Source organism: Ambystoma mexicanum, chromosome 1p, assembly GCF_040938575.1.
Source record: "Ambystoma mexicanum isolate Mex_15411 chromosome 1p, UKY_AmexF1_1, whole genome shotgun sequence".
NCBI lineage: Eukaryota > Metazoa > Chordata > Amphibia > Caudata > Ambystomatidae > Ambystoma > Ambystoma mexicanum.
In genome coordinates, this window is record NC_090921.1 from 810216798 (window position 1) to 810460590 (window position 243793).

Below are 243793 nucleotides of genomic sequence, written 5' to 3' on the forward strand. Positions count from 1 at the left end.
ACTTCCCCCCCTCCAGCTCGCTCTCCTTACCCATTCCAGCTCCTTCCCCTGCCTACCTGTAACCCTGGGCTGCGTCCCCTATGTAGTGGGCTCCTTGACTTCCCAGCTAGGTTCACGCTTTATAAATCCCATGCAGAAATGAGCCGAGCTTCGCAATTCACAATATCATTAATGTATCTGTCTAGCAATGCTTGCCATGCAGCAAGAAATTTCAGAAAACTGCTTAAAAGCCAACGCTTCGCAGTCACCAAACTCTAAACTTAAATACCCTACCGATCAAAGGCACCACTAAATTCAGTCACTCAAGAACCCCAAAGCACTTGGTTACCTTTCGGTTTCACTGTTCCGCAAATGACCTAACATAAAATTGCAGCAATGGCCAGTTCTATATCCACACTTAAAAATACTGGAAAGTCTATCAGTCCTGGATTTTAAGGCAGCTGACAGCTTCTTGTGTTATTTTAGTCTATGTATATTTCTTTCTGTTTAGTCTGCCTTCTTTAATTCTCATTTGGCAATGGCCTGCCCATGCTCCAAGGATACTGGGATGCTGTTGACACGCTCTGCATTGTTGTAGGTGCCACCAACTTGTGTTATTTTAGTCTAGTGTATGCATTTGAAAAAGGAATTTCATATAGAAGGTCCCTGGTTCCAACGATCCAGGTAGCAGTGCATAGTGTAGAAGCAGCCTCTTGACCATGAGGTGCCTTATTTATTTATATATTTATTGGTCGATTGTGTTTTGGTTTGAATTTGGGTGCTCTTCTTTATAGAGAAGATTATGTCGAGGCAAGATTGCAGAAACCAGGTTGTGTAAATAAACAATATATAGTTGCTTTTACACAACACTAGGCTTTGAAATAAAAAGAAGTACAGCGTTTTTCCCAGAATTCTATATTGTTCGACCAGTTCGAATCCAGGTTAAAAAATGTGTCCAACATACCAAATTGTGTGAATGTTTGGATTGTAGGTATAAGCTGCAATGAATGAGAAAGCAAAATAATCGTTGAATTAGAAAATGGCGTCTGTCACTCAGAAATGACTAAGATTCTGAATGTCTGGGTGGAACCATGAGAATGTACATTCTGATGAGTCTTCTACGGCCTAAGGTGCTGCCGAAGGGACAGGTGGCACGGGAAGAAACCCTCCATGAATGAGGGATGGGATGTGGGATGCACCTCCAAGAGACATTTTCACAGGCCGTGTCTCCTTTGCGGATCCCACCACTCTCAGAATACTTGTTTGTGCACTTGGTGCATGTAAGTGTACAAAAGCTTTGGTAAATCTTCCCCAAAGAATGCACAACACTGCATGACACAGCTGGAGCAATTATTACAATACCTGCCAAAAAGAGTGAATTTGGTCTGCAGGTCTTCAAAGATCCCGACTCCACAATTAGACCATGCCAGAACTGTTCCACGGACTGAATTCCGTCTGTGCACACACCTCGTGTAGCTGTGAGCCCTCTCAGAGTCAACTCTAGAATTAGACCTTAACAGCACTGTTCCAGTGACTGACCCACGTGAGTGCTGGCACCCCCTCTAACGATGAATCTTTCCAGAGTGGACTCTAAAATTGCACCATGTCAGCTTTGTTCTAGTAACAGAACCCTGTGAGTGGCGACACCCATTGTAACTGCAGAGAAGCAGCTGTACACGTCATCTACAGAGTCCGCTCCCTCACCTCTGCCATACTGGAAGAACAAGAAGATAATATGCCTGACACGTCATCCCAATACTGCATGGAAGATATGAACAACGTTATGGGGTCAGACAATCCTATCGCATGTACCCTCAAACTAAGGTGGTAGAAGGAAGTTTGCAGACACCACTGAATATAGAGCTATCAGTAAAATCGGACAGGTGTAAAATACCATCATGAAGAAAAGAAACAAGGACGTGCCAGAAAGCATATGCAAGACAGAGCCACCAAGTCTCCAGAGGCCGAGAAGAGTAATAGCGCCCAGTATAATTGAATCAAATAGCACTAAATGAAAGGGCAAAATTGACAAATCATGGTCTCTTCGCATGTGGTGCAAGACTAGAAAACAAGGCCTAATCATAATGCTCCAGAGGAAGATAACGGTGTACCTTAACTCCCTTTAAATTTCCAGAGAAGACATAAACTGCGACTTGTTAGGCTTGCCAGATTTCCCTACTTTATTGAATGAATGATAAAGTAGTATTTTGCCATATTCTTTGAGGCTGTCTGGTTATTTGGGCCCGAGATCATTTATTGTGGCAATCCCATTCTGCACTTGGAATGCTCCAGGTGCTACTGCACATAACTTTGAGCCTTTTCAGAGTCGACTCTACAATTAGACCATGTCAGAACTGTTCCACTGACTGAATTCTGTCTGTTGTGATGAATTGCAGGATTCTGTCACTTCTCCCCAGGGGGGATCCTTTCCTTGTGAGACTAGGAAGGTGAGCCTGCTACGCAATACCCTCACTAGGGGTAGTGGCAAGTGGGACCTTAAAGAGAGAGACTCCCCCGGGTACAAGGTCTCCCATTCCAATGAGGAACTCCCTTCCCAAATGCCTCAACAACCCAAGGTAATAACACCTTCTGGAAGAACACAGGATGAATCAATGTATATTTGCTACTGTGAAACTTTATCTGCGTAAAAATATCTCTTTCGTACTGTGACGAAGAAAACCAATGGAACAATAATGAATATCAGTCCAACACAAAAGAAGGACTGTAGTGTTACGCAGATGAAGCACCAGCAAAGTGTCAAAAATATTGGAGGGTGAGATGCCAGGAAATCAGAAACCCGGGAAGTTCAAAAGCTGCGCTGGCAGCAGAGAGAGACAAGAAGCCAAGAAGGTGTCATTATCCATCTTCAGAGGAAACCTGGACACAGGGATGCCCAAATTGCACCGGGAAACTGAAACACTCAAGAGATTTGAGCAAGGAAGTACAGGTCTCCAGAAAGAGGTATCTAGACCTGGGGAGAGAGGAGAAGAAACAGGGAAACACTTTCCTGAACGCAAAGGAGCATGCAAACCAACACAGCGCAGGGTGTCGGAGAGAGAGGAAGCGACAACAGAAGTTGTCATCCTGACCCACAGAGAAGAACCGAAGAGGCAACCTACCGACTCAGTGACGCAGTCCCAACACCACAAAGCCAATGAGAAGAGCCGCAGACCCGGGGAGGGTAGCGGGTATAATAAACACTATACTCATGTTTGTCTCAGTAAAACGCTAAGTAACCTGAAGAGCGGGGATCATAACTGGGTTAATAATACTCATCCCAGTGAAAACCCAAGTATCCAGAAGAGCAAGACTCATTACTGGATCAATCATACTCGTCCCAGTGAAAAGCCAAGTAACCCGAAGAGCAGGAATCATTACTGGATCAATCATGCTCGTCCCAGTGAGACACAGTATAACCAAAAGAGTGAGGACCATTACTGTGTTCATTACACTTGTCCAAGTGATTAGATGAGTAATAACTCCAAGAAGAGTACAAGTATTTATAATATTCAAGACATAGTTGGTTGTTGAACAAAGAGAGATTGTGTGAGAATCCCAAAGAGAAAATATCTCAAGGGAACACAACGTATTTAAATAGTCAAGAGAAGAGAGTCTAAGAGGAGTGAAAACCCCTAATGGAACTAAAATAACGGATTCAAATGATATCCAAGAACTATCTCAAGATTCTATACTGAAGAAAGCCTGCTAAGAAAGCAGCCAGAGGAGATGGGAGTCATTCTCCTGGACTTTAGTTGTTTTGATGTTAGTGGTGGGGTCAGAATAGCTAGGATTTGGACAGAGGACAGACTATTACTTCTAGACTTCACTACTGAGAGACAAGCACCCTAGTTAGTTGTGTTAGGTAGGGAAACACACAGATTAGGGAAAGTGAGGCTTTTTCTTATTATTTGAATAAACTCCAGTATAAAATGGAAAAATCTAGTCTGTCTCCTTCTTCTGAACCTCCACACAGTGCACACACACCATGTAGCTGTGAGCCTTCCCAGAGTCAACCCTGGAATTAGACCATTACAGCACTGTTCCAGTGACTGAACCATGCGAGTGTTGGCACCCCCTATAATGCTGAACCTTTCCAGAATGGACTCTAAAATGAAACCATGCCAGCTTTGTTCTATTGACTGAACCCTGTGAGTGCCGGCACCCCTCGAAACTTTGAGCCTTCCCAGAGTTGACCTTGCTTGCCCAGCTTGTTGGCCAAAACCTTTATTTTGGTCGCCCACTTCCAGCAGTGCACTGCCACTTAAAGAGATGATAGACCCGGCACAGCATACTGGCCCTGATTCATGGAATTATTTGCTTGTAAAACAGGGATTTGCGTGCCATTCTGCCTGCAAATCCCTGTTTAACGAATGGGGATTTGCAGGCAGAATGGAACTCAAATCCCTGTTTTACGGTGTGCAGTCAAAATATCGAAAAAAATGTCGAAAGACAAAAAAGTCGAAAAAAAAGTTTTAAAAAAGTCGAATAATAAATTTTTTTATTTATATTTATTTTTTGGCTCTCGTATGTAAAGAAAAAGGTAAAAATAAAATAAAAAAACGGGGGTTGGGGGGGAACCCCCCCATTTCGAATAAAAAACGTTATTAAAAAAAATTCGACTTTTTTTCCACCTTTTTTTTCTCCATATTTTGACTTTTGACCTTTTGTTTTTCGATGTTTTGACTATGAACCCTGTTTTACACGCAAATAATTCCATGAATCAGTCTGACTGTCTTTATATACTATGACTTCTCCAGTGACTGTAATTCTAGGTGAGTCATTAACTGTCAAGGTTTCTGTTATGTTATTATTGTATTATTGTTGTTGGTTAAGAGCAACCATAAAGCTACAAAGTTGTTTCTTGACTCTAAGCATATGAAACCCAGGCTCGGTCTCCTGTAATTCAGACTTGCAGAGGACATGGAGCGCAATTCATACGATTAAAACAGGGATGCTCTGCCCATAGGAGAGATCAGATGTTTGTGGACCTGTGACTAAATTACTACTACTCTGCACAGTACAGGGATGAGTACAGGATACATCGGATACTCAACCCTAAACTACTACTAAACCAGCAGTGATCCCAATCATAAAGGTGAAACAGGCACAACTCCAGTGGTATATCTCTGTCGCCTTGTTTGGTAGCGCACACAGGCTGAGAGCAGACTATATCTTCAGGAGGGGTGCAAACTAAAAACAGTTGCAACCCAAACAGCTTTAGTACGATGATTCAAAAATAAAAGAATGTCCAAACTGCTTGTGAACTAATCTGCCATATAGATTGATAGTTTGATGTGGGAATCAAGGCCCACAGCTGTTCTTTGACTTCTGGGTTGCTGGGGAGACCAACTCCAGCATCTCCAGGGAAAGCTAATAGATTCAGTTCTGCGCTCCAGGAAGCTGCCCGGGAGTCCTGCATCTCCATTGCAGTATCCTGGTCCCAGTGCCACAGTCAGCAGAGAGGCAGGCCTTAGAGCACAACAAATCAAGCCAACTGTTCCCTGGGGATAATTAGGGGGAAGACCTCTCCTCTGGATGCATTCTGTCTTCACCTCAGTGGTGGAGGACTTTGGATTGAACTGCCTTTCAAACGAGGTTCCAGTTAATTCCTCTTGTGCTTGATGAGTGCAATGATGAATCAAAGAATGAGGGGGTGCCCCTCTCCTTTTTATGGCAAAATGTCACAGGGGATAGTTCCAAAGCAAGCCCACTGGAAGATGTCTGATGCAGGTTGTTAAAACAAGTGCCCATTGCCTTATGACATAATACCAAGAGTACCATGCCTGCAGGAAATCGATGGGACAGGAAAAGAGAGCTCTAACAGAAACCAAGATGGTGGGATCTTCCCGCGGCTCACTTCTGTTCCCTGGCTTCTCTAACTCTACCCCATTCTCATGCCTGCGGACGGACTTGAAAGGGATCCCAGTGATCGGCACACTGTTGCGAGAGGAGCATTGTTATGGCAATGCTGCCTTTGAAACACTGGTTCCTATGCCCTATGGGAAGGTATTACCCCTTCATCAAGAAAATGAAAGAGGCAGCATCCTGGCTTTTGTTCTGTGTAAACAGAGAAGACACCAACATACATCGGTCCTGTCTTAGGTGGGCCCTGCTCACAGAGCAGACACTAGGGTGATATCAGCTTGCTGTGGCTTTATAATTGTGTACTCGTAGTGGTCATCATGGCAGCACAGGCATGGCCTATTTACATATGTAGGTGCCACCAGACTGACTAATGCATACACGTATTATGATTTAGATCAGAAGTGCAGAAGATTGAAAAGCCAACTTTGTGTTCCAGCAGCAGTCGGGTATGCACATTTGACCATTGAACCTACCCAGTGTGACTGAAGGCCTCTGTATGCTGTCTCAGAAAGGAACATGTTTGAACTATAATTTTGACATGGAATATTTATGAAAGGGAGGTCTGATTAGCAGACCTCTGCTTCAGAAACAGAATTACCTGCATCATTTCACAGTAATAAAAATAGAAAAGCTAGAGCTTTCACACCCTCACAGGTGGCAACCTGTTACAGTGCCATTGCTGGATTTATTGTTGCTCTAGTAGTGGTAATACTATGTGTCAGTAGGGCTATTATGTTAATCATCTTTCTGTAATAATGTAGGATCCTTAGGCTCACAGGTAGGTTCCAGCAGTTGCTTTATTAAGGATACTTAAGTTCCCAGGCGGGGGCTCTCCAACTGCCTGGGACTAGAACCTTTACTACAAGCATTCCCTCACTCACACCATAACATTCTATCTTACATCACCAGGCTTCCACAACCATCCCAAGCACTACATAACATTCCCTTCCTTCCAGGTCTCATCACATCTTAAAGTAACACCTCACAACACTTTCATTCCAATGGGCTTCATTACAAGCCTGGCGGGTTGGAACTAAGGGTACCAGACTACAAGTATGCTTGCAGGGGCAATTGTTCCCGTCAGGTCTGACCTACCGGGGGCACTGGCCTCTGCAGGAATGGTTTTCACAGAAGCACCGGTCCCCATTCCTGTGGAGTTCTACGGGAGTGGGGACTTACACTTTCCGCCGCCTGACATCCCAGGCCCCCGGGACTTGTAATGTCCCGGTGGCATCAAGATATCAGGCAGCAGAACGGTGTTACGAGTTTGGCGCTACTGGCTGGTCACCGACAAACTCGAAATGAGGCCCAATGTGTGGGAAACAAGTCAGAAGGATCGACAAGTGTGCTTTTATTTCCAAAAAATAAATTATACCAGAATCCCCATGCATGTGCAGCGGCCCTGTGCAGTATTGGCTCAATCCATCATCTGTCCCTTTCATTTACTACTTCATGGACGACAACTATAATTTGTTCCTAGTCCCACTTCTCCTATTCTCTCCCTTTTTCTTTTCCCCACCAACCATGGTCCAATTTACCCAGTCAGGGGGCGCAATATGCAACTATACAGACAAGTGCCATAAAACCACTGTGTTGGTGATGGGTGCAGTCTAAAAGTGTATTAACATAGCATGACTTGTTTTATTTGGATCGGGGTTAGAATCCTGTGTCGGAAATGTTCGAGGGAGAAAAGATCGAAGATTATTTTTCAGAAATAACCTTTGGTCTTTTCTCCCATGAACATTTCCAACTTGGCCCCCGCTCCCACCCACACCCACACCCCCACCCCCAAATCCCTACTTACCTTGCGGCGGCACAATTCTCTGTGTGCCGCCGACTCACTGTGTCCCTGCAACGCCTGTTCCCTTCCACTTTTGTGATCGGTACCGGTGTTTTTTTGTTGTTGACTTTTTGTGACTGGTGGTGGGGGACACCCCACAACCCCTGCTCACAATATAGTGAACAAGGGTGCAGTGGACACCCCTGTAGCCCCTGCAGCACATAGCACGGAATGGGGGATTTGGTTAAACATTTCGGCCAAATCTCCCATTCTGGCTTTTATTTGCAGGCATTTTGGACGTTTCAGTTTTATTTGACCTCTATCAGCTCCAAGCCATGTTTTAACACCATAATGTAAGCTCTGCTTTGTTTTTTGACAGTTACTTTCATTTATTTATTTTAATGTATTGTTTAGCGCTGGCCCTACCCAGAGTTTGAAAAAGGGGGAGTTGAAAAAAGGAGTTACAACATGTTTTCAGGAAAGGATCGGAAGATTAGGATAGAAAAATGGTATCAGTGGAGGGGGCAGCATTAAGGTGTGGAGAAATAGATATGTTTTTAGGCTCTTTCTGAAAGTGGTGATGGAGGATGCAGCATGCATATGTGAAGAGGCAGAGGGTTCCATGCCCTGGGTTCTCAATGTGCACATTTGTGTACATTCTTATTTTTGTGTTCATGTGAGTTTGCAGAGTGGAATGTGTAGAATGTATTGGCTGGCTTGTCTGGTGTTTGTGTGGGTGATGAGTTTGGTTCTGTCATGAAGGTAAGATGGAGTTTTGACGTAGATGGCTTTGAATAGAATGCAGATCCTTTTGTAGGTAATTCGCTGGGGTGTAGGGAGACAGTGCAGCTGGGCAAGAGCGTCAGCCATGTGTGAATTGTTCAGGTAGGTGGAAGCTGAGTCTGGTTGCTGCGTTTTACATGGCTTGCAGGGGGGAAGAGTGTTGTTGGGGAGTCCAGCTGAGAACATTTCCATAGTCGAGTTTATAAAGAACCAGTGCTTGGACTGCACTGTGGAAGTCAAGAGGAAGGACATGTCTGATTTTGAGTAGGAGGTGTAGTTGTAGATTGCATGTTTTGGTGACAGCGGCTATGTGGTGTGTGAAGGAAAGGTGGGGGTCAATGGTGAAGCCAAGGGATTTGATAGGTGTGGAGAACAATATGTGTGGGTTGTCCGTGGTGAGTTCTTGGATCCAAGGGGTGAGGTCAGATTTGGGACTTGGGGCAGATGAGGAGGTTTCTGCTTTGGAAGGGTTGAATTTGAGGATGTGGGTGGCCATCCAGGTGGTGATGTTGGAGAGACATATTCTGAGGGTGTGGAGTTGTGAAGGGGATGACATTTGGAAGTATATTTGTGTGTCAAAAGCGTATTGGTCTCTCCACCACCTGGATGGCCACCCACTTCTTCAAACAAAACCCTTCCAAAGCAGAATACTTCCTTCCCTCCAGCTTCCCACCCAGCCCCCAAACCCCTGATTGGGCATGCTGCCCTCATTTCCATACTGCCATTGAGTGTGGATGTTAGCCGACACTCGGCATGGTCTTGCAGTCTCTGGATGTGTTTGCGGTGAGCCCCCTGCCCTCTTGGGCTCCTGCTCCATTTCTTTAAGTAATTTGGTCTAGTTGGGCATACTTTTTGTTTTTTGCCACTTTGCTGCCCTTTGTCAGCCCTATCCCTTCCTTCCTCCTTCCATCCCGCCTCCAACCCCGCTTCCGACCCCCTGATTGGGCTTGCTGCCTTACTTGTGTCAACCCAGCAGGGCAACCCCACTGCCCATACAGCCCCCTCTAACGAAGGGCTCCGGAGGCAAAGGGGAGCTCCCACAGTAGCAGCTCTGGAGGGTGTTTGCCAGTGTTCACTTTGGGAGCATGCAGCGCAGCCATGAACCAGCAGCGACTATAAAGGTAGGAAAGATGCGGGCAGGGGGAACAGCCATTACTGCTCCCTACTTAACTGTCTCTCCTCTTTTATTACTTCTATTTTCTAATTCTGCAGTCTGTTACAGTTAGCAGTTGTATGTTATCCACATCTGGCATTGGTGAATTGTCATAAGTATCCTGTGGGGCTTTCTGCCCCTTCGAGCTAAGTCGAATCTGTGTGTTTTTCAATTACTGCTATGTTTAAAAATTAGGCTTTTCCCCTCTTTTCTAGGAAAGTCGAATCTGTGTGTTTTTCATTTGCTGCTGTGTTTAAAAATTAGGCTTTTCCCCTCTTTTCTAGGAAAGTCGAATCTGTGTGTTTTTCATTTGCTGCTGTGTTTACAAATTAGGCTTTCCCCTCTCTCCCTCTATCTGGGTTCTTCCCTCTGTCCAGACAACTCGCTTCTAGATGTTGTGCTTTCTGCTATAAGATGCAACATAGGGCTTTTTCCCTTTGTGGACACTTGACTCTAAATTGTTGCATTGCTGTGTGGTTGTAGTTGGTGTCATGCTATGCAGTTCCTCTGTCTCTCCTTCTCCACCCCTTTCATTCTCTCCACACTCACCCTCAATGGTGTTCTCAATCTCCACTATCTTCTCTAATTGCTATTCTATCACCTATCCTATCTCGCTTTCGAAGTCTGGAAGGAAACATTTCAAGGAGGATCTCCTGGTCTCCAATCCAGGCCTGCCCATTGCTGACACCTATGTCAACCCTTCTTCCAGAAAGACTTTCACTGGCATCTTCTTTGTCATTCCTTCTCCAGACCTTTGGATTCTCCTTATGGTCTATGTGCTCTCCGCTTTCTCTTCCTCTCCCATTAATGGTGGTACCCGTTGGGAGGTACTCTTGGCATCCTTCCTGTCCTCTAGGGTCATCATTAATGTCTACCTAAATGGCACTGTCATGGTCCAGGGTTCTCAGCCCAACAAACTCCTTCTTGACAGGCATCTTCTGTCTCTCATCAACTTCCTCCCCTCTCTCTGCCACTCCTCTCTCTGCCACCCCTCTAGCCCCTCTGCCACATCTGACATGTGTACCACACTCCTGTACCCCTCCTCGGAAGACCTTCAAAAGTGGCAACTTGCTCCACTTAGCTACTCTCAACTCTCGCTCTCCCGTCAAACACTCCTCTGACATCTGCCTGCTCCTTGAAGACCTCGACCTAGACGTCCTCACTCTTACCAAGACGTGGTTCACTGCCAGCTGTGTCACGAGTTTTGACACTTTCCTGATTGAGGGTTAAAAGAGCCTCTCTAAGCCCAGGCCTAACCGGCCCAGGGGCAGAGTGGCCCTGATCTTACCTGAGTTGGTCCCTTCTACTATCATACCCACTCAGGCCTAATCCTCTTTTGAAGGCCTTGTCTGCAGGCTTGGTGTATCTTCTGGCCTCGCTCTGACTCTGGCCACCATCTGCAGGTCCCCTGGCCAGGTCTCCAACTTCCTCTCAGAATGGGCTGACCTTACCTCTTCTCTTCTGGCCTCCTCCTCCAAGCTTCTCCTCCTCAGAGACTTCAATATTCACCTCACCTCCCCTGACGTGGCCTCTGGGCTCTTCCATAACGTGGCTCTCTTTCCCTCTGCACTTTTCCCTCTTGTCCGATGCACTCAGCCTTGGATGATCTCATCTATTCAGACATCCCCATCTCCAACCCGCACGTCAAGCCTCTCTCCTGGTCTGATCAGGCTCTCCTGTCCTCTCACCTGGACCTCCTGGGTCTCCCGGCATAGCCCTCATCCGCGCTTCCAGCCTCCTTCTCTGTCATTCAACCTATGAAGCGAGTGTCAGTTGCCACTTTTGCCGCCACCTCCACAACCCCTCCTACTTCTGCCACTGACTCTCACTCTGACACAGCCCTTACTAACCTAAACTCTCCATCTCCAACACTTTGAACATCCTTGCCCCTTTCATAAGGATCCGCATGAAACCTGCCTCCAAGTGCAACTCCTGTTATAACTCCGACCTGGCCGCTCTGAAACGTAAGTGCAGAGCAGCTGAGCGGAAGTGGCAGGCTTCAAGCACATCCTATGACAAACTGACGTGCCATCTTCTCCAAAGGCAATACAGACTCTGCATCTGCTCGAAGAAGATGGCCTATATCCAAGCATGTGTCTCTGCGGCCACTAACAACAGAGCAGAACTTTTCAAAATCTGCAAAGAAATCACCAACCCTACTGCAGTCTCCACTTCTCCTCTGCCGTCCTTGGCCCACTGCACTTCTCTGGCCTCTCACTTCATTTGTAAATCTCAGGACACCCTGTCCTCACTCTCCTCTACTCCACCTTCTCCCTTGCCCACTTTCAGGCCTACATTGGCCCCCCTGTCACTTTCCCTCCTACTCTCCTCTTTTTCTCCCATAACACCTGATGAGGTTTCTAGACAAGTCAGCTCTATGAAAGTCTCATCCAAACAGGTTCTCCCCTGCCCCTCTACAACTAGCAAGTGTGGAGCGAGGGAGACAAACACTCCCTTGCCACTGGAACCTTCCCCTCACTCCTCAAGCACTCCCTTATGCACCCTCTCCTCAAAAACCTTCTGCCAACCCTCCCTGTCTGAATACCTACCACCCTATCTACATTAGCCCCTTCCTAGGCAAGCTCTTGCAGAAACTGGCCATCTCCCAGCTTATCCACTACACTGAATCTGTGGGTGCCTCCACGACCACCAGTCTGACTTCAGAGCTGCCAGATGCACTGAAACTGCTCTCCTGAATACCCGTGAAGACTTGCTCTCTAATCTCGATTCCAACTCTCCTTCCGTTCTCATCCTTCTTGCCCTTTCCTCTGCCTTTAATATGGTCAATCATGCCACTCTCATAAATTGGCTGTGTGATACCCTTGACATCACAGACCTGACTCTGGTCTGGTTGACCTCTTTCCTCTCGGACCGACCTTCCCAGGTTAAACTGGGCCCTTTTCTCTCCACCATCTCACTCTCCACCTGTGGTGTTCCTCGGGCGGGGTTCTATCATCTCGTCTTGGCTTTTCAACATCTACATGGCCCCTCTAGCCCATTTTACCTCCACCTTCTCTCCTAACTTCCAGTGTTATGCAGAAAACACGCAGCTCTCCTTCAGGCGTCCCTCCTCTGCCTCCTTCTCTTCCTCTCTCATTCCTGACAGCATGTCTGCTATTTAGGCATGGTACACTGCTAACAATCTTTGCCTTAACGCCAGTAAGACAGAAATCCTTCTCATTGGGGCCTCTGCTCCCTCCTTCCCTCCCAAACTCTGGCCGCCCTCCATGGGCCCCCTCCCCTGACCCTCTCATGAGGCAAAAAACCTTGGTGTCATCTTCGACTCTTCTCTCTCCTTCTCTTCTCACATCACAGACCTTGCCAAGAAGGCCCAGTTTCAGCTGCACCTCCTCAGAAGCATTCTCCCTTTCCTCACCTTCCCCCAGAAACTCAATGCCTCCAGAGCTCTGTTCATCTCCAGGCTGAACTACTGCAACAGCCTCTTCCTCAATCTGCCTAACTCCTCCCTTTGCCCCTTCGAACTAATCCAGAACAGGACGGCGAAACCTATCCTTGGCCTCAAGCCTGGGGTCTGCATCTCTCCAGCCCTAAAGTCTCTCCACTGTCTCCCGGTTGCTGCGAGCATCAATTTCAAGACCCCGTGCATCATCCACAAGGCTTTCTGGTGCCTCAGACCCAGCTACATCCAACTCTCTCCCTCCCTAAATACCTCCCTGCAAGAGCCCTTCAGTCATCTAGCTCTTACTCTCTGCAGATCATATGCTTTTCCAATCAGAGAGTGGGGGGAAGATCACTCTCCTCGGAAGGTGCCTCCCTCTGGAATGGCCTCCTTGCCCCTCTCAGGTTTGAGCCGGATGTCCTTAAGTTCTGTGTGCGTCTCAAGACCTTACTTTTCTCTTCTTCCTTCCTTATCCACCTCCCCTGCTAATTCCCCCATTCTGCCTCTTGACTGGCTGCCTGGTTCCTTCAGAGTCTTAGATGGCACCAGGCCCTCCTAGTCCAGTCTACCCCTGCACTTGGTATCCCCTGACCTCCGCCTCTCAACCTGAACTTGCCCTTCCGTGCTTCTCCCCCTGCACTAGCCTAGCTGGGCCTGCATCCGTGTAGCCTTTCCAGCCCCTTACCTCGCACTTAGCTTGTGGATCTTCCTTCCCCTGCACTCTCTGCTTTCCCCTGGCTCTGTCAGCCTGGCCTTCCCTGACCCTTCCCTCCTTACCGGCCATTCCCCCCCTCCACTCTCCCCTGCACTACTCTTTACTGCACTTGCACAATCCGAATGTCACAAGGCCTAGTAGGATCGTTTTTGTTTTGTCCGGCTTGTTCCCCCACCTTCTTGTCTTGTTGCGCCTCGAAACACATTGTGTATAGGAGCATTATAAATACCCCATAAATACCCCAAAAAATAAACAAATTGGTTGAAATGGACGTTGTGTAATGTAATGTAAATTGGTCCAATAACGTAAAGCTGGTCTGATAGCACAGCGAGCTTGCATTGACATCTGTACAGAGCGTGCTGATGCAGGTTCAAATCCTGGCAGGGCCAAACTGAGCCTTTCATCCTTCTGAGGTTGATAAATTAGCACCAAACACCTGGGTAATAAGAGGCAGCGCTCAGATACCTGAGGGTTCGTAGAGCTATATAAATGCTAAATTATTATTATTATATAGTACTCTTCTGCCAATAATGTTGGCCTCACTGTGCATGCCTCTGTAAGAAATGAGGATGAGGTATGTTAGTCGGATAGCAGGAAGACAGATCAGAAACCTTTAGTGTTGATGGATGCCGGTCAGAATTGCCCGTTACTGTGTGTCGACATGAAAATCTCTAAGATCTTTGTGGTTGGTAACGACTGGGGAGGTTAGTCATATGGTGATCCACGAGATTGTGCAGTCAAAAATTGACAGCGTGGTTTTTGATAGAAGATGGATATGGTCTGAATCTGTTAAGTACACTAGACCTAGGATGTCGACTGTAGGAGTGTGGGAGGTGGAAGATTTTAGTAGTGAGGAGTTAGTTGAGGGATGAGGGGCAGGCCTGGACTGGGCCACCGGGAGTTTCCCCGGTGGGCTTCGGGCACACAGGGCCTCTTTTCTTGGGGGAAGGATGCAAACAATGTATGGGCTTGTTGAGCAGCTGTCCGTGATGTCTTTACTTTTGCGTGTAAGTGGGAAAGCAGGTATCTGGGGTGACGGCCATGTCACGCCCTTCCCTTTGAGAGAGAGAAAGAAGTTAATAACTGAATAAATCGTGCTTTTTACAGAATGGGAGCGCAACGTTTTCTCCCCACTTCAGACCCGCTCTCTGCAGACACTGCTGTGTGTGAGAGCTCTCCTATCATCGGGCGGTCTCATGGAGAAACACGCTGCGAGGGGCAGCTCTGGGTGCCTGCAGCAGGTGGGTGTGTGTCTCTGTTTCTCTTTACCTCAGTTAATCCTGTAATGTGTTTCATGCACTGTCAGTGCCTGCTTGCTCATTAATTGCAATAATGTCATTCTCTCTCTCCTGCTTCTGGGTCTCTTGTCTGACACTTCTTTTTCCTTATACGTGTATCTCTCTCTCTCCGTTTGCTCCTTCCTCTCCCTTAGTTTCTCTGTTATAGACCTCAATCTATAAATGTTCTTGGCTTCCTGCAGCCTGTTTTGATCATGCTTTGCTCTATGTTTTCATAAATATAAATTAACCCACTTAAAATGCATTTTATAAGAATGATAGATGCCCACATAATGGTATTTTCCAAGCTCTGTTATCGAAAAATCTTTTTGTAGTCCATGATTCACTAGAGGTTTGTGATTTGTATACCCATGGGTCGGTTGCATTAATAGGCTTTACTCAGATTAATCTTTCCATCATGGAACGGCCCAGCGTGATAGCAGACGGGGTGCCTGAAGCAATCATATACTAAATTAAAATAAACGTATTTTACGGGAGAAAATAGATTTATTAATCTTCAGAATGGGACTGGAGCTTACATGCCAACATGCCCGATTACAGCCGGCAGCTGCATGGTCTGCTCCGGTTTTAATTTTGCATTCTGGGACTTGTAGTCTCAGCTTCCCCATTAGAAGCCCAGGACTAAAAGTCCCACAATTCAGTGTTAAAACCATGACTGGATAAGCATCTCCCATTTGGAATTAGGCATGTTGGCCTGTAAGATGGAGGCTGCCCTATATTTACATCATTTAATGGAGACAATTTTTAAAGAATGGATTGTGCACACAGGGTAAATTACCAATAATCTGAAATGCTGGTGAGGAACATAAAGCTCTATACACGGGTGGACTAGCCTACAGGGTTGGATTGGGCCATAAAATTGTCTGACACCAATGAAAAGGTGGCCCACAGTTGCAAATGGCTATTAATTCCTTTTGTGACAGGCTGTGTAGTACACAAGGGAGAGGTTTTTGATAAAATGTGATGCAAATTGTGCATATTAAAGAATATTTATTCAGTTACACTGGTCAAAACTATTAGGCACATAGTGAAGTAACTTATCAAACTGGCCCACATTGGCCAAAGAAGTGGCCCACATTGACCCAAATAAAACTGGCCTACACCACCATTTTGTGTTTTTGGTTTAGCCATGGGCCTAATGCCCTATAGGCCAGTGCGACCCTGCTGGCCTATAGGGAACACTGGAGGTTTCACGGTAGGCCTCTGCACCCTGGGCCTCTTTTGTGTGGTAACCTATTTTATTTCCACATTTTCCCATAGGAAAAAGTTTGGTCTTGCTGAAAATGTGTAATATGGGGCCACTTTGAAAGTTATTGCCAGGGCCTCTTTTGGTTCCCAGTCCAGCCCTGATGAGGGGGATGGAGAGTGGGGACAAGAGTGTTGTCACTTCTTTGCTCTTTGTGGTAGATTTCACTGCCATTAAAGGTGCGGACTGGTGCCACGCAGGAGAGTTTCCATGAGTCAGCTTGGTTTTGCCGCAGATGGTAGTGCCAAGCGTTTTGAAAAATGCTTGTCGTAAATTAGCACAAACCTTTCTGAGGCACAGTTTCTAGTCGGTTGCTATTATCTTTTGTTTCTTTCGAAGTGGTTGGTTAAAAAGCCAAGTCTCTGATTAGGTTCTTCAAGTAGGCTTTATTCATAGTTCATTACAAGATGTTATAGAGCAAACCACTAGGTCCCATCACCCAGGCTGACTTCGCCCAACGGACTCTTACTAGAACCTTGACACAGGATTCACACCCAAACATTCCACTGTAGCACACCAAAATTCTCTCAGCTCATCATACACATGCATACATTGCAAGCACTTCACAACACATCTCCCTCTATACACACACAACACCACAAAAGGATACACTTGGGGAACACACCAACGTGCCATTTATTTAAGGAGAGATGCAACTTGTAAAAGTGTGGAGAGCATCCCCCCAACATACTCCACATCTGTACATGGAGGGTGCCCCCCCCTCTCTACATTGTCTGGCTTCCATGCAGCACTCTTCAACATTTTGGGATATGCCTACATCCCTAACTTGGTACGGAATTCATTCTGCTTACTCTTACTTCTCTAGAGGAAGGCACTACCGTCCAACCCCAGTGGGACACCACACCCACATATACACTGGGAGGGCGCAACCCCAATCCAATACTTGTGGGACATCACACCCACATATACACTGGGAAGGCGCTACCCTCAAATCCTAGTGGGACACCACACCCACATATACACCAGGAAGGCGCAACTCCCCAATCCTCGTGGAACATCATATCCACACTCACACACAGGAAAGGCGCAACCCTATAATACCTGTGGGATACCAACATACTCAGGGAAGACACGACCCTCCAATACTTGTGGAACACTTTACCCACACACACTAGGAAGGCGCTACCCTCCAACCTTAAGGAACTTTATACCCAAATTCACACTATAAAAGCGCAACTCTCCAACCTTGTGGGACATATCATTACCATCCACTACTTTATCCAGCTTCTCATAGGGCATAGTTACTATACAACAATTAACATTGCTCTTCTAGAACTCTACATCTGAATTACTAAATGTCCATGCTGGTTAACAGATCTAGCCCTAAAAAATCCTCAAAAGGTTATCTCTAACTCACATCTCAGCTTCTCACACACTTCGGCACATTTCTTGCTTCTTTTTCAGCAAATGACTTTAATTCCTAAAAGTCCTTATTGCTCCCGTCCCTGGGTACCTCACTGGGGCTTATCTTCCTCTTCTTTCTTCCCTGGGTGATGGGACTTACTTCTCTTGGGGGGCAGTGGTTCCTCTCCTTCTCTGCTGCTTGCCCCTCAGCAGACCGCTCATCTTTTCTTTATATTTGCACGCAGGTTCCTTTTCCTTAGTATCCTCGTCGTCAATGTAGAAAAGCTATCTTCTTGACACTCTGCTTAGGTTCTTCAAGTAGGCTTTATTCATAGTTTATTACAAGATGTTATAGAGCGAACCACTGGGTCCCATCACCCAAGCTGACTTCTCCCAGCTGACTCTTACTAAATCCTTGACACAGCATTCACACCCAAACATTCCGCTGCAGCACACCAACATTCTCTCAGCTCATCATACACATGCATACATTGCAAGCACTTCACAACAGTAAATTAGCACAAAGATTTCTGGGGCACAGTTTTTAGCAGGTTACTATTATCTTTTATTTCTTTTGAAGTGGTTGGTTTAAAAGCCAAGTGTTGAGTTGTTTCCGGAAAGTCCAGTGGTTCTGTTCCAGGTGTGCACTTTTTGGGGAGGGTGTTCTACAGATTTGTGGCTAGAATTGAAAAAGAGGATCCTCCTTGAAGTTTGTTGTTGAAGTTAGGGACTGGCACTGGTGCTGTATTCTGGAAGGAGTGTAGTGTTCAAACATACTTTTGAAGGAGGAGGGGCCCACTCTGTGGTATGAATCATGGGCTAGGCACAAGGTTTTGAAATTCACCCTTTTTTATGAGTAATGTGGAGAATCTGATAGGATTCCCCCAGGAACCTGGTCTGGGACACTCTCTGATCTCAACCCCAGTGGGTGGTTTACTGCGGGAGGATCACACGAGGGGGAAAATCAGGCCAGGAAGACTGCGAGGGACCCCTTTTTAACTTTCCCCAGGACCCGGCTCTTATGATGGCCTTTTGACACAAAGAGGGGTAAGAAGACATAACTTTCTAAAAAGGGACTACATGTCCCAGAATCCCTCAGGGACTGTGATGAAGAAGAGGGCTAAAGAGGCATGCCGGAGTAGACATCAGGCAGGCAAGCCTAATAACCTATGGCAAGGTCAGGCAATTAAGTCTGAGGGTCTGCACCTAAAATAACACACCTGAGGGGCTGCTGTAGGAGGGAGCTTCCTAAAGAAGCAGGAACAGAAGCTGGATGGTTGGCAGCAGCAGTAGTAGGAGAAGAAACAGAATGAGAGGCTGGCAGTTCACAAGGAAGGGGCACTGGAGTAAAGGAAGAGCAAATTTTACCTGCATGCTCTGAGTTGTTCCTGTGCTCACAAACCATGTTTGTTTGGCTGTGGCTGCATTGGAGGAGAGTGGATGAAGCTGGCAGTCTCTCCAGGTGTGCCTAATTGGCGTGACTGCAGAGCTGAAGTCCTGTGTTTTACCCGAGGCCTGTGTGCAGAAGCAAGCCGAGGGAAGCTGGAGAGATGGAGACACACTTTTAATGAGGCCCGATCTGAAACACCCGTACTGAGGAGAGGTGCAGATCCTGCGAGTGCCTGTGGTAGCAGTAGCAGAGGAAACAAAGTCGAGAAGTGGAAGAAACCTGCAGCCGCTGTAATTCGGGAGTCAGTAAATGAAGTGCCATACTCCAAAGCAGCAGAGGTTCCTTGCTGGTAACTGTAGCTAGCTGAGGTACACTCGCATAAAAGGTAAAGAGAGTGAACACTTTCGTAGTTGTGGGAAGGCTTGTTAAAGAAAGGGAAATGTATCACACAGTTATCCTACAATCGCTGAAGTGCTTGCGTGTGAAGAAAGTCTTCATTTTCCCATTGTTACACTAAAATCATTAGTCGGAGGAGTCGCGTGCCTCTTATTAACAGGGAGAACGGTAGCGGTTATGAATTAACAAGCCATGGCAAACTTTCCCAAACAATTGCAACAATATCTCGCATCAGAAAGGCAGCGTATGTAGTATTGTGTTTTCCAATCATTGTGAAAGATGAATGCTATTTATATTAAAGCAAACGCAAGAAGCAAGCTGGAGTTTACCATCAAGAAACAATCGCGTAGGCCTAAATCTGATGTTGAAGTGAACCTGAACTCTTGTAAATTGCTACACGTAATTGTCGCAGACGTTGTTGAACTTACTGAAGCTTATTGTCTTAAAGTTGTTGAAGCTAATACTACCCCGGAGTCCTCTGATGCAAAGGTAACAAAGACATATAAAACTGGGAAAGTGGAATTGCAGCTTTGCGGTAAACCCTGGAGACACAGAGACACCTGTAAAACGGGGGAAGGGAGCTGGGTTGTTGAAACAAGTCAAAGTAGAAGAAGAACTGTGGTTGTCTGAAATTTTGGCATAGCATTTACAAGTTTATGAAGTTTGAAGCAGAAGAAATCTGTGCGGCAGAGAAGCCTGCCCTCGCAGTAACATTGGCAGCAGGAAGTTGCCACGGAGAGAGCAACACCCTTGAAGAGAAGCATCCTGACAAAGTACATTCAAGACGCTGCAGAAGAGTGAAGTTTTTATCAAAGTGGAAGCGGCATTTTTGTTTTGAACATTATCCAGGATTACCATTGTTGCTGTTTTCTTTGTGGAACTTTGAAAAAGGGTCTGTTCATCCAGCAAAGAAGAAACTGTTAATTGTGGATTTTTGTTTGAGTAACTTTTTATTTCTTTGGAACATTTCAATAATTGATTTAAAACTTTGTTTTTTGTTGGGGGAAGTTGACTTTGGACATTTCTGGGGGAGTGGAATCTGGCCAGAACAAGTAGAAGTCACCCAAGACCTATGGTTTATGTTCTATTTTGTTTGTTTTCTTGTTTAGTGTGAGGGTTAGATTTCTGTATGCTAGGAGATTCCCCCTTAGATCCTAGAATAGGTAGGGAAACCCCTGGTAGAGTATGTTTAGTTAGGGTTTGCAAATAAAATGTCAAACCTTGAGAAAACTAAATTCAGTTGTGAGCCTTACATTACTGACCCCTCACAGTGGAGAGTATCTAATGCTGGCGTGATATGTTCAAATCGCTTCATTCTGAGAAGTATTCTTACTGCTGCATTTTGGACTCTTAGAAGTTTCCTCATTAGTTAATCTGGGAGTTTGAAATAGAGACTGTTAGCATACTCCAGTTTGATTAGTATTAGAGAATGTATAGCGTATCCCTGTAGGTGAATGTTAAGTAAGGTACGATGCGGTGTAGCATGCGCAGCTCAGAGGAAGAGCTTCTGATGATGGCTTTGACCTGTGGATCAAGAGTGAGGGTGTTCATTTAATTCCATGATTGCTTACCATGGTTGATGAGTCTGGGCAGTTTCCCATCTCGTCAGGCCACAGAATTGTGATGGAGTTAGAATCTGTAGGATTATAGAGCATCAGCCGTTTTGCTAGGGTTTAGGTTAAGTCTGTTTGCTGTCATCCATGCATCCACCTGTGCAAGGCAGTTTGTAATGTCTGGGGCATTTGGTAATGGGTGGTTCACACATTTTTGGATTATTTGTGAAAGATCTGCATAGGAGATACCAGATTTATTGATGATGTCAAATATGGGTGTCATGTCGATGTTGAAAAGTAGAGGTGAGAGTGTGGATCCTTGGTGTACTCTGCAGATGTGTGGGCGAGGCCGGGAATTGAAGGAGCCCAAGATTGTGGTTTCCGTTCTACCCATGAGGAAGGCGGTGATCCAGTGTAGAGCTGATTCTTTAATACCAATATCTTCCAGTCTTTGTTAGGAGGATCTTGTGACTGATGGTGTTACAAGCTGCTCAAATGTCTAGCCAATTGAGCGCACCCTCTGAGTTTTCATCCGCCTTGTTTTTAAGTGCATCCCAGATAGAGCACAAAGCCCATTCTGTACTCCTAGAATGTCTAAACCCGTGCTACACACCATTCAGGAGTTGGTTTGTTTCGATGAAGTCCTGGAGCTGGCAATATACACATTTATTCCACAGATTTCACAAGGAAAGGCGTGTTAGACATGGGGTGATAGCTGGCTTGGTCTTATGGTTCTGCTCTAGACTTTTTGAGCAAAGGTCTGATGTATGCAGATTTCAACTGAGCTAGTACTCTTCCGGTGCTGATGGAGTTGTTGAGGAGGGATTGGAATGTGTGCGCTAAGTCTGGAAAGTTCATGATTCATTCATTTAGATTGTGGGGACAGTGATCCTCTGATGATCCTGATGGGTTGCATGAGTAAATGGTAGCTTGTAGGTCTTCTGGAGACAGAAGGTGGAAAGACAATAGAATGGAGGTAGTGGGAGGCATTGGTGGGATTTCGGTGGCATGCGGGTGGGCATGTCTGCAATTGTTATGGTGATCCTGGATGTCTAGTATATTTTGATTGAAATATATAGCAATCTAGTCACAGAGCTTTTGTGTAGGGGTAGATGTTGCGTTAAATGCTGTAGGGCGTTTGAATTTTCTGATGTTCTTATACATTTCCCCTTCACTGTGATGTGCCGAATCAATGCCGGCTCCATGCCAAAGGCCCGTAGCCCAAGGCCAGATCCTGTCTGGGCCTCATTCCCTATCCCACCTCCACAAGGGCAGGAGCCCCAACCATCCACCAGCTGCAGGATCAGCTGTTCCCCTCCCTCGATGAGACCATTGCGCTATCTGCAAGAGCAGCTAGACTTCTGATCACCTCGACGCATGCTGTGCAATCTGCGGTTTCCAGCTGGTATCCCCCATTGAAGTGGGCTACCCTAGCTGTTAGGCTGTGGCCCCATCATCTAGCAGAGGCGACCACCACTTTACCACTGTGGCACCCCCATGTGTGCCTACGCAGCAGTTTCACTCCTGAGGACTCCCTAAAATGGCCGCTGCAACTCTGGTTGCTTTTTGGTTACATTGGGTCGCCTAGCAACCTCTCCTGATGCCCTCATAGGTTCATTGAGGCGCCGGAAGGTGGAAGCTGGCCCCACGCCGAAGGCCCGTAGCCTAAGGCCAAATCCTGTCTGAGCTGTCCGGGCTACAACGGGCCTTAGGGGCTACCCAGGCTGTTCGTAAAATCAGAAAGCAGCTACAATATCTTGTTGAAGGGTAAGCAAAAATTCCTCCTTGCAATTCCATCTGCACATGACCTACCGCTAACCTACGCCCCCAGACATTGCACCTTGACAATTGACTATTTGCAAGTGGCTACCGCATTTTTACACGCCTAGCATATTAACTATTGCTTATTTACTTGCATTCCAAACAAGTTCATTCATTTGCCATCAAAGCATAATCGCCCACTACCATGCAGCCTGCTAATACGTCTATGATGTACCTTACGTCACTTGTTACCTTGGTCATATGACTTATACAGTCCTTACTATGCGCTATCTAATCTATTATACAGCACCGCGCCCAACCTATCACCTTAATGGGGCTAGCTGAACTACCTACAGTAATTTGCTATTCACGCCCTATACGACATGACCTGTACTCTGCATTACATGCATGTATGTGAGTATTGCTAGTATGTCAGTATTGATCCCTAGCATATAGTGACCTGTACTCTGCATTACATGCCTGTATGTTAGTATTGCTAGTAGGTTAGTATTGATCTGTAGCATAAAGTAGTTGTAATGACCAAGTCATGCCAATGTCACTTCATGGGAAATGATTGCACTACGTGAGTCGCTCTTTATTTCGTATACTTGCAACGTTCTGCCAATCACACTTTGCTTTTCAAACTTACTGAGTGCTCAACTCCCAGTCTCTTGTACCTGTAATGTCTCGCCACTTTACTTGCTACGTTTATGCCAATCACATTCTTATCTGTGTCATGACACTTATGCCTGCAACACTTTGTCACTTGCAATCTGTTGTTTATAATTGTATTGCACAATCTGCTCTCCTGCCACTTACAATTGGATTTATTCTAGCATTGCTCTTGAACCCATTGCTCTCTAACTAATGCCAACTCAAAGTGTCTAGTTCATATAGTTCAATCATACTTTCTAGTCATCATGCCAATTTTAACCTAGCAAGTTGCTACCAATAGCAACCTCCTTTCACTATTGACCCTAGTATATTACATAAAGTGCCTAGCTATGCGTATGCTAGTCCCTGCTATAGCCCTCACCACAATCTGCCTTACAATCACCTATTTATCGACCTTACCCATTAATAGAACTAGCCTCATACGGCTACCCACCATGGACCTTAGCCCCATTCCCGGTTCACCACACAGTTGCATATCCATATCGCTAAGCTTACCTTTATCAGACCATATAACACCCACAGGTTTCTTACCACTGTGCTTACAAATAGCACCTAAATACATCACATCTACAGGTTTCTTACCACCTTGCCTACAAACCGCACCTACAGATATTACACCTCTGTGCTCCCCTTCCCTGGGCCTCACAACCCCACAAGAACTCCCACAGCCTTATTCTCTGATGACCACAACACTATCGCTAACTGCGCCACTGCCCAAAGACTTGCATAGTCGCATCACACCTTCCCTAAGGTTAAGTCAAGTGACTTTAAAACCCTTATCGAACATACCATGCCCATTACATCACAGGAATCTTCAACTAAGCTCTAGATTCCCATTGTTGCACACCTCTCCAACCTGCAAACGTATCAGCTTGGCAGCCAACTCCTCCAACGATTCAGTATCCATTGCCCCTTCTCTCAAGCACAGCCCCCACAATCCAAACGCAAACTGGACAACGCCCCCTCCACTATCAAAGGTGCCCTCATCAATGCAAGATCATTGCCAGCCCATGCACTAGATATTGCTGATTACATAACACTACATGACCTTGACTTCATAGCAATCACAGAGATGTGGCTCCACGTCGCATCACGACCTTCTCTTGCCCTTGCTATCCCTGATAAATACTCACTCATCCGACATGACCAAGATTCCAACCACTCAAAAGGTGGGGGTATTGCCTTTATCTATAAAACTACACTTGGTTTAAGAATTATCGCCAGTCAAACTATGCTCTCTGCAGAACTACTATCTATTAAATCACAAACCTCACCATCCAGCACCATCACCATTCACCTCATTTACCATCCCTCGGCCCTACCAACACATTCGAAGACAATATCTCGCTCCTCCTAGTGACTAATACCAAACTTAAATCTCAAGTCATCCTTCTGGGTGACCTTAACCTGGGCTTTCAGGACCCCAAAGACCAAAAGGCTTCTGTCATAGCCGACACTATCACTGAATTAGGATTCCTACACTGAATAACTGAACCTGCACACAACAAAGGCAGAACCCTCGATTGGTTAGCTGACCTTAACTGTGACATAAACATACTGTCCAATACACCCTGTGCATGGTCAGACCATCACCTTGTCTCCTTCACCATAAAAGATGGTATCCAAACTAACCAACAGATTGTGGCCCCACCTATGAATACCAGAAACGAATGTAATATAACAACGGAGAAGCTGTTACCCCTGCTCCAGCTTATTATCAACCCCTCTACTATACTCACGGATCCCACTGCCTTAGTTGACCTCTACAACCGCACCTTACTCAACGCCATTAACATGATAGCAACTATAAAACTGCGCAAATCTAAACCATGGGCACACCTTCATTCATGGTACACCCCTCACCTCAGATCCCTATGGAAACTGAAAGGAAACTCAGAAAAGTATTCCCTCCACAGCCAACAGGGATAATTTCTCAATAGCCTCCCTCGATTATAAAGAAGCCATTGTCCAAGCCAAAAAAGACAATTACAACAACTGCATCACCAAGGCTAAATCGAGTACTAAGGAATTCTCCAACATCTTGAAAGAGCTAGAATCTCCTGCCCCACCACCGGATACCTGTACCAAAGATATTTCCTGTTGTACCAACTTTCAGAATGCATTACAAGATAAAATTACAATGCTTCAAAGCAAAATAGAATCGAAAAAACTCCACATCGCAAACATTTCCTCTACTCCCAATGCCTCTACTCTTGGCAGAAACACACACAACCAATTCAATTTCTCCCCCCTCTCCATCAAAGAGGTGGAGAACACCATTATTAATTTTAAATATATTTGCCAGGAAGACATCTGCCCTGCTCCCATCATTAAAGAAGCTGCGAAGGAACTTGCCCCATTCATCACTTCCCTTATTAATGCTTCATTCAAATCCAGTACTGTACCTAATAACTTAAAAGATACTTGGGTACTGCCACTACTAAAAAAGCCTATCCTCGTCCCAAATAACCCCTTTAATTATAGACCCATCACCACAGTACCCTTTCTGTTAAAAATTCTGGACCGAGCATCTTATCTGCAAATTCAAAATCACCTGGAATCTTAACAATCTTCTTGATCTCAGACAATCAGGGTTCACACCAAGACATGGGACTGAAACAGCGCTGATTGACCTTAAGACCCAAGTTCAAGCCCTCAAAGACAAAGGCAAATTGGCCCTGCTACTCCTACTTGACCTGTCGGCTGTGTTTGACCTTGTAAACCACAAAGCCCTTTGTAACCATATAACATCTGCTGTGCATTTCTCAGATGAAGCCAACGCTTGGATCCAGTCATTACTCAATAATAGATTTAGGAAGGTCTTTGCTCCATCAGCTTCCACAGAACCAACACCTGTCACATGCGGTGTTCCCCAAGGGTCCTGCATTTTTCCAACACTATACAATGTGTTTACTAAGCCACTGTTTGATGACCTTGACTATTTGGCTATCACCTATACTAATTACGCTGATGACACTCAGATACTCATCCCTATCACCAATGACTATGCCACAGACAGTAAAACACTTAACAACATCCAACTCATTATACAAGCCTGGATGACCAAATATGAACTCTCTCTTAGTGACAATAAGACAGAGCTGCTTCTTCTTGGGTCACCTGCTAAACTGAACAAATTAGATGAACAATTCACCTCCTTCAACATTGACAGAAACATCATCAAAATCTCCAAAGATGTAAAAGCCTTAGGCATCTACATTGATTCAGTTCTTTCATTAACAAGACAAACCAATGCTATTGCATCCTCCTCTGCCTATACCTGCAAACTTATCACGGCTTGCAGACCATTCATAATGCTGTCTAACTGCATCACTATAGCTAGAGCTTTAGTCCTCTCAAAACTTGACTATTGTAATGCACTTTATCTAGGCACCACTCAACGGAACCTAAACAAGATGCAAGTCATACAAAACAAAGCCATTAGGGCAGCTCTGAATATCCTGAGTTCACAACATATCTCTGAAACTAGGGGTAACCTGAATTAGCTTGCCGTAAAGCAAAGAATCACACTCAAAACCTTGTCTCTTACTTACAAGTGTCTCGCCAACTCGGCACCCCAATACCTATCCAACAGCATCACACGCAACATACCAGCCCGTCTGAACAGAACTGCTCAGCCTCACTGAATTAAGATTCCCTGGTACAACTTACAAAGAGCAGGAGGAACTAGCTTGCCTGTCCTAGTAGCGATAAGTTGGAATGCGCTTCCCATAACAATAAGATCACAACCCTCTTACCATATATTCAGGAACATTTTCAATTTTTGGCTACATGAGCAAGAGCGTAGCTGTTCCACATAACGTTTCCTACCTGTACAGTCTTCTGCTGATATTGTAACTGTTGTCTATGCTTATGCTAAATTTACTGTATATTTGCAACCTGCTATTTTCCTGTCAACTCAACCTGTAATACGTAATTATGTAACTTGTAAGACATGCACCCAGATGCCTCGGGGCTTGGAGCGCTCTACAAATAAATAAAGTAAACTAAATCAATGCATTTGAAGTAGTGTGTGTGCTGTCTTTGCTTTAAGTACGTTAGACCTTTTTGCTTCAGTGTGTTTGCTAAGGGTCTGTCCAAGGGATTCAACATATATGTCGAAAGGAGTGGAGATAGAGCAGAACCTTGCAGGACCCAATACTTGACAACGGTGGGGTCTGATCGATAAGGGGGCATGGAGACAAAGTGCATCATGTCAGTGAGAAAGGAGATGAACCAGTCAAGTATAGTGCCAGAGAGATCATCCTGTGGACAAAGATGTCTAGTTGAATGGTGTGGTCGATGGTGTCGAAGGCTGAAGAGAGGTTTAGGAGTATGAGTAGTTCTGTGTGTCCTTTGTCTGTGATGCTGTGGAGGTCATCGTGGATGTGAAGAGTAGCAGTCTCAATGCTGTGTCCAGGTCGAAAGCTTGATTGGGACGCGTTAAGTAGGTTGTTTGTGTTGTTGCAGTTGGGTGGTGACAAAGTGTTCAATGAATCTGGTGAGGTATGGTAGGATAATAATGGGGCAGCAGCTTTTCAGGGAGGTTGGGGTCGAGAGAGGGTTTTTTGAGGAGGGGTGCGATTCGTCCAGTTTTGAGTGCAGTGGGGATAGTACCATGTGAGAGACAGGAGTTGATGGTATTGAGAAAGTGGGGCGCTAGGGTGGTGATGCAATTGGATGCTTCTTGAAGTGGGCATCCAGGAAGTGTGAAGGTTTTGGTTTGGCAGTGAGGGTGATGAGAGTGTCAGTATTGATGGGGTGGAAGGTGTCCCATGTGTTGGAATGTGTGGGAGTAGGGGGTGTGAGTGGGACAGCTGAGGGGAGGGCTGTCCTGATGTTGTGTATTTTGGAGTTCAATTAGTTCATGAGGGAGCTGCATACTGCAGTGGTTGGGAGTGTGGAAGGTGTAGATGGTGGTTTAGGGAGCGACTTGATGATGTTGAATATTCCTGGGTATGAGTGGTGGTGGATTGGAGGTAATGGGTGGCTTTGGCATTGCGTGTGGTTGGGAGTGTGGAAGGTGTAGATGGTGGTTTAGGGAGCGACTTGATGATGTTGAATATTCCTGGGTATGAGTGGTGGTGGATTGGAGGTAATGGGTGGCTTTGGCATTGCGTGTGGTTGTATTGTATTTGTTGCAGCAGTGTCTGAGGGGTATCCTCGTTGAGGGGCATGGGTTCTTTTTTATGTAATAGTTTGGAGAACCAGTCTCTTCTTTTGTGTCTCTCTTTGAATGTATATTAGGTTGGGAGCAACTTGCTTCTGATCTGCACTAGGTCTGCCACCATTGCATATAGTAAGCTAATGCCTAGTTCCCAAGAAGCTGCTTGCAGCAGATTTCATACATGTTTCCCATAACTGAAGAGGCCCTGGACTTTCTACTAAAGGATTGGCCACTACCTATAGCAACTCTACGCACAAAAATAAAACCTAATGCTTTTTTACTTTTACATGTATTTAATAGCATGGTGAGATTGGCGGCTGTTTTACACCCACCAAGTAATCAAGTGTAATATGATGATAAATGGGTCTTTCATAGTGTGACATCTGCTATTTTGGTGGTCTCTTGGTGTTCAGTTCTGCAATAGTCAGATGGGTTGGTGGGAGCAGTGGGAAAGGCAACATCTGAATCCTGATGTACTGATGTGTGCAGATTCGAAGGTACCCACTGTCTGTGTGCCATTGAGATTCTAAGTGAGTTGGTTGCTATAGGGACAATATGTGTAATGCTCTGTTGAGTAATAGCAAGATTTGCCAAACTAGCATGTGTAGGTGTGGGTTGTAACTCGGTGGGATGTTACAAGAGATGAAAAGTGATGTGTGTGCTACTTGAATGGCGGTGTCTTAACTCTTATGCATGGAAGGCAAGGTACAAACAGCAGCATACCTACATCTGGTTTAATCTGCTATTCAGAGTAACTAAGACTGCCTTGTTGGTCTGGCGGCTGCTTATATAATTGGTTTCATGTCTTAAACGGTTTCCAGACAGCCAGAGTGTGTGTCATGTGTTGCTTTACTTTTTACCCTGTGATCAAGATCTATCTCTGCCAGTGGAGTATTCTGCCAGCTGGTACTTCATTTCAACCTATGTCTATATGAGGCGATTCCAAGTGCAATGGCTAGGGGTGGTTTGTGTGTTCCTTCTTTCAAGAGGATATATCCACCTTGTGTGCCCATTTAGAGCACTCTCTCTGACACACCTTCTCCATCCCCCTGTGAAACTCTAAGATGTACAGTGGGGACCACTCTCCTCTGAAGATCCGACTGCATGGTGCCAAGGAACCAATCCCGTGGAAGCTTGCAATCTACTCCATGGGCTTCATGATGAGTTTGTCGGTCCGGAAATAAGGGGGCTGGTAGCAACGTACCGGCACTGTTTCCGGACCACCAAACTACGAGTCTGCGGGCAGGGGCACGGTACTCCCAGCAGGCCTGACCTGCTGGGAGGTCAGGCCCCTACCGGCAGTGTTTTCACTGAAGCACCGACACCATTAGCAACGGTGCTGGTGCTTCAGTGTCCCCACAGGAATGGGAATTTACTGTTCTGCCGCCGCTTATGATATCTCCGTGGCACCGGGATGTCAGGCAGCGGAAACAGTGTTACGGGGTCGATAGTAGCCCACCACCTACCCGCTGGTTCTGCCGCCGACCTCGTAATGAGGCCCTATGTCTGGGGGTGTTTTAGTGTCCAATAATTATTTAAATGACTCCACATTCTTGCTTGGCGGATGTAACTGTAATTGAGGGACGGGCTTTCTGTGGAAGATGTAGGCTTCCTGCTTACTTCTGATCATCTCCATGGGACAGGTAAGCCACAGTGGTAGAAAGGAACACCTTACGTCCTACCATGCAGTCTTCAGGTCCTTTTATTATAAATGTGGTAGTCGATCGGAAAATGTGAAAGGTCATAGACCATGAGGCATGTAGCTTTAGTGGGGTGCTGAAGTTATGCAGACTCTGGATAAAATCCTCTAACTCCCTTGAACCAACCAATGACAGAAAGCAAAGTTTCTCCTTTAGTGCAGGAGACCCTCTGTACAAACACTATTTCTCCTTTGTCATGAGAACATCGTTTGATTCCATTCTTTCTTTCTCCAGAGAAGGAAATATCGGGGAGAACTTTATTCCAAGTGGGGAAGACCGAATCAATAAGGAGACTTCTTGGACTTCCGGCTAATCAGCAACAGGCCTGAAGCATCCCTCACTACTGAAGTGTCAGCAACACAGATGATTTCATAATGTTATTTGCCCATTCGTCTGAGGGCAAGTGCAAATGGTTCAGTAACCCGAGCACCAAATTCGAAACTGCTTCAGTGCTCATAGGAGATATGAAAACCCTGACGTTCTCTAGTTTTGCAGCAAACAATATGGAAATGCTCTCATTTTGTAGTTTCCCTTCAGTTTTCCTGCTTCCTGGCAAACATAGGAAAATGATGAGTTGAGGATTTCCATACTTTTCCCCAAAGTCCTAGAAGTCTGAGAGCATTGAAATGTGAAGGATTGATACAGAGCACTGACTTATCACTAACTTGAGTTCCAGTTGATTTTTCCAAAAGCTTTGTCGCCTTACGAGCCCACCCGCTGGATTCAGAAACACTGTCTCTCGTAAGGGATCCACCCTATTGAAGGAACACTGCCCCTCCTTAGAACCACACCCTATTGATTCAGGACCACTGTCTCTCCTTAGGAACCCACCCTATTGATTCATGAACACTGTCTCTCCTTAGGAACCCATCCTATTGATTCAGGAACACTGTCTCGCCTTAGAATCCCACCCTATTGATTCAGGAACACTGTCTCTCCTTAGAATCCCACCCTATTGATTCAGGAACACTGTCTCTCCTTAGGAACCCACCCTATTGATTCATGAACACTGTCTCTCCTTAGGAACCCATCCTATTGATTCAGGAACACTGTCTCTCCTTAGAATCCCACCCTATTGATTCAGGAACACTGTCTCTCCTTAGGAACCCACCCTATTGATTCATGAACACTGTCGCTCCTTAGGAACCCACCCTATTGATTCATGAACACTGTCTCTCCTTAAGAAACCCATCCTATTGATTCAGGAACACTGTCTCTCCTTAGAATCCCACCCTATTGATTCAGGAACACTGTCTCTCCTTAGAATCCCACCCTATTGATTCAGGAACACTGTCTCTCCTTAGGAACCCACCCTATTGATTCATGAACACTGTCTCTCCTTAGAATCCCACCCTATTGATTCAGTAACACTGTTTCTCCTTAGGAGCCCAACCTACTGATTCAGGAACACTGTTGTCTCTCTGTAGGACCCTGGCATATTGATTCAGGAGCACCGTTTCTCCTCAGGAGCTCCCGTACTGATTCAGGAACACTGTCTTTCCTTAAGACCCCGCCATATTGAGTCAGGAACACTGTCTGTGCTTCCTTAGGAACACACACTATTGATTTAGGATACTGCCTCTTCTTAGGACCCCACCCTATTTATTCAGGAAATCTGTCTCTGCCGAGGACCCCACTCTATTAATTCAGGAACACTGTCCTTAGGACTCCACCCTAGTGAGTATTGATTCAGGAACACTGTCTGTCATTAGGACCCCACACTAATGATTCAGTAGCACTGTCTCTCCTTAGGACGCAGTCACAAAATGATCAATCAAGCAGATGAAATAACTAAGTACAATTATCCATTTTTGCTGCTACAAACAATTACTAGTAGTCATTGAAGTAGGTATTTCACAAGTGGAGTATTGTAATGGCACCTACATAGCTCTACCTGCAATGACATTGGGCCTCATTCTAAGTCTGGCGGTCGGGAAATAAGGGTGCTGGTAGCAACATACTGGCACCCTTTCTGGACCGCCAGACTACAACTATGCCTGCAGGGGCCATTGCTCCCGGCAGGTTGACCTGCCGGGGTCACCGGCCCCTGCAGGCATAGTTTTCACAGAAGCACCGGCGCCATTTCCAATGATGCTGGTGCTTCCGTGTCCCCATTCCTGTGGAATGGGGACTTACACTTTTTTCGCTGCCTGATATCCCGGGCCGCCGGGACTTGTGTCCCAGTGGCACCAGAATATCAGGCAGCAGGATACTGTTATGAGTTTGGCGTTAAACCGCCGGTAGCACCAGTGGGTTACCGCCGGACTCATAATGAGGCCCATTGTGTATTCTAAGGGAGCCTCAGAACTATACTGCCCCTGTAATTGTTGACCTGGAAAGAACTATTCATATCACTTGGGTCTTGAAATCCTTGGGCTTGGCTACTGATGAATCAAATTCTTTGGGCCTCATTACGGGTCCAACAGTAACCCTGCCGGTGCTATTGGCGGATTGCTGCCGGACCCGTAATAATTTACCGGCACCTGACCTCCCGGTGCCACCGGGCTATTATAAGTCTGGCAGCCGGGAAGTCAGGTGCGGGTACATTTGTTAATCACCATTCCCATAGAGTCCTGCTGAACTCTATGGGTGGGGGGAAACGGGAACACCGGCACCATTAGCAATGGTGCCGGTGCTCCCTTGACAAGTCTGCCCACCGAGACCGCTGTGCCCGGCGTGCTCAGACCTGTCGGGCACAGCGGTCACGGTAGGCAGACTTGTAGTTTGCCGGCCCGGAAACAAGGGTGCTGTTAATGGCACCCTTGTTTCCGGAATGGCAAACTTGTAATGAAGTCCATTTACTTTAGTATTATATGCTTGACTTACAAAGCCAACCACACTCATGTGCTCCGTTATCTAGTCAAAGTAACACCCTTCTAACATCCATCCAGATACTTAAGGTCGGCTTCTCTCACCATCCAAGATACACTAACGAGAAGGGTTGATCTTTACAAAATAAAGGCTCCTCCCGCTGAAACTCTACCACTGCAGTTTTGCCTTGAACCTGATCATATGAAGTTCAGACGAGAACTGAAAACTCACTTGCACTAACCTGTTTAGAGACTGTAAACACTTTCCTGAGCCCTTCCCTTCCTCTCCTCCCCTGCCAGTTCCCATCTAGACCTATTTTCAAAAGCAACGCTCTGAAGAGTACTACGTGGTGTTTAGCACTATACAGGAACTCTTGATTAATAAATAAATACCAGTGTTGCTCATTTTGGATGACTGCTACATTTATTTTTGGTGTTAACAAATCCAGGATGTCCTTTAGTCCCAGTCTCAGGAAGGCATCTATTGAGATATCCATCCAACTTGGGAGATGATATAAAGATCCTCTTGTTCTCTTTTTTATTTCTACCATATAAGCTACAGGTACATTCCTCTAATGTTCCACCTGATCAACACCTCTGCACTTATAGATGTAGATGCCCAGTGGGGTGGCTTCTTCCCACTTTGTGGGCCCGAGGCACATGCCTTCAATGGCATTCCTGGGCTTTCTGGCCCTATGTGGCCGCACGCCTGGCTCATGGTCCCTCAGCAGCCGAGTGGCACGGGGCCAAAGGGCGGTTCTATGTCCCCTTTTATAGGTGAATAGAAATGATTGAGCTTGTGGCCTCACAATGTAGGTTCCCTAAATCTCGATTTTGTATGCAAGACGCGTATTACACAATCTATATGCGGATAAATATAGATCATGCATCTTTCTCAATTAAACCTGGTAAACGAAACCCGGGCTATACTTTAGAATCCTACCCTGCCTCAAGTTGAGGAGAGTTTCATTTTTCTTCCAAGGTCTTTTTTCTTTTTGTTTCATGTTTTCATCAAAAAGCTGAAAAAAGAGTGTTTGAGAAATCGAGATAGCATGCTGAAGTCTATACTTGCAAACTCCATATTTCATCGTGGAGCTGTTCATCGGATGCTCCAAAGAGCATCTAACTCATTCCCCTGCTTTTGTCTCTTGTAAGCGAGTAATGCGTGTGTATGATCTCGGGTAGGAAGCCTTCCCTTTTATGGTGCAGGCGTCCCATAGTGATCTGAAGAGGTGAGCTCAAAGCTAAAGAAAACATGTTTACAAATGTCGCTCAATTGTAATCCCAAGCATTCTTGAAATCAATAGTTTCCAATGCTGCAGCTGAGCTCTACTCCAGAAGTCAATAATAATGTAGATAGCTGCGGGGAACCTTTGCACACAGATCTGGGTGTAATACCTCATGATAGGAGCATGTCTTTGTGTCTAGTTAAGGGATTTGTGGAATAATGAGGGCAGTGCATAACTAATTCAGGCATGTCCAGAAACGCTCCAGGTGTAGCAGGCCTTCTGCTCCGCGGTAGTGCAGAATCTATGAGAAGCAGACTCAATGAGCCGAATCCTCACTCGATTTTTGGTGCAAGTGATGAGAGGCACTAGCCCATCCCATCGCTTGTGCCACAAAAAAGATGTGCAGTATTCAGAAAAGGCATTCGACGTGCATATCGTTCAAAGGCCTTTTTGCACCCTTTTTGCACAGTGGCCCAAACCAAATAAGGGAGAATTTCTGCGCTTTTTAATGAGCAGCCAGAATTACAAATGGACAGAAAACAAACACATTCCCCAGAGCCTGTTTGCGAATCGGGATCCGCGATTCTATCCGAGCGGACCGTCTGTTTATTTACAAGATTGACGTCATCGCCGTCATTACGGCATGACGTCGCCACGGCCCGAACACACGCCGGTATTTTGACCGGTATTTTAAGGGGCCATCTTCTTGCCCTGCATGATTTTTGGGCTGCGAATGAGCAGGGGAGTCAGGATCTCTCGTTTCTTGCCATATTTGGACATTTTGTAGACATCTTTAGAGGTAATGACCACATGATTTATACTTCTTAACAGCTTGGGAACTAGATATCCCTTTACAGAGACATAATTTATGGGTACATTACTTGTTTATGTTTTCGCTCCTTAGGAGGAGACCAACGAAATCCACACAAAGCATCTATTACAAAGGATCTCACACCCTCATATCCTACACACCTCGGAGGAGGTGAGTGGACAGATTAGACAACCATGAATTATTCTCTGTACAGTATTTTGGGTGCCATTTCCATCAATTGATGTCACACTGTAATGAGAACATTTACTCTCACAGAGGGATCTTGACAGGCACAACGTCCAGTACCGCCACCCTCACTCATCCTGTAGTATTACTACTAAGAGGCTGGGTGAGTACTACAGGTTAAAGGGCAATTTGAACATACTGAAGGCCTATATGTTTATCCACTTGATGTTTACATTGGTTTTTACCATACATCCCATTTATAGGAGGAGGACTATTCATGTATTGAAGACATTAAAGGGTCATGATTTCACCTTTGCATATGATTAAACCGGAAGAACTCCTATGCATCCGTTGACAAGGGAAGGGGTGAAGCATTGCACATTTGCCTATAATCAAATAGGAAAGTAGCAGTTAGAGAGAATCAAATACCTTACCATATTGTCATTTTTAGGTAGCCTGGGACGGAATACTACATACGTGCAGCACGTTGCTCCTTTAATGAGTCCTTCTAGAACATTGGTGCCATTAGGACCATGGAAATATGAAGGTAGATACGTGTGGATATCTAAAGGATTGGACAGATTGGGATTCAAATTGTTGGTTGAGCTGCTGTGAATTGCATTAATTGAAAAATAACCTCTGTTTATTACCTATGAGAAGATAACCATAGATATGATAGTTTATTTGTATAGCGCCTATGCACAATGTGTTTCAAAGCACTTCAAGGTAAGGGAGGGAACAAGGGAAAATACAAACAGTGAACATTCTTACATGGCCCTGAACAATAAGGATGTGAAATTAACTATCGTACTAGGCCTGGCAACATTTCAGATAGTGCTTGAGATGGAGGGGGGGAAGAGAAATGAGAGAGAGGGGAGGAGACAAACAATGTATCTATCATACTATGTGTGAGGACACATCTGATAGAGTAAGTGCATCGCAAAAGAAAGGGAGGGGTGGGGAGAAGATTATCTTTTTTCTGATTATTTGTAGAATTAACGTCTTACCAAGACCCATGATGAAGAGATGATTTCTCGAAACGCGTTGGGTCACAAGAATACATTAATTTTTTTAATACTATTGTTTTATGAATTTATATTGAAATGTTTCATGTTGACATAACGACTCTATATTAACCATTTTACTCAACGCTAAATAACTCAGAGTTTTCCTATTGAGAATTTGGTTATTTATTGGCCTGTGACAGTGGGCAGGGGACGTCAGTTCCCTACTTATGGGAACGTTTCCTATTTCCTGTCTGGAACAGGCACAGGGGGATATTCAATGCATTACAGGATCATTTCTGACCCTGCCATGGATTTTTTAAGTGTGACTGAAGCTGTAGGAAATGCTGCTGCCACACTTGCAATACTATTCCCCAAACAGGGGTAGAAGTGCTTTTATTTCGTTTTTTTTTTAAATTCCACAGTAACTGTCTCTTAAAGGGACGTAACTTTAAATGGACCCCCAGGACTCAAATGGGTGCTGGGAGCCTGTTATACATCAGTGGCGGAAGCACGCTCCTGACCCATATGTGTGCAAGGGAGTTGGCCAGCGCTTCTTTTGTGCTCCTGCACAGCACCCAAGAAATATGCAGGCCGCTTTTGTGAATAAGGTGATCTGTACATTTCTTAAAGTGGCGCAAGTTAAAAAGAAGCGTGTCGTCTACGCTTTAAAACACAATTTTTGTGACACTTTATGAGTGTCTGGCCCAATGTGTGTAATTAATCCCAAGAGGATGTGAGGCAAACTTGCAGAAACAGAAATGAATCCCTGCAAAGAAGATCAAAAGCCCCCCGTGTAGCAGAGCATCAACATCTGACAGCTTGGCACCTGCAAAGATACAGTACACCTCCCATCAACAACTCCTTGTCAGCACCTACCAGATGAAGGCACATGGCATTAACAGTGCACCAGAGGTAGGGTGACCAGATGACTCTATGTAACTGAGATGCCAATTTTCAAGACCTCGGTTTTCTTTTACAAATCGTTGGTATCAAGTGCTTACGTAAAAAATGTCTTCATTTGAAGTTACCCAAGACTTTAACTCCCAGAATACAATAGTTTCCCAAGTGAAAGCCTGCATTTAGAAAATGTGGGGCCCGGTAATACAGGGTCACATGAACACCCTATCCAGAGGTCAACAGACCCTCTGTAAGCTGGTGTCCTGTCAAACAAGGCAAGGAACTGAAGGAAGCTGGCGTTACTGCCACTCTTTTCACAAAGCTTAGGTGTGCATGAAGAAATGCTTCAATTACTTATCGGTAAACTTGATTATGCCTAGTTCTACTCTTCTTCGTCCAAGTACTTTCATTACTCTGTGAAGGTGTCCTGCCTCGCCAATAGCCTTACCCAATCAAAATCCAATTTTTTCCTAGCCCCCACTCCCTTCACAACACCTGATCCTACAGGTGGCAGAACCCAATACAACATCCTGAAGTAACAAGCACTGGAAGTGCTTCAGGCCGGGGGTGGCGCCTACATATCATGGAAAGTAAAGAGTAGTACTAGGAGTAATGAAGATTACCAGAAAGTAATCAGAGCATTACAGCCACATCCCCCCCTTGTACCAGTACTTACTCTATGAAGATTGTCAGCTGTTGGCAATAAGGCACATAAAGAACACACAGGGCATGGAAGGCATGCTTGCACGCGCGTGCGCACACACACAGACACACACACACGCACTCTCTCTCTCTCTATCTATCTCACTCTCTCCTGAATTTACTCTGTGACCCACTTCAAGAAGTAATTGCCTCCAATACAGCACAACAGCACAAGCAAATCAGTGATCCTCCGGTCTGGGAAGGCTCAGACGACAGTGTCTCCAAAAAGTGAGAGGAGACACCCAGGTTGCTGTCCCCAAAGGACCAACACAGATTCCCCCCTGGCTGCACCGACCCAGAACCCTGGAAAGAAAAAGAAACCCACTTAAAGCGTAAGGAAGGGGAGTGATGTCTTTCAGCCACATGGTAATGGTCAGGGGGAAGCCTTTGTTCCCTTGCCTAAAGCCCCAAAGGTCACAAACAGACTCGGAAAAGACCCACGGGAAGCTGTGAGCTCAAGATGGACCAAAGCAGAACTCTCCACCTCAGGCAGATCCCTCAGGATTGCTGGAATTACACCTTCTTCAGATAAATGAAGGGGCACGATCACCTTGGACCAGAAAGAGGGGAACGCACCGTCAGGCAAGACATTTATAATTACACCAAGAGGATGAACCAGCCCCTCATAGAACACCAGGGGGCCACTACAATGACCTGTGCCCTGATCCGCCTGATTTTCTGGGAAACCTTCGGGGTCAAAGGAATCGGAGGAAAGGCAAAGACTAAACTCTCTGTCAACTGACAGGTTGGGGAATCACTCTCTAAGACCCAAGAGTAGGCCAGGGGAAGAGGCGGGCCACGTGTAAGTGCCGACAAAGACGCACCTCCCCAGCAGCGCTACTCAGGTGGTGTGGCACCTGGGCCACCCCTATTTCCCTGATGGGATTGGATAGAAACAGTAGGGTGCTGCGGCAGTGACTGCGTGTGGCACCCCACAAGGGTACGGGGCACGGTAGAAAGAACGTACCTCCTCATTTCACTGTGGTGACAGCAGCGCCCAACGTGGGCATGGGGTGCTGCAAACAACAACAAACTCCACAAGCCCCACGGCTGTGATAGCGGTGGCACCCTTGTGGGAACACGGTGCTGCCATGAAGGTAGTGCAACTCCCTGGTGTGCTGCAGTGATAATGTGACGTCCCCTTTGGACACAGGCCACCGCCATGGACAGGAGAGCACCGGGGTGGGTCAAACCCTCTGGAGCAGAAGGGAAGGTCAGGCACCACCCCATCAAAAACAACAATCAACGTATTGCATTTGGGTGCTAGAGTCCTAATATGAACTGCAGGACTAGGATAAAGTAGCTGACTGCAGCAACCACCCCATGTATTTATGTATATAGTCATTTATATGTGTACATAGTATATTCATAAATGTGTAGAAGTATGTTGTTTATTGGGTGCCAGATATTAGGGGGAAATAGAGGGGGCAAAGGGTAAGCAAAAGAGGTGGTTAAGAAAGTATTATTTGGGATAAGCCTTTTAGGGTGGCCTGGTCAGTTTAGTTGGCGGACAGCTTAAGGCTGTCCTAAAGGGGCTGTTCTCTAGACCAGCATTAGTGCGGGTGGTGCATTTAGAGCAAAGATGGAACGGGTCCGTCTGTTCGCCCAGGGCGTCCCCCAATGACTCCTTTGAGGTAATGCAGGGCTGACGGAGAAGGTCCTTGGGAGGAAGCGTACACCCTGGTTGGGAACAGTAGCAAGGGATGTGTAGGACTATCAGAGAAATAGGAGTGTTTATGTTTGTTGTTGCTGTTATTTAAAGCAAAGTTCCCCCGCTGGGGTTGAAAACATCTATCCTGGTTTCTGGTGCCATTTATGGAAGGAAGTGGTAACATTGCACCGCAAAAGCAATCCGAGGTAGTGGCCCATCTCCTGTTAGACTGCAGCATCGTTTGTTTGCGGGTTGCCTAGCACCCCTTCCTATCCAGCTGCTCTGGTGGGTGGAGGGTTGTTCCAATGAGCAGTCCCTTTCTTGCCCGGTGTACAGGAATCTGTACCTGTAGGGCAGGAAAAGAACAGCAGGGCTACATAGCAGTCACCATTCACAGAGCAATGGAACTGCTAACCATCGCTGTGTCCATGCAGCTCTATGTCATTTGGGACATGTGACCAAGAAGGTGAAGTCTGCAGCAAAACGTTTAACTTTGGAACCAGGCGCCTAGTTGCCAACATGACCCCTTGCTGTAGGCGATTATCCAGTCCTGTTGTTGTTCTTCTTTGCATTCTGGGATTTGTAGTTCCACTTTTCCCCTTCTAAAACTCAGAGACAGACCCAAGGGCGTAAAGAATCTTGATTACGTACCTTTGCTGTTAAAACACCGAACGAACTCAAAACAGATAACCCCTGTCCATGCACCCCCAAAGCACGCCTACGATGCCACCTTGGTGGCCAAACGAAGGGAGTTGCGAAAACTTAAAAGAAAATTAGGAAACGACCCGTCAAACAAAGAAAAATTAAAAGCGGCAACCTCAATCTACAAATCATGGGTGAAAGAACATTGTTACCGTCTATACCAACAAGACGCTGAAAAAATGTTAACAGCCATCAATGGTAACAAAGCTAAAGAATTCTGGTCCCTGTTGAAAGCCACAGTGCCTTCAATGAACAACTCCATAATCAATGCCATGCCAGAGCACAAATGGATCACGCACTTTTCCTCGGTCTTTCAAGCCCCCGCTCAAATCATCTGTAGGGATCACACAGCCCAGAAGTCAGCCTGGATTCAACTAAATGACCGAGAAGAAATTAGCAATCACATAAAAAAACTGAAGATCTCCAGAGCTGCGGGTCCAGATGGGATTTCAAACATCGATCTGAAAAACAACTACACGGAATGGGCAACTTTGCTAGCCTCAATCTTTCAGAAATGTTCTGAGCAGCAATCTCTGCCGCCGTCCTGGACAAAAGCTATCATCGTCCCGATCTATAAAAAGGGGGACATCACAGACCCCCGAAACTATCGCCCTATTGGACTGCATTGGTAAAGTCTACGGAAGCTTACTCCTGAACCGTTTTCAATCTTGGGCCGAAAAAGCCCCATGTAATGACAACTACCAATCGGGCTTTAAGAAAAATACGGGAACGACGGCGAACATCTTAGCGATCAGCACCCTAAAAAGCAAAGCCTGGGAAAAAAAATCACGGATCTTTATCGCCTTCATCGATCTAACGCAGGCTTTCGACCTCGTCGACAGACACCGCCTATGGGACAAACTGGAGAGCTGGAATTGCCCTCAAGAAATATTCCAACCAATCAAAGCTCTCCACACGGATACCTCCCTCAGGGTTCGACTCTCCCAAAGAGGCGACCTGTCAGACGAAATCCAGACCGGGCGAGGGGTAAAACAGGGATGCCCGCTAGCACCCGCCTTGTTCCTTGCATACCTCGGAGATTACGGCGATTTTGTAGACCTGGAGCACACGTTTCCGCCGTCCCTTGCATCCTCAAAAATAAGTTACCTTTTGTATGCTGACGATCTAATCCTCCTGGATCAGACCCAGATCGGCCTCCAGAGACAACTAACAAACCTCCTGAGATACACAGCCGAAAATAACCTAAAAATAAACCGAGAAAAAACAAAAATAATGATTCTGGGAGGAGGACGGAAGAACAACAAATCCTCCGAAAAATTCAAATGGTACTTAGAGGGTAAAGAGATCGAGCCGGTACCCGACTATAAATACCTAGGTGTCCAGATCGACTCTTCAAAAAACGAAACATCTATGCAGCTCGCTTTGGAAATAAAGTTGGGGAAACTAGCCTCACAAGCAAAAGCAATAGATACAAAATTTGGTAAATTTACGTGCATTCCCGTAATAGACTTCTACAAGAAAAAAGTCGTCCCCTCAATTACCCATGGAACAGAGGCCATGCCAACAATCCCAGAAAGAACTTGGCAAAAACTGGAGAGCAAGTTCTGGAAATCAGTCTTAAACCTTCCAAAGTCTACATCCATTGCTGCAATTCGACAGGAACTTAGTCTACTGTCACTAAGAGCAACAGTAATCCTAAACTCACTTAGGTTATTCAGGAAATGCATTACGGCCGACACTGACCAAATATTTGGTCTACTGAACACAGAACTACAAAGCGGCAAAGTTACAATGCTAAAAACATGGAAAAACAAAATTACGTCCACCTTAGAATCAGTGACGTGCACGGAAGCTAACCTTATTACAAACCCTCTGAGAGTTTATAAGAAACTGAAAGAATTAGACTGGATACAGACCCAAGACCTAGTCAACAAAAATAAACTCCTTTTCCACCTTCCCACCATGCACTCCAAATTAAATGAGCCGATGAAATATCTCCGGAAATTTCCAAACAGGAGAGCAAGAAATTACATGTTAAGAATCCGGCTAAATTTACTGGAAACAAATGAGATCCTGAACATCCGAGGCCTTTCTGACTCCAATACATGCCGCTTGTGCAACGTCGAAACCGAATCTATCAGGCACCTATTGATCTCATGCCCAGCAACCCTAGACTTAAGATCAGCCTACATAAAGCACTTTAGCCCAGAAGAATACGGATGGGACGAAGCAACGTGTTGGAACAGACTGATAGGTGGGGACCGAAACTGCTGGTTACTAGCTTCAACCAAAATTCTGCAACTCACCATGCAGAGGATAGAGTCCAAACAGCCCCATCCCTCGTGAAACCACTGGACTTTTTCTGGGCTACTTCAGTGAAAGTCATTTTCTTGCCTTTTCTTCATTTCTTTTGTAAAGTTCTAAATGAACACATACAAATAAAATTAAAAAAAATAAATAAATTAAAAAAAAAAAACTCGAACTACAAGTCCCAGAATGCAAAGAAAAAAAGAGGACTGGATAAGCACCTACATATTGGAATGGGTCATGTTGGCAACTATGCCAGTGGACCCACCTTATGGTCCAGAGTTCCCCATTTATTTAATCAAATGATCTCTCATTTCCCTTAAATGACAACATAGGAAGCCACTACCCCCAGTATCATGTGCTACATAGACAAATTGCCTTTTGCTAGCATGGAAAGTGTCCTCTACGAAATGGAAAAAATCAAGCATGTATTGTGTGATGGCATACCCTGATTATATAGCCAACTGCTTGAAATTGAGTAAACGGCCAGCTCTTTCGAGATAAAAAAATGTGTGATAGATATAATTGCAGGCGGGGGCAGGGCGTAATTGGGTTTCTGCCGGGTATTCTCCTGTGCTGATCACCTGTGTCACGCCATCTCGACAGCTGCAGGATTCAGCGCATAACATCCTAACCTCGAGCGCCCTAGTCCCTTCCGCGCGCTTTCCCCGGGGAGTCTGCGCCACAGACACCACAGACGGTTATGGAATACATAATGCATGGCATGGGGAAAGTGGGAAGAAATCGAGCTGTCACCAAAGCCTGCTGCCAAAGGAGGCGGCATCACAGACATCCGAGGAGGGCGGCCTTTGGCTTTCTCGTATCCGCTCCAATGACTGCCCAGAAAGCCTGCTGCGCACTGCCTCTGCGCGGACTGCAGAGGGCCACGCCTGTTGGCAGCAACTGCATCGACGCTTGTGAAGCAATTCAGGGAGGGGCCACGCGTTTCAGATAAAGAGGGCCGTAAGAATTGGCCTCGGTTAACAGATATAAATATAGACAAGAAAAAAATAAAAGGAATACGTGTGAATTTCTCAAAGAAGCAGTTGGGTCATTTTTTTTAACTATAATATTTTGGGCCATTTTACTGACTAAGAATGTTTAAATCCTAGGAGCTCGAGCTAAAAAGGCGCATGCGTTATGATTCGCCACTAGTACGCGGCTTGAAGCCTTTAAAAGGTGACGTGTTGACGCGGCCCTCCAACACTGAGGCCCTCCATGTGTGTTGTTCTGGCGCCTGGGAAGGCGATGTGGCCTGTGCTCGATCCACTTCTGAGAGTGAGCTCGGCCTTTTGCCCCCTGAGAGCCCGCTCACCCTGAACCTCCGTGCTCACAGGTTCGCAGAATAGGCACTCATTGTGGGCATGGGGAGAGAGTGCAAAACGAGCTATTTTAAATACCACTCATTTAAACAAAAAAACCTATTGGGACTGCAGTGGGTATTTAACGCATGAGGTATACAGGAAGTAGTCCACAGGGTAAATTCCCATACCTACCCTATGCTTGGAAGGTAATCGGGAAATCATAAGAGAAGGGGGCAGAAATGTGCACAGCGACACAGCTTTTGACAGATGTGTGCGAATATAAAACATCTGCCCAAAATTACAAAAAAATAAATTCTTCCCCCAGACTTCGCTGTAACGTATAGACCTTTCTACGCTAGTCTTAGCAAGAATTCTGCAGCAGCTGTGCAAGACAGGTCTTATCTTAGTAAACATATAGAACAAAACACATTATTAAACACACACGCACACAATGCATGGCATGTGGCAGAAAGGACACATTGCAAAGCAAAGAAAAACAAAGCTTAGCCTTAAAACCATTGGAAGCCTTCGTTTCTGGTGTATTTCACTATACGGACTTAAGTTAGGTAGGAGGGAGTGACACCGAATCACAATACTTATTACATACTGTAGAGCAGACGGTCATTATAAAACGATTTGTTCCCAGAGTCCACTTTGTCATAATGAGGCATCTGAAATCTGAATTGGTTTACCTCCTACCTCTCAAACCCTCCCCCCCACCGCACGACTTCCAGGCCGCAGTGCAGGTCCTTGTGGTCTTGCACATCAAGGGGGGAAATACTCTCCTGACAAGGCTGCCAGCTGCTCACGTGGCTCCCCTAAAAGCAGTCTACCACCCTGCAGCACGTCTTATTAGGGGAGCACAGAAATTTGACTGAATCACCCCATCCTACGCAAACTACATGGGCTTTCTCTCCAGGCCAGGATACTGTTCAAGACTGCATGTATCATCTACAAAGCAGTCACAAGAAGCACACCAGCGTACCCGGTGGCTAAGCTCCACACATCTGGTGGCACTTGCTCCACAAGCACAAAAGCCATCAAACGGATTGCACCACAACTCATCCGCAAAGAGAGGACCCGCACACAATCCTTCTCTTGTCATGCACCCACCCTCTGGAACTCAATCCCGGTATCAGCACGGAACGCCACTGCAATTCTCCAATTTCACACATTTCTTAAAACATGGCTCTTTCAACAACACCTGGCCAAGGACTAATTCCAATGAACGCACATACTGACACATAGACCACAACTCACAACACTGTGCTGTTAAAAGATGCCAGCCCAAATGCTGGCTACCCAGACTCTGTACAGCGCTTTTCTGGTGTCAAGCTATGCCAGCGCTTTAAACAATAAAATATAATAAAAAATAAGAAAGCATCTCTCCAAAGCTGCGACCCCCCAAGGAGCATTGGCCAGGCTCCATTTCTATGGGAACAAAATAGTTTAAGCCTCAACCAGCATTAAACTGCTGCTTCAGAAACCCTCATAATTAAAATAATTGTCATTCATTTTCCTTAAGTGCACGTTTCCTGACGATGCCATAGTCTTTTGTTTTTGACATGCAATCTGCATCATGAGACACAAATGCCCTCCCGCTGTGGGTGTGCATGCCTTGCTTATTATTCTTTCAAAGGTTGAGGGGATGAGTGCCCCCGATTGCAATTTCTTTGGGCATTTTGACAACAGGAGAGTAAACTCAACAGCATAGAGCCAACCATCCATTTCTTGGCTAGGTGCTGAGGCCAACCACTGTCCTATACCAGGAATTCAGAATGCTCATGCACCAGAGGTCCGTGCAATATAAGAAGCGCGATAATAAGACGAGGACAAAATGACTAAGCCTTCATTGCATTATGTCATAAGAGTTCCTCTGGGAATCAGACCTCCTGTGGGTTGTGATATGTCTATTCTGTGCTTAAGCTTTACATCAGGGAATCTGCATGCATTGGATTGGAGGATCCAACTCATGAAGGTTGATGCCAGCAATTTGGTGATAGCAGGAATTTGCATATGAGAATGTACAATAGAAAGGACTCTGGCACGCCGCCGAAGCGCACAGTATATACTGAATAATGCTGCTTGATGAGCTGTAATCGCGTTACTAATAGGATTTTCATATGGCTTTATGTTATAAGATCCTGGGAATAATACCCTGGACTGAAAATGAAGCAGTAACAACCAAGAGGTAAGCATGCCTAATTTTACATTTAAAGTAATGCAAACAGAAAAAAATAAAAACATTGAAATGAAGAGATAAAAAACAACTATTATTATTTTACCCTTTAAAAAAAAAAGAAAAGCAAATCTTTTGTGAATATATCTATTAGTTTTAAAAATATGTTCTTGATTTCCTCTTGATTTAGCAGCCTCAAAGGAACCCGGCATATCAACCCCAGCTAAACCAGCACCCCCTCATTTAAACCTAACCTCTTCCAGCATTTATGGGATACTTCACACATTAGGGGACACCCCTAAATCCCCATGCACTATTTCAACCCTCCTCTGCTCTCCTCGTCTGTCCAGAGTCATACAGATCCAGCCAGTTCTCCTTCTTTTTTATGATTTCTTTGTATGAAATATTAAAGTTGGCGTGCACTTGCCTTCTTCATTTTTACCTTCGGCATTTTCAGTAGAATCTATTTTGCCTCTTTGTCTTCAGATTCTTCCTTTTTCCAGGGTTATTTTAACAGTGCGTGGCAAAGCAGAAGTGTTATCCCTGGAATATCGTATACAGGGATCATAGTAATTAAAGATTTTTTTAAATATGACATGCCTCCCTAGGGAGCGCGGTCACCATTACAGATACTGATGAAGATTACTTTATCTGCTCTATTAATCCATTCATAAACCCTCCTGAGGATCCACCAGAGGGCAATGAAACAGGTGTAGCGGTGTTGTTCAAATTCAAGACAATCATGCATCATTTTGATTCATGAAAGGCACCCACCAAGGAGGTGGTCACAATCCGGTTTCAGACATCTTCATATATTTCTTCTGATTATGAAGATATGAGAGGTGTTGGCGAAAATCAACAAAATCATGTATAGCTTTGATTTATGAAATTCACCCACTAAGGAGATCGTCACAATCTGATTGAAGACATCTTCATATATTTCTTCTGATTACAAAGATATGAATCATAAAACATACAATCATTAAAAGATGGGTTCTGAAAAAGGAATTTTGAATTGATTTATTGAAAATTGAAAAATGCACTTAAAGAAACCGCCTAGTTGGCGCATTTCCCACCCATTAACTACATCCTTTTTTACAAGTGCATGGTTTATGTTGGGTACATTCCTAGACAAAGCCAATTGTCTCTGTGTAGTTATCTCCATTTTCTGAAATATGTTTACTATTTGATCGATTGTTTGTATTGCATTCATTTTATTTAAAACATTTGAATATTCAGTACTTAAGTATACACAGGTTTTGGCAAACTAATAAATACTAACAAAACAAGGTAGGCTTTAGGAAGCTCTTACAGACGTCATAATTCAGAAACTACCGTTTCTAATAAATGCCACTGCCAGCTCATTTTGGAAAGCAAAAATGCAATCCGGTCGGACAGTGGGATAAAGACATTTACTGGATTGTGGTTCCCAATGGATTGATTATGAAAACTCTAGTTTAGGTTTTACGGCTTACGCGGGCGCTCCTGCCATGATGGGGCACATTAGAGAAATGATGCTGTTCCAGATGGAGCGGAGAACCTGATGTTCAGGTTTTAACTCCTCTCTGCCCGCTTGGTTGTTTTCTTTCTGTCTGATACCACAGTGGAATGGTGGGTGAAAATCACATCACAAGGGGCAGGGAGCAGACAGTGCGCTACCCCTCCCCGGCTACTCCCTCCTAGCACACCCCAGTAAAGGTGCAAAGATCGCATCGGCTAGCTGTCTTTGGTGGTTTTTGGCCTTTAACCGCTGGTGTGTAATTCTCAAATGGTTGCGGGTAGACCACATCTTCCTGAGGCATGTTCCCATGAAAATGTGGTCCACAAGGCTATTGGACCACACGACCCGCTCTAAGGCAGAACTCACAATGGGTGAAATGTACTGAATGATGGAAATCGTGGCTTGAGCCTGCTCACATGCTTTCACCCCAATAAGTGTAATTTCTCGGTTAGCGAAAATTAATGTTCTCCAACCGGCGAATGCAAATCAATGAATTGTAAAAATGTTTTTCTGCTTTCTTTGAGAATGTGGACTCAATTAGTCTAAGTAGACTAAGAATGCCCTATAACTGCATTACTATGGTGTTAATCCCCAAGGGCTGGAACGAGGGGTAACAGGCCTGCAACCCAAGTTAACGTGACGAGCGAATCGAAGGTGGATAGCGAGGACAGACAACAAGCGCTCCGGCCCGTTACCCCCTGTTCCTGTGCTTGGAACAGGGGATTAAGGCTATTAGCACCCCCGGGATGGCAAAGCAGTAACTCGGGTGCCAAAATAAGAATGTTCCTTAATTCAAAGGGGTGCTCCACGCATCCCCTTGAACGAAAGAAAATACTTTTCCCATATGGCCGCCATGGAAAGGAAAGGCACGGCTCCGCGCAGAGCCCCTCTTCCCTTTCCTTGGCGGCCAGCGGGAGCCTGCGAGAAGGAGTGGCAGTTCAAGCCCACGTTCCTAGCCAACTGATTGGCCGGCTCCCTCCCTCCCCCCGCCAGGGTGCTAATTGGCTAGACTTCCTTTGCCATTTTCTAGAATAGATGTCGAAGATTCATTAAATCTCGAGCCTTGTAACAATTAAAGGCTAGGCGGCCCTGACAGGGGCCTTCCATACGGCTCTCGTGAGAAAGCTTATGACCTGTGCAGAGAAGCACACTGTCACCCATAAAACAGATAGGCGTGCATCTAAGTCAGGAAGTAGTAGCTCATCAGTCCTGCTTTTTGTTTTCAATTTTTGACCGGAATATTTGCTTTTTGTCACTATCAACGCAGGACTGCATATCCCAGAATGCAAAGAATGTATCCTGGATATGCTTCTCGCGCCTGACATGTATGCATTTGAGAGCTCTGCTTTGTTGCAGGTCAGTTTGTATGCACCAAGAATGCACTGTTTCCAGTTGGAGACACTTTTTGAGAATCGTTCCATGTCTTTTTTATTACAATCTTTTAGATATATTTGTACATAACAAGAAAGAACCATCTAAGATTTCCTTAGCATGATTCAATTCCATATACTTATTAGTTACGCATCCAACACAACACCCTTCCCGACTCTCCCTCCACTTTCCACTCCCTCCTCTCTTGCTAATTCCCTATAAAACAAAATAACAAAACCAGGCCACCATCAGCTGCTAAACACTCTCCGCCGGAAGTACTCTTCCGTGGATCTCGTGTGGTACACAAAGGAGTGTATGTTTCATCCTAGTCCGAAATTCTTCATGTTAACTCCTCCACCGGCTTTTATCAGAACTTCATTACACCCATGGCTCTCAACTGTGTCCGAGATGTAAAATCTTTGGGGCTCACTGCAATTATGGTGTGCAGGAAAAAAGTGGCGGTAATACAATTACCGCCACTTTTCCCGCTCTGCCATACTACCAGTATGGAACTGGAGTGGGGGATTTACATACAGCATCATGCTGGGGGTAAATAGTCCTACTTTTTGCCGAAACAGTGGCAAAACCAGCGGTAATTCCTCCGAAATCCTCAATGGAGTACTATCGACTCCAAATTAATTGGGACTAACACCGCAACCACCACTTGTAATCCGGCGGTAATTTTGCTGGACCAAGTGCCGGTCATGGTCATTCCGTTGGGCAGTATTCTGGCGGATTCACTGCCAAAATACTACCCAACTTGTAATGAGGCCCCTTGTTCTGCCTCTTCTTGTGTTCCAGGAAGTTTCCCCGTATGTGAAAGAAAGTCAGCAATTTCTCATTGATGTCATTCGTCAGTTTCTCATTAATAAGCATTTTCCAGTTTTTGCCCTAGCAATATTACCCCTCTTGGTCTTGCCTGAACCTCCAGAGTCCCTCAATCGCCAGCTGCAAGAAATCCCTTTGCTGTGACCTCACTGGATCTTTTGGCTAAAAGCAATGTCCTCTCCCTCAGAGCACTCAATACACATATGCCCGGGTCCTTGGGAAACTGGTAGCCAGAGATCTTACAAATCTCCTAGAATCTGGTCGGCTTAGTACACTGCCACCATATATGTAAGGATGTATCCGCCCCACCGCTGTTCCACCAGTTCAGGCACGTTTCTCCTCTTGCATCATGTTTCTAAGTCTCTGGGATCAGATACCAATGAAAAATCCCTTTAAAATACTGTTCTCCATGTGAATGTGCAGGTAGATGTTGAGGCTGCCCTAGTCCAAATAGTCCTCCATGTCTCTCTATCACAAACTAGTCCCAAATCCCTGTGCCAGGCTTTCATGTACCCAGGATGTCATCCCTTTAAATTGTGCTGAGCTCCGTATATAATCTGGAGGTAAGACCTTTACATCCTCATTGAAAGAAAATACATTTCTCAAAACTAGAAGGAGGTCTAGCCGCAGCTTTCTTAAGGTCTTGAGGTAGGAGTCATTGCCTGAACTTAGAGTAGTGAAACCTTCCTCTCTCGCTCTACCCCTGCCTCTGTGTTACTGTATACCTCTGGAAAGCGCTCTGTGGCTTCTTGGAGCTAAGTCAGCGCAGATAAGGACAATCCTCCTTATCCCTACTATCATATTGGATTTTTGGAGCTGGGGTTCTTGGGGAAAGTCCTACAGAACCTTAGGGGCACTGGTTCTTACTTTATTTTGTTGCATCTTCAACTTTTCTTTCAGAGCTGTGAGCTGACCTTGCGGCGGTGCAATAAGCTATACAAACACAGTATCACAATCCTGTAATAAACACAGCACCCTGAACAGTCCAACCTCCATATCACATGTCAGCTATCTTCATCTGACCTCAACACTCCTAGAGGTGTCCTGAACGTTTACAATGGTAACTCCAAATAACTCTTACTTTCTGCGGGGCCGCATTAGTTGCCATGCTTGTCTCGAATGTGCAGAGCACATATTCAGCATCAGACTCCCCCGCACCACCACAGATGTGCCTAAATCTAGGCGACTCCACCCCTCACAACTACACTCAGGATGAACCCTGTTGGACGGGCATTGCCCATCATCCCACTTTGGTGGCTGTAAGGAATCCACCACCAGAGCCTTGTCCCCCACTGTACGCACTACTCACCTCATAGTTAAACTAGAACTTAGAAGGAGTTAGTGCTAGTTCAGAACACCCCCTCGGCCCCACCTTGCACCTGCCAGTCACCACATGTAGATAATCCGCACCCAGCGCATCATTCTTCCAAACTGCTCTTTCGCAACCAGATGCAGCGGTACGAAGTCACGCCAATGACGTTGACATTGGCATTTGGAATATGTCATCCCCATGCTGTTCAGAAGCCCATCATAATCTCTCGCCCCCTTTCTCTGGTCCCATCTAGTAATCAGAATCCTCAACTCTCTGGGGCACAATATCACGCTGCTCTCCCCTTCTTACAGGCAGGGGTGGACTGACCCATAGGGAACTCTGGAGGTTTCCTGGTAGGCCTCTGCACCATTGGCCTCTTTTGTGTGTTATTTCCAAATGTTCCCATAGGAAAAGGGTTGGGCTTGCTGAAAATGTGTAACAAGGGGCCACTTTGAAAACTATTTCCGGAACGCTTTTGGTTCCCAGTCCTCCCCTGTTTACAGGAATACATAGCTTCAGCCCTGTTGGGGAGTTAATGCTTCAGCTGGTATCATCATTTCACCAGAAGAATACCTTTTTTCTATTTTAACCCATGTGGCTCTATGTCGAGCGGTACACGTGGCTGTAGACACTCCTCAGCAACTTTTGAGCCTAGGCCTGTTTAGCTGATATTCCACTGTATCACCACCCAGGCATGCTATATATTGTTATTAAACTGCATGATAAGTGGGGTGCTGACCCACCTCCATTAATTTTCAAGCCTTCCATTCCTCAGCTCCAGCTCATATGCCATAGGATGCCAAGTAATTTTGGTTTCAGTGGACATAACCCTTCCATCTCCCGTTCTCCCTTCATTCAGCCGCATACACAGTCCACTCTTGACTCAGCTGTGATTTCCCGCCCAGGCCACACAGTCCCTGGCTGTTACAACCTGGTTGTTGGATCTGGGGGAAAATGTACGCATTCGCTCATCTTAAGCGGCTTTCATGGATCAAAGGTTCAATTGAGCAACTCTTGAACCACTCACTACTAGTCACTTGTACCATAATGAAATATGCAGACCGGCCTAAAGCATGGACTAACATCTGGATCACCATTGTCATGCTATGTCCTCACCAACACATCTTGCCTGATCCACCAGTTGTGAATTGCCACACATCCAAGCAGAAACAAACATGTCCCTATCTTCCTGATCTACAGTTGAGTATCCAAGTCTGTTGTCCTAGCCCATCAAGAGGCTCCGAATGCAGGCATTTTTCACTGGTCAAACTCCTATATTCTGAGCAAAGATGGGTGCAGCAGTTCCTCCATATCTGCTCCCATTCAAGCCCACCCCCACCAGCCTGAACCTTAATTTAAAAACAAATGTGCCCCATGTATATCACCTCTGCCTACCACAACACTGGACACTTCCCTCTCGAGTTGCTGACATGGAAAGAGAAAAGGGCCGGTTTTCAAGGCTCCTCTTCTTGTTTCCCTGGTGGCCATCTTATTTTGGACAGTTCACTCAATTTATGGATATTCGCGGTCGAGTCTCTTTTCATGAATGGACATTTTAATGTTTTAAACCCATTAGCGCTACAGGCAGCTTCCCTCCCATCATTACCTCTGTCTAGGGGATCCTTACCAGCCAGAACAGCCCACCACGCAGGTGCTTCTCATCTAAATATTAAATGTGTTTGCCTCTTAGTAAGTGGCTTAAGTGTTTTGCGTATTTCTTCCACATTGTTTATCCTGGCATATAAAATATGTTGTGGGGAGGGGGGGGTTGAAGAAATTGCAGCATTGTTGCAGCTTGTTATCAAGAAAATAATTGGAGCACCTCCTTGTGAAATCAATAACTGGCAGGGCTTCTAGGCACTGTTCTGTTTCGAGATGGATGCGCCTTGGGATCCATTGAGAGTCTGGAGAACGTAACCATGTCTTAGTTGCTTCTTGAAGGTGGGGTTGTACTGATGATGCAGAGATCTGGAGAATGCATCCCCACATAAACCAGGGGCTACAGAGGGGAAGACCCTTGCAACCATGGAGCAGGGAGTGAATTTGTGTGATGATACGTCTCCTGTGCGGGACTATTGAAGTACAGTGTTCCTTGCGTAGAAAGTAGTTTTCAATAATTTGCACATGTTTTTAGAGGTCACAGGGTTTTCCGCAGGAGATCTCGTCCAGAGCTAGACTTGTTTATAGGGAAGTCTCGCAGTTTTCTGACAGGCTTGATATCCTGGAAGGCTGACCAGCCTGTGCCTGATACGTGGTTGATTCTGCCCAGCGATCAGTCATTATTTCAGAGGGGCAGGTATCTTGGGAAAGTGGGAGACATTCCCACTGATCACCCCTCCTTTGATTGTCTCATATTTTGGTTGCTAGTTGGATGCTAGTGCACATTCTAAGTAACATTCTGCCTGGCATTGAAAGAGTGATATCTTAACACCTGTTGCTGGCACTGGGAGGAGAAAGTGATAGCTGGCACTGAAATGCAAACCTATGACTTGTATCAAATGAGGGCATACCCATAACAACAAGCTATCATCAGCTTTTTGCTGCATAACTCTGTGCAATAAGGGAGCTGTTACCAGTAACGTTCTCAAGTCCTCAATGCCACATGCCTTTCCCGCACTGCCATTAGTAGAGCAGATGTTTACCTCGCCGGGTTTGCCACGCAGGCCTGTTCCGTGCTGCTAATAGCAGTACAGGCCCCAAGGTAGGTCTGGGGTGGGAACGGTGCAGAAAGGGTCTACCATCAAGGTGATCCACAATACCTTTAAAATCCTTCTTTGCCACCTGGCTCTCCTTGACCTTTCAGCAGCATTTGACACAGTAGACCACCAGACACTCACTGACCAGTTTCATCCCTGCATTTGGATCACCCAGATCATACTAAGCTGGTTAAAAGTGTACCTTGCTAATCGCTGCCAGTTTGTATAAATGGATTCCTCCAGATCACCAACTCTACCCATCTCCTGTGGAGTACTGCAGGGATCCATCCTCTCCCCTGTGATCTTCAATCTTTACATGGAGCCGCTTGGAAAACTCCTTACTCCATGCAACATTCGCATCCACCAATACGCAACTGACAAGCAGCTCGACCTCAAGATATCCTCCATCGACGACATCCACCGGCTCAAGGCCTGCCTCTTATTGATCCAGTCGTGGATGTCCAGTGCTAACCTGAAGCTTAATCTCTCCAAGTCTGAATTCCTACTGCTGACCAACAACACTGAACACCCAAACATCCAGACTTGGCTCTCTTCTCTGCACCTCAATGGTTTCACACCCCAGCTGGCCACCTGCACCAAATCCTTTGGGTTCAACATCGACAGACACCTCTCCTTCACCAGCACATAATAAGGATGACACACACAGCTTGGTACCAACTTTTTCTCATTAGAAAAACCAAGCCTGTCATCTCAGAAAACAATGCTTGCCCTTTTGGAAGGCCTTGCAGCAACTACCCTAGCTCCCCTGAGATGTGTCCTGCATGCTGCAGCACGACTCATCAAAGGACTCTGAAAATTCGGCCACCTCACCATGACCCTCATCGAACCGCGCTGGCTGCCGCTGCAAACCTGCAAAGTGTTCAAATTCTGCTGCATCATCTACAAAGCTGTCACCCTGAAGTCCTGAAGCTATCTCACTGAGAATCACATCCTCTCCGGAGGCCTATGATCCACCAGAAGCAAGGTCATGTGCAGCCATCAACTTTGACGGTGCAGCGAGGAAAAAACTATAAGACAGGCCTTTTCTGTCCACACCCCAAGACTCTGGAACCGCATCTCCATCACCATCCAAATCACTCCCTCGCTTCTACAGTTCGGGAAGCAGCTGAAGACCCACCTCTTCAAGGAGTGGCTCCTCTCGAATATCTAGGTCCATACACCGTCCACTCCCCACCTAACCTGAGAGTTGATAATCTGAACCTCACTGTTTCCTTCCCTATGTACTTGTAGATCCATTACTGACTATTGCTCTCCCTCCCCTGTTGTTAGATCTCCACTTCCTTGTTTCTATTCTCCCTCACCTTATTCGCCCTCCTATGATTGTAAAGCGTTCCACTGCTTCCCGAAGCTAGGTCTGTTCTACAAAAATACCCTAATAATAATAATAATAATAACATTAATAATAATAATAAGAGGGTGTGGGGGGAGGTGCAGAAGGAGATGGACATCACAAGGAGGAAGGCCAGATGGGAGGCAGCCAGCAGAAAGGAATGTGGGACGGGCGGGGGTAACTCACACGACAGAGGTTAAAGAAAGGGGGAGCCCCCTCAAAAGAAGATGATGGCAGAGGTGCATGGGGTTCAAGCTTAAATAACAGTGTGGGAAGAACAAAGGTGTGGGAAGAACAAAAGGTGTGGCAAGTAGAAGAACGGTAAAGACCTCTGTCGTAAAAGTGGCGGGTAAAGCGAACCTAAAAAAAGACATGCAGGCGTGGCTAGCTCCAGCTAAGCTTAGCCACTAAGCCTTGAAACTTTGTCTGCTTGGCTCGATCCCCTGAGATATATACAGAGTGTGGAGCCCGAATGGAGCCTGTAACTGTGGAAGCCCCTCCTCCCACTGAGCCCTCCAGGGCACAGAAATGGGCGAAAAAACAATATGCCAGGCCCTCTCAGAGAGGTACAGATTGGTGATGGCATCTGTCATCTTGCAGCAGCGGAAAAGCCCCCTGTGAGGGCCCAGGATGGAGCAGGGTAGCGTTAGAAGAGTTCCTGACAGGGCTCGATAGCAGTCTGGCAGGGTTGTTGGCAGGCATCCCTTAAGAATGAGTGGGTTAAGAGCACCGGGATTCAAGTAGGTGATCACGGAGAGGTGAGGGCTCAGGGTGAAGTTTACAGCCCTGCTTCTCTGTTGTTTGCCGGCTTAAGGGAGAAGGCGCTTGACAGAGTGTCGCTCAGTCCCCCAGCTTTCTGTTGGGAAGGCATTCTCCTGAAACTGATGCAGGCTGATTGCTATGCAGACCGGGGGGAATGAGAGAGAGCGAGAGAGCATGGGATCAGCAAAGCTGGTGGAACTTCTCTGCACATCGGACTGAGTAGAGCAGCATATTAGAACCCCCTACATAGGTGTCAGGGTGATGTGGGTGAGGGAAATTCCCTGAACAGGGAGCACATTTGTTGAATTCTTCAGCCGTGAAAGCCTGCAGATATTTTCTTTGCTAATCTGCAGAGTGTGGGATCGGTACTTGCTGAAAAATATACCCGGCACGGATGAGTAGACAGTGAGGGCGGCCCAGGAGAAACACGTAGACTTGTGCGACGCATTCCACATGCAAGGCAAACAAGATGAATGAAGAGTAAGGCGGCCACCCCATGGTGGAGGCTCAATTGAAGGTCCAGAGCAGGGGCCTGCTTTAGATGTGAAGGTGGCCCCTGCACACAACAGGATTTGCTTCCGTGTCTGGCTGTGCACAGAGCAAGCTATCTGAGGAGAGCAGCCACCAGAGCCATCGATCCATGCATGTCTGAGATTAGTTGAGAGCTGGATGAGATAGGGGCCAGAGTAGGCAACAAAGAAAAAATATTCAGGTTCTTCATATTGGAAAAGCAGATTCGAGTCTGAGGGACTGTCAGGCTAATCTTGAATAAGTTTGAAGATCTGGAAAACAGGCTGAGGAGAGAAAATCTATGATGAAAGACTTAGCAAAAGGAGTCAAGAGAGAAGCTCTAGATAGAGGGATACAGCAGATCCTGGCTCACATTGACCCAGACACGCATAAAGAGGGAATTATGCTAAACAGGGTCCACACAGCAGGACCACTGCAAGAGGGGAGACTCCTACACCGAGAGACATTTAAAGATGTTTTATGCATATAAGACAATAGAGAAGTTACTTAATTTGTCTCAGGATATCTTTCAAGACTAGGCCCTTGTCATACTTCAGAAAAGGCTAACCTTTTGAAAAGTGACTGATAAATTAAAGAACAAGAGAGGCAAATACAGATGGACCTTTCCCTTGGCTGGGCCTTCGCGTGGAAGAATATAATCTGGAAGGAAGAGCCTCCTTCCAGATGGAGAATGATGCAATGGAAGGAAGAGCCCCCTTCCAGATGGAGAATGATGCAATGGAAGGAAGAGCCCCCTTCCAGATGGAGAATGATGCAATGGAAGGAAGAGCCCCCTTCCAGATGGAGAATGATGCAATGGAAGGAAGAGCCTCCTTCCAGATGGAGAATGATGCAATGGAAGGAAGAGCCCCCTTCCAGATGGAGAATGATGCAATGGAAGGAAGAGCCCCCTTCCAGATGGAGAATGATGCAATGGAAGGAAGAGCCTCCTTCCAGATGGAGAATGATGCAATGGAAGGAAGAGCCACCTTCCAGATGGAAAATGATGCAATGGAAGGAAGAGACCTCCTTCCAGATGGAGAATGATGCTATGGAAGGAAGAGCCTCCTTCCAGATGGAGAATGATGCAATGGAAGGAAGAGACCTCCTTCCAGATGGAGAATGATGCAATGGAAGGAAGAGCCCCCTTCCAGATGGAGAATGATGCAATGGAAGGAAGAGCCTCCTTCCAGATGGAAAATGATGCATTGGAAGGAAGAGCCCCCTTCCAGATGGAGAATGATGCAATGGAAGGAAGAGCCTCCTCCTTCCAGATGGAGAAACATAATTGCTGATAATAAAACAGGACTGTAAAGACTTTACTTGATTTATAAAGTGTTTTGTGACTTAGAGGTGGGGTTCTCGTACCCAACGAGGGGCAGGCCAAAGGGAAGAATATTTTTTACTTTAATGGGGCTTTCCCAGAATAGGGATGAAAGTGGTTTCACCTGTAGAGGGTCTTTCTTACTCATTAGATGGTGGCTCGTGAAGAGAGGGGGGACGGTGACTGGCTCATTTTTAGTCAGAATCCAGGAGGTGCCCGAATGGATTTTCTGGCAGAGATTGGTTACATGATATGATATGATATGATAGTTTATTTATATAGCGCCTATACACAATGTGTTTCAAAGCGCTTCAAGGCAAGGGAGGGAACAAGGGAAAATACAATGACATTCTTACAGGCCATGAACAGTAAGGATGTGAAATTAACTATCGTACTAGGCCTGACGCCATTTCATATAGTGAAAGAGCGAAAACATAGATAAGGAAGGGAGGGGGAGAGTGGGAAGGAAATGGAAACAGACAGGCGACTATCGTACTAGGCCTGACGACATTTCTGGTAGAGCCGTAGAAAGACAAAAGGTGAGGAAGAGGGGAGCAGAAAGGGAGGGGAGGAACAAAGCAAGCGACTATCGTACCAGGCATGACGACATTTCAGATAGTGCTGGGGGTTGGGGGGAAACAAATAAGGGGAGGGGAGAAGACAGATGAGGTTGCTATAATACTAGGTCCAGGGACAATTCTGATAGAGTAAGTGCATAGAAGAAAGTAAGGGGAGAAGATAGAAAAAGGGAGAAAGGGAGAGAAGAGAACAGAGAGTAAGCAGTCAAAAAGAGAGGAGAAGCAAGAGGGGAGAGCGAATACAATTGCAGAAGTCAGTACTAACACATAATGTTGCAAGCCAGGATACAAGATGAAGATGGGAACAGCATGAGTCAGGGCCACCATGAGTACAAGATGCAAAAGAAGTCCAGCATGAGAGCTGAGAATGGTTGACGCACCATGAATCAATGAAGTCCATAAAAGTCAAAAGTTAGCATTGGCCACAAGACGGTGATGGTGAAACCAGAATGTATCGGGACAGACTCCAGCCGCAACATAGAATCAATTTAACGGGAGAAAAGACCCAAAACATGGAAGTTGGATCCGGGGTAATCCAGGATCTGATGACACAGAGTGAAACTGAAAAACAGTGGTTGAATTCTTTATTGTTAAACAGATGCAAAATATTGGGGGGGGGGTGGTTAATTCCTTCAAGGCCTTCACTAGGGGCCTATTCATGGACTGCACATGTAGGCAGAAGAAGAATAGAATGAGGGAAGAAGAGGAGCTCCTGAAGGCAACCTGAGGAGCTGAAAAAAAGACATAAAGAAAAAGCTTCCCCCAAACGACTAAAGCAGCTGCAGCTAGTGAATAAATCTGGACACGCGATAAGGAATGGACACCAGAGGTGTTAGTAATTGGGGAATATGCCAAATAGACTGCTAGTTGACTAGTTGAAGGCTACAATAAGCGCTAACCAGATTCTGCAGCTTAGAGTGAAGAATTGGGACTTCGTCAGCAGTGAAAAGGCTACATTGAAGTTGGTCATGGAATTCAATTTGACCCTTTGCACTAAGGAACATGGGAATCGTAAGGCAGTGGAATCTTTCTTTGGATAGGTTTGAACTCGTTCGGTGAACACAAAACAAAGGTGGGGAATGTAGATCTGGGGAGTGATTGTCGCAACTGAACGCTTAAAAGTAAATGGGCTTCTTCCCTTATTTTATAAGACATTTACGAAGCACTTTTAATAACCACTGTTGGTATTATTGTTTAGTCATATCAAAGACCAAGGTAGGATCACCCCAGCCATGGGTGAAGTCATAGAAGATGTCTTTCCTAAGCCAGGCAGCGATCCCCTACTTTGCTCATCCTATAGACCCGTAGCTCGTTTGAAGGTAGAAAATATATACTCGAAAATTAGTAAGCAGATTAGAAATGTTGTTGACCTTTTTGGTCCACCTTTTTTCTCAAGGTGGACCAATGTCGTTTCATTATTGCCAGACAGGCAGTAGACAATGGGCCTCATTACGAGTAGCCCGGTAAAAACGTGTTCATTACCGGCATGCCGGTAAGAGCGGGTCCGTGCTCGTATCAACCCGCTAATAGCAGGTGATTACGAGTGCGTGAGCACGCGCGGACCCCCATGCCGGTAATGGAAATACCGACATGCCGCTAAAGGCCCTCCAACCCCCCGATAGCGGCATCATGGGACCTGCCGATACTGGCGCCGCCTAGGAGCAACCCCTAAATACCGGCCTGGTAATACCACCATGCTAATACCGGGTTTGCAAAACCAGACCCGGAAATTACGTCATCGCGCAGGAACGGGAAATGGGCCGGTGGCCATCTTTAAAAATACAATCCATTGCAATCCTCCCGAACCACCAGTCGATACTTGGAGAGCACAGTGGAAATCTATAGAGAATGTCAAAGGCTACCAGGAAGACCACCCCTCGGCTGCTGAAGCAGCGTTACTCAGACGCAGAGCTGACCATGTTAGCGGACACTCCTAGCTGCACATGCAGACATAATCCAATCCCACGACAAGAAGTGGGAGGTGCAGCAACAAAAGAGACAAATTTGGCAGGAGGTAGCCCGCATGGTATCAGCCGTAGGTGCTACCCCGCGCAGTGAGAAGGACTGCAGGAAGCGGTGGGATGACCTCCGGTTGAGGGTATGCAATATCATGTCCAGCAATCAGAGGAAGGCCATGGCCACAGGCGGGGGTGCCCACTCCCCTGCCAAATTGCTTCCCTGGGAGGAGACGGCTAGCAGTTTCATCAGTTCGGAGTCCATCGAGGGATTTGGGGAGATGGAGACGGGTGCGGCATCAACCGCGGAAGGAGGTGAGTGACCCTGCAGATCCCTGTAGGGGAAACCATGACGTAGCACAAGTGATGTGATAGAGAGTCTAGGCATGGCAATGCATGTCCCAACACCCACGTGACCATATCCAAGTCCAGATGGGAGACCAAACGCTGCCACACTGAAATGCATGCTGAGTGCCAATCCCATAACCAACACACAGCCAACACACCTGGACCTTGCCCATGTAATACATCATACAAACCCCAAATCAACGGCATGCCATCTGCCATGCAGTGAATGCTAACATGCCCCCTCTGAATACCCTGCATGACACACCTGTAAGACATGAATGCATGATCAAATGACTAATGAACAGCTCCATCGTGTGCCTCTGCCATGTCACACCATAACTGATGCCCTGCATCTCTTCTACCCCCCAGGCACCGATGAGGAAGATGCGAGCCAGGAGACCACCGCGAGGGCATCCACCTCACACCCTAAGAAGAGGGCTACCACCACCACCACCTCCGCTGGCGGCATGCAGGCCACAGCCACTGCCAGTGTGCCTGTGCGAGCTGGGACACAGCCAGCAACACCTGCTGCCAGTGTCCCTGACACACTACAGACCCAGCAGGCCACACCCACACCTGTCGAAGGGAAGTCCCTGGAAGCACCCGCCTCCACTGTGGATGAACTGGATGCCAGTGTGGAGCCGGAGGGAGTCACTGGGGTGACATGTCCACCCACCCCGAGCCCCGTGCCCACCCCCTCGCCCCAAAACATGCACTCACCCACCTGCAGCGAAGCTGATCCCTGCCTCTGTGACTGTGACCTACACACCTCTGAGGAGTACAGTCCCGAAAATGCTGTCCCCGTGACTGCACAACCCACCACTCCATCTCCCTCCAACACCCTGGAGACACGACTGGCAACGGTAGAGGCCCGACAGGAGGTCATGTTAGATCTACTCCGCCAGTACATAGCGGACGGGGAGGAAACCAGGCAGGGTATTGCCACAGCAATTGAGGGGACCGCAGCGGCCATCACAGCCAACACAGCCGCTGTTAATGCATCGGCTGTGCTCATGAGGGACTGCCTGGGGGCGGTGACACAGGTGCTGACTTCCATGCTGCTCCATATGCAGCGGCCACGTCTTGTAGGAGGTGTGGAACCTGCCATCGACTCACCTTCCACCTCCACACCAGCTTCATCTGTCCCCACCAGCCCAGTGCGCCAGACACGTAGCAGTGCAAGGCACACTGAAATGCCGCCTCCGGACAGGAAGAAGTCCCGGAAGTAGTGTGGCCGGACAATGGGAGTGGGACACATGGTTGAGGGTGAAGGGATACATCTTGTGGAGTCTATTGGGGGGTATCGGTGTTGGTTGGGGGTTTGGGAGTTTGTTGGGGGGTCTGGGAGTTTGTTGGGGGGGTTAGGGAGGAGGGAGTGGGCACATTTTTGCTTTTGGAAATAATACACACGTTGTGATAAGAAAAATCCATGGCTGGACATTGTAATTTTCGTGTGCATCCATTTAATGTGTTACGGTGTTCAGTGCCCAACTCCCAACATTCCCTGTGTGCATGTCCACATTGGCCCAGTGTCTGACTGACACATGTCTTTCATAGTCCCTGTGGGTCGGGAGTATTCGTGGATCTGTGCTTGGCGTACTGCATGGCCATCCCATGCATCACGTACTGGCAGGGGGGCTACTTCACCGCCGTCTACATCCTCATCATCCTCACTCAGTGCATGCATGTAAATGTCAGGTGGCAGTGGGACATTTCCCTGGGCGCACATGTTGTGCAGCATGACATAGGCCATGGTGTTCTTTGCCGCCTACTCAGGCCCATAGAGGAGTGCCCCACAAGACCTGAATAGGCAGTGGAAACGCACATTCAACAGGCCAAAGGTCTGCTCAATCACAACAGGCTTATGGGTGTGTTCACTAATGTACTCCTCTTCATGGCTGTTCTGTGGGTTCCGCACAGGGGTAAGTAGCCACAGCATCAAGGGATGTCCTCCATCACCTGCAGGTGGATACGAATGGGGTGTGTCACTCAGAGCTGCCACCTTCAGGAAGCACAGTGATGGCCGCACCTATATGGTGTGGACATGCACATGTCCATGTACATATGCAAGGATGTTACCACGATGCATACTATACTGCTATGAGGTGTGGTAGTCTGGATGGCGCTCAATAGATGATGCAGGGTGTAATCATGCATGCTGAGGCGGATGTACTGTGGTAGTACGACAATGTTTAGCCTCTCATTCAAGCAGTTAATTCTACACTATGCATGGCCACACTAGCCACATTGGCACAGTTGCCATCCTGTACAGTCATGCATTGCTTGCCATCACCATGGTGGCCTGGTTGTGCCTCTTACTTGTTGTCATCGATATGCATTATTGGTTTAATTTGTGCCAGTGATGTGTCATGTTCGTTTGGGAGGTTCAGGTCTGGAGTGTTTAGCTCTGCATGCATTCTCCAATCACCGACAATTACCACCCAGGTGGAGTATGCTCCCCCCCTTTCCCAACCAGGTGGAGTATGCATCCCTACACATCAGTACCCCAAAGCACTGCCATGGCCCAGTTGTGCAACTCACCAAGCAGCCAGGCACGTGGTCCAGCATGTCACTTCATGTGACGGGGTAGGGTGGAGTTGCGCAGTACCATGGCATCATGTTTTGATCCGGGATATCGGGCGCAGCAATGTGTGATGATCTTGCTGGAGTCACATACCATCTGCACATTGATGGAGTGGTATTGCTTGCGATTGCGGTACACCGCCTCTATGGCATGGGGGACTACCAATTCAAAATGGGTACAGTCCAGGGCACCAACAATTGGGCATGCCTGCCAGTGCATGGAAGCCTACTTTGGTGTCGGCTATCTCCTGGGCAGTCCGTGGTAGGGATATGTGGGTGCTTGCGTGCTACAGGAGGGCATCCAGCACTTGGTTCAACATGCGTGAAAAAAGTGGTTGTGAAATGCCATGCAGCTGCCCCACTGTGTGTTGATAGTTGCCTGTGGCCAGGAAGTGGAGCACGGACACCACCTTTAGTAGCGGGGGGGTGGCAGTGCGTATTTCTATGAGGCTGGCAATGTCGTTGTGTATCATGTCCACTATGGTGGTGATGGTGTCCCGGTCCAACCGGTACAGGGTGTGGATCTGCTCAGGGGTTAGGTTGAATGGGCTGGGTCTGGTGCGGGGGATTGGTGGCTGCCTACGGGGCACTGCTGGCTGCACTGGTGGTAATTGCTGGGCCTGTCTCACCCTCCTTCTCCTCCTGCGTCTCCTCTGTGCTGCCTGTTGTTGCTGCTGTAGTTAGTGTTGTTGCTGTAGTTGTAGCAGTATTGCCATGTCCTCCAGCTCCATGATTGCAACAGCTAGTGGTAGCGTTTTGGTGTTGGAAGGGGTGTGGTGTGTGAGTGTGCTCATTTTATACTGGCCCAGCCTCCATTGACTCCACCTGTGGGGATTGTGTGCACCTGTGGCAGTTGGCTTGTTTCCTGATTGCTGTTTGCGGGTGGTCCGGCATGGCCGGCATCGTGCAGCCCGTGATTACCGGCTTCGCAATGCCGGTATTTGCATGTCCGCGTGGGTTGGGATGTCCTATTGCCAGCATTCCGGTATTTGCTCCACGAAGGGGCACTTGTACACGCCCATGCCGCTATTAGCGGCACCCTAAATAACAGTGCCGCTAATAGCGGGTTGCCGGGTCAGAATACACCGGAGCGGTAAGCGATGCTGGTAATCCTTTACCGGCATCGTTTTTCGCTTACCGACAACCTCATATTGAGGCCCAATGTCTGCGAGATAGTCAATCTCGTTGAAATAGCTCATAAGTGCAAGTTCCCAGCAACACTGATTTCATTTGTTGCAGAGAAAGCATTTGCATGCGGTAGAATGCATCTTTATAGTGAAGGTACTGGAGAAAGTAGGGATAGCACAAGGAATGTTGAGAGTAGTTATGATCTCCCAATACCTAAGGTGTGGGTCAATGATTTCTTGTCCGATACACTTTTCCTAATTAGCGGCACAAGGCATGAGTGCCCCTTGGTCTTTGTACTGGTGGTCGAACCTTTGGTACACGTGATGAGAGATAAGAGAGACATCCATAGCATAGAATAAGGAGGAGGAATGTTTAACGTGTCCCTTTTTCCATTGATAGCCTTCTTTCAACCTACCACCACTTTGACAAAACTACCCTCTTCACGCCGGCTCCACTGTCACTACCGTGCCTACTGCCTACTACATGACTTAGGCTGTAAACAGCACTAGCTCCACTGCCACAGTACTGGCTACTGCTGCGGATATACCTACGACCGATACTGTGACATTTGCTGGCAGCCCCACCCCAAGGATACTGCCATACCTGTTACCCCCTTGTTGCCTAATCATGCTAGCAGTCCCATTGCCGCCATATTGCTAAATGATGTTGCCATGCCTGTTACCTAATCATGCTAGCGCAACAGCGCTACTAAACAGCGCCTCAATGCCCCCGGGCTGCAAGTGCACTATAATAATAATAAGTTGGCATTTATATGGCGCTACGAACCCTCAGGTACCTGAGCGCTGCTTATTATTACCCACGGTGTGTGGTGCTCATTTATCGACCTCGGAAGGGTGAGAGGCTGAGTTTGGCCTTGCCGGGATTCGAACCAGTGTTAGTAAGCTCTGCACGGGTGTCAAAGCGAGCGCTCTACTCGCTGTGCCACTTGACCGGCTATACAAATGCAAATAAATAAATAAATAAATAAATTCAATAGCAGTCCCACTGCCGCCACACTGCCAAAAGATGTTACCTTGCCTGTTTCCCCCAGATTGCATATTGATGTTACTATGCCAATGTGAGCACTCTGAACAAAAGGGCCATACGTCCCAGCCTCACACCCACACAGGCCACTTTGCTACCCTTCGCTACCCTGACCACTCCAGCCTCTGCACCCAAATGCGCCAGTCATATCGCAGCCCAAGCCACCTCCCCCACAACCCCTCCAGATACTGCCCCTACTGAGGCCACCCATCAGGCTGCCCATCCCATCTAACCCAGCACACCACTTTTAGCTGCACCCTTATCAACGCACGCTCCCTCTCAGCACACACCTTAGACATACATGACCTGATCATTGTCCACAACCTTGACCTTGTTGCCATCACTGAAACCTGGTTCCACGAAGCCTGAGGCCCTGCCATAGCTCCAGCTCTCCCACCAGGATACACTATTTACAGACAAGACCGCCTGCACACTAAGGGTAGCAGGGTGGCCCATATAGCGAAAAAGTCCATCCCCATCAGAAAGATTGAAAGGTCGGTAGAGAGCAATAGCGACTTCCTTGTACTCAAACGGAAGTCATCTCATAATTGTACCATTGCGCTCCACATTGTCTACAGGCCTAGTGGCCCCATAGCCGACTTCCAGGCCATCCTTACACACCTCCTCTCTGACAATCTGCTGACATCAACTAAAGTTATCCTCGTAGGTGACCTTAACCTTGGACTCAATGACCCTAAAGACTCACCTGCTAAATCCCTTGGTTTCAAACACGCCATCACTGACCCTACTCACACTAAACGTCACACTTTAGACTGGCTAGCACATCATAACTGTCCACCAGTCATTAGCACTAACTCACCCGTCCCATGGTCACACCACCATGTCATCCAATATGCCATATCCCCCCCCTTAAGAAAGAGCATACGCCCACTGGGCCCCTCCCACCCTCTTGTGCTAGGAGCTCCCGCTTGCTCACTAAAGAGTGGCTCATACCACACTTAGTAGTACCGCCCTTAGGCCTCCTTTCCCCACTCGGATTCAGCCACACTCGAGTTTTGTAAACTCACAAAGGACTATAAAAAAGCAATCATCCAAGCCAAAGCCGTGTCATTCAACGCAAGAACCGCTAATGCAAAAACAGACTCTAAAGAAATCTTTGCCATTTTCAGGGAACTGGAGACTCCTACCCCCCCCCCTCTCAGGCTACCACCAAAGATGAAGTCTGGTGCAATGATATACAATCAGCCATGCTCAACAAGCTAGACTCCCTTCATAACAAAATCCAGACCAACCAGCACACACTGAACCCTCCCAAACAGCCTCACACAACCGCCCCTATCCATAGGGCCGTCGACACACCACTCTTCACATTCAAAGAAGTCAATGAACTCAAAGTCATCTCCCTCATGAAAAACATCAAACCTTCTAACTGCAAAGGTGACATATGCCCGGCACCCCTCATCAAAGACAGTGCAGGCACACTCGCACCCTTCCTCACTGCCTTCATAAATGCCTCCTTCACAGCTGGATCCGTCCTTGCTAGCTTCAAGGAAGCTTAGGTACACCCCTTCTAAAAAAAACATCACTTGACCCCATCTCCCCTAGCAACTACAGACCAATACCCACAGTCCCCTTCTTACTAAAAATCCTGGACAATGCAGCCTATCTACAAGTCCAACAAATCCTTGAACTCAATAGCCTCCTCGGCCTTCGCCAGTCCGGCTTCCGCCCTAGCCACGGTACTAAAACAGCCTTGCTCGACTTAAAAAATTAGATGGATGACATCAGGGACCCAGCAAACCTGCCCTACTCCTCCTCCTCCTACACCTATCGGCGGCCTTCGACGTGGTAGACCATAAAATACTCTGCCACCACCTCTCCTTCTCAGCATACTTTTCCCCCAACGCAATCGCCTGGATTACCTCTTTCCTCCAAGGTAGAGCCATGAGAGTTTTCTCTCACCACGCCTGCGCCAAACCAGATACCATCCAATGCGAAGTACCGCAGAGCTCTTGCATATCCCCCACACTCCTATTCAACATACTGGACTTGCTCGGCATTGCATACACCAACTACGCCGACGATACACAAGTCCTCCTCCTCCTATCAGGTGACTACGAGGCTGATGCCAAGACCCCCAACTCCGCCTACTCCACCATCCACGCCTAGATGGCAGAGAACTGACTATACTTGAACGGAGAGAAGACAGAACTACTACTGATAGGACCCTCGAACACACTAAAGAAACTGGATAACCGATACTCATTCTTTACTAATGACAACACCCAAATCCCAGTCTCTCCTGCCTTAAAAACTCTAGGAGTTTACCTAGACTCTAACCTCTCCATGTCAAGGCAAGTCAGCGCCATTGCGTCCTCTGCAGCCTATTACACAAAACTGCTAAACGCAGCCAGACTCTTCCTTAACACCGAAAACTGCCTTACTATTGCGAGAGCCATAATTGGGTCTAGACTAGACTATTGCTATGTCCTCTTCACAGGCACGTCAGTCAAAAACCTTGAGAAACACCAAAGCATTCAAAATAATGCTCTCTGTGCTGCAATAGCCATCCCCAGAAGGGATCACATTTCTGCTGCTAGAAAACAAGCCCATTGGCTACCCATCAGAGAACATGTCCTCTTTAAAACACTTGCTTTAACCCACAAATGCATCAACCATACAGCCCCACCCTACCGATCACAAAGAGTAAACAGATCCCTCTCCACCAGACCAAAGAGAACAGCCTATGCTAACTTACTCATAGTGCCCATTGTGAGACGAGCCAGAAGGGGCAGCTCCATCTTCCCTTTCATTGCCGCGAGGCAATGGAACTCCTTGCCACTCCACCTTGGAGCAGAACCTTCCCACCTCGCTTTTCCGTAAAGCTATCAAAACACTGCTATTTATCCGAAGCGGCAGCCGAACAGCCCACACTGATATTTTGGAATTAATGAAACGTGTAATATAACAATATGCAATGTAATGTATTGTCCCTGTCTGCAACACATTATGTAAGCTCCCTGTAACTAAGTCGTTCATCATACCCTAGGGTCTGGGCGAGTAACAAATGTAATAAATAAAAAATAAATAAATAAATAAATTGTAACAGCGGCACGAGGCCCCTGGGCTATTTGTGCGCTTTATAAATGCAAAACAAAAGAAAACCCCATCCTACCCAACACCAGGGGTGTCGATACTGGGCCTGATGAGTCTTTTGTGAAATGTTCAGACTGCCTCTGGCTTTATAGTTAATCTGAATAAGACAGGCGTGAGGAATCTTACAAAGAGTCCAACCCATTTAACACTGGAACTACACTGTCTCCCGTTAAAGTTACAACCTCTACATTGACATATCGAGGGAGGCACCTTGCAGGCAGAAGGTCTCGTCTTTCTACTGCCAGCTTCCCACAAATGCAGGGTGACAACAAATGACCTGCAGAAAAACCTCAATTTACTAGACACCATTAATTGGGACAGTACAATTTCTATGCGATATGTACGTATTGCTTTCAAAACATCAGCACATATTTCAACAGTTCTTTAGACATTTTTAAATACATTTCGTGTTATGGAATTTAGCATCCGATTGACATTCTGTGAATTGTCTGCATAGAAACAGATTCCGCCTCTTTTTTTGTAAAACCATGGAATTTCACACTCCTTCCTCACGGGTCTGGCCCAATGAAATATTGTGCAAACATCCTGCATTATGGTCAGGGAGGAATTGCAGCAGCACTAAAAGTGTATGTGCACATTTGATGTAAAGAAGCTGTACCACTGAAAGGCAAGGGACGAGACAGGCAACAACAACTCAAACAATGATTACATTCTAGGAGAGGAAGAAAAATGCAAGCAGCCTATGTGCAGTGCCTTACATTATACAACACATACACTACCGAATGGTCATCACTACCAAAGGTGATGACCTTTTTTGAAAAACCTCAAGATCAGCTTTCAACATAACTAGTACTGATCAGATCAACTGTAGTGGGATCGTTTGGGTACACGGTGGAGGGGTGGCAGGAGGGGCACCTGCAGAAAAGGTGGGGATGAGGGGGCAGGCGAAGTCAGCAATGGGGTGGGAAGCATCCAAAGGTGGGAGATCATGTGCTGTGGCTGTTCTACATCACAGCCACCAGTGTAGGAGCTTTCTGGTGCAGCCAGGCCAAGGTGCCTGCTTACAGGCAGCTCTGCCTCCATGTGTTTCTCTGCCTCACACCACAGGACACCCGCACGAACCGCAGGACCCTATGGCAGCAGCACAACTCCGTCTGCTTGTGTGAAGTCATGCATGGAGATGGACTTGGCTGTCTGCCGTCTCTTTGTCCTTGCTCGTTGGCAATCGGGGAGAGGAAGGTAAGACTCTTCAGTGCCTTATTAAAGTGCTCGCAGCCTTCGCAGGGGACACTCACAAGAAGGCGCGCATTTCCCTTATTTGGCCAGGCAACACCAGGACCCAGTGCTTTGGCATCCAGTGTTGCCAGCAGTGAAAGTCAACAGGGCAATCGAGATACTAGTGCGTGTGATACGCTGAGAGGTCCGGGGAACACTCAGTCCCCAGCAATTGACTCTTTTCACCTGTAGAAGCCTCAACCTTTCCCAATTTGTCTGTAGAACAGTCCACTTCAAGTTTGTTTTCCCAGCTGTGCAATAGAAGGAAGCGAAATGTAAAACAATGAACTGGTGAACCAGAGTCAGAGCAAAAGATGATTCACTGGAGCTAGTGTAGAAATACACACTCGGATTGGTTTTCTTGGACTTTTCTGACAGTACTGTGAATGGTTCTGTGTGCTTACCTCTGACACGGCCACAATTCACCCCGCCTTTCAAACACCGCTCTCCAAGTACCACTCTTTTTTCTGCACACTTTCCTAATAACTGCTTCTACTTCTTTCCATGTGATCCCAGTGCCCCCAAAGCCTCTGCCCTGTTCCCACTATACAACGCAAACCGCCACCACAAGTGCCATCAATTAGGCAAGTGCACATTGAAGCATGATGACTTGTTGCCTCACTTCAGGTTTCCCCTCCCCTCCCTTACTCATTATATCCTCCTGCTCCAACCCACAACACATCTCGCTCCCCTGACCTGCCTCTTTCTGCCCCAGCTGTTGGGTGGTGCAAGTGTCTCGCACACTTCCCTACCCGGTTGCGCATTCGGCACGCACTGGTGCACTGCCCTTCTGCGGAGCTGTGATCCCTTTTCAGCCGGGTTTCCTGTACGGCATATGTTGTGTGCTTCAGATGAGGGGAAGACTTGTGACCTAAGATGGCTGTGAATTGCTCACTATTCATTACACCGGTGAGTAGTGATATAAAACGGCGCAGAAAACACTGGTGAAAAAGAAAAACAGCCAAAATATTGTTTCTTTTTGCAAATAACATTGGAGCTAATTTTCTTCATGGGCGTAGTTTGGCAGCGGGGAGCCGTTACGTGTAGACATACACGTAAGCAGGTCCCTGCTGCGACTTTTTGGTCATTTGCACGGGTGTACGCTGCCTTTTGCCCTTCACAATTGCACTCTGCCGTGCAAATGAGTAAACACTACCTGCCACGCGAGCATGGCAGGCAGCGTGTACAATGGAAACCTATGAAGTCCGCCGGCTTCATGCTTGTGCATAAAGCCGGCGGAGCCCATAGGGATCCACAACATTTACACCTGCATGAAAATCCATACCGGCGCAAATGCTGGAAGCATTTGTATGGCGGAGAGGAAGGAAACAGACGAAATGCAAGTTCAGTTCTGCCCCTCCTTTCTGCCATACAAAGAGGGAAAATGGGGTTAAGAGGGATACAGCCCCCCCCCCCCGCCCACCCCTCTCCACACACACACACACACACATTGGTCCTAACGCAAAAAGGAGATATGGTGGGCCGGGAAAGGGGCCCATATTATGCGTAAATAGAATAGAGACTTGGGGATGGCTTTTAGGCACAGTGTTGGAGGGACAGCATTCGTACCACATTAAAGACAGTTTCCTTCATTTTCGTGTTAACAGGCAACACAAGAGGGTCACTTTGAGCCACTTCTAGATGTCATTTTTGCATTCTGGGGGTGATTGCAGGACGGGATTTTTAAATTACGTTTGCATGGGAAGAGGAAAAAGCTCCCAGCAATATTCTTCACGGATATATTTCATTGTAAGAGTGTTTTTCATCAATGAAATGACTGAAAACTATTACAAATGATATATGGCATATAATTCCAGATCCTGCTCCCAACGTAACCTGAAACTTTATTTATATTTAAATCCAGAACCCACACATTGCATTCACTTTAGCCCCTTCTTGCACTTGTTTACCTAATGAGGATTCAAACGTAGAATGCAAAAGTGTTTTCCTTTAACCTGCCTTTCCTTAAACACTATCGAAAGAATGAAAACCCTGCACGCCCTGCTTTAACTAACTGCCAGGCTGGAAAACCCTCACATGGTCTCTTAATGCTTTTAAGGGAGCACAGTCATCACCCCAATGTCGACCTAAGGATACCCGGGGCCCACTGAGAGGCTATCTGGAGAGGTTGCCTAAGGGAGGTGCTGGCCCCAACAGGGATATGCATGGGGATTTACAGGGGCGGGAGTGGGAACGCCTGTAGTAGCTGGTGTTCCTCTTCCAGTGTTTCTGGCTTATGTGGGGTGGCCTAGAAGCTGCGTATAGGGAGCTTGACCCGACGGAAGGGAGCAGGGCAATAACAAAGGAAAATATGTCAACTGGTTAATTCGGCAGGAGAGGGGTAGCGGGGTGGAGCGTGGATGGGATTGGGGGGAAAAATAGTGAAGTAAAAAAAAAAGAAGGGCGCACAGTCGGCTACTATCAGTCTCTTGTATCACTCTCACTGTTACTAAGTCAATACTAGGTCCCAAAACGACCCGCTGTCACTGACTGCTCTGAAGATCCCCAGCTAAGGCCTGCGTCCAGATACAATTCTGTTTTTAAAATATGTATCTCTTGCAGCATATCCTTTTCTAAATATTCACAATTATTTGCACAAAGGACCTAAGGAAGAAACTTGTTTTTCTAGTTGGTTGGGCCGGGAGTCCACCACCCTCTGTCAAGGGGCAGGCCCCAACAATTGAATGATCTCCATCGAGTCCCCGTTGCTATAGCCATTGGCCGATCAGACACTCGTCCCATGTAACTGACCAAAAAAACCTCTGTTCTCTGCAAGGTCGGTGTGGCGGACCAGTGTTCAGATGTGGAAACATGGTCACGTTTTTCAATTCATAAAACCCCCTAAATAAAAACAATTGAAACATTGTACATTTGTCTAGGTTTGGGAAGTAGCTTAAGGTCGACCTCCTAAAATGTATTTTCACTTTGGCCAATCTTTTTGGGGGCAGATCTCGTACCACCTCTGCTGGAATATACCATGCTACCCCTATTGCTAGTACACCCGGGTGAAGTTTAAATGGCTCATACCCCCTTCCTTTTTAAGTCCTTGCATGTCCCTCAGTGACATTTCTAACGCAGTCCATTTGGGCAGTGCCAAACCTATCTTCATCTTTCTGGAGGTGTGTCCCACCTTAAAGTTTATGGAGTACAGCATCTAGAAGCAGGTGGAGACCTCCAGGCCCACCTCGCGTTCTCATTTCTTAGGCCTATGTTAGGAAGGCCATCTTTCCTACTTTCTCTCTACCTTTGGAGCCAACTGATCATGTTGACTCCTCTCCCGCAGTGGCAGTTGAATGTTGACTGAACGCCCTCAGCACAAAGCCAAAGCTGAACTTTTGACACACTAAAATGCAATATCCTTTTTAGTGTCTTGTGGGTCATGATGAGCTTCAAGGTCTGTGTATTGTACACAATTCAAACTGATTCTGATGCTAAGCATTGCAAATAATACTAATTCGATGAGATTGTCATGTTACACAAAAACTGCAAGATATGTACCGCAAAAAGACAAATCCAATTGATTTATTAAAACGCGCATTCAAAGTTTAGATTCCTTTATTTCTCGGTTCACCAACAGGTGCCGGGTCCCCATTCACACCCACTGCGTACAGTTCATATGAGTGACAGGGTAATCACCCGCTTTCACAACAAGCTCTTCCTGTAGTGCGGACTCTGTTTATGTCTAGGGTCTGATGGCTGTATTTCCAACTGTTTGTACAGGTCCCTGAGCTCTTTAATCTCCTCGAGCACCTTCTTGGCCTGGCTCCAGCTAGAAGTGGCCTCTTCAAGCAGCCTCTCCGTCTCGTGTAATATGCTGTCGGAGTCTGACTTGGAGGAGCAATCCTTTGTCTTTCGTTTGCCCTGCCCGCAGCCATGCGTCTCTATGAGCAGCCGCTGGGTTTTTTCCAGTTTCAGTGCAATGAGTTCCTGTATCCGTGCCAGCTGCTCGGACTCTGTGGAGCTGAGGTGGGTCTCTACGCTCTTCCTCAGTACCGCCCTGTGTGCAGAGTCCGAGCGAGACAGGATTTCCTCCAAGGAGGCACATTTGTTCTTTTCGGAGTAAGAGAGCTTTTTTGGGACCTGAGGAGTGTATGTGGTTGCCTTCTCAGTGGAGTCATTATGTTGCATGCGCCTTTCCCAGGAGGGTAGACCTCTCCTTGGCAGACTCCCAGACCGACCCTGTTCCAATGGTTGCACATTTTCAGAATCAGATCTGCGGCGGATGGAGGCGAGCTTTGCCACCGATTTATCCAGATCCACGCGGAAGCTCTCCTCACAGGTCACATTGTCCTCCGGAGACGCATCTTCCTCCTGGATAAGGTCTAAGGTCAACATTCCATCAGAGGTTGAGGTAGATGCCTACAAAACGGAAAAACAAAGAGAAATGTAAGTTTACATTGAGCTGGGACAAAGAATCTTAAATACACAAGTTAAATAAAAAAGCTATTTTCTCCATGATTTTTCCATCAACATTTTCCAACTTTCTGAGCCCTTCCGTGCCACACCCAGGATCCAAGTCTCAGTAGGATTTGCTTTTGATCCGCGTCCCCTCCAGGTGTGTGGCGGGGAAGCTTGCATGCCGGTGTGCTGGCTGTGGGAATGATGTCTGCATCACAGCACCTTACACGAGTGAGCATTTCCGTGGAAGAAAACACTGCATAGGACACGTTTTGTGTGTGGATTCACAATAAGCCCCCTCCTACATGAAAACTCAGCCACCGTTTGTTGGTGTATGTCTTTGTGAATGCATATGCAGACCATTAAATGCTTCACTTACGCCCGGGGAATGGTTGAGCACTGGGACCCTCCCAGTGCCCCTATGCTAGACTATCTTGGAGAAGTCTATGTGCGCTGCTTCAGACTTCCAAGATCTCAGATAAACATCATTGCTCTAAACTAGGCTCCATTCTTTGCATTAGTTACAACTCAGTTCAGTATCCAGTCATTTTACCGAACCCATTTTCAGAGTGGTACGTTTTACCGACACCAAAATACAGACAAAATGTAATTATATTTCTGAGGCAGTAAAACGTACCACTCTGAAAATGAGTTCTGTAAAATGGCATGTAACCCTTAGTTCTACTGTGCTGCCTTCCCAGCTTGCATGGAACCCAGCAGATCAACAGTAGGGTTCCCAGTAGGATTCCGAAGTGGTTTGGATTCTGAGTATATTATTTATTTAGCATCCGCTTCTCATAGTGCAGGGGCACATGGCTGCCTCGCGGGATGCCTTCATTACATTTAGTAGCTTTGTTTCTCCAATATTTAGGAATGGCCGCGCTCCCCCTTTTGATTGTGTGCCACAGAATAATCAATGCAGTTTGTAAGATTTCGAACAGAGAGCAGCAGAAATGTAAAGGGAAGGGGACATGTTTTGAGGGCAAAGAGAAGGCAGTGAACCCCCCAAGGGCACTTTAGACAGCCCTACTTTGTACTTTGACTGAATGGTCATCACTTTTGGTTGTGACCGACGGAAGTCATCTTTCAGTTGACCTACATTAAATCACGTGAATATTCATCAGCATTTAAAGAATTCCACAAATAAGTGTTATGTTCCTTTCTACAATGCATAAAGAAAGATCTTAAAACGGCATTCCTGCTTGGCCTCGCATGGCACCAATCGTTGCATCTGCACACAAAGGCATCATTGACAAAGATATGAGATCATCGCTCAGTATGTGCATTGTATCCCTTCCATGCATGCGACAGGCATGAGGGAATGGGCCGCCTTAGGACAATACTGCCGATTGAAAATGGTAGTATCCAACAGCAGAGCATGTGTCTAATCGTGTGGCCCTACTTTAGAACGCTGCACGAGGAGCTGTCCCTCATTTTTACAATTACACAACCTAATAGGTGCCATTCCAGCAGAGGAGACAAATGGGGTGCCAGGTTGGTGTAATTTAAACAGAAAAAATAGATACCTATATGAAGGAAATGATTCTGATGCCCCTTCCCCCCAGATTCAGAAACTCTTACGCTAACCTTCACTATGTTTTGTATGTGTTCTGAACATGTATGGAGTGCCTGTTCTTCTAACTTCCATTGTCTAACAACCAGCCAGCTGAGAACAATGCTGAAGGGGTGAGACTGCCCTGGTGCATCCGAGGAAGAGCTGCTTGTCAGACTCACTATTGGTTGGCAGGTCTACTAGGAAACCCAGGCTTTGAGGCTTCAGTAATGTAACCAGTGTGTTTGCAGGCTGCGTTTGAACCCTACATCAGTCCATGGTGCGCAATCTTGGGCCACTGGCACACCAACCACACCAACTTGGAAAGAAGTCAGTCCCCAAGGATGCCAGAGCAGTGTTCAGTGAAGAATCCTCACAACCACCCTCGCCCTCCGATGGTCCCATCCCGCTGCCCATCAGCACAACACATCCCCTCGGATAGCAGCATTGCAACATCGATTAGCGACCCAGGAATCGAATGCTGGAAGGTGCTTCAAAGAGTACTCAAAGATTGATCCTGTTGCCTCACAGTGTCCGATGTGATGAATAAATGATGGCAGTATGGTAGACAGTCCCACCAAGCTGCACCTGATGGCAGACCTTCCCATAAGCATAGGTGACACTAGTGCCTCAATTCAGTTCCACTAAATCTGTCCGCACTGTTCACTTTATCTCATGAGTCTTTCAAGCGGGTCCAGTACTAATAAGCACTGGGAGGAGAGCTAAAAAGATCACCAACTTATCCCCAATTGGGATTGGTAGCCTGGTTTATTTAAGTTCACAGAATATTTTGGGTATTGGGCTTTAGAATATGTGATGCGTCTCTCTGCAACAGTGGCATGCTAACATTCCTTGCTAATGTTGCATTGTTCCACCACTAGTTGCAATGCATGTTGGAAGGTGTGCTCCCTTCGCCGGGAGACTTTAAAATAACGGAATTCGAGACTCAACTACATGTGAGATATATCAGGCAGTGATGAGGGCTTATTCTTAAGCTTCACAATGCCTGAGCACTGGCCGGCGACTGTACAACCACATTGGTCTCTGTCTATGTACAATTCACATGGAGCGACCAGGCTCAGGAAGCCATTGTTGATTTGCATTAACAAGTAGTTTGAAGTGCCAGTAAAGATGCAAAGTATAAATGTTACGGCACATCGTTCAATCCTGCCCCTCCTGGAGAACAGGCCATGCCGTGGAGTGAGTGGAGAGAATGCTGGGGACATCCTTTAACCAGAACTGTAGTTACATTCCTTAGGAATGGCACGTGGAACGGAACAGAGACAGTTGCGCAAAAGAGAAAATGGGATACCCTAATTGAGTATGAAACTGTGAAAAAGCAATAAGATAAATAAACATCTCCAAGAACCATCGGGGGGGAACGTCCAGAATTTATGTTCCGGGAAGCAGGGCTCTGAAGAATCTATTGATGGTTCTGTATCCGCACTGCAGCCACTAGCCATACGGTGCGAGTCTGGAATAGGCATCTACCGGAATAGTTGATCACAGAGCAGATGATATGACTTACGAAGAGCCAGATGGCCATATATCCATACCGGCTCTCGGACAATCAGTAAAAGTGTGATCGATCAGTACCGCTAGCTAAGAAAGTAGAGCGCATGATGGGGTGTGCCAACGCTGTTACATTTCAGATTGAAATGTAAGACAATGTCGCAGATGTTAATGCAAACAGTTTTCTAAAAAAGGTTAAACGCTATTGCAAGAGAAAAAATACTAATAGTGATAAAGGGGGAAAGGACATTGCCAAGTACCCCTGTTGTTGTTAAACATCTTGTGACCTTTACATTTTGCCCAGCGGGGAGACCAAAAGGGGCTATTTGGTGCAGGTAGGGTCAAATCATTGAACGTGCATTAAAGAAAAGAGGAATTAGAGAAGCATATGCTTAAAAGAGCTGGACACTGACTAATTCACAAGTGGTTTTGAATATTAACAGTAAATGCAATTATGCGGCAGAGTGTCTTTTTCTGTGAACGTACTGTATTTATATGTGGCGTGACCCCCACACTCAGTCGCGTCACAGCGCCTCCAAACCAAAAGGCAAGGGAACAGGAATCAGATCTTCACAGGCTTTGTATACAGTCTGATATGTCCCGTCAAAAGGGGCCATATGGGGAACAGCATTGGCTGAATAACAATGAACAAGTGGTAAGTGCACCAGGGAAGTGCAAAGGCTAGAAAGTGCAAACAGCTGGGGCGCGGGGGGGGGGGACAATCGTCAAGAGTTGAGTCCGGAAGGTCTGAGGGTGTCCAACAGACTCTGAGTCCAGACCAAAAGAAGTCCTGAAGAGAGAGGTTTTCAGTTTCCACCGGAAGTGCAGCTAGCTCTCCAGCTCTCTGCTACCAGCAGATTCTGGTAGTTCATTCCACATGGTGGCTCAGGTGGCAGCAAGAGTTCTACCTCCTTTTGTTTGATTCTTGAAGGTAGTCCATGGTTTAACCTTGCTGCTATGATTTGGAAAATTTGAAGTTCTTGGGAGACATGTTTAGGGGCTTTGGGACATGGAGCTGAAAGTGGAACATGACATTTTAGCAAGTTCGCTGTGAGGCTCAAATGATAAGTGGTTGTGAAAGACAGCCCCAATACGATTTTCAGATGGGGAACCAAAGGTCGGAGGAGTCCCCAGGGTGGTGGGGTGGCGGGGGCAGGCAAAGGTGAGAGCGGTGGGAATGGGTTACCAATGTAGATGATGTCCTTCCTCATAAAATTAGACAAAGCGTTTTGTCAACCAGCCAGTCCTGAGTTGGAGCAGAAAGTATGGGATGTGATGGTGATATTCCAGGGAATTTGCACGTCATCTGCCTACGTTTGGATGGAAAGTATCAGTGTGCGGTGCAATGCGGTCTGTCAGTGGTTTCCGGTATGTCTTAAGCGACATCATGGCAAGCTTGGAACCCGGTGATCCTCGCACACAAGAGTAGTGAGATTAGAGAGTAATGGACCCGATCTGACCTACATCTCCCTTTCTGCTGAGAAGATAAAAATCAGCTATGGGGTAGAACCAATAAGGTGAGTACTGTTACGTACAGTTCCAAAGGCTGCCAAGAGATCCAAGAGGATGCCGTCTACCATCCAATAGATGGTACACAAGAACAGTTGTTAGCAGACTGGATCACATTACACTATAATAACCCATGGGTTATGGAGAAACATGGTTAAGGAGGGGTGTAAAGAAAAGCGTAGGAATTCATATGGAAACCCAAAGCCACAAATAGATAGTAAAGGTTGTACAGAAGTACTTATGGATTGGAAAAGTGTGCTTCCTAGAAAGAAGTCTCAGTGTTAGGCTGGAGGGATTAAAACCACCACTCGTGAACAAGAAAAGTCTTCCCAGAAGTTATGTACACAAAAGTATGATCAGGGAGATTAGGGAAGGTAAAATTATATGTTCATTCAAGATCTTTATTAAAGAAAGGTCTGTCCATGTAGCTCTGAAAGTGAGTAACATTCCCCCAGTTTATCAAAAAGAGGTTTATAATGATCTACTTAACTGATTGATACAGTGGTGTGGAAGGCTCTTACTGTTTTTATGAACGTAGAATAAGTCGTTAGATCCACGTTGCACACGACACAGAGACTTGGGGCATGTGTACCAATCACCAGCAAAGTTATGGAGGGTTTTAAAATGCCTGACAAAATACCTGTCACCTGAAATGTGAAAGGTGAACGCGCCATGAGAGGCAAGCCACACATGCCACAGCGCCACTCACTAGCCCTAACTGGAAGTTCAGCTCCTGTTTAGAGCCACATGAGCAACGCATTGTGGGAATACAAATGATCCCAAAAGCAAGCCTTTAGCTCCAGAAAAATGTATTTGTCTTACAGTGAAGAGCGATTTGAATCAGAGCTTCTTTGGCCCAAGACAGACAGTTCTCACGGCTGCAGGCAACAGCATACTCCATTCATGAGAAAATCTAGCAGAATGATAATGGTGTGCAGGGACCTAAGAATATTACATGATAACATGCAGACACATGCACATGCATATATTCCAAACCTGTGAAAGTCCAAATAGTGCCACACAATGCAATCAGAGGACAGGGTGGTTCAGCATGGAGGTTCTACAGGGTTTCTAAATGCATTCACAGGGGTAAATGGGAATGGTAGGAGAATTGCCAGCAAGATCTTTGGGGACAGGGGTTGTAACGTGAGAGATGGGAATTAGGAGTGCAGTGATGCAAGGAAAAGCTGCCAAGAAAATAGAAGACCTACAAAGGTTATATTGATCTTAGAGCATTTAAGAGTACAGATGTTTAGTGATAATATCCATATTTACGGTTGTTGTGAATGAAAGGAATGTGTGGTATGAACCTCAGAAAAGGTAACGTACTAACATTCCTTGGATCACAACTAGTGGAGCAATACAATATCGCCATGTGCAAGAGAGGGCAGTTGCTGTAAGGTTTAGGGGAATATGCCGACGTCACATAATTCAGTATACTCCAGATGTCATTCTATGGAAACAGTAGTCACACTTTTCAAACATGTGGGAATCCCACTAGGGAGATAAAACAAGGACAAATGGCCGGCTCCATGGGCCAGTGCCCATTTAGGAAGGTGTATAGAAATGCGTCGGCTCTCTGTCCTGCACCATTGAAGCAATGCCTATTTTCATTTCAGTTTAAAGTCCTGCCCTCAAGGACAGTCCAGCATCGAAATTCTCCTCTGAACAATAGTACCTAGAGCAGGCCCAGACACCTGCATCTGCCTTGCTGGGCCTCACCAGTGTGGGCAGCACTTTTCTAAGCAGAGAGAACAAGAGGTCCATGACTCTTCTCTCTAAACTATGGCCTTAGAATCCCTTCGGTGCTAGGGGCGTGTATGTTTGTCCTGAATTCTCATAAGGAATCATTGCAGGGTCCGCCCACTCTGGCACTTAAGTGGCTTAGCAGCCACCCTTTCCTTTCAGTTCTGCCTTCCCCATCTCTATGCTATGCTTCTAAACTCAGGTAAACAGTTAAAGATTCACAGCTCATTTAAAATATTATTGTGGATTATGTGCTGGACATTTTGTATATTGATGAAATTTGATTGGATGACACTACAGTCCCCTCCCCTTTCAGATTTGGTTCTTCCTAATTATAAAAATGTTTATGCTGACCAGAAAATGAGAGGTGGCAGAGTGGCGACTATGTTGCATAATAACGTTTTTCCCCAACAACTTCATTGACCAACTCTGCACTTTGTGGAGGCCCTTTTAAGTTGCTTGTTCTTTGCCAAGTTCTGTTACTTTCACAGTTCTCAAAATATAATGTTGGCCCAAATTATCTTCCTCTTTAAAAAAAAGACTTATTTGTCTTTGTAACAGAACTACTTAGTAAGTATTTTAGTGATAATGGGTAATTTCAATCTGTGGTTCGATCGCCCATCATGACATTCGACAAATCGAAATAGTGGATTCCCCTGCTTGACCATATTCTTGATCATATGTTTGTCACCTCCTTAACTAGATTTAACAATCCCCAAAATCCAGCTACGGCAGTGGTTGGTCCATTGTCACATTATGTTTTAGATTCAACTGAAAAGGTATCCTTTTTATAACCCAACTCCCCAAACCAGAATTATTATATAGCCTTGAAACCTTGTTTCCTGAAAATCACAATCTTATCCTATCCATATGTACCTTACCATAAGGGCATTCATTTAGATTTCAATTCTAACCATTTGGCTGCATTAGACGGGATTGCCCCTAAAGAATGAATGCATTCCTCTTTAAAATCTAGTTAAGATAATCCACGGTTTAATAATGAACTAACTTCCTTGCACAGTTACCTGCATAATTTAAATGCAAATGGTGAATAAATGATGACCCCATAGTCAAAATTCAGTTTTGATCAGCTCTACGAGGTTATAAGTTAACAATAAGGAGTGCCAAGAAACAATATTGTTCGCCGGAAGAGAATATGGCAGAAAACGAATCCAAAGAGTTGGTTAATATTGTGAAAGATCTGATTTCTCCAAAAGCTGCATCTTCCGTGGTTATACCTTCTCGGGGCCTGTTCAACTCCCTTGCAGAATCCTTAAATGAAAGGAATGAGTACCTCATGTTCTAATATGGTGCAGTATGAGGATATTCTTTCTCCCAACATATTGTTTAATTTGATTTCTCTTCCTTCCACCCTGTACCGAAAGAAGAACTATTAATGATGAGGTGCCAGTCATGTGTACATTTGTCTGGCTACAGTCATGAAGGCCGTTGCTGGCTTTGTTGTTCCTGCCTTAGCATGATGTATGTATCCATCTTTTAACATCTGCTAGTATTCCCTTTGCATATAAAAATGCTCTAGCAGTCCCTGACTCTATTGTGTGCAGGATTTTCCATCCCATCTCACACCTTCCCAAAATGTATTCATCCAAAATTTTGGAAAGGGTAGTGGCAGACAGGATTCAAACTTTCTTTGAATCTACAGCTCTACTTCATGATAATCCGGCAGGTTACCATGGTGGGGTGGGTACTGAACCGTACCGGCGAGTGTCCTGGAAGATCTCCGGTGTGCAGCATTGGAGGTAGTGTTATAGCCCTGATCTTTTTTTTAACTTTCAGAGCCCCTTTTGACACTGTCGACAATTGGCTACTTCTAGCCCAAATTTTCAATTAAGGCAGTTCAGTGACTACTTTTAATTGACTGAAATCTTTTGTCACTGGTTGTTCCCAGTCTGTGTCTCTTTTCACTAATTCCTCTAATTGATCCCTCGCGTGCAGTGTCCCTCAGGGCTCTGTTCTTTCTCTTATTCTCTTTAAACTAGACGTGAGTCTCCTGGTGCATTGAGGACCATCTTTCGGCATACCTTTTTATGGGTATGCAGAGGATATGCAATTTTTGTTGTGTCTCGGAGATCAAAGTAAAGTTTTCTCAAACTTCAACACGTGTCTGTCAGCCATTGACACCTGGATGTATATCAACAGGCTTATGATGAAGACCAAGGTTTTATTCCCATTTTCTTCGGTCCCTTGTTCTCTGGCCACCTTGCCTGGGTAAATGCTGCGTTCCAGTCCCAGTGGTCATTGATCTGGACGTAAAACGTGATTCTTTCCTTTCCTTAATGTCTTACATGCCCAGTGTTGTTCATTCCGGTTTGTTTCAGCCAAAGTAAACACATTTCAGTTTTTAAATTTCCAGCAAAAGTGATCATTATGAAAAATTTAATCAAGAAGACTGGACTATTGTAATTAACTGTCCCTTGGGTTCCCTAAATAATTGATTATTAGACTCCAGAATGGAGCAGCTAGGATATTAGTGGGATTACGAGTTACGTTTCCTATGCCATCCCCTCTGTTCCCTGGCTCCCTCTTGATCAACAGATACAACTCCAAGCACTTGGTCTTAGATTTTAGAAAATGTCATGCTAAGTGTTCCAGATTTCTTGCATCGAAAACGATACGATATCAGCCCTCCAAACTGTTGAGCTCCCAATCTGCTAATGGCCTGATCACTTCATTGTTGCATTCACCACTTGGTGGCCACACCCCTGAAATACCGTGCATTCCTAATCTTTCTCTCCAGAAGGCCATCGAGAATTCGCTTTTCCCCTAAGACTTTTTCTCTCTAGTAAGGTACCTGAAAATCTATCTCTAAAGTACAATAGCGTACTCTTAACACCAAGATGCCATTGCTGGTGTAAATTGCGCTTCATCAAATTAATGAATAAATAAATATAAATATATGTAGAGAGGGAGAGATAGATAGATTTACTCGTGTACGTTTTGCTTAATCAAATGAATAAATACAAATAATATATTATATATATACAGAGTGAGAGAGAGACAAAGAGAGACAGAGAGAGATCACTTTTCTTAAATAAAATATAGAGATCACTATTCCATTTACAAAAAGATGTAGCTTCACGCAGAAGTTATGATAAGTAGACCAACCTAATGCCTGACATTGGGAGGCCGAGACGCAATCCAGGCAAGATTGCGAAATTGAGACTGGATGCCGATGCAGATCCTCATTCTGTGGAAGCGATGCCTGCTTTCCCGTCCCTTTGGAAGGACCTCATGGAGAGAGGCCTGGCAGTGAATTATAACCAAGACTGTGGCCCTGACGGCAATTGGAAATCTGACTAGCTAAAGTAGACCACCGCACCGGTTAACTGTGTAAAATGCCTGTAAAGAGCCTGCAGAGCCAAATAAAAGGATATAAACTGCCTTATAAATTACGAATCATCCATGCTTATAGGAATGGGCTTTCCCCTAACATAATGTTTCGCGAGCGCGGTTAAAACTAGAGCCGAGCAGCAATTAATTATCAGCGGGGAAAAGGCTTAATCTATGAAGTCAGTAATGCATTTAAATATGCTGAACATAAAGGAAGGTTTATCGCTTCCTCACCAGCACCCTGGATCGTTACCGCCCCCCCCCCCGCCCCAGCAGCTGTGCTCTAATCAGGCTCTCTGAGCTCCCGCGTGTTCTGCAGATGCTTCCCATAAGTGAAGGCCCTGCCTGAGCATTAGAGAGGGAAATGGGATCAAGGGGCAGCCGCTCTGACTACTCAACCGACCTCCACCTACCATTGCAGTTACAAACCCCCTCTTACCATGGAATCCCTCCACTGGCAGCAACACATTCTTACGTCGATGAATAGTTACCCTATCTTTCAACTCCAACTAATTAGGGTACCTCAAACCCACATTTCAACATGCCCTAGGCCAGCTAGGCATGCTTAACCCCCAACACCCAGAAGGTATTTAGTACACATGACTACAGAGTGATGTAAAGGTCTAAATCCGCTATCTCAGTCAGTGGCAAGCGGTACTTCCGAAGTCTGATATCGATGTCTTATGTAAACCCCATCTCTGTCTGCTTATTGTCTCAGAAGCTCTCCAAAATAGTTCCATCATTACGTGCATGTTCAACATGAATATATCGGAAACACGTGATCATTATCCATACAAATAATTGTGATGGAACAAATACATGTTGTTGAACTCATTTCCTTACGCTCCTGAGGGCTAATACATCAGAAACTATTGACTGTTTCGAGGGGGGCGCTGTTGCGCACGACTAAGATGGCCGCCTGAATTGAGAGCTCCGGCACGACAGACATCCGAATTATAATTGAATCTTGTGTCGGAGCCACCAGCGGATAGCGGAGTCGAGCAAAGGGTACACTATGGCCCAGTCTACACCCGACTGAAAACCTGGGAGCGGCGGTCTAAAATTCACGGAGATATTGGCTTTGGCGGAGTGAGCGGGAGAGGGCCCAGGAGTGTGCCGCGGAGGACGTCCGGCTGATCTGCGCCCCACGCCGCTGACGCTCTGGCCAAAGAGGCATAGAGAGGAGGAGCTGCTGTGCTGAGGTCGCAGAGCTGGACCTGTGGGCACTGCGGATCGGCTGAGGTGGCCCCCCTAGGTCCCGTGCGCTTAGGCTGTGCGGGTGAGTGCTGCTGGCCCGTCGGCCCTGCTGCGGACCGGTGGCGAGGTGTGACCGGAGGAGCCCGGTTGGGCCCTGCCTTCGCAGTTATAGAGGCGATCCTGTTGGGCGAGAACTGGCCCTCCCTGCTAAGACGTGGCGGGTGCTGAGAAGCGGGCCGTCGTCGGGCGGCGTGACATCCTTCCCCCCGACCTGGACCGCGACCGGAGGAGCGGCGCTGTCAGGGGAAGGGAAGACTCCATTTCCTGGCCTGTAGCCGGGGCACGCTGCACGTGCTATATTTCCTGCAAGTTGGCGGTGGAGACGGCGCAGGGCTCGGTGCCGCTGAGACAGTGAGTTATACGGCATTCAGCGGTTGGGGGGCAAAGTACCTGAGGCCTTCCCCTTGCCCACTTTGCGCTATGGGGCCGGACAGGATCTGGGAGCGCCACGCCGGGGCCCTAATTCGGGCACCTTCGGTGCCATTGTTACCTGGCGGCGCTGTGTTGGAGCACGACCGAGACGGCGATACACCGGGGTCCCTTGCGACAAGAGGAGGCCGGCTTCAATTGGTGCATAAATAACGAGGGAGGCTTCTTCTGTGGTCTACACGGGGCGGAGGCGCTCGCCGATCCTAGCCGCTGTTTTGCTGAACAGGCTGATCACCCTTGTGCGCTAATCAGGTCCCAAGATTGCATGGTCAGGTGAGTGACCGCATACAAGTGCCCAAGTTAGACATTGCACCGACTCGAACATTAACTGGGATAATCAGCACCTTTCTACGTGGGAGGACACAGTCCATTGCAAGTGGGCGAATTAACAAGTATACCAGCTCAACTGGGCCACGGGCGCCCACAACCTCTGCTGGCTCTAGGCCCTGGACACTGATGGCCCCATAAAACACCATTTTCGTGGTACCCCAGCCTGAACAAGCCCACTCGAGAGATAGTATCCTACACGGCACGGGCGGCCTACCCCTACGGATATCCAGTATAGTCCCACAGGATCCATAACCCCCGTCGGGCCGTGGTGGTGGGCCGGCTGGTGTGGCAGACATGGGAAACACAAGGAAACAAGAAAAAGCAACAGAGGGGGCGACCGGGAAAAAGAAGGGCCTGATGGACTCATTCACCAGCAGCCAGGCAGTCGGCCATGAACCAGATCCGTCGACAACATCAAAGCTGTACCTGTCGTGGACAGCGGCGGCAGGGTTGATCGCCTTACCACGATAGTACAGAATGGCTTCCTATCCCTTAATGTGAAGCTAGATCACATTGTCAACACTATTGGAGCACTGAAAACAAGAGTCGACAAGGAGAGCCTCAGAATCACTGAAGCCGAAGACAGAATTGGCACAAATGAAGACACCCTTGCGTGACACGATCGTGACATAGCGCAGCTTAAGGCAGGCATGAACGCGTTGCAAAGTAAATGCGAGGACCTAGAATCCAGATCCCGAAGAAACAACATTCGGATTGTGGGGGTTTCGGAAAAGTTCAGGAAAGGCGCAATGGAACAGCAAGTGGAAAACCTTCTTAAGACTCTTTTTGGGACAGAATCCTTTTTGAGCCAATTCCTGGTTGAGCGAGCGCATCGCACTCTAGCCCCTGTGCCGAAACCCGGGGCCCCGCCGCGCACTATCATTGCTAGACTATTGAACTACAGAGCCAGAGATACAATACTTAGGAAGGCAAGAGAAATTGGGACACTACAATATGAGGAGAACCCCATACATCTTTATCCGGACTTTGCTGCGGGGGTACAGGCTGCCAGGCGATCATATGAGCCGGTCAAGCGGCTATTGAGGGCATGCCAGGTCCCATATGCGCTAATATTCCCGGCCAAGATGCGAATTCAGTATGGAGGAAGGGCACACTTTTTCGATACCCCGCTGCTGCTCTGGCGTATGTGGAAGCAACTATACCCCTACCACCTAGAGGCCGTGGGCCGGACCAGAACGGAAGATCACCTCCGGGGGGTGGGCGGGACCGGGGCCCTGTTGACTGAACCAGGTTGCGCGCATATCCTCTGTTGTTGCTTTATTGATGTGTAACGGAATTCTGCTCCCGCTGGGGGGCTCTGAGTAACGTTCGAAGCGGGTCGTGAGCCTGCTCTGGTGGCCTCGTGACGACAAAGTGGCACCCACAGGAAGGTTCCTACAAGTTTCAAGGGTACATCGTCAAGTTGGAGCGGTTGATGTGGGTGGAGGGTGGGGTTGGGGAAACCGGGAAGTTACAGAATGTTACTGCTACCAGGGCATGTTAGGGACCTGGGGGATGGATTGGTTTAATTTAAGTTCCAGGTTGGTTGAAACCAGGTCTGGCGGGTGCACGCTGCACCCACATCAGGTAAACTTAAGTTATGGTGGAAACAATGGCACGGATTATATGTATGGGGGAACAGGTGACGGGGTGAAGATAACCTTATTGGGGGCTAAACAACCCGATGAAAGGCAGGAAGGTAGGGAACTATGACGCCAGGCACGGTCCTCAGATCCTAATGCTCCAGGAGACGCACGCTCAGGGAGCGGTTAACAAAAGTATAATGGCTAAATGGGGCAAGCTACGTTATTATACAGAATATTCCTCACAATCCAGGGGGGTCATAACACTCATACATCCTGCATTGGGATTCCGTACCAAGGGACACGAGGCAGATCCAATGGGAAGATATGTGTTGGTGTGGGGGGAAACGGCTGGTAGACAAATAACCCTGGTTAACACCTATGCCCCTAATATAGATGACCCAAATTTCTATCTGAAAATACTCGACATTCTTAACAAGCACGACACAACAACTATTATATGGGGCAGCGACTTTAATGTTGCACTGGACCCCATGCTGGATAGGTCAACTAAAGTGGTGAGGGCACCCACGAAAACGGCGGTAACTCTGAACCAACTCCTTCCGCATTTGTCACTGATAGACGCTTGGCGGGTGTTGCACCTGGATTATAGGCAATATACATATTACTCATCCGTGCATGACAGTGAATCGCGTATAGACTACTGGTTTATATCCTCGGGCATCTCGAGCACGCTGCAGCTCTGCACGATCCTCCCCCGCACGCTGTCCGATCACTCCCCAGTCTTACTGAGCCTCGCGTTCCAGGATGTTCCCAGACCGGCGAGAAGGTGGAGAATGCTGGGGGGATTGCTAGGAGATACAAACGTGGCTAAGGCACTACAGGAGGAGATAACCAACTTCTTTGTAGACAACATGGGGACGGTAGATCGGGTATCCACAGTGTGGGAAACATTCAAGGTTTGGGTTAGAGGGATCCTTATATCCAAATCAACGGGACTCTTGAAGGGGGTGCGACGGGAACTTGAGGTGGTGGAGCGGGAACTGAAAGAACGCACTCATGATAGGGACACCCTTGCTAAAATTCACAAACTCCTTAGGAACTTCGACAATTTAGCCACGAGGGAGGTACGATACATCGCGGCCCCCATACGGGCGCGCCGCTACGGAGAGGGGAATAAGGCGGGGAAGATGCTGGCCAACTTGATCAGGAATGAAACAAATAACACCCCGATAGACGCCATTCAAACAGCTCCAAATGTAATGGTCACAAGCGACAAGGGTATTAATGATGAATTTGTCGAATTCTACAAAGCACTATATGCGAATAGAGACCGGAAAACCCCCACTGAGATAAAAGAATACTTGGCCTCACTGGGTCTTCTGACGCTCCCAGGCGAAAATAAATTGGCTTTGGAGCTGCCTGTCACGATAGAAGAAATCGCTGAGGCGATCAGAGATCTCACATCGGGTAAAGCCCCGGATTCGGATGGGCTGGGGGCTGAATTCTATAAGGAGTTCCATGAGGAACTAGCCCCTATCCTACTCAGAACATGGGAGGAGGCCCTCGAACAGCGTATATTGCCCCTGACAATGAGGGAAGCTATAATTACAGTGCTTCCCAAGCCCAGACGCCCACCCCAGGACATGTCCTCTTACAGACCCCTCTCGCTCATAAATACCAACGCAAACATTTTTGCGAAGGTCATGGCCAATCGTATGCTACCCATAGTTCCCGCACTGGTCCACCTGGACCAAAACAGGTTTATTCCCCAGAGGTCTACCGCGTTGAACCTCCGCAGGCTGTTTTGCGATCATGGCACAAATTGATCCGGGCAGTCTCCCTCGACGCCGAGAAGGCATTTGACTCGGTCTCATGGGAGTACCTCTTCTCGGTGTTGGAGGCATTCGGGATGGGACCCAATTTTATTGGATATGTCCGTCTACTCTATACAAAACCTGGGGCTAGAGTCTGTACCAATAGAATCATGTCCGACATGTTCAAACTGGGGAGGGGCACCAGACAGGGGTGCCCGTTCCCACCAATTCTATTTGCCCTAACGATAGAGCCCATGGCTGCTGCAGTTAGATTACGACACAAAGATAAGGGTATAGCTATGAAAGGCTCTAATCAGCTGATCTCACTTTATGCGGATGACACGCTGTTATATATCCGTGAACCCGACAAAAACATTGCACCCATAATTGCAGATATACACGAATTTGCTGATTACTCCGCTTACACTGTGAACAATACTAAATCAGAAATTTTCCCACTCACCCCTTGCACTAAATGCCCGGAAATAACGGATGGCCTTAAATGGTCGGAGGGATATATTAGATATTTAGGCGTGCTGGTCTCCAGGAGCAGACAATCTTTGTTTACTGACAACTACGAAGGGGCACTAGAGTCAATTAATGCAAAACTAGTAATATGGAGACACCTCCCCATCTCATTGCATGGCAGGATAGCAGTACTAAAAATTACCGTCCTTCCTAAGCTACTGTATCTGTTTGTGAATATCCCGATATGGCCAGGCAGGGAATTCTTCTCCAGGCTGCGATCAATGGTGACCACATTTCTTTGGAACGGAAAGACTGCTAGAATGGGGTGGGAGAAAATGGTGGAACCATATAGCTCCGGAGGCATAGCTGCCCCGGACTTTGAACTCTATTATCTGGTTGCACAAGCGCAATTTGCGAGATATTGGTATGAGAAGGTAGAAGATGCACCTCACGCATGGATAGAAACACACACAGTTGCACCCTCTGATGTAAGATCAATTATTTTCGACCCACGGCATAGAGACATGTGTGAATATGATCCGGCGAGCTGCACTGTCCGGGGTTGGGGGGCAATTTGTCGGAGACTTAAAATTGAAAAACCTCCCGCAAATTCCCTTGTGGAATCTTCCCGGCATTCCTCCCACGTTTGATACGGACATGCAGGAAGCATGGAACCCTAACGGGGAAATGGTGGTGGGGGACATGTTCATAGAGGGGAAATTTGTAAGCTTAACAGATATTTTAAGGGCCTTGGGAAGAGGACCGCTTCGGACACTCCAGTATTACCGAATGAGATCAGCATTCCAGGCTAGATGGCCCCTCTTTCCTGATGAGCCACTTTCACACCCATGTTTACAACTGATCACAACTCAAGGGGATCTGGGAGTCTCCAAATTATATGCTTTGGTGCAGGCCCACACCCCCACGATCAACAATGTCAAAGAAAAATGGGAAACAGATTTGCAGATGCCCATACCTGACGAGAAATGGGTGAAGTACTGTTCACTCGCTAAAAAAGTTTCGCTCAATGCAGGACTACGCCAGATACAATAAAAAATTCTAAATAGATTACACTATACGCCGGCCACAGTAGCGAGGTTTTTACCGGACTCCTCGAGCGAATGCCCTAAATGCGGCACCCCACAAGCAGGGTCCTTCCACATGTATTGGGACTGCCCTGAGCTGCAGCGGTTCTGGGGGAGGGTGGCTGAATTGCTGGCGGAAATCACACAAATATCCCCATTCCTGTCTCCACAAAAATATCTGTTTGGCGATATAGGGAAGTGCTCTGAGAGGACTAGAAGACTCTTTAATGTTTCATGCGCAGTTGCTAAAAAATGTATCCTCCAGGCTTGGAAAAGCCCTACACCTCCGAGCATGAACACCTTTCTACGAGAATTGACATACGTAAATGAGAATGAGGAACAATATGTACTGACTCAGTCGAGAATGAGCCGACCGAAGGACATCTGGGGCCCGTTCAGGACATACTTATGTGAACTGCCGTCAGACAATGAAAATTCTATGTGAATATGTACCACCTGTGAAAATGCAAAATGTGCCACTGTATGATATTCTTTTTGTACTGTTGGAGCGAGTCATGTACCTGCCACGACCTTAATAAAAAGATGTTTAAAAAAAAAAACTATTGACTGGTTCGTTAGAAGTGCAATGGGGCGAAGGCATCCCGAGACGAGTAAATGCTCAAGAGTTCCTTTACACAGATACAGCGCATTAAGACAAACGTTTCCCGCGCAATGACAGTGGCTCAAAACAAATTGCTTGCATGTCCTTCAGCAACCATGGTCTACTTGTATTTCTAATGTCACATGAGCTGCAGTGTGCGCAGATACACAACCTCTACCAATCCCGTGCCCGTTTAGAAACCACGTGATTCGAATATAAAGCTAGTCTGTATTTAACAAAAAACTGGAAATAAAAAAAACCGGAGAAGCAAGAATAAAAGAGCGGGGAAGAGTGTTGCGCTGAATAAATGACCCTGAGAGAGTGAATAAAAGAGGGTTAGAGAATTCGAAGTTCGCGAGAGCCTTCCCAAGACTTCACTTATTGCCCTCTCACTCCCCCATACCATAGGCTTCTACCAGCTGCTTGATTCTCATTAGAGGTGGATATTCTCGAGAGTTAATGGCCATGAATCCTGGAGTGTCCCTCTTATCTCTGTCCATTGAAGAAACAGACTGAAGATGCTCAGACCTGGGAAGGGGCCGCAATACAGATGCAGGGCAGGATTCGGCCATAAAGAGGCTGCTTTGCGACTACATTGCACTTGTGATTTATTTATTTGAATTTATAAAGCGCACATCGGCCCGGGGTATCGCGGTGCTGTTACGGTGAGCTTGCTTGGTTACAGTTACAGAGATAACATAGCAGGTGTTAGTTACAGTGGGTGTCATCGTTAGCAGCATTTCATTTAGACAGACACAGTGGAGCAATGAGATACATGACTTCTCTCCTTTAAAACCTCGCTTTCCCTTCTGCTGAAGGGCGGCCTCGTCTCGTCAGTTCCGTGCATTGTGATATGCCTTTGAAAGAAAAGAAAGGTTCATCTACTCACCACAGCCATGAGGTGGCCCCGAGTAGGAGGGCGGCGGGAATGTTGGATTTTAGCTCGGTCGCGTGTCAGGTGGGCAAGAAAGCTATCCTCCTCCACAGTGACCTGCAAAGAAAGATATACAGCGTGTAAAGCTATGCTCAAGCTGTTCTGTAGCCATACGCCAAATAGTCACACCCATCAATGTGGGTATTTGGGGTTCCCACAGATTACTTGTGAATGATACTCTCTTCCAATGGACAATCACACAATTAGAAGGCATTAGACCTCATTTCGAGTGACCCGGTCTGGAAATAAAGGTGCCGGTAACAACACTGTCACCTTTATTTCCGGACCGGGTCCCTCCGAGTTTACCAGTAGTTCAGGCCCCTACCGGCAGGTTTTACACTGAAGCAGCGGCACCGTTGCCAACAGTGCTGGGGCTTCAGTGTTCCCATGGAGTGGGGCTCCATGGGAAGGGGAACTTCCCGTACCGCCGCCTGTGATATCCTGGTAACACAGGGAGGTCAGGCGGAGGATTTGGTAATGCAAGGTTACCGGCAACCTCGTAATGAGGCCCATGGCCCTTCGCAGCCGTCTGTAGCTACGCAATAGGACACATCCTAAAGTCAGCCTTCCTATCTGCCAGGAACTGATGTCCGTTAAATGGCTTCTTACATATGCAGAGCAGATGGGGCCCCCCTTCGAGGTTGCCTGTGCACATACCTCTCTGGAAGTGGCAACCACATCCTGACTTGAAAGTGTCCCCTGGGCCACCCATCGCGGGTGTTTTCCTCCTCATAAGTAATTTACAAATATGTTAACAGCCTGGATCCAGTGCACTCTTATTTTTTGGCAAAGACTTCAAATCTCCTTCGGTGGCTGTGTGCGCCACATGCTTGGAACGCCAGTAGGCATGCCACATAGAAGCAGAGGCGGCATGGGGGGCAGACAGACCGGCCGGCATCCCCCCGTGCAGTGTCTGCACACTTGTGCAGTACGTCAGATGGCAACTACCCTCGCCACATGTGTGAAGAGGAGATGCGTCTCGCCAGGCCAAGGGTACCCAACATCTCCTGTCCGAGGCGCTGTGCCTGCTAAAGTCTGGCTCCAGAAGCACCTGTTCCGAACGTACTCCAAGAGCCAGGTTCCCCTTTTGGCCTTTACCTTCTGGTGATGTTTACTATGGTGTGTCTGTGTCTTACATGTTTCTTCCGTGTCCTGATGTTCCCTTTAGTGCGGGTGCAGTACCACTCTAAGGAGCAAAGTTCACACCTTTCAGGCTGCCAATGACCACACCTTCTACAAAACATGGAAGCCGGGGGCCTCTTTGTGCAGTTAATGCCTGCGCTTCTGTTCTGCATACAGCATACGTCCATTCAACATTTCACGACTTTCACACATTCAGATGGGTTGTTCCAGGCACCCCCCAAATGCTGATAGCTGTTCAATAGTTTCACCCACGTTTTTGGGTTGTTTCGAAATGTAACCCCTTTTAACCTCAAATTATGACTGCTTATCTAAGAACATCTTTTCCACTGAAAAGACACAATGCTGTCCCTCCTTTCTTTTTCGGGTGCACATATTTCAGGTCCTTAACCCTCGTCTGGCAGAATTCATAGAACTGCGCCTTGAAACACTTGTGTATAGGCGCCATACAAATGCCCAGCAAATAAATAAATACATAAATAACTAGGAGGGCTATGTGCCCTGCGAGAGAACTGGCCATTTGTTCATAGTGTGACTGGCCATCTGCAAGCTCTACTGGCCTTTTGGAGGTAATGGCCGGATGGCAAATCTCAAGATTTACCATGAAGCCACTGCCCATTTTTATTTATTTATCCGTTTATATGGTGCGTGAGCCTGCAGGCAACAGGGCGCGGAAGAGGGAAGGGAGAGAATTACCATCTGCCTTGGAATCTCCTCCTCTTCTGGCAATGGACTCCTGGAGCTGTGTGCCCCTTTCATGTTGCTCTCTGGAGTCAAGCACACAGCGAAAAGTGAGATGGCTGCGTTGCTCATTTAGAAGCACGCATAGCACGCAGTGGTAGTAGCAAATCATGTTTTGGAGTTTTGGCTGTTAGTTTTATAATTGGAAAGTAAATCGACAAACGCAGTAAAGGAAATGTGGCTTTATTCTGTGGAATTTAATTAACAAGGTTTTCTTAATAAGATAAGCATTTCAATTAAAAACTTGGTTACACTGGATAGGGTTTAACATGGGCACGTATTAGGGGTTGCGTAAAAGTAAACGCTTTCTCTATAAGAACGTTTAAACATGTTGCCATGCTTTATCTTTCTTTTTGGTATGTCAAATAGGATGTTGGGACGAAGATCAGGTCCTCCTAGAGAGGGAGGTGTCTTGTTGAGGGAAATCTTGCATGGAAATGGCATTGTTGTTCCCCTGTCTGCTTTTGAAGTCTGAATATTGAGAATGCAGTCAATACCAGTAGTTATTGAGGCACGCTGAACCTTCTGATTGGTTGAGAGGAGGTCAATAATGATATCCGTGTGCTAAATAGTATAACAAAAATACCCCAGACCAATGAGCCTGCATCAAAGACTACATTTAGATGTGATTGCTTTGCAGTAGACATTATTCCACTGACAGCCGCTTCAAATCACAACAGAACAAAAAAGGGGATACGGAACTGGTGGGGGGAATGTGCATCACAATAGAGATGTCCTAGTGAACACCCTTAGCTCACTAGGTGTGGTAAGTCGAGAGGAAGTAGAGCGGTTTCAGGTTCCTTCTCAATCTAAGGTGATTGCTGGAATGCAGGCGTGCGACAGGAGTCTGATCCTCAGCACTAATCGGCAGGAATGTTGCCCCACAACAATCGCATCACTGCCACTAGTTCTCCGGCAGGTTTTAGGTGGCCAGGCTTGGACATCTGGTCGACTGACCACATTTCAAAGGGGGCACTTAAATCAATATGAGGTTTGGCTTCCCTTTTAGGGCAAGGAGGGGACAATGTGAGCCCAGCAAATGAAGCAGGCCGAAATTGAACCATCCATGCCAATTTGGTATGTGCACCATTGCCGGGATTAGCAGCGGCCTGAGAAGCTTGACATGCGGTGCTATTATGCCCTAAACCTCTCCGTGGTATGGATTTCATGCAGAATTTCTCAATCATCAATTTTCGCACACTCCAAATAAATGAAATAAACTGCACTTTGATAACCCTCTTCATGCCTGATTCCAGCCTCTAAGCACGGGACCAGGTTCGAACCCATACTGCTCAGGTATCTATTGTTCGCAGGACAAGTGTGTTGCCCCTGAGCTATTCTCACATCGTATGTATGGTTGTTTGACAATCCATAGCTGGTGCATGCCTTCCTCGCTGAGATAATTGCAAAGACTTCCTGGAAGACCCCGTGGCTTCATGTGAGTGGCGAGGCGGATCAGTGTTGGTGGTCACATTTTGCTTCGTTCGAAGCTGCGCCGCGCAGTGTGCCACTTTTGTGACCCCAAAGGAGCAAGCTAAGGCATCCATTCCAGTTTAGCTCAGCGGCACAGGAAATTAAGGACAGAAAATAACAGAGTATTACATTAAACGTGATAATAACACTGGCGAGGCCCCTTTTGTCACCGTGTCAGAAGGAAAATCTGTTTTGAATATCCTTTACAACGGCTAAAGGAGGACTACGAGTATTACTCAAGAGAATGCTTCTAAGATCTATGCAGCCTTTATGGCAGGATTATGTGCCTTGTACTGTGCTCGCCAGCCAGCAGAGTCCAAGGAAGCTTAATGCATTGACGTGGAATTTAAGGGCGAGACGACAGGAAGGCGAATAGCGAGCGCTGCTTACCTCGTCAAGGATGCGGTTCTTGGCTCGAATTATTGCAGAGTTCAGGGCATTGATCCAAGACTCCTTCTCTTCAGGGCTCACTGCCAGGAAGATCAGATTAGGCGCCTGGAAAAAAAAAACACACAGAAGATGTCATTGATATGTTCTTGGTGGCACAGTGCCATTGGATGAAAGCCATATCGCATTTTCTGGTCTAGTCTTCATATAACTTTAACGCAGAAGCTGTTTCTAGGAGCACAGAGGCACAGGAAAGGAATGTAATTTGGCCAGGATCACACAATTTGGTCAAGTAGAGAGTCTGCATTGGAGCTCAGTTAGTGTATTTCCCTGGCCAGCAACTTAGTCACTATGCCATATCCCCACTGCTTTTTTCATTTAGGAACACTACCTGCTTCTCGTGAAATGATATCTGATTGATCAATAACCCACCTCTTCTCTGTAAGCTCCACCCTGCACTCTGGAGTGATGCACTAACAAACGAACAGCAGCCAAAGCTCAATATGCTTCAGGTGGCATGTGGTTCCAATGGTATTAGCATACTTGGTCGAAAAACATTTGACCTTTCACTTTTGAGTGCATTTTTTGGATCGCTTTTTTTGGGTGTAAAATGTAATTAAATATATATATATGGGTTGGGGTAAGGGAATAGCGAGGGTTGGCTGGGGTGCCCTCCCCCCCCCCCCCCCCCCCGGCATTGTTTTAGCAAAAAAAGAGCAAACAAAATGTGGTCAAATGTGAAAAGGTCAAATATTTTCAACCAAGTAGACCCAAACCGTTCTAATTCATTGTTCAGATCTCAATTTTCGTCCGTGCTAAGTAGCATTGCTGGTTGAACAAGGCACTGGATCTCTCAAAAGCTTGGCATCAGGCTCTGGAGCTTTGCCCTGTAGTCCACTCCCCTCCCCCACCCCCTTGCCTAGCACATGCTGGTAGTGACTGCTGGACACAATCAGCTAACCATGACCTACACAGCACTAGAGTAGGGGCTCCCAGTCAATGTGGACTTTCTGGTCAACTTCCTATTCTGCGATCTTGGTAGAAACTAGATTCATTCTACACTCAGAGCTGACACCTTCAGCCCCCGCTCTCCTTCCCTGATGACGGCATGAGATGGAAATCCCTTGTCATATGGTTCCAGATGGATCTGGACTATTAGCCGGGTCTTAGCATATATTTACAGTTAAATCGACTAATTATATCACACAAACTGCTTAATAATAAATGGTATTCGACCAAAATCAATGGTGCTTATCTTTTCGACCTACGACGACGGATAAAAAGGTTCAAGTCTCACCTGCCTGGATTCAAACCTGTAGGCTCGACACACAGCATGTCTACTTGCAGCACTAAAACCACTGAACAGTTGTCAATAGTCAACAAATGGCAATAAAATGGGATTTGTAAAAGATGGGAGGCGGCCTGTGAGAAAGCAACAAGCCACATGGGACTGTAACATACAGGTTTCTTATGATAAATGTTGTGGCCTAGCACCTGGCAGGATGAGCTGTGTGTGACCGTATGAGTGGAGTGGAGCCTGGAATGTGGTGAGGGGTCTGGAACCTACGGTTCACTGGGGTTCGATGGGATGACGGTTGGGAGGGAGGGAGAGAGAGAGAGAGCCAGAGGGAGTAGAAGCATGTTACCTGCTCTCCTTACTTACCTTCCTACCTGCAACTGTAACAATAAAGCAAGCTATCTTTTGATACATAACTGGCTCTGGAGTCGTTCCTGTGTCCCCTGCCTGATGATTTAGCCACTCCACGATACTAAAATAAACTCATAAAGTTTCTTATGATGTACTCATACCTGTAGTGATAACCTTTCATGTGGCCTTGTTATGTCAGTGTTGCAGTTCCCTAGCTCTATAAGTACCCTATTTGCAAATGTAATGGTACTCAATATGTAGATCGCAGAACGCGGTATAGCCGAGTAAGGCAGGTGCCTAGAAGAGACACATGTTCCAGTGACAGGGTAACAAGGGTAAGGATGGAGATGTTGTTTTGCTACTGATACAATTCCAGCCAACCTAAATTGCCTGAGGGCTGCTGCCTTCAGTCCCCTATGAACGATTATAGTTTTAGATTTATTTATTTTCGAATGATAACAATAACGGCCATTTTAATATCACAATTATACTCATACGCAGTACATTTTTCTACATGTAGCACAATCTGAAATTGTGATTGAAAACACATGTTCATCTATCCTGGTGTTTCTTTTGCTCAGGAAAGTACAAAAACACCCTCCTCACTAAACTATCAAATGGAGGATATTAAAACCATTCTCATCCATGCAGAAAATGACCAGCGTGTGGTGAACATGTGAGCGACCGTCGCCTTTCTGAATATACTCATTTAACGGGAAATTGTGGGCAGTGTGATTTGAAAAATGTAAGCACATCCAGAGATGCACGCCATGCACGCCCTCCCTCCCACCGTGATTTTCTTGGAAACAAGGGTGCATTCTAATTGGTACAGAAGTCACTATTTAGCCTCACATTTCAAAGACTGTGACTCTGGAACAGCGCTTAGGAGAAGATGAGCCTCGGTGCTCTGCATTCCCACCTCCCCACTCAGAAAAGAGAGGGTGGGCATTAAATTAACTAATCTTGTATTACACGCTTAATACCAATACTTGGAGACCACTCTCTAAGCGCGGGACCGGGATTCAAACCTGTGCTGCTCTGCGTATTCTTGCTTCCAAGACAAACATGTTGCCCAAAAGTTATCAGAAAAGAGAGGGGGGATAAGTCCCCTGAAGCTCTCCGTTTTTTAGGCCCCAGCAGATGCAAAGCTGTGCAGCTAAATTCAATTTTTTCTGTTTACCTGTCACTTTGAGACAGCACTTGAGAAAAGAAAACTCAAACAGCCCCCCACCCTGTAGAAAGGGGATATGTCCCCCTGAGCCCCATTCAGTCGGAAAAGTGGGGGATGGGGGGGTAATTCACTCTCAAACTCCCCGTTTTTGTGCCCTGGGCTCTGAGTTAATACTCTGGATTGTCGACAGGAGTAAACTTCCTTTTGTATCCGGGCCTTGTACAACAATGTGCATACGTTTCTGTTTAACGGTGAGACTGACCACTGCTTACAGATGGTCTTGCAGCGTCAACAACGCCATTTTGTTGCGTATTGTATGGGGTCAATGCTGTAGGTAGCCAATCAAGGTGGGTCAGGACATTTGTCTTTGTGAGCTTCGGTGCATGAGGGCTGGTTAAGATCAGGCCATTGTTTAGTTGTACTTCTCAGTTGTCTGACTGCAACTTGCTATGCCATGTTATCATTTTCTATATGTGGTTGTAGGATTGTCTGACACCCTCATGAATCTGCCCTACGAGTTCTCTGACTGCTTCTCGCATAAACACGCTCTAATTCTGCGTTCCAACACACAATAACCTCCCAGCAAAGCCACCCACACATGGCCCCAACAGACACCAAACGTCAGTATACCAGAGCTCTACAACCATCTTACATACCACAGTCCCAGGGAACTCATCCTGGGACACACAGGGCTCCCCTTCGGACACAAATGCATGTATGCTCTCGACACAGAACACCTAGAACCTGACCTGCAAGCCGAGCCCTGCCTGCTTCCTTGATGAATGCATCAAGACAAATGCAAAGCCGGCCGCCATTTATCTCCTCTCCCCACTAATCTCATGCTCCGCCCGACACACTTTCAGATCCAGCAGAGCACCTGTGCACCGTGCAAGTGGCAGCAGAGTGTGGTATACATCCAAATAATGTAGCACAGCTTTCCTCAGTAGCTCCTTGATTAGTGTGTCCCCCTGAACGGTTTATTTCTTGGGTATCCCAAATGTCTCTTGATTAGTGCGAATCTGGGGGCGGGGGCGGTGTTTCTTGGATAACCCAGTCACCCCTCAATTGGTGAGGCTCTGTGTGGGTCGTTTCTTCTAGTAATCCTTTGAGTAGTGAGGCTTTGGCAGGTGACCCATTTGTGACCTGTGTGTACCCAGGAATCAGGAGGGCCGGGTAGCCTGGAAACCCTGTAATCCCTGGAGGGAAAAGGCTCGCTGAATACCTGCCTGCGGTATGGCATCAAAGGGGTCTGCTATTGGGCCATCTGACCAGTGGATAGCAATTCGTTGTTACCCTTAAACGTCTCACATTCCAGCCGAATCTTCTTCACTCTGGACCCACAACTGTGTGTTGTCTGCTTCAGCCATCCCAGCTTCTGATTGCCCTTTCACATCACACTTAAAAAGAAGGCACAGGAGTGTTTCCACACAATCCTGTATGGCAGAGTCTACAGTGATCCTTTTGTGTGTCCGCGTTGGAGAAATTCATCTCCTTTGTACAATGTAGCACTGGCAAATACAAGGAATGCAGATAGCATAACACAAGGGAAGCTTCAATCATGAGACAACAATGTACCTACATCCTGCACAGGTGACATGTCTTTGCAGTGGTGCCTGGAAAATAGTGTACAAACGCACTCCTGCAAATGAAATGTCATAAATATAAATGCAACAAAACCCTAAAACAGAGTGAAAAAAGAGATGGAGGTATGAAGAAGAGAAAAGGGCAGAGTGGAGGCGCCCTCCCCCTTTAGACAAACACAATGTTATGGAGCAAAGGCTTGCATTTGGGCTAATGTGCTTACCCACAATGCCTTGCTCATGTGGCTCTGAGCTGGCGGTGTACTTCCAGGGATGGTTACTGGGTGGCGCTGTGGCATGTGTGACTTGACTCATACAGATGTTTCTACAGAGCTACATGCAATACATTTCGTAGGCCCTGTTTCTCTTTGCCGCGGTGTTCACACATTCGCCTTTTTCGTGCTCTTTTCCACAGTTTCTGATCCGTCTTCACACACAGCTGAGGTGGACCAGTGAATCGCGATTTTTCCAAACTGTCCTCATTTTGCAGGTGCATTTAACCCTGTGCTAGCAAAGTTGTGCCGAGATAGGGGATACGCGTGGTGACGTTTATGCAAAATGCAAGGTATGGATACTTACATAGAAGTGTTAATAAATTCGTATTCAAATCAGAATACACTAGCAAGCCTCCTTCGGCTGAGTAAAGTGCCTGTTGCCGAGTTGTGTGTTCAACCTGCAGAGCACGCTTGTAAGTCCCAGGAGGGAGGGCACCGTCTTTCATTCTTGTGAGGTGGTTACATTGGGCCTCATTACGAGTCACCCGGTATGGAAATAACGATGGCGTTAAACCCGCCTCCACCGTTGTTTCCATACCGGGTGATCTCGAGTCCTGCAGGCGGAGGTGTCATTACCGCCAGGTCTGACCTGGCAGGTTTAACACCGCCCGCCTGCAGGCAGACGTGGAAACACCGGCACCATCACGAGATGGTGCCAGTGTTTCCATGGTCCCCATTCCCATCGAGTCCTATGGGACTCAATGGGAATGGGGATTTACCGAATTCCGCCTCCGGAATTCCCGGGTCACCGGAGTTGTAATGCCCTGGTAATTCTGGGAATCACAGAGGCAGAATGGTAATACGAGTCCGGCGGTAACCGAGCCGGAAAAACTGGCAGGTTACCGCCGGACTCTTAATGAGGCCCATTGAGTCCCATTAAACTTGGGCAGTTTGTCATGTTCACCGGCTCCCAGTTGCCAGACCCATATACTTCCAGGCTCTGTGCATCACCTGTTGGGCTTTCTACGGGGCTGGAACCCCTTTACTCCTGGATGCATACATCAAATGCCTACACTTAGGCTCCCTTAGCTCGAGTTTCGGGTTATTATTCAAGATACCCAGGTTTCCGTACAACGAGCCTGTGTGAGCACAGTAAGTGTTGTGCTTAGTCCTGGAGGGGCACTGTAGAGCCCTCGCCGAGAGTACTGTATTCACGAACAGGGTGTACAGCTATAGGATTGGACGCAGTTCTATTGGGGTTCAACTAAACTACTGTGCTGCGTTCTGGTAGCTGCTGCATGTGGAGGAGTGTGGCTTCATTTGTGCACCTGAGCCTATGCTTTGTCGGCATGCATGTATTTTGCTTGCATGGTTGGGGGCACGGGTTTACACGGGTGGGTGAGTGTGCAAGGATGCGTGTGTTGACAGGATTTTGTGTATGTGTATTTGTTTTGAAAGTACAGTGTAAATTCGTGGAAGTGCTGCTATTTAAAGCAGTAGTTGCTACACGAAGAGAGTATCAAAGAACATGATGGCAACACATGGCATGTGGATGGAGAGTGTGGGCATTGGTTGGCAATCCGTGGTACCTGAGGGGAGTACATGGGCATTTGATGGCAATGCCTATTATATTGTGCGTAACTGGGAATATGCCACAACTTGGCATGGTGTGGGTGCGCGTGGGCACCTAAAGGTAGAACCTATCATATGAGAGTACTGGAATGTGGTTGGGCAACATGGCCATATTATGGAAATGTATGACACCAACAAAGACACCCTTGTAAACATTTATCTGTACCCGCTGCACCCCCTGCATCCACACATACACCCAGGATACTGCAGACAGCTGGCATTCCTAATCTCATGGAGCTTTTTATGATTTGGGTGAAAGGATCCAATGTGTGTTGAAAAGGGTGCTTGCTGTAGAGTGATTGGTGTTTACCTGCTGGGCAGGTAGCTATTCTGTAGGTTCTAACGGCAAGCAGGTTTATAGGATGTGTCCAACCTGCACATTTCAAGGTGTAAGATAAGACTACTGGAAATGGATTTATAGCGTGTATTTTGTGTGTGGTGGTATGTTGTTTGTTCGTTCCCTTGAACACCCTGGCGATGACACAGGCTTCAGCAAGAGCTGCGGGATCATTGGTTAATAATCTGACCCTGCACAATAGAGGAGCCCCAGGGAACGGCTGCAAAATGAATGAAATAATGTAAACTAATTACACCGCCCTCCCTTCCTCGAACCTCCCTCTGTTCCCAAAGCTATCTGTGGCATTGACCCTCCCCGCCCCCTCAGCATCATTGTACGCATTTAATGTAGTTATGGAAGAGGGCAGTGGTAAAGCACTATGAGAGGTGCCAACCTGGTAGGTGCCCTCCTTGTGTATGCTTGAAAAACAGAGCCTTGTCTCGGGTGTACTGCTGTGACTGTGAGGGAGGGCAGACCCGCCACAGGGCATTCATTACAGGGAAGACACAAGCTCGTGCAAGGCTCGTGACGATTCAAATTCCAAGATCATTATATGGGAGCTTCCAATGTGGACACGCCGAACCAATAAGGTTGTTATTTTGCAGTGCCATTGCTTTATTTTTTGTAGGGGAGGGGGATAACCCTTCCATACACCGTCGTTCCCAGACCCACATGCAGATCTTCCTTCTTTTTTTGTTTTTAAACCCTTTTGCCTCGGCTGAGTATGATTTTAGGTCAAACTTTTTGCAGCCTGCAGCAGGGGCTCTTCCTCATAGTAGGCGCCCAGTCCCAAGCTAGGAAGAAAGTCATGTTGTGCTTCCGGCTGTCTCTAACGTGGGTAAGATGAGCGTGAAGCTCACGCTGCTGCGTGAACCTGCTTCCGACTGCCTGTAACGTGGGTACTGGGCGAAGATACACGTAAAGCTCACGCTGCTTCTGGCTGCCTGTACCATGGTACTGGGAGAAGATGAACGTAAAGCTCACGCTGCTGGGTGAACCTGCTTCTGGCTGCCTGTAACGTGGGTACTGGGAGAAGATGAGCGTAAAGCTCACGCTGCTGTGTAAACTGGCTTCCGGCTGCCTGTAACGTGGGTACTGGGAGAAGATACACGTAAAGCTCACGCTGCTTCTGGCTGCCTGTACCATGGGTACTGCGAGAAGATGAACGCAAAGCTCACGCTGCTGTGTGAACATCCTTCCGACTGACTGTAACGTGGGTACTGGGAGAAGATACACGTAAAGCTCACGCTGCTTCTGGCTGCCTGTACCATGGGTACTGAGAGAAGATGAAAGTAAAGCTCATGCTGCTGTGTGAACATGCTTCTGGCTGTAACGTGGGTACTGGGAGAAGATACACATAAAGCTCACGCTGCTTCTGGCTGCGTGTACCGTGGTACTGGGAGAAGATGAACGCAAAGCTCACGCTGCTGGGTGAACCTGCTTCTGGCTGCCTGTAACGTGGGTACTGGGAGAAGATGAGCGTAAAGCGCACGCTGCTGTGTGAACTGGCTTCCGGCTGCCTGTAACGTGGGTACTGGGAGAAGATACACGTAAAGCTCACGCTGCTTCTGGCTGCCTGTACCATGGGTACTGGGAGAAGATGAACGCAAAGCTCACGCTGCTGTGTGAACATGCTTCCGACTGCCTGTAACGTGGGTACTGAGAGAAGATGAAAGTAAAGCTCACGCTGCTGTGTGAACATGTTTCCGACTGCCTGTAACGTGGGTACTGGGAGAAGATGAACGCAAAGCTCACGCTGCTGTGTGAACATGCTTCTGGTGGCCTGTAACGTGGGTACGGTACTGGGAGAAGATGAACGCAAAGCTCACGCTGCTGTGTGAACATGCTTCTGGCTGCCTGTAACGTGGGTACTGGGAGAAGATACACGTAAAGCTCACGCTGCTTCTGGCTGCCTGTACCAGGGTACTGGGAGAAGATGAACGTAAAGCTCACGCTGCTGTGTGAACATGCTTCTGGCTGCCTGTAACATGGGTACTGGGAGAAGATGAGCATAAAGCTCACGCTGCTGTGTGAACTGGCTTCCGGCTGCCTGTAACGTGGGTACTGGGAGAAGATACACGTAAAGCTCACGCTGCTTCTGGCTGCCTGTACCATGGGTACTGGGAGAAGATGAACGCAAAGCTCACGCTGCTGTGTGAACATGCTTCCGACTGCCTGTAACGTGGGTACTGGGAGAAGATACACGTAAAGCTCACGCTGCTTCTGGCTGCCTGTACCATGGGTACTGAGAGAAGATGAAAGTAAAGCTCATGCTGCTGTGTGAACATGCTTCTGGCTGTAACGTGGGTACTGGGAGAAGATACACATAAAGCTCACGCTGCTTCTGGCTGCGTGTACCGTGGTACTGGGAGAAGATGAACGCAAAGCTCACGCTGCTGGGTGAACCTGCTTCTGGCTGCCTGTAACGTGGGTACTGGGAGAAGATGAGCGTAAAGCTCACGCTGCTGTGTGAACTGGCTTCCGGCTGCCTGTAACGTGGGTACTGGGAGAAGATACACGTAAAGCTCACGCTGCTTCTGGCTGCCTGTACCATGGGTACTGGGAGAAGATGAACGCAAAGCTCACGCTGCTGTGTGAACATGCTTCCGACTGCCTGTAACGTGGGTACTGAGAGAAGATGAAAGTAAAGCTCACGCTGCTGTGTGAACATGTTTCCGACTGCCTGTAACGTGGGTACTGGGAGAAGATGAACGCAAAGCTCACGCTGCTGTGTGAACATGCTTCTGGTGGCCTGTAACGTGGGTACTGGGAGAAGATGAACGCAAAGCTCACGCTGCTGTGTGAACATGCTTCTGGCTGCCTGTAACGTGGGTACTGGGAGAAGATACACGTAAAGCTCACGCTGCTTCTGGCTGCCTGTACCATGGTACTGGGAGAAGATGAACGTAAAGCTCACGCTGCTGTGTGAACATGCTTCTGGCTGCCTGTAACATGGGTACTGGGAGAAGATGAGCGTAAAGCTCACGCTGCTGTGTGAACTGGCTTCCGGCTGCCTGTAACGTGGGTACTGGGAGAAGATACACGTAAAGCTCACGCTGCTTCTGGCTGCCTGTACCATGGGTACTGGGAGAAGATTAACGCAAAGCTCACGCTGCTGTGTGAACATGCTTCTGGCTGCCTGTAACGTGGGTACTGGGAGAAGACCGTACGCTGCTGTGTGAACCTGCTTCCGGCTGCCTGTAACGTGGGTACTGGGAGAAGATACACGTAAAGCTCACGCTGCTTCTGGCTGCCTCTACCATGGGTACTGAGAGAAGATGAAAGTAAAGCTCATGCTGCTGTCTGAACATGCTTCTGGCTGCCCGTAACGTGGGTACTGAGAGAAGATGAAAGTAAAGCTCATGCTACTGTGTGAACATGCTTCTGGCTGCCTGTAACGTGGGTACTGGGAGAAGATACACATAAAGCTCACGCTGCTTCTGGCTGCCTGTACCATGGTACTGGGAGAAGATGAACGTAAAGCTCACGCTGCTGGGTGAACCTGCTTCTGGCTGCCTGTAAAGTGGGTACTGGGAGAAGATGAGCGTAAAGCTCACGCTGCTGTGTGAACTGGCTTCCGTCTGCCTGTAACGTGGGTATTGGGAGAAGATACATGTAAAGCTCACGGTGCTTCTGGCTGCCTGTACCATGGGTACTGGGAGAAGATGAACGCAAAGCTCACGCTGCTGTGTGAACATGCTTCCGACTGCCTGTAACGTGGGTACTGAGAGAAGAAGATGAAAGTAAAGCTCACGCTGCTGTGTGAACATGCTTCCGACTGCCTGTAACGTGGGTACTGGGAGAAGATGAACGCAAAGCTCACGCTGCTGGGTGAACATGCTTCTGGCTGCCTGTAACGTGGGTACTGGGAGAAGATACACGTAAAGCTCACGCTGCTTCTGGCTGCCTGTACCATGGTACTGGGACAAGATGAATGTAAAGCTCACGCTGCTGTGTGAACATGCATCTGGCTGCCTGTAACATGGGTACTGGGGGAAGATGAGCGTAAAGCTCACGCAGCTGTGAGAACTGGCTTCCGGCTGCCTGTAACGTGGGTACTGGGAGAAGATGAACGCAAAGCTCACGCTGCTGTGTGAACATGCTTCCGACTGCCTGTAACGTGGGTACTGAGAGAAGATGAAAGTAAAGCTCACGCTGCTGTGTGAACATGCTTCCGACTGCCTGTAACGTGGGTACTGGGAGAAGATGAACGCAAAGTTCACGCTGCTGTGTGAACATGCTTCTGGTTGCCTGTAACGTGGGTACTGGGAGAAGATACACGTAAAGCTCACGCTGCTTCTGGCTGCCTGTACCATGGTACTGGGAGAAGATGAACGTAAAGCTCACGCTGCTGTGTGAACATGCTTCTGGCTGCCTGTAACGTGGGTACTGGGAGAAGACACACATAAAGCTCACGCTGCTTCTGGCTGCCTGTACCATGGTACTGGGAGAAGATGAACGTAAAGCTCACGCTGCTGTGTGAACATGCTTCTGGCTGCCTGTAATGTGGGTACTGGGAGAAGATGAGAGTAAAGCTCACGCTGCTGTGTGAACTGGCTTCCCGCTGCCTGTAACGTGGGTACTGGGAGAAGATACACGTAAAGCTCACGCTGCTTCTGGCTGCCTGTACCATGGGTACTGAGAGAAGATGAAAGTAAAGCTCATGCTGCTGTGTGAACATGCTTCTGGCTGTAACGTGGGTACTGGGAGAAGATACACGTAAAGCTCACGCTGCTTCTGGCTGCCTGTACCGTGGTACTGGGAGAAGATGAACGTAAAGCTCACGCTGCTGGGTGAACCTGCTTCTGGCTGCCTGTAACGTGGGTACTGGGAGAAGATGAGCGTAAAGCTCACGCTGCTGTGTGAACTGGCTTCCGGCTGCCTCCAACGTGGGTACTGGGAGAAGATACACGTAAAGCTCACGCTGCTTCTGGCTGCCTGTACCATGGGTACTGGGAGAAGATGAACGCAAAGCTCACGCTGCTGTGTGAACATGCTTCCGACTGCCTGTAACGTGGGTACTGAGAGAAGATGAAAGTAAAGCTCACGCTGCTTTGTGAACATGTTTCCGACTGCCTGTAACGTGGGTACTGGGAGAAGATGAACGCAAAGCTCACGCTGCTGTGTGAACATGCTTCTGGTGGCCTGTAACGTGGGTACTGGGAGAAGATGAACGCAAAGCTCACGCTGCTGTGTGAACATGCTTCTGGCTGCCTGTAACGTGGGTACTGGGAGAAGATACACGTAAAGCTCACGCTGCTTCTGGCTGCCTGTACCATGGTACTGGGAGAAGATGAACGTAAAGCTCATGCTGCTGTGTGAACATGCTTCTGGCTGCCTGTAACATGGGTACTGGGAGAAGATGAGCGTAAAGCTCACGCTGCTGTGTGAACTGGCTTCCGGCTGCCTGTAACGTGGGTACTGGGAGAAGATACACGTAAAGCTCACACTGCTTCTGGCTGCCTGTACCATGGGTACTGGGAGAAGATGAACGCAAAGCTCACGCTGCTGTGTGAACATGCTTCTGGCTGCCTGTAACATGGGTACTGGGAGAAGATGAGCGTAAAGCTCACGCTGCTGTGTGAACTGGCTTCCGGCTGCCTGTAACGTGGGTACTGGGAGAAGATACACGTAAAGCTCACGCTGCTTCTGGCTGCCTGTACCATGGGTACTGGGAGAAGATGAACGCAAAGCTCACGCTGCTGTGTGAACATGCTTCCGACTGCCTGTAACGTGGGTACTGAGAGAAGATGAAAGTAAAGCTCACGCTGCTGTGTGAACATGCTTCCGACTGCCTGTAACGTGGGTACTGGGAGAAGATGAACGCAAAGTTCACGCTGCTGTGTGAACATGCTTCTGGTTGCCTGTAACGTGGGTACTGGGAGAAGATACACGTAAAGCTCACGCTGCTTCTGGCTGCCTGTACCATGGTACTGGGAGAAGATGAACGTAAAGCTCACGCTGCTGTGTGAACATGCTTCTGGCTGCCTGTAACGTGGGTACTGGGAGAAGACACACATAAAGCTCACGCTGCTTCTGGCTGCCTGTACCATGGTACTGGGAGAAGATGAACGTAAAGCTCACGCTGCTGTGTGAACATGCTTCTGGCTGCCTGTAATGTGGGTACTGGGAGAAGATGAGCGTAAAGCTCACGCTGCTGTGTGAACTGGCTTCCCGCTGCCTGTAACGTGGGTTCTGGGAGAAGATACACGTAAAGCTCACGCTGCTTCTGGCTGCCTGTACCATGGGTACTGAGAGAAGATGAAAGTAAAGCTCATGCTGCTGTGTGAACATGCTTCTGGCTGTAACGTGGGTACTGGGAGAAGATACACGTAAAGCTCACGCTGCTTCTGGCTGCCTGTACCGTGGTACTGGGAGAAGATGAACGTAAAGCTCACGCTGCTGGGTGAACCTGCTTCTGGCTGCCTGTAACGTGGGTACTGGGAGAAGATGAGCGTAAAGCTCACGCTGCTGTGTGAACTGGCTTCCGGCTGCCTCCAACGTGGGTACTGGGAGAAGATACACGTAAAGCTCACGCTGCTTCTGGCTGCCTTTACCATGGGTACTGGGAGAAGATGAACGCAAAGCTCACGCTGCTGTGTGAACATGCTTCCGACTGCCTGTAACGTGGGTACTGAGAGAAGATGAAAGTAAAGCTCACGCTGCTTTGTGAACATGTTTCCGACTGCCTGTAACGTGGGTACTGGGAGAAGATGAACGCAAAGCTCACGCTGCTGTGTGAACATGCTTCTGGTGGCCTGTAACGTGGGTACTGGGAGAAGATGAACGCAAAGCTCACGCTGCTGTGTGAACATGCTTCTGGCTGCCTGTAACGTGGGTACTGGGAGAAGATACACGTAAAGCTCACGCTGCTTCTGGCTGCCTGTACCATGGTACTGGGAGAAAATGAACGTAAAGCACATGCTGCTGTGTGAACATGCTTCAGGCTGCCTGTAACATGGGTACTGGGAGAAGATGAGCGTAAAGCTCACGCTGCTGTGTGAACTGGCTTCCGGCTGCCTGTAACGTGGGTACTGGGAGAAGATACACGTAAAGCTCACACTGCTTCTGGCTGCCTGTACCATGGGTACTGGGAGAAGATGAACGCAAAGCTCACGCTGCTGTGTGAACATGCTTCTGGCTGCCTGTAACATGGGTACTGGGAGAAGATGAGCGTAAAGCTCACGCTGCTGTGTGAACTGGCTTCCGGCTGCCTGTAACGTGGGTACTGGGAGAAGATACACGTAAAGCTCACGCTGCTTCTGGCTGCCTGTACCATGGGTACTGGGAGAAGATGAACGCAAAGCTCACGCTGCTGTGTGAACATGCTTCCGACTGCCTGTAACGTGGGTACTGGGAGAAGATACACGTAAAGCTCACGCTGCTTCTGGCTGCCTGTACCATGGGTACTGAGAGAAGATGAAAGTAAAGCTCATGCTGCTGTGTGAACATGCTTCTGGCTGTAACGTGGGTACTGGGAGAAGATACACATAAAGCTCACGCTGCTTCTGGCTGCGTGTACCGTGGTACTGGGAGAAGATGAACGCAAAGCTCACGCTGCTGGGTGAACCTGCTTCTGGCTGCCTGTAACGTGGGTACTGGGAGAAGATGAGCGTAAAGCTCACGCTGCTGTGTGAACTGGCTTCCGGCTGCCTGTAACGTGGGTACTGGGAGAAGATACACGTAAAGCTCACGCTGCTTCTGGCTGCCTGTACCATGGGTACTGGGAGAAGATGAACGCAAAGCTCACGCTGCTGTGTGAACATGCTTCCGACTGCCTGTAACGTGGGTACTGAGAGAAGATGAAAGTAAAGCTCACGCTGCTGTGTGAACATGTTTCCGACTGCCTGTAACGTGGGTACTGGGAGAAGATGAACGCAAAGCTCACGCTGCTGTGTGAACATGCTTCTGGTGGCCTGTAACGTGGGTACTGGGAGAAGATGAACGCAAAGCTCACGCTGCTGTGTGAACATGCTTCTGGCTGCCTGTAACGTGGGTACTGGGAGAAGATACACGTAAAGCTCACGCTGCTTCTGGCTGCCTGTACCATGGTACTGGGAGAAGATGAACGTAAAGCTCACGCTGCTGTGTGAACATGCTTCTGGCTGCCTGTAACATGGGTACTGGGAGAAGATGAGCGTAAAGCTCACGCTGCTGTGTGAACATGCTTCTGGCTGCCTGTAACGTGGGTACTAGGAGAAGACCGTACGCTGCTGTGTGAACCTGCTTCCGGCTGCCTGTAACGTGGGTACTGGGAGAAGATACACGTAAAGCTCACGCTGCTTCTGGCTGCCTCTACCATGGGTACTGAGAGAAGATGAAAGTAAAGCTCATGCTGCTGTCTGAACATGCTTCTGGCTGCCCGTAACGTGGGTACTGAGAGAAGATGAAAGTAAAGCTCATGCTACTGTGTGAACATGCTTCTGGCTGCCTGTAACGTGGGTACTGGGAGAAGATACACATAAAGCTCACGCTGCTTCTGGCTGCCTGTACCATGGTACTGGGAGAAGATGAACGTAAAGCTCACGCTGCTGGGTGAACCTGCTTCTGGCTGCCTGTAACGTGGGTACTGGGAGAAGATGAGCGTAAAGCTCACGCTGCTGTGTGAACTGGCTTCCGGCTGCCTGTAACGTGGGTATTGGGAGAAGATACATGTAAAGCTCATGCTGCTTCTGGCTGCCTGTACCATGGGTACTGGGAGAAGATGAACGCAAAGCTCACGCTGCTGTGTGAACATGCTTCCGACTGCCTGTAACGTGGGTACTGAGAGAAGAAGATGAAAGTAAAGCTCACGCTGCTGTGTGAACATGCTTCCGACTGCCTGTAACGTGGGTACTGGGAGAAGATGAACGCAAAGCTCACGCTGCTGGGTGAACATGCTTCTGGCTGCCTGTAACGTGGGTACTGGGAGAAGATACACGTAAAGCTCATGCTGCTGTGTGAACATGCTTCTGGCTGCCTGTAACATGGGTACTGGGAGAAGATGAGCGTAAAGCTCACGCTGCTGTGTGAACTGGCTTCCGGCTGCCTGTAACGTGGGTACTGGGAGAAGATACACGTAAAGCTCACACTGCTTCTGGCTGCCTGTACCATGGGTACTGGGAGAAGATGAACGCAAAGCTCACGCTGCTGTGTGAACATGCTTCTGGCTGCCTGTAACGTGGGTACTGGGAGAAGAAGACCGTACGCTGCTGTGTGAACCTGCTTCCGGCTGCCTGTAACGTGGGTACTGGGAGAAGATACACGTAAAGCTCACGCTGCTTCTGGCTGCCTCTACCATGGGTACTGAGAGAAGATGAAAGTAAAGCTCATGCTGCTGTCTGAGCATGCTTCTGGCTGCCCGTAACGTGGGTACTGAGAGAAGATGAAAGTAAAGCTCATGCTGCTGTGTGAACATGCTTCTGGCTGCCTGTAACGTGGGTACTGGGAGAAGATACACATAAAGCTCACGCTACTTCTGGCTGCCTGTACCATGGTACTGGGAGAAGATGAACGTAAAGCTCACGCTGCTGGGTGAACCTGCTTCTGGCTGCCTGTAACGTGGGTACTGGGAGAAGATGAGCGTAAAGCTCACGCTGCTGTGTGAACTGGCTTCCGGCTGCCTGTAACGTGGGTATTGGGAGAAGATACATGTAAAGCTCACGCTGCTTCTGGCTGCCTGTACCATGGGTACTGGGAGAAGATGAACGCAAAGCTCACGCTGCTGTGTGAACATGCTTCCGACTGCCTGTAACGTGGGTACTGAGAGAAGAAGATGAAAGTAAAGCTCACGCTGCTGTGTGAACATGCTTCCGACTGCCTGTAACGTGGGTACTGGGAGAAGATAAACGCAAAGCTCACGCTGCTGTGTGAACATGCTTCTGGCTGCCTGTAACGTGGGTACTGGGAGAAGATACACGTAAAGCTCACGCTGCTTCTGGCTGCCTGTACCATGGTACTGGGACAAGATGAATGTAAAGCTCACGCTGCTGTGTGAACATGCTTCTGGCTGCCTGTAACGTGGGTACTGGGGGAAGATGAGCGTAAAGCTCACGCTGCTGTGAGAACTGGCTTCCGGCTGCCTGTAACGTGGGTACTGGGAGAAGATGAACGCAAAGCTCACGCTGCTGTGTGAACATGCTTCCGACTGCCTGTAACGTGGGTACTGAGAGAAGATGAAAGTAAAGCTCACGCTGCTGTGTGAACATGCTTCCGACTGCCTGTAACGTGGGTACTGGGAGAAGATGAACGCAAAGTTCACGCTGCTGTGTGAACATGCTTCTGGTTGCCTGTAACGTGGGTACTGGGAGAAGATACACGTAAAGCTCACGCTGCTTCTGGCTGCCTGTACCATGGTACTGGGAGAAGGTGAACGTAAAGCTCACGCTGCTGTGTGAACATGCTTCTGGCTGCCTGTAACGTGGGTACTGGGAGAAGATACACGTAAAGCTCACGCTGCTTCTGGCTGCCTGTACCATGGTACTGGGAGAAGATGAACGTAAAGCTCACGCTGCTGTGTGAACCTGCTTCTGGCTGTCTGTAACGTGGGTACTGGGAGAAGATGAGCATAAAGCTCACGCTGCTGTGTGAACCTGCTTCTGGCTGCCTGTAACGTGGGTACTGGGAGAAGATGAGCGTAAAGCTCACGCTGCTGTGTGAACATGCTTCTGGCTACCTGTAACGTGGGTACTGGGAGAAGATGAGCGTAAAGCTCACGCTGCTGTGAACATGCTTCTGGCTGCCTGTAACGTGGGTACTGAGAGAAGATGAAAGTAAAGCTCACGCTGCTTCTGGCTGCCTGTACCATGGTACTGGGAGAAGATGAACGTAAAGCTCACGCTGAATCTGGCTGCCTTTACCATGGGTACTGAGAGAAGATGAAAGTAAAGCTCACGCTGCTGTGTGAACCTGCTTCTATTTGTTTGCACGTGCAGTAGTGCTTATGAGCGAGGTGCCAGAGTGTGAACTCGCACATATGCTGCTTGCCTCTGCACAGAAGCCGGGACTGCTGGCGCTGTAAGCAACCGATAAACAGATATGAAAGGCAGGGCGGCAACGTCACCCTCTGGGCCTCCTATGGTGCATATTAGAGTCCACTGTTTAGGGATTGCCCGCTTGGCCCGAGGGCTGCCTTTGCAGTGAGGCATTGAGCTCAAGAGTACCCCACGTGCTTCAACCCTTCTGGAAGGCGGGGAACTCATTCTGATGACATGGCCTCATAATCCGTGACTTCGCCATTGAGTACCTAGAAGTGTTTCAGAAGCACTTTAATAGAATGCTGTTCTTTTGGCCCCAAGACACTTACATGTTGGGAGCTTAACCAGGGGTCAAGTCCTAAAAATCAAAGTGGGGGGACTCATCAACAAACTAATGGGATGTGACGTAGCCAGAAACGATCGTATCAAGGTAAAATATGCACATTTCATTAAATTGATTTTGCATAACCACCCAAATTGCACAGGAGGAATGGCATTTGCCTTTCATAAAATCAACACACACACAAAACCAAGAGAGGATATTTTCTTCTAATAGTGTTTTTGAAAACGTTAAAAGGTGTGCATGTTTTAAACTCCAAAAACCAATACAAATGTTTTCCATGGGACTTGCAGTACCAAAATGGGACATTTCACCTTTAGTTGTTTGCTATTCTTCATCTGGTTACATAGTGCAGTGGTAAAGTGTCCGGCCTACCAACCTGACCACTGCGGTTTTATCCCAGAGTTTGGCTTAAATTCAAAGAGCACATTCAATGTTTCTCATTTTAGCTGGGGGGACTGAGTCCATCCTCTGAATAAAGTGGGGGGACTCCGTCCCCCCGCGTGTACCCTCGACTTGAGCCCTGAGCTTAACTGAAACCACCACCACATTTCACGGAACATAAAGTTAGAATTTGGAGATATCGATGCAGACATTGAACTGCAGCTGCTGGAAGGTGCCAATAAGCAGGCGCTGAATTGCTGACCGGTCACGTTTCTTCTAGAGGAAGTACTTGGTGTAACACAGGAAGCTTTTACATCAAAGGAACATGCATGCTGCCCGGCGCTAAAAAACGATATATGGGGTAGGACTATCATTCCATGTCACAAACACATGAAACCACCCTTTGGGAGGCCCCTAAATTGGTTATGTACCAGCTATGTATCTTTAACACAAGTAATTCGCTGCAGGAGTCTGCGATTGGAAAAAGAGGGTCAGGACTGCTGGCGGGCCGGTAACAACCTCTGATCGCCATGTGCTCTGTGCCCTGAATAGCATTACTGGCATCATTCCATGGTAATAGTCGAGACCGCGAGGGGTCCCCTTTAGAAAGGAGGATGTCCTTGTAGACTAGAAACTGGGTGCAGTGGCCCCCAGTATCACCCAAAAAGACTGGGGGAAAAAACGTATGGCATATTTGACCGAGTTTAGGCTGTAGGAAAATTTCGTATAGCCTAAAAATTCGAGCAAATATGCCATGCAAAACATTACAGTGAAGAAGGGCAGTGGGGGGTTTGCGGGTGTCCCCCGCACCCTTCTTCACTTTAATGTGAGCCGGGGTTGCCCCCCACTCTCCACTCAAAGTATTTTTAAAAAGCAGACCATGCAGCGCCGATTCCCATGCATGCAAGTGAAGGGAACCAGCATCGCAGAGGGATGCTGGAGACGGCGGCACACAAGGAGGTGTGTCGCTCACAGGTTAAAAAGGGGGTGGGGAGCAAGGGCATAGTCTGAAATGTTTGGGGGAAAGAAAACCAAACATTTCGGTAAAGGGAGCGTAGGGGTGTCACGGCTGCTGTCCAAAGAGAGGACACATCAGATCATCCATGTAGTTATGCAGGTAAGACCCCATGTTCAACCTTGGACATGGCACTTCCGATTTTAGGAGTCTCTTTTGCCCTTTCTGCTAGGGCGAGAGGGCTTCCCACACTAAGCCGTTTGGAGAACCTCCAAAGAAAGGGTCTGCCAGGGGATTAGCCCTGGTAGAGCAGTGGAGGGGCTTTAGCACCCATGCGAGTCTGGTGACTATTGGCAGGACTGAAGACTTCTAGAAGTAGGATCTGTAGCCCAGCCAGGCCTGCAGCTTTGTGATTCCAGGCATCCAAGAAAGGGGGGTGACAGAGGAAGAATGAAGGGTCAGAGAGAAAGAGAGATGAAGTGACCATGCCTTATGGGAACTCCCAGACTCCATCCATTAAAGACCGCCCAGAGCGATCCAAAAGTGGGAGAACCATGCCAGTGCCCCTTGGCCTTCTGCTGAGGTCCATATGGGGTTGGTTTCCTTTGGCTGACAAGAGGGCACGTCCTCCAAGAGTTGAACCATCACTGCGGCTAGTGAACGTTTTCCCTAATGGAGGTGACCCCAACCTTTTGAAAGCAGCGAGCAACATTTGCTTATCAAATTAAATGGTGAGCAAAGTCCATACCCCGACAGAACATACTGTGTTCCTGATCGTAGCAAAAGGATTGCAATGCAAATTAGAACAGAAATGACATATGTTAACGTGCAGTGATCTAATCGCGGCGCACATCTACTACAGGCGAATTTGCAATGGCTTTTAACTTGATTTGAAATGTGAAACTTGAAATGCCAATGCTTTAATACATTGCACACCTTCATTACAAATGAACTAGCTGTTGATCATTTTTAAACGAAATACCAATATAATTCACCAAATATCAAAAGTAGAACTCCCAAACCGTTCTGTATAGTGGTCTTTGAATGCTCCAATTTGTCACCAGTATTACGGCCCTAATGGGCGTACAAAGGCGCCACTGGCCAGTAAGTTCCCCCTATGTTCCTTGGCAATAACTCTAAAGTCCAAATAACGTGTTCTTCAAATCCTGCATATTGTGGCCACTGTTAATGGTCCTATGTGCTCACAAATGCCCGTTTGGCACGGACATTCCTCTTAAACACCAGCGTAACCTCAAATCAAGTTAAAAGTCATTGCAAATTCACCTGGAGTAGATTTGCACCTCGACTCGATTACTGTCAATTGCTGAACATTAATCTGTGCAATTTGTCATATTAATTGTATTCCTGTTCTAATTTGCATTGCAAAATGACACTGCCCTAATGGGTATGATGGAAACAAAATGACTCTTGACACGAGATCCAGAATTTGGTAATGTGTATGAAGGAAGAGTGTGGAATGTGTTAATACGGTTCCATGTTAATTTGCCGGAAACAAATACTTTGAGGTAATTTACTTCGAAGGGATTGCTTCAAATTTTACTTTGATTTCATGGTTGAGAAAGGCAGAAGTAGGTCTGATGCTATGCATTATGGGAGCACCAGTTGCCATATTTGGGTGCCTTGAAAGTGGTGGGTATCCACACATTGGGCCTCATTACAAGTATGGCGGTAAGGCAACAACGGCGCCGGTATCGCTACCGGCACCGTTGCTACCGTACCGCCATACTAGGAGTTCTGCTCGCAGGTGCCCTTGCAGCCACCAGGTCTCACCTGGTGGCCGTACCGGCACCCGCGAGCAGAACATGATGGTAGCACCGGTACCGGTGCTACCACCCTCCCCATTCCCATTGAGAGCCTATAGGGCTCAATGGGAATGGGGATGTACCGGGCCCGACACCCGCGAGCAGAACATGATGGTAGCACCGTTACCGGTGCTACCACCCTCCCCATTCACATTGAGCCCTGGGAATGGGGATGTTCCGGGCTCGGCACCCACGAAAAGGCAATTACCGGGTCTGGCTGGGCCGGAATAGTCCGGTAATTGCCCATTCGTGGGTGCCGGATCCGGATGCGAGTTTGGAGGTAGCCTTACTGGTAAAACCGGCAAGGTTACCTCCAACCTCGTAATGATTTGAGGCCCATTGGCCTCTGTCTCTGCCTGCTGCAACGGACCCCCTGTGAGCCACTGCATCGTCAGCCATGCTACATGTAAAAAGCTAGGGATGTTTGTGCAAGCTCCACTCCCTGTGCACATTGTGGCTCCTCGCAGGACATCCACAGCCCCGCTCCTATGCACAGTAACAACAGCAAATGGCAGCCCACATGCACGAACAACAAAAGGTTGCGCACAAATACACACACCTCAACAACAATGGATGTCAGCACACAAATGAACTATGGATGAAAATACACACGCAATTTTTGACAGGACACACACAATGGATGGCAGCACACAGACACACACCACAACAGATGACACCATAATTACACACGCCCTGCCAACATAAACGAATTGCAGCACACAAACAAAAAACAACAATCAATGGTAAGACGTGCGCGTGCAACCACGCAAGCACGCACACACACGCACGCCACAAGGCCAATAGGTAAGGCAGCCAGAGACGTTGCCAGGTGGAGGGAGCCTGAGGGAGCAATAGCCCTAGGTCCTTTGCTTGTAGCACCGGATATAATCTCAGTGGCTACAACCAAAAGGCTAGCTAGCCCCTGCCCACACACTCCCCAGTCCAGACATTAGAGTAGCCCCAGATCTTTTCCAGACCTAGCAAAATCCCTGAAGGCAGCCTCTTCACACCGGATGCAGACCAAGAGCCTGACAGGGGACCCAACCATGCCATGCTCCACAACAGTCCACATCCACTTAGGCTAGTGTATGGTCTGCCACAGTGCTTTATTTTATTTCATTGCTGTATTTTGTGATCTGTGTTTTCTGTAGGATTTTGAACAGAGCTGTGTAGTGACCGTACAATCCAAACATGGCATAACTAACCCCCAGCAAGAACATGTGTGTGAGCATTCACGGCTTCATACCAGGACACGGCTTTACCACATCGCATACCGTGTTGCCAGGCTGCTTGCAGCGTGCCAGCGTGAACTTGCTGTGGTTTTTTTTGCTTCTGCTTTTCGACTTTCGCAGCTCCTCGCATTTTTCATAGTCACTCAGGTCGAAGGTCTCCTGGATATTCTTTTCATCTTTAACCTGCACAGAATAAATAACAGCAATAAATCAAGGGGCTTCTTCTCCTCCACCAGTACACCGGCGCTGCGGCTGGCTGCTGCAGGCACGCCGTGCTCCTTTCTGCCTGTTAACCAGGTGGTGTTTAAGTGGGTCGCTGCTGTGCGCGCTGTGTAGGCGGGCACATGTGCAAGGATTCTCGGGATGCTAGCAGTTGTTTTATTAAAAGCAGTGCACGCAGGGCGTGTTAAAGCTGCTAAACACTGGTTCTTCGTGGCGGAGCACTGAGCGCCACGCCATGATAGCTCAGACCGAGAGCCCTGCCACGCAGCCAAATGGTGGGTGGACCCTGGACAGTGATCCAGCAGAATTCAACCAAACTCCAAAAGATGCATTCTTTACATTTGGGTACCTGAAAAGCGAAAAGACTGCAATCTGGTGACAGCAGAGGCCACACCAGCCCACTGGCATATGCCAATTGACATAGCAGCATACCCTGGAGGAATGCCACTGTTGTACCAGGGAGGGTATCAGGTAATATTATCCCCACCAATAATATCGCCATATATCGTGGAGTAAGGCCATAGGCGATATCATTAGTGCAGATCATTTATGGGGTTATTGGGACCCGGGGTTTCGGGAGTGTCACCCGCTCCATTAAAAAAATTATGGGTGTTGCGGGGGTCTCCCTCATAGGTTCCATGGCTTAATATTGCCACAAAAATATGGCGATATTTTTGTATGGCGATATTTTTGAGGGGATATTAACACATGGAACCCTAGGGAGTGGGGAAGTCACACTTGTCTTACTCACGCCAGAGGACCATTTCAAAACAAGCATTGGCAAAGCCAACGTTTGTGGCATCTGTGTAGGCATGGGATTGGCATTTGCCAGGCACAGCCATAATGGTGTTGCATGGCCATGAGATTGATGCAGCTGGGAAGTGGTATAGGTTTCTGGGTATATGATGTGTCTGGCAAATGTCTATACAAAAGCTGGTACAAGAGTCTCAACTGTCGGCTTTGCCTTGCTTGTTTCACCAGAAATTCAATACATGGAACCGATGCAAGGGCACACATTTTATAGCACTCAAAGGGTGGCCCAATATAGCCCAAAGTCGGGCTAGGTGTACACATTGTTTTTTTCCCCACAGATCGGGATTGTATGTAGCAAAATTGTGCGTGTGTCACTATCATTCAAGCGAATTGAATTCACTGCGACCACCTCTTGCATGTACGGGATGTATTCAAGGGTATGACCTCCTGAGGAACACAGATATCTACAGTAGATGCATTTACGCACAATAGAAGCTTACTCCTTATGATAAAGACAACCAAACTACAAGTCCCAGAATGCAAAGAGCTGTTGGCTGAAAAGGATGTAGCTTTGATGGTCACTTGCCAAGTTTTTAGTCTATCAATATAGGTGGTGTTGTGATGTGGCACAATAAACCTATCTACATATTGAGAACTCTGCTAAATTACATCAAGAAGCTGAGAAATATATACAGGTTTCATTGTCATTTGTTTAAGTATACCTTTAATACGATGTCTAAATGCATGTAACAAGTGCACAAGCTAAACCAGGAGCTACCGGCGCCTAGTCGGAAGTATGGATGATGAAAGATTCCCCAGCAGCTAACACTGATCTTCGTTGCTTGTGCCACAGATCTCTGGGAATATATTTCTTGCGAACAGCAACACAGAACTGACATGGGAGAAGAGAAATTCTATAGACATAAAACCAAATTGCACAAAATCAGTTGAATTGGCCTGTCTGCCAGTGACTGGCACAAAGCAGCAACAGCCACCTTTGATCCTGGAGGACAGGAAAGTGTAAACATTGTAACAACTGGCCAGATGTATAATAAAACAAAGAGTGACATATCTGACATCAATGGACAGGCCAGACTCTCTTTTTGTGGTCATGCAACCTCAACCATGCACACTTGTGTGTAGGCATGACCTTAATAGGGAAACTTAAGTGCCAAGGACGAGTATACTCGTCCTTTTTACATAGACTTCAATAATAGCCTGGCACTTAAAGGAACTGAACAAGTCGAGTATTGGGTTTACCAAACAGAAACATGGTTTGCGGGCAATGAGAAACCTATGTGGCAACCATGTGTAGGTGGAGGTCGAAGGGGGGAGAGTGAAGCTAAGCTGGGGCAGGCAGGTGAATGGAACCGGAAATGGGAGGCAAAAGAGGAAAATAAGTAGGACTGGGAGGAGCAGGAAGGATGTGAATGTCACAGGCAAAGGGCCGCAGAAGAGTTTGGAAAATACAACTGGGGGCCATGCCAAAATCTCACTAGCAGAATTCTGTAGCAGCCGAAGATTGTTTCACTTTGCCACCCTGTGTGAAAGGAACATGTCAGGTTACAAGGTGCAAACACACAGTAGTGTTCCCTAGTGCTGCACAAGGGAACATGTGTACCCAGTGTCACAAACCCGAAGGAACAGAGCGATCTCGTGCAACCATCGTGGTGTGTTACGTGAAATAAAGGTATGGGCAACAATATATTATTACAAGAAAAACGACTTTTCATCCATTACTGCTAAGTCCCCCTATGCCATATGACAGCGTGAACCAGTCACGGTCTTTTTTCAATCACTGCTTTGCATCCTGGGCGGGGGTATACTTATACCTCTAAACTGCAACTCCCAGAATGCAAAGTAGTATTGATTAAAAAGCAAGGCCTGGCTAAAAAGGGTGGCCACTTTTCAGTTTTGATTGTTACTTGCCAAATATGTTGCCCCTACAAAATGAAGGGGTTTGGCGTTGCGACAAAATAAGAAAGACCTATACATTTACACCCGAGTTAAGGAAACGGGGAATTCGCTAACTAAGCAGTCCAAGCTCACCAGGACACCCGGGCGCAGGAGCTACAGGCGCCAATAAGCCGTGTAGAGGAGCATGGTAGCAGCGCTTAACACTGACGTGCTTACGTTGCTGCTTCTACCATTGACTGAACTCAAGATAACATTACCATCCAATTCTCAGAGAAAGGGGTCATTTCTATGGGCATAGTAACCACTTTCTAGGGATCCGACAGGGAAAGTCATGAAGTGAGATGCGCCGAACGAATGTAACTGGCCTATGGGGAATGGAACTGTTGTGAGCTGCAAGACAACATGCACACCGCGTCCACGGCAGCCCCCCATGCATGGCCAGCGCTGGGTCATTACAAATCAGCAAGCAGCAGGTGCCATTTAATGAAGATGGGATGTTTTTGAAGTTTAAACAAGCTGTAGCAAGTCACTGCTTATAAATGAAATGGCTGAAGGCACACTTGGTTAAACCATTTTTATTTCACAGGAACATGATTTATAGCTGCAATTGAGCCATTCCATTTCAGAACACCGCTGAGGTGACTGTGTGCTAGAGCTGGCTCAAATAGATCCCAATGGTGTGTTGAGCACACCATTGTCGAAGTGTACGAAAAGAAGTAGTGGAACTATGTTCCCTGAGGCTGGCCTGCCCCCGCCCCCCACAAAGCCCCATCCCACGCACAATACAAACACCCAACCAAACACATGCGCCTGCTGTTTAAGGGAACGTTCAGTTTCAGTTTCTTCCTACACTTTATTTTAAAATGAAAACATTCCAGAAAAGTTTCTTTTTAAAATGAAAGTATAGGAACAGTCAAACTTAATTAAAAAAGTAGAGGAGTACCGCTCCCACCCACTCCCGCCCACTTCGACCACTGGTTTCGAGTGGGGAGGGTTGCGTACTCGGTGGGAATGGGCTTGGAACGGCTATGGGGAGTTAATGAGTGTTTAAAAAGCCAAACAATGCCCACAGGCCTGGTGCCTCTCATCGCATCCCTCATCCTATCTGCAATCCCGTGCAAATAGTTTTGGCTTATAATTGGTGCTAGAGTGCCATCTAACAGCCGAAACTAGTACATCTTATTCTGTAGCTAGCAGGAGTGATAAACACGTGTGGAAATGGACCAAAAGAATGTACATATCACACATCACTAACTTTTATCACCATTGGTTTTTAGATCTTAATTTTTTCAACTCTCCGGAGCACAGTAAGCTGTTTCCGGAGCGGAGCACAGTAAGCTATTTCCGGAGCGGAGCACAGTAAGCTGTTTCTGGAGCGTAGCACAGTAAGCTGTTTCCGGAGCAGAGCACAGTAAGCTGTTTCAGGGTGTGCTTGGTTTCCCCCAGGTCTGTTGTTTTGCCGCAGGGACACCTTTGCATCAGTGAGTTTACATTAAGAGTTGGGTCATCCATGTCACATTTGCCTTGGCACGCCAGGCACCCATACACTACGAGAACCCATCACATAACCCTTCTGTTCAGGTTCACAAACCAGGAAACAGCGAAAGCTATTCAATTTGCTTAATTTTCCTTTATTTATCAGTGATGTGTACAGCTCCAATAATACAAAAAAAGATTACTTCAAGGCACTAGGGGAGGGTTGGTGACTGAGGAGTAGGGATAACGTCTGTAGAAGATAAGTAAAAGGAGGAGTGGGGGGTGGGCTCGTTCACAGTAAGACTCAAGTCACGTTTCTGATTCTCAGAGTTCTAGAATACCCTCATCTTTCCAAACCAATAGTGCACACAAACCTTTAATATATTGATCAACAAGAATTGGCGATGAGGTGGACCACCGCGAACCCCGTGGCGAGAGCGCAGTGAGAGCCTGACTCAGCGCGCCCCCAGGCTTTTGCACCGTGACACAGGTGTGCCCACGGCACTCCCCAGTACTCTCCAACCGCCGGGAACCAGAGGTTAAAGTGGGCGGGAACTAAAGGGTACGACGTTCCCTTACTTTTCGGGGCAACCCATAATCGTCCCCTTACTTTATACGACCCAGAATACCTTTACAGCACGGCAAACATTGTAAAAAATACTTTGAAAAAAAAAGGTGTAAAACTTCATTCCAACTGGGGACACGAACCTGTGCCCTGCCGACATCAAGCCAGTGCATCATTTCACTGCGCTATCTTTCAGGTCTCAGGTGCTGCAAGGGTATTGTTAATTTCAATATACCACCTTGGATACAAAACCAATTCCTAAGCAGCCAAAACGCCCAGCTTGATCGCGATCAGCGCATGAATGGCTGGCTCAGACTTGTTAGCAGGCAATGGTGGTGGGGCGCTGGGGTCTGTGGCTGGCCATGTTCTTTAAGAGGTGCAAACGGAGGATGGTGAAGGGGAGGCTGCATGAAGGTGCATGCTGAGTGGGACAATGACACACTAATGGGGATCATTTAAATCCATTTTCTTTCATTCCAGTTTTCTTCAGTCATACTAGAACTGTTGTAAAACACAATGTTTCAGGGTGGAGTGGAGGAAGGGAAGGACCCAGGTATAGTGTATGAATGGGGGCAGGGGGTGAAGGTGAGTATGGGGAGAGTGGGCAGAAAAGGGGGCAGGCAGAAGGACCATAGTTACACTTACACTTCGACCACTGCTGGGACCCCCATGGCGAGAGCGCAGTGAGCGCCTGACTCAGCGTGCCTCAGGCTTCTGGACCATAGCGTGGGTGTGCGCACAGCACTCTCCGGCAGTTTCTCCACTTCGGCAAAAGAGTGCTGTTTCGTCCCCCACACTCGTCGCTGTAAGGTAAGGCACATGATGATCCGCGTGTGAGGGATCTGTGTATTCTCAAGGACCTGGAGCCTGAACACACGCCTGTCTTCAGGTACGTGCCCAGGGACACAGTGCTTGCGGCTCTATTGTAAAGGAGTGCATGAGCGGCACAATGGCTGTCCAGAGAAGGCAACAGCATGCCCAGACAGAGGGAAGCTTCAGAGGGCACCGATAGGACGATGGTGTGTCTGCGCTGGATCCAGGGGTGTTGATAGGTCTGGAAAAGATCAGGGGCTATGCTAATTTTGGGACTGTCGGGACTGGGGGCTAGCTATAGCCTTTTTGGTTGTAGCACTTGAGCTTCTATCCGGGGCTACAACCAAAAGATCTGGGGCTATACCCCACTCAGCCCCCCCCCCCTAGCAACGCCTTTGTCTGCATCTATGGATGGGTGGAAACAAGGCAGGATGGCACTGTCTGATCAGGGTCCCAGACCCAAATCTCTTCCATTCCACAGTAGCCAAGTCCCCGAGTTTGACGTTGCTGTGTCTCCTGCACCCCTGGGTCCACGTTGGCTGATATGGTGCGAATAATTGGACATGTTTTTCTCATCTGCAGGTGTGAGGGATGATGAGGCCAAACACTCCATGCTGCTCTTTTATGCAAGCATTGAGGTACGTTGACTCTTTACACCTCTACCACAAGGGGATGCTTCTATGCAGACACGAAGGCGGCCCTGGCCAATTACTTCACGCCCATGGTCAATGTGGACTATGAGCCCTTCCAGTTCCACCAGGCACAACAGGGCAACGGAATCACTGGATGCCGTCTAGACTAGATGACGTCAGCTGGCAGCGACTTGTGCATTCACTGATGAAGAGGCAGAGATAAGACGTCAGATAATTCAGCACTGTTTCTCGTCCCAGCTGAAAAACCGATCTCAAAAGAGCCAGGGCTGCCACTGATGAGATATTTGGAAATAGGACGTGCCCTGAAATTGGCGAACACCAGAGCAACACACATGAAGGAGGCCATGGTGAGAAAGAAGGTGGAAGGGGACAATGTCCTGAGATTGGTGCTTTCAAGAAACATGAGCGGTAAAGCAAAGGCACAACCAGGAAGTGCTACCACAGTAAAGCAGGAGAGTGTGAAGTCCTCATGTGAGCAGTGTCGAGGAGCACTACCACATGCACAGGACTGCCCGGCTACAGGTTGTCAGTGAGGGAGACGCGGACAGATGAACAACTATGCCAGCAAGCATTTCAACGCTTGCCCAGCCAAGGAAGAGGACACCCCAGCAGAGTGGATCCGGTATCGAATGATCCACCAAAGGCAGAAGATGGTGGGGAAGAGCTGTTCGAGGAGAACAACGTATTCTTCATATTAGCGATTCTGAATGGTGCCGCAGACGTCCCTGTCCTTATTGACACAGGAGCCTGTGTGAATGTGATGCCAATAAAGCAGTTCAGGAAGCTATCCCCACTACCGAGAGTGGCAAATCTGAGAATCAGCATCTTCACCTATAGAGGGAAGCGCCCATTGCCACTGGAAGGAGCGTTCTACACACATGTCATGCACACTTGTGGTCTTCTACGTAATGTCGGAGGTGACGGATACTTTACTAAGCTGCCACAAAGACCTTGTGCTGGTGCACTTCGCATTTAATGTGTACGAGATGGACATGGAGAGCCTGAAAGCCGAGTTCCAGGACATATTTGTGGTTATAGGTTGTATGAAGGGACAGTAAGTTCGACTACATGGGGATGACACCATCCAGCCAGTAGCACTGCCACATGGGCGCATTATGTTCCACCTGCGGAAGAAGGCGGTAGAGGAGCTTCTGAGACTCCAATAAGAGAACACAATTGAAAAGGTACACAGGCCGACACCATGTATCTCCCCAATTGTACTGGCGACCAAGCCAAAGCACCTGGATGCCATACGGATATGTGTGGACATGCACATACCGAACAGGGCAATACAGAACACCACCCGAATCCCACTCTAGATGACATCATGGCTGACCTACAAGGCCCCCAGATGTACTCCACAATTGATCTTCGAGTCGGGTACCACCAACTACCGCTACAAAAGGACTCTAGAGCGTTCACCACATTCTCATCTTAGTGGGGTGCTGTTCAGGAACAAAAGAGTATGTTTTGGGGTATCCTCGGCAGCTGCGGTATTTCAGAAAACAGTGAGAGGGGTTCTGGCTGGCCAAAAAGCAGTGGTAAACATGAGTGACAAATTACTTATTTATTCCAAGATGGAAAAAGAGCATCTAGACCGTGTAAAAGCGGTCTTTGAAAGACTGCGTCAAAAAGGGCTTACTCTACACGAAAGGTAATGCCAATTCCTGCAGAAGAAGGTCAGTTTTGACCTTCAAGTGCGTAATTTGATTCAGAAGGATGTGGAGTGGTGCTGGAATAGCCAGACCAAAAAGGCATTCGAGGAAGAAGGTACCTTTATGGCATTTTTGGACCCCAAGAAGATGTCAGAAATTCTGGTGGGTGCCAGCCCTGTGGGGCTGGGAGGCAGTGTTGGCACATATCAATCCGGACAGGAGAGATATCTGATAGCTTTTGAGAGCAAGGTGCTCACGCCCACAGAAAGGCGGTACTCTCAGATTGAGAGGGAGGTGCTGGCAGTGCTGTGGAGCTGCTGCCATTTCCACATGTACATATTTGATTCCCCCATAACGGTGGTCACAGATCACAAGCTGTTGATGCCCTTTTTGCAGGGCTCAGCACTGAGGCCCCGGTTGAGACTTGGATGCTGGATGTTGCAATTGCAACAGTATGGGGTGATGAAGTTTGAAGCAGGGGCAACTTATCCAGCGGACCATCTATAACAACATCAGTCGTCGGCCAGTACAAGATCTGCAGAGATAACGGGTGAGGCGGAAGAGACGGTCACAGGATGATCGCTAGGGCTGTGGTCCCTAACTTCATGTCCCTCAGTGAAATTGCAAATGCATTGGTGCAACATACTGGGATGCAGATGGTGGTAGATCAGTTGCAGGCTGGACAATGGAAAACGCTGCTAGCCAACGTGCACTACTGCACACAGGACACTTAATGAACGGCTTGTGGAGAGCAAAATTCGAACTGTCGGTTGGCACACAAGGGGTGCTGCTGAGGGGCACCAGAATCGTATTCCCGCCCAGTTTAATAGCACATGTCATGGCCAGAGCACACCTAGGGCACCAATGAGCCAATAAAGCAAAGGCTGTGTTGCGTGGAAAGGTGTGGTTGCCAGATCAGGAAATTAAGGTGGATGTCATGATAGCATCGTGCAAATGATGCCAGGTGTTGGGTGGAGTTCCCAAAACACCCCCAACCGAGTCCCCAGTGAGGGCAGCTGTGCCGTAGCAGGCTCGGAGTATAGATTCTGGCACAATCCAGCAGAACAGACATTTTTTGGCCATACTAGATGAGTTTTTTTAGATATCCGGTGGTGAGCTTTGTTGAGTCTCTGGCAGCGGAAGTGGTGACTCAAGTAAAGGAGGGCGTGTTTGCACCTCATGGACTGACTGTCTCCGTCCGCACGAATAATGAGCCGCCGTTCCAAGGAGCAGCGTTCAAAGAATTTATGACATTTTACGACATACATCATCGCTGAATAACCTTGTGCTGGCCAAGGGCAAATGGGGATGTGGAGCGATTTATGAGGACACTTGTGTTCTGCATTGCTAGAGAAGAAGATATCCCCATGGAAAGAGCGTTGAATACCTTGATGGCTTACAGGACCACCCCGCACACAGCCAGGTGTGTGGCACCTGCAGAGGCACTGCTTAGCAGAAAGATGAGGTTGACCCCTGAAGAATCGAGAGAGGTGAATGTGCCAGCAGTGTCAGCACGGCAGAAATCCCTCAATCATAAGGAGTCCGGGAGAAGAAAACTGGTACCGTCAGCAGTGCAGGTAGGGAACGCGTCCACCTTCAAAACAGCAAAGTGAGTCAGAAGACAGATCTACCATTGGAGCCCGAAACCTGTATTGTCAGCAAATGATAGGGGTCGATGCAGTTGATTCAAACAATTCATGGACCAGAGGCAGGCGGACAACCAGGAGAGATATTGTGATAACGATAATGATGATAGTGCCAGTGGCATCCCACAAGGAAATGGTGGAGCTGGGGACCCGGAAGTGCCCCCAATGGTGCTGAACCAGGAGTCGGGTGATGAATGAGAGACTATAGCTAAGATACAATACCTGAGACGAGAGCACAGTGTTATGTCTGAACCCCTCCCCCATGCCTTGTGTAGTGTCACGTGTTGCACACGTGGCAGACACCATGTGATGAAACTAATAAAAGGGCCATACAGCTCCCTGTGCGGCAGTTTGAACTCCAACTCACTGACTTGTGTGTGCATTCATGGCAAGTATACACGAGGGGGCGTGGCCATACCAACCCCCAAACAATGGCGTTGAGGTCTGTGAGAACACGCTGAGGGGAGCGCTGCTTGCAGGAGCACTCACATCCCCTGTCGGATCTTGTCCGACGACCGTCAGCAGGGCTGGCGAGGTCCTGCGGTGTCTGGGCGCTAGTGCTGGAGTCCCCAACGAGGGCCAATTCACAAAATCCAAGTCATAACAGGGGCAGTCCTGGGCAATGCCGCAGGGCCGCCCAAGGCGAGGCAGGGTAACTGCTGTTACCATTTGGCAGGCCAGGGAGAGGGGCAGCCCCCACCCCCAAGCCTGCTCCTCTCCCCCCACAGACACAGAGACACGCAGTCTCTGACACACAAAGCAGGGAAAGGGTGAGGTGTGAACTATCACCTCACCCTTCCACGAAGCAACAAGGTGTTAAGCACCAGGAGAAGTAACAGTCAAGCAGGGCGCAGGTTCAAAGACCCGCCCCCCCTCAGGGGGCCTACACAGTCAGCTACACCAGCCTGGGGGCTGGACTATAGCTGCCCTACTATGCACATCAAAGACCCAGCGCTCCCCTGGGTCTTATAAATAAGAGCAGCACGCTCTAAGAAAACACAATCTGTTTGTGGACCCTGAACGGGGATCCAAACAAACAGGAGGTTCGCTGTTCACTCAGCATCCTCCAATCTTTGCTTTTTTAAACCTTTTCATGTTTGCTGTGCGCTCAGCATCGTGTATATCTCTATATTTTTCGTGTTTGACGTACACGCGGCGTCACTTTCCTTCTATGAACATTGTACTGTTCATTTGAAATCCCCGGCCCGGCGCTTCGCTGTATCGTGGAAGAACAACAAACATAACCCCCGCAGCTTAAGGAGGCCCAGCTGTGCTCGGACTAACAGAGCGGGATGTTGTGAAGACTAGGGAGTCCGAAGCTACATCAAGCCTCCGGAAAGGCACTGCTCGCTGCCCATAACCGCACGGCCGAATGAAATAGACTCAGCCTCCTGTTGAGGCAAGGCAACGCAAAGTAACAGGCTCGCTACTCCCGCGGCCGGGTCCAACTTGATACGGAGGGGTCGAGGGGGAAATTGACATTGACTTTGCTTCATTGGAAGCAAGTCAACACAAAGCAACAGGGCCCACTACAACGCGGCTGGTTTTAAATGCCTAAAATCATCAGTTTCCCAAATTACAAAACTGCAGTGAATGTATAAGGTTAGCAGGAACACGGGGGGCTGCCAGATTATGAAACGGCAGGCATAATAGTTTCGGTGCAGGAGCATGTGAAGTTTGTGTTTCAATTGACAGGGCATCAATTATCCGACCGTGTTTTTGTTGTAAAATAGAAAGGTTTTAAGTCTCATGCCACAACAAGCCTTTAAGCAGGCGCAAAACAAAGGACGGATGAAAAAGTAACAGTAGAACTGCCAGGCCACAAATTAATGAGCATTGCAAAATCTATGATACAGTGTTTAGGAAATTTCATCAAGCCAGTCTAGTGGCACAGCGAGTAGAGCGCTCGCTTTGACATCCGTGCAGCGCTTGCTAAAGCAGGTTCGAATCCCGGCATGGCAAACTCAGCTTTTTCATCCTTGAGGTCGATAAATGAGCACCACACACGGTGGGCAAAGAACAATGGCCCCCAAACGAAAACCGCAGGAACCTACAACCCCGCCACAGAAACCCAAATCACCCCACCTCTTGGCAGCAATTGAGGCAGCCGAACATTATGGCTGTCCCTAGGTCAGGGAAAACATATACGGCATACCAAAAGAAGGGGCACCCTTGCCAGGAGGACGACCCACCGCCAACAAAGAAAAGGAAGTCGACAGAGGGCATGGCAAAAGGTAACAAAAACAAAAAACTGTCAAAATTATGCAAAAACATGAGTGAAATGCACCAATTATTGCTTGAAATGAGGTGTAAGCAGCTGCTCCCCCCAGGAGGGACTGGGCCCGCAGGCGCCATCATACCACTCGAACCAGACATCATTGTAGACCCCCCCACCACCCACAACAATATCAACAACACCTATGCCAGCACCCCCAGCAACACCCCCGCCTCAAAGGACCACAGCACCAACTGCAGCCGCCACAGGTCCACTTGCGTCAACAGCAGCAACACCAGACCCGACAGGTGCACTAAAAGCATGAGCAACCCCCAGTGCAAACACACCGGGGCAAACAGGGGGAAACAGCAACAGCCCATCAGACATGGTAATGATCAGCAGTGCCCAATTAGACCTAAAGCTAAAATCCTTCCAAACAGAAATCCTGAAGATGCCTGGCATGGAACACTGACATTACAATCAAGGAAGCCATATGGGCAAAATAGTTCATCAAAATCTTTTCACTTATAGAAGCTCAACGAAAAGGGAGAGATGCTTTTAGGGATCCCAAAAAGATAGAGGAAAAAGCCATAGCTAGAAACGCCCAGGTGGAACAGAACTGGGACAACTGGTTACAATCCTTCGCCATCCTGGCAACTATCTACGAGGAAAAATTCCCAGAGGATGGTAAAAAACGATGGCCATACATGGACAAGATCAGAGAAGTAAAAATAGCTCAAAGGGGAAAAACCTGGCTAGCATAAATATATTACATTCAGGCGTATGTCAGAGAGGCCAGTCATAGAATGGGACGAGGTACAAAATGACTTATACATGCTAAACGCCGAGCCTCCATCCGAGGAAGAGGCCAACCAAGCAACACCCACAAACAGCAGAAATCCACAGGGCCCCAGACTTTCAGAAAATGAAAAACCGTAGAAGGGGGAGCAGCCCTTTCGGAAGAACCAGCCATGGGCGGCTAAGTCTAATGCCCACAGGCAGAACAAAAATCACTCTCCCAAAGCCAATATCCCATGCAGGAACTTTGGAAAAAACCTGTGTACCTGGGGGGATGAATGCTGGTACAAACACACGTGCACAAACTGCAACGGCGATCATGCAGCAAGCAACTGCACCAGATTTACAGCCAAAAATGCAAAAAGCTAGTATCAACCCCCTCCTACCAATCCCACTTTTAGAACCAGGCAGAACCCCCATCAACCCAAACAATTTTAGAGATGCATTGATGAACTACCCAGACAAAGAAACCAGCAAGGCAATCCTGCAAGGTTTCACCAAGGGTTTCATCATCCCTTTCAAGGGGACAGGGACACAAAAAATCCCAAAAAACCTGAAGTCAGCCATGGACAACCCGGAAATAGTAGAGAGCAAAATTGAGAAGGAATTGCTACTAGGCAGGGTTGCAGGCCCCTGGGACTCAGTGCCTTTCACGGAGTACATAGTTTCCCCACTAGGACTGGTCCCCAAAAAAGAACCCGGGAAAATGAGGCTAATCCACCATCTGCCCTACCCAAAAGGCCACATGCACTTCCAGGAAGCAGTAAGACTCATACAGGAGTGTGGTAGGAACGCCCTGATGGCCAAATTAGACATTGAATCTGTCTTCAGATTACTGCCAGTCCACCCAGACTCCCAGCAATGGCTAGGGTTTACTTTCAAAAACAAATTCCATATCGACAGATGCCTCCCCGTGGGATGTGCAGTATCCTGCGCCCTATTTGAGCAGTTCAGCTCTTTTTTCCAATGGGCATTCCAAAAACAGAGACCAGGAGCCAAAGTAGTACACTACCTCAATGATTTTATGGTAATGGGACCAGCAAATTCTGAAGAATGCAGTAGAGCCCTGGCCAAGTTAGAAAAGATGGCCGCACAGTGGGGCATCCCCCTGGCAGCAGAGAAGACGACCAAACCAGCCACCAACATAATCTTTCTGGATATTGAGATAGATTCTGCAGGGGGCTCATGCAGTATCCCAAAAACTAAGATAGCAGAACTCCTGGAAAAAATACAAGGCCTAACAACAAAAGACAAGGGCACGGTAAAAGAAATCCAGTCACTGGCGGGAAGTCTCAACTTTTCAGCCAGAATCACGCCCCAGGGGAAGATATTCTCCAGAAGTCTAGAACTAAAAATCAAATCATACACCAAACCCCACTTACACATCCAGCTAGGCAAAAAGGTAAAACAAGATCTGGAAGTTTGGGGGAATTTCCTCAGAAACTTCAACGGGACCTCACTTTGGCGCATGCCATTGAATACATGGACAAAAAGGGTCCTCTTCACTGACGCAGCCGGGAGCAGGGGTTTTGGAGCCATACTAGACTCAGAATGGGTGGCAGGACACTGGCCTAAATCAAAGCAAACTGCAGGGTGGACAAAAAACATCACCCTCCTAGAAATATTTCCTATTTGGCTAACCATCCACATCTGGGGCAGGCAGCTAGCTAACATGGAAATCTTGGTCTGGTGTGACAACATGGCCGTGGTAGGCTCCATAAACAGAAGATCTACCAAATGCCACTTAGTGCTGAAAGTCCTACGAGCCATTACAGCAGCCACACTACAAGAAAACATTGTGGTCAAAGCAAAGCACATCGCTGGAGCAGACAATAATATTGCAGATGCTTTATCTCGCTTTCAGTGGCCAAGATTCTGGGAGCTAGCACCACACGCCCGAGAACAGATGACGGCAATACCAGCGGAATGATGGTCAATAATGGGAAACTAAGAAAAATGGCATCAACGCCAGCGCCAGAGAGCCCAGGCTGGGATGCCCAACAAGAACCAGGCACCTCTAAAGAGGGTGCCAACAACAACACGCTGTCCACAGAGAACACAAACCCGGGCTTGGGGTTCCTAACAGAGATGGCAGAGAAAGCACTGGCAACCACTACCGCAGCTCAGTACAGTAAGTGCTTACAAACAGTCTTCAAAGCTACAGGTTTAAACCATGTAGAATTAATAACGATTAAAAAGACATAGAAATATTTTTTAAATGGGCGCATGAACAGGGTTTTAAGAGAGATTGGGCAAAAAGACACATGGTAGCAATTTCATATTTTTCAAAAATACAGGGAGACTCAGACCCCACCCAGAACACACTGATCTCCTACGCCATGAAAGGCTGAGGCAGAACAGAGGGACCTCAGGTAGACACCTGCCGCCCCCTAGATTTCAACAAGCTAGTAAAGATAGCCGACCAGCTGGATGCCATATGCTCGCACCCATATGAGACCATGCTATTTAAAACAGCATTCTTTCTGGCGTATTTCGGGGCCTTCCGGATAGGAGAACTCATCGCCTCCAGCACCAAAGCCAACAACGGGTTAGGCATCATGGAGGCCAGGGTCAGACAGGACAGCGTCAGCATAGACATCCAACAGTCCAAAACGGGGGTCAAAAGAACCATCAACATTTGCTGCATTGATGATGCAGCAAACTGCCCGGTGTGCATCACCAACCTTTACTACGCACAAAGGCCCAGAGTGGGGGGTGGGTTTAATCCACAAGGATGCCTCAGCACTAAGCCGCTATCAATTTAAAGGGGTGCTGATGAAAGCAATCCGCAAAGCAGGATGGGATCCAAAGGAGTTTGGCACCCACTCCTTTAGAATCGGGGCCGCCACCTCAGCATGGCAAGGAGGCCTGGCACCAGAACAGCTAAAAAACATAGGGGGGGTGGAAGTCAGACTACTACAAAAGATACATCAGACCACAGCTAATATAGCCCGCCCCCCTCTCTTTTTCTCTCCACCCCTCCAGAAACAACAGACTGGGAGAAGACCCCACTCCGATCAGCATGGATAATCGGTCACTCATTCGTCTTCAGGACAGGTCGATGGGCTGAAGAAACCAAAGAGGGCCCACCCTTTAGGAACACCATAGCTTCCTGGTAGGGATACAGAGGTCTCCTCTGGCCCGACATTCACAATACACTAGCAGAGCTGGTCGCATACAGAGACCCGCCAGAACTCCTAATAGAACACCTAAGGGGCAACGACCTGGTGACCACAGGAAGAAGAAAACTATTTGAGGAAATTGGCTACTCCTTAGCTAGCATTTCACACAACTGGAGGGACACATAAACTTACTTCTCGCCCATCCTGCCCAGAAAGAAATGGCAGGGGGCCAACTGTTACAAATCAATAGACATTTCCAGAAGGAAACTGAACAGGGGCGGGAGAAATTCTAAAAGGTGGGTTTAATAAAACACCTGGCCATTACCTTGGGTGACCCAGATCTTTTTCTTAATGACGGCACCCACCTATCAAACCAGGGCATGGAACATTTCTTTCGAGAAATTACAGCAACCCTAGCCTCCAGGGGTTGCCAATAAGAGATACTTTCAGGGGAACACGGTCAGCCGGCAACCTGCCGTGTGTGGCGGCACGGGCCAGAGGGGGTAACCTCAGGACCCGGTGCCCAAAATTATGATATTACTATGATATGTGATTATTGTTATTCCATAACCATATCTGCACAATAAAATCCTACGGCCTTTTATTGCCAACACTTGACAAACTTTGTGCTCTAACTTATTTACTGGTGAGGGTAAGGGTTCGGCCAATACAAGTTGCATGCATATGGGTTCAGCAGTTATAGTGCCTGCCGGTACACCGGCGTGGGACGCACGAGAGAGAGAACAAAGAGGCAATACCCCGCCGGTGAAAAGGGGAAGAAGCGGCTTACACCGCTGCTGTCATCGTGGCCCAAGCTGGGCATCCCCCAGACCGTTGCTGCAACAACGAAGGTAGCAGCGCCACCCAGGGGGGAAGGTGAGGAGAAGTGGCTTACATGGCTGCTGTCATCGCAGCCTCTGCCGTGCACATAAAACACCAGGCACCTTCTCCCAGCCGCAGCCCTCATTTGTAAGAGTGCTTGTGCGGCCAAAGAGAATTAAGGCCTGCCAGCCCCTCCCAACAATGAACAATCAGCAGTGCGGCCTTTGCCGCAGTTCCAAAGAGCGCGCTGATGGTGGAAAAGACCACCGGCCTGGACTAACACCTACACTTTGGATGTGGCCGTGCCACCCGGGGTGAGGCTTTGTTTGCATGTGGTTACAGAAAAGTCTCTTCTCTGGTGCTGAACTATTGCCGAGTAAACCATGATATACTTCTGGCTATGCTGTGTTCCTGCATATAGGTGGCGCACTTCAAGTGGAAACAGTGAGGTGCCGGCCTGAAACGGTGGTCCCATCGACTAGCAGTAGGCTTAATTTTGGACGCAGTAAAACAATTGGACATTATTGGCATACCATCTTCTTGGACTAATAAAGTGAATGTTTGTATCTGGGCAAGTACCCAGTGCCAAATGACTGGGTGTGTTTAAAATTATATGCACACGTGGCACACACCATGTGATGAAACTAATAGAAGGGCCACACGGCTCCCCGTGCAGCAGTTTGAACTCCACCTCAACGACTCCCCTGGGCATTCATGGCAAGTATGCTGAAGGGGGCCTGGCCACACCAAGCCCCATAACACAGAGGAGACCCCCGGATCATTTGAAGCATTTTGTACTAGAACAATAAGATGTGAGAAGCCATGATTGTGGCTGCTATGCTGTTGTTTTGTTTATGCTGGGGGAGGGATGTTCTAACGTGACGCAGCCACGGGATGTAACGTGCCAGGGTCAGTGACGTGAGGTGAATAAAAAGCACCACGTCGCTTCCAGGGAGTGGCCAGTAAACCACTGTTTGATGTTTATTGCGCTCTGTACTACCAACCGTGCAGTGCATACCACCTGCGAGGCGACATGCAGATGCGTGGGGCAGTCGGATGGCAGGGGTGCTGGGCTCCTCGTCCATTGCCGGCAGAGGTGGGCAGGAGAGAAATAAGGTGTCCCTGCTTTCCCGTTTCTTGGCAGGACTCTTGGCCCTACTGCCTCTCCAGGTGGGCTGGGCAGCCAGGCAGACAGGGAATAGTAGACGTGCCACATGCATGCTCTGGGCACCGACTCCTGCAAATGCCACCGGTAGCTGAGTATTTAATACCAATAACTAGTAAACGGGCTGAGTGTCTTAGCATTTGATGGCAATACCAGGCAAATGACACGGGTACCTAGGCCGGTGTGACATAACATGGCAAATACGATGAGTAAATGAGTATTTGATAGAAAAATCTGCCCTGTGGTGTGAGGCGCTAGGCGCTAGGTATATTATGGAAAAAAACTCACATATGGCGTGCGTGCATTCATATATGGTGTCAATAGCTGGAAAATAGTGTGAGTATCTAGGCTAAGGATGACAACACGGGCAGAACTCTGTGAAAGCCCGGGTATACGGTGTGAGAAGCTAAGTGCATGGCGGAAAAACCTGCCATAGTGTGCGGGTTACAGACGAATGGATGGCAATCGATGGCGACTGATGTAAATGCCTAGATAAGTGCCAACAAGGCCCGCTAAATGATGCGCGTGCCTGGTCGCACGATGACCACCCCTGGTGTATATGCTAGCAATGCCTGCCAAAGCCATTATGAGTACCAGGGCATATCCTGGCTGGCAAATGCTGCGAGTCTCAGAAGATATAGGGCCCGATTCGTGGAATTATTTGCGTGTAAAACAGGGATTTGCGGGCAGATTGGCACGCAAATCCCCGGTTCATACGTAAATAATTCCAGGAATCGGGGCCATAATGGCTACACCTGCCATATTATGGCAATGCGTGGCAAATGGCAGGGTTGGGGTTAGAGATTGGGCTTTTAAACGAAACAATTGTGGCAAAGTATTAGTAGATATGCACATAATGGCAAAACCTGGCATGTGGTGGCAACTCCTGAGCATATGTTGACAAGGAATGGAACTGGTGTGAGCACCTGCGCATTATGGCAGTGCCCATTATATGGTATCAATACCTGCCATAGTGTGTGAGTTACTGGCAAATGGATGGCAGTCATTTGCAACTGATGGATATTGACAGCGCCTGGTGAATTATCTGCTTACCTGGTCATATGGTACCCCTGCCTGGAGTATATGCCAGCAATGTGTGCCATTATGAGTACCAGGGCATATCATGGCTGACACATGATGGGAGTCCCTGAACATATAATGGATATGTCTGGCATATAATGGCAATGCATGTTAAACAACACAGGGTTGGGGTTAGAAATTGGGCTTTTAAGGGCAAAACCTGGGACAAGGTGTTAGTACATAGACACGTGATGGCAAAACCTGCTATATGGTGTGAGTACCTGAGAATATGATGACACCAGCTGGCACTGATGTCAGGGCCTGAGCCTTTCCTGGCAAGACCTAATATTTGATGCCAATACCTGCCATTTGGTGTGAATACAGAGCATATTAGATGTGCAAACGGCCACACTCCACGTAAGTATCTTGACACTTTTAGACACAGTACAAATGTACTTTATACCCAACTCAATGGTGCCCATGTTAGCGACCTGGGGTGAATGTGAGGCTGGGTGGGTTCACCACAATTCAAACCTGCAACCTAGAGGTTATATATAGACCCTGCAAGGAATATTTTATTTCATTGTGCTAGTCCACCAGCAAATGCATAAACATGCCTGCCAGTGCGTCCCTCGTGCCTAGACATATACTGGCAACAGGTGGCAAATTGTAAGAGTACTTAGTCATATGATGCAGGCCAATGACAGCAAATGGTGTGAGTATCTGGACATATGCTGGCTACAGCTAGCAATACAGGAAACATGTTCACTGTACAAAAGCCAAATCTATTCTCTTTATTGATGCTTGTTTGACCGCCTATTGCTTCAGGCCTGTAGCTGAAATCACCGGAAGTGGTGAGCTCACCCTCCTCACCACTGAAAAGGTAAACAAGCTTTCTATTATAACAGCTTTTATGGCCACTCTGGCTTTATAACCTGGCCCCTGAAAATGGCCAACCAATCACATGCACCGACCGGCAACAATGTACTACTGACGTCCCCATCCATCATGGAAAACTGTTAAAAATAGAAAATCTATAGGTGTCTTCATGACTTGCGATGCGAGCCGACTATGAGCTGGTGCACCACACACACAGGTTTAGCGTTAACATTTAACGATTAGGACTTCACGTTGTTGACTCATTCGGAAAGAGCGCATTTATTGGTGCTGCATCCCCAAGGCCGTGTCAAGCACGAGGCAAACGAGGCAGCTGACTAGGGCACCGACCAGTAGGGGCTGCCAAACAGGGGTTTGCTCACTCTGCCATCAGGAATAACAAAGGAGGAGCTGCAAGCCAAACAGAGACGAAGTGGCAACAGGAAACCCACAAGTGCAGGTGTGTCTCAGGATCACCCAACTCGGCAGTGGAAGCAGGTTCATTTTTCGCTGCCATACATTTCAAAGGATTCAACATCTGTGGCCCTTGGAACTGCCGACCAAGATGACAAGGCAGAGGTCGGGAAAAGTAACTTATGATAAAAGAAAACAGCGTTCTCAGCCCGGCAAGTCTCCGGGGTCTTCTGAAGGACTCCAGTGCATGGTCGAGTGAAGAGACACACGGCACTGGATCAGGGGGTGGATGGCTCCTCACACAGGTGCAGCAACAGTGAGTCGAGAATGTCTTTGTCATGCACTCAGAACAGAAAACAGAGAGCTGTGCTTGTAGAATGGTTGATCTTGGACTGTTCATTAGTGTGAAAAAGCTGGCACATGTGTGCAAACAAACAATGCTGGACAGGGTTGCCTCTCAGATCCCAGGACTGAGTTAATTAATTAAATAATCTTTTATTTAATAATCACTTAATACCGAGACCGGTCTCTGAGCACAGGACTGGAATGCGAATCTGTGTTGCTCTGCGCTGTCTTGCTTCCAAGACAAACGCGTGGCCTCTGACTTATCCTCTCAAGATGAAATCCATATTATTCATGCATTTTAAAACAAGATTAAATAGGTTTCATAGTGTGAACACATGTTACTTGAATTGTTAATAAGCTTTTGAATAAACAGTTGCGTGAATAAATCAAAATGTGCCCCCATTGTCTACCATGTCTTAGAAAGTTAGAAAAGAAAAATGGCCCACTTGATTTGCCAATTTTTTACAGTGTCGATATGCAACAGAATAGGGTGGCTTTTCTTTGCTGTCTTTCTAATCAATGTTGAAAAGTGATGCAAAGGGCTGCTCTTTGTGTTTATGCAGTGGAGGTTATGCAGCCAAGATAAGCACCTGGGTAATGATATTTGCATATCAAAGGTAAGTGCACAGCTCTCCACCTGTCAATGTTGCATTGAGGGTTCTCCGATGTTGGTTCTACATTAACTTTGTATTGAAATGCATTTGAGTTAATAGACATCTTGAAGAGCATTCATATTTAGACTGGTGGCCGGGCACACCGAATTTGGTCCTGCAGTGGTCTGTGAACTACATTAACCGAGGACTGCCTGCTTCTGGCTAGCAAGCAAACTGGGAAGACCTGGGTGGATACTTGAAGCGTGCCACAGTGCAAGCTTCCCAGGGAAACAGGTAGAGTTACAGCATGGGCAGGATCAGCGCATGCTTCTCTCATAAACATATACAGCATGGGCAGTACCAGTGCAAGCGTTCCTCACAAGTGAGTACTGGTGCAGCATTGACAGAGCCAGTACCATAATAACTCACAAAAGGACACACGTACAACATGGGCAGGGCCAGCGTAAGCTTCCCTCGGACTCTGGTCCATTTACCACCCCCCCCCCACAGCTTATTTCAGCATGTAATCACAATAGCAAGACCGCGAGTGAATGCAGGATTACCAATGGCCGGTTCTATGTGATGTGGTCGAAAAGATTACATTGAATTGCATTGCATAGTCTCAGAAGGATAGCTCAGGGGCAACGTGCTCGCCTTCCAAGCAAGACGACACGAAGCAACACAGGTTCGATCCCCCGGTCCGCGCTTGGAAACCTCTGGGTATTAAGTGCGTTACAAATCACCTATCATATCATTTCCTCTTTTTTTGTTGGGTAGATTTTGCTGCAAATATATGTGGGGGAGACCCTCTGCAGCCCCCCCGCCCCATAGCCTCCCCATATTAGTTATTCCCCTATACCCACCCCCCACATATATTTGGGGCAAAAGTCATTGAATTCGAATTCAATGTAATCTCCCATGGCAAAACCTCCCTATCCCCCAATGGCCACATTGCCTGCCACATCCATGTTGCCCTCACATGCCTTACACCCCAGGCCTGTCTGACACATTCAAGCCCTGTAGGAGGAAGTCCGACTTGCAGGGATTGCTGAGGCTAAATGGAGGCAATGGTCAGTACATGCTGCCTCTTGTCTGCGCAGCCAAACCAACCCCCACCTTTGCATGCGTAGCTAAGAGGTGCTGAGGTGAAGAGGGCATTTAGGAGCAGAGTGCTGGACAGAGACAGAGTCCTGCAGGTTCCATGAGAGCCAGGGCATGTGGCTGTTCCATGCACAGGAATGTTCTCCTGCCCTGTCCATGCTGAGCGAAGATTAGAGTGGCCCCGCCTATGCTCTGTCCGTTCTTTCTGGGCATGAAACCTATATTGGCCATGCCCATGCAGTACATGCACCCATTTGTGAGGGAAGCTTACATTGTCCCTGCCCATGTTGTACATGTACCTGTTTGTGAGTCAAGGTTGCACTTGCCCTGCTAATGCTGTACCAGTGCTCATTTGTGAGGGGAGCCTGTACTGGTCCTGCCCACACACAAGCCAAGTCATGCTTTACCCGTACCATCTTTACGAAAGAAGATTGCACTGGTCCTGTTCCGATGGAAGCTTGCAGTAACCCTGCACACGCTGTGCTTGTTTGTGAGAGTGATTTGCTTGCATTAGCCCTGTCCCTGCTGTATCAGTTTCCGATGGAAGCTTGCAGTGACCCTGCACATTCTGTGCTTGTTTGTGAGAGTGATTCGCTTGCATTAGCCCTGTCCCTGCTGTATCAGTTTCCGATGGAAGCTTGCACTAACCCTGCACATTCTGTGCTTGTTTGTGAGAGTGATTCGCTTGCATTAGCCCTGTCCCTGCTGTATCCGTTTCCGATGGAAGCTTGCACTGACCCTGCACACGCTGTGCTTGTTCGTGATTGTGATTCGCTTGCATTAGCCCTGTCCCTGCTGTATCAGTTTCCGATGGAAGCTTGCACTGACCCTGCACACGCTGTGCTTGTTTGTGATTGTGATTCGCTTGCATTAGCCCTGTCCCTGCTGTATCAGTTTCCGATGGAAGCTTGCACTGACCTTGCACACGCTGTGCTTGTTCGTGATTGTGATTCGCTTGCATTAGCCCTGTCCCTGCTGTATCAGTTTCCGATGGAAGCTTGCACTGACCCTGCACACGCTGTGCTTGTTCGTGATTGTGATTCGCTTGCATTAGCCCTGTCCCTGCTGTATCAGTTTCCGATGGAAGCTTGCGGTAACCCTTACCCTGCATATGCCGTGCTTGTTTGTGAGAGTGATTCGCTTGCATTAGCCCTGTCCCTGCTGTATCCGTTTCCGATGGAAGCTTGCACTGACCCTGCACACGCTGTGCTTGTTCGTGATTGTGATTCGCTTGCATTAGCCCTGTCCCTGCTGTATCAGTTTCCGATGGAAGCTTGCGGTAACCCTTACCCTGCATATGCCGTGCTTGTTTGTGAGAGTGATTCGCTTGCATTAGCCCTGTCCCTGCTGTATCCGTTTCCGATGGAAGCTTGCAGTGACCCTGCACACGCTGTGCTTGTTTGTGAGAGTGATTCGCTTGCTTTAGCCCCGTCCCTGCTGTATCAGTTTCCGATGGAAGCTTGCACTAACCCTGCACATTCTGTGCTTGTTTTTGAGAGTGATTTGCTTGCATTAGCCCGGTCCCTGCTGTCTCAGTTTCCGATGGAAGCTTGCAGTGACCCTGCACATTCTGTGCTTGTTTGTGAGAGTGATTCGCTTGCATTAGCCCGGTCCCTGCTGTCTCAGTTTCCGATGGAAGCTTGCAGTGACCCTGCACATTCTGTGCTTGTTTGTGAGAGTGATTCGCTTGCATTAGCCCTGTCCCTGCTGTATGTGTGTGTGCTTGTGGTGCCTGATAGTGATTATTTTTAAGAGAAAGAAGAGAGTGAAGAGAGTGAAGAGAGAGAGGAGAGAGAAAGAGAGACAGAGAGAGAGAGAGGGGGAGAGAGAGAGAGAGGGAGAGAGAAATTGTGTGAGGGAGAGAGAGCGAGACATATGTAAATATAATGAGGCAGGAGCAAAGTATCGTTTGGCCTAGTGGGGAAACAATGCTTCCACCGGCCCTGAGCATTCCAAGAAAGAGGGGGGAGAAGTAAAAGGAAGCGATGCCAGGAGCCATAGGCAGGCTCAGTAAGTTATGGGTAAGTAAGGCTACTAGAAGGGATTGCTGCCAGCGCCCAGCTTGCGCTCCAACCCAGGCCCATGCAGACACGGTGGCAAACCCAAGCCTGTACCCAGAGCCTGTACCCAGAGTGCCATGCACTGACCTATATAACACATGCTTCCTATGCAAAGTCACGCACCAAGAGGCATGGGCGCTACAAAACCACACTAGAATAATAGGAAACTACACAGAATATACATAACCACACTGTCATACACGCAAAACATGCACATCCTTACCGCTGCTGGCACACAAGCCTCATCCGTATGCCACCACACATGCTACATCCGTGCTAACACTGGCAAACACGTAAATCAGTTTGCTATTACCACACCCACACTGCCATACATGCAAATCCATGCCAACACTGGCATGCGTGTTAAAGAGCATCTCACTTTCATACGTATGCCCACATAACAAATCGTACATGCCATATCCATCACCGCGCTAGTACACATGTTAAAGTACATGTCACATCCATAACCATTGTGGCTTACTTGCAAACCAACATGCCAGATCCTTACCCACAGTGGCATACATACAAAACAACATGTGGTATCCATGTCCAGACTGACATGCATCTAAAAGTGTATATCACATCCATAAACATACTGGGGTGCATGCACTCCCACATCACATACGTGCTAAAGAGTATGCAGTAATAAAATCGCGGCAACAAATAATCGTGGTAAAAATGCAGTGGTTTGACCTGGTAGAGGTGTACCCATTATACCATTTAAGGGGAGCAGGGGTTGCAGGGGCGTCCCCAGCATCCTTTACATGGATGGCGGAGGCAAAACCACTGCATTTTTGCCACGATTTTTCGTGTAAATGGCCATTTTTGCCGCGATTTTAGCACATGGAACCGTGCAAAAGTGCATGTCACGCCAAGACCCACACACGCTTATATAGAACCGTGTGCCCCTTCTCCCATTGAATGCCTTCTGCATTACTGCATGTCTATGGCAAGGTTAACACTGTACTCTGACTGGGGAAGCTGTGCTTCTCTGTCTTCATGCTGTGCTGAGAAAGCGCCGAAGGAAGGCCCCAGAGCATCTAAGCGCTACAGTGCAGTATCTGAACAATATCACTCGTGCACGCTGCCGTGCTTTGGAAATCTGGAAGCCAGCGATGGCACGGCCGTTGCAGTACCTGGAAAGAAGCTGTCGTGCTTTGTAACGCGCCTTCCCGGGCTCAGCGTGAGCTCTGCATTCGCTCAGCCCTGTGCCGCGCGGGGTGTACATCTCACCGAGGACAAAGTGAGCCACACCTCGGTTGCTAAATACAGTTACACAGATCACGCCTTTTCAACTAGCCATGCTGTAAAAGGTGCTTGCTGTAGCCGCAACGTGAAAAAATGCCACACACCCCCATACATTAGGTTGTACACGCTCGGTAGTCGGTACGCAAGGATTTTGTCATGAAATCGTGCAGTTCAGCATTTGAAAGAAAAACGGGCGGCTGGACTTTGGCGCATGCCATTCTGGGAATTTAGCAGCACGTGAGCAGTGCTGAACCGGCGCCCGATGCGCGGCAGCATTTCTATATCTGTGCACCCAAACCCACGCGCATTATCTCCCGGGAGCTCCACGGAAGGCAGCGGCGCCATAGGAGAGCATTCACGCGCAAGCAAAGCGAATGTACCCAGAGCAGCGGGCAGCCCTCCCCCCTGCCTTTCCCCCCACTGCGAGGGGAGAGAGGGATGACGGGCTAATTGCCCCCTGCCACAGCTCCGACTCTCACACGCCGACCAAGCCTGCGGACGCCCCCTCCTTCATCAGAACCCGTGCGCCCCGCCCTTCGGCAAGCGCTATTACCGACTCCGGCTAAGGACACCTTAAGATGATGTACATGACCTCTCCAATATCGTCAGGTGACCCTATTTGTGTACTTATTTAAGGCGCTCACGGCTTTAAGTGGGCTGGAGCTATCCGGATCTTTGGCTCAATGGAACAAAGCATCCACTACAGGGGCTTGCGTTTGATCTTAAAGTCACAGGTTCGAATCCCTGCAGGTCCACACAGCTCTTCATCCTTCCGAGGTCGATCAAATGAGTACCATTAAGTTGGGTAACAATAAACATGTTATCTGTCAATAGCAGCAAGATGCCCCTCTGGGGGTGAACGTGTGCTCTGCACATGCTAAGCTTTTATGTTAGGGGTCAGCCCTGGCAGGGTACGAAAAGTGGGAGCAGGGCCGTTCTGCACAAGCCTATGGGCACTGGTGGTTTCGGTGCGGAGCCTTCGCCGCAGTGTCCTATTTGCGCGCCCTGTTGGCCGTCGGCAGCAGGGCACAGGGATCTATAAGGGCCATATGTTCCCTTAATATAGGTCAACTCGAAGAATTCTATCTTGATTCCAAGCAACATTGATGAATTCATAAGTACCGGTCGACAGCAGGGGTTGGTTGCAGAGCCTGCTTTCTTGCTTAGAAAATTCCCCACTGGTGATGGGTGTGAACTTCCAAGATGCGTAAGGGCTTTGATGGTGCTACCTGGCAGGGGCACCGAGCACACGAGTGCTCCGGGGCCTGGGCACCCCCTGCCAGGTATTACCATCAAAGCCCTGCAACTTGCGTGGCATTCCCTCTAATGCCATCCAATGCCCTATAAGGTGGCCAGGTGCCAAGTATTGGCCGAAAATGGCATATTTATACATATTGGAAGTTCCATGTTCGGTCTCAGCCTCAGGTGGCTTGGAATAGGTACCCCAGGGTTCGAGCACTCCATTTGCAATTCCAATGGGATTTTCAAGAGTGTAAAGACCCATGAGGGTTCTAAGCGCTACATAACAGCATGTGGGTGAAAGAGGAAAGGACTAGCAGAAGTGCAGAGATGCTTTCCCCTTCATCCAGCTCCTAAAATGCAGCAGGCCATTTAGGCCCCGATTCAAGGAATTTATTTGCACAGTTCAAAGTGACTTTGCACTGCCGACACAAACCCTGATCCGTGCAAATGTGCAAAGTGTATCTTTGCAGTGCAGTCATTTTGTACTGCAAAAATGACTATGCACTGACTTTGCACAGACTTTGCACTACAAAAATACACTCTGCATAGTTCCATGAATAAGGGTTTGTGTTGGCAGTGCAAAGTCACTTTTCAGAAGTGGAAAGTCACTATGAACCATGCAAAAAAATCCACGATTCGGACCCAAAACCTCAAAATATCCCAAGCGTGGTGGCTCCATCGACTGGTAGCTTCGTAGAGAACACGCCTGTCTCCTGCTCCCTGCCACCTAACTATCTGTACATTGGGCACGGCCTTAGCCCTGGATTGAAGAGAACTATCCCTTGTAGGCAGCACAGTGCAGTTGCAGAGTTCCAGGAGTCCAGGTTAGAATCTTGAAAGTAGCACAAGATATCCCCAGAGGCAGTGCTAAATTAGTAAACAAGTGCTTACTGGAATAGGTACCATTTTTAAAAGCCATAAAACTGACTGATAATTTTAAAAAAATGTGCGAAGTATTATGTTTTATTAAGGAACACGAGAAATTATTTAATGATATGAAATTAATGTGTGTAGATTTTTTTTATATTTATCTTATGATGAAGTATGTAAATGTTATTTTCTTCTATGTTTGTATAAACCGATACAATAAAAAAAGTGCCAGGGCTCACATATGTTTATGCACACCTGTGTCATGCTCCACCTTGTCAACCTATTTGGGGTTGCAGTTGCAACTCCATCTGGCACACTAGGGGTGATGTGTACACCACACATGGCAGATGTGTGATTCACAAATACCAATCAAAATAACCTAACTTAGTAGGTGTGTCTTGAAATGAGACACCAAAAGCCTCATCACGAGTTGGGCGGTAGCCCTTAAATGCAGCGGTAACGCTACTACCGCTGCATTTAATGGTCCGCCCAAACATGGGTCTGGCGTGTTTACCCCCAGCTCAGAGCTGGGGGTAAACGTGCCAGAAAAATTCCCATTTACGGGTGCTATTAGCGCGCGCTAATTGCGCTGAAAATTCCCCATTGGATCCAATGGACCAAATGGGGAATTACAGTTACCCCCCCAACCCGGGATCCGGCGCTAATATCGCAGGACCGGTTGGCGGTAACGCTATTAGCACGGACGGTAACCCGACGGTAATATCGCTGGGATACTGCTCAACTCGTGATGAGGCCCCAAATGTTTACCATTAAACACACACATCCTTGTGATCAATTTCCTCTGATTTTATAGGTGGCAAATGTCTATCCATAGATAACTGAGCAAAAATGCTTTGTTGATGTAGTAAGGGGATGCACAAATGCAGACAAAGGGCCTCATCAGGAGTTGGGGGGTATCCCCAGGTAAATCCGCTGGAATACTGCCCAATGCAATTATTGTTACCGCCGCTTGGTCCAGCAGTATTACCGCAGGATTACAAGTGGCAGTGTAAGTCCCAATTTCTTTTTAGTCTATAGGACTCAAAAGGGCATTTTCGGTGCAATTACTGCAGGGGTAATTGCACTGCAGTAATTACGCCAAAAATGGGCAGTAAGTCAGCGCATTCACCTCCACCTAAAAGCTGGAGGTGAATCCTGACTTTCTTCCAAACTCGGGATTGGACGGTGTGGTAATGCAGCAGTAACGCTATTACCGCTGCATTTTTACTGAACCGACCAACTTCTGATGAGGCCCAAAATCACTACAGAACTGGGGAACTTTCCTCTGAAAGTCCTCTGCAAGACCTTCTATAGGTTGGCACACACTCATTGGCAGTAGCTTTGCACCTGGACGTGCCACTCTGGTGATGCTCTTAGGTGGGGGCAGTCCTGTTGTCCTCTCTGTGCCTTGTGCCCTCCTTGCCTAATAATGGTACTGGCAAATATGTGACATTGATCGCAGCCATATGCTAGTGTGTGTTTAAAACTCATGGGGCCTCATTACGAGTATGGAGGTAGCCATGCCGCTAAAAGCGGCATGGCTACCTCCATACCGGGTTCCAGGTCCGGTCCCGCGAAAGGGGACTTGCCAGGCCATTCCGACCTTGGAGGGCCCGGTAAATCCCTTTCGCGGGACCCGGACCCGGTACAACCCCATTCCCATTTGAGCCCCTATAGGGCTCAATGGGAATGGGGGGGATGCTAACAATGGGCCCATTAATGACGGGCCCGTTGTTAGCATCCTGGACTGCTAGCGGGTCCCGCTAAGGATGCCTGGTCTGACCAGGCGTTCCTTAGGGTGACCCACAGCAGTCCTCGTAATAGGGCGGCCCGTAATGAACGGTGCCGGTCCCTTACCGGCACCGTTCATTACATGGCCGCCTGGGTCGTAATGAGGCCCATGGAGTTGGCCACCTGGCACGTGACTGTGTATTGGTCCACCCCACGCTGTTAGGTAGGGCAGTCCTGTTGTCCTCTCTGTGCCTTGTACCCTTCTTGCCTAATAATGGTACTGGCGAATATGTGACATCGATCAAAGCTGTATGCTAGTGCGTGTTTAAAACTCATTGAGTTGGCCGCCTGGCACGTGACTGCGTATTGGTGCACCCCACGCTGGCTGCATACCAGAAGAAAAAGAGGAAGTGCCCAGCTTAACAATGCCCCCTCAGTGCCTTGCCTGCATAGGTGCAGTAAAGCCAGTATTATATTGACACTGGCAGATGTACATGTGTGTGCTTGTCTGCGCACTGAAAAAGTGTGCTGCACCTTGTACCACGGCATCTACACACACCACACACCTGAAACAGCGACCCCGCTGCAGCAGCCCTGCCAGTTATTACAGTAGCAGAGTGGCACCAATGTCATGTAGACTGAATAGGGCAATGTGCTGGCCTGACCAACATGAACACCCATGTCCCAATCATGTTATTCATAAAACTGGATACCTAGCACAGCAGTGCTGGCGTGGCTCACACTGTTGGTGCTTGCTGTGTGACTAAGACTTGGCAATCACCCAGACAAATAAAACATTGAGCAGAGGTCAATGCATGCTCCACAATTCAGACACCATGTGCACAGTGGGCAAAATTGCTATCCAAATGATTGAAACATATCAGAATGTTTCCTCTTTCTCTGTGCCTCTAGGCTCAGTTCAACGGGTGGTTCATTTACAGAAAAGAACTGTTCATGTACTGTCACAACCATTTGCTGCAACACTGTCAGAAAAATAGCCAAGCTGCCCACGCTGCCCTGGTTTTGGAAATAAGGCATTTAAGGAGACTGCTGCTTTAGGCCAATGGCAGCAGAGGCCAGTGCGTCTGAGTCCTTATTCAGGATGAGATGAGGGCTGCTGGGCCTAGTGACCGACAGCCCCTTCTGAGTCCAAGTCCTGCTAATTAGCATAGAGTCCGATGGATTTTCAAACAGAAGAATTTTGTTGTAAGACACTTAGAATCTCTTTCTATGGTGGGGCCGGGGGTTGCTTCCTGATGAGAGGCTGACCGGCCCCAGTAGGGCGTGCTAGAGAGACAGCCTACATTGCGGGGCTGGTCACACTCTACTCTTCCTCCCCTGTGAGGCGGAAGAGGTGTTCCCCGAGTGCCTGAATTCCGGTGGCAGGCACTTGGGGGACGCTTATAAGCAAGGGGGCTGCTGCGGGTCAGTCTCTTTTCCAGCAGCCCCCGCCTTTTTGATCCCCACCCACCCTCACCCTATGTGGGGAGCATAGTGTTAAATAAGGAAGAGGTGGATGAAATTTGCAGTGTAAAATGGTGCGATCTATATTAGAAGGTAGTTCAGTCTTGGTGAGGCGTTCGCGTTACCAATGGAAGTGCAGGTTGATAGTGTTAATAATGGTTAATAATTTGTACATGTGTATATTGCATTGTGTTGTTCTATTATGTTTCTGATGTTCTTTTTTCTTGTCGCAGGCGGAGTGTCGGGCGGTCCTAACCGGTGAGGGTTTTGGCGCCACAGCTTTGGCTGTGAGCAGTTCAGGAATGGCTGGGCTAGAGCCAAATGCAAGCGACGGGCACTGAATCCCCCCCAGGGCGAATAGGCTAAAGCATCTCATGTCAGTGGTCCCGAAATTGTTTACTGACTGGCAATCACAACCAGAAGCATATATCCGCTTATGCTCCAGGGCAGACCGGGAATGAAACGGGTCCTCCTGTGTGTGTAATTCTTTAGTAAGTATGTGGCCGGGACCGTCCCATTGTTATGTTGCTCCAAATAAAATTATGACCTTCTTTTCCAAATACTTTACAAAGTTGTCTGTGGTTATGGCATGATGTAATTATGAAGGTCAACGTAAGAAAATCCATGATCTTAATAATGCAGTCGGCGTGTGGATCAAGAGCCAGAAAACAGAAAAAGGGATTCATCTGGTCATTGGACAACCAACCACTGGAAATAGTGGACTCAACAGTCTACCTGGGGGTACAAATCAATAAGAACATCAATGAGCAAGGGCAATTAGATTCCATCAAAGCAAAGCTGATACAACTAACTAACCAAGCTCGAGCTCTCCACCAACGTTACGGATCCTTCTCAATGCTGCCAGTAATCACATTTTACAAACAAAAGGTAGTGGCAAGCTTAACATATGGAGCAGAATCCCTGCTAAACCTCCATTGGAAAACATGGGATGTGCTAGAGGCTTTTTTTCTGGGGAAGGGTACTCAGGCTCCCAAATTGCCTCCCTGTCTTGACAATAAAACACGAACTAAGACTGCAATAGATGGAATCAACAGTCCTATGGAAGACCCTTTCGTTATATCGGAAGTGTATCCTAGATAAGCCGTCCATCCCATTTGAATTACTTGCTAAAAAAGAGGTAAGAAACAAAGACTCCCATTTTGAGGCTTGGAAACAGAACTGTCTCAAAATATTGGAATATCATCACATCAAAACTGAAACGCTAAAAGAAAACCCTGAGAAAGCGAAGAAAAACATGTGGGAAATAGACTGGAACTCCACGGATAATCGGAAAATGCAGACCACAAATTGCCATAACCTTACGTGGGAACGAAGAGCATTGAATGAACCTCCCCCTTACCTGCGACGATTTCCCTCTTCAAAATATAGGGATCTATTGATGAGATGCAGATTAAACATCGTGCCAACAAGAGAGGTCCAGTGGATAAGGAAACAAATTCCAGTGGAAGACGCAAGATGTCGTTTCTGTAATGACCTGGAGATGTTGGAAACAGTGGAACATTGGCTGTTTTTTTGCCCAGAATTAAGCACCCAAAGGAGCCTATATCTAGGTGAATGGGTGGTTAACATAAATGAAATAACGGCTGAGGAATACTGGGAACGAATCATGACCGTGCAAAAAATCGGCCCCACCATAGAAGCCCTAAGATTCATAGAATCGATCCTTAAGGGACTTAAGGATGGAAATGTGGAATCTTGAGAGGATGGACAAACATTAAGCATAACGATGGGGGGGCTTGGGAAAAGGACTTGGATCTTTCTTCTTTTGTTAAAGGTTGAAAAGAAATTTCATTTAACCAATAAAAAATTTTTTTTTAAAGTAATTATGACATACTGTGACCACAAGAGCAGGGGGGTTGGGGGTGGTAAATGGGGAATCCCCCCGCTATGTCCCGCTGCACAGTCTGTTAACAGCTCCCAACTTGCATTTTTCAACAGAAGGCAAGTGCTGTGCTGCTCAAGTGTGGCTCAGAGCTAAGAATGCTTGCTGTCTTCTCGGGACACTTTCTGTTTAACACAAGACTTGAGAACATATCACACGGGGAGGTTAAGCTGAGATCCGCGGTGTTGCGCTGGCAGCAGTCTCAGGCAACGCATCTCGGTTCCTCTTCAGCTGTTGCATAAATGATGAAGCCCGTCTCAGAAGGACGGGCTGTCAGCGGAAAACTCACAGGGAATGGAAAGCGGACTATTCTTAGTCTGGCCGGGTTTAAGAATATTGCGCTTTGAAACGACCCCACTCCCCCATGTGAGCACGCAGGCTTTTGTTTATTAGGACTCAAATGCCGTTGTTTTGTTAAAATGGAGGTTGTTTGGGCAGCAATAGAACATATATAACTATAGACATATATGTGTGTTTATCTACCTTCTTTGTATAGCGCTTCAAGTTGCCTGGTGCCACTTCATAGCGCAAAAGTCATTAAAAGAGAAGGGATGGTGAAAGTATGAGTGAGGGATGAAGCAAAGAAAACTGAGACGGGGAGTTCATCTATTTTCAGAAGAAGGCGAATGGGTCAGCATAGCACATAGATGTAAACACAAACACTTTTTACACAATTTTTTTATATGTTACACATGTATATACAACCATTTATTTATGGGGGAAAACACAAAATAGTTCAGCAGTTCATAGGGAATCTAAATACATTAAAACAGAAAAGCTATAACTGGTCTTGAAATAATAGTAAAAATTGTATTATATTCCAATTGCAGGGGTATCTCACACTTGAAATGACCTAAATCAATCGCGTTTGCAAATTGCTTCGCCTGAACACTCTACAGTTACACATGTCTCTAGTAAAGCTGGAGACTAAAGACGTTTAAGGCTGTCGAGGTTCCGCTTTGATGTCGCCCACAGAGAGTGCTCACAGTCCCGAGTCTAAGCGCTTCGCAGAGAGAGCCAATGGAAAGGTCAAGCCGTCACTTCTGCATTCTCGGGGACTTTGCCAGGTGTCACTCAAGGACCCCAAACACTGTTCACAGAAAGGAAGACAGCGCACGCTGTCCACCAGACTAACGAGTTGCCACAGCGTACACAGTGATCATTGGAACCGATGGGAGATGTAGCCCCTACATTAAGAGGAAGGCTGCCATGCACAACTTTTGTTTCTTGGGCCTAGACGGCACCAATCTTCTTGCACAACAGCACACTACGACTACCAACCCTAAAACACCCCAAGCCCAGTCAACGGACCCACCGGGCTGAGGCTGCCAACAGCACATCACTGCTATCTTGCACTTCTCCAGCTCATTCCCACTAAATTACCCCCTCCTCCCTTTTTTCAGAGCCGCCAGAGCGCCAGGGGACCATAGTGCGTGGTACAAATATCCTTTAACATTAACAAGCAGAGCACCCGGCGTGGGTAAATGCAGCTTCAGGCAACAGAGGAGAGATCTACTCAGGCACTACGAAAAGACACCAAGATCCCAAACAATGTGTATGTGGGAAGCTCATTCAGCAGGGCAGGCCCCAGCAGCGTGAAGACTTCATACGCAATCCGGGGTTCCAGTAGTCAAAACATCCCACCATCAAAACGTCTGCCATTGGGTAAACGGTATGCATTTGCTTTAGGGGGCGGGATTTCGAGTCTCAGTGAATATTCAGTATTGTCTATTCAAAGACTTATCCACCGGGTGGGCTCATGTACCCCCCACAGCCCAACCACCCCCACTTCCGGATGCTGACATTCCAGCACTGGAGGCATTGTTCCTCACAGGTCCTTGTTGACAAGGGAGACCGGAGAGAAGGGCCTTTAACCCGTCTAGTGCTAGGAATGTGTATGCAAACATCCTTGCCACTACATATTCAGTGCTAAGAATGTAACATCCATGTCCTTGCTGCTTTTATTAATACATGTGGCACATCTGCAGCAGAAATCCCACCACACCTAAGGAGTTATAGAACGTGAGCATCGCCTAGACAAGGCAGCCCACTACAGACTTCTCTCGGCAGGAAATATTACATCAAATCCAATCAATTATGATGTGACTTGTATTAATGCAGTTCCAACATTTCCCACATGGCAGGTGTCAGGCTGCTGTGCAGGAGGGCCTTTCTATGACACCAGTAACACCTGCCTCTGTCAGGCTTCACTTAGTTACTCTTACTTTTTAACACCTTTCTACCAGCACCCATAGTGTTCATTCCAAGGCAGTGATGAGGTGTGAAACGCTCTCTTGAGCAGCTCGCATTTCCATTCAGCGGTGACCAGAAGTGGCCTGTTTTGTCACTTAGCCAATGTGGGGAAAGCACAACTGCATTCATTCAGACTCATTTCAAAACCACATGTTGATGCTTTTCGTGTTTCTTAAAGCAGTGAACAATTTAAGTAAATGTTTTGTTCAAATGGAATTTCCCAATGAGTGATGTCACTGCACATTATGAAACAAATGTCCTCATTATTACATAAGAGCATTTATATATTTCAGTCTTTGTTTCTAAAAACCCATTACAAGATAATAAAGCGGACAGTTCACATTTCATTTGTAAAGGAAAATAGAGCAAACGCGCATCCATGTTTTGAATTTCGTGCAAAGTTATGAGACATTTACACAATAAGGGCACATCCAGCTTAAACTTTCTCCTCACAGAAGAGGAGAGGGTTAGGAAAGAAGACAAATCAATGGGTCTCAGAAGAAACTGCTCCTGACAGTGTGTCGTAGTAGTCATGGAGCAAAGGAAAATGCAGGCAACACTTCTCAGCATAACACCCTCCCTGTTGCCAGTATCTCTCTGTTCTGGATTGTCCAGGGGAGAGAGTTGAGGGAGGGAGGGAGTGCTCTGGCCAGTGCACAAAGTACTGCACCCCTCGTTTCCAGTACTATACTGGGCCACTGGGCAGCCAAAGAAATCAGATTTTGAGAAAAGATAACTACTCTAGGTGAGATGAGATTGGTGACGCCAGTCCACATTCTGAGAATGAGTGACACCTCCAGAAAGATCACTGCCAGGCCACGAGGAGCGCAGAATTGTAATAATCAGATCAGATCTGGGAACTACCGGGGAACTGTTGAGTATATGAAATGCATTCACCCCATACGATTTCCTCACTACTATATATGTATGCCTTTGTTTACTTCAAGGGCTCTGAATGTTTAAAAAGTGTGTAAAACGCTATGATTCCAGTCGCATTCGGTGTCGTCACCATCATGTGGTGCTGGCAATGACGCAGTGCAACTCTCCTCGGAGCCAACAGGAATTCATATGTAATGCATCTTGGGGGGCTAAGTCTCTCCATCTAGGAGACGTTCTCAGAAGACGTGTGGCAGGAGGGCGTGCGCTGCTCGCCCTTGTGTTGTGCTATATGAAGATCCACACACATGCACATGTGCAAGAGGGCGGGCAGTGAGTGTTAGATTCTCAGCCTCTCATCAGGCATCTTCATATGTCCCAAAATCCACGAGGATGAACATTTCTGAAATGCAACATTTCTATACTGTTATAATGACGCGCAGTAGCCACTTGGAGGTAAGTTACGCGCAGGTCCTTCATTCCTAAGTCATTGAGTTACACTGGAGGAACCCACACGCTGCCACCAGCAAGGCTGCATCTTGTGACTGCTGGGGTTGGAACGCCAGCACCTCGCGCCACCCTCTCACGCATACACCAACATCTCACCTGACGCCATTCTCGCTGACCTCATGCACTCCAGATGCGCGTGCACGCATCCATATAGAAAAGCACACCACTCCCTTTACTACCAGACACACAATCATTCACCGCCCAGCAGAGCACTTCACTACACACACCCGAGTGAGTACACTTTCTTAAAGGAGCCTTAGGGCTGCAGCGCAAGAAAAATACATTCGCCAGTTATTGTGTCTATAAAGCCCACAACTGCGCCACAACCATAACTCGGCCCCTGCCATTTACTGCTCATGACGTTTCTACATGAGGTAATTAATTGGGAAATCGTGTCTTCTATTTAATTTTGCATAAATGTGGTGTATTATTTTGTGTTCTTGCTCACATGAAATGTAAATAAACATTAAAGTTATTTTTTCCGCTTAGCCCTCACATGCAATACAAACAAACCATAAAAGTAAAAAAAATAAAAAGAATCCATCATATATGTTTCGTTGTTAAAGTCCGGGGCAAAGTTTGGTTATTCACATATCATTTGTGTTGGCTTGTGTGGTGTGGTGAGCAGTGCACGGCTATAGTTGTTTTTTGATGACAGTAGTGCAGTTATAGTTGCTTCATAAACCATAATTATCACATTTTGTGGCATTTGCTTTCTTGCACTGTAACTATCCATGAACATATTTCCACTGAATTTCATAGGTTTTTATTAGACCAATGTAGCCATAACGTTCCTTTGTCCAAGGATTTTTCACTGAATTTTAATGTTTTTTAATGATATAGAATATCGTATCTACAGTATGCGTGGCTTCTGGACTTTGCCAGGGGCGTGGCAGAGGCTCCAGCAAGCCACCAGTAGTAGCCACTAGGCCTGTCTGAATCTTATGCTATTTGTTGAGGTCACTCTCACCTCCAAAGAAGGCTCCTGCACTGAGGTGAAGTCCTGATTCAGTTTTAAGCTACTTCCGTCGGAGAGGTTCCTGCTCGCAATGTAAAAAGGTATGTTTTTAAAGGTTCCCTGGATGTCAGATGATCCACAGAGTGTCGTAGATGAGATGGGAGAGAATGCCATAGTTACTCTGCACCATATCTGCACGCACGTCCTTCCCTCCCATCTTGCCTCATAGACTCTAGATATCCCTAACAGACTGGCGCTTCCTGAGCGAAGAGAAAAGGCACTGCAAGTCATATGCAGGGCCTGGAATTCTGCTCAGGCGGCTACCAAGAGCCAATGTTAGGATGCAAGTGCTGTTACATGGTCCTATATCGTCCACCGGCGGAGCATACACGCGTTCATAGGCTGAATTCTCCGCAATCCATGCAGGCGTGCCTTCGAGATCCAAGGTATGTGCTATTAGCAAGTTCAGGTGCGATAGTAGCAAGGACACGATTGCTCTATACGGATAAGTTAAGGCATAAGTGTCTCAGCATTCTCATAGTACGAAGGCCTTCATACATCTTCATAACCGTGTAACCTCAGACATAACGCGGCGTGGGGTCTTTACCTTCGAGGGTTGGACATATTCCCAGTGGATATGGCCATGCTGCTTGGACCAGGAGGATGTTTGCGCTCCGACAACAAGAATCCCCAATTTTAATGGGTTCAGGTTCCGATGATTGTTACTCATCCATGAATCAATAAAAAGAGACATTCAGAATATATGTGCATGGGGACTGATTTGCCTCAGATCATTTTGGAAATGAATTTGGTATCAGCGCACTTATAGATTTGGGCACCCATTTTTGGAGTTTGTCTGACCAGTGGGGCGGAGTGCACGTTAAAAAGAAGTGGTGAAAGGGAGAAGCCCTGTGATACTCTCCACTGCCTTTTGTAAGCTGAAGAGGAATCAGGGCTTAACAGAAGGGGTGTGAAGGGGGGATAGCTTTGTGGCAACGCGCTGGTCTTGGAAGCAAGACCACGCTGAGCAACACAGGTTCGAACCCCGGATCTGCACTTGAAACCGTCCTTGGGATTGATTAAGTGTGTTATAGATAACCTGCACTTGCACGATCCGAATGTACAAGGCCTAGTAGTATCGTTCCTCCCTCCTTGCCTTGTTGCACATTGAGACACACGTGTTAGGTGCATAATAAATGACTCAAAAAATATAAATATATTCCAGCCCCCCTAACGCTTTACCTGGGACTCCTATTTTATGTAGCTGTGTGAGTTTATGGTGACTGATGGTGTCGAAAGCTGATGGCCAATCCAGCAGCATCAGGGCGCTCTCTCCTCCAGCATCCACTGTCCATCTTAGACAATGCAAGACTGAGGTTCTGATTGACTCAGTGCTATAGAGTGGTCTCAAGCCTGGTTGCACCTATCCTAGACCCTTACTCTCCTCAAAAGATGTCTGTAATTGGGAGCTGATCACTTTCAGTCAATTGGACATCGGCCCAGAATAGGAGCATTCTGCTGGATCAGCCTGAGGTTTTTTCAGCAGAGGCGTCATCATTGCCACCTTGAGGTCCATGGAAACCTTCCCGTCCATCAAAGCGTTGATCAAAACTCTTCTGAGATATTTAGCAATCAGTAGAGAGGTCACTTACTCATATTTTGAGGAAGGCCATGGACCCGGAGAGGAGTCAGCTTATTTGCTATTTGATATTAAGGAGTGGTATTCGTCCGGAGTTTGCGGGTTAGTTGATTGTAACACCTGAGTTGTCTTTCCCTCACTGAGATACGTCTGGCTGAACTTTGCCATTTGCCTTTTGATAGCGCGGTCCGCGTCGACTTCTTAATGGATAGTTGTGATTTTTGTAATCAAGAAGTCTCCGATACGATTGCATAAGTATGCGACAGACCAGTAGTGCTCCTCGGGATGTCGACGTTTGTGCATGAATCGGCTTTGGCTCAGCTGACTACCTGGACACACTACGGGCCCATCTATGTCTCACGCCTAGGGCAGTCACATGTTTGCTGATGCCTCGTGTGCAATCTTAGTGCAAGACCATGTATCCCTATCTGGCTATAGGTGCCCCCCAGCACACCTGTTTAGCAACCACGCAACAGAAGTCTGCCCCAACGACTTCGCCTTATTCATTTAATTGTTCACAATTTCAAATCTGTGGTTATATACGCTCTCATTTACCCTGGAAACAAGTAGTACCACCTATAGGCAACAAAGATATTGGTATCTTCACCAATACATGTTCATGAGGGTCTTAATGATTAAACTATGAACTATTTGTGCTTGGTTAGGACACCTTCTCTTAGTCACTGAGTCTTGGTCTATCTTCTTTCTGGCTCTGACACTTGACATCTAAACACAGGTTTTCGTAGGGTACGGGTTCCTAAAGCTGAGCGCTGGTCACGTCTCTATGGCATAAGGTGATACAGTTGTTCGGCACTAAGCACCTCTGCTGAATGAAGGGGTGAAGTGCTCAATGCTTCCGAGCAGCACAGTTCGGCATCCTGTGAAGGGGTGTGAGTGCCGAGCCACTGTACCAGGTAAGGAGGACAAGATGTGGCTAAGACTCATTTGTAGCAAATGTTGGTGCCCTCCTCTCACAAAACCTGCTCTTTGATTTTAATAAAGAAAGGTGTTCACAGAGCTAACAAAAGCAGGGCTGTGGACTAGGATGCGTGGCACATGCCTCTCAAAACCGAATTGGACAGGATTTATTTTCAAACGCAGACCTTACGCTCTGCCGTATAATTATAGGTCAGGCCAAGACCAATGCAAAACTTTGAGGAGTGGTCACTCTGAGCAGAGGCTCAGGTAAGGGGTGCCTTCTTGACACTGTCTCCACACTAGAAATGCCATCCTTCATGGGGGCAATGCGGCGGGGTGACATCTGCGTGGCGCTGTTGCTTAGTTAGGATAAGGTTCCAGAGATCACCTCCATGCATGAACCTACATTTAACCTGAATAGCTATCGTAACCAAACTCCGAGCTTAAATGTAACCAGGATATTCCCAAAAAACCTATCAGACCGCCTTCCTTAAACCCATGACTCTTCAGAATAAGCCACTTTCACCTGAAATATTAAACTGGTTAAAGTAAAGATCTGCAGCATAGGTCTGCCTGTAGAGTCTTTTGAGGGCAATATAAATGACAGGTGAGCTCTACTGACAAGAGCGAGAACGATTTAAGGTATCCAATGATTTTAACAAATACAAAATAAAGAATTAATTTTAAACGGAACAAAACTATCGAAGAAATACAGAATTAAAAAAATATATCTATGTGGGGTGGGGTAAGGGGTAAATCTGGTGGGAGGGGTTAGGGGTGGGCTTTTACACATGGTGAAACGGGGGGGTTGGGGTGGGGACCAGGGTGGAAAGCGGTGATGGCAGAAATTACCTGTATTACCTTACAAAACCTGTATGTATGTTGGAAAGAGGCTGGGAATACTAGAAATCATTTGGGCCGCTCAGTTACAGGGGGGTGGATAGGAAGATTCTATCTCAGGAGAATTGGTCAAATGCAAAACCAGTGCATTTGTTTGACTGAATTTGGCCGAAAATGTATGGGGAGGTGGGTATGGGTAATAATTAAGGTAGAGGGGGCAGTGTGGGGGGGAGGGGGATCTCACCCTGCATATATTGACGGCCAAATGGATTAAAAGAAAAGAAAATTCGATGGTTTTGCATTCGACCAATTCTCCATGATCAAATCACTTAGAACCATTACAGAGTCCAAAGGATGGGGGATTTCCATTGGGCTTGTGAAATACTGGAGGACATGGGTCTGCAACCGCTGACTACAACTCCCATCAGCCCTAGTCATCACAGTGAATAGTGCGGGATCATGCAAGTCCTATACTTGCCGACCTCTGCTGTAGGATCATCACGCAGAGATTAGCAATACAACTAAATGCCGTGGCAAGTTCATGAGAACGGTGCTGCTAATGGAAATGCCGTTGGGCTCTATGTGCTACAGGAAGTCCGTCGTGGTGATGGCAGGCACATGTGAGATGGATGTTCTGCCAATCAGCAGTGACAAGTTGAGAACACGGCTAATTGACAGTAAATGTGTTAGCACGGATGGCAGGTCCAAGACGACACTGTCATATTAATTCACAGATTTTAATACTCATTAGCCAGGATTAAGGCAATAGTTTGCTGCTTGAAATGCAAGAGGAAACCATCTAATTTGCTGAACACCCTGCAGCTGTCCTAGAGTGATGCAGTTCTGAAAAGTGCTTGAATACCCTTCCGATCTAGGGTGGGGTTGCTACAACCAGAAATGTATCCGCAAGGTGAAGACGTTTTTGGTGGATGGTTCAAACGTTTGAAAAATATCAGGGAGCTCCTTGGACATATTTTACCCTGACAACTTGGGGAGATGGTGATGAGATGCCGAGTCATTAATACAGGAGTGTATATCTGAGAAAGTCAGAGGTGGAAGTGAGCAGGAACTAATTGTAACTGAGTTCCACTACTTTCATCTTTACTGTTAATAGTTACACTACTTTTTACAACTCTTTTCACAGATCTGGAACTGTATAATTTGTAATGAAAGCATACCTCTTCATTTCAATTGATATGCTCTTTCAAGCTAATCGCCCCACTTTGGCTTTTGTTGAGCTGCTAAGCGGTAAAGCAACGTGTAAGAACTTGTTAAGTGTTGCTTTCTAAAACCTTTTCCATTTTGGGCATTCACCTGTCCAACTCTCCCACCCTCTTAGCACATGTGTGGCTCCCATGCTCCCGCACTCCACGTCCACAAGCCTGCTGAGGTTACGGTCCCACTAGTTTATTGTTACACTTTTATCACTGGATTAAAATCCATGCGCAACACTGCTCCCAAAATGTACAGTGTTAGTAAAACCTTTGTTAAGCCATTCTCACCTTGGAGAGAATTGGTCCTTACTTACAGACTGTACCACTCTCACACCTCTTACTGATTATGACTTAGCCCAGCACACTTCAGCCAGTGTCGTTTTTAGATCAGGCTGAAGTCACCAGGAGGTAGGTAGTGCATTAGACAAAAAGCATAATAGTGGTCTCTGGCAGGCTAATAAGCAGTCACACCATGACAGCAGATTTGCCAGATACGATTGCTTATACTGTGTGCATCCTTCCATGAAAGAGTCTGTATGACAAGGGTGGGGGGGGGGGGGAGAAGAAAGCTAACAACTCCACTCTCCAATGGCTGGACACCGCCTCCTGTATATTATGAGTGGGGCAGCTTTTCTGCTACCATCCCTTCACCGCTCAGCCCACACCTCCATCTTCCACGAATAACAGTGTGTGTATGTTTGTTTATGGATAGAGCTGGGGGGTGCAACGATGGCTATTTCAAAAGTGGGGTACCGTCATCCTTGCAGAGCCATGTGCATTATGGGACATAGAGCCATGGAGATATGTCTATGAAGTGAGGCACAGGGAATTCTTCCATAGATAGGCTCTGTGTCTATGGCTGGCAGAGGGTGGAATAGTTTGGTAGTTCAGGACTGGAAGGTTGAGGTAATTTCACCTAAGAAACCTTTTGGTAGCCTGTAGATAAAACACTACAGCTCCAAAAATGCATTGTACTTGTCTACTGCCTGATCTGGAGCCATAATATGGATTTTTCATTACGACTAATCCGCTAATGTGGTCTCTTGATGACCTAGATCCGCATTTTCAATGTTCAACCTGGGGCAGGAATATGCACGTGTTTGCACTACAATTGACACAATTACTTGTAGTGCTCTCCTAAACGCCATAGAATAGGAACCTGCACCTTTTCTCAGTCAAGGTACAGTGATGCTGAATGACGTGCCTCCAGCAAAACGATGCTCCCCAAAACACAATAGTCTACTTTATGTCCGAGAGCCTGGATGGGAACTTTTCAGCCTTACGGGAAGGGAACAGCCAGCAGATTTGTGAAACATCTCATCGGTATCTTGAAATCAGGCATCTCTACGAGTAAACGCGATTGATTCAAGCACATGGAGCGCGAGCCTGGTAATCAGCGGCATCTACAGCGCGTCAGTTACCAATGAGTTAAATGTGTGCTTTCCCTCTCCCAAGCGGTAAAGCGCGATTGAACCACCGTTAACGGTCACTAATGTCATAATTAGATTCACATATGCCTGACAACATGCGTATTACCTCTTTCTAGGGATCTGACACATGAAATTTGACATTTTTGACCAATGAGCAGAAGACGACGAATGGTAAGAATGGTACCTTAAGTACCCTGCAATAGGCAGATATATTATTGTGCAATATACCATGATAACGCACTTAAACGCCACAGGTTATCTGTACTCTGAATCAGGATTAATCCTAACCCGTATCAGATAGTTAATAACATAGTAGCTTAACCAGAATAATCATTATGGATGTAGGTATCATAGGAACAGTAGTATGATTACAATAAGGTCTCTGTGAGTTGTTGTAAAACAATTGGAACTTATGCATATGTTCTGTTTTTCCTATTTTCTCTTTTCCAACCCCCTAACAATCCTCCCCTACATCCACCCATTATTTTCTGTCACGTTAATGTATGATATATGTTCTATTGAATACTGTGAAATGTGTACACATGTCCTTATGTTTTGACATAAATGTATTTAGAGTTTTCTTTTGTTAACTTATTCAATGCTACATGCCCTGATTTGAAAAAGGCTAATGCCGAAACACGTGTCACCACTAAGAGCCCACTGTGATGTTTTTTCCAATTAAATATTGGTGACTAAAATGTAACTGGCACAGGTCTCTAGGATTATTTGTGTTCTTTCCAGTTTTTTGCCGGTTCTTTGGCTTTTCACCGCCTTACTCGCTGAGAGGCGGCAGTCAAAAGATCTTATGCAATAGTGTTAATTATCCCAACTATACAGAGGAAAAGCAGCAATCAGAAAGGGGTCGCCAATCAGACCAGCTTTGACAAAAGCCAAACTTCTTTTAGCCATATGGGGCATCCAATCATGAGAAGGATCTTAAGTATAGCCCAAGTTTGTCAACTACAATTTCCCGACAGGCTGCTTTGTTCGCACCATGGCCAGACAGGAATTGCCACAAGTGTCTGGGAGAGAGACAGGAAGGTAGGAAGCTGAAGCAGCGAGGTCAGCAATGGGATGGGGGTGGAGGGAGGTAGGGTTTCTTATGGGGGAGAGCTTCGGAACCGGTTGCAAAGGTCGGGGTGGGTAAAGAGCAGGGCCTCGCGGCACCTACCGCGAGTTCAGGGGTTGAGGGGTTGTCCCCGGCACATAACAGAAAGGAGGCAATGTGGGTGGGTAGCTGCGATGGCGGTAGGAGGCTGCATCAGGCATATTATGACAGCACTTGTGCAAGTGCGACTGTCCCTTGACATATGATGGCTGCGTCTCGGCATATGAGAGTGCAGGGGGCATTAAATCGAGGCAGACCTATTGGCTTTGTCAAAGCTTGTTTAAGTGTTGCCAGCATGTAAATAACTGTGTTTAATTAATAATGCCAGAACAATACAGAGCTACAGACAATGTTATGCAATGTGCATGCACTGTGTTTTTCTTCCCAACATCTCAGGCCTTTCTGAGCAATGGGTTTGGTCTAAGCTAGTGCAGCAATTCACCTGTGTGAATGTCAGTACACTTTGGGTGTGATTGAGTAACAGGAGAAGTCGCTGAATTGTGAGGGGGCAAAACGTGAAAAGTTCCATCCCAAGCCCAATCCTAGGGTCTTTTTTCATGCTATGTGAAAACTGGCCTGTAGAGGTAACAAGCCCTACAGGGTCCCTTTGGGCTTCCTGGGAAGGAGTCCCAGGAAAACTCAGATTTCCTGCTCCAGGAATAGCTGAAGAGGGTTTTGGGCATTTCCAAAAGCAATAATCTTGTTAGGACTGAGGGGAGGATAGCTCGGGGGCAAGACGACGCAGAGCAACACAGGTTCGATCCCCAGGTCCGCGCTTAGAAACCTCTGGCTATTAAGCGCATTATAAATAACCAATTACAATTATGAGGCTCTTAGCCAGTGAAGGCTGGTGTGCTTGGGTATGAGGGTTCACTCTTGGTTTTTTGCAGTAGATGAAAATATTAAAGTTTTGGTTCAAGTTCGTCCATCTTTCACTTATAGTAGGGGCAGGCATTCAGGCCAGTGACAGTGCCAACATGTGGTGTATGTCGGGCTGGTCAGGATTATTGTAGGGGTAGCGCTGCACAGGGGTGCATCCCGCTAAAAACATGTTCTTTACTTTCTGCACACAGCCCTAAGGGCTCCACGCAAATGTCGCAGACTTTTACGTTAAAGGCCAACAGGGAGATGGAGGTCTGTTCCCACCACCTCTCAGCCTGTGTGGAAACAACGTTAGGCCCTGACTGACACAAGGCTGGGCCTACTGGCAGAGGCGCAGGGCAGGCCAGGGCATGTGGGTCAGTGTTTGATTGCGTGGAAACTGAGGCCACCTAATCATCACGGGTAAAGCCAACATCAGTGGTTTCGTAAGTGGGGATACTGGCACAGCCAGCATGGATATGTTTCTTACAGTGGCACTACTGGCATACGGTACAGCCAACACAATTGTGTTGCTATATGGAAATACTGGCAGATATTTACACAGCCAGTGTGAAGAAAATGTCTTTAACTGACAGAGTATGATCCGTATATTGCGGGCACAGTGAGCATGAACGTATTATTTTGCACTGGCAGAATACTGACATCTATTGGGGGCAGAGACATTATGAAAATGTGTTGGACAATTCTCCTGTGTACTCTTAGTGTCCTGGCATCGATTGGATTTTTTCAAGCGTTACCATACGAAACCAATTGTAAATTGTATGTTGTTTTAAACAATTTTTCACAAAAAGTGTACTGTAAAATGCAACATTTTCACCCATTGCTTTAAAAGTTTTTTGCGGGCTGAGGTCCTCCCCCGAAACTGACATGATTGGTTGGGTCTATTCCGCTAAGCTCAGTCCCTAGAACATATCAATGGGACATTTTTATGCCTCGCCAACGAAAAGATGAAACAGCCGCCACTGTTCTGAGCTCTTGTGCCAGACTAAGTGCAGCCTCGTGCAGGCGGAATTTAGAAAGAAGACTACCTGAAGATGCCAGCCTGTTTCCGCCCAGAACATGCCCAAGTGGCAGGAGAGCCATCTGCAGCGTTGTCGATTGTACAAGCTCCTAGATCATCTTCTGATAGCTAGGACCAACAGTGGAGAAAACAGTGGTGATGTGGCGGTGACCCTGCATCCATTCCTCCATCCTTGACAGTAGGTGTGATAATGCCATGAGACAGTTGCCCTGTGGCATGTGCCTAGTGACCAGAGCAGGTGCCACAGAAGGAATCGCTGATAAAGAAGCACTGTCTCTCACAGAGGTAGAAGCTTCAAATCTCCAGTAAAAGCGTGGCAGAAACATTGAATTAAAAAGTCTTTCTTTGCAGCACTGGGAAGTGTGGGCCAATGCAGAAACATCTTTCAATCAATCAGGGATAGCCATCACCCCCACAACCACCACTATAGCCCACGCTGCCTGGATAGCAATGCGTGCTTTGCGCTCTTATTAATGTACGGTTTTAGGGGGCATCCAACCAATCAAATTCAGACTTCAGAATCCCTCCATCCAACCACAAAACGGTACATCTGATGTCATTGCTCAAGCATGGAGAACCCTTTTCTGTTAGAACCAAAAAAGGCTAGATAACATATCTAGTCAAACAGCCGCTCTCCGTACATACCCTGTACGGGTGATATAGTTTAAACTTAGATTGAAATGTAAGTACTTTTCTTCTTATGCATAAGTTCAAAGAAGAGACACTTGATTGAAAGTAGTGGTGAGAGTAATATGTTTATCAAAAACATATATTTCGAACACTGAAGAAAAGGAAAAAGTCACTAATTCTGTCTATGTTGATTTCATGTGACATTACATAATGTTCCTTGAACTAGTTATTGATGGTTTTGCACGTCATACGTAATGGTTTGACTGTTAATAGACATTTAATGCGGTCCTCAACATATTGTGAGGTCTAGGCCAGTATCCTTAGGCACTGATAACACTTACGGAGTGCTCCAAATCTTCAGAGTTGTTTTGTCAAAACTTGCTAATTTCCTTAATTGACACATGGATTGCACGCATTGTGCCCATGCATCTTTGCAGCCTTTCCCGGACACCCGTCTGGGACCCAAGGTGACACCTCTAGTGCCACCTACTACGGCTGTGATGCTAGTTCACTATCCTTCACTTTCACATGGGCTACCAGATTTGGTGCCTGTGTAGTTACATGTTTCTATTACCTTCCCTTTTGTTTACTTTTCTACAGTATTTTTTCCATGTTTATCATTTTTGTATATTCGTTTTTCTTTTATTCATTTTTCCTTTCTATCTCACCCGAGGGTTGATAATTGTATTTTTAGCTCCAAATATGCCCACAAATCTCATACACAGTCTCCTAATAGTACGTGCCGCATCGCGCTACTCTCCTGACGCGATGCGATCACGTGGGTATTTATAGCAGCGTTACCATTAGCAACGCTTGCTTACAGCGATGCAGAACGGCGTTCTGGCCGGCATTGACCCTGTATGTCTTCTAGGTAACCATTGAAGACGCCTCTTTCTAATCACAGCGCCACGGCGCTTCATTGACTCCACCTAAAACACACTTTTGCTTTTTACAGCTTTTTCGAATTGGCTGCATTCTGTACGCTGCTGTTACCGACAACAGTTCACATTTCTGCCTGTGACTGTAGTTTTTGTTTCTACGAGGCCAAACACTTCTCGTGAGTCCATTTACATTGTTTTTTTCTCTCCATTCACATGGTCTAATTCCCTCGCTACTTGCACTTATTAACTCTCGGTTTTGTCTACTTTATTTTATTACATGTTTTACTTTGACCTGAACCCTCATCTACTTTCTGGTATGTGATTTCTAATTTATTACCTTTTCTATTGTGATTTATGATTGCATATTGCGCTATTTTTTACGTTATTTCATATGTTATGCGATATACATTCTTATTCTATGTTATTAGATTAGACTCACCCTGATGAAGGAGCTATTTGCTCCGAAATGCATTGGTACACAAAGTCTATTTAAAATATGAGAAGTGGCAGCTGTATCCTCACTAAGACAGAATTAGTGACTTTTTCCTTTTCTTCAGTGTTCGAAATATATGTTTTTGATAAACATATTACTCTCACCACTACTTTCAATCAAGTGTCTCTTCTTTGAACTTATGCATAAGAAGAAAAGTACTTACATTTCAATCTAAGTTTAAACTATATCACCCGTACAGGGTATGTACGGAGAGCGGCTGTTTGACTAGATATGTTATCTAGCCTTTTTTGGTTCTTGCATTTACGAGTCAGGGTGTCTCCAGACTTATTGCAGCCAGCTCCTGTAAGCATCTATTTGAGCTTTGGTCCTATTTTTGACTCAATTCTTTTTGAGTGTCTAATATTAATATACAGATTTACTACAAGTGTGGTGCCCACTTTATTTTTTCATTTGAACCCTTTTCTGTTGCCAGCTGATCCCATGGCCTTACTAGAACAAATATGCCGGCAAGATAGGCCTGCAAATGAAACCTTGGCCTCTCGGCAGTGAACACGCAGCCTCTCCTGCTTCAGAGGCCAAAATGTGGGGTATCATTAAGTAGGGTATTTTTTTTTTTATATGGGTTAACAAACCTTTAAAAAAAGAAGGAATTACAAATCATCCATAACATTGAATCAACATTAAGTAGGGCATTTATAACACTTGTTATTACAATGCTTAGATTCTGGATGTCCCTGACATAAGGCTTTAGATAAAAAGTGATATTATCGCTAATAGTCTCTTTCCTCTCTCATATCTATTTCCCCTTGTGGCCGTAGTTTCCTGGGAGAGGGGCTGCCGGGAAAGCTAGTAATCCGGGCCAGTAATATTTGATAAGTAGTTCTTTTGGACCAGTAGGTGCTTATTTCCTTTTGCCGATCTTCTTTGCCAAGCTCAGCATGTTATCCTGGATGACATCCCTTTCTAGGGTATTACATGCATGATATCATTACTCCTCGTTCACTGACCTGGCAAATCATGCATTGTTTATGTGAATGGGAGTGATGCATACGTTTTTAGGTTTCTTCCGGCGCTTTTCTAGGGGTGTGCATAAGGACCCTTGAGTCAATCTGCTCCATGATGCAGAAAGAGTGCATCATGGCGAAAGCTCTGCTTTAGTGTCAGACCTGGTGTACAAGCCAATGCAACTGTATGAGTTAGAGCAAAAGCTCTCAAATCATGGTTTCAAGCACTTCTTTTGTTTACACGCTGCTTTTGCCTTTTGTGCTGCATTATAATGTAGTTACAGACTATAATATTAATGTTTCCAATTGATAACAAGCATCTGCTCTGTGGTGAAGAGAGTGCGTTTTGTACCAATGTAATGTAATGAAAGCAGAGTCTTCATGTGTGTCATCTTGAAATGAGGGGTCATGCCTAACAATGTCATTGTAATGTGTGCCAGCTGTCTAATAATGTTTCTAGTCGGTGTGCATTTTCTTTGCGTCTGACGACTTTGAGATGCAGTGCGAAACTGTACATATTGGTGAAGGCATTTTGAGATGCAGTGTGAAACTCCATATTGGTGAAGGCATTTTGAGATGCAGTGTGAAACTCCATATTGGTGAATGCATTTTGAGATGCAGTGTGAAACTGCACATATTGGTGAAGGCATTTTGAGATGCAGTGTGAAACTCCATATTGGTGAATGCATTTTGAGATGCAGTGTGAAACTCCATATTGGTGAAGGCATTTTGAGATGCAGTGTGAAACTCCATATTGGTGAATGCATTTTGAGATGCAGTGTGAAACTCCATATTGGGGAAGGCATTTTGAGATGCAGTGTGAAACTACATATTGGTGAAGGCATTTTGAGATGCAGTGTGAAACTCCATATTGGTGAAGGCATTTTGAGATGCAGTGTGAAACTGCACATATTGGTGAATGCATTTTGAGATGCAGTATGAAACTGTACATATTGGTGAAGGCATTTGGAGATGCAGTATGGAACTGTACATATTGGTGAAGGCATTTGGAGATGCAGTATAAAACTGTGCATATTGGTGAAGGCATTTGGAGATGCAGTGTGAAACTCCATATTGGTGAAGGCATTTTGATATGCAGTGTGAAACTGTACATATTGGTGAAGGCATTTTGAGATGCCGTGTGAAACTCCATATTGGTGAAGGCATTTTGAGATGCAGTGTGAAACTCCATATTGGTGAAGGCATTTTGAGATGCAGTGTGAAACTCCATATTGGTGAAGGCATTTTGAGATGCAGTATGGAACTGTACATATTGGTGAAGGCATTTGGAGATGCAGTGTGAAACTCCATATTGGTGAAGGCATTTTGAGATGCAGTATGGAACTGTGCATATTGGTGAAGGCATTTGGAGATGCAGTATGAAACTGCACATATTGGTGAAGGCATTTGGAGATGCAGTATAAAACTGTGCATATTGGTGAAGGCATTTGGAGATGCAGTGTGAAATTGTACATATTGGTGAAGGCATTTTGAGATGCAGTGTGAAACTCCATATTGGTGAAGGCATTTTGAGATGCAGTATGGAACTGTACATATTGGTGAAGGCATTTGGAGATGCAGTGTGAAACTCCATATTGGTGAAGGCATTTTGAGATGCAGTATGGAACTGTACATATTGGTGAAGGCATTTGGAGATGCAGTGTGAAACTCCATATTGGTGAAGGCATTTTGAGATGCAGTGTGAAACTGTACATATTGGTGAATGCATTTTGAGATGCAGCGTGGAACTCCATATTGGTGAAGGCATTTTGAGATGCAGTGTGAAACTGCACATATTGGTGAATGCATTTTGAGATGCAGTATGAAACTGCACATATTGGTGAATGCATTTTGAGATGCAGTGTGAAACTGCACATATTGGTGAATTCATTTTGAGATGCAGTATGAAACTGCACATATTGGTGAATGCATTTGGAGATGCAGTGTGAAACTGTACATATTGGTGAAGGCATTTGGAGATGCAGTATGGAACTACATATTGGTGAATGCATCACTGCTTGATACTGTTGGAAAACAAAATCACGGGGTGAGTTTTACATTTGACCTGTAGCATGTGATGTAATGATAAGTTATAGTAAATGAATTGCTGCATGATATGATTTTTGCCTACAGATTATTGTTTTTGCAAGATAGTTCAATGGGTTCCAACATATGGCCAGATGCTGCCCTTCGGGGCAAGATTTATGGCCTTCGAAGTCACTGAGGTTTTTCAGTGATTGGTCTGTAAACTTGAAAGAGCAAGGAAAGCAAGGCAGGAATTAAAACAGATTGGCACAGCTTCATTCTCTATGTGTTTATAGTCACAGTTGGAAGAGGAACAAAATCCCTAAAGCAAAAGATGCCGAACATGTCCTCCAAAGCAACCAGTATTTCATTAGCACAATTAAAAATCCACAAGAGTGCATGAATATGGCTTTAATGGCTACCAACTACTTTCCTATATACATCAATTAGCTTTGCTGTTGTGGCTATGAAACTACATGACACAAGGTAGACATGAATCATTATGTTGGCTTAGGTAAACCGCACTGTAATGCAATCTTCGTCCATAAAGCCCCCCAAAATATCAACAATCAATTATAGCAATAGTTGATGGGAGAACAGAACTCCTCAAATTTCCTGGTGATTTTTACAACAAAAGGTATCATGTTGTCTTGATAGACATTACGATAAGACGAGGAGTATTCTTATCATGTAGACCTGTTCTCCTGGGCAAATAGTATGTTCAGAGATCTTGTAACCCTGGAAGGAATGGCAAGCAATTACCACTTGGAAGTGGAAGAGGAATTTGAGGGATCCATTACAGTGCAGCCTTGTGATTCTGGGCAAACACTGTAGAAACGTATTCTTATGTACCATGGGGGAAAGGACAAACATCAGTACTGGGAATTAAATACAGGCATTACATGGTACCCTTATAAACTTTAGCAATTAGTACATCCAGACCTTTTGTGTTCCATAGAGAGAAAAACAAAGCAATAAACACTGGTATATGGAAGGATTTATTACAGTACAGACTTGTCAGCATGGCCAAGTAGTAAGGTGTGAAGTCTTGTTGTCCAATGCAAGAAAAGAAAAGTAGTTACCACATGGAGGTGAAGGGGTGTGATGCAGTGCAGCCTTGTGATCTTTGGTGAAGAGTATATTCTGAGCTACTGTGCTCCAGCCATGGGGAATAAAGGAACCAGCATAGCAGTCAGTATTGGGGTTCAAGGGAGCCCCGAAACATTGGGAAACAGTTGCTACCTCAGTAGTTCTTATGTTGCAACCAAGTGGGGGAATGAATGCAATGAGCCCCCCTACATTACTGAAGAGCAGTCTTGTGATCCTGGGAAAATATTCAGAGCCTTTACACTTCATTATGAAACCTGACATACACCACTTTGAAAGCGCCTTTTATCTCTGTGAGGTGTCTGCCTCCATCTCACCTACCATTCCCATTAGGCCATCCTTCAAATGTGACCCGGCTTCCGCCGTCCCCTGGGTCCTCAGAGACTTACTGACGAGAGGCAGGCTCAAGGCTCACTGGCTTGTGCGCTGTCAATGCCGCGTAATCTGCCCACAGTGCCCCCGAACCTGGACCTGCAATAGTTCTGCTTTCTGAAACTGGCAAAAGCAAATCTTGGACTTGCAGATAGCTAGTGGTAAATTCCAGGTGTGGGTGTCATGGCAACAGCATTTATGTTCTCTTTAGCATAGGCCACAAGTACTCAACTGTAACCTACATTAAGTTGATGTCCAGTCAAAGGATCGATTACAAAAGGCTCGAATGCAAAAGGTGAGTCAGTAGGGTCGAAAACCAAAGGTTCGAATTTTTTATTTATATATTTATTTTTGGGTTTCCATGTAGGTAAAAAAAAGTGTTGTTTACCACAAAAACAGGGGTTGGGGTGGGACCCCCCCCAAAAAAAATATTACTAAAAAAAAATATTATTAAAAAAATACTATTTTGTTTTCAAGACTATTGACTCGAACCTTTTGTCATTCGACCCTTTGCAGTCAATCCTTTGACCTATGTTAAATCTTTAATGAAGATATATTAATTTTGAAGTTAAAAATGGAGCAATAAAGTCAAAAAGCACACTGCAGAATACCACGCAATTTTTTTGTAAAATAAATAAAAGGTTTCAGGGCAACAAGCCTGCTGTAGCATCTCTTGAACAGTCCAGCATTCAAACGTCCAGTGAAATGATGTGTACACCCCTCGCATCAATGTGTCCATTGAGTTTTATGAATCAGCTGCAGGGGCTGGGCCGCTGGGACGAGAAGCAGTGTCCATCCGCTCAACTCTCACCACGTAGCCCCCCTAATCCATCCTGTCTGAAACTAGAACACGATGTCAAAGAGGAAAGCAGCGTGTCTAAGCCAGATGGATTCATGCAAATGAGAGCTGGCTGAAGTTTGGAGCATGCGTAAAAGGGTCTGGCCAGAGAAATGAAAAAACAAAGAAGGATGCAAAGCATACATGCTGCTTGGCACAAACAGTCCTTGTGACCTAAGTAGAAGCATCATCGGGGATTTGTGTGAAAAGTTTGTCTAAACTATGGCGCAAAAATAAATAAAAGGGAGTCTCTTCAAGCGCAAACCTGCATTAATAAGCATATGTTACGTCAGGCGGGTAACTAATAGCAATCTAACCCTCGACATTTACAAAGCCACACCTATTGGCTTTGTCAGGACTTTGTCACTATTTTTAAAACTCGTTGAAACTCAACTATCATCTACTTTATGAAGAGCAGCACAGACGAAGGAACCCCTGCCTCCCAGAGTGCTCCAGGTGCCAGCGGGTTGGTAAACGATGGGGGGGGCATAGCCAGCTTCCGCCTTCCCCCACAGGAGCAGAGGCTCGTGCAGGCCGCCCCCTCCCTGCACTGTGGTAAATGACGCCGGGCTAGCAGCGTATATTTGATGTGTCTGCATTAATGAGGGGAAGGGGCACTGCGGGAGAGAGGCCTCTGGGGCTGCTAGGCCCCAACCCATCTGCTCCTCCCCTCAGACAGACCCGCCACAGGTCTGCTCTCAAACCCCTGGCGGCTATTATTTATTGATGTTTTTTGTTATTTCCTGAAGCGCAAACCACGCACTAGTTTGATGCATAGATAGAGACAACCGGGAAACGCGCCTTGCGGACAACGTACGTACTTGAGGCGCTGGCAGTTATTCCAGCAGGGTGTGCCAAACCGTGCTTTTCATCACCTTCGCGGTATAGCTTCTGAAATGATGTGTTTATGTTCGTTTAAACGGAGCGTGTAGGAGCACAGCATGAACGATCTGGGGCACGGATAACCGCATGGTTGTTTTGGTTCTGCAGCCGCTCTCCGGCAACACATTACATGTTATCGTCAGTGGAACACGGCGCTTCCCCCGTTTCCCTGACGACTTCCATAATGGACGTACCCCGCGGCCGCTCGGGTGGAGCAGGCTGGTAGTGGTATCTGTATTATTTAGCCACACTTATGTGTTGTTCTATATAAAAATGCCACACAACAATCTGTACTGCAGGATGAGGAACTATTTGCCGCGCTCCTGGATACCACGTTGCTCCATTTCCTGCACACGTCCGCCTGTGAAAACAACACTTCCATTTTTTTGTCTTCAAACCCTTTGGTGGACGGGGCACAACAAGGAGCGGATCTCAACCCGATGAAGCAAATCTCCACCCTCTCCACACAGCGATGAAGTATTTTTATTTTAATGCATAGCTATAGTGGAAAGAAATGAAGCTGAGTTCTTGCACATCAGACCAAACTCTTTCAAAACAAGGCTATTGTGATTGAGGGCCCCCCCCCCAGACCCGTCGCAGCAGCGATTCAAAAAGATTAAAAGGGACAGGCTCTTCTACCTTTGACACTCTGCATGCTGCCACCCTACAAAGCCAGGGTCCTGCCAGGCTCACAGCAGTGACAACCAAACACGGAACTGTTTCCCCCTTATACAAGTCAATACAAATTTAGGGCCCAATTCACATATAAAACGCTTCTGTGAATCAGGCCCAAAGCACCGAATGATTTCTGTTCTATGGCCGTAAAGCACATGACGTAATGGCATATGGAAGACACGCAGGGGCTTATGCTCAATACAGCCGTAACGTGAACGGAATGCGTAAAAGCCTCGAGTAGGCTTTAACGTCTTCCATTCAGGGCTGGACTGCCCCACCGGGACACCGGGACATCCCCCGGTAGGCCTCGGGTCAAAGGGCCTCTTTTCACAGAACTCGGAAGGATACATATAAAGAATGAATAACAACGATCCGACTGGGTCGTTCGCATGGAACTGGCTGCGGGTGCTGCGCATGTCTTTTCTTCAGCCCCCTCCAGGACTGACGAGCCAGACTGCATCTGCGCATGAGGCCAGGAACTGCACGTGCCCTGCCTTGCAGCCTGTCTCTGCACAGTGCACACATGCGCAGCAGCCAGGCAAGTGACAGGGGCAGGCTGCGAGTGACCTGGCTGGCTGGCTGCTCTGCTCCGACCAGCGAGCTAGGCAGGCCATGCTGGGGAGAATTGCTGAACTGCATCTGCGAGGGAGGTATGCTGGTGGCTACGAACATGGCGTCTGCGCAGGAGGTCAGGGGCTGCTCTGAGCAGGGCTTTGCAAGCATGGGGCACTGAATGTACCCCTTTCTCATCTCTCCTCTCTCCCTGGTGCTAATAACATCGCCCTCTCACTGCCTCCCTGGTAAGCACCACCCCGAAAATATTCATTGGGGAGAACTTGCCGTTATCTTTGGTGTGCGGGAGTTGCTGGGCCAGGATTGGCGGCACAGAGTGCTGAGTCTATTGTTGGGAGCATCTAGAACACCCGAGTATCTGGGGTGAAGTTCCTTTCTTGCTTCTTTCCTTCCTTCCCTGCTCCCTTCCTTGATTCCTTCCTTGCTTCCTCCCTTCCTTGCTTCCTTGCTTCCTCCCGTCCTTGCTTCTTTGTTTCCTTCCTTCCCTGCTTCCTTCCTTCCTTCCTTGCTCCCTTCCTTCCTTCCTTCCTTCCTTCCTTCCTTCCTTCCTTCCTTCCTTCCTTCCTTCCTTCCTTCCTTCCTTGCGTCCTCCTTTCCTTGCTTCCTTGTTTGCTTCCTTGCTTCCCCCTTCCTTGCTTCCCTCTTCCTTGCTTCCTTGCTCCCTTGTTTCCTTCCTTGCTTCCTTCTTTCCTTGCTTCCTTCCTGCTTCCTTCCTTGCTTCCTTCCTTGCTTCTTCCTTCCTTCCTTCTTTCCTTCCTTCCTTCCTTCCTTGCTTCCTTGCTCCCTTCCTTGCTTCCTTCCTTCCCTGCTTCCTTGCGTCCTCCTTTCCTTGCTCCCTCCGTCCTTGCTTTCTTGCTTCCTTCCCTGCTTCCATGCATCCTCCTTCCTTCCTTCCTTCCTTCCTTCCTTCCTTCCTTCCTTCCTTCCTTCCTTCCTTCCTTCCTTCCTTCCTTCCTTCCTTCCTTCCTTCCTTCCTTCCTTCCTTCCTTCCTTCCTCCCTCCCTCCCTCCCTCTTTCCTCCCTCCCTTCCTTGCCTTCTTTCTTCCCTTCTCTCATTCCTGAAGTGTATTTCTCCCCTCCTTTTATTCCTTCTATAGTCCTTTGTTTGCTTGTTTTTTTCTTTCTTAGTTAATTTCTTTTTATTTCTCACACACTTCCTCTTTCTGCCTTTACTTCTTCTCTCTTCCTTTCTTTCTTGTTTCTCTCTTTTGTCTCTTTTTTCTTCCTTCCCTTCTTTCTAAATATTGGTCGGAATCCATGTGTTACTGTGTTTCTTGCACGGCATGACCTTTATATTTTACACATGTGTTTCAAATAAAAGTTAATGTCATTTTTATTTAAAGTAGTATTAATCTTTGCAGGCAGTGTGTACTCCTCTGGGTGCCATTATATATCTGGGAGACTTTCATTTCAACTTGACAATTAATTGGGGTTCAGGAATGGGGTGGAGGGCCCCTCACAATAAACCTGAGCAAACCCACCAGCAAATCTAAGTGTTGGGGGGCTTGGAGGAAGTGGGCCTGCTCTTGGCCGGGAACTCAAGCGCAATAGATTCTGGAATCCTGGAGTTTTGACATAGTGACCTAATGACATTGCTATGCAGAGCGCATCGTGTGGAAGCGTGGCCTAATGTTCATATGTACACCATGTACTTCATTGCAAGTATCTGTGGCCCACGTGCCCGGAGCAAGGTGTGACTCTGCACCACTGGCGGATGCAGGCGCGTCAGTGAAACTGGCGTATGTTTGCACATCCACAGATTGCGCTGCTTGCAGAATACGGAGCAAGTTCTGTGTACGCCGGTGCCACAGACGTGAGCAACCTTAGCACAGACAGGCGGAAAATGCGGGTACGTGGTTGCCCATATGCTACATATGCATTGCAAGTGCAACATGCGTTTAACATATGCACATACTGAGTGCGCATAAAATACACACAACTGTAAATACGCATGCTAGGTTGGAAACAAGAACAACGCGCATTGGCAGAGCCAACAGTTTGGGCTTTTTTAGGCTGAATCTGTTCCTTGTGCCCAGGGCTGGACTGGCCTATACATAACTCTGGAGATTTTTTGGTAGCCCTCTGCACCCTGTGCCTCTTTTGTGTGGTATTTCCAAATGTTCCCATAGGAAAAGGGTTGGGCTTGCTGAAAATGTGTAATATGGGGCCACTTTGAAAATAATTTCCAGGGCCTTTTTTGATTACCAGTCCACCCCTGCTTGCATTCACGCCACGGCTCATTGTCCAGGATTTGTTTGGCGGAGAGGAGGGGCAGAACGCAACTTGCATTTAAATCTTTGCCATCCTCTCCGCCATACAAATGCCCCAGCATGGATTTTCATGCCGGCGCAAATGCTGGAGATCGCTATGGAGTCTGCCTGCCAGCCTGGAAGAGAGAGTGTACAGTTACAATTTAACCTTCGCATGTGTCGGGCAAGGTTTAATCGTATTTGTCAACACTGCTTACCATGCACGCTTGGTAAGCAGTGTTCACAATTGAATTACATTAAGCATGTCAGGGAGGGTTTAATTGTAATTGTGATCGCTGCTTGCCATGCGAGCATGGCATGCAGCGTTCACAATGAAAAGTAAACGCTGCTTGTGCTGCCAGCATGCCAGGTAGCATTTATTCACTTTGTACTGTGGAGTGCAAATGGGAAGGGCAAAAGGCGGTGTACATGCTTGTACACTGCCTTTTGCCCATTACATTTCCACCCCGCAGTCCAAATGATGACAATTTGGCGTTGGGGAGCTGTTAATATTGCTGCCAAATAACTCATATGTATAAATGAGCTCCTTACATGAGGCTTACGTGCCCATCCTCTGTTTACTTCCTGCTCGAGCGTGGAGGCCATTTAGCCGTGTGATGACGTGATCTAAAGTAGCCCTTGCACATAATTTCCATCTGTATTTCCTTGTAAAAAATGATTAAGACCAGAAGACAGGGAGCCTCATTCTCCCGATTTACCAAGTGCCAATTACTATTTCGGGGGTCACTCTCCTTTTACTGCTAAAGTCGAAATCTAGCCCACCAGCAGTTCCATCATTGTTCCCAGTAAAACATGCATTACGTATAAGCGCAATTTGATTGAGCGCAGAGCAGCCCAGATTCAACAGTCAGAGAGATCTTCGAAGAACTTGGTTGACCCACTGATATAGCACAGACCCGACTCAAACGGGCAACAGAGCACTTTACCGAGACAATTTAATGTGCCAGTGTCACAGCTCTTCATCTCTGCCTCTGTCATGCTCTGTCTGCAAAGGAGCTGGGCCTTGTCAACAGTGGCCAGATTTGACCCGGAATGCCAATCGGACCACTACTAGCGAAATCCCATGTTCCCATAAGATTCAAAGAACAGAAGCAAGCATTGAAGTACTACGATTCCCATAACGCACTGGCACGAAATCCTGAAAACCCAGCAACCTTAGTTCAGAGCCCTTCTCTGACATGTATTTGCATATACGCAGTTTTCTGGACAAATGAACTCATGGTTCAAATGACTACAATTCATACAATGCAGTGGTAAGAACTCCTAAAGCCCAGTCAACTACTGTGCTCCGATTTATATACTTCAACACGCGGCGTTCCTCAGCACTGGCTCCTCTCTCAAAGGGCATGCTGTAGGATGACATTAAGCACACCTTTGAGTAGTTGTGTGCTTGCTAATCATAGGACTCCTTTTTTGAGTTTGCTGACAGACATTATTTGGGGATCGTTGGGGTACCAGCTTCTACCCCTCACAACTCCCTTGGTAACTGGGGTGCTGCCTTTGCGAATTCTGCTTCAGAGGTCACAGAAAGGGCACCATAAAGAACAGTGAGCGTTTTGTGACTTTCGGCAGGTCCCCCCGCTGTTTGTATCAGTCCTAATAGGGTGAGCAGATTAAAAAAAACGGGACAGGTCATAGACATAGAAGTAGGACTAAAGTAAACACAAATAACACTGTGGTCCCACTTCTATGTCGCTGCCCTGTTGCAGGGTGTGCTCACAGGCACACTCCTCTCATTGGCGGAGAGCAGCTGGGGAAGGGAAGGAAGAGGATATGGGGGTGTGAAAAGCATTCACGCGCAGGAAGAGTTGCCCCGGGCCCGATTTCGGGATTTCGAAATCGGGTCCCGGCAAAAACCGGGGCCATAGCCACCCACCCTTTCAATCCCAGAACAGGGTTTATAAAATTAAAAAACTCCTGGGATCCCGGGATGAAGTGCAATTTCCTGGGACTGTCCCAGGAAAACTGGGACATCTGGCACCCTAACTCCTAGCCACTCAGCAGCACCGTAATGGCAACCGAGGGACAAGGGGTGGGAACTGCTATGAGCTGGCACGCCATTGTGCATATGCAGCAAGAAGGAAAAGGAAGCGCTTGGAAGAAGAAGCAAAGACTTATCAAGGCAGCACTTGGCATATGATGGCCGAGGCATACTATGTCACACTGCAGATTAAATAGGGCACTATATTATGCATATATGCCATTACCTGACCTCGGACGCCACTACTGGAGCATTCGGAGATGCACTTGGCATATGGTGACAGTACCCATGCATTGCGATATACCAGGGATATGAGACACTAGCTGGCATTGGCTGGCTTTTCTGGGAAATTGGAAGCTGCACATGGCATGTGGCAGACGGCAGCTCACGCATATATAAGGTAATACCTTGCATATTTTGACCATAGCTGACATGCGAGGCAGTAACAGAGTTAAGGCCACTTGCATGTGAGGCTGTAACAGTCATACAGTGCCAATATTGGCTATATGAGGCTGAGTGGGCATATGAAGGCAGTGCCCTGGCCTGTGTTGTTTCTGCTGCATGTACCCCTCACCCATGACATATTAAGGCAGAATCCTATTTTAAATATGGTTGATAACTAAAATTGTCTGTTGTCTGTGGTACTCAATATTGGAGCAGCTCATCTGCCTCATTCTTGGTGACGCCAGACTGATATGCAAATGAGTATTACTCCTCAGTGAGCTAAACCTAGTTGTAGACCCTCCTTCGTGGAAACCATCCCAGAGAGCAGGCTGTTTGTCTGTGTTCGTTCTCAGTAGAGGGACTCTCACACATTTTGAATGCTCAGGGTTTCACCGTGAGTTAGAAGGGCAATTCAGATGTGCACCCCTTGCTCTTTATGTCCTAGAAAGCCACAGCCCCAACAAGGGAGCTACATGTGCCTGCGGCTGCTGTTGCTACTCTTGCTCACATGAGAATTGACTCACATTTTTCCTTGAGGACGGGATCAGACTGACATGCAAATGAATAATTCACGTCTGTAAAAGGTATAGGGAGCTAAGATGTGTTTGTAGATCCTCCTACATGGGAACCATCCCAGAATTAGGTCATCTGGGCCTGCTCATTCTCCCACAGGCCCCCACAGTTTTGCTATTTGCTATGCAATAGTAGGTATTTCTTATTTGTTGTTATCTTAAGCTTATTTTATGGTGGTTTACATTCACAACACCTCTTTCATTACATTAATGTCATTAGGGTGAAAGGTCATCTGGTGTCACTTCCGACAGTGTCGTCACGATCAAAGGGCATGTGACATTACTTTCTGGGATGTCATCGGGTGTGGAATGGCCCTTCCGCTGCCCTTGGAATTTTGGGGAACTGCCTCTCCTGTTTGCTTTCTTACAGGAATGCTGATACACGGTTGCTCCGCACAGCTCCTTGTTCCTGCCTTGGCTGTTGGACCTCTAGCCGCTGGCATCCTTGCTGAAGTCCTCCCTGAGTTGCTGAACATTCTGTCTTGTGCTGCTGCAGTCAGTAGTGGAGGCAGCTTTTGGTGCGGGGGGGGGGGGAGGGCGGCTAATAGGGCACCAGTGCCAGGCTAGGGGATGCGCTATGCACCAGAGGGGCTCCGGGGGGGGGGGGGGGGAGGCGCCCTGCTCCTCCCCTGGCTCCCCACTGGCTGCAGTGCTTATGTCCTGCTGCTCTTGCTCTGCTGGCCTCCAGCTGTCCCTTGACATTTGACAGTCCCTTTGCTGCCTCTGCCTCCAGCCATTGTCTCAGCACCTGCTCCTTGGGCTTTTTCGCTGCAGTGCCCACATCCGGCTCCTTGTACTGTGTCCTCGGCCTTCAGTCCCTGCTCCTTGGGCTTTTTCGCTGCAGTGCTCACATCCGGCTCCTTATACTGTGTCCTCGGCCTTCAGTCCCTGCTCCTTGGGCGGTTTCTCTTCAGTCCTCATTCCCGGCTCCTTGAACTGTGTCAAGGCGGTCTCCAGTCCCTGCTCCTTGTGCTGTGCCCGAGCAATAGTGAGCCCCCTAGACCATGCGCTGTGTCCTTGAAGTGTTTAGCCACTGTTCCGGGTTCTCTGCTACTCTTTCTTAGGTTTCTACACCCTGTAGATTTCACCTTCTTCCTCTTTCCGTCTGTTTGCTCCTTCTCCATTTGCTTCAAGTTCGGTTTGAGTCCTGGTCCCATGTCTGCTAATTGTTCTCTATCTGCTTAGCTTCCCGTCCCTTGCTACAGTGTTCCTAGTTCCTCGCTCCAGCTTACCTGTTCTGTTTTCTTGTTTCCCGCCTAGAATTCCTCTTGGGAGCTTAGTGTCTGGTGTCTCATCATGTCCTCACTGATCCTCTGTGAATTAATGTGTAGAGAGGTTTCCTTGTAGACTCCAGGGGCCAATCTCTGCCCCTTCCTTTGTGCTGTCTGCCTGGTATACCCTACTGCCTTTACTGTTACACTGCTTTTTTAATAGAAAGCATCCACTGCATGCTTTCAGCTAGCCCCACATAGGGTGACTCAATGGCGCCAGATAACAAAATATGTCCGATAACAAAATGTCTGTTATCCAGGTGGAGCAGAGCCAGGAAACAGAGCGAAGAGTCCAGATGAAGAATGCTGGGCTGCAGTTCTGTTCACAAGCACTCCACCAATCCAAAATCACTGTTATGCAGACTTTTAAAAGTTGCTCTCTGGCATTTTATCATCCAAAATGCTACTATAACTTGCAATGAAAGGTGCCAGTTAATATCCTACACATCAGGAAGGCCCCAGGACCCTACTCTTCAAAGAACATCCGCCAATCACTGATTGCTATACTAAACTCTTTCTCCCCTTCTGGAGTTCCGCCATTCCATGCTTCCTGCTATCCACCCCAGCTCCTTACCTACCCCCTGCACCCTACTTGCAACCCCTGAGTACACGCCCTTTGTACAGCGCTCTCTTGCTTCCCAGCTAGGTGCACGGAGCGGCTGGGTGAACGGAGCGGCTGGGTGCTCGAAGCGGCTGGTTGCACGGAGCGGCTGGGTGCACGGAGCGGCTGGGTGCATGGAGCGGCAGGGTATACGGAGCGGCGGGGTGTACGGAGCGGCGGGGTATACGGAGCGGATGAGTGTACGGAGCGGCGGGGTGTATGGAGCGGATGGGTGTATGGAGCGGATGGGTGTATGAAGTTGATGGGTGTACGGAGCGGATGGGTGTACGGAGCAGATTGGTATACGGAGCGGATAGGTGTACGGAGTGGCGAGGTATACGGAGCGGATGGGTGTATAGAGCGGATGGGTGTATGAGGTTGATGGGTGTACGGAGCGAATGAGTGCACGGAGCGGCTGGGTGACGGAGAGGCTGGGTGATGGAGCGGCTGGGTGCACGGAGCGGCTGGGTGCACGGAGCGGCTGGGTGCACGGAGCGGATGGGTGTACAGAGCGGCAGGGTATACGGAGCGGCGGGCTGTATGGAGCGGCGGGGTGTTCGGAGCGGCGGGGTGTACGGAGCGGATGGGTGTATGGAGCGGATGGACGTATGAAGTTGATGGGTGTACGGAGCGGAGGGGTGTACGGAGCGGATGGGTGTACTGAGCGGATGGGTATACGGAGCAGATAGGTGTACAGAGCGGATAGGTGTACGGAGCGGATAGGTGCACGGAGCGGATGGGTGTACGGAGCGGATGGGTTTACGGAGCGGATGGGTGTATGGAGCGGATGGGTGTACGGAGCGGATGGGTGTACGGAGCGGATGGGTGTATGGAGCGGATGGGTGTATGGAGTGGATGGGTGTATGGAGCGGATGGGTGTACGGAGCGGATGGGTGTATGGAGCGGATGGATGTACGGAGCGGATGGATGTACGGAGCGGATGGATGTACAGAGCGGTGGGGTATATGGAGTGGATGGGTGTACGGAGCGGTGGGGTGTACGGAGCGGATGGGTGTACGGAGCGGATGGATGTACGGAGCGGATGGATGTACGGAGCGGATGGATGTACGGAGCGGATGGGTGTAAGGAGCGGATGGGTGTATGGAGCGGATGGGTGTGTGGAGCGGATGGGTGTATGGAGCGGATGGGTGTACGGAGCGGATGGGTGTACGGAGCAGACGCATAGATAGAACAGGATTACTGCGTATTAACGAATGACGTCTTAAGACTGATGGGTGCATATTGATGTTGAATGCTTGGGGACCGGATGAGCGCGGGGAGCGGATGAGTGCGTGGGGCGGATGAGTGCCTGGGGCGGATGAGTGCGGGGGGCGGGTGAGGGCGGATGGGTGCGGAAGTCGGTTGAGGGCGGAGTGCGGATGAGTGCAGAAGGCGGATGAGTGCAGAGAGCGGATGAGTGCATATGGAAAAAAAAAATGTAGAAGGAGATGACCACCTAGAAGGGGAAATGGGTATGAATGCGTAGAAGAGGATGAATGCGTAGAGGGGGCTGAGTGCGTAGAGGGGGCTGAGTGTGTTGTGCGGGCGAGTGCGTTGAGGGGGGCGAGTGCGGAAAACAGATGAATGCATAGTGCATGCGTGGGGCAGACAAGAACGCGCGGGACGGATTGGAGTGCATAAGTGCGTCGAGCGAACCGGAGTGTGTGGAGCAGATTGTGACGCATGGAGTGGATAGGAGTGCATGGAACGGACTGGAGCACATTGAATTGCATGACGTATATAGTATATAGTATGGTTTAGAATGCAGAGATCGTTTTGAAAGAGCATACAACCCAACATATCACACCACCACGCTTACTCTCCCCTCTACACCACCACTCAACTAGAACACAGAGATACTGTCACACCATTCGGTATAACTGTTCTCATACCAGCATCCGTCGCATTCTACACATCACTCTAAGTAAAACACCGCTGGTTCCACACCCCCAGCCAGGCGTTCTCCTCAGGCCTAACGCAGCCAAACTTGGTCTGGATGAATCCTGCCAGACCGAACACATACTCCTGATCTCTCAATCACAACACCTACCACTAAGAAGCAGCTATTACATGAATACCGCACCAGCTGCACACATACCCGGTGCTCACACGCACCTTGACTTTCTCTACTCTCTCTACTGACCTGAACTTCGGTTCCCAAGGGCATTCAACCTATCAGCCCCTTCAGACCATACCAATGGTATGTAAGGCGCTATATAAATGCAAAATAACAATAACAACAATAACATAACATAGAGTCTAGGAAGATGGAAAGGAGGCAGCTTAGGCAGGCACTGCGCTAAAGGGACACAAAGCTGCTGTGCTGCTGGAGGTGAAAGTGGTCAGTCTGTGGATGCAGACTCAAATTGATATCTGGCAAAACACTTTGTCTTAGGGGCTACTAAATAAGTGTGTGGTCTGATATGTTTTCGTGAAGATGCTTGGGTCTGCCGGAGGGAGTTCATGAATTTGTAGCATGGCCAGAAAATGATAGGCAGAGCGTATGCTTTCTCTTGGAGTTTGGGGTTTTCCGGGGACACTATGATTCTGCTGCCTAGCGAATGGGTGACTGCTGAGATTACTTGAAATTTTAGATGGATCACATTGCACACTGAGAAAGCTATTCTTGAGGTAGGCCCGGCTCCCAGGAGAATCTAATCCAGGATCACTAAAACTAAAATTGGTGCAGTGTTTGCAACAGCTTCTGCAGTACTTTAACAAGATATATATATATATATATATATATATATATATATATATATATATATATATATATATATATATATATATATATATATATATGCATATCAAGTTAATGAGACAGTCATTAGATAGTCCTCCTGCTGGAATTTTAATTCTGTTGTGTTCCCATACCCGGCACTTGCTGAATGTGATTGACAGCATGAACTTGCAAATGGCATGTCCTGCGGCGACGTGGCCCACCACGGCATGCAACGCATGAGTGGGAAGAGGGCATGGCAAAACCACTGGCATGTATGTATCCATCTGAGAATTCCATCCTCCCCACTTCTGATTCTTAGGATTCGTGTTTGGCTGCATCAATGAGCCGAAACCTAAAAATGTGTGAGAGGCAGAGGTGAATAGTCGGGGATAAAGAAAGTGAAAGAGGAATAAGGAAAGGTAGGAGGGAAGAAAAAAGGAGGAGCAACTGGAGATGGAGAGGAAGATTGAAAGAGAACTTGGATTAGAAGGAATGCAAAATGGACATTTCAAGAAAGGATGGAAAAGGGGAAATTGGATGGATAGATACGATCCATTCAAGTGTAATTGATATTTGGATGAATAAATGGTGGATGGATGGATGGATGGATGGATAAAAGGAGAACAGGTGGCTAGATAAAGGGTCAATGGCAAGGTGGGTGAAGGGGGAATGGATGCATGGACGGATTACAGAAGAATAGATAGATGGATTAAGGGAGGATGAAGGATGGACAAATAAACCAAAAATGAATGGATGGACGGGGAATAGTTCATGGACAAAAAGAGGATAGATGTATGTATGGATGGATAAAGGGAGGATAAAGTGAGAATAGAAGTATGAATAGATGAAGAATAGCTGGATGATAATGGGAGGATACTTGGATGCATAAACGGGGGATTAATGCATTGGTGAATGGATGGATGGATGAAGAGAGGATGGACGGATAAAGGAGGAAAGGCTGGAAACGATGAATGGATGGATCGATAAAGGGATAATGGATGGATGTATAAAAGGAGAATAGATGGATGGGTGGATAGATAAAAGGAGAATAGATGGATGGGTGGATAGATAAAAGGAGAGCAGATGGATGGGTGGGTGGATGGATACAAGGTAAACGATATTGGATGATGGAAGAAAAGGGTGGTTGAACTCATGTGAAATGGGAAGGATGGATGGAAGGGAAAGGCGATGGGCCTGATGTATGGGTGATGGAGATGGGCATAGAAAGAATGGAAGGGAAAGAAAGAAATGAAACGGGACCTTGCGAGAAAGGAAGAAAAAGTCTGGCATAAGGCCTGGGCTCGGTCCACCGTGCAACCTCCATATTCCTCCCCCATCTATCCATGTGATAATGTGATTGAAGTCTTTTGGGGGTGCACATGGACATTGTCACCTGCGGCAGCAAAAACTCATAGGCTGGCACTCGGAGTGAGCTACTGCCAATCGCCAGCAATTGACAGCAAAACCTGCCAATGGTGTGACAAGCCGGGCCTTATAGCAGTGTGTGGCATTGTATGTGAGTACCACAGCCAATGATGGTAGCACCTGGGCAAATTATGGCAATAGCTGAAAAATGTTGAAGGTCTGACAAAAGCCTATGATAGACCTCAAATTAGTTTCTTTGCCAATATTTGTTTCAGGAGGGTGCCCTGCTAAACAAGGAGAAGCCAGTCTCAGGGCTGAGGAACTGCTTTTCCTCTAGTCCTGGGCATAGACTTTAGGTTTTCCTGGGGCGGGTGGAAGAGGGAGCAAAGAAACCGACCCATTGAAAGAATAGAGACTTTCACGCAGGTGGCCTTTCCTGAGGGGGGAGGCCCAGGCCCTGGAGCGCCCGAGTACCCGGCGCCCCTGCGTCTAGTCATTTAACCGGCATTCTTCATGTGGCGCCGAGAGCCCCCTTCAGGCAGAGGCAAAGCGAAACAGAAAACAAAAAAGAGCAGACGAGGGCTACAGAGGCCTGGTTGAAAGCCCCAAATAACAGTCCTTTCTATAGGCAACAGGAGACATTGCCTAGTTGTGTCATCTGGATTGGGAAGCGTGTTTCTCCACAAAGCAAAGGGCAGCAAGCAGCACATGTGGTCAGGCTGCTTTCATATAGCGCCATGCAGCGGGCACCCCTCAGATCCTATAACTCGAGTGAGCCCATAGCAAGCGACAGGTTCCCCAGAAGGCCTTTCGTCTGAAGCGCAGATCTTAATTGACTGAGCCACAGGCAACCAGAGGAAGTCACTTCGAGGTAGGCCGGATGTGACATGCGACATTTGAGGCCTGATACAGATCTTAGAGTGTGGTTTTGAAACGGTTGTCGTGTGTTTAATAGTTTTAGCGGTAGACATGGTAAACTGCCTTGCATTTGTGCACTCTTGAAATGGCAAAAGCGACATCAGTCGCAGTTTATGTCAGCAAGTATGACAGGACGGACAAGGGGACAAGTTTGGCGATAATCTGGCAGTAAATTACCACCAGACTTGGTTGCCATTGTCGCCAATCGGTCTCGTGGCATTAGTGCGGGATTACGAGTGGTAATAGAGTGGTGTAAATACCCATTTTAAAAATCCATAGGACTCCATGGGGATTTTGAACTGATGGATCGTGAGCGGTATTACCACTGTATTACCACACTGTAAATCTCAGAGTTTTGTATTTAAAGTGGAGGATTTACTTCCAGCAAAATGCTGGAGGCACATTATCCACGGTACCTCCAATCCTGCACTATGCTGGGGCAGTAAAGTGGCGGCAACGGAATTACTGCCACTTTACCGCCTTTTTTACTACACAGTCATACTTGCAATGAGACCCAAGATCTTGTGCGCTGGTGTCAAATTCCTAAAAGTGTCGCTTTTCACAGCGTTCGCTTTTGATTTGAAGAGCCTGGAAGGTTTGACCATGACCCATGCAGTATTTTTAAGAAAGATGCATGGCCTATCACTTATTGTTGTGTTTGGCTCCTTTGGGGGACTACGGGAGCACCAACACAGTATGGTAAGTCCACTGCTATAGCATGCGCAGTGGCAGGTATGGCGCAATCTGCACAGCGTTATTTGGCATGCCCATCCACAGCATGCCGCCGCCACAACTCTCACAAGGGGAAACACTAGCCTGCTGATCACTCTTCGAGTCGCAGGCTTGTAGTTGGTCTTTTATTTCCATGATGTCATGGAAAGAGACCACAAGCGCAATCCTCAACCTTTGCAAAGATATGCTGCCTGCAGACTACTTGGCCCTGCTGCCCACACCTCTGTCTTCCCACCTGATGGAGTATGTATCTATGCAGTTTTTTTGCATTTGTATTGTATTGTTGTTTTCATTTATATAGCGCCTTTTACCATTATTATAGTCTTAATATGCTGGTAGTGGGAACGACCTCGGTGGACCGAAGTCCAGAGTCTTGGCCATCATGGAGCAGGATTTAGAAAGCCTGCGTGCATGTGGCCATGATAAGCTATAATGGGGCTGGCCAGGCTCCGGTGGAAGCAACCCACGAAGATCAGTGATGGGTGCTGAGAGTGGCCAGGAGACGGTGTGAGTGCTAGTGACGCGCTGTGCGTCCATTTGATAGCAATCTTTGGTATGTGAGCAAGTGCATGTGTATTTGATGGCAATCCCTGGCAATGGTACAAGCACCTGGGCAGTTGATTGTAAGCCTTCGCTATGGGCAACTTCCTGCAAATTGGATACCAATTCTTGGCAATGAGGTAAGTACCTTGGTAGTTGGTGGTAATCACTGGCAGTGGCACATGTGCCACAGGTGTCAATAGTAATCCTTGGCAATAGGGCAGATTCCCGGGCACGTGATGGGAATCTCTGAAATCTGTTTCCTTTAAACATTTTGGCTGCCTCCGTGACACCTCTGCCAGGGATCTTATAGGTGGTCTACAAGGCCAACGTATTTGGCTACACAAAAGCCCAAACTGCTGGCTTTGCCAATGCTTGTTGAACGGTGGAATTGCTTTGTCCTAGTGCAATGCAGAAGCATGAACATGTACAAGTGCAACCAGTCACAGAGTGCACTATTCATACAGCAAACAAGGTAAGTCGAGTCCCCTCCGGGTGCTTGGACCTCAGTACTCGAGTAGGTGATGGATTGAGGGTAGTGCAGGTCAACGTACACCAGGACCGTACGTACATGCTTCTCATGCTGTTTATAAATGAATGCAGCACTGCTTGCATTGTCTGTGCATGAGCCCACAAACCATCACACTATCTATCAAGGCTCCTTCCACTCACGGGACCTATGGTCCGCACGTGTTGATGCGCCCCTAAACTCTTCATACTGTCTGTGTCCAAAGCTTCACACACTGTCTATCTTTAGGCAATACACTTCTCACACTATCCATGTGCCCCATATGCCTTGCACTTTTTGTGTGCCCCAAATTACCCAGACCTATCGCCCCCAAGTCCAGATCATCTCACACCATCTTTCTATGTGCCCTAAACGCCTTGCTCACTATGCCCAAGTGGCCCGGTGCTACTCATCCTGTTTGCCCATGTGACACAAGCCATCCACACACACTCCATGCCACCCATGTGTCCCAAGGCCATCATACCTTCTGTGTGCCAAACCCCTCGCACACATTATCCTTCCATGTGCACCGCCCTCCTCACACTAGCTTTTCGTGCTTTTGTTTGCAGTATATGAAGCGCCTGTCCATTTGCCCAAACTCTGCATGCATTCTTCCCACTGATCCCACACCGTATTTTCCTGTGACACCATATTTTCACACTGTCTCCTGCCGGTATGAGGTAACAATGTCCCCATACATAATGTCGCCAGGAAAAGCCATTGGCAACATTATATATACTGGCATTATGTATGGGGACGGGTTGCGGGGATGACCTCTGCACCCCTTGTAAAAAAAAAGGATTCAGGGGTCGTGGGAGTGTCCCCCGCATGTTCAATGTAATAATGGCCCTCATTACGAGGTTAGAGGTAACCATGCCGCAATTAGCGTCATGGTTGCCTCCTTATCGCATACCGGGCCCGGGTTCCTCAAATGAGGACTTACCGGGCCATCCCAACCATGGAGGACCCGGTAATTCCTCGTCCGAGGAACCCGGACCCGGTCCATCCCCATTCCCATTTAAGCCCCCATTAACGGGCCCTTTGTTAGCTCCCTGGTCTCCTTGCAGCACCTGGTAAGGACGCCTAGTTTTACCAGGTGCCCTTTGCGAGTCCCACGAGGAGAGCTCGTAATAGGGCGGAATTGGTTTACCGGTACCATTACCGGTGCCGGTAAACTCATTCCGCCAATCTCGTAATGAGGGCCAATGTCTCCGCAAAAACTGCAACTTTTTTGTCAGGAGACATTTTTGCTGGGACATTATTACATGGAACCCTGTCCGCCTGCGTGTCACAAGCTCTGCATGCTCTGGCTCCCACCGCTGTGTGACGCCACTGTTCCCATTCTGATCAAGTGGTTGAAAATGTGATGTGAGGGGAGTCCTATCTTGATCACAGGCTCCTTTTATATCACTCAGACATGCAAATTATCAAGTCTCACATTGACCACAATGATTCCACTCTAAGGAAATATATGAATCCAGGGGGGTGGGAGGACTGTGAACAGAGGGCTCTGATTATAGGTAACTTGGTTTTGGGACAATCAGCGGCCACTCAGGTTTTGTGTCATTAAGACATACAGCTACAGAATATCTAATCAACTCACGCATTGATTATACCAACTCTCCACATTCTAACCAATGTGGATGTTCCTTTCCATCTCAGTTATCTTGCTGGGCTGACATTTAAAAGTCTCCAGTGAATGGTTGCCACTCTGAAATTAGGAAGCAGGAAGATGGCATCAATATACACTAATGTCAAATTGTTATTGCAAAGCAGCTTTTTTTCCAAAAGCTACACTAGTTCTCTGTACACAATGGAGGTTTTATAAAGTGCCAAATTGAAAACCGCATGGTAAATGAACCTGCCAAAATGTAACACATATTTATAGTAACATGTTAGCATGGTTCATTCTGAAAGGGTCTGTTAGCATAACAGAGAAGGCATTTCTGTAAAAGGGGGTTCATAAAACTACATGGAGTAAAATTGCAACTTTGCTGTTCTTCGTAGATCAACATCAAGGGCAAGAAGCCAATTTGAGAAGGACCTACTTGTTGACCTAAGCTATCTAAAATAGTTCAATGAACATTCTAAACTACCTCATTAAAAAAAAAGTATGCAAAGAGCTAGACTAGAAGGCGGTGAGGAGGGCAAGAGAGCCCAGCACGTGGACCTAATAAGCTGCTGAAAGATCAGCAAATGAAAGTCTGTGCCAATGCCAACAGGCAGCCAGCAGGTGCTCTAAGCTGTTAACGCAAGGCCACTTTCGGCTGAAATCTTTGATTCAGGTTCCAAGGGGACACACCCTTCCTGCTCCCCATCCCTCCCCCCTGCTTCGTAGGGGATTTCAACCCACCAAGCTTCCCCTCCTCGCGGTCGCCCCCTCTCATCCAAAATCTCTCACACTACTTCCGTCACAGTATGCACACAATCCCCCACCCCGCCCCACACACACAAACACACTGTGGGGGACTCATCACGCGAGATCTCGATATAGCGAGGCTTCACGAGACTTTGCGCGTGAACCGCGAAAAGACAGGAAAAACTAGGCAGAATCGGAGGGAGGCATCAGGGATACCGTCGGGCCTCTGCGCTCCTCCTCAGTGAGGGAATCCAGCCCTCACACACAAGTCTGCCTCATCTGCAGAACCCTGAGCTGAGCGTAATACCATGGATGAGGGCAGCCTCATGGGAGCTCCAACTGGCAGGGGGTATTAATGCCTCATCATTCATAAAGTGCAGTGAAATCAACTTCGTGGGGCAAAGGAACTGAACTGTGAGTACTGCCCCCCCTTCTCCTTGAACATAAATATTCCCTGGTCTGTTTGTGTGAGGTGTCAGAATAAACGCCTCTTTCTCTCACGCAAGTGTCCTGTATTAATTGAGGGCCACTACACACACACTCTCGCTACAAAAAATGTGATGATGATAGGTTATTGTACTGATGTTTTTAGCAACCTGTGTAAAACCATGTACAGCGCGTGGATACAAACAACACCCACACGAACCATGTACAGCGTGCGGATACATAAAACAGCCAAAGGGTTAGAACTTCATACATTAAAAACAAATCCGTTTCCTTTAAATTTCAGGAAACAGAGCTAACAGCATGCTACAACGTCTAAGGCTTTGAGCCAATGCCTTCACAATAGCAAAAAGATGAGTAACACTTCCCTTCGCCTCCCAAGGCCTGCTCCAGTTGCACATGGCGGAGCCTAGGGCTTCCTGAGAGGACATGGTAGGAGTCCAGCTGTGGAACTCAGCAAAGAGTCTGCAAATTGTTCCCCTGTGTAACCCAATGATGCAGCGGGGCTGGAAGGTAGGCAACAATTACCAGAAACACAGAGCCGAGAAAAGGAAGGAGCAGTACAGGACTTGCACTTCTGGGGTCTAAGAAGTAGCATTCAAGCTGGTCGAGGTGATGCATCCAAGGCTCTGGATTTACTCGCGAGACCTTTATGGGGCCAGAAAAACTGCAGTGCAGCCTTTTCTGCAAGGTCCTAATGCCTACTGCTGGGAACCTTAAGAAGCTAAAAAGCCCTTAACCTGAAAGGGCCAGTTTGGTGAATGTGATGTAGCGTCTAAAGGGTTACAGATGCAGGACACCAGGATGACCCAAACTACTACAGAGAAATTCATTCCTAGGGGCCCTTCAAAAGGTGCTTAATTCCCACTTAAGGCGTTAGTTCACTTTATGGGAGAAGACATCATACAATTCCTTGCATTGCGTTTCGAAGTCATCCATTTTTGGGGGAATCATAATATGTCCATGATGTATGTACTATTCAAGTCCCAGGGTCATGGAGGAAGCCTGCAGGAATGAGCCAGGTCTTCACAGGATACACAATGTAAGTCTTTATTATAGATGCAAGTTACAAGCAAGTAGTTAGGCAAGAGGTTCTATGAAAGTCAATCACAACCTCCATGGTCCCACACTATCTGCCCCCAACCGTCAACCCTAGAACTGTCACACACACACACACGCACACACACGTTCTACATTCCATTCTCATCATTCCACAACACCCTGCATGTCAGCCCCTTTGAACACAAGATAAAAGGCACACAGAATAGCACCCACCTCCCTTTTCAAAACAACCAACGGAAGCCTAGATCTCGAACCAACCAACAGAAAAATCCATCCTTAACCAACAACAAGGTATGGATGTCTCAGATATGCAAGCTGTGTGCACCACCACGCAAAGTGTGCACTAAAGGCACGTAAAAGAGTCCCACTGTCATCGAAGAACACTCACAACCGTCTAAATCACTGAAAATTCACTCAAAACAACCAGGCGGGCGTGGATCGCCGAAGCATACACTCATCACAATAAACGTTTGTGTGGACAGGCAACAACAGTGCCCACAGGAGGGGCAAACAAAAATTCAATTTGCCCAGGCCTGCCACACCTGGACCTCGGATCTGCCACCCAAGAGCACAACCCCTGCTACAACATTAAGCAGCCAACACTTCAAACCAATCCCTGCGGTGCAACCAAAAAGCAAACAGAATCGAAACCAACAATCAAGCCACATGAATCACATGAACACATGCACGCATGCAAACAGACTACCATGCAGACGAAAGCCATGCAGACAGACCCCCATGAAAACCAAACAAAGCCACAACCACCTTCCTTCCTTCCAGAGAAAACAAGAGTCAGAGTGGAGAGGAAAGCCATGCAGACAGACCCCCATGAAAACCAAACAAAGCCACAACCACCTTCCTTCCTTCCAGAGAAAACAAGAGTCAGAGTGGAGAGGAAAGCCATGCAGACAGACCCCCATGAAAACCAAACAAAGCCACAACCACCTTCCTTCCTTCCAGAGAAAACAAGAGTCAGAGTGGAGAGGAAAGCCATGCAGACAGACCCCCATGAAAACCAAACAAAGCCACAACCACCTTCCTTCCTTCCAGAGAAAACAAGAGTCAGAGTGGAGAGGAAAGCCATGCAGACAGACCCCCATGAAAACCAAACAAAGCCACAACCACCTTCCTTCCTTCCAGAGAAAACAAGAGTCAGAGTGGAGAGGAAAGCCATGCAGACAGACCCCCATGAAAACCAAACAAAGCCACAACCACCTTCCTTCCTTCCAGAGAAAACAAGAGTCAGAGTGGAGAGGAAAGCCATGCAGACAGACCCCCATGAAAACCAAACAAAGCCACAACCACCTTCCTTCCTTCCAGAGAAAACAACAGTCAGAGTGGAGAGGAAAGCCATGCAGACAGACCCCCATGAAAACCAAACAAAGCCACAACCACCTTCCTTCCTTCCAGAGAAAACAACAGTCAGAGTGGAGAGGAAAGCCAGGAACACATCCAAGACATTGTGCACCATTTTGCGGTAATAAATTCGGTTACAAAAATCAATCTTTTTTATTTTCGGTCAAAAAACGCGTTGTTCTATCATGGAACGGAATATATGCACCTGTAAGGAAGTGCGATACTCAACATTCGATTGAAGCTCCTTGAAAATTAGCTGAATTAAAGCCCACCTGAAAACGAAATCGCCATCTAGCATGGTGATACACTCATTTGGAACTATGACAAGTTATTGCATGATCAGATCCTTTAACAGGCGGTCACTCAGCATATCGCACGCAGCAACGTAAATACGCATCATACTCGGAGGGGCTAACTGCCTACAAGTACCTCACTCCACACAAGGTGACATGTAACACCCACTCGAGCCATGAACAGAATCACACTCACAAGGTACACTGAAAAAAAAGGAGGGACCCAAACACAGGTATTCACAAAACGTTCTCACAAAAAATATATATATATATTAAAAATCCGGCCTCTTTTCTGTGATGGGACGTTTTATTTCCACATTTTCTCACAAGAAAAGGGTTGGGCTTGCTCAAAATGTGTAACATGGGGCCATTTTGAAAATGATTTCCAGGGCCTCTTTTGATTCCCAGTCCATCCCTGCATAGCACTCGTGCAATACATGACCTAAGCCCTAAACACACCCGGGTGCTGCAACAAAGGCACACTCCTAAAGAGTGCATGAATACACCTGGAGATGAGGGCCAAGTCACCATTCTTAATTAACTGTGAAGCATAAATAGTACAGAGCGAGGAAGCAAGTGTACCTACAGCAGAATGCAGTAGAGAATACCAACAGCGTGGACGGCAAGTATATGAACATTCGTGCAGTAAGTCCTGTACCTGTATTGAGCAAACATTGAAGGTGTCTGCAAAGAATACACACAGAGACCTGGCGGCATGTGCCAGCATAAAGTCAGCATCCTCGCTACATGCCTCCACAGCAAGGCGCAGGCAGGGTCACACTGTGAAGATGGAGGGTTAGCGAAGAACAAAACTAAAAGCGCGCCACCTGAAGGTCATTTAAAACTTCCTCCATACACATACCATATTAAGCTAATACAGCTGCGACGGTATTAGCCTAATTGATCGTTTTTAATTGATCAAATGGTACATTTGACCGAATTCAGCCAGTACCATTTGATCGATTAAAAACAAACAATCAATACATACTGAACATGTGGAGCTAGAATTGCGGGGGTGTCCCCCGCTCCCGAGGATCGGTATGTATAAGCCTTGGGGGGTTGGGGAGGTGTTTCCTGCTTCCTCAACATGGGAGGCGGGGGACCAAAAAAGACGAAAAAAAGACAGAAAAAAAGAAAAAGGGACCCTGCTGTGTCAGATCCGACCCGTGTTAGAGGGACGGATCTGACACCGCAGCGGTGAAGGGGACCTGGCGGTGAGTAAACAGGTAAGTTGGGGAGGTGGTGTGGGGTTGGGCACATTTGGGTTGCAGTTTGATCCTCTGATAATTGATTGCATGCGGGCAGTTTATTTTCAGACAGTTTGCTGCGATCAATTATCAGACGATCAAACAACACCAAACCGCTGCGACATGACATGCACCGTGATGCACCCTTTGAGGAACTACGCAATGAGATGGAAAATGAAAGCACAGTTCCCTGAGAAAAGCCAGTAGATATCTCATGAAACTTTATGAGGGGTATCCTGAAAATCCAATGTTTCCGGCCCTCGAGGCCTGGAGTTGGGCAACCCTGGAGGCTACATAAACCAAGGGAGGCAGCAAATCCAGTCCTACCTGCCTATTAATAAGTAAAGAGGGCACAAAGAGGTAGTTCTGTGAGGAAACCATGGGTGCTCAAAAGGCACCGAGACTGTGGCCAGGGGTGGACTGGGCACTTAACAGTTCGGGCATTCGTCTGCTGGGCCAGCCCCATCAAAGGCACCAGGGCTGCTCTGGTGTTGATTTCGGGCTGCCTCCCTATGTGCGGTCACTGCCCTCCCTCTGCCCTCTCAAGCCACGGGCCGTGTCAAAAGAGACAGGTCCATAAAAAAGTTCACATTACCATAACTAAAGGCAGTACTTTAAGTGGGATGATGATTTGAGGCGGGGCTCAATAAAGGGGCATGGCATAAGTGGGGGGGGGGTGAAATTGCTTCTTAGTAGGTGCCAAACAGGAGAGATGGGGGCGCACTGCTATCATTCCTTTTGGTGCACCACTTTCCTTTTGTTTCTTAATCACAGGATCCGACCCCCACCAGCAGGCTGTCTGCTGGGATCAGAGCCTGTGATTAAGAAACTAAAGGAGAGAGGCACATCAAAAGCAATGATAACAGTGTGCCCCGTCTCTTTTTTTGTTTCATCAGGAGAGGCACCTACCCCCTCAAGGAGCCCTTTAACGCCACATTGTTACTTGCCTAAAGGCAAGATTCAGGGTCACTGTTATCATACTTTCAGTGCTCCCATTTCTCCTTTTTCTTATAAGATGTGTTGTCCCCCGCAAGCAGACTTTTAACAATGTGGCTTTATGGCGTCAAAGGGCTGCTCAAAGAGGTTGGGCCATTTAGGGCTAGTCAGGAGCTACCGGCTCAGGAGTACTTTTTTGGAGACTGGCAGGGGTCTGCCCCGGCCAGCTTCACCCCACCTAAAGCTCTGACTAAAGGGCTTGTGAGATTCTATAGAACACCTCCCTTTTATGGTCCTTGTGTTAAACACTAGTCATCTGCATCTATACTGCCCATGTTGCCATGCAGGACCAATAGCTCTCTGTATTAGGTGCATGGTCAAATCCGTACTTACTCTACTGAGGACGTGTTCGTCTTCAGGCAGAGCAAGTAATTTTTGTCTGTTAAGAAAACATGTCCCATTAAAATGGCTAATATTAAGAAAAGTACAGAAAGAACATCAATTCATGTACTGCTGACTCTTGCATGCTAACAATGGCCATAGAAGTCTTCTTATTTCGTATGAGTGCCTCTTTCATATGGATCTACTTTGAAAGATCATATTCCGAAAAACTCGATTGACAAAATAGCAGAGCTGACTTGCTTGCATTTTGTAACTCAAGCTTTCCGGAATTTCTCTATTTGTCCTCCACTTTACATTTAACGTATGCTAGGGACAACGCCGCAACCCCTGTAGCCCATAACGCCAAACTAAGGGAGCAGGGGACAGCCCCGCAATCCCCAAACCCCTGTTCAGCGTTATGGGCTACGATTATTTTTACAGCAATAAAAGCGCATTCGGCCTTTTGTTTTACGAGCATTCCGTCTGAAACGCTTTGTATCACTTGAAGTACCTAGCTGAACAATGTACAATTATATTAAAGGTTAAAGGGCTTCGGACAGTTGTTATTAGTAATGAATTATGTTTGCATACAAATATTTAACTGGTTGATGATGTCATGGCCTACCATGGACGTATCCAAAGAAGAGGTGTGTTCTACACATGAGCTGAAGCTTTTAGTTAAATGGAGAAAGATGGGATTTCTTTGAAGAGGTTTTGTCCAATCACATGTGGGGGGTGGATTGTAATAAAATATTTGGGAGTGGTTTAACTGTTGCAAAAAGTATATAATGTGTCAACGTATGTGATTCAGTGAGACTTGTGTTAATTTGGCTCAATAGGGTCATCTAGCTGCTCCCTGGATGATTGTACAATAAACTTGCTTCATGTACAAAATGTGCACTCGTTCTTGAGGTGGTGGGCCTGCTCAGGTTAAGGTGATTAAGGAGCCCGCCCCTACAGAGGTCCTCTGACTGAAAGGCAACCACCATATTTCTTTCTTTTTTTTCTCTCTTTCTCTCTCTCTCTATCACTCTCTCTCTCCTCCTCTACCCCAGCCCCACACACAGACACACAGAATACCAGAGTGAACACTGTAAAAGTACTTCTATGACAACAAAATGTTAGTCGATAGTGAGTGGAAGTGCTTTGTAGCATCCTCCCGCTTTCTGTGTTTCAAAGCTTGCAACTAAACAAAGGACAGCACAGCCAACAAGATGTGCAAGAATCTCAGTGTTCGTAAAGGAAGCACACAGAGGAGCTCAGGCATACGTTTATTGTAAAAAAAAGGGCCATCAGAAAGTTTAAGAACACTTGTGCGGCTTCATAATTAGAAGTAATATATTCCCCCAATTTTACTCTGCTATAATTTACATATGCCATAACTTGCCCACGGGGACGATACTATGGAAGGGGAAACGCCAATATAATGCTTGACACCGCGATAGACCACTCAGATGAAAAGCCAAGGAGCCTGACCATGGACGCAAATGTCCTGCTTAACGGCGTGGCTGGCCTGCACCTGATGAATGCCTGGCAAATGGCACATCAGGGCGACCATGAATATACTTATTATTCTACTGTTCATGACTCATCCTCTAGGATTGACCTATGGCTCCTCCCCCCCGCCCTTATGAGAATGGTATCCGATACACAGATCCTTCCAAGAACTAACTCGGACCTCTCCCCCGTTTTAATGAGCTTACACCTTACAAAATGCCAGAACCCTTACAATAGATAGAGTTACAACAAACACGGGATCAGTGAAGGAGGAGGGGACCCTGTGGCAAGCTTCTAAAGTGTACAGTAGGGGAATCGCTATATCCACCGAGTTTGGAGTCCTGAAAGCAATCCTCAGGGATATTCGCAACAGTGTGGAATATATACACAGGCTATAGTTTGACTAGACATCTAACCCAACGGGAGAGAAATTAAAAGAAATTAACAAGCCTGTAATCACATTCCGTACCAATTAGGTACAGAATGTGGTGCACTAGTGGGGGCTCACCACTATGGTGAGGGAAAGAGGCTGGTGAAGGCACGTGCCAGGTTGGTGAAGCATGACAGGGGAGATATTGGGATCCCATTTGTAAAAAATTATGATGGCCGAACAGTGTACACTGGTACAGAGATAAATGCAGTATTTGCGGACTTTTCCGCTGAACTTTATTCATGTCAGGACACATGCACGCAATCAGACATACAGGACTACATAAAAGACATACAGGACTACATTAACGGGCTACCACTGACGTAACTGTTGGAGGATAACACGTTATTACTTGATCAGTCTATTACAGTTGATGAGATAGGGAAAGCGATCGAAGATCTCCCATCTGGAAAAGCCCCAGGCTCAGCTGGACTCAATGAAGAGTTTTATAGACCATACAGATCGATACTCAGCGGTCATCTATTGAATGCGTGGGAGGAAGCAGTAGAGGGCCTACTGCTCCCATCCTCAATGAGGGAAGTCATAATTACAGTGTTACCGAAACTAACTAACCCGGCGGAACAGTGCAGTTCTTATAGACTGTTAGCGCTAATCAACGTCGATGTTAAGATAGTCGCCAAAATGTTAGTGAACATTCTTATGCCTTTTATGACCTACATAATACGCCCAGAACAATCAGAATCCATCCCAGGACCCTCCACTAGGTGTAATATATGAAGAGGGTTCAATATTATGGCACAGTTCGAAACCGAAATACAAGCCATCATAGCCACGTTGGATGCACAAAAGGCATTTTACTTGGTTTCCTGGCAGTATTTATATAGGGTACTTTCACAATGTGGATTTGGTACTCAATTTGTCTCGCATGTACAGCTGCTCTATGCATGTCCTGCTGCGAGAGTTTGTACTAATGGGGAATTGTACACTCCCATTTATACAGAGGGATGTCCATTGACCCCATTGCTTTTTGCAATTATTATTAAACTGCAAGCTGAGATGTTAAGGCTTAAACATGCCAGGAAAGGTATTATGATAGTTGGAACACCAAATATAATATCCCTTTACGCTGACGATGATCTCTTTGATAGAAATCCACAAGAGAATCTCGGCCCCTTCATCCAAGACATGCCACAATTTGGTTCATTCTCGGGCCTAATATTAAATCCACTGACAGAATCAACTGCTCAGCCCCTGCGGGGCAACAGATTTCACTTGATGCCCTGCTGGTATAACCTACCTAGGAGTCACAAACTCTAATACATGGGATTCATTGTCCAGGGACAATTATGGTACCTAATTGGGCCAATTACCGCATAATGTACTCCGATGGTTACAGCTCCCTCTCACGTTCGGGGGAAGATTTCACTGCTGAAAATGATTATTCTCACAAAGCTATTGTACCTATTTCAGCACATTTCAATCTGGCCAGGCCGATCCTTCTTTAAGGACCAATATTCGATTATATTGTAATTCATATGGCATTCGGGAGCGGCCCATATGAAGTGGTCAGATCTTCCCAAACTCTATGAAAGGGGAAGGTTTGCAGCCAGAACTTTATACAGTATTTCTACTGTCTTTTTGTGCAAGCCCACTAGGCTACTTACTGGTATACATCTGACATCACATCCCCGAACTTGCAGATGGAAAAGCGAGCTGCTGGTAGTGAGGAACACGGATCACTGTTACTAGTCCCCACATACTCCAGCGAAAGCCTGTATGACACAGTAAGATCCACTATAACTGCATGAAAAAAAAACATTTCAAGTACTACAAGTTGATTGCCCATATTGCAGAGAAATGCCTCTTTGGAAATGTCAGGCACTGCCACCCTCTGCAGACCCCATAAGAAAGGACTGGTCGCAGATCCATTGTATGTCAATAGGTGACATGTATGGAAAAGGAACATTTAGCACAATCCAGGATACAATTCCCTTCTACAAACTTTGAGCTGCTTTCTAGGATGGGGTGTGGGGGCGGAGGGGCACATTTCCCAGACGAGCCACCTGTGGGGGCCTGCCTGGCCTACATAGGCGGGCAGATCGTTTCCACTCTGTGTAAACTAGCTTTAAACCATATACCAGACCACGTGCCTAAACATCGCACTAAATGGGCTGGATAAGCACCTGTGCACTGAGAACAGGGATGAACCCTGGCAGGCAATGTGCGAAATTCTGGAGCGAGTTATGCTCTATGCTTGGGACTGTTACGTTTACTTCTCTTTAACCCTCACCGATCCTTTGCCTTTTCAGCCAATATAATGAAGCCCCAAACAGTATGCGCAAACTACTGAATCTATGCTTCCTTCTGGCAACAGGATGTACATTACAATGACGGACGCGCCATGGCACTCCCAAGAAAGGCCACTGGTTGAGTGCGATTGCCTGGAGGAGAACTGGCTTTCGCTGTCACCTGCCTCTAGTCACCCTACGGATAAATGGCCGCCCCCCCTCATCAATGCTGCTGAGTCAGGAGGGAAATAGTGTAGTTGCCATTTGACCTGGGTCTTGCTATCACTACAGTGTGCACTACGTGTTGAGCTCTTTTCACTTGTAATTTCACTTTTTCAGTCACTGCCTGGGGTAAAGTTGTGACCACGCTGTACAAGATGCTAGATACAAATCTTATGCACAATGCATGTCTGCCTGCAAGTTCAGTCATGTTTCTAATGCCATGTACTTAAATAAAGTTTCAACAACAAAAAAGTCGCATTTTCAACACGGAGGATTTAGTCATTCAATTACTGGGTCCTGTTTTAGGAAATTGTTGGGCTTCTATAGCCTTAAGAACACCCAACATTGCTTCATTGGAGCACGGATGGGTCGTTTAGGGCCCACTTGGGGCTGCATTCATGAACCTGTTCACATACAATCGATGCTGTAAGTCCTACTGCTTCTTGGTGCTGGTTCCTAGCTTAGACCTTTCTCTGAACCAAGAGATGTGCTTTCTGAGCCAGAGATGACTAGATTATGCTTCTGCGTAAGGCCGTAGACTCCAAGGAGGTGGGGTTTTGATGGCAACTGCCCAGGCAACCTTCCAGCTTGCCTTCAAGGATCTGATGAAGATCCGATAGGATGCCATGTCTCCTCCTTCTGATAGAATTATACTGGCTCTCATTTATTTAAACCACTTTCCGGAGGAGGACTCGGGCTTCGCCATGCTTTGGCCTTCCACTGGCAGGAGGAGTTGTGGATGGCCACACAAATGTGCCTGCGGCTCCCTCATCCAGAGGCGAGCATGGGGCGCTAGATCTCTCGAGGGCGGGTTATATAGCAATACCCACTCGTGGGAGCGTATCAATGTTCAGCTGTCAGGCACTATTCTGGAGGTGGCATAATTTTTCGTTAAATTGTGTATAAGCCCCTGCCAGGGGAAGACCAGAGGGAGCCCGGATTGCCTAAGCTAGGTGGGGGACCCTTCAAACATAAACAAAGAGAATGCCGGGAAAAGCGTGAGCTGAGTGCCATAAGTGACCGTGTTTGCCCGACCCTCACCTCAGAGGGCCAAGCTGGCATTCCAGTCAGCGCCATAACAAGAATAAATGACCTGGTTGATCCTGCTGTTCATCTGTCGCAGCGCCTCATTGCCAGGAGGGGCGCTGTGCTGGTGTGCACGCTGCGACCTAGCTCAATTGTTTGGCACTCCCTGTGGGGACAGGGGTTGCTGTACCTTCACCACTGCAGGCTCGGGCACACTGCTTAGCACTCTCTGTGAGGACGGTGAGCGCCCTGTCACCGCTGCTTCCCAGGCTGCTGCTCCTTATTACGCGGTAGTCCGCACAAAGGAAGGGGAGTGCCACATGAACAGTGCTGAGCCTGATAGCTCAGGGTCAACGCGTTTATCTTGGAAGCAAGGCAAAAGCGGCGCAGCACAGGTTTGAATCCCGATCCTGCGCTTAGAAACCACTCGCTGGTATTAAGCGCGTTATAAATGAACAATAAAATAAAAATAAAATAAATACAGCGGGCCCGATCAGACTCCGCAGCCCCTGCTGGCAGACGTGGCCCAGAAGAAGAGAGTTTTGTGGGGCCCCCTGCTGCTGCAATTAGTGCCGGGACACTCATGACATACTCGGCCTGACCAGGTCTCCATACAGGACCCCCCATGTTGCATTCAATGGTGGGCTGCACCTGGCATATGCCGTCCACGTTAGGAGAACTTTGCCCCCTCTCCCCCACCCCCGTCACCCCACTGCTGCTGCCCTGCGCACCTTACTGGACCTTCCAGGAGCACCAGAACCAATCAGCTGCAACAGAAATAACTTTAAGGCAGCCCTGGCCAGGCAGTGTCCCAAGTAAGGTTTTTGCATCCAAAACAATAACTAAATGAGTAATTCTGTTGTGATTGAATAAGTGGGTATGCCTTTTTTGGTTGTAATTGTACCCATACGCAAATAAAACCAAAACTATATAAATAACTAAAAGAACCGTACACCAGCATTCCTTTGTCTGCCTTTCCTTGTGTGTGGTTTATATTATTTTACAACTTTGTTTTCCTTCCTAGGGGTCTGGGGAATACTTCTAACCATTGTCTTTCTCAGTGTGATCCAGAAACTCAGACAAGCAATGTTTCTAAAGGCAGGTAGGAGGCGGGTTAAGTATTTAAAAGTAAGAAAAATTGTGTTGGTGTGTCTGCCCAAACCTATCTCCCATCAAGTTTGTTATATCCATCCCCCTGTTACACGTATTTATCATGAAACACATTTAATGGGGTTTGGTGTACAAAACAAATAAAAAGCACACGCACAACAGAAAGTAAAATGGGTGACAGAAGTATAAAGGTGGTTCATTGAAGAAAGAATGGGGAGGGTCTAACCATTTCATTTCAGATAAACGTTCAACATGCACTGAGAAAAAAAAGCACTGGTGAAAAGGCAAGGATGGCATTCAGGAATACAACATTACAAAATAATGATAATGCTGTTTAGTTGATTTTATAAAGTTCTTTCCCATTTTTGGGATTCTTATTTATTTATTTTTATTTATTTATTTGGATTTATAAAGTGCCATGGCCCAGGGGCATCGTGGCGCTGTTACAAGGAAGTTTGCTTGCAGATACAGTTGTTTATATATAGATGATACATTTCTGGGTCTAGAGCAATCATGTCTATACAGGTTACAGTTGTTTATACATAGAGGTGCATCTCTGGGTCTAGTGAAGTCATGTCTATACAGGGTATAGTCGTATCTATACAGGGATAGGTTTACATAGTGGTTTAGTAGGCATAGTATTCATGAGATGGATTAGTATACAGAGTACAGGATAGTATGAGGTATTGATAACTATGAAGTTTATGTGGCATATGTTCATTAGAGTGTTATTGGAAAAGTTGTGTTTTGAGGGCCTTACGGAAGGTGGTGATGGAGGGTTATTTTCTGAGGGCCGGAGGTAGAGTGTTCCATTTCTTGGGTGTGAGCACCGTGAAGCTGGATCCGCCAGCTTTTTGTCTTTTGAAGGTCGGGACGGAGAGTCGGTTGCAGTGTTGGGTGCGTTTCGGTCTGGTGGAGCTGTCTCTGTGGATGGTTTCTGAGAGGTATGGTGGTGCTGTTAGCGCGAGGCAGGCGTGGGTGATGGAGAGTGATTTGAAGAGTATACACTCTCTAACAGGGAGCCAGTGAGCGTTTCATCTTGCTTGGAATATGTGTTCTCTTTTAGGGATGCTGAGGGCTTGAGTAGTCAAGCTTAGCTCCTACTGTGGCTCTTGCGATGGCAAGGCGGTTTTGGGGGAGAGGTAAGGCTTAACAGCATTTATGATCTTGGTCGCTAGGGCCGCGGAGGATGCAATAGCATTGACTTGGCGGGACATGGAGAGCAGGGCATCTAGGTATAGTCCTAGGGTTTTAGCCGCGGCTGAGGTGGTGAGATGTTTGTTTTATCTATGTTGAAGGAGGCGTATTTGCTGTCAAGTTTGCTGAGGACTTGTTTGGGGCCTACTATGAGTATTTCTGTCTTGTCTCCGTTGAGACTGCCATTCATGCCTGGATAATGGCGTAGATCTTGTTGAGGGTGGCTGCGTCCTGATCGTAAGAGCCAGTGAGGGGGAGGAGGACCTGAGTGTCATCAGCGTAGTTGGTGCAGGCTATGTTGTGATCATCAAGGTCGTTGAAGAGGGGGAGGGGGAAAATGTTATAGAGGGTGGGAGAAGTGCACGATCCCTGTGGGACTCCACAATGGATAGGAGTGGGGGATGCGCTGTCCCGATCAGAGAAGACTCTCATGAGCCTGTCTTCGAGGAAGGATGTGACCCAGGTGGTGGCTTTTTGGGAGAACTGTGCTGCGTTTTTGAGGTGTTTGCATAGTATCTTATGTTCTACGAGGTCGAATGCGGCGGATAGGTCGAGGAATAGGAGTAGAGCAGGCTTGCCCTGGTCCAAGGTTTGTTGGAGCTGTATCGTTAAGTCAAGTAGGGCTGTCTCGGTTCCATGGCGAGGCCGGAAACCAGATTGTCTTTTGCCTAAGATGTTATTGGTTTCCAAGTGTTGTTGGATCTCAAAGTAAGCTGCTTTGTCTAATATTTTTAGCAGGAAAGGTACGGTTGTTATGGGTCTGTAGTTGTTGGGTTGATCAGGGTCGAGCAAGGGTTTTTTCAGAAGCGGGCGTACCCAGGATTCCTTCAGGGAGGGTGGCACGACTCCCGAGGAAAGGAATGCATTGATGAAGGCTGTTAGGAATGGGGCTAGGAGTTCATTGCATTCTTTGATCAGTGATGCTGGGCAGGTGTCCCCCTTGCAAGAGGAGGGTTTAATATTTTTCATGAGCGCTATGACTTCTGAATCAGTCACATCATGGAAGGAGAATGGATGGTAGTTGTCAGTGTGATTGTTGTTTTGATCTTTGGCTTTGGGGGAGAGTTGGTTTGGGGATGGCTTTGCGGTGGGTTTTTATTTTTTCTTGTAGAGTCTTAAGTTTGCTTAACATGGCCGTTTGGATGGAGTTGCACCAGGCTTGGTCTTTGACTGTTTCTTTGGTATTGGTAGGCGGGGATGCCAGTTCTTTGTAGATGGCGAATAGTTCCTTAGATTCTGATTTGGCGTTGTCTGTTCTGGAGCTATAGGAGGCTAATTTGGCAGTGGTCATTTCTTTTTTGTACTGGGAGGCGAGGGTTTTGTAGGCTTCCAGTGAGGAGGGAGAGGGGTGAGATTTCCACAGGGAGAGGGGCTTCTCTTTTTTTGTCTCTGAGGTTGAGTAGCTCTTGTGAGAACCATGAGTTGGCATGTTTTTTTTGTTGGGCTTTTTTAGGCAGGAGGGGAGCGAGGGAGTCTATGGCTGAGGTAATGTTTTTTTTGTAGAGGTCTGCTAATTCTACTGGGTTAGAGGGAAGGGTGAATACATTATTATTCTGGACTGTACCTGATTGGCCCAAGATTTGCAACACTGTTTAGCAGAATATGGAAATATCTGCAAGGGTCTGCAACCTTTGCCTCTCCAGGTATTTTGGACTGCACAAATCAGCCCTAGCCAGCATAATCAATGGTAAGGGATCATGGGAGTTGTAGTTGACAACATCCGAAGAACCATACGTCACAGGCACTTCAGTCCTGCCATTAACATAGCCAAGATTCCGGATACCCCAACGTGTATTCACTAACCTGCATTCATCACCTAGCATGGTGGCATCGATTTCTAAACTATGTACCAGGAAAGGGAAAACACCACAATCCACGTTTCTAATTTTAGCAGCAATTACGCGCTTGAAATGACAGTGCAAAATAATAAAACAAAATTCCATTATCAGTGTCCTCATTTCTAACAATTGATTGTCTTGATACAAATAAGGCGCATAGCCCTGAGGGGAGCTTGTGCTGGTGTCATCAGATACCAAAACGTTTGTTTCACCCTTAATATTAATTAGCACCTGGGAGTTGATGGGGCCTCCAAGCGAATCAGGGAGCTCAAGGTCAGCCTTTACCCCATGGGAATTCTGAGCCCCCTGGGAAGCAGGTGGCCGCCATCTCCCGGGATAGGTCTTTGCTCACCCCACGGCTCCTTCGCTAGCCCTTCACCACTTCCTCCTCTCCCACCCACTCCCTGCACCATCTCGACCCAGCCCCATGGACCTGCAGCTCCCGCTGTCTTGCCCGTTCCCATTGATGGTAATGGCCACCATGAAAAGGGAAAAGGCACTACATGAGGTTCCCTCTTCCCAACATCCATGGTGGCCATTTTGTTTGGTCGTTTTTTTAAAGTTGATAAATGGCAACTGTGTAATTTTTCAGCTTAAAATAAACTACTAGTACCAGGGAAAAGCATGCTGGCTGCTAATTAAGCAATACACTTCTTGGTGGGTGGGCAATACCGGTCTGGTAATGGCGCCGGGGTCCACTTTAAGGGCCGAACGCCCACCCATTTTAGGATTTATGGCTTAATTAACATGAAGGTCAGGTAAAATGTAGAATTTTAAAACTTTTTTCTGAAATCTTGTAGATGTTAGAAGCATGTCCAGTTCGTTCCCCCTGGCTCTAGAACAAACTTGCAATTATTTGGAACGTCTAAAGCTGGGATTCTGATCCCAGATCTTCTCAAAATCTGGTACACGTGCTGAAAAAAACTTTACTAACACTGAGGTCAGCTGCTGATATTTATCAAGCTGTAGGGAGGGTGCAGTCTACTTTTGGGAGTCCACTGTTTTTTAATGATTCAGTAATTGGCAGCCCCTACTGATAAGATAATTATTCCATTTTTTAAATGAATTTTTAAAATAGGAATTTAGTTTTTTTACAGACAGCCTATATTATGTTCTCATTGACTATTGATTCCAGGGGGAGTGTCTGTTGGCAGAAATGAATGGCTTGTACCCAGGTTTGCAATATTAGTGTCATCTGACTATGTGGGTGCCACTCTCAGGAAAGGGCTTTTCTATCGAAGGGGACTTGCAAGTTTAGGTGCACTCTTCCGCCTTTGTGCAGCCATCTTCCGCCTTTGTGCAGCCATGTTTCGGCTATGGGAATGCCTTGTTTGGAGAGGTCACCTTGTGTCTCAGGAAGACGACCCACTAGTGCAAACTACAGCAGCTCAGATGTCACAGAGCTTTTCCCTCTGCGCCTTATTCACCCTCTAGCGCGGTGTTTCGAGTCGGGTTCAAGTTAACCATAATGCCCTACAAAGCTGGCTGGGAGGGGGCCACAATCTTTGCAGACTCACAAGGAACTACAGCAGGGGTCTGCCACCTTTGGTTTACCATATCTTTTGGACTGCAACTCCCATCTTCCCTTGCCAGCATAGTCAATATCGAGGGCTCATGAGAGACACAGTACAGAACACCGAAGCGCAGAAAAGGGGAGAGCTTCAGGTTGCAGACCCCGAAATTGCAGTCTTTGGTGCTTAGGCCACTTGGTTCGACTCAGGCCTAGGATAGTGCACCAAACATGGGGGTACATGCTGTCTGATGTATGAATATCAGTGTAGGAATTTGATCCCCTGAATACCAAGTGCTCAAAATGCATCGCAGAGTTTCGATAGCGCTACAATAATCTGTCAGATTTCCTTCTGCAGAGTTTTCTCTCACTGTGAGAGTATGTCCCTATCGGGGTGCTGTAAGCTATACTCATCACCCTTTTGGCGAGTGTGTGTTTTACCCGAACAATGTAAAATGTTCATGATGACCAGGGCGATGAAAGCAAGGTCTTTCACTGCAGGGTAACATGTTTGGGAGTGGCATTGCTTTTAAATACATAACTGACCTGTGCATGTCTGAGGCATAGGTACAGAATTCCTAACAAACATTGGATATACGGGGGTCTGGAAGGGGAGTGGATGCCTACAATCACGCAAAGCAGCTGGCAGAGAGTTGCCTTGCTTCAGGGAGGGCCTGGGTCCAGCCATCCAGTGCCAAGAGGGGGCGCGGAACAGAAAATCACTCTTCCCAAAGGCATAGTGTGTGGATATCTTCAAACATGGACTGGATTTTGTTCTCAAGAGTCTGGTAATTGGTGACGCCTGTGCCACACAATCAACGTGATCCTGTTGAATAAACCATGCAATATCATTAAGAAAGCCTGATTTATAATGCACTGTTTTCCCGCTCTGCTTGTTGGCTACTCGCTAGGTAAGTGGCCACTTCAGCCTGAAGGAGCTGTGTGAAGCGCGACGCTGCCGCCTGCGTACAAAGCATTGAGCCGTGGCTAAAAAACATAATTTGAATAACAGAGGGAGCTCATTGGGGCACTATTGAATAAGTGGAAGCCACAACGATAGCGTTCTTTCATATATACCAAGCCCACCTACCTCTGCAACCCCTGCACCCTACATGTAACCACAGGGTGCATCCCTACAGACTGAGCCTCCATTGCTCCCCAGATAGGTGTGGGCTTTATAAATCCCAGCCTTAAAATATTTAGGCTGCGTCAAAGCAACATGTGGGAACAGGGGAGAAGAAAAGAGGGCCCAGGAACATTATGCTGTATTAGTTGCTTGCATAGCGCTTATGCACCTCTCAGACCTTTTCGGAATCCTCCAAATGATCGCTCCTTCTATCATGAAGATCCCTGAGGAGGTTCATTCATTAATTAATTCATTCATTCCAAAGTCTTATAGAGAACTGGGGGTGGGAGGGGGTCATGATGCTATATTGGCTTGGACGCTTGATGGGAGAAAAGGCGGACATAGGAAAAGGAATGAGGGTATCATAGAGGGAGGGGTGGGTGCTCTGGCCTGCTGGGTCATGTCAGGATCTAGAAGGTGGTCCATGGTCTTAGTCACAAAGGTCCCCTCGCCTTCCCTTCTGCCGCCCCCGTAGCCTCCGCTTTGAAGCAATAATGTAGCACATAGGAACCCCCCCCCCCTTGCCCCAATAAATAAATAAACCCGTTGGAGGCTCTGTGCGCATATGTGGCAGGCTAAATGATACTCTGATATATGATGCGATGTTATGTTGGTGCCTTCTAACCCACAAACTGCAAACTGAATCCTCTCCCGCCGCAGCACACACAAATATTGTGCGCATTATGCTGTGCATGTAAAATGGTCTCTGTATCCCCACCTAGTACTGGATGCCTCCTTCCCTACCCCGGGGCGGAGGAGGCTGGAAGGGCTTTGCTAGAGCGGGGACCTGGTCTCATCTTCAGTCAGCTCTCCGCAGCTGCTGTCCTAATCAGCTCAGCTTTAACGTGGACAGCTGCAAGCAGGCGGCGTCATCATGACAGCTGAGGCCTCGAGTGACACCAAATTGGGTCCCCGCATCCGTTTCTTCTAACACACGTGCTCAAAATCACTGTTTTCTACTGTTTGGATCAGACTGGGACCAAAAATAGACCCAAGCAGAAAACAAAATGTGGCCCCATTCACACATGGTGACACTTTGGGCAGTACTTGTCTCAGGAGGATCGCTCAGGGACAACATGCTCGCCTTGGAAACAAGACAACACGGAGCAGCACAGGTTCGATCCCTGGTTCCGTGCTTTGATACCTCTAGGTATTAAGCGTGTTATAAATGACCTCTCATATCATACTTGGGGATACCTTTTTTCAAAATCTGTGACAAATTGTGCATTTTAAATCACGTTGGCCTTAGATATTGATAGAAGCAGCTGAATAGTGTAGCAATTCATCAAAAAGGCCAACACGTGCTCGGAAGCACCCGTGACATCTGCTCTCCCTCAGAAAAATCTATATATTTTCATATACTATGAATAAAAAGTTACTTGTTTTTACATGCAACTGCTTTGCATGCACACACATGTAAAACTACACCATTTTAAGACAGGGCTAGCCAATCAGTTACCCTCCAGATGTTTTAGACTGCAACTCTCAACAGCCCCAGTCAGCATAGTCAATGTTGAGGGAGTCATGGGAGCTGCAGGCCAACACATCTGGCCCAAGACAGCTTTGCTATCCCTGCTTTAGGGTCGCCACTCAAATACCAAGCCAGTGGATCCCAGTCCGCCCGTACCATGCAACCAACAGGTGTCTTCAGTCAGCCCCGGGACTACTTTCTCGCAGGTAAAGGAAGCAGATTTTGAAAACCGCAGCTGGTGAAGAGCACGGGAATTTAAACCCGGAGATTAATAAAGCTGGCGCTGTGAGCACACACACACGCTGTTAAACTCTGAAAGGCGGCAGCTCTGAGCCATTGTGAGGAAAGTCGCACTGAAGGTCTGAAGTGAAGCCAGCTGCGCCACACAGCGTGTGAGGCGTATGCGTGGCGAGTGCTGCACTCCAGGCAACGACACCGCAACCCATTTCTTTCACAATCACACATACCGAAAAGCAGGCATGCGTGTATGATATAAAAAAGACCGAACCCGAAGGAACTCCACATCCAGCCAACACACTGCAGCTGTCAGAGTCAATATGTGCAATCGCATGAATGGGGCATATGGTCCGCTAGTCGGGCCTGGCTGCCTCAGGCTCGGCACCCAGCTCGAAAGCACAGCGTAGGAACCTCGCTACGCATTACGGTGTCACGTGAGGGTTGGTGTGGTAAACTTGTGCACGTGATGACATTCTGGCAACATTCTAAATTGCAATGTCATCACGCGCAGAGGATTGGCAGTTGTGAACCGGTGCCTGTGCTACCAGACGCTTATAAAATACTGTTGGATTCCTTGAATTCTAAAAAACGAATGGAACATCGCGTGGCTACTTACCTTCTTTACGACGGGTGGTTTATAAAATGGGAGGCATCTGGACCCCGAACTACTTTTTCTCTACCATGTGGCGAGGCCCAGGCCCTGTTTTCATGTTGGGTGTTCGAAAGACTTGTTCTTGAGGTTTTTACAATCAAAGTGCAACATTTATAGCTCGTGTTTTTCAATCAATTCACAGCTCAATACGTGACTAAAAGCCCAGCTTTAATGACGATTGGTCTGTGGAAATTGATTTTACATAGGTACCCACAACAAAGGCCTCCTGCACAGCCTGCTGCTGGTGGTGGGGTGAGGGGAGTAGTGCACCTGGACAGCTCCAGCTAATTCTGCTCTGACATCATTGCGACCCCTTAGGTAGACCCTTAAGGGGATGAGGTAATCACTGGATTTACTTATGTGATTTGGAGACCCATTGAAGTGGACTGTAACATGGCAACCTTGGAATATCACGCGAGAGCAGAGGGGGGGCACTCACACGAGAGCACTCCCCACATGACACTCGCACGGAGAGACTAGAGAGAGCAGCTGCTCGGCCCCGGCTCTCCAGAATGCCGTGCCTATAAGACTCTAAATCAAGAGACTATTATAATACTTGCATATCAGTTTGTAATACATATCTGTGTGACTAAATAAAAACACAGTGACACCGACCGGTACAGTGTGTCCAGTCATTTATTTGTGTCTAAGGCCACAACCTATTTGGCGGCGAAGATAGGATCTGGATTTCAAGGAACAGTAATCCTCATAAACCAGGAAACAAGGAGCGACACCTCCACCGATATCCTTATCAATGCCAGGTAGGTCAATATTTCCATGGCCCCAATGGGAACCTTTATTTACCACGTAACTGGATGCGCTGGGAGGAGCTATGCCCCAGGAAGAAAGAAAGCAATGCTGTTGAATGCCATGGACATAGAGGGACATGGAATATTTTTGCGGGCTTAAGTGAGGAACCTGTGGTAGATGCTGAAGATGATGATGTACTCCGAGAAGCCATTAGGGAAATAGTTAAGAAGTTTGTGCTACACAGGATAACGTTCCACACCAGAAACCAAGGAAACGCGCCACCAATTGATGATTATGTCACCAGACTGTGAGAAATGGCTGTTTTTTTGTGACTTTGGGGAACAATGTAGAAAGCATAATACATGATATGACAACAGTGTGTGTAAATAGTAAAAATACCCAGCATACGTTCGCATTAGAAAAATAACTCAAATTAGACAGACCCATCCAAATGGCCAGAGCTGGAGAAGAAACAACTATTGAGATGAAAGGAAATGGGTAAAATCGTGCTGCACACTGAAGGGCAGGCCCTGAAATACTGCAAGGGTCGAGAAGAGACAAGGAGCGAGAACCCATGAGATGACACCCATGTGGTAGCAAGAGACAAGAAGTGTACCAATTGTAAAAAGGTAGGGAATTTCGCCACAGTGTGCAGGTGGAGACAAAGAAAAGTGACTGTTGAATTAAAAGAGGATAGCACAGAAGAAGAACCATCCAATGAAGGCCAACCAACTTCATTACTGGTGAGCATGAAGGGGGCAGAAGAGAGAAGCCACACTGCATCATCAAGGTTGATGGCAAGAAAACCAAGATGATGGCCGACTCAGGGTCGGACTTGACCATTCTACCCATAGATAGGTATAAGGAAATGATGGGAAAACAAACTGTCGACTTGCTTAAAACAAAGAAAACACTGAATGTATTTGGAGGCACCAGCATATGGAAAAGGTAAGGGGCTGTATGAAATTTAAGAAAAGGAGAACTGAAACCAAGGTGTACTACTAGGAAAATGCACCAGCCGTTTTGAGATGGGACAATTAAGCGAAACTAAATATCAAATTGGATCCAAATGCAACAGATCAGGTATTGTCCATAAGAAAAGAAGCAACCTCACCATCCAAGGAAGTATTCCCCGATTTATTCTCAGAAACGTTAGGTCTCATAAAGAACTATGTACACAAAATACATCTACAAAAGGGAGCAATTCTCATCAAGCACAAGGTCAGACTTGCCACAGCCAGGGCAGCGCTGCTGGACAACTGCGAAGATTTGAAAGAAGGCACCATAGAAGCAGTGGAGTCTTCGAAATGACTAAGCCCTGTAGTTCTAATAAAGAAACCCCCAGTCAAAGACACTAAGCATATGTATAATTCTAGGCAGTTTAAATATAGACGTTTTTTAGAGACAGCTACCCTCTCCATAGCATAAACGAACTCAGACTGATGATGAAGGAGGCAAAATACTTTTCCAATCGAGAGATGCCGACATCATGGTATGCACTTAGAATATCGCTAACTCACGGTTTTTTTTTACTACCAGTTTACCCGAATGCCATTCGGACTGTCTGCTTCTTTGGTGTTCCAAAGGATGTTAAGCAAAATTGGAAATGTCTTGTGCTCACAAAATTAAATTCTGGTCTGTGCAGAAGATGAGAGAACACATGACAAAGTACTACTGAAGGAGGAGCTACACCTATCCACCATAAAGACTTGGAGCTACCGCGGAGCGGACACAGAGTGGCGGAGAGTGGGAGTCCTGCAGTCAACTTTCTGATTTGGTCTGCTTTCCCTTTCCACCATTACCTGAAGGAGGAGCTACACCTATCCACCATAAAGACTTGGAGCTACCGCGGAGCGGACGTGGAGTGGCGGAGAGTGGCAGTCCTGTAGTCATGGCTGGCATGACTGGACTGACGGCCTCCTCACAGACTCCTTTAGAGGAAGAAAATGGGCGCCTAAAAAGTTTGCGCCCTCGTCCACACCTTGACAAACTCCCCCAAGAAGAAGCCCAAAACTCACCAAGCACCTCAGCATCCACTACCAAAACCCGCTAAAACTGTTGGAAACAAAGTGGGAAAGAAAGTTTTCAAACCACCCACACAGACTTCAAGTAAAAGCCTGTGGCCTATATCAAATGGCTCTCAGCCCTCAACTGATCCCCCCTTGAAACCAACTGAGGAGCCCGAGACGCCTGCCATTTATTCTCAGCAAACAAACTTGGACACTATCTCCAGACCAACAAACACTATCCCAACCGCTACGTCTCTCCCCGCTCACTTACCGGCCTACCCCAGAGGGGGTGCTGTGTCTGCAGTTGAGGAGCAGACCTCTCGCGGGTCCAGGTCCGCGCCTTTGTCCCTGCAGTCATTAGTGGAGAATCCGGAGATCCCTCCAACCTCATTGGGCTCCTCTCCCTGCCGTGGCGTGGAGACGTCGCTGGGCTCGGCAGAGGAGGCAGCCGGAGACCCGAAACCGCGTCAGGCTGCCGAGGAGCCAGTGGGCTGCAACGCACCCGCAGCCCCTCGCACAGTCCTCGCCCTCGTCCATGCGGAGGGTGAGGGCACGGAGCCGCGAGAATTGCGCGAGCAAAGGAGGGAGGCGCCCCGGCTCACGCCTGCTGCTGCCGTGAAGCATCGGCTGCACGCCCCCCCTGTGACGTCATCGAAGCAGGAGCTCTCTGACACCTTTGAGGATCCTGTGCCACGCCTCCCAGAGGCGCAACCTACAGAAAACAATAAACTTAAAAAAACGTCCGTGCCAAGTACAAACAACATCTTAAGGAAAAGAAAAAGACACTTTAAAGACAATACTCTCTCTCAAAATAATGCAAAAGCACAAAAAATACCACAAATATGAAAGTAAGCATACCCAAAGGCAGAATCACAAATGAGAAAAATACAAGAACAAAACTTTCTCCATTATCGACGTTGACAAAGTTCTTTCAGGCGCATTATACAAGCTTCCGGACACCGAACTACTGGACGCAGTGCATGACCTACAACCACTCAGTAAGCACAGGAAAATTGATGAAAACGAAAAGATCACACCAATCCCCTCAAAAACTAAGCTACCCGCCACAGAAAAGAAACCCCCTCTACCTACCAACTTGGAAACCAGTTCTATACCAGATAAAACAATCAGCGCAGTGATTCCCAACAACTTTATCTTCGGCCAAATTCCACTCTCATCTCATATCCCAACCCCTTCACCGCCTCCACTGATCATCCACCCAATCCCATCAACAAACGAGCTACAACAAGCTACGGAGCCTGAGATCGCTTCAATTGCTGTACAGAACAAGAAACAAACAGCCGTCCCATCCTCTCCCCCAATGTCATCACTACTTTTCCCAGCTTCACAGGACATACTAGCTTCATCACCTACCTCACCAACTGAACAGCAAAGCCTAAATCAACAGGAGATAGAAGAGCAAAGAGAATCCAACAAAACCGGTCACACAAATCGACCGCCCCAGGAATCTAGAGACACAAGGAAATCATATCATGACTACGATCCACGCTACGACAGACCAAGCTTCTACATCGCCTCCACTCCTACACATGGGCCAAGCAGAAAATCCTCTGCAGCTACTAATGATACACCTTCAAAGAAACCGGATTTACTTTCATATATGTCAGCACTAACAATTGCCTTAGTTCCCTTCACCAAGCTTTACAAATCATTACACAACACACTAAAGGATCAAACAGTACTCCAAGCCATGATTCATACCAAACTCATTTTTCTTGAAGGCCATGTTACAGCTCAAAAAGACACGAAAAAAATGTCCTGCACGAACTTGGCTGACATAAACGCACGCCTCCAAACAATAGAATCAACCTTGAACCTTTTAGAAAAACGATCATAAGCAAATGGATCAGCTACCCAACCTAACGCTCCTGCTCCACTCATTGATCTCACAGCTGGAAATCCACAAAAAACATTGCAGCTGAAAAAACGATTCTGATCCCCAAAAAAACCCAACAGCTCCTATCCCAACCTACAAATGGATCAATCACCAATATCGTCCTAGTAATCGACGACGAAGAAAACAAAAGTAAAGCAGCAAAAGACCCAATGGAGCAACCCTAATCAATCTTTGAAAGTCAATCTTAACAAAAAATCTTCAAACACCAACTCATTCATATGACAAACTCCTGGACCTAAGAGGCTGCGCCTTCAGGAAAGCAAAAAGATCTGCAGCAACACTCTCCATGACCAAAAGAGCAACTGCTATTAAAGAAATAACGAGAGAATACAAATCTTGGGTGAGAAGACACAGGTGGACATTACAACAACAAGATGCCGAAACCATGCTGAAATCCATCTGCTCCAACAACTCGAAAGAATTCTGGTCACTACTGAACAAAATATCTTCAACCACTGGTCCAGAAATTATGAACTCCATCGATGAAGCCACCTGGGCTGCTCACTTTAGATCACTCTTCGAGCTGCCAGACACCCCATCAGAATATGTGCTTCTACAATCATCGACGACTGACCCGAAACCCTTGATCCAAGCTGATGCCTGGACAAAGCTGTACGACCTAGATGACATCTGCAACATCATCAGAAAAAGGAATAAATCTCGAGCCTCTGGCCCCGACGGCATCACTGATTTCGACCTAAAATCACATCCTGTCGAATGGGCTAAATTTATAAGAATTGTGTTCACACGATGCGTGGCTGTACAATCGATTCCCCCAACATGGCTGTCTGCAATAGTGGTCCCAATTTACAAGAAAGGTGACAAACAAGATCCCACAAACTATCGACCTATTGCTTTACTGGACCCTATAGGGAAAGTCTTCGGCTTTCTTCTCGTGAAAAAATTCCATTCTTGGGCCTCACGTGCCCCATGTAATGACAACTTTCAAGCTGGTTTCAAAAAAACACTAGGAACCACGATCAACATCTTTCTCTTAGCCATCTTAAAAAACAAAGTAAAAGACGGCCACCCAAAAGTGTATACGGCCTTTATAGACTTCTCTAAAGCCTTCGATTGAGTCGACCGCACCAGACTCTGGCAGAAATTATCTGCCTGGGGCTGTCCAAGCAACATCCTAAATCCGATCAAAGCACTTCATACGGATACCAACATTAAAGTGAGACTTAATCAGCAAGGCAGTCGATCTACTCGAATCAACACAAAAGAGGAGTGAAACAGGGCTGTCTGTTGGCACCGGCCCTCTTGATCGCTTACATGGGAGATTATCAACACTCTGAAGCTCTGATCAGATCCGTTCCACCAAAAATAGCACAAACGAGCATCAGCAGATTGCTATACGCGGACAACCTTATCCTACTGAATTTGACGCCCATAGGCCTTCAACGCCAACTCACCAATCTACAACTATTCTGCAATGAGAAAAATCTAGAAATCAAAATCGATAAAACTAAAATCATGGTGATGTAGCGCACAGCCAAAACCCAGGAAAAGACCAACTGGTGTCTAGAAAAAAAACAAAATTGAAAGAGTAAAGAACTTCAAATATCTGGGCGTAATACTGGATAACTCAGCAAAAGACATGGCTATGCAAAAAGCTCTGTTTGACAAAGTTCGAAGCCTAGCAACAAAAGGCAAAGCAATAGATAGAAAATTTGGCAAATTTTCCACCATCCCACTACTGAACTTCTACAAACAAAAGGCGGTTCCCATTGTAACATATGGAGCAGAAGCTATGCCATGCCTACCTCTTGAGGACGACTCTCGGCCTACCAGATTCAACTCCAATCACACTGATACGCCGAGAACTCAGTCTGCTTTCCCAAGGCATGGTGGACTGCAACACACTGATGCTCTACAGGAAATGTATTCTACCTAACTGCTCCTTCCTCCACAATCTGGTGCTCAAAGAAATCCTAGGGCGAAGCTGCACAATGCTAAATCAATGGAAAGAAGAAAATCAAGCCCTACTGAAATCCATCGAATGCACAGAAGATGATCTGATCAATAACCCCACAAGAATAACCAAAAAAATAAAAGAGATAGACTGGATCCACACCCTAGATGTAGCGTCCAAATACAAGCTTGTCTCTGACTTGCCCTCGTTATGGAAGAAACGAGATGACCTCCAGAACTATATCAAAACATTTCTAAGCAGAGCGGCACGCAACCTCATAATGAGAGCAAGACTAAACCTTTTAGACACCAACAAAATTTGTCATATAAGAAATCAATCTCTGACTAACATCTGCAGATTCTGTGGCAAAGAGAAAGAGACTATTCGCCATCTTTTACTGTTTTGCCCAAGTTTGACGGACACTCGACTTCCCTACATGAAATACATCTGCCAACATTCAGCAGTAACTGACGAAGAAACATGGTGGAAAAGGATGATTAGTAGTGATCGCACATCTTGGCAACTAGCGACATTCAAGATCCTTCACACCCTAATCGAAAAACTTGCCTTGAAACTAAACGAAAAATAAGACTTTCTTACATACTGGGACGACCTTGTTCTCCTCAATACCACACAAAATAACCAGAAGATGTACGATTTAAACCAAAGAGACTAAACACGACTAAAGAAACAAAGAGCAAAGATGTTGTAAAAATCAAATTATTTGATTAGATACTCAACAATAAATTTTTTTTTTATAAAATAAGTAAGAACTGTGTTCCTTCTTAGGCCCGCAGAATAATAGGGAAAGTTTTTGCCACAGTTCTCTGAGATGACAGCACGAATGAGAGAACTGTTGAAAAATGTAACGTAATATGAATGGACAACTGTTCACGTTCAATCCACACTGGAAGACGTACATCACTACTGATGTGCATGTGTAGGGCATTGGAGCTATCTTAACACAAAAAAGGGCAGACACAGAACACATATAGTCGCTTTTGTATACACGGCTCTTTCAGATGCTGAAAAAAATACTCCAACATCGAGGAAATGCTAGCCCATGCATGGGCAACAGAGTACTTTAGGACATTGTATGGGGAACGAAGTTCTATTTAGTCACAAACCATGAACCACTAATGCACATGTTAAGTCCAACTGGTACTAAGAACTCAACGCCAAGCAAAATTACACAAGTACCCCTATAATATACTACATATTCCTGGATGGAAAAACTAAAAGGATGATTGCATGTCCTGACTACCAGATCCAAAGGGTGGAAGTCACACGTTCTTACATGAAGAATGGATATTAACATAAGTAGAGGACCTAGGAAGAAGAGAATTTCTAGAGATGAGTGAACCACATTGGAGACATGAAATGGCAAAGGACCCAAATATACACAAACATGTTCACATGGATAAACAATGTATGGCCAGATAAAGGGGCAGTACCAAAGAGTCTGCAACCCTTTTGGAAAATAGCTGATGAACTATATGAGGAAAATGAGTTGATCTTCAGAAACCAAATGCCATAATTGCTTGTGACCATTTGGGTCACTTAGGCACAAATATGTCAAGAAGAACTATCAGGAATCTTATTGGTGGCAGATTATGGACAATAATGTGAGAGTCGGGCTAGGAAGATGCCACGAATGCTTGAACAGTGACAAACGCCTGCAAGTGAGGCAAGCTTCTCTCTTACCCATGGAACCTGAAAGGGCATGGGAGACTTCATAGATCCATTGTAGATCATGCCATGTGCCCAGAGTACAAATACTGCATAGTGGCTGTTGACTACTTATCCAAGTGGACAGAAGTCATATTTGTATCGGATAGCACAACGAGGACTGTGATTGAAACACTAAAAATGTTGTTCAGAAGAGAGATTATAGAGAGAACCAATAACCGATAATGGTGCCCACTTAACGCCTGTGGAGATAACAACGTTTTAGGAAAATACAATCTCGAGCAAACAAAAGCAACTTTATATCACTCTCAAGCCAATGGGTTAGTAGAGAGAACTAATAGATTTAAGGGAGCCATTCAGCTTGCAACTGCTTCAGGCATGGACCCATATGATACTGTCATGGAAGCGATAGCAGCCCGTCAACTGACTCCGAATGCCATTACCGTGGTATCACCTTTTCACTTGTTGAGAGGTAGGAACGCTGCTTCCTCACTAGCTCCCCATTGGCTATCTAACATAAGAATAGATGAAGCACTTGATATAGAAGATATCATATGGAGACTCAAAAAGAGCAAGGACCAAATGAAGAAGTGTCATGATGGGCACAGAGCAGTACACAAGACAAAAGACAGAACAGGATCTCGATTCAGTCGCCCCGTGAAAGCAATGGAAAAAGGGACCAATCATGTGCGCACCCAAGATGGGGTACACCAAAGGGACACCAGACTAGCACGAAGAGACTTCGGGACAGAGGGAAGGAAGACAACGTCTGGAACAAGGACCACATGCTACAAACAACATGGATATTCCTTTAGAGGTTGCAAGTAAAAGCAACGTGTCCATGGAGACAAGTAACTCGTATGAGAAGAAGGCAGGAGAAGGAAAGATATGTGTTCATGTAGGGCTAAGAAGAAACCTGCTATATGTGACTGCATAACGGAATGAACCTCACCTATCTTCTTTAAGTAAAGGAGGTATGTAAGGCGGCAACCTTGCAAGATCTGGGGGGGGCGAGATATCGGGAGAGCTGGGCGGCACGAGTGAGAGAACACTCCCAGCACAGCACTCGCACAGAGAGAATGCAGAGAGCAGCAAGTCTGTTCGGCACGCTGTACCTATGTGAATGTAGATTAAGAGATTATTATAAAAATTGCATATCGGTTTGAAATACATTTCTATGTGAATACATAAAAACACAGTGACACAGGTACAGTGTGTCCAGACATTTATTGGTGTCCAAGGCCACAACAGAGACCCCAAAAAGCATCCAGTAGTGGATTCAGCAATGAGGTCCGTGACATCACCACTACCTAAGAGTAGGACGGCTTGCGCCTTAAGTGGCCAGTTAATGGTTGTTTGTTCATTGTTTGATTCCTGGCCTGTGCATAGTTCCAAAACGCTTTCCCTGGATACATTCCTAAAGTACCAAAAAGTGGAGACGCGCACTAGTGCCTGGTCGGTTTTTCGTCATAACAAACATATGGTCACTGAAAGTTCTCAGGTGTACATTTTGCTCCCATACATTCACAGTGGAGATCCTGAAATCCTGGCATGGATTTGACCATTCAGTGTGTTAAGGAATCCTGCTGATGTGAAGGTGCTGCGGTCCTTAAACAATGCCAGGCGGGTGTCCTCAAAGTCAAGACCCTAACTGTCGTCGGAGTGCCCAGCAGGCCTCATCCTTAGCCTGCTCCCCTAGTCACAGCTCTATCTACTAGCCCAAACTATGGCAGCAAGCCCTATATGGAAAACGAATGATCCTGACCATGAATGTTGCCCCCATGAGATTCACTAAAGCTCTGGCCCTAGTACCAGCCCATTCCTGCTGCACAGCTTGCTAACGGGTGTAGTTGTACCACAGTTATCTCAGCCTTCAGGCTGTTTTGCTACCCATTATGTCTTGGGGTACTCCATAAACCAGCCTAAGTCTTCCCTACAGCTCGCCAAGGGCCTTCAAACCAGAACTGTCCAGCATTCCTACCAAACCTTGATGCGTTCCACTCTCCTTCAGCGAGAATGCACGCAGTGAGCAAGACAGAGTCTCAGCCACCTGCACGCTGCCAAACAGTTGCTGTGTGTCCACTCTTAAGTTCTGCAATGCAAACCACTTTTCCGAAGAACTCTAAATCATGCCTGCTCTACCACCAGCACTCTCCCTTTTACCTTATGTTGGAGTCTTGAAGTCTGCACACTGAACTATTCCAAAGAAAAATAAGGTGGTGTCATTGAGGGAAAAATCAGGGCTGATGGCTAGTTTGGCGATGATGTTGCGTTTTTATCCATACAAACAAGACCACTGGGAGAGTCACGATATACTCCAGAGTTCCTGTTTCTCTTGTAAATGGTCTCTGAATGACCCCCCACCCCTGTAATGACCACCTGCGACTGGGTAACACCTCCTGGCCTGTTCACAGGAATGTTTACCCCTCTCCCTCCTTGTCAGCATCTCACCTCTATGTACAGCCCTGTGGTGCCTCTATGGGCTAGGTCCAAACTTCACAACCACCACAGATATAACTCAGATAAGTGCAGGCGACTGAGTTCTCCTCCTTCTCCCACTTCCCCTCAAAAGCGCTCCAAACCCATCGACCACATTAGCTGCAACCAGACCCTTCATGCCACCCCCTCTGTCTCTCAATGGTACATTTCAGTGTGCAGAGACAATTTGGGGAAGAACGGTTAGAGGGGGAGCACGGCAGGATAGCCAGAGAAATGTCTAATCTTCCTAGATAGTGAGGCCTGCTGGTAAAAGAGAAGGGGACTCTGGGGCTCCAGGAAGTGCTCTCTCCAAGGTTACCGAGGCCAAGACACTCTCCTCACCTATCATGGCAAAATCCCAGAAAGGTGCATCGCCCAGAGAGTCCCACTCGAGTCACCCAACCACCAGAGCTCATTTGGGATGAATGCCAAGGATTTCAATAAGGTGGAAGCTGCAGGTTCTTCCGAGACTCACACCTGCTGCTGAAAGGAGGACAAGGCCACAAACAGGTGCTGAAGTCAGTTCAAATTCTTTATCAAGATACTGAAGGTCTCCTTTCCAATATGGTCATTACGTGGTGCTCTTTTCTGTTATATGCCCACACGTGTGGGAGTGTTGCACCCCCTTTCTTCCCCTTTACTGGCTGAATCTGGACACTAGAAACAGAGCCAAGAACAGAGGGTCTACAGAAAACCTGTGGGCACGCACAGACAACAGCCTCACTCATACTTTATGCGAATGGCAACTGGACAAAACAATCCCACAGTGGATCTTCAGCACGAAAGGTCTTCGAGTGGATCTAGTTTCAATAAAGCACAGTTTCAACAGTATAAAGCAGTTTCAACAGCATAAAGCACAGTTTCAACAGCATAAAGCACAGTTTCAACAGTATGTGCCATGAAAAGATGTGGATCGGGGCTCCACTGCAAACACTTTCTTATTTTTGGACGGTGACAAACGTATACATTAATTTCCCCATAGAGAATCCTAAATGTCATATTGAAATTCAAGCCAAGACAATCACAAAGGTACTCTCTTTCAAGGAGCCCTGGTCTGAGTTAATCAAATCTAGCACCTGTATCCGCTGCCCGGGCCATCTGCCAACACACAGGAGCTTCAGCTTTGAACAATCCACGTGGCAAGTAATGCAGAGCTCATGATAAATACATCTGAGTAAGTAAAGTTTTGAGGGCGACCAATTCATTTCAAAACTGGCAAAATTTTAGAACAAGCTGACAAAATGTGAGCATTGAAACTGATAAGTAAGGGCTATCGGGTGGGAGCATAACGTGCACTGCACAGGGGACGCGCATTATTCACCACCCCTCCCCAAGCCCCCCGACTCAAGATCTTCGCATTTCCCTGAGGAGGACAAATTGTGGTGCTTGGCCACATCTTGCAAGGGGGGCATGTGATGCTGTGTTACACCACTGTCATCTGACAGGCATTGTGACTGGCAATGATGTTCCTGGTGATTCTGCTTCATTACCCAGTCTTGCTACCTGGAGTTATTTTGGTTGACTTCTGCATTGCTGTCTATTGTGAGAGAACCCCATCCCTTGTAAGATATTAGCAGGGTGCCAGCAGCTCAGGCTAACCCTGTTTGAACATATAGCTTCCTAAGACATAACTTCAAGATGGTCTCCAAATTAGCTATCATTTCCATCTGTTCAATCTGTCAACTCCGGGCTCTCTTTTCTCTGCAACGATTAGACGCACTTACAACAATACAAATGATTTCACAAAAACAATGCAGTTGTTGGTATCCAACCGTCCGTCCGTCCGCCCAATGGTGACTTAAGACGGTCAAATATTTTTGCTTAACGAAACTGAGGATTGATGGCTGGAAGGTTTAAGGGATTTATAAGATGTGGCATTGCTCTGGGGAAGCCGCCAGAATAAAGTCTTTCAGCCTGGCATAGCATCACAGAAGGCGAAAGACTATATGCAAATTAGGTTTATTTTATGTATTTATTTATAGATAAATAAATGTTCTGCCTCGGCATTGTGCACCTGGTTAGCCTCTGACTTTCGGGCCCAAGAACCTGCTCACCCTGCCACCCACCCGCACTGCCTCCTGTAATCTCTTGCACTGGGGTCTGTTTCTGTAACCCTACAGCCCCCTCCACCCCTTTCTTCTGCCCTTATCAGACACACCCTGTCTGTTGCCTTAAACCTAGCACCTGCCATTTGCTGGCTGCATTACCACTTTTATTTATTATTATTTATGTAAACCTTTGCTCCGCACTTTCTACTTCTCCCCCCCTTTCTTGCACTTTTCCCCTCTCGCTCTCCCCTGCACTTGCGCGTTCTCAATGTCTCTGGGCCTAGTAAGATCGTTGTTGTGTTCTCCCCTGTTCCCCTTCCTTGCCTGGTCGCGCTCTGAAACACTTGTGCATGCTGACGCGATACAAATAAAATATCAATATCAATAGCACGCCAGAGTCCGCAGGCATCAGGGTGCAAAGGTACACGAATGGACAACAATATCACAGCACAAGAAAGAGGAGTACCAGGAGATGGGAGGATCGGAGAATCACTCAAAAAGGAGGGTCTTGGGAGTTCTCCTGAAGGTTCTGTTTTCTAGCCGTAGAGGTACTGGCAGAGTATTCCAGGATTTTGCTGAACATATGGCAAAGGATTTGCCCCGTCCAAACTTCTAAGTCACATCCCTTCTGCACGAGACCACAAACAACCCAAGACATATTTCAGCCTTGTTGGGGTATCATCAGGTATGCGGGACATGAGTCCCTAGACACTACAGGCTTGGAACTCACACCTGGCTATATCCATGCCACTGAGGGTGACATTAACAAAATTGAAGATTGATGGCAGCAATATTTTGAATTCATCTTAAGCATCTGTAAGAAATGGTAGGAAGGGAAACGATGGTGTGGGAATTTGCCCAAGTCAAGTCCACAAGTTGAGATTAATTCAAAGTCTTCCCGCCGTCGACCTTTATTTTTAGTATCATTATTGCTTCGCTTCTTCTGCTGCACACATTGGAAGCTGAGCACTCTCTAAGGTTTACATAAACTCTTTACACTCTTCCAAAGTATTCTCATTTCATGTCAGCCATCTTAAGGAGAACCTCCACTCGTGCAAGACCGAGAGAGTCGCACGGCACTCTGTGAATGCTGCAAACGGATGTCTGCACTTGCAGCGCTGTAGAAAAATGGCATGAGATTATAAGCACAGAGTCCATTGAGGGCAGCATAGGCTATTTTCCCCTCTGGCTTCACTTCACAGTTTCAAGTTGCCACCAATGTGGAGTAAACAATCTAAGAGCAAAGGTTACGAACTACAAAATGATTCAACTCAAAAGCACATATAAGGCCAGAGAGAGGTGTCAAATGTGGGAAAGAGCCAGTACACTCATGGCTGAGACTTCCAGTACCAAAGCTGGCAACCTTTTGGTATGTTAAGGCAGGTAAAAAAAAGAGGATTTTGTTTTCGAGGATGAGAGCTCCGTTGACGTCTATGGACGGACAAAGGGATTCGTTGGTGAATGAACTGACTCCATGGTGGGTGTCACCAGGCAACATCGGGTGAGTTGACAGGTATGCTGTTCATTCACAGCCTGACATTCCCAGTTCACGCCCAGTTTACACAATCCCAGTATATTTCCAGTTTGGCAACCCCATCACACTGCAATGAAACATTCCAAATCAGGGCCAAGCTTCATGGCGAGCAACCTGCCTTTGGAAAAACGCTGCGCGAGCGGCAGGCAAAACTGAAGACATAACCCATATGCACCACAGGGCACGATGACAGGCAGAGTGATGAGGCTTGGCACCCATCACACTGACTCCCCAAAAGCACACCTAGTACAACCACATAAGGTGGCAACAGTTTTAACGTTGGTGACTCAAAGGGACACTGGACCAGTACAACTGGTCATAACTTGAAAGGAAAGAATGATTCTGAGTGGGGCGTGGGGTTTCTATCACAATGCACAGTGCTCCAGATAAGATTTAGCAGTGGGAGTATTTTACTCCCTATTTTTTAAGTTGTGAGTAAAATGTTTTCTTAGGGAGTCAAAAAGCAATTGCCATTCCCAATGGGAGTATTTAATAAGCAAGTAAAAATATGTTTTAACTGTGAAACCATCATGTTTTTGTAACAGACACGTCTTGGCACCTGGTTATTTATGCCCCATAATCGCTACCAGGTACTACACTGTTATATAGTTGTCTGAATGTTAGCAGTCACCAACCTCGAACTAAGTTGTGGCCATTAGCATTTACACTGGCCATATGAGTGACGAAGAAAGGCAGGCAAGGTTATGAAGGAAATTGATGAAAGTGGAGGCCAGGTGTGAAAGGGACTGTGAGCACCAGACAAGCCCAGATCAGGACAGAAGCGCAGAAATACTCCCACACGCCATCTGGGGAGATTACGCAAACCCAGCGCCTCACTTCAAGACAGAAATGCCAACTAACCAATCCACTAACAATTTCCTCCTCTGCAAACACCTCTCAAACGCTAAACCAAACACAACCACAAGCCTACAACACAACAATCCGCACAAACTTCACTACACTGCAACAACAAAACACACATAGACCCATACAACAGTACACAACGACTACCGGCCGCAAACACCCCGGGCCCAGCCAACGGGCGAACCAGGCTGAGGCCACCAACAGCACATCTTGCACTTTTCCAGCTTCCTCCCACTAACTCAACCTCCCCTCCTCTTTCAGAACCGCCAGAGCGCCAGGGGACCACTCCGGTGGTGATAGTGCGCGGTACAAATGTCCTTTAACATTAACAATAACACATTAAAAGATACTTTTTTTCCACTTTGGATGAGTGGTAATAGTAGTTTCTTCCTCTGGCACTATGTGTTCTACTGGTCAAAACATATCCAGGAGTCGGGGAGGGCTACAGTCCACTGAAGCGCACACGAGAAGCCTACAATGACTGAAGCGTAACCACCAAAGCGGTGTTACCCATCTAGCCTGGACACTATAGGGCTACACTCAAAATAGCCCAATAGTTCAACTCTCTTGTTACAGACGCATGACTCCAGGGAGACCAAACCTAGCAGCAGCTACAAAAGCATCTATCAACTCCACTCGTTTTATACTGGAAGAACACTCAGTATGTTAATGCACCTGCTGCTGCAATGGGGGCATATGATCCTACAGAGCAGCAGTTTTAATCACAGCGGCCATGACTCATCCTTTCAGCTTTCTAAGGCGATTTAATAAGAACGCTTTCCCCGCTTCCTTCACTCACAGTGGCCCCACGCGTCTACCTTTGGCAACCTCCACCCACAGAGCAGGGTTAAGCAATCCCCCTGACCCTTCCCATGCAAAACCGGCTTAACTTCAGGATTCTGCACTGAGCTGGCATACTACCTGCACCCAAGCAAGGAATACAAGCGTACTACTCGCAGGAGCGGAGGCGTTGCTAGGGGGTTGAGGGGGCTATAGCCCCGGGTCTTTTGGTTGTAGCCCCGGATAGAAGCTCAGGTGCTACAACCAAAACGTTAGCTAGCCCCGATTCCCGCCAGTCCCGACATTAGCTTAGTCCATGATCTTTTCCAGACCTGGTAACACTCCTGCGCAGGTCTCTGTGGTTTTAATTCGCCCTTGCCTTTCCTCTCTAAACGTTTACGTTATACATCACATTTCACAGAACTGTACACTTTGACACAATGTTACACTTTCACGGACACATAACACCAGGAAGACAATCCCCAGCGAATGCCGCAAAAGCAACTATTAACTCCACTCGGTTTTATACTAGGAGACCGCTCAGCACGTTAATGCACCTACTGCAGTTATCGGGGCATATATCACAGCGTCCCGATTTAAAGGTGCACTGCTGAGACGGCTTTTCCGCTTCCTTCCCTCATTTCTTTCACTCTGAGAATAACCTTGTAAAGGGGGTGGGGCCAGACAACAGAGAGCGAAAAGCCTCTAGCTTTTTTTTAAATACACATACATTCATAGTGACACGTCTTTAAAGAATCGATACATTTAGGGAGTTGAAAAGTGGGTGTGAAATGTGGCTCACGGTTATTCTTTGATGGGTGAATTGTGCGCAATGACAGGCTATGATCAGACTCGGACTGGCCTATGTGGCAATAGGGCTATGATCAGACTCGGACTGGCCTATGATGCAATAGGGCTTTGATCAGACTCGGACTGGCCTATGATGCAATAGGGCAATGATCAAACTCGGACTGACCTATGGGTCAATAGAGCTATGATCAAACTCGGACTGGCCTATGATGCAATAGGGCTATGATCAAACTCGGACTGGCCTATGATGCAATAGGGCTATGATCAAACTCGGACTGGCCTATGGGGCAATAGAGCTATGATCAGACTCGGACTGGCCTATGGGGCAATAGGGCTACGATCAAACTCGGACTGGCCTATGGGGCAATAGAGCTATGATCAAACTCGGACTGACCTATGGGTCAATAGGGCTACGATCAGACTCGGACTGGCCTATAGGGAAACCCCATTGGTGCAGGCCCAACATGTTAGCGTGGGACCGTTTTTTTTTTTTTGTCAAAGTGGGCAGCATGCATTATGAGTTTACTTCATTGTGCAACTGGCAGTTTTGACCAGTGCTCCTACACAAATATGATTTCTAATAATAAATATGCCATTTGCTACACATTGTTCTCAAGCACTCCACTCTGGGTACCACTGAGGCTATCATAAAATGAATTCATTGGTGGCCATTTTTTAATTGATGCCACTGCCCCTGCGCGACCCTGGCGATGATGTTTTGTTATAAGGTACACTTTGTGATGAGGGTAGTAGACCGAGATAACGCCCACCAGCACCCTTGGAGAGAGGCACTGTCTCGGGGATGGCATCTCTGCCTACAGCCAGCTGGGTTCCTCAGAGCGGAAGGCATCTCTAGCGCCAAGCGAGCAGCAGCGCGCACAGCAATTACGAGGACGCTTCCCGGGGACTTCTTTCCAATCATTGCTGGGGGAGCGAACTCCCCGCCCCCGGGGTCAGCAATGGCCATTGCTATTGGCGTAGCCAGCTTACCTCCTTCTCCGAAATGTAGAGCTGGTCCCCCTTGAGGATCACATAGCGGTTCTTCCAGATCTCCCGGAAGATCCCTTTCCCGCAGAATTTCCGGATCCATCCCGCCTTCTCCGGCTGCGAGGGCTGCTGGCCTCCATCCGGCGGGCCCTGGAAGAACAGGTAGACAGTGACCGAGAGGCGACCATCCAGGGAGTGACCTGGTGGCAGCGGGTCACCCAGCAACCAGGGGGCGACGGGAGCCTGCCTGCCAGGGGCGCCGGGCCAAACACAAACAAAAGGGGGTGCTGGGACAGGGGACCCGGGTCCATTTAACGGGAAAAGCATGTAGTTACAAAGTAGGAACGTTACGGTCTTCGGTGGGAAATGCACACAATGTCATGTTCCCTCTGCACAAAAGCAGCGCTGCATTCACAGAAGACCTGCGAAGTCGCACAAGCCAGCCACCCAAAGTCGCCTGGGGTAAGGCAGCGTGCACAAGCCAGCCACCCAAAGTCGCCTGGGGTAAGGCAGCGTGCTCAGCGAGTGGCTAACCTTTATAAAACAATAAATGCATTGCATGATAAATGCGCCAATTTCAGGGTTTGCAACTGCCACATGCGGTGCGTGCACAGTGATCGGTGCCCAGCCCCTGAAAGCAACCTGCAGATCCGCATGAAGCTGCACCCTCCGCCCTGCACAGCAGCGCCCAGCCGGGGGAGGGGGGGGGTGGCGGGTAGGGGTCCCCTACACCACAGGCACTGGTGACCGAAAACACAACGGGGGGCATTTCAACTCACCTTTTTGGACGAATTGTTCTTTTTCATTATTCCCAGGGTGTTGGTGATCTTGAGGATGGCAGAGGGGCTGGATGTGGGGCCGTGTGCCTCCAAGGAAGGGGGGAGTGTTGGGGTTCTCCCCCCAGTCGCTGCGCCCCCCGCTCTGAATGTCAGAGAGCAAGGCGTCTGGTTGCATCAACTCCAGGCAGCCTCGGGTACATGCAGCCAGACAGACATCGCCGCACTCTGTCCCTCGCGCGCGGTGCTCCCTGGCCCCCCTCCCCCCCGGCTCCTCTTCCTCTCACGGGCTTGCACGCAGAGCTGTCCAGGGCTCAACAGCTCCATCTACGGTGAAACCCGCTCTGATGTCATCATAGCCGGGCTCAGAAGAAAAGGCGAATTACTACGCGCCCAGAGAGCTGCGAGGGGCTTCTCCTTTGTGTGTGTGAATCATTCCAGACAGTGGGGGGCTGGGAGGAAGGCGGGGGCTGCAGCGTGACTGGTCAGATGTCTTTGAGCGGCGGCGCTTCTTCCGCCCCATTCACGGCTCAAATGCCCGCAATCAGAACGCCCCCCCCCCCGCAAACAGGAGGGGGACCTCTATAATTGGGTATAGGCGGGGGGCGCACAGCCTGCCCCGCGCTGCTGCGGTGGGGTGAGGGGAGGGGGTTTCCACAGGCGGCAGTGACGCGCACTGGTCGTCGGAGTGGCACAGTAAATGCAAATGCCCGGGTCCAGTTACCTCTAGATGGGCAGGGACGGCGCGCGCAGTTCCACCGAGTAGCGGTCACGGGCAAGCAGAAGGGTGAGGCAGGGGTTAGCGTGACAGAAAAGGTACTTTTCCTGACCTTGACGTACACAGCATTATTATGCATATATGGCGTCAAAAACAAACCTTTATACTCATATGTACAATACAACACTTGCCTATTCACGACACATACAAGTCCCAATGTATCCAACAATTCAATGGCTACTTTCTACAACAAAGCATTTTCTAGAAGTCAGCAATAAACGCAGACGCACTGAGTAATGAGTCCATGGGCTCCATTACAAGTGTGGCGGTCCGGAAACAAGGTTGCCGGTAAGCTTACCAGCACCCTTGTTTCTGGATGGCGACACGACGAGTCTGCCTGCCGGGGCTGTCACGGGCGCAGCAAGCACGGTAGGCAGACTTGTCACGGAAGCACCGTTAGTAATGGTGCCGGTGCTTCCGTCACCGACTCAATGGGAATGGGGAGTTACAAAATCCGGTGCCTGACTTCCAGCGTCACAGGGACTTGTAATGTCTTGTAATTTTCATAGTGTTTTCGCACAGCACTTTAGAACATCAAGAAACATGATACAGTTGAGCACACTTTGGTACAGGGGTGTGGTGGGCCACCCCTTGAAGGACGAGTCTCTGTGAAGGGCTCATGTCACATGTCAGTCACCATGCGACTACATCAATAAAAGGGATGAGCAGTTTCCCGCCCAACAGTCGATACCAACAGACTCCCTGCCTGCTGTTTTTTTCTAGTAGGACTGCGTAGCAGGCAGAGGGCCTGCCCAGCAGGGCGCTCCGTCTGGACAGTGCCCCTGCGAGGCAACGCTGTCTCTGATCTCCCCATGTCAGCAGAGCCCCTTCTGGGCAACTCTGCAACTGTATGCCGGTGCCCCTGCTGGGCAACTCCGGCGCTCTGCGTAGTAATGGCCTGGGTGCCCCCAGGCCCTGGTGAGCCTGTGTGATCATAGGTGAACAGGGTGATCCCTGTTCTTGAGTTGTCGGCTGGGTGACCCCCAACAATTTTTTTATTATTAATTTGTTTAGTTGCATAACAACTTTTCAAATACATATAAACATACAATTATTTCATTTCTACTCATTTCATTTAAGATAAAACTTTCATTCAAATTTCATGTTTAAAATCCAACCTTAAAATTTGCAATTAACTTGTAATTCAGAAACTCACTTGAATGAACACGCAAAAACAGAAAGAAAGGCAAAGCACAGGAGGTATAAGGGGAAGGGGAAGGGGAGGCGTGAAAGAGAACAGCTCCAACCTGACTTAATAATGTAAGAAATTCATCATCTTTCCCCTTCACCCTTCCTACTATGACTATCTTCGGGTACCGTCCTTTCTAAGAAGTGGACAATTGCCCCTTTTAGCAATACTTTGGGCATGTAAAGACCCATTGGCAAATTTCCTGTGCATTTAAATGGACCATAAACTCAAACACTCTTTGGAAAAATTGTTTGCGAGTCACAATCAAGGCAGGACAATATACCAATAAGTGTTTCAATGTTTCAGGTTCACATTCATTTAAGCAATACCGGCAATGTATTACGTTTTTTGAGATTATTCCTCTTCGCACCAATACTTCACGAGTGTGCCTGGTGAGGGGCATTTATTAAAATTTTCCGCCATTTGTCTATACCTTTTTGCTCCAAACAACGAAATGTCAAAATCCTTGTATTGCGCACAGAACTCCATATTCTGTATCCAGTCAAGTTGACAGAGTTTAATTTTTGCTCACCCAGGATTGGTCATTAGTAGTTCCAGATCGATAGCTGCTTCTGACATAGCATTATATGTTGTTTTGCACCAAGTTTTTGATAGTGTATTACGATCTGATAGTAAGTGTTTTGCTGCTATGCCCAACACATTGTGCATTTGAATGCTTAGTATACATTTACGTAGTAGGGAGCACATTTTCCATAATAATTGAGAATACAAGGAAAGTGACCCCAATTCGTATCGGATCAAGGGTAGGGGGGTGCAGTTAGGCAAATTCAGAACTTTCTTCCAAAAGCTGGCTTCCATTTTGTTCCAATCTTCTTTTTTTATAGTGCAGAAGGCCTCCATGCCGTATATCAAGATTGGGATTACTTTCATTTGGTAGAATGACAGAACATGCTTGAGTGAGAATTTCCCAAACTTGTATGCTAGTATTTTGGCTTGCGATGTTAGAGCTCGAAGTTTGGAATCTAGTTCGATTCTATGATGAATTTGATTAATAGTATTTGAGAACACTATTCCAAGATATTTAGAATGGTCCACTTCGGCCAAGATTGTATTTTGAATTCTCCACGGGCCCTCTTGTCTTCTTTTTATTTTAGATGGTTTTGGCGTGCATACCACCAGCGGTGATTTGTTGATGTTTTTAATCATGTTGTTCTTTTCTGTGTACAAGTCTAAGGCTCGTAACATATTCTGCAGACCACTAGGGGTTTGGGACATAATTACCAAATTGTCGGTGTACAATAGATATTTTATTTTTTGATTGCCTTGCTTTGGAGCGTCACAGATGATGTTAGTGAATATGTCCCCATGTCCAAGATGAACAAATTGAATAAAAATGATGCAAGTGGACATCCTTGTTTCAAACCTCTCACTGTGGCTATCATTGCTGTTAAGAGGCCTCCATATGTTAAACGTACTTGCATTGTGGTATTCATGTGGAGTAGCATGATCAAGGTTAGTATGGAAGTAGGGCAATTATGTTTTTTCAGTTTATTGTATAGTATGGTTCTGTCAATCGAATCGAAAGCTGCCTGAAAATCGATAAATGCCAAGTATAGTGATTGGCCTTTTTCTGCATATTGCTGTTTTATCAAGTTCAGGCATAAGATGTTAGGGGCCGTACCCAACTCCGACACAAAACCAGCTTGAAAAGGATCAATTAGATGTTGATCTGTGGTCCATTTGTTTAATTCTTTTAATAGTAGACTTCCATAGATTTTGCCCGGCACATCCAGCAGCGAGATTGGTCGGTAGCTGGTTGAAGTTGGCAATCCCCCTTTTTGAATAGGGGTACAGTTATGGCATGAGTCCAGCTGTTAGGGATTACTTGCTCTTGATTTATGGCCGTACATATTTTGTACAATATAGATGCCCACAATTCTGGATGCAATTTCAGCTGATAGTTGGATAGCCCGTCAGGACCGAACGCCTTCGAATTGCTTGCTGATTTGATCAGAAGCCGTATGTCCTCCTGATCAAATTCTAGATGGAATTTTCGCATAGCTTTGTTGTCTTTAGGGCAATCACTGCCATCAGGCCTGGCGTAAAGTTTTGTGAAGTGTTGTACCCATTGTTGTTCATTAACTGTATTTGCTTGAATTGCCACCTGTGAGCCAACCGTTGCTTGGTTAATGATTGACCACATTTTTGCTGTGTTTTTAGTGGCTAAAATACTTAACATATTTGCACCATCGTTTTGGTACAATTGGGCTCGATGTTGTCTGACCCACTTTATATATCGGTTTTTAGCCTTCCTAAGTTGCGGTGCCTTCTGATCCGGTAAGTTTCTAGCAATGTGCCTTACTTCTGCTCGTTATGCTCTTTTTCTCGATTTCAGTGCCAGATCGAATGAGTGGAGGTGAGGTTTGGCTTATGATTTGGTGTATGTTAATTTGGGCTGATGAAAAAGTTGCATTACATTGCTGTATTCCATTCCCAGATAGCCCAAACTGCCCACATCCCTAGACATTGAATTTGCCAGAAGTTTGTTGAAATGTTGTACATTTTCCTCAGACCATCTAAGGCAATTCATTCCAGGATTCACACATAGGTGGGCTTTTTGCAGAATATTGTTGCCAATTATTTTTGGGTACTCGCACTCCCAAGTCATTGTCAAAATATTGTGATCACTTTTATCTGAGTGCAATACTTCAAACCCCACTACCGCTGCACCTAAGTTCGTGTTTACATATATGTAATCAATTATGGAATGGTTACTACCACGTTTCCACGTTGCATGGGGCGGCGTGTCTGGTTCAAATGCTCCATTAAGCATATGAAGATTTCGATGTTTCATGAATAGCTTCCATCTGTGCGTTTTTAGTTTTTCACTTTGTGTTTTGCTTTCCCAGCAGTTGATACTGAAGTCACCTGCCATGACTACATAGGATATTGTGACGTTGGTTTCAATTACATCTAAAAGCATTGATAGATCATGATAGAATTTGGATTCTGTTATAGCCATGCTATTCCGATATATATTCAGAATTGCGTAACCAATGTTCCCGAAGACCGCCTTTACCAAGAGCATATGATTATTTGGCATTGCCCATAATTTTGATGATGTGACCTTCGTGGATTTAATAGCAATTAAAAGTCCTGATGATGGTCTTCCAGAGGAATTTTTAAGTGCAGGGTTTAAAAAGATATCATGATTATCCCATACAGGAACCGACATCAACCAGGTTTCCTGTAGTAATATGATGTCTGATGCTCCTAAATTACTGTCATCATTGTTAAATAAATGAGCAAACCCTCTTGTGTTCCAACTTGAGAGTGTCGCTAGGTTTTTATGCTTCAATCTGTCTAGTTATCATAGTTTCTCAGAGCATTTGCATTGACAAGTGTGAGGCATTTCTTGTCTTCTTTTGTCTTCCTTCTCTTGAGCTGTGTTTCTTCTGTGGTCGATTACTTGGTTTGATTCAATACCTTTCTTTGTATTGCGAGATGTTTCGGGACTTAATTCAAAACCCAGATTGTATAAGGCTTTTTTTGATGACCATATTACATTTTGAATGACTCGTGAGTTTAGCCAAAGTCGAACCGAGTCGAGTTTGCCATCTTTGGAGAATTCTACACAGTCAATGTCAGAGGATGTGATGTCTTCTAGCTCTGATATTTCTGAGAAGATAGCCATTACTGATATCCTGTTCAGATCATATTGAACTCCAGGGGGCGGACGGCATGCTAGTGTCAAGGAGTATGTTGCCAAGCGTTTCGGTCCAGGTTTGAGGTCAAAGTTAGCTTTCTCATTCCTTTTGTTTTTCATTTCCTCTGACTGAGCCTTGACTAAACCTCCTGATTTGTGGCTGATTTCAATAGATCTCAAAGCTGCTTCAATTATGTGTAGAACTTCAGCATTCTTATGTGAACTACTAACTGCATATTCATTGTTCACCATTTTGGATGTGTGATGAAAACCTTGCGTTGCTGCCGGATCTGAAAATGAATCACGAGGGTGTAAGGGTATTACGCCCTTATGTTGAATATGACTAGACTTTTCTTCCTCCTCGTGCGCCCTTCCTTCCAACAGCCTGATTCCAAGCTTCTCTGACTCGGTTAATGGCTTCTGCGGTTCATTCATTGCGCCTTGTTTATCACCTTCCGGAGCTCTGTGGCTGGCCATATAGGCATCTACCGCTTTCCGTATCTCCATATCTCTGATTAACCAGAGCTTTCTTTGAGCTTTTGTTCTCCTTTACTAATGTTTGTTGTTTATATTTTTTCTTTATCGCCTGGGAAGCAGAGATTGTGTTTTTTTGAGGGAGGGTAATGGCCTTAAAGAATTGCTTAGTACTTACTGCCACTCCCTTTTTTTCTTTCCTGGAGTTTTTAATGGGTTTATTTATGTCCTTTTCCGCAGGAGTGCCTGTTTTACCTGCCTTAAAGATTGTATAGTCCATTTTTGACAAAGCATCTTGGTCATTGTTGGTAGCTGATTTCCCTGTCATTTTTTTGCCTTGCTGGGTTTTGGATGGTTCCGTAATTTCCACCATGACTTTTTCAACATATGAAGGAGTTGTACTTGTTTTTTTAGGATTGTCCGGCTCAAGGGATTTGGTAACATTTGAGGTTTGGCATGCGACTGCTATCCCCAGTTGTTTTGATTTTTTAACTGGACTCTGCGGCAAAACTCTAGTGATGAGGTGTTGCTCAAATGTTTCTTGCCAAACGCGTATATCTTCCATATTAGTTGACTGTTTGGCCAATTTGAATCAATAGACTCATATAATTTACCTAATGCCTGGATGGCCATGTTCATGGCATGCAATGTTACTTCAAGTAACTTTCCATTGTGCATTTCCTTAGGGTGCTCTGTGTCCATTAGAGGCAGATTTGGAGGTTTTCTGGGAGTTGGATGCATAAAGGACACACTTAAAGCAAAGCGATTATCCTCCTCTTCGGGGGAGTAAACAGCACTGGGGATTTAGACAGATTGTCTGGCAGTGCTTGTATTGAGAAGGCCGTGCCTTCAGGGTCTAAATCAATCACTGCCGCATCTACACTCAGGTACGTTGTTATATTTGGTGATGCTATTTTAGCTGTTGGCGGGATAGCTTTTAGTAAAGTACTGTCTGAGATCGATGAACCTTCAGAGCGGGATATGTGGATGGCCTGAGGTTCAAGCGCTACAGGTATTGCAATATCTGGAAGTGTATGATTTGATTGACATGATTTCAGTTTTGTGCTTGGAGTTATGGTTCCAGGCAAGCTCATGGCACCTGTGTTTCCAATTTTAAGCTGGTCCATCCTCCCACCAGTGCTAGCAATGGCCTTTCCTCTTGCCTCTTTCCAATAGATACGAATGTCTTTACAGTTCCCCAAATTCAATGGAGCCATGCCTCTTTCTTTCGATTTGCGGGAGCGAGGAGTGGAACATGTTATACTTGCAGCGCGCTGCCGCGGTGTTGGGGTTAATAGTATTCTTTCTCCTCTAATTGCTGAAGGATCTACTGGATGGGGCATACCAGTTTTTAAAGTGCGGAGTTGCATTTTACTTACGGTTGACAACGGTAAGTGTCTCTGAGGTTAAATGAATCAGCGCTGACGCACTGAATAACTGCTTGCGTATGATCCTGTTGCCTGCAGCGCCAAACAGCAGCACAACAGCCGGCGCCCTTTACCCCTGTTGGGCTTAACGCCGCAAGGGTGACTCGGGCGCAGTAATGAGGGCTTGGTCCAATCACGTGACCGCACACGTGAGCAGTGCTAGCTCTGCCTCCTCCAGGAAGCGGGTCGCGGCAGTGCAACTCCCGGCAAGAGCTTATTTCTCTCACTCGCAGTGCCGGGAACAGGAACAGAGTCTAAAGTGCAGTGTGCCACAATTACTGCTGCTTCAGAATTCCACACATACGCTGCTCGGGCGACTCGGGCGCAGTAATGAGGGCTTGGTCCAATCACGTGACCGCACACGTGAGCAGCGCTAGCTCTGCCTCCTCCAGGAAGCGGGTCGCGGCAGTGCAACTCCCGGCAAGAGCTTTTTTCTCTCACTCGCAGTGCCGGGAACAGGAACAGAGTCTAAAGTGCAGCGTGCCACAATTACTGCTGCTTCAGAATTCCACACATACGCCGCTCATGCAACTCGGGCGCAGTAATGAGGGCTTGGTCCAATCACGTGACCGCACACGTGAGCAGCGCTAGCTCCGCCTCCTCCAGGAAGCGGGTCGCGGCAGTGCAACTCCCGGCAAAAGCTTTTTTCTCTCACTCGCAGTGCCGGGAACAGGAACAGAGTCTAAAGTGCAGTGTGCCACAATTAGTGCTGCTTCAGAATTCCACACATACGCTGCTCGGGCGACTCGGGCGCAGTAATGAGGGCTTGGTCCAATCAAGTGACCGCACACGTGAGCAGCGCTAGCTCTGCCTCCTCCAGGAAGCGGGTCGCGGCAGTGCAACTCCCGGCAAGAGCTTTTTTCTCTCACTCGCAGTGCCGGGAACAGGAACAGAGTCTAAAGTGCAGCGTGCCACAATTACTGCTGCTTCAGAATTCCACACATACGCCGCTCGGGCAACTCGGGCGCAGTAATGAGGGCTTGGTCCAATCACGTGACCGCACACGTGAGCAGCGCTAGCTCCGCCTCCTCCAGGAAGCGGGTCGCGGCAGTGCAACTCCCGGCAAAAGCTTTTTTCTCTCACTCGCAGTGCCGGGAACAGGAACAGAGTCTAAAGTGCAGCGTGCCACAATTACTGCTGCTTCAGAATTCCACACATACGCCGCTCGGGCGACTCGGGCGCAGTAATGAGGGCTTGGTCCAATCACGTGACCGCACACGTGAGCAGCGCTAGCTCTGCCTCCTCCAGGAAGCGGGTCGCGGCAGTGCAACTCCCGGCAAGAGCTTTTTTCTCTCACTCGCAGTGCCGGGAACAGGAACAGAGTCTAAAGTGCAGCGTGTCACAATTACTGCTGCTTCAGAATTCCACACATACCTGTCCAGGCACAACAAGGGGGTGAACAAGTTCACACCTTTGTAAGTGGGTTCACCTAAGGAGAGGAATTGATCCGGAAACAAGACAGAGTGCATTTCTGGCAAAAACTGTCTTGCCAGTGCAACTTTCTGTATAGATATGAGGCCCAAACCATCCCAAGTAGAGGAAGCTCTTTGTCCCTGACTGCTGCAAGTCTCCTGACCGCTGTGTCTGAGACACAGCGTTCAGGAAACTGCAGCAAATCTCGCCGTGTCTCAGACACAGCAATGGCGGTAAAGAAACTGCTGCAAGCAGCAGAGAACTTCCTTAACTTGGGGGGGTAGTGCAAGTGGGTACGGCACATGTTGCATAGCTGCACGCATAGAGACACAGTGTGAGCTGTGATATGCAGTTACTTCACAGACTGCATCTGTTGTCCTTTGCTCAACAGCCCAAACTCAATGAAACCGCCCAATGCTGTATATATGTCTCATATTTGTCTCTGTCCCGCCCACCAGGGATGTCATTTAGGGGTCGCCAGAGGTCGCAAGTGCGACCTCAGGTCTCCCTAGCAACCTCTGTGGTCTCCCTTGCGGGCTCTAAAAATAATTTTTAAAAAAAGAGGTTTTTTTATTGTTAGGCAAGCTCCTGGACTGTGGCCAGCACCATGTGGCCCTTTTAGTTCTGGAGTGGCTGGCTTTCTTGTTCAGACCGCTTAAAAAAAAGAAGAAAAATAAGAACAGGAGGGCCACAAGTCTAACACTTTCAGCACTGACCCTAAATAAGAAAGAATAGGAATACCAAATAATGTGTCTTTCTGGAATTCTATACACTAATTTCTAGACTCATTAAAGGTTTATTTCAGGCACACTTCAGGGGGTGAGTCACTGATTTAGTCTGTTCTTAAATGCCTCAACTCAGCCTTTCATCCTTCTGAGGTCGATAAATGAGTACCAACACAGGTTGGGTGACATTGGGTGTATATTTTTTCTATATAAAGAGCTTAAGCGTAAGTGCTATATAATAACACATTATCATTTGGTCATGGACGCCTGCTTGCATTCCCAGTAATTTGGTAATACGGGCCTATACACACTGATCTTAATGATACATAAGGCGATCCATTCTTAAATGAAATGTACATCACATTATGGTGATATCGTAACCATATTTTTCGTAGTGTACAATGCTATGTGATGCCACTTCCTGTTTTGTCAACAGGTGAAAGGTCGTGTTCCATCACATCCCGCAATATCACTTCGGGGTGGGGTCAAAGGACATCACTTGCTGTGATGTCATCAAGGGTCAAGGGTCGTGTGATGTCATTCCGCTACCCGTGGCATTTTGGTGAAATGACGTCCCTGCCGCCCACACCTAAGAACAACCTCCCTCCTTGCGTGAAGGGGAGGGGGCAGTTTCCCCAGTAAATTGTGGCCATTTCCAGCACTGGTTCACCTTGATATTCTTTCAGGTTCGCAAGAGTCCTTGGGGACCACGCAAATGGCAGCAGTGTGCTGCATAAATTCCAATAATGTAACGTGTTAAAAGTTTCCACCATTGCCACCTTCCTTGGATGAGCTGTTGCATCAGCTATTGGAGCAGGTGGTGTGTGGGCTAGCCAGGATGGGCTAATGTGTCAGAATTCCTCTTCACAGATTTGACCCCGTAGTGTAGAAGAAGAATTCTTCCCACCAATGTATCCCTTTAAATGTAGTAAATACACAATACAAAGGAATCGATTAATTTAAAGAGTGGATATCCCACTGAGACCACGTGGCTGTAGAAAGAAAAGCACAATTAGTAATCAGTGAGACTTAAGGCTTAACAACAATTCAATCCTAGTCCCAACTAACACTAACCTGACTTAACAATAAAAGGCTTGGAAGAACTACCACAGTCAGGTTTTATGGCGAATTCCAATAGATATTGTGCAAAAAGAATTAACCACTATAAACCTAATTCACTAAGAACAGATGAGCAAAGTACATAGAACGTAAATGAGCTTACCAGGGAAAATCTACGAACGGATCACAAGAAGCAACAAATCTATCTGCCTCCAGATGTCCGTAATAAACAAAAGTCTATCTCCAGCCGCAGAAACTGTTCTTTCTCTCGCAGGCGGCAAGCGCAGATCAGGCTTCACTTAATAAGTTGAAAGTATCTCTGATTCCTGCGTTGCAGCTGAGGCTGTCCCACGGCGCAGTGGAGGCTGTTCCACGGCGCAGCAGAGGCTGCCCCACGGTGCAGCGGAGGCTGAGTCAAACTTGTAGAACACAAGAACAGAATCCCAACAAAATACGAGTGCCTGAACAAGGTACTTGAAAGTCAAGAAAAGAACGCAATGAATTCAGTAACCAAAAATGAATCCTTGGACAATCCGGGTCAAAACCATGCAGGCATTAACAATAACAGTCAAGGGTAAGAACGAAGATGATATCCAGGGACAAAAGTTAGAGTTCGTAACCAAGTAGACAGAATTATATACCAGAACAAATCAGGGTAATCCAAAGCCAAGTGAAGTCCAAAATCCGGGTCAAACACGAGAAACCAGTAAAAAACGAAGCAACAAGAACAAAATGTCAAAATGCTCGATCAGAAGCACTGAGCAACTGAGGAGGTGTGGTTAAATAACCCAGATCACCTGATCAACGTCATGATTTCACACAAACATTACCCCTCCTTAGCAACGAGTCAGCTAGCTTCCACGGCAACCTCCAGTCGCCACAATGAGTAGCGTTTTGTGTAAATAAACACCGTCGTCCAAGAACTTAAATTTGGTTTCTCTTTCTTGTTGCCGGAGGCAAACGTGAACCCTCTCGCAACATCCTATACCTGACAGTACCCTCCCCTAAATATAGGTCCTGTCTCCTCGAGGCCCAAAATTCAGAAATCAAGCGAGGGGCATGAATGTGCTGGACTGGTTCCCAGGTCCTCTCTTCCGGCCCATAACCCTTCCAATCCACGTAATACATCCTGACACACTTAGAAACCTTGGTATTCAAAATTTTATGAACCTGGTACTCCTCTTCCCCTTGCTCCGTGACGGGAGGAGGACGTAAAGGAAGAGTGGTATCGGGATGAAAAGGTTTAACAAGAGACATATGAAAAACGGGGTGTACTCCCCACTTGGCAGGAAGGGACAAACGTACCACCACAGGATTGATCACCGCCGTGATCACATATGGCCCCACATAACGCGGAAGAAGAGCCCTCCTGCCAGGAATACGCAGATTCCTCGTAGGTAGCCAAACCTTACTGCCCACTACATACTGAGGGGCCGGAGAATGATGGACATCAGCGAAACGCTTAGAATTACTCTGTGCAATCACAAGATGCTTTTTCATCTGATCATGTATTGAACACAAGTTTTGAATGCAAGAAGAAGCTGCCGGATGACGTGTGGGCAAAACTGGGGAAATAAGCAAAGACCTAGGATGACACCCAAACATGGCAAAAAATGGGGAAAAGTGCGTAGAGGAATGCAAAGAATTATTATACGTGAATTCCGCCATCGGGAGTAACGAAAGCCAGGAGTCCTGATACTGATGAATAAGGCACCTCAGATATTGTTCCGTGGTGGAGTTGAGACATCCATTTGGGGATGATAATAACTGGAATACCTCTCATCAATCCCAAAAGAAGCAGTAAGTGACTTCCAGAAGTGTGACGTAAACTGCGAACCCCTATCCGTGATGATAACACAAGGAAGACCAAAGAGACGAAACACGTTTTTTAGAAACAAATCCGCCAGTCTCGGGGCAGAGGGCAGACCTTGACAAGGCCCGAACAACGCCATTTTGGTGAAGTAATCGATGATTACCCAGACAGTGTCAAACCTAGAAACCGGAGGTAAGTCAACCACAAAGTCCATTGAAATCATGCACCAAGGATAATCAGGAACAGGCATTGCCTGCAATAGTCCAACCGGTTTGGTACTAGAAATTTTGCACTGAGCACAGACATAACAATGGGAAATATAGTCGGCAACGTCCTTTATCACGAAGGCTACCAACGCTGCAAGAGATCAACGGTCTCAGCAGAGGCTGTCCCATGGCGCAGCGGAGGCTGTCCCACGGTGCAGCGGAGGCTGAGTCAAACTCGTAGAACACAAGAACAGAATCCCAACAAAGTACGAGTGTCTGAACAAGGTACCTGAAAGTCAAGAAAAGAACGCAATGAATTCAGTAACCAAAAATGAATCCTTAGACGATCCGGGTCAAAACCATCCGGGCATTAGCAATAACAGTCAAGGGTAAGTCAGCTAGCTTCCACGGCAACCTCCAGTCACCGCAACGAGTAGTGTTCCCTGTAAATAAACGCTGTCGTCCAAGAACTTTCATTTGGAGGCAAACATGAACCCTCTCGCAACATTCCTATACCTGACATAATGCATAACTACAAACAAAATCGTCATTAAATATTGTCAATGTGTACGACCTAAATTGCCCTCCAACCAAACTTGCTAAGCCCTCCTGGAGTGTTTAAGCCATAGGTTGCGGTGTTGTGCCTCTTATCTAGGGTTAGGCGATAGAAGAGGCTTGCCTGATCTATTCCGGGCATTGGGCATTGGGTATGTTTCTGGGTAGCACAGTAAAAACACACCACAAGGGGCACTAAATGTTATACCCCAAGGTGTGATGGAGGCCATACAGGAAGGTATTCCTTTTAATACTCCTGTTAAGCGACCCCACAATACCTTTAAAAACAGAAAATAAAACTGAGAAAAAACTAAAAAGACAGAGCTCGAAGGATTTATGAGCTGTATCTACTGTGTATTCCACACTAGTATTCCACCAGGTGGCCTCCTTGATGCTAAGGTCACCACAGAATTCATAAAGGTGGAATACTAGAGTGGAATTCACACTAGAGACAGCTCATAAATCCTTTGAGCTCTGTCTTTTTAGTTTTTTACTGTTCTACCCAGAAACGTACCCAATGCCTGGAATAGATAGGGCAAGCCACTTCCGTCTGTCCCCTATCCCCAGATAAGTGGCACACCACCACAACCTATGTCTTAAACACTGCAGGAGGGCTTAGCAAGTTTGGTTGGAGGGCAATTTAGGTTGTACACATTGACAATATTTAATGAAAGTAAATGAAATCATACACCTGTGTCTTTTGTGTGTGAAAACGTTAGGGTACATTTGCATGTCAATTACCCACCCTAAGTCCCCAAGTGTGTTGTTGTTTATTTTACAAACAAAACCTATCACTTTAGATGCAACCCACAAAATATCCATTAGCAGAGGTTTGATTATATGTTATGGAATCCATGCGCCAAAAGCAAAATCTATTCCAATGGGTGCAGTGTATACTCACAAGTGCTCAACTTCCAAAGGAATATATGGACTCTGTGCAGTTCATAGTCCTGTAAAAACAGTTGGATCAGTGTCCATGAAATTACCAAACAGAACAGTCTTTCTGTGCGGAAAGTATGGCAGTCCTTTTGGGATCAGAGCAATGGTCCTGGGAAGTTGTGGAGGAATCAGAAAATCAAGCCTTGTCTGATAGGCTTCAATAGCTTACCAGTTGTAAGTTCATTGTTGCCAGCATAACCTTGTATCAATTTCCTTTATTTTTTGTTTTTTGTGAATTGGTTTACTAAAAGAAACCTTACCATTTCTCAAAAAACAAAAACGAATAAATATTACATATAAAAAAATAAGGAAGAAAAGAAAAATTCTGCAAAAGTAAATCCATCAATCAGGCATTAGAACAATATAAACATACACTAAACATCCAAACCGAAAGTCACGGACATATAATTGATTGCAGCTATATAAAGTGCTGTGTAATTACCACACACAATTATTTTCCAAAAATCGCTAGTTGTTAGAGA

General features: G+C 47.1%; 1 protein-coding gene across 1 annotated transcript; it reads right to left on the reverse strand.

Moving 5' to 3' along the window:
• Window positions 1-73153: 73153 nt before the first annotated feature.
• PLEKHO1 (pleckstrin homology domain containing O1) lies at window positions 73154-229412 on the reverse strand. Its single transcript, XM_069652290.1, has 6 exons — window positions 229070-229412; window positions 228294-228440; window positions 118205-118345; window positions 95894-95998; window positions 92105-92206; window positions 73154-73975 (listed from the first exon to the last, which is right to left on the reverse strand). The coding sequence occupies exons 1-6, from the start codon at window positions 229094-229096 to the stop codon at window positions 73259-73261; spliced, it is 1239 nt and encodes a 412-aa protein (XP_069508391.1). The 5' UTR covers window positions 229097-229412; the 3' UTR covers window positions 73154-73258.
• Between the last annotated feature and the right edge of the window lie 14381 nt (window positions 229413-243793).

Excerpts from the sequence above, each read along its gene's own strand:
- PLEKHO1 (XM_069652290.1), bottom strand. The coding sequence starts at position 229,096 with ATGAAAAAGAACAATTCGTCCAAAAAG. Across the intron at positions 118,346-228,293 it reads TCTACATTTCGGAGAAGGAG|GTTAAAGATGAAAAGAATAT; the intron begins GTAAGCTGGCTA and ends TATTCTGTGCAG. Across the intron at positions 73,976-92,104 it reads GGGGCCACCTCATGGCTGTG|GCATCTACCTCAACCTCTGA; the intron begins GTGAGTAGATGA and ends TCCGTTTTGTAG.